The sequence below is a fragment of the Bombina bombina genome, chromosome 2, assembly GCF_027579735.1.
Source record: "Bombina bombina isolate aBomBom1 chromosome 2, aBomBom1.pri, whole genome shotgun sequence".
Classification (NCBI taxonomy): Eukaryota; Metazoa; Chordata; class Amphibia; order Anura; family Bombinatoridae; genus Bombina; species Bombina bombina.
In genome coordinates, this window is record NC_069500.1 from 507,513,826 (window position 1) to 507,802,183 (window position 288,358).

Below are 288,358 nucleotides of genomic sequence, written 5' to 3' on the forward strand. Positions count from 1 at the left end.
ACTCTTTTTAAATCATAATGACAACAGAAACTACCCAAATGACCCTGATCAAAAGTTTACATACCCCAGTTCTTAATACCGTATATTGCTCCAATTAACATCAATGACAGCTTGAAGTATTTTGTGGTATTTGTGGATGAGGCTCTTTATCTTCTCAGATGGTAAAGCTGCCCATTCTTCCTGGCAAAAGGCCTCCAGTTTCTGTAAATTCTTGGGCTGTCTTGCATGAACTGCACATTTGAGATCTCCCCAGAATGGCTCAATGATATTGAGGTCAGGAGACTGAGATGGTCACTCCAGAACTTTCACTTTATTCTGATGTAGTCAATGACAGGTCAACTTGGGCTTGTGCTTAGGATCATTGTCATGTCCAAGTACGTCCCATGTGCAGCTTCCGGGTTGATGAATGCAAATTTTCCTCCAGTATTTTTTGATAACATACTGCATTCATCTTGCCATCAATTCTGACCAAATTTCCTGTGCCTTTGTAGTTCACACATCCCCAAAACATCAGCGATCCACCTCCGTGTTTCACAGTAGGAATGGTGTACCTTTCATCATAGGTCTTGCTGACTCCTCTCCAAATGTAGAATTTATGGTTGTGGCCAAAAAGCTCAATTTTGGTCTCATCACCCCAAATGACTGTGCCAGAAGGTTTGAGGCTTGTCTCTGTGCTGCTTGGCGTATTGTAAGCGGGATACTTTGTGGCATTTGCGTATTAATGGCTTTCTTCTGGCGACTTGACCATGCAGCCCATCTTTCTTCAAGTGCCTCCTTATTGTGCATTTTGAAACAGCCACACCACATGTTTACAGAGAGTCCTGTATTTCACCTGAAGTTATTTGTGGGGTTTTCTTTGCATCCCGAACAATTTTCCTGGCAGTTGTGGCTGAAATTTTAGTTGGTCTACCTGACCATGGTTTAGTTTTAACCGAACCCCTCATTTTCCACTTCTTGATTAGAGTTTGAATACTGCTGATTGGCATTCTCAATTCCTTGGATATCTTTTTATATCCCTTTCCTGTTTTATACAGTTCAACTACCTTTTTCCGCAGATCCTTTGACAATTCTTTTGCTTTCCCCATGAAATCCAGAAACGTCAGTGCAGCACTGGATGAAAGATGCAAGCGTCTGTCAGGAGTCCAGAAACTCATTAACCTTTTGTACACACACACACACTAATTACAAGCAAACAGATTACAGGTGAGGATGGTTACCTTTAAAGGCCATTCAAACCCCTTTGTGTCAACTTGTGTGCATGTTATCAGGCCAAAATCACCAGGGTATGTAAACTTTTGATCAGGGGTAGTCATAGATCATTTGGGTAGTTTCTGTTGTCATTATGATTTAAAAAGTGTAAACACAGTTGATTGATAATAAATGGCTTCAGCCAAACACTTACAACGTTTTTGTGCTATCATTCATATTCTCTGAAAAATGGCCACAAAATCCTAAATTCTGGCAGGGTATGTAAACTTATGAGCACAACTGTATATAACCTCATTTGTAACTGCTACTGTTATATATAACCTCCCCTGTAACTCCTACCGTTTTATATATAACCTCATCTGTAACTCCTACTATTACATATAACCTCACTTGTAACTTTTACTGTTATATATAACCTCATCTGTAACTCCTACTGTTATATATAACCTCATCTGTAACTTCTACTGTTATATATAACCTCCCCTGTAACTCCTACTATTATATATTACCTCCCCTGTAACTCCCATTGTTATATATAACCTCCCCTGCAACTCCTACTGTTATATATAACCTCATATGTAACTCATTTTATATATAATCTCATCTGTAACTCCTACTATTACATAGAACCTCCCCTGTATCTCCTACTGTTATATATAACTTCCCCTGTATCTCCTACTGTTATATATCACCTCATCTGTAACTCCTACTGTTATATATAAGCTTATCAGTAACTCCTACTGTTATATATACGCTTATATGTAACTCCTACTGTTATATATAACAGTAGGAGTTACTGATAAGCTTATATATAACAGTAGGAGTTACAGGGGAGTGTCAGGATAGGTAAAGTCCAGAGGGGTCAGGAGAAGAAACTTTGTGTAGAAAGGGTTAACCAATAGAGTAATCAGGCAGGCAATGTCCAGCAACGTGTAATCAGGCAGGTAAGGGTTAACCAATAGAATAGTCAGGCAAGCAATATCCAGTAACGTGTAATCAGGCAGATAGGAGTTAACCAATAGAGTAGTCAGGTAAGCAATGTCCAGCAACGTGTAATCAGACAGGTAAAGGTTAACCAATAGAGTAGTTAGGTAAGCAGTGTCCAGCAACGTGTTATCAGGCAGGTAGGGGTTAACCAATAGAGTAGTCAGGTAAGCAGTGTCCAGCAACGTGTTATCAGGCAGGTAGGGATTAACCAATAGAGTAGTCAGGTAAGCAGTGTCCAGCAACGTGTTATCAGGCAGGTAGGGGTTAACCAATAGAGTAGTCAGGTAAGCAGTGTCCAGCAACGTATTATCAGGCAGGCAGGGGTTAACCAATAGAGTAGTTAGGTAAGCAGTGTCCAGCAACGTGATAACAGGCAGGTAGGGGTTAACCAATAGAGTAGTCAGGTAAGCAGTGTCCAGCAACGGTATCAGGCAGGTAGGGGTTTAGGTTCAGAATAAGCAGGCACAAATTCAGGAATCACAAGAATAAATTTGTACTCACATATCCCACGAGTAACAACAAACAGGCACCGATGAGAGGAGACGCCGGAATAAGAAGGCCTCCTGACGTCATCGGAAGAGCCGACAGGAACAGGGTTGCTAAGCAACCAATGAAAGCGCTACCGCGCTGAGACAGAGGAAGCGATCAGCAGCTGAGCGATCGCGACAGTGCCCCCACCTCAAGGACCCCTCCGGGGAACACGAACAGGCTTCGAAGGATTCTGGGCGTGGAATTGTTTGATCAAAGCAGAGTCACGGACATGAGAAGCAGGTTCCCAAGAACGTTCAGTGATGGGATATCCCTTCCAATGGACCAAATAGTACAGACGGTTACCCCTTAATTTGGAATCAAGAATTTGACTGATCTCAAATTCCGAAGTGCCATCCACAAGGAACGGAGAGGGAACTCTACATTTGGTGGAAAACCGGTTAGAGACTGCTGGTTTAAGAAGAGACACTTGAAAGACAGGGTGAATCTTCAAGTTGTCTGGTAAAGCCACCCTGTAGGCAGTAGAACATACCCTGGAAACAATCCTGAATGGTCCGATGTATTTGGGACCCAATTTAGCACAGGGTTGTTTGAGTCGGATGAATCTGGTGGAAATCCAAACCTTGTCTCCAGTCCGAAAAGAGGGCGCCTTCCGGCGTCTGCGATCAGCAAATCGTTTATACTTTTGAGTAGAGAGAAGAAGGATTTCCCGAATCTTATTCCAGTGTTTACAGAGACTTCTCACTGTACGATCTGCTCCAGGAACTCCAGAACCTCCCGAAGACATAGGAAAAGTTCTAGGTTTGAATCCATAGGCTGCCTTGAAAGGAGAAGTCTGTAAAGAAGAGTTGAAGCGGGAATTGTAAGCAAGTTCTGCTAAAGGAAGAAGCTGCGACCAATTGGAGTGCTGATGATTAACATAGTGCCTGAGATAGGACTCAAGAGATTGATGTACCCGCTCAGTTTGACCATTGGACTGAGGATGATGCGCAGTAGAAAGAGATATGGTAACTCCAAACTGTTTGCACAGAGATTTCCAAAATCTTGAGACAAATTGAACTCCTCGATCAGAAACGATGTCCAAAGGAAAACCATGTAATCTGGTGATATGGAGTATAAACAATTCAGCGAGTTTCTGGGCCGATCGTAATCCAGTTAAAGGAACAAAATGAGCTGCTTTGGAAAACCTGTCTACCACAACCCATATGGTCTTGTTTCCGGCTGAATTAGGAAGATCTGTAATAAAGTCCATGGAAACATGAGACCAGGGATAGTACGGAACAGGCAGAGGTTGTAAGAGCCCAAGAGGTAATGATGAAGATTGTTTATTTGAGGTACAGGAAGTACAAGCTCCAACATAATCCTTGACATTTTTGCCCATGGAAGGCCACCAGACATGTTGTTTGAGTCTCCACAAAGTATTACGTACTCCTGGATGTCCAGACAGAACATTATCATGAGCCCAACGAAGAAGTTTTAGGCGGAATTCAGTAGGTACAAATAAGATCCCAGGAGATATGTTATAAAATGAAGGAACAGAAGCTTGAGCGGACTGTAATGCTTGTAAAGGAAACGTAGATAACTGAGCCAGAACTTTAGCATGGCGAAGAATGGGTTCAGAATCCAGAAATGTAGAATCAGAAGCCAGAAATTGTCTAGATAAAGCGTCTGCTTTCGTGTTCTTAGAGCCAGGAATATAAGAGAGGACAAAATTAAATCTGGAGAAGAACAGAGCCCATCAGGCTTGACATGAGTTGAGGCGTTTGGCAGTATGAAGATACAGAAGATTTTTATGGTCTGTGAGTATAAGAAACGGTTGAACAGTGCCTTCAAGCAGATGTCTCCATTCTTCCAAAGCCATTTTAATAGCTAACAGTTCTTTGTTTCCAACGTCATAATTCAGTTCGGAAGTATTGAACTTCTTGGAGAAAAATCCCACAGGAAGAATCTTGCTAGAAACAGGATTTCGCTGAGATAGTACTGCCCCAGCAGCAATCAGAGAAGCATCCACTTCAAGAATGAATTGAAGAGTCGGCACAGGATGACAAAGAATGGGAGCCGAAGTAAATGCAGACTTTAGAGATTCAAATGCCTGTACAGCTTGATCAGACCAATGCTTGCAATCCTGCCCCTTTTTAGTAAGAGCAGTAAGGGGTGCCGAGATGTTAGCAAAGTCCTTTATGAACTTACGATAGTAATTGGCAAACCCCAGGAACCTTTGAAGAGATTTTAAGGAAGTAGGTCTAGGCCAGTCTAGGATAGCCGACAGTTTGTCAGAATCCATCTTGAATCCAGACGGAGAAATAATGTAACCCAAGAAAGGAATAGATTCTTGATGAAAAGAACACTTTTCAAGCTTGGCAAAGAGAAAATTCTCACGTAATCTCTGGAGTACTAATGTAACATGATGAATGTGATCCTGTACAGTCTGGGAATAAATCAGAATATCATCAAGATAGATAATAACGAATTGATTAAGATAGTCTCTGAATATTTCATTAACGAAATGTTGGAAAACTGCAGGGGCATTGCATAACCCAAAAGGCATAACTAAATATTCGTAGTGTCCAAACCTAGTGTTGAAGGCAGTTTTCCACTCGTCCCCTTTACGAATTCTGACCAAATTATATGCCCCACGAAGATCCAATTTGGTAAAGATGGAAGCACCCTGGAGACGATCAAATAATTCGGGAATGAGAGGGAGTGGATAACAATTCTTGATTGTAATTTGATTTAGAGCTCGATAATCAATGCAAGGACGAAGACCTCCATCTTTCTTTTCCACAAAGAAGAAACCTGCCCCTACTGGAGAAGAAGAAGGGCGGATAAAACCTCGGGCCAAATTATCCTTGATATATTCCTCAAGTGAAACATTTTCTTGACGAGAAAGTGGGTAAGTTTTACCCTTAGGTAGAGGTGCTCCTGGTAATAAGTCAATGGGACAATCAAAGGTCCGGTGAGGAGGTAATACTTCAGCATCTTTTTTGGAAAAGACATCACAAAAAGAATGATATTGTTCAGGCAAAGAATCAGGAACGTCCAAGACTGCCACAACAGTACTGGATGTTTTGGGAGCATTCCGTAGACACTGTGTGAAACAAGAAGATCCCCAAGCAACAAGCTCTCCTTTAGACCAGGAAAAAACTGGATCATGTAGTTGAAGCCAAGGAAGTCCCAAAATGAGGGGAAACTGTGGGGAAGAGATGATGTCAAAACAAATGGTTTCGGAATGAAGTACTCCTACAGACATGAGAAGAGGAATGGTAGAATATCGAATGAAACCAGAACCTAAAGGTTGACCACTGACAGTAGTGACTTTAATTATTTGGCTCTTGGAAATCAAAGGAATACGAAGAGCATTGACAAACTCTGAATCCATAAACATTCCTGCAGCTCCAGAGTCGATGAGTGCTTGAGCCTGAAATTTGATGTTGCCAAAGCGGACAGTAACCGGAACAAACAGCTTGGGATTGAGGGAAGAAAAAGAACTTTGGCTTAACTCAGCCCCTCTTCCTGGAGTTAAGCCCTGGCTTTTACTGGACGAGTTGGACAATCTTTTAACATATGCCCCTTAATACCGCAGTAAAGACATAGTCCCAGATTACGCCTTCTGAGACATTCAGCTTCGGATAATTTAATAGCACCAACCTCCATGGGTTCACTTGACTCAGAGATAGAAGTATTTGGAGTAGGAAGTTTTGGAGAATGAGGCATAGGACGAAAGGAAGATCTGATAAAGGATCTTCTATTACGGTCACGTTCATGGAGACGCTCAGAGTAACGAGCATCAAGCTTGATACATAGGTTGATAAGATCTTCTAGAGAATCGGGAAGATCCCTATAAACCAATTCGTCTTTCAAACGATCACAAAGACCTTTACGAAATGCTGCACGCAGTGCCCCATGATTCCACATAGTTTCAGCAGCTAAAGTCCAGAATTCTATAGCGTATTGTGCTACAGAAAGAGATCCTTGTCTTAAGTCTAAAAGTCCTGCTTCAGCCGCCGCTGATCTACCAGGTTTATCAAACACAGAAGAAAATATAGATACAAAAGTGTCAATATCCTGGAGCAAAGGATCATCCTTTTCCAACAGTGGAGAAACCCAAGCCAGGGCTTTACCCTTCATAAGAGAAATTAAAAAGGTGATCTTGGAGGAAGAGGAAACAAACATCTGAGGATTATTTCTGAAGTGAAGGCGGCACTGATTAAGAAATCCTCGACAGTCTTCAGGATTGCCGTCATATTTATCCGGTAGTGGAATTCTAGGAATAAAGTGTTCTGCAGATTGTGGCGGATTAAACGCAGGGTTAGAGCTGGCCGCAGGAACAACAGGTGTTGCCAAGGCTTGAGAAGGAGGAGAAAGGTTATGCAAAAGAGCAGTTATTTGATCCAATTTAGAATCCAGGGTTTGCAGGTGTGCAGAGTGGGTTCCAAGAAGCTGTCCCTGTAAAGCCACTGCTCTGGATAACTCACCAGGGTCCATTATATGGCCTGTTTGTAATGTCAGGATAGGTAAAGTCCAGAGTAAGACCCAAATGCTAGAATGAGGTTAATAACACCCTAGCACAGTGAGTATATACCAGGACCTGACCCTGCGACAGCTGTAGTATAATATACTCACAGTAATAGACTGGAAGATGACACAGCAGGGTCAGGAGAAGAAACTTTGTGTAGAAAGGGTTAACCAATAGAGTAATCAGGCAGGCAATGTCCAGCAATGTGTAATCAGGCAAGTAAGGGTTAACCAATAGAATAGTCAGGCAAGCAATATCCAGTAACGTGTAATCAGGCAGATAGGAGTTAACCAATAGAGTAGTCAGGTAAGCAATGTCCAGCAATGTGTAATCAGACAGGTAGGGGTTAACCAATAGAGTAGTTAGGTAAGCAGTGTCCAGCAACGTGTTATCAGGCAGGTAGGGGTTAACCAATAGAGTAGTCAGGTAAGCAGTGTCCAGCAACGTGTTATCAGGCAGGTAGGGATTAACCAATAGAGTAGTCAGGTAAGCAGTGTCCAGCAACGTGTTATCAGGCAGGTAGGGATTAACCAATAGAGTAGTCAGGTAAGCAGTGTCCAGCAACGTGTTATCAGGCAGGTAGGGGTTAACCAATAGAGTAGTCAGGTAAGCAGTGTCCAGCAACGTATTATCAGGCAGGCAGGGGTTAACCAATAGAGTAGTTAGGTAAGCAGTGTCCAGCAACGTGATAACAGGCAGGTAGGGGTTAACCAATAGAGTAGTCAGGTAAGCAGTGTCCAGCAACGGTATCAGGCAGGTAGGGGTTTAGGTTCAGAATAAGCAGGCACAAATTCAGGAATCACAAGAATAAATTTGTACTCACATAGCCCACGAGTAACAACAAACAGGCACTGATGAGAGGAGACGCCGGAATAAGAAGGCCTCCTGACGTCATCGGAAGAGCCGACAGGAACAGGGTTGCTAAGCAACCAATGAAAGCGCTACCGCGCTGAGACAGAGGAAGCGATCAGCAGCTGAGCGATCGCGACAGGGAGGTTATATATAATAGTAGGAGTTACAGGGGAGGTTATATATAACAGTAAAAGTTACAATTGAGGTTATATGTAACAGTAGGAGTTACATATAAGCTTATATATAGCAGTAGGAGTTACAGATAAGCTTATATATAACAGTAGGAGTTACAGATAAGGTTATATATAACAGTAGGAGATACAGGGGAAGTTATATATAACAGTAGGAGTTACATATAAGCGTATATATAACTTCCCCTGTATCTCCTACTGTTATATATGACCTCATCTGTAACTCCTACTGCTATATATAATCTTATATGTAACTCCTACTGTTATATATAACCTCATCTGTAACTCCTACTTTTATATATAACCTCATCTGTAACTCCTACTGTTATATATAAGCTTATCTGTAACTCCTACTGCTATATATAAGCTTATATGTAACTCCTACTGTTATATTTAACCTCATCTGTAACTCCTACTGCTATATATAACCTCATCTGTATCTCCTACTGTTATATATAACCTCCCCTGTATCTCCTACTGTTACATATAACCTCATCTGTAACTCCTACTGTTACATATAACCTAATCTGTAACTCCTACTGTTACATATAACCTAATGTGTAACTCCTACTGTTACATATAACCTCATCTGTAACTCCTACTGTTACATATAGCCTCATCTGTAACTCCTACTGTTATATATAAGCTTATCTGTAACTCCTACTGCTATATATAAGCTTATCTGTAACTCCTACTGTTACATATAAGCTCATCTGTAACTCCTACTGTTATATATAACCTCATTTGTAACTCCTACTGTTACATATAACCTAATCTGTAACTCCTACTGTTACATATAACCTAATCTGTAACTCCTACTGTTACATATAACCTAATCTGTAACTCCTACTGTTACATATAACCTAATCTGTAACTCCTACTGTTACATATAACCTAATCTGTAACTCCTACTGTTACATATAACCTCATCTGTAACTCCTACTGTTACATATAAGCTCATCTGTAACTCCTACTGTTACATATAAGCTCATCTGTAACTCCTACTGTTACATATAAGCTCATCTGTAACTCCTACTGTTGCATATAAGCTCATCTGTAACTCCTACTGTTGCATATAAGCTTATCTGTAACTCCTACTGTTACATATAACCTCATCTGTAACTCCTACTGTTACATATAACCTAATCTGTAACTCCTACTGTTACATATAACCTAATCTGTAACTCCTACTGTTACATATAACCTAATCTGTAACTCCTACTGTTACATATAACCTCATCTGTAACTCCTACTGTTACATATAACCTCAACTGTAACTCCTACTGTTACATATAAGCTCATCTGTAACTCCTACTGCTATATATAACCTCATCTGTATCTCCTACTGTTATATATAACCTCCCCTGTATCTCCTACTGTTACATATAACCTCATCTGTAACTCCTACTGTTACATATAACCTAATCTGTAACTCCTACTGTTACATATAACCTAATGTGTAACTCCTACTGTTACATATAACCTCATCTGTAACTCCTACTGTTACATATAGCCTCATCTGTAACTCCTACTGTTATATATAAGCTTATCTGTAACTCCTACTGCTATATATAAGCTTATCTGTAACTCCTACTGTTACATATAAGCTCATCTGTAACTCCTACTGTTATATATAACCTCATTTGTAACTCCTACTGTTACATATAACCTAATCTGTAACTCCTACTGTTACATATAACCTAATCTGTAACTCCTACTGTTACATATAACCTAATCTGTAACTCCTACTGTTACATATAACCTAATCTGTAACTCCTACTGTTACATATAACCTAATCTGTAACTCCTACTGTTACATATAACCTCATCTGTAACTCCTACTGTTACATATAAGCTCATCTGTAACTCCTACTGTTACATATAGCCTCATCTGTAACTCCTACTGTTACATATAACCTCATCTGTAACTCCTACTGTTACATATAGCCTCATCTGTAACTCCTACTGCTATATATAAGCTTATCTGTAACTCCTACTGTTACATATAACCTAATCTGTAACTCCTACTGTTATATATAACCTCATCTGTAACTCCTACTGTTACATATAAGCTCATCTGTAACTCCTACTGTTACATATAACCTAATCTGTAACTCCTACTGTTACATATAACCTAATCTGTAACTCCTACTGTTACATATAACCTAATCTGTAACTCCTACTGTTACATATAACCTCATCTGTAACTCCTACTGTTACATATAGCCTCATCTGTAACTCCTACTGTTACATATAGCCTCATCTGTAACTCCTACTGTTACATATAACCTCCCCTGTAACTCCTACTGTTACATATAACCTAATCTGTAACTCCTACTGTTACATATAACCTAATCTGTAACTCCTACTGTTACATATAACCTCCCCTGTATCTCCTACTGTTACATATAACCTCCCCTGTAACTCCTACTGTTACATATAGCCTCATCTGTAACTCCTGTTACATATAACCTCATCTGTAACTTCTACTGTTATATATAACCTCATCTGTAACTCCTGTTATATATAACCCCCCCTGTAACTCCAACTGTTACATATATAACATCATCAGGAAGGGAAAGGGGAAAGATAAACAGGATAATAGCAAAGGTGGATTAATAAAATCATGTATAAACTGACTAGAAGGTGCTAATTAGTAAATGTTTATTTTCTTTTTAGGTCATAAGATACTACTAGGGAATGGACTGAACTTCCCTTTTAAGGTTTATGGAAGGGGCTTCTCTGTTTTTCTTTATGTTTTTGTTTATTGTTAAAATTGTTAATTGTTGGTGAAACATTTGTAAATTTGAGGCCCAGAATCATTATGATCTTGTCTATGAGCCTGAATGTTCTGTATATCTTGTTTCTGTATATCAAATATTCTCATCAATAAAAAGGATTGAAAAGACAAAACCATCATCTGTAAATCCGACTGTTACATATAACCTCCACTGTAACTCCTCCTGTTATATATAACCTCATCTGTAACTCCTCCTGTTATATATAACCTCATCTGTAACTCCTGTTATATATAACCTCATCTGTAACTCCTGCTATATATAACCTCCACTGTAACTCCTCCTGTTATATATAACCTCCACTGTGACTCCTACTGTTATATATAACTTCCCCTGTAACCCCTACTGTTACATATAACCTCATCTGTAACTCCTATTGTTATATATAACCTCATCTGTAACTCCTACTGTTACATATAACCTCCCCTGTAACTCCTACTGTTATATATAACCTCCCCTATATCTCCTACTGTTATATATAACCTCCCCTGTATCTCCTACTGTTATATATAACCTCCCCTGTAACTCCTCCTGTTATATATAACCTCATCTGTAACTCCTGTTATATATAACCTCATCTGTAACTCCTGCTATATATAACCTCCACTGTAACTCCTCCTGTTATATATAACCTCCACTGTAACTCCTCCTGTTATATATAACCTCCACTGTAACTCCTCCTGTTATATATAACCTCCACTGTAACTCCTCCTGTTATATATAACCTCCACTGTAACTCCTACTGTTATATATAACCTCCACTGTAACTCCTCCTGTTATATATAACCTCATCTGTATCTCCTACTGTTATATATAACCTCCACTGTAACTCCTCCTGTTATATATAACCTCATCTGTATCTCCTACTGTTATATATAACCTCCACTGTAACTCCTCCTGTTATATATAACCTCCACTGTAACTCCTCCTGTTATATATAACCTCATCTGTAACTCCTGCTATATATAACCTCATCTGTAGCTCCTACTTTTATATATAACCTCATTTGTAACTCCTACTGTTTTATATAACATCCCCTGACACTCCTACAATTATATATAACCTCATTTGTAACTCCTACTGTTTTATATAACATCCCCTGACACTCCTACAATTATATATAACCTCATCTGTAACTCCTACCGTTGCATATAACCTCACCTGTAACTCTTACTGTTATATATAACCTCATCCGAAACTCCTACTATTACATATAATCTCCCCTGCAACTCCCACTGTTATATATAACCTCCCCTGTAACTCCCACTGTTATATATAACCTCCCCTGTAACTCCCAGTTATATATAACCTCCCCTGTAATTCTTACTGTTATATATAACCTCCACTGTAACTCCTACTGTTATATATAACATCCCCTGTAACTCCTACTGTTATATATAACCTCCCCTGTATCTCCTACTGTTACATATAACCTCCCCTGTATCTCCTACTGTTATATATAACCTCCCCTGTAACCCCTACTGTTATATATAACCTCCCCTGTAACTCCTTCTGTTATATATAACCTCCCCTGTAACTCCTACTGTTATATATAACATCCCCTGTAACTCCTACTGTTATATATAACATCCCCTGTAACTCCTACTATTATATATAACATCCCCTGTAACTCCTACTGTTATATATAACATCCCCTGTAACTCCTACTGTTATATATAACCTCATCTGTAACTCTTTCTGTTATATATAACCTCATCTATAATTCCTACTCTTATATATAACCTCATCTGTAACTCCTACTGTTATATATAACCTCCCCTGTATCTCCTACTGTTATATATAACCTCCCCTGTATCTCCTACTGTTATATATAACCTCCCCTGTATCTCCTACTGTTATATATAACCTCATCTATAATTCCTACTCTTATATATAACCTCATCTGTAACTCCTACTGTTATATATAACCTCCCCTGTATCTCCTACTGTTATATATAACCTCCCCTGTAACTCCTACTGTTATATATAACATCCCCTGTAACTCCTACTGTTATATATAACATCCCCTGTAACTCCTACTATTATATATAACATCCCCTGTAACTCCTACTGTTATATATAACATCCCCTGTAACTCCTACTGTTATATATAACCTCATCTGTAACTCTTTCTGTTATATATAACCTCATCTATAATTCCTACTCTTATATATAACCTCATCTGTAACTCCTACTGTTACATATAAGCTCATCTGTAACTCATTTTATATATAACCTCATCTGTAACTCCTACTGTTATATATAAGCTCATCTGTAACTCATTTTATATATAACCTCATCTGTAACACCTAATGTTATATATAACCTCATCTGTAACAAAGTCATGAGATTTCAATTATGAAAAAAATTATAGTCTTGTATCCCTCCACCTGTCAGATCATACAGTTGTGATTCAATTGGGTCTGAATCCCCTATGCCCCAAAATTACAGAAATATAAGACCCTTCTTATTTGAAAGAGTTTGAGTAGGTCCTATAACTGGAGTTATGAATTAAATATCATCTGTAACTCCTACTATTATACAGTTGTGCTCATAAATTTACATACCCTGACAGAATTTATGAGTTCTTTGCCATTTTTCAGAGAATATGAATGATAACACAAAAACTTTTCTTTCACTCATGGTTAGTGTTTGGCTGAAGCCATTTATTAGCAATCAACTGTGTTTACTCTTTTTAAATCATAATGACAACAGAAACTACCCAAATGACCCTGATCAAAAGTTTACATACCCCAGTTCTTAATACCGTGTATTGCCCCAATTAACATCAATGACAGCTTGAAGTATTTTGTGGTATTTGTGGATGAGGCTCTTTATCTTCTCAGATGGTAAAGCTGCCCATTCTTCCTGGCAAAAAGCCTCCAGTTTCTGTAAATTATTGGGCTGTCTTGCATGAACTGCACATTTGAGATCTCCCCAGAATGGCTCAATGATATTGAGGTCAGGAGACTGAGATGGTCACTCCAGAACTTTCACTTTATTCTGATGTAGCCAATGACAGGTCGACTTGGGCTTGTGCTTAGGATCATTGTCATGTCCAAGTACGTCCCCCATGTGCAGCTTCCGGGTTGATGAATGCAAATTTTCCTCCAGTATTTTTTGATAACATACTGCATTCATCTTGCCATCAATTCTGACCAAATTTCCTGTGCCTTTGTAGTTCACACATCCCCAAAACATCAGCGACCCACCTCTGTGTTTCACAGTAGGAATGGTGTACCTTTCATCATAGGTCTTGCTGACTCCTCTCCAAATGTAGAATTTATGGTTGTGGCCAAAAAGCTCAATTTTGGTCTCATCACCCCAAATGACTGTGCCAGAAGGTTTGAGGCTTGTCTCTGTGCTGCTTGGCGTATTGTAAGCAGGATACTTTGTGGTATTTGCGTAGTAATGGCTTTCTTCTGGCGACTTGACCATGCAGCCCATCTTTCTTCAAGTGCCTCCTTATTGTGCATCTTGAAACAGCCACACCACATGTTTTCAGAGAGTCCTGTATTTCACCTGAAGTTATTTGTGGGGGTTTCTTTGCATCCCGAACAATTTTCCTGGCAGTTGTGGCTGAAATTTTAGTTGGTCTACCTGACCATGGTTTAGTTTTAACCGAACCCCTCATTTTCCACTTCTTGATTAGAGTTTGAATACTGCTGATTGGCATTCTCAATTCCTTGGATATCTTTTTATATCCCTTTCCTGTTTTATACAGTTCAACTACCTTTTTCCTCAGATCCTTTGACAATTCTTTTGCTTTCCCCATGAAATCCAGAAACGTCAGTGCAGCACTGGATGAAAGATGCAAGCGTCTGTCAGGAGTCCAGAAACTCATTAACCTTTTGTACACACACACACTAATTACAAGCAAACAGATTACAGGTGAGGATGGTTACCTTTAAAGGCCATTCAAACCCCTTTGTGTCAACTTTTGTGCATGTTATCAGGCCAAAATCACCAGGGTATGTAAACTTTTGATCAGGGGTAGTCATAGATCATTTGGGTAGTTTCTGTTGTCATTATGATTTAAAAAGTGTAAACACAGTTGATTGATAATAAATGGCTTCAGCCAAACACTTACAACGTTTTTGTGCTATCATTCATATTCTCTGAAAAATGGCCACAAAATCCTAAATTCTGGCAGGGTATGTAAACTTATGAGCACAACTGTATACAACCTCATTTGTAACTGCTACTGTTATATATAACCTCCCCTGTAACTCCTACCGTTTTATATATAACCTCATCTGTAACTCCTACTGTTATATATAACCTCATCTGTAACTTCTACTGTTATATATAACCTCCCCTGTAACTCCTACTATTATATATTACCTCCCCTGTAACTCCCATTGTTATATATAACCTCCCCTGCAACTCCTATTGTTATATATAACCTCATATGTAACTCATTTTATATATAATCTCATCTGTAACTCCTACTATTACATAGAACCTCCCCTGTATCTCCTACTGTTATATATAACTTCCCCTGTATCTCCTACTGTTATATATCACCTCATCTGTAACTCCTACTGTTATATATCACCTCATCTGTAACTCCTACTGTTATATATAAGCTTATCAGTAACTCCTACTGTTATATATAACAGTAGGAGTTACATATAAGCGTATATATAACAGTAGGAGTTACTGATAAGCTTATATATATAACAGTAGGAGTTACAGGGGAAGTTATATATAACAGTAGGAGATACAGGGGAGGTTCTATGTAACAGTAGGAGTTACAGATGAGATTATATATAAAATGAGTTACATATGAGGTTATATATAACAGTAGGAGTTACAGGGGAGGTTATATATAATAGTAGGAGTTACAGGGGAGGTTATATATAACAGTAAAAGTTACAATTGAGGTTATATGTAACAGTAGGAGTTACATATAAGCTTATATATAGCAGTAGGAGTTACAGATAAGCTTATAAATAACAGTAGGAGTTACAGATAAGCTTATATATAACAGTAGGAGTTACAGATAAGGTTATATATAACAGTAGGAGATACAGGGGAAGTTATATATAACAGTAGGAGTTACATATAAGCGTATATATAACTTCCCCTGTATCTCCTACTGTTATATTTAACCTCATCTGTAACTCCTACTGCTATATATAATCTTATATGTAACTCCTACTGTTATATATAACTTCCCCTGTATCTCCTACTGTTATATATAACCTCATCTGTAACTCCTACTGTTATATATAACCTCATCTGTAACTCCTACTGTTATATATAAGCTTATCTGTAACTCCTACTGCTATATATAAGCTTATATGTAACTCCTACTGTTATATATAACCTCATCTGTATCTCCTACTGTTATATATAACCTCCCCTATATCTCCTACTGTTACATATAACCTCATCTGTAACTCCTACTGTTACATATAACCTAATCTGTAACTCCTACTGTTACATATAACCTCATATGTAACTCCTACTGTTACATATAGCCTCATCTGTAACTCCTACTGCTATATATAAGCTTATCTGTAACTCCTACTGTTACATATAAGCTCATCTGTAACTCCTACTGTTATATATAACCTCATTTGTAACTCCTACTGTTACATATAACCTAATCTGTAACTCCTACTGTTACATATAACCTCATCTGTAACTCCTACTGTTACATATAGCCTCATCTGTAACTCCTACTGCTATATATAAGCTTATCTGTAACTCCTACTGTTACATATAAGCTCATCTGTAACTCCTACTGTTATATATAACCTCATTTGTAACTCCTACTGTTATATATAACCTAATCTGTAACTCCTACTGTTACATATAACCTAATCTGTAACTCCTACTGTTACATATAGCCTCATATGTAACTCCTACTGTTATATATCGCCTCATCTGTAACTCCTACTGTTATATATAACCTCATCTGTAACTCCTACTGTTATATATAACCTCATCTGTAACTCCTACTGTTATATATAAGCGTATCTGTAACTCCTACTGCTATATATAAGCTTATATGTAACTCCTACTGTTATATATAACCTCATCTGTAACTCCTACTGTTATATATAACCTCATCTGTATCTCCTACTGTTATATATAACCTCATCTGTATCTCCTACTGTTATATATAACCTCCCCTGTATCTCCTACTGTTACATATAACCTCATCTGTAACTCCTACTGTTACATATAAGCTCCTCTGTAACTCCTACTGTTATATATAACCTCATCTGTAACTCCTACTGCTATATATAAGCTTATATGTAACTCCTACTGTTACATATAAGCTCATCTGTAACTCCTACTGTTGCATATAAGCTCAATTGTAAATCCTACTGTTATATATAACCTCATCTGTAGCTCCTACTGTTACATATAACCTCCCCTGTATCTCCTACTGTTATATATAACTTCCCCTGTATCTCCTACTGTTATATATAACCTCATCTGTAACTCCTACTGTTATATATCACCTCATCTGTAACTCCTACTGTTATATATCACCTCATCTGTAACTCCTACTGTTATATATAAGCTTATCTGTAACTCCTACTGCTATATATAACCTCATCTGTAACTCCTACTGTTATATATAACCTCATATGTAACTCTTACTGTTATATATAACCTCATCTGTAACTCTTACTGTTATATATAACCTCATCTGTAACTCCTACTGTTATATATAACCTCATCTGTAACTCCTACTGTTATATATAACCTTACCTGTATATCCTACTGTTATATATAACCTCATCTGTAACTCATACTGTTACATATAACCTCATCTGTAACTCCTACTGTTATATATAACCTCCCCTGTGACTCCTACTGTTATATATAACTTCCCCTGTAACCCCTACTGTTACATATAACCTCATCTGTAACTCCTATTGTTATATATAACCTCATCTGTAACTCCTACTGTTACATATAACCTCCCCTGTAACTCCTACTGTTATATATAACCTCCCCTATATCTCCTACTGTTATATATAACCTCCCCTGTATCTCCTACTGTTATATATAACCTCCCCTGTATCTCCTACTGTTATATATAACATCCCCTGTAACTCCTACTGTTATATATAACATCCCCTGTAACTCCTACTGTTATGTATAACATCCCCTGTAACTCCTACTGTTATATATAACATCCCCTGTAACTCCTACTGTTATATATAACCTCATCTGTAACTCTTTCTGTTATATATAACCTCATCTATAATTCCTACTCTTATATATAACCTCATCTGTAACTCCTACTGTTACATATAAGCTTATCTGTAACTCATTTTATATATAACCTCATCTGTAACGCCTAATGTTATATATAACATCATCTGTAACAAAGTCATGAGATTTCAATTATGAAAAAAATTGTAGTCTTTTATCCCTCCACCTGTCAGATGATATAGTTGTGATTCAATTGGGTCTGAATCCCCTATGCCCCAAAATTACAGAAATATAAGACCCTTCTTATTTGAAAGAGTTTGAGTAGGTCCTATCACTGGAGTTATACATTAAATGTGTTTGGCAGTCATGTGATTGACATAGGTAGCAACCTGTGTTAGGGCTGGCTTCTCTGAGTGAACACAATATTAGGATGTCCTACAAATAGGGAAGTGGTGTTGTGTAAAACTAAATTATATATAAAAAGAAGTATAAAGAATGTAGATATTGCAAAAATAAAATGTGTATTTGTAAAACTATATCTAATTTTATATGTTTAGATATTTTCATATCGTTTAAAGGAATATTAAAGTGATAACAATATTTGGCAATTTAATCCACAGTATATAAAATTATTCATAAAAACAGTGGCACTTTCATGAATTCAAATATTTAAAGGGCCATTATAGTCATTTTTGATCAAAGGTGTAATATAAAGTTAAAGGGACACTAAATCCAAATTTTTTCTTTCATGATTCAGATAGAGAATGCAATTTTAAAAGTTTCTAATTTACTCCTATTATCAATTGTTCTTCGTTCTCTTGCTATCTTTATTTAAAAAACAGGAATGTAAAGCTTAGGAGTCGACCAGTTTTTGGTTCAGAACCTGGCTTACGGTCAGGGCCGGATTGGGCAGCCGGGATACCGGGAAAAATCCCGGTGGGCTGCCGGCCGGCAGCTCAGCTGGGCTGGCTGCTGTGTCTAAATTTATTGCAGCTTGCTTTATATTTATTGCTATTGCGGCCGCGCCGGCCGGTAAGGTATCCACCAGTCCCTACCTCCCCTCCCCACTGCTACAGCAGCATCCGTGTTATTAGTAAATAATTAATTGTTTAAAACTTTTATTTATTAAACTTAATATGGTATACTGGTATATGTGTTGTTGTCACATAACGAAACCTAACCGTCCCCCTCTCCGACCGCTGCTGCGGCTGCCGTGCTGTGCCTCACTCTGACTCCACAAGTACCAGTACCACCAACTGAGTTGCAGTCTACAGCCTGGCAGCAGTGTATAGAGTTACTATCACACTGTGACAGACTGTCAGACTCAGTTGTTCCTATGGGCCGGCGGCCGGGTCAGCAGGTGGGTGAGTGAGCCAGGGCTGAGGGGCGGCAGGCGGCCGCGGCTGTCACTGCTGTCTGTGATGATGTCACGACGAGTCGACTCTCACCAAGCACCGGCGCCACCACGTGACATAGTGGAGGGAGGCAGGGAGCGGGAGCCTCAGCCTGGCTGGAAGCGCTGCGTCTGCGACTGCGTGCTGCCTTTGCGCAAAGATCAGGACTGTCTGTCACTGAGCCGTCGTGGGATCACCTGCGTGTGGTGCGGACGGTGGTGGACACAGTGACACTGACTGGACAGAGAGAGCGAGAGCAGAGTCTGAAGCGGCAGCCGAAGGAAGGTGAAGATAGAGAATAAGGTAGTACACTCTAACTATTACTCACTCTATACTAGTAATTTATTTGGGGCAGCAGGCAGTGTGCAGCAGCAAGCCAGGCCATGTAGTACTGAGGTGGCCATCAGCAAAAAAGCAGAACAGCCAGGAGCCAGCACTCACTGTCATTTAAATTTTGTGAAGACCTGTTTTCAGGACCACTGCAGTCTGCATTTGGCTCAGAGCTGTATCAGCTTTATTTGTACTCAGTACCTATAAGTAGGAATGCAGTTTTAGTTAGACTTACTATGCCTGGGCCTAGGGCAGCAGCAGATTTTGAGGGATAGTTCTAGGGCATGATGCCTTCCCATCCTTATGCTCTTCAAATATTTTACAAAATAAGTGTATGGCATTAAATGATCCTTCATTGTTTAGTGGAGGTGATTGGTGAATGGCTATTCCATGCATTCTCAGGTTCTGAGAAATATAGTCAAATGTGAACTAAAATATTTGGGGTTGGGGGTTAAAGGGGGACATATTTCCCAGTGCTTAGGACAGCACAAAAACAAACTACATCACTGCCTGATACTCTATTTTTTTTGTTTTTAAGAGTATATCTCCCTTGCTTTTTTGATATTGGAACATGAAATTGCGATCATTGGTAGATTTTAATAGTGCCCCTCTAAAATCCTGTGATACACCTTTCCTTGGCTTATGATGTATATTTCTCACTATCCTATGTGTGTGTGTGAGAGAAAGACTGTGTGAGCCTATGTGTGTGTGTGAGAGAGAGACTGTGTGAACCTATGTGTGTGTGTGAGATAGAGAGACTATGTGAACCTATGTGTGTGTGAGAGAGACTGTGTGAGCATATATGTGTGTGTGTGAGAGAGAGACTGTGTGAGCATATATGTGTGTGTGTATGTGTGTGTGAGAGAGAGAGAGACTGTGTGAGTGGGCCTATGTGTGTGAGAGAGACTGTGTGAGTGGGCCTATGTGTGTGTGTAAGAGAGAGAGAGAGAGAGACTGTGTGAGTGTGAGAGAGACTGTAGCATGAGACTGTGTGAGCGTGTGAGTTTGTGTATATGTGTTAATATGTATATACTCTACAACCATTTTTTGTTGTGCTGTGTGTAATGCAAGGCTGAGGTGGCGAGGCGGAGCCGGAGGGGGACGGGGCTGACCCAAATGGGGCGGGACTGAGTCAGAGGGGGCGGGGCTGGGCTGGGCCATATACATTTCCAGGGCTGGTCTGGTTTCCCAGTCCGGCCCTGCTTACGCTTGCTTATTAGTTGGCTGAATGTAGTCATCAATAAGCAAGCCCTATCCAGGGTGCTGAACCTTAAATGGGCCGACTCCTAAGCTTTACATTCCTGCTTTTGAAATAAAGATATCAAAAGAACAAAGAAAAATAGATACTAGGAGTAAATTAGAAAGTTGCTTAAAATTGCATGTTCTATCTGAATCATGAAAAATGGGGGTTTAGTTTCCCTTCAAGCTCGTGCACAAAATATTGTCAATATATACCTATTAAATGTTTACAAACGTTTTCAACATATTTAACTTGCAATTTTATATCCCTTCACTGCCTTTAAAAATCTACGTTTAATATCCCAATGGAGCTCCGAGTCGAACGACTGTCATAGGAGATATATACAAATAGTCACCAGCACCTATTTTCTTAGTAGAAAGTTCTTTATTTAAGACATAAAAACAAGCAACGTATTGGGGTTTAACCCCTTGGTCACCCCAATACGTTGCTTGTTTTTATGTCTTAAATAAAGAACTTTTTACTAAGAAAATAGGTGCTGGTGACTATTTGTATATATTGCTATTAGGAGGGGTTTGCCAGTATACCCCAGTCACTTGAGCACTGTACAGTAGTGCTGACCCAACACTTGGATTTCATCATACAAGATGGAGCATGTGTATAACTACTATTATCATGTTGCTCCTCTTGGCGTCTGGAAAGTAGTTCAGGCTTCCACCTGTCAATCAAAATCCAATACGGCCCCTCTCAGCACATTCACGAGAGAGCCGATCGGCAATGGTTGCTATAGCAACCATTGAAGCATCCTGAATAGCTTATTACGCTCAGAAGAAAACTAAATTCACAGATTCTTACCAGTTTCATTTGTATTGGAAACTGCTTTAGCTGTATTAATTTACTATTTACTGACATTGTATTGGACTCAACACATATATTTTAAAGGTATACTGTTACATTTATTTTGGCAAATTCTGTTATATCATTTTTACTATTATATAATTTATTTCTTATGTGGTCTTACTTATATTCAAATATATATATATATATATATATATATATACACACACACACAGTATATATTTCTTTTCTATTGACTCTCTCACTTAAAACATGAAGGGTTCTTATTTACAAATATGGCTGCAGCAGCTTGCCTAAACTGACACGCTAGGAGAGCTGGTGTAAACGTTGATAGGGCCGACCAGTTTCTCTGCTAGCGTGTCAGTCAAGCATTGATCATTAACATCTGTCAGCGCACTGCTTGTGTGCGCTCCTGTGTCTGATCAGAAAGGCAATGCTGATCGACACAGCAAAATAAGTTAAAAAACAACGCCCATTTTTAGGGGCGTTTGGAAAAAGATCGTCGTGGGACTATTTTGCAGACTTTGAGATGGTTATATAAAATAATCCTTTAAAAAAAATAAAATAAACATGCACATTCATTCAAAATTGGTTATATTATTTTAATATATAAAGATTAACATAATTTATTATGGTCTTTTAAAGACTCTTGCTTCGTAAAATAATTACCATTTATATTGATTGTAAACATTGCGCCATTCCTCCGCCCGCATCTCATACTTGATTTTTGTCTTCGATGACGAATCTGGCTTCATCTTATCGTTGTGTGCACCACAAGCTGGACACCAAAGGGGGCTCGCAATTATTGAATAAAGCCAAATGAGATGCGGGCAGAGGAATGGTGCGATGGTGTCTTAAATGGTGTCTTAAAATATTTGAATGAATGAAAGTGCCCCTGTTTTTTATGAATAATTTGATATACTGTGGATTAAATTGCCAAAGTTTACATTCACTTTAAATAATTCTCCTTTGGTTAAAACAAATATGTTAAATCAAAGTAAATATAAAAAGAAAAAGATTGTGTAAAAAACAGCAAATAACTCACTTGTTTCCTTGCAAAAGTACTTAGAAATTCTCAGTGTAGCCACTGCCCCCAATGTATTAAAGGGACATTATACACTCTTTATTTGCATAATTAGTGCTGCGGAATCTGTTGGCGCTTTACAAATAACCGATAATAATAAATGTTTTGTAGATGATCTATTTATATAGCCCATTAAGTTTTTTTTTAATGGATAGTTCTGCTTATTTTTAAATAACATTGCTCTGATTTTCAGACTCCTAACCAAGCCCCAAAGCTTTAGAATACTGACGTATACCTACTCCAGTTTGCTTCTGTTTGTGTAAAGGGTATTTTCATATGCAAAGGGAGGTGGGAATGTCTGATATTTCCCACTTGCAGTGGGCTTTCCAGCTACCTTTTAAACAGAGCTAAACTGAGAGCTTCTAAGTAAGTTTTTAAACAGTTTGATATTGGATTTTTATATCAGTATCTGTGCATATTATTCTTTATAATAGTGTCTATTACATGCAGTTATATGAAAATTAGTGTATACTGTCCCTTTAAGAGCAGAGGATTTTCAAAACCTATGTTTTTATCAGTTTTGGGCATGAGCAAATCTGACTCCCTGTTATCTAGTCTATTCGCTAACCTAGAAGTTTTATGACATCAGGCTAAGATAAAACTTCCTGCAAAAAATCATATTGCAATGATTTCTAATAAATATAAGCAACTGCTTAGTGCTTTTTTATTACAACAATAAAACATACTGTTTAAAAAAGGGACACTCAAGTCAAAATTAAACTTTCATGATTCAAATAGAGCATGCAATTTTAAACAACTTTCCAATTTACTTCCATTTAAAAAAAAAATGTGCAGTCTTTTTATATTTACACTTTTTAAGTCATCAGCTCCTACTGAGCATGTGCAAGAATTCATAGAGCATACGTATATGCATTTGTGATTGGCTGATGCAGGAAGAGAGGAAATAGACATAACTTTGAAATTTGTCAGTAAAATATCTGCTACTCATTTGAAGTTCAGACTAAGTGCTATTGCGTTGTCATATCATACGTACATTTGTTGATTATGCAATTCTACTGTATTTACTGGTCCTTTAACATCCCTTTAATTTTCTGCATAAGTGAAAGATGATGTAGATAACATCTACACAGTAATTTTCAGTTACAGTCTATTGGAAAAATAAAATTTATGCTTACCTGATAAATGTATTTCTTTTTTGACACAATGAGTTCACGGATCATCTTAATTACTATTGGGAATACCACTCATGCCCTGTAGGAGGCGGCAAAGAGCACCACAGCAAAGCTGTTAAATATCACCTCCCTTCCCTCCCAACCCAGTCATTCGACCGAAGTAAAGGAGAGAAAGGAAGTAACAAGGTGCAGAGGTGTCTGAAGTTTATAACCAACAACCTGTCTTTCAAAACAGGGCGGGCCGTGGACTCATTGTGTAAAAAAAAAAATACATTTATCAGGTAAGCATAAATTCTCTTTTCTTTTTAATGACACGATGAGACCACGGATAATCTTAATTACTATTGGGAATCAATACCAAAGCTAGAGTACACAGATGATACGGGAGGGGCAAGACAGGGAACCTAAACGGAAGGCACTACTGCTTGAAGAACTTTTCTCACAAAAGCAGCCTCAGCCAAGGCAAAAGTGTCAAATTTATAAAATTTTGAAAAAGTGAGAAGACCAAATTGCAACCTTGCAAATCTGTTCCACAGAAGCTTCATTTTTGAATGCCCATGAGGAAGCAACAGCCCTCGTGGAATGAGCCGTAACTCTCTCTGTCCAGCAGTCTTATATGCAAAACGTATGATACTCTTCAGCCAAAAAGAAAGAGAAGGTGCTGTAGCTTTCTGTCCTTTACATTTTCCTGAGAAAACCACAAACAAAGCAGAAGACTGACGAAAAACCTTAGTCGCCTGCAGGGAAAACTTTAAGGCATGAACCACGTCCAAAATTTGTAGAAGCCGTTCCTTCTGAGAAGGATTAGGACACAAGGAAGGAACAACAATCTCCTGATTAATGTTCCAGTCAGAAACAACTTTAGGAAGAAATCCTAATTTAGTACGTAAAACTTCCTTATCTGAATGAAAAATAAGGTAAGGAGACTTGTACTGCAAAGCCGAGAGCTCTGACACTCTGCAAGCAGAAGAAATAGCAACAAGAAATAAAACTTTCCAAGATAACAACTTAATATCTAAGGAATGCATAGGCTCAAACGGAGCCCCTTGAAGAACCTTGAGAACTAAATTAAGACTCCATGGAGGAGTAACTAGCTTGAACACAGGCCTGATCCTGACCAAGGCCTGACAAAAAGATTGTACGTCTGGAACATCTGCCAGATGTTTGTGTAACAAATTAGATAAGACAGAAATTTGACCCTTTAGGGAACTTGTCGATAATCCTTTCACCAAACCCTCTTGGAAAAAAGACAAAATTCTAGGAATCCTAACTCTACTCTAGGAGTAGCCCTTGGATTCACACCAATAGAGATATTTACGCCATATCTTATGGTAAATCCTTCTAGTTACAGGTTTACAAGCCTGAATCATGGTCTCTATGACCGATTCTGAAAAACCTTGCTTGGATAAAATTAAGCGTTCAATCTACAAACAGTCAGCTTCAGAGAAACTAGATTTGGGTGAAGGAAGGGCCATTGAATTAGAAGGTCCTTCCTCAACGGAAGTCTCCAAGGTGGCAGAGATGACATGTCCACCAGATCTGCATACCAAATCCTGCGAGGCCAAGCCGAGGCCCTCTCCTGCTTGATTCGAGCAATGACCCAAGGAAGAAGAGCAAATGGAGGAAATAGGTATGCTAGTCTGAAGGTTCAAGGTACCGCCAGAGCGTCTAGCAGTACCGCCCAAGGGCCCCTGGACCCGTACCTCGGAAGCTTGGCATTCTGTCGAGATGCCATGAAATCCAATTCTGGCTGACCCCATCTGAGAATCAGGCTGGAAAACACTTCCGGATGGAGTTCCCACTCCCCCGGATAAAAAGTCTGTCTGCTCAGGAAGTCCACCTCCCAGTTGTCCACCCCTGGGATGTGGATCGCCGACAGACAGCAAGAGTGGGCTTCCGCCCCCTGAATTATTTTGGTTACCTCTGTCATCACTAAGGAACTCCTCGTTCCTCCCTGATGATTGATGTAAGCCACTGAAATTATGTTGTCCAACTGGAACCTGATAAACTGGACCAAGGCTAACTGGGGCCAGACCAGAATAGCATTAAAGATCGCTCTCAGCCCCAGAATGTTTATGGGTAGAACAGACTCTGACTGAGTCCAAACTCCCTGAGCCTTTAGGGAGCCCCAGACTGCTCCCCATTCTAGAAGGCTGGCATCTGTTGTCACAATCACCCAAGATGGTCTGTGAAAGCAGTTTCCCTGGGAGAGATGATCCAGAGACAACCACCATAGAAGATAATCCCTTGTCTCCTGCTCCAGTAGTATTCGGGGAGACAAGTCTGCATAATCTCCGTTCCATTGCCTGGGCATGTTTAACTGCAAAGGTCTGAGGTGGAACCGAGCAAACGGGATGATGTCCATTGCTTCTACCATCAGCCTGATTACCTCCATGCACTCAGCCACTGATGTCCGAGGAGAGGACTGAAGAGCTAGACAAGTATTGAAGATCTCGAATTTCCTGACTTCTGTCAGAAACATCTTCATTGATAGGGAATCTATTATGGTTCCCAAGAAAGTTACCCTTGTCCTTGGGACTAAGGAACTCTTTTTCAAATTTACCTTCCATCCATGAGATCGCAGGAAGGATAACAACATTTCCGTGTGAGATCTTGCTTGTTGAAAGGATGGCGCCTGGACTAGGATGTCGTCCAGATAGGGCGCCCCTGCAATGCCCCGTAACCGAAGCACCGCCAACAATGAACTCAGAATCTTGGAGAAAATTCTGGGAACTGTGGCAAGACCGAAGGGCAGAGCCACGAATTGGAAGTGTTTGTCTAGAAAGGCAAACCTTAGAAACCTGTGATGGTCCCTGTGAATGGGAACACGCAAGTACACGTCCTTTAAATCCACAGCTGTCATAAATTAATCCTCTAGGACCAAAGAGAGAATGGAACAAATAGTTTCCATCTTGAAGGAAAGTACTCTTAGGAATTTGTTTAGACTCTTGAGATCTAAAATAGGCCTGAAGGTTCCCTCTTTTTCTGGGAACAGATTGGAATACAATCCCCAACCCCGTTCCTGAATCGGAACAGGAACTATCAATCCCAGGTCGGAGAAGTCTCCTACACAGTGTAAGAGCACCTTACCTCTTATCTGGCTCCAGATAATCTTGAAAGCCAAAACCTCCCTCCTGCTCGGAGGAAGAAGTAGAAGGACTCCCTTGAAATTTCGAAAGGAACGAAAAATTAATCTTAACCATAAAGTTCTGTGAGCCAATATGGTAAGCCTGAAATCTTAGCTCCCCGCTTAATACTTGAAGGGAAGCATCTGTAAGAAAGGAGATGACCAACTTAAGGGCCTTTATCCTATCCTGGATTTCTTCGAGGAAAGTGTCTGTCCGAATAGAACCAGACAGACAATGTATGAACCAGTATGCTGCCGCATAATTGACAGTAGCAATACAAAACCATAGGTTGCCATCTTGAGCAACCCCTCTAACCTCTTATCCATAGGATCCTTAAAGGAGCAACTATCCTCTATGGGAATAGTAGGTCTCCTGGCTAGCGTGGGAATTGTCCCTTCCACCTTGGGTACCATCTGCCGAGACTCCTTGAAAGAGTCCGCTATGGGTAAACATCTCTTCCAAATATAGGAGATGGAGAAAAAAGGGATACCCGTTCTCTCCCATTCCTTCGTAATAATCTTGGAAGCTCGATCTGGTACATCATAAGATTAACAACGACCATGGTGGTGTTGTTGTCCTGAGTAGCTAAAACCTCCTTAAGTAACAGACGGAGGTGTTCTAGCTTAAACCTGAAAGATATTACTTCAGTATCAGCAGGAGGAATTATACCATCAGAATCTGAGATTTCACCCTCAGATGCTACCGAAGTATCCTTTTCCTCAGGCTTCTGGGAGGGGACCTCTGAAATAGCAACAACTGTGACAGAAACCTTGCTCACTGAATGTTTAGTTTTCCTCTTGTGCTTTCCCAGCAGCATGGGAATAGCCAACAACTCACCAGAGACTGCATAGTACATGAGGGAAGCGATGTCTTGCAAGGTAACCCCAGGAGGAGTCATAGAGGAAGCGCAGGGAACTGGTTGAATGGACGCTAAGTTTTGGGACACTTGAGGAGAAGGCTGCGGCATATATTGAACATATGTTGGCTCTGAAAAGGATTTATCAATGAACAGTAAAATCCTCTCAATACAAGAGGAACAGAAAGGTTTTGGTTGATTCACATTAGTATCAAAACATAAGGCATATGTAACCTCTTTATTCACATTTTTGAATATCATAACTATAGATACCTCACACAAAAAAAATTCACTGTGTTTTTAAATGTTAATTCAGCTTATCATTTATTTATTTTTTTAAATATATAGTTTTGCTTATTTTTAAATAACATTGCTCTGATTTTCAGACTCCTAACCAAGCCCCAAAGTTTTATGTGAATACCGACAGCTGCCTTCTCTAGCTTGCTCCTGTTTGCATATGCAAAAGAAGGGGGAGGGGGGAGTGTCTTATTTCCCACTTGCAGTGGGCTTTCCAGCTACCTTTTCAACATAGCTAAACTGAGAGCTTCTAAGTTTTTAAACAGTTTTATACTGGATTCTGTGCATCTTATTCTTTATAGTAGTGTCTATTACATGCAGTTATACGAAAATGAGTGTATACTGTCCCTTTAACAAGAATTACCTCACAAAATAACTGTTACTATGTCTTTAAATGTTAAAAGAAACTGCTTTATTTTGCCTTACAATTTTTTTTTCTTTAACAATATAAATCAGACAATCTCCACACCTCAGCTAAGCCTTGCTGAGGTGCCTGCCTGCCACCGGATGGAAAGACTAACAAATAGTAGGTGTCTGGACTCATTTAAGTCACTCTATCGTACAGTATGTGAAGCCTCTCTGCTGTGTGGCATAACGTAGCAGAGAATACCCGAATTTGTTTAGACTCTTGAGATCTAAAATAGGCCTGAAGGTTCCCTCTTTTTCTGGGAACAGATTGGAATACAATCCCCAACCCCGTTCCTGAATCGGAACAGGAACTATCAATCCCAGGTCGGAGAAGTCTCCTACACAGTGTAAGAGCACCTTACCTCTTATCTGGCTCCAGATAATCTTGAAAGCCAAAACCTCCCTCCTGCTCGGAGGAAGAAGTAGAAGGACTCCCTTGAAATTTCGAAAGGAACGAAAAATTAATCTTAACCATAAAGTTCTGTGAGCCAATATGGTAAGCCTGAAATCTTAGCTCCCCGCTTAATACTTGAAGGGAAGCATCTGTAAGAAAGGAGATGACCAACTTAAGGGCCTTTATCCTATCCTGGATTTCTTCGAGGAAAGTGTCTGTCCGAATAGAACCAGACAGACAATGTATGAACCAGTATGCTGCCGCATAATTGACAGTAGCAATACAAAACCATAGGTTGCCATCTTGAGCAACCCCTCTAACCTCTTATCCATAGGATCCTTAAAGGAGCAACTATCCTCTATGGGAATAGTAGGTCTCCTGGCTAGCGTGGGAATTGTCCCTTCCACCTTGGGTACCATCTGCCGAGACTCCTTGAAAGAGTCCGCTATGGGTAAACATCTCTTCCAAATATAGGAGATGGAGAAAAAAGGGATACCCGTTCTCTCCCATTCCTTCGTAATAATCTTGGAAGCTCGATCTGGTACATCATAAGATTAACAACGACCATGGTGGTGTTGTTGTCCTGAGTAGCTAAAACCTCCTTAAGTAACAGACGGAGGTGTTCTAGCTTAAACCTGAAAGATATTACTTCAGTATCAGCAGGAGGAATTATACCATCAGAATCTGAGATTTCACCCTCAGATGCTACCGAAGTATCCTTTTCCTCAGGCTTCTGGGAGGGGACCTCTGAAATAGCAACAACTGTGACAGAAACCTTGCTCACTGAATGTTTAGTTTTCCTCTTGTGCTTTCCCAGCAGCATGGGAATAGCCAACAACTCACCAGAGACTGCATAGTACATGAGGGAAGCGATGTCTTGCAAGGTAACCCCAGGAGGAGTCATAGAGGAAGCGCAGGGAACTGGTTGAATGGACGCTAAGTTTTGGGACACTTGAGGAGAAGGCTGCGGCATATATTGAACATATGTTGGCTCTGAAAAGGATTTATCAATGAACAGTAAAATCCTCTCAATACAAGAGGAACAGAAAGGTTTTGGTTGATTCACATTAGTATCAAAACATAAGGCATATGTAACCTCTTTATTCACATTTTTGAATATCATAACTATAGATACCTCACACAAAAAAAATTCACTGTGTTTTTAAATGTTAATTCAGCTTATCATTTATTTATTTTTTTAAATATATAGTTTTGCTTATTTTTAAATAACATTGCTCTGATTTTCAGACTCCTAACCAAGCCCCAAAGTTTTATGTGAATACCGACAGCTGCCTTCTCTAGCTTGCTCCTGTTTGCATATGCAAAAGAAGGGGGAGGGGGGAGTGTCTTATTTCCCACTTGCAGTGGGCTTTCCAGCTACCTTTTCAACATAGCTAAACTGAGAGCTTCTAAGTTTTTAAACAGTTTTATACTGGATTCTGTGCATCTTATTCTTTATAGTAGTGTCTATTACATGCAGTTATACGAAAATGAGTGTATACTGTCCCTTTAACAAGAATTACCTCACAAAATAACTGTTACTATGTCTTTAAATGTTAAAAGAAACTGCTTTATTTTGCCTTACAATTTTTTTTTCTTTAACAATATAAATCAGACAATCTCCACACCTCAGCTAAGCCTTGCTGAGGTGCCTGCCTGCCACCGGATGGAAAGACTAACAAATAGTAGGTGTCCGGACTCATTTAAGTCACTCTATCGTACAGTATGTGAAGCCTCTCTGCTGTGTGGCATAACGTAGCAGAGAATACCCGCCATCGCTCTCCGTTTCACCGGAATTGGGATATGATACTAAAAAGGCGTACAAACATTGTCGCGTAGCTTAGCTCCGCCCATCGTGGGCGTATCAAGATAAACCTCCGGGGCGGCTAAGACTTAAAATAAAGCCGTCGGGAGCTGAGAATTTACCCCTATCATGGCATATTCAAAGTTAAACCTCCCGGTCAGCTAATGATGTAAAATAAAGCCGTTGGGAGTAGAGAATTGCACCTATCATGGTGTAACAAAGCTAAACCTCCCGGTCGGCTAATGAAGTGAAAATAAAGCTGTTGGGAGTTGCTATCATGGCGAAAACACCAAACATAAACATGAGCCGCTTCATGTCCTCAGTCCCTGCTGTAACTGCCCTTATAACGTTTCCCCACTCTTAGGGATAATGTCATCTTTTGTCCATGTATATAATAAAGTGCAAATTTTTCTGTGTACATACCCCAGACAATAAATTTAGCACTTACCTTAGAAATCTGCCTGGCAGTAAGGCAGCTCACCGGCTTGAGAGGTCCTCTCCTTCACATAGGCTTGTGGAAACAAAAAGGACTGAGTATTTCCCCTCAGACTTTTATAATCAGGGCAGCATAAAATCTATGAGAGGCGCAGTGAGAATTATGTCCCAGCAGTTCCCATTGCTCTAAAGCCACTGCTGCTCTACTGAAGAGACTGATATGGACTACGGCTACACCCTAGGACAAAGCAGCACAATCTTGCACCACTTTAAAAATAATAAACTGATTGAAGAATCTTAAAAGGGACAGTAAACACCAGAATTTTTGTTGTTTAAAAACGTAGACAATCCCTTTATTACCCATTCCTCAGTTTTGCATAACCAACACAGTTATAATATACTTTTTACCTCTGTGATTACCTTGTATCTAAGCCTCTGCAAACTGCCCCCTTATTTCAGTTCTTTTGACAGACTTGCATTTTTAGCCAATCAGTGCTGACTCCTAGGAGCTTCACGTGCCTGAGCTCAATGTTATCTATGTGAAACACAAGAACTAACGCCCTCTAGTGGTAAAAAACTGTCTAAATGCTTTCAGATTAGAGGCGGCCTTCAAGGTCTAAGAAATTAGCATATGAACCTCCTAGGTTTAGCTTTCAACTAAGAATAACAAGAGAACAAAGCAAAATTGGTAATACAAGTAAATTGTAAAGTTGTTTAAAATTACATGCCCTATTTAAATCATGAAAGTTTTTTTTTTTACTTGAGTGTCCCTTTAACTAACACCTAACTTTACCACTTCCTAGCACTAACGTAGGCAAAGAGAATGACTGGGCTGGGAGGTGATATTTAACAGCTTTGCTGTGGTGCTCTTTGCTGCCTCCTGCAGGGCATGAGTGGTATTCCCAATAGTAATTAAGATAACCTGTGGACTCATCGTGTCATTAAAAAGAAATATAGGTATATGATCTTAAAGGGACATTAAACTGCTGTGCTAAACTACAAAACAATAGTAACTACTCACTATGTTATTGCATTTCATACTGTTCCTGCAGATTTTTCAAATTAGTTTTCCTGTTTTAATAGCTTAAAAAGGTGCCAGATAATGAAGCGCCGCATCTTCATACTGGGCGCCGCCATCTTGGAGCTTAGGTGTTCTGACATACCGTGACAGAACCAGTTTGTATTTACATATTAACGGGGTTGGCAACTGTATAACGTGTTTTAGGTTATGGTGCATGATACAAAGCATGCGCTGTACATTTTGTAGCTGCTGCATTGTTCTATATTATTGTTTAAATATATATTGTGTAACTGTAAAACTGTGTTAAAAGTACAAAACTGTAAAGCTCACATGATGTATCATGCACACTAACTCCAAGCAAATGATACAGTTGTAAAAAAGTGCCCAATATTACTGATCTGTGGAGTGCACAGCTTCTGTCACAGGCTGTGAGAACACCTGAGCTCAAAGATGGCTGCGCCCTGTATCAAGGGGCAGAGCTTCAGCATCTGGCACCTTTAAGCTATTAAAACAGTAAAACAAATTTGAAAGAGGCTGAAGGAACAGGATGAAATCCAATAACATACACCTAGATTACAAGTTTTGCGTTATGGCTTTTAATGCTGAAAAATGGCAATTTCAGCGTAAAAACATAATTTATGCTTACCTGATAAATTTATTTCTCTTGTGATGTATCGAGTCCACGGATTCATCCTTGTGGGATATTCTCCTTCCCTACAGGAAGTGGCAGAGAGAGCACCCACAGCAGAGCTGTCTATATAGCTCCTCCCTTAGCTCCACCCCCCAGTCATTCGACCGAAGGCTAGGAAGAAAAAGGAGAAACTATAGGGTGCAGTGGTGACTGAAAGTTTAAAAATAAAAATATATATATGTCTGTCTCAATAAACAGGGCGGGCCGTGGACTCGATACATCACAAGAGAAATAAATTTATCAGGTAAGCATAAATTATGTTTTCTCTTGTAAGATGTATGGAGTCCACAGATTCATCCTTACTTGTGGGATACCAATACCAAAGCTTTAGGACACGGATGAAGGGACAAGACAGGGACCTTAAATGGAAGGCACCACTGCTTGTAGAACCTTTCTCCCAAAAATAGCCTCAGAAGAAGCAAAAGTATCAAATTTGTAAAATTTGGAAAAAGTATGAGGCGAAGACCAAGTCGCCGCTTTACAAATCTGTTCAACAGAAGCCTCATTTTTAAAGGCCCATGTGGAAGTCACAGCTCTAGTAGAATGAGCAGAAATTCTTTCAGGAGGCTGCTGTCCAGCAGTCTCATAGGCCAAACGGATGATGCTTTACAGCCAAAAGGAAAGAGAGGTAGCCGTAGCCTTTTGACCTCTCCGCTTACCAGAATAAGCAACAAACAATGAAGATGTTTGACGGAAATATTTGGTTGCTTGTAAGTAGAACTTTAAAGCACGAACCACATCAAGATTGTGCAACAGACGTTCCTTCTTTGATGAAGGATTAGGACACTGTGAAGGAACAACAATCTCTTGATTGATATTCTTATTAGAAACAACCTTAGGAAGAACCCAGGTTTGGTACGCAAAACCACCTTATCTGCATGGAAAATAAGATAAGGGAAATCAGGCGTTCAATCTCCAAGCAGCCAGACGCAGAGAAACTAGATTTGGATGCGTGAACAGACCTTGGATTAGCAGGTCCTTCCTCATTGGCAGGGTCCACGGTGGAACCGAGGACATGCCCACTAGGTCTGCATACCAAGTCCTGCGTGGCCACACAGGTGCTATCAGAATCACTGAGGCTCTCTCCTGCTAGATTCTGGCAACCAGACGTGGGAGGAGAGGAAACGGTGGAAATACGTAGGCCAGATTGAAGGACCAAGGCACTGCTAGAGCATCTATCAGTACCGCCTTGGGATCCTGGGACCTGGACCCGTAACGAGGAAGTTTGGCATTCTGACGAGACGCCATCAGAACCAATTCTGGTGTGCCCCATAGCTGAATCAGCTGAGCAAATACCTCCGGATGGAGTTCCCACTACCCCGGATGAAAAGTCTGACGACTTAGAAAATCCGCCTCCCAGTTCTCTACTCCTGGGATGTGGATTGCTAAGAGATGGCAAGAGTGATCCTCTGCCCATCTCATTATTTTGGTTACGTCATCGCTAGAGAACTCCTTGTTCCTCCTTGATGATTGATATAAGCTACAGTCGTGATGTTGTCCGACTGAAACCTGATGAATTTGGCTGCAGCAAGCTGAGGCCATGCCTGAAGCGCATTGAATATCGCTCTCAGTTCTAAAATGTTTATCGGAAGAAGAGATTCCTCCCGAGACCATAAGCCCTGTACTTTCAGGGAGTTCCAGACTGCACCCCAGCCTAGCAGGCTGGCATCTGTTGTTACAATGAGCCACTCTGGCCTATGGAAGTACATTCCCTGAGACAGGTGGTCCTGAGACAACCACCAGAGAAGAGAATCTCTGGTTTCCTGGTCCAGATGCAGTTGAGGAGATAAATCCGCATAATCCCCATTCCACTGTTTGAGCATGCATAGTTGCAGTGGTCTGAGGTATAGGCGGGCAAAAGGAACTATGTCCATTGCCGCTACCATGAGTCCGATTACCTCTATACACTGAGCCACTGATGGCCGAGGAATGGAATGAAGAGTTCGGCAAGTGGTTAAGAGTTTTGATTTTCTTACCTCCGTCAGAAATATTTTCATTTCTACCGAATCTATCAGAGTCCCTAGAAAGGAAACTCTTGTAAGAGGGAAGAGAGAACTCTTTTTTATGTTCACCTTCCACCCGTGAGATCTCAGAAAAGCCAACACAATGTCCGTGTGAGACTTGGCTAGCTGAAAAGTCGACGCCTGAATTAAGATGTCGTCTAGATAAGGCGCCACTGCTATGCCCCGAGGACGCAGAACCGCAAGAGGGGACCCTAGCACCTTGGTGAAAATTTTTGGAGCCGTGGCCAACCCTAAGGGAAGAGCCACAAACTGGTAATGCCTGTTTAGAAAGTCAAATCTGAGAAATTGATGATGATTTCTGTGAATAGGGATGTGTAGATACACATCCTTTAAGTCCACGGTAGTCATATATTGACCCTCCTGGATCAGAGGCAGAATAGTCCGAATGGTCTCCATCTTGAATGATGGAACTTTGAGGAACTTGTTTAGAATTTTTAGATCCAAGATTGGTCTGAAAGTTCCCTCTTTTTTGGGAACCACAAACAGGTTTGAGTAGAACCCTAGCCCCTGTTCCTCTTTTGGGACTGGGCGGATCACCCCCATGGTATGTAGATCTGTAGATCTTCTACACAGCGTAAGAATGCCTCTCTCTTTGTCTGGTTTACAGACAATCGAGAAATATGAAATCTCCCCCTTGGAAGGGAGTCTTTGAATTCCAGAAGATATCCCTGGGACACAATTTTGTAAAGCCCAGGGATCGTGAACATCTCTTGCCCAAGCCTGAGCGAAGAGAGAGAGTCTGCCCCCTACTAGATCCGGTCCCGGATCGGGGGCTACCCTTTCATGCTGTCTTAGAGGCAGCTGCAGGCTTCTTGGCCTGTTTACCCTTGTTCCAAGCCTGGATCTTGGATTGGACAAAATTCCCCTCTTGCTTTGCAGCAGAGGAAGCTGAAATGGAACCACTCTTAAAGTTACGAAAGGAACGAAAATTATTTTGTTCAGTCCTCATCTTATTTGATCTATCCTGAGGAAGGGCATGACCTTTCCCTCCAGTGATGTCTGAAATAATCTCTTTCAGTTCAGGCCCGAATAGGGTCTTTCCTTTGAAAGGGATGTTCAAAAGTTTAGATTTAGATGACACATCAGCAGACCAGGACTTAAGCCATAACGCCCTGCATGCTAAAATGGCAAAACCTGAATTCTTTGCCGCTAATTTAGCCAGTTGATGTGCGGCATCTGTAATAAAAGAATTAGCCAACTTAAGAGCCTTGATTCTGTCCATAATCTCCTCTAATGGAGTCTCCATCTGAAGAGCCTCTTCTAGAGCCTCAAACCAGAAAGCAGCTGCAGTAGTTACATGAACAATGCACGCAATAGGTTGGAGAGAAAAACCCTGATGAACAAAAATTTTCTTCAGGAGACCCTCTAATTTTTTATCCATAGAATCTTTGAAAGCACAACTATCTTCGATAGTTATAGTTGTACGCTTAGACAGAGTAGAAATAGCTCCCTCCACCTTAGGAACTGTCTGCCACGAGTCCCGCATGGTGTCAGATATGGGAAACATTTTCTTAAAAACAGGAGTGGGAGAGAACAGAATACCTGGTCTATCCCAATCCTTAGTAATAATATTCACAATCCTCTTAGGGACTGGAAAAACATTAGTGTAAACAGGAACCTCTAAGTATTTAGCCATTTGGAACTATAGGGTCACAATCATCTAGTCGCTAATACCTCCCTGAGCAATTAGCGGAGGTGTTCAAGCTTAAATTTAAAGGCCGTCATATCAGAATCTGTCTGAGGAAGCGTCTTTACTGAATCAGAAATTTCTCCCTCAGATAACAAATCCCTCACCCCTACTTCAGAGCATTGTGAGGGCATATCAGATACGGCTACTAAAGCGTCAGACAGCTCAGCATTTTTCCTAAACCCAGAGCTGTCCCGCTTTCCTTGTAAACCAGGCAGTTTAGATAAAACCTCTGTGAGGGTTGTATTCATAACTGTGGCCATGTAAAATAATTTGACGCACTAGAGGTACTTGGCGTCACTTGTGCGGGCGTTACTGGTTGTGACACTTGGGGAGAGCTAGATGGCGAAGCCTCATTTACTTCTGATTGAGAATCATCTATTGCTCTATTTTTAAGTGCTAATATATGTTCTTTATAGTTTATAAACATATCAATACAATTGGGACACATTCTAAGAGGGGTTTCCACAACGGCTTCCAAACATATTGAACAAGGATTTTCCTTGGTGTCAGATATGTTAAACAGGCTAGTAATGTAACAAGCAAGCTTGGAGAACACTAATCAAAGTAAATAACACTGAGAAATAAAACGGTACTGTGCCTTTAAGAGAAAAAAGAATTAAGGTAGGAATATTCTGATTGGCTGATGGAATCAGCCAATCAGATTCAAGTTCGATCCGATTGGCTGATCCAATCAGCCAATCAGATTGAGCTCGCATTCTATTGGCTGATCGGAACAGCCAATAGAAAGCGAGCTCAATCTGATTGGCTGATTGGATCAGCCAATCGGATTGAACTTGAATCTGATTGGCTGATTCCATCAGCCAATCAGAATATTCCTACCTTAATTCCGATTGGCTGATAGAATCCTATCAGCCAATCGGAATTCGAGGGACGCCATCTTGGATGACGTCATTTAAAGGAACCGTCATTCGGCGAGTAGGCGTCGCTTGAAGAGGTTGGATCCGCGTCGGCTGGGAAGAAGATGGCTCCGCTCCGCTCCGGAAGAAAGAAGATTGAAGATTCGGCTTGATAGAAGACTTCATCCCGATGATGGACTTCCGACTTCAGCCCGATGATGGAGTTCTTCAGCCGCCGCTTGGATCAAGACTTCGGACCCTCTTCTGGACCAATCGCTGAACCCGGTGAGGTGAAGACAAGGTAGGGAGATCTTCAGGGGCTTAGTGTTAGGTTTATTTAAGGGGGGTTTGGGTTAGATTAGGGGTATGCGGGTGGTGGGTTGTAATGTTGGGGGGGTATTGTATGTTTTTTTTTACAGGCAAAAGAGCTGAATTCTTTGGGGCATGCCCCGCAAAGGGCCCTTTCAGGGCTGGTAAGGTAAAAGAGCTTTGAACTTTTTTAATTTAGAATAGGGTAGGGCATTTTTTATTTTTGTTATTTTATTAGGGGGCTTAGAGTAGGTGTAATTAGTTTAAAATTGTTGTAATATTTTTCTAATGTTTGTAAATATTTTTTTATTTTTTGTAACTTAGTTCTTTTTTATTTTTTGTACTTTAGTTAGTTTATTTCATTGTAGTTATTTGTAGGTAATTTATTTAATTAATTTATTGATAGTGTAGTGTTAGGTTTAATTGTAGGTAATTGTAGGTAGTTCAGGAAGGAAAGCCAAACAGAACAAGAAGGACTAACTGTTCTTAATCTTTCGGACATTGAATTAACAACTGAACAAATTTCTGTGTTGTCTAGGGGATTGGGTTTTGCACCGACTAACACCTTCTCAGCATTTAAAACATTGTTGGATGTCAACAAATTTATAAGAAAGTTGACTCTGAGAAGGTTTTTTTTCGGTTAGAGATGCCAATACTCAATCTGTGGTTGTTCAAGGTTTAAGTTCAGAGTCCAGTGAGGTTACCCCACTTGCACCATGTTTGCACATAGAGGCTAATTAGGCATTGAATTTTGTAGATAACATCATGTTGGAGGGACTTAGGGATTTGCAAGGTGAATATGGCCCTGAAAATTGTGATATTCCTACCCCTGTAAAACAATCCTCAAGCTTTTATCCAGTCCAGTTTAGGGGTCCAGCTTTGAATCTTTACCAGAAGAGGGTAGAGAGGGAAATTTTGGCCTTAGAGGATACTGTAAAACAACAAAAAAAGATGGTAAGAACTAATTTAACAAGGAAAGAAAAAGCTGCCTTGGATTTACTTGAAAATAACACAAATTTGGTCATCCGGAATTCGGATAAGGGTGGCAATGTAGTCATTCTTAACAAGAAAGACTATTTGCAAGAAAGTAATAGGCAATTGAATGACCCTTCCACTTATAGAAAGTTGGATTCCAATCCCACATTTGTATTTAAGGCCAAGTTGGTTAGACTGTTGGAACAGACTGTTTCTGCTGGACTCCTCACCAGGGAACAGTTGGAATTTCTGATTCCTGAGAATCCACGGATTCCGATATTCCATTATTTACCTAAAACACACAAAAGTCTGACCCAACCCCCGGGGCGACCTATTGTCTCGGGGATTGGGTCATTGCTCGAACCCACCTCGGAGTGGATTGATTCTATTTTGCAGCCCCTGGTGAGGGGTCTCAAGAGTTACTTGAGAGATTCAACACATCTCCTACAGATGCTTGGGAATCTCAAGTGGGAAAAGGAGTATAAGTGGATAGTGGTGGACGCCACTGCACTTTACTCAAGTATACCCCATCACATGGGGATACGAGCAATTAGGTACTTTTTTGACAAACACACTAGATTCACTGAGGAAGTAAAACTTGTACTATGTGAAGTAATAGAGTTTCTATTGAAACATAATTTTTTTATGTTCAATGGAGAATTCCACATACAGGTTTGCGGAACTGCCATGGGGGCTAAATTTGCCCCCTCATTCGCAAACCTGTATGTGGGATTATGGGAGGATCTTTATTTATACACAGAAAGTAATCCATTCAAAGATAACAGTTTTTTATATGCGTTTCATTGACGATTTAATTTTTATAGTCAAGGAACCTTTTGTGTATGAGGATTTTCTAGGTTACCTGTGTCAAAATGAGTTTAATCTAAAATTTGTGGGAGATTTGTATGAAGAAGTGGTGAATTTCTTGGATCTTACTTTAAATGGTGACTTTGAAACAGGTAAAGTGATCAGTGATACTTATCGTAAGTTGACAGCTGGGAATACTATTCTACATGCTGAGTCATGCCATCCACCACATTTGGTACGGTCTATTCCCAGGGGTCAACTCATGAGACTTCGAAGAAATACAAATTCAGACAGTCTCTTTGAAGCACAAGCCAAGACCCTCATTGAGCGCCTCAAAGCAAGGGGTTATGCTGAAAACCTCTTGATTGAGGTTCTCGATGAGGTGAGACTAAAATCACAGCAAGAATTAATGCGAGGGACCAGGAAACAAAACATCATAAAACATGATACTGTAGTGTTCTCAACTGAATATTCTAAAGAGTACAATCAGGTATGTTCCATATTAAGGAAGAATCTTCATTTGCTAGAGAACGATGAGGTTTTAAGACCTATAATTGGTTCATGTAAATTTGTACCGAGAAGGGCACCTACATTGGCATCCAAGCTGTCCCCTAGTCTAATCCGTTCCATTAACCCAGATAGGAGCAATTGGATTAGGAGGAGAGGAACTTATAAATGTGGTCATGGCTCATGCATAACCTGTGGTACAGGTGGGTGATGGTTTCAGGAGTAGCCAGACAGGAGAAGAGTTTAAACATAAATTCTACGCTAATTGTAGAACAACTTTTGTGGTCTATCTCCTAGAATGCAAATATTGCAACCTTCAATACACAGGTCAAACAAGCAGGGAACTCAGGTCAAGGGTCAGAGAACATGTTAGGGACACCAGAGAATATGTAAAGGAATCAGCGATAGCTAGACATTTTAATCTGGTACATATGACTAACATTTTTGATATCTGGGTTCAGGTAATAGACCGTGTCATGTTTTCACTTAGGGGGGGCGATAGGGGTAGTTTGTTGCTGAAGCAAGAACTGTATTGGATATACAAATTGAGAACTATAACCCCCCTAGGTTTAAACAGAGAATGGGATATGAGCTACTATGTTGAAAAATGAAATATGAATTTGGTTGATTTAATGATACTGAATATATAATCTACCACCTATATGGGCCATTATGTCTACCCCCTATATGGGCAACTATATTTGCTTATCTGACAGGTTATTCTATCTACCCCCTATATGGGTTTTTTGTATCTATCCCCTTTATGGGCATTTTTATTTTTATTTCTATTTTTATTTACATTTATTTTATTTATTTTTTATTTTATTTAGTTTACATTTTCTGTTATTGAGCTTTTTGTGCACATATAGGCATTTAAAATCAGATTCAGTTTGAGGTTTATTGCTAATACAGCTTAAAGTAATCTTAAATAATATTTTGTATCTATAATAGATATGAGAATAATGTCTGCACTGTAAATATGATTAGGACTATGTGAATTAATTTTGTCCTTGTATACAGTGGTTTGCTTAACTGTTAGTTCTTTCTTTCTTCTTTTTTCCATTCCCCATACATAGTGTTTGTCATTAGGTATATTCTGCCATTGTTTTATTACTGTTGATGTTTTTAATGTATAATTTCTTTCAGGTGTTCTGTGCTTTTAAATAGGCTATGAACTCTGAAGCAAACTCACCCTATGATTAAGTGCTCAACAGAGCATGAAACTAGTCAGGGAGTTTGTGTGCCCTGTACTGCCTCTGAATTTTTAAATGTTTCAATAAAGGTTTCAAGTTTTTAACCTTGCTTTTGTCAGCCCGTGTATTCACTCTTTTTTGGAGCAGCTGCCTAATCCCTTTTTTACTGTTGTCAATTGCGGCTACACCGGCCGCTCATCAGGCAGCTTGCACCCCTGCAGCCTTAACATTTGGTTTGCTCTATCCTCCCCCGGACTTGGCGGTCACTTCCGCGTCTGCAGCGGCTTGAATCCTGGGAAAATTGTAGGTAGTTTATTTAATTAATTTATTGATAGTGTAGTGTTAGGTTTAATTGTAACTTAGGTTAGGATTTATTTTACAGGTAATTTTGTAATTATTTTAACTATTTTAGCTATTAAATAGTTATTAACTATTTAATAGCTATTGTACCTGTTTAAAATAATTACAAAGTTGCCTGTAAAATAAATATTAATCCTAAAATAGCTACAATATAATTATAATTTATATTGTAGCTATATTAGGGTTTATTTTACAGGTAAGTATTTAGCTTTAAATAGGAATAATTTATTTAATTTAATTTATTTATTTTATTTCGTTAGATTTAAATTATATTTAACTTAGGGGGGTGTTAGTGTTAGGGTTAGACTTAGCTTTAGGGGTTAATCCATTTATTAGACTAGCGGCGAGATCCGATCGGCAGATTAGGGGTTAATTATTGTAGGTAGCTGGCGGCGACGTTGTGGGGGGCAGATTAGGGGTTAATAAATATAATATAGGGGTCGGCGGTGTTAGGGGCAGAAGATTAGGGGTACATAGGTATAATGTAGGTTGCGGCAGTATACGGAGCGGCAGATTAGGGGTAAAAAAAAATATGCAGGTGTCAGCGATAGCGGGGGCGGCAGATTAGGGGTTAATAAGTGTAAGGTTAGGGGTGTTTAGACTCGGGGTACATGTTAGGGTGTTAGGTGCAGACTTAGGAAGTGTTTCCCCATAGTAAACAATGGGGCTGCGTTAGGAGCTGAACGCTGATTTTTTGCAGGTGTTAGGTTTTTTTTCAGCTCAAACTGCCCCATTGTTTTCTATGGGGGAATCGTGCACGAGCACGTTTTTGAAGCTGGCCGTGTCCGTAAGCAACGCTGGTATTTAGAGTTGCAGTGGCGGTAAATATGCTCTACGCTCCCTTTTTTGGAGCCTAACGCAACCATTTTGTGAACTCTAAATACCAGCGGTATTTAAAAGGTGCGGGGGAAAAAAAGCACGCATAGCTAACGCACCCCTTTGGCCGCAGAACTCTAAATCTAGCCGCATGTGATTTAGAAAACTCAAAAAACAAGCCACAATGACCCCTTTAGTCCCTTCAAAAAACGTTATAATTTTCACTGAATAAAAAACGTTTTTTCCTAACAGTGTCACCAGTAACTAATGAGCCCCTCAAGCAAGCTGAAATTCCTATCAAAGTGTCTGAATACAGCTTACCCTTCCCTCATGGGGATATTGCCAGCCTTTTCTAGAATTAACACAGTCTGTCTAGAAAAATATAGACTGAACATACCTCATATGCAGCTTAGCCTGCAAACCGTTCTCCCAACTGAAGTTTTCCAGTGCTCTTCAGCCCTTGTGAGAACAGCAGTGGATCTTAGTTACAAAGTGCTAAGATCATCATCCTCCTTGCAGAAATCTTCATCCCTTTTCTGCCAGAGAGTAAATAGTACACACCGGTACCATTTAAAATAATAAACTTTTGCTTGAGAAATAAAAAACTAACGTTTTTGTCACCACATTGCCCTTCCTAGCAGTTAAGCAGGCAGAGAGAATGACTGGGGGGGTGGAGCTAAGGGAGGAGCTATATAGACAGCTCTGCTGTGGGTGCTCTCTCTGCCACTTCCTGTAGGGAAGGAGATTATCCCACAAGGATGAATCCGTGGACTCGACACATCTTACAAGAGAAAGCAGTAACGCAGCTATTGCGAGTCATGTCAGTATAGCTATACCACAAGCATTTTAGCCTGTAACGCAACGTCCATCCCTCACTCAAAAAAATGGTATTAAATGCCCTTTTAAGGGCAATGCCCATACAAATGCCCCTTTAGGGGCAATGGGTAGCTTAGGTTTTTATTAGAGTTAGTTTTTTTTATTTCTTTTTAAAGACACGATGAGTCCATGGATCATCATCCTTACTTGTGGGATTTCACCTCCTGGTCAGCAGGAGGAGGCAAAGAGCACCACAGCAGAGCGGCTATATATAGCTCCTCCCCTGCCTCCCACTCCAGTCATTCTCTTTGCCTACGTTAGTGATAGGAAGAGGTAAAGTGAGGTGTTAGTATAGATTCTTCAATCAAGAGTTTTTAAAGTAGTGCCAGAGATTGCTGCTTTGTTCTAGGGTGTAGCCGTAGTCCATATCAGTCTCTTCAGTAGAGCTTTTGGTGACTTTAGAGCAATAGGAACTGGTGGGACATAATTCTCACTGCGCCTCCTATACCTTTATGCTGCCCTAATCCAGATAGCCTAACACATTTAAACTCAGGCTTATCTTATTCCACAGGGCTATGGGAGGAAGAGGACCTCTTACACCTGCTGGACTGTCTTGCTGTCGGACAGCATTTAAGGTAAGTGCTAACTTTATTCATTCTGGGGAATAGAACTCAGAGTAAAGTGGGCACTTAGACTTTATTTGAAGGCCATTAGTGGCTTACATAAGACTCATTCAAGATTCTTATGTTGGGACATTAATCCCTCTTGTATAGAGGGTTTTGTTTGGGCAGCCATAAGTACAGGCACTGGGGCTGGGAGAAGGTAGTCGCTTGCAAAAATTTTCAATTATAAGCAGACTGTAAGGGATATTTTGGCTCAATTTATTATAACGGTCCCTTAGTTTCTTTTACTCCGTTGTAGAGTATGTGTTGGGGAAGTTACGCCCACGATGGGCGGGGCTATAGTTTTGCGCACTGCCTCTTGATTATTGCGCAGTCCTAAGCCGATAGAAGTGGATGTATGCACATGTGGCTCTACTACCGCATGTCTTTCTGAAGAATCAGACAAGCGGTTGTAGCGCTTTTGTGTCCCTGAATTGGCCGGATCATTTTCCCCGCAGTGTCCGGATCGTTAGAAAACTTCAAGAGTCAGGGAGTGAGTCTGTTGGCAGGTATGCACCTCAGCAGAGTTGCTGAGGTGTATAGGTGTCTAAATTTACTTTTATTTAACTGCTGGGGTACGTTTTTTTTCTGCAGTGCAGTAAAAAAGTTGCAGTTTTAAAATTTAAAAGACACAGTATCGTTTTGTTTTTCTCCTCTGTTTTTCTGTCATCAAATTTTTTTGTGAACAATTTGATTAGCCTTGGATATATGTTTTCTTATATAATATAAAAGGTTACTTTAAGTTATAAGGAAAAAAAAATTCAAAGGTGGATGCTTCTCAGGTGTCTAATGATGAGATTCAGAGTATGCCGCAGCTTTCTCCCCAAGCGTCCCAAGATTTAACGCACATTCAAGCAGTGCCCTGTACTTCTGCTCCAGCGACTGCTGGAGTTACCGTAAAAGACATAGCTGCAATTATGTCTTCTACAATTTCTGATGCGTTGTCTGCTTTTCCTATGCTACAAGGCAAGCGTAAGAGGAAGGACAACCATATTGTCAGTGAAGTTTCTGATGCAATGGTGGCAACCTCGGATGTACCCTCCCAGGGAACTGAGTTGGAGGGTATGGAGGTTCTATCAGAAGGCGAAATTTCAGATTCAGAAAGTGCATTACCTTTGACTGATTCAGAGGTTGTATCTTTCAGGTTTAAACTAGAACACCTCCGCCTGTTACTCAGTGAGGTGTTGGTGACTTTAGACAACTGATTCTACAGTAGTAATCGCTCCTGCGAAGTCGAGTAAATTGGACAGATATTTTGAAGTTCCTTCTTACTCAGACGTTTTTCCAGTACCAAAACGAACTTCGGTGATTATTTCCAAGTAATTGGAGAGACCAGGTATTCCCTTTTCCCCAACTCCTATTTTCAAGAAGATGTTTCCCATAGCGGAAGCTATCAGGGAAACTTGGCAGACGGTTCCTAAGGTGGAAGGAGCTATTTCCACCCTAGCCAAGCGAACCACTATTCCCATTGAGGATAGTTGTGCTTTTAAAGATCCCATGGACAAGAAGTTGGAGGGTCTACTTAAAAAGATTTATGTTCACCAGGGTCTGCTTTTCCAGCCGGCTGCGTGCATTGCTACGGTCACTAGTGCAGCAGCTTATTGGTTTGATGCTCTGTCTGAGTCTCTCAGAACTGAAACCACTTTAGAGGAGATCCAAGATAGGATTAAAGCTCTAAAGTTGGCTAATGCCTTTATTACAGATGCTTCTCTGCAAATTACTAAATTGGCGGCTAAGAGTTCGGGGTTTTCTATCTTAGCCCGCAGAGCTTTATGGTTAAAGCCCTGGTCTCCGAACGTATCTTCCAAGTCTAAGCTTCTGGCAATTCCTTACAAGGGGAAGACCTTGTTTGGACCAGGCCTGAAGGAAACTATTTCTGATATCACAGGAGGCAAGGGTCATCTCCTACCTCAGGATAAGAGAAGTAAACAAAAAGGACGACAAATTAATTTTCGTTCCTTTTGGAATTTCAAGGGGAATTCTTTCTCTTCCTCCTCTAAACAGGAAAGGAACTATTCGCAATCTAAGTCTACCTGGAGACCAAACCAGTCTTGGCACAAGGGTAAACAAGCCAAGAATCCTGCTGTTGATTCCAAAACAGCATGAAGGGACCGGATTTGGTAGGGGGCAGGCTCTCATTTTTCGTTCACGCTTGGGTTCAGGATAGATAGTAGTAGTAGATGGCGCTGGTCTATTGAGTGATTTTCTCTAGTAAGTGAAGAGAGAAAAGGCTTGATGCATATATTGAAGCCAATTAATATGGGTGCAATATACTCACTCCATAAGATGAATCTTTACAGCTGAAAGGGAACGTAGCGTCAGATGGCAAGAGTCCACAGGTTCCTGGAGTCAAATACTGAATTTTCAGGTTTATCCAAAAGTGGACTATAAATGAATAGAGACCCAAATGACAAAAGTATCCAGTGTATAATTGAAAAAATGTAGTAACTTACTCCATAAATAAGGAGATTCCAGCTCAGCACAGCAAAACAAGATCTTGACAATCTTTCAACAAAGGATAAAAATTTTTATTTGCTCAACGTGTTTCAACGTATTACACGTCTTTATCAAGAGCATACATTAAAACAAGTAAAACAGGTAAGTAAAACCAAGTATTGGGTTCAGGACTTTCAGGATCCCTGGGCGGTAGAAATAGTGTCTCAGGGAAACAAACTGGAATTCAAGAATTTTCCTCCCAGAGGAAGATTTCTTCTTTCAAGATTATCTGCAAACCAGATAAAGAGAGGCATTCTTACATTGTGTAAGAGACCTCTCCTCCCTGGGAGTAATTGTTCCCGTTCCAGTACAGGAACAGGGGCAGGCTTTTTATTCAAATCTGTTTGTGGTTCCCAAAAAAGAGGGAACCTTCAGACCTATATTAGATCTCAAGAGTCTAAACAAGTTTCTCAGAGTTCCATCATTCAAGATGGAAACTATTTGTACCATTCTTCCATTGATCCAGGAGGGTCAATTTATGACGACAGTGGACTTAAAGGATGCATACCTACATTTTCCTATCCACAGAGATCACCACAAGTTCCTAAGGTTTGCTTTTCTGGACAAACACTTTCGTTCAGTTCGTGGCTCTTCCTTTCGGCTGGCCACGGGACCCAGAATTTTCACAAAGGTTCTGGGGTCTTTGCTGGCGGTTCTAATACCACGGGGCATTGCGGTGGCACCTTATCTGGACGATATTCTAATCCAGGCGCCATCTTGTCAACAAGCAGGGGCTCATACCGACATTGTACTGTACTTCCTGAGAACTCACGGGTGGAAGGTAAATCTGGAAAAGAGTTCCTTAATTCCAAAGACAAGGGTGACTTTCTTGGTAACTTTAATTGATTCTATACTATGAGGATTTTTCTGACAGAAGTCAGGAAATCAAAGATTCTAGATACCTGTCAAGCCCTTCAATCCAATCCTCGGCCGTCAGTGGCCCAGTGTATGGAAGTAATCGGATTGATTGTGGCGGCAATGGACATCATTCTGTTTGCCCGGTTTCACCTCAGACCTCTGCAGTTAAACATGCTCAGGCAGTGGAATGGAGATTATGCAGACATGTCTCCTCGAATAACCCTGGATCGGGACACAAGGGACTCACTTCAATGGTGGTTGTCTCTGGATCATCTATCCCAGGGAACATGCTTTCGCAGACCATCCTGGGTGATTGTGACAACAGATGCCAGCCTTCTAGGGTGGGGAGCTGTTTGGAGCTCCCTAAAGGCTCAGGGAGTGTGGATTCAGGCAGAGTATGTCCTTCCTATAAACATCCTGGAACTGAGAGCGATTTTCAATGCTCTTCTGGCCTGGCCACAGTTGGTTTCGGCCCAGTTCATCAGATTCCAGACCGACAACATAACTACAGGGAGTGCAGAATTATTAGGCAAGTTGTATTTTTGAGGATTAATTTTATTATTGAACAACAACCATGTTCTCAATGAACCCAAAAAACTCATTAATATCAAAGCTGAATAGTTTTGGAAGTAGTTTTTAGTTTTTTTTTTAATTATAGCTATTTTAGGGAGATATCTGTGTGTGCAGGTGACTATTACTGTGCATAATTATTAGGCAACTTAACAAAAAACAAATATATACCCATTTCAATTATTTATTTTTACCAGTGAAACCAATATAACATCTCAACATTCACAAATATACATTTCTGACATTCAAAAACAAAACAAAAACAAATCAGTGACCAATATAGCCACCTTTCTTTGCAAGGACACTCAAAAGCCTGCCATCCATGGATTCTGTCAGTGTTTTGATCTGTTCACCATCAACATTGCGTGCAGCAGCAACCACAGCCTCCCAGACACTGTTCAGAGAGGTGTACTGTTTTCCCTCCTTGTAAATCTCACATTTGATGATGGACCACAGGTTCTCAATGGGGTTCAGATCAGGTGAACAAGGAGGCCATGTCATTAGATTTTCTTCTTTTATACCCTTTCTTGCCAGCCACGCTGTGGAGTACTTGGACGCGTGTGATGGAGCATTGTCCTGCATGAAAATCATGTTTTTCTTGAAGGATGCAGACTTCTTCCTTACCACTGCTTGAAGAAGGTGTCTTCCAGAAACTGGCAGTAGGACTGGGAGTTGAGCTTGACTCCATCCTCAACCCGAAAAGGCCCCACAAGCTCATCTTTGATGATACCAGCCCAAACCAGTACTCCACCTCCACCTTGCTGGCGTCTGAGTCGGACTGGAGCTCTCTGCCCTTTACCAATCCAGCCACGGGCCTATCCATCTGGCCCATCAAGACTCACTCTCATTTCATCAGTCCATAAAACCTTAGAAAAATCAGTCTTGAGATATTTCTTGGCCCAGTCTTGACGTTTCAGCTTGTGCGTCTTGTTCAGTGGTGGTCGTCTTTCAGCCTTTCTTACCTTGGCCATGTCTCTGAGTATTGCACACCTTGTGCTTTTGGGCACTCCAGTGATGTTGCAGCTCTGAAATATGGCCAAACTGGTGGCAAGTGGCATCTTGGCAGCTGCACGCTTGACTTTTCTCAGTTCATGGGCAGTTATTTTGCGCCTTGGTTTTTCCACACGCTTCTTGCGACCCTGTTGACTATTTTGAATGAAACGCTTGATTGTTCGATGATCACGCTTAAGAAGCTTTGCAATTTTAAGAGTGCTGCATCCCTCTGCAAGATATCTCACTATTTTTGACTTTTCTGAGCCTGTCAAGTCCTTCTTTTGACCCATTTTGCCAAAGGAAAGGAAGTTGCCTAATAATTATGCACACCTGATATAGGGTGTTGATGTCATTAGACCACACCCCTTCTCATTACAGATGCACATCACCTAATATGCTTAATTGGTAGTAGGCTTTCGAGCCTATACAGCTTGGAGTAAGACAACATGCATAAAGAGGATGATGTGGTCAAAATACTAATTTGCCTAATAATTCTGCACTCCCTGTACAGTGGCTTACATCAATCATCAAGGAGGAACGAGGAGTTCCTTAGCGATGACCGAGGTAGCCAAGATAAACCGGTGGGAGGAGGCCCATTCTTGCCATCTGTCAGCGATCCACATCCCAGGGGTGAACAACTGGGAGGCGGACTTTCTGAGCAGGCAGACTTTTTATCCGGGAAAGTGGGAACTCTATCCGGAAGTGTTCTCCAACCTGATTCTTAAATGGGGTCGGCCGGAGTTGGATCTTATGGCATCTCGTCAGAATGCCAAGCTCCCGAGATAAGGGTCGAGGTCCAGGGATCCCCAGGCGGAACTGATAGATGCTCTGGCGGTTCCTTGGTCCTTCAATCTTGCATATCTATTTCCTCCGCTTGCGCTTCTTCCTCGAGTCATTGCTCGATTCAAACAGGAGAGGGCATCAGTGATCCTCATTGCTTCTGCGTGGCCTCGCAGGATTTGGTATGCCGATCTGTTCGACATGTCATCCCTGCTACCTTGGAGACTGCCATTGAGGAAGGATCTTCTCATTCAAGGACCCTTCCTTCATCCAAATCTAATTTCTCTGAAGCTGACTGCTTGGAGATTAAACACTTAATACTATCCAAGCGGCGTTTTTCTGATTCGGTCATAGAGACCTTGATTCAGGCTCGTAAGCCTATAACTAGAAAGTTTTACCATAAGATATGGCGTAAATATCTTTATTGGCGTGAATCCAAGGGCTATTCATGAAGTAGAGTTAGGATTCCCAGAATTTTGTCCTTTCTCCAAGAAGGATTGAAAAAGGGTTTATCGGCAAGTTCCCTAAAGGGTCAGATCTCTGCCTTATCTATTTTGTTACACAAACGTCTGGCAGATGTCCCAGATGTTCAATCTTTTTGTCAGGCCTTGGTTAGAATCAGGCCTGTGTTCAAGCCAATTACTCCTCCATGGAGTCTGAATTTAGTTCTTAAAGTTCTTCAAGGGGCTCCGTTTGAGCCTATGCATTCCTTAGATATTAAGTTGTTATCTTGGAAAGTTTTATTTCTTGTTGCCATTTCTTCAGCTCGAAGAGTGTCTGAGCTTTCGGCTTTGCAATACAATTCAACTTACCTTATTCTCCATTCTGATAAGGTAGTTTTACGTACTATACTAGGGTTCCTTCCTAAGGTTGTTTCAGACAGGAATATTAATCAGGAGATTGTTGTTCCTTCCTTGTGTCCTAATCCTTCTCAGAAAGAACGTCTTCTGCACAATTTGGACGTAGTCCGTGCTTTAAAGTTTTACTTACAAGCAACTAAGGACTTTCATCAGTCTTCTTCTTTGTTTCTAATTTTCTCAGGAAAACGTAAGGGTCAGAAAGCTACGGCTACCTCTCTTTTTTTTTGGTTGAAGAGTATCATCCGCTTTGCATATGAGACTGCTGGACAGCAGCCTCCTGAAAGAGTTACGGCTCATTCCACTAGGTCTGTTGCTTCCTCATGGGCATTCAAAAATGAAGCTTCTGTAGATCAGATTTGCAAGGCTGCAACTTGGTCCTCTCTTCACACTTTTTCTAAATTTTTCAAATTTGATACTTTTGCCTCAGCTGAGGCTGCTTTTGGGAGAAAGCTTCTTCAAGCAGTGGTGCCTTCCGTTTAGGTTCCCTGTCTTGTCCCTCCCTTATCATCCGTGTACTCTAGCTTTGGTATTGTATCCCACAAGGATGATGATCCGTGGACTTGTGTCTTTAAAAAGAAAAGAAAATGTATGCTTACCTGATAATTTTTTTTCTTTTTAGATACGATGAGTCCACGGCCCGCCCTGTTCTCTTAAGACAGGTTGTTCTTTTTTGTAAACTTCAGACACCTCTGCACCTTGGCTTTTCCTTTCTCTTCCTAACTTCGGTCGTATGACTGGAGTAGGAGGGAGGGGAGGAGCTATATATAGCAGCTCTGCTGTGGTGCTCTTTGCCTCCTCCTGCTGACCAGGAGGTGAAATCCCACAAGGATGATGATCCGTGGACTCATCGTGTCTAAAAAGAAACAAATTTATCAGGTAAGCATAAATTTTCTTTTTGGGGGGTTGGTTGGGTGGTGGGTTTTACTGTTGGGGGGACTTTGTATTTTTTTACAGGTAAAAGAGCTGTTTAACTTAGGGCAATGCCCTACAAAAGGCCCTTTTAAGGGCTATTGGTAGTTTATTGTAGGCTAGGGGGTGTTTTTATTTTGGGTGGGGCTTTTTTATTTTTATAGGGCTATTAGGTGTACATTTTTTTATTTTTGATAATTTCGTTTATTATTTTTTGTAAACATAGTGTTTATTTTTTTAATTTAGTGTTTATTATTTTGTTTAATTTTAGATTTTTAATTTTTTTTCGTAGTGTTAGGTTTTTTAACCCCTTAATGACCACAATGTACCCTGTATGTCACTGGTCATTAAGGGTTTTTTCAGGACATAATAGCACAAGTCTAGCAATAAGATGCTATTAATACCCTCCCTCCAGCAGGCTTTGTGGAATAGAGCAGTCTCAACGCTGGTGGCAAGACCGCGCTATAAAACAATCAAGTCCCCAAAAAAGGCCAGTGACATACAGGGTACGTCGTTGGTCCTTAAGGGGTTAAATTTGTAATTTAGTATTTTTAATTGGTAGTTTTATTTTATTAGAATAGTAAGGTTAGTTTAATTTATAGTTTAATGTTAGGTTTAGTTTTATTTCACAGGTAAGTTTTTATTTATTTAAATATAGTTACAGGTGGCCCTCGTTTTACAACGGTTCAATTTACACTGTTTCAGAATAACAACCTTTTTTTCCAGTCATGTGACTGCTATTGAAAAGCACTGCGAAGCAGAGCATTTATTAAAATAGCCAATAGGTGGAGCTGTCTGCTTGTGTTGCAGCAAAGCCAAGCAAGCTGAAATTAATCAGTTTAACCAGACCTGAGCTATCAAGCAGATTTCAAAGGAACAAGATCTTCCTGTCTATAAATCAGTCCAGATTGGAATGCATAGAAAGAAATGTTTGCAGAAAAATGCAAGTGAAGTCTGTGTTGTGTGATTATTTTATTAGTTTTATAATGCTGTTTAGCAAATGTTTTTGTTCATTTAACTTAGTTTAATTATATATTCTGTGTTGTGTGATTATTTTATTAGTTTTATAATGCTGTTTAGCATTTAAAGTCTTCATTTCAAAGCTTTAAAAATAATGTATTAGGTGTTACTTATGACAATTTTGAGAGGGACCTGGAACCTATCTCCCTCACTTCCCATTGACTTACATTATAAACTGGGTTTCAATTTACAACGGTTTCGATTTACAACCATTCCTTCTGGAACCTAACCCCGGCGTAAACTGAGGGTTACCTGTATATTGTAATTTTAATTTAGTTAGGGGGTTGTTAGGTTTTGGGTTTAATAGTTTAAATTTGTCTTTTGCGTTGTGGGGGGCGGACGGTTTAGGGGTCAATAGGTTTATTTAGTTGCGGAGATGTGGGGGGCCGGAGGTTTAGGGGTTAATAACTTTATTATAGTGGCGGTGATGTCATGGAGCGGCAGAATAGGGGTTAATAACTTTATTATAGTGGCGGCGATGTCGGGGAGCGGTGGATTAGGGGTTAATAACATTAATTAATGTCGGGAGCGGCAGATTAGGAGTTAATAACTTTATTTAGATGTCGGCGATGTCGGGGCAGCAGATTAGGGGTGTTTAAACCTAACATAAACCCCTAGTCTAAACGTAACTCCCCCCCCCCCCATAGACATCAATGGGGTTGCGTTACAGAGATTTTTCATTCCGCACTTCAGGTGTTAGTTTTTTTTATAACACTCTCTCCCCATTGATGTCTATGGGGGAAAGCGTGCACGTCAAAGCAGCCCTTGGATTTTGTGCGGTATGGAGCTTATCGCCACCATATCGCACGCACAAGGAGGCTTTTCAGTAACTCGTAATGGCAGCGCTATGGGGGGTGAAATAACGCACCCTGTTTAGCGCAAAACTCGTAATCTAGGTGATAGTGAGTAGTTACTATTCTTTTGTAGTTGTGCACAACAGTTTAATGTCCCTTTAAATTTAAGGAAGTAGAATTTAAGATAAAGTGTATGCCATAAAGCACATTTTTTATCCATTTTTGTAGATTCTGCAATTTAAAAAGGTACCTTTTTAACAAATCTAAATGCCGAATTTATTCTTTTAATGAACGATCTGATTTAAAAAAACAACATTTTAAACTTTGTATGTATGTCTCTTCCATACAGTTTTCATATTTGTCTTATATGGACAATTGCATGTTTGGAGGGGCGCAGTGGTGGAAACCCTTTAAATATATTCAGAATTTGTGTCACTATCTCTGTCCTTTTTGACACGAGCAAACAGTAGAAGCTGTAAAATTGTCAAAAAAATAAGTCTCTCACACCTTTAAAAAAATATAATTTATTACAGCAGGATTTAGCATTGACCTTATTGACTTCTTGGCTCCAGAGCCAACAAGATCATTTGTGCTATATAAAATAGAAAAGAAGCTAAAAAAGTGAACAAATCCCACTTTGTCATCTGGATTAATGTGTGACTTGGAATATAAAACAGACACAGCCTGAATAAAAATAACACAACTGCTCGTGAGCATACTCAGTATAGACTATTTCTAACCGTATATCACCTTATACACGCACTTTTGCATATGTGCTTAAGAGAGGCTGCACTACTGAAAGTATATGTCTTCTATTTGTAAAGGCTGAGATCAGGACTGTAGTACAGGCACATGTATGCATCGCACAGCAGCCGACGAGCATACATAGGTATACTCTTTGGGTCTTCACGTTTTAGCTCTTCAGGGCTCATTTGCAAATACTCCATCACTTCTGGACAGGGAGCAACCTGGGGAATGTTAAATCCATTTTCTCCCCCTAAAATGTGAGGTGAGATACTGGTAAGGAAATACATATACAATTAAAGGGACATTGTAGTGGAAAAATGACATAAACTAATTTGTTAGAGAATATATTTTTTGCTCTACAGACCCCGGCTCCCACAAAGGGGTTAATCACATATTTGAAGTCCTGCTCAGCTGCTGCAAGCACTGCAGCTCCCTAACTGAATAGAGCCAGTGATTTACAAGGTCTTTTGGCTTTCTCTTTCAGTTGGCTCAGTAGCTGTATCCTGCTTGAGATCAGCAGTTTTATGTGGCTCCTATATGGTTTCAACCTTTTTTGTAGGCATTAAACACATGTAATTGTTCCACTAAAATGTCCCTTTAAGGAAAGAGCTTTGTAAAATTCTAGCAAAAGACATAATGTGAAGGTAAAATATCTAAGATAGAGAGAAAAGCAAAAGTGCATGGCTGTGTAAAGAGTTTAAAGACCTCACCTTCTCGGTCAGCCATGCTGTCGAAAAAGACCCAGTGATAGGAATTCTGGGAATGGATTCTAATAAAAGCCACATAATGACTGGTTTCTATGCACAGCACAGCATACAGCTGCATGACCTGCCTTGGGAACACAGTTTGCTCATTTAGATCTGACACACCCAGATCCCGTGGATGGTGCCCACGCCTCTGCCTGTGGAGGTGGACCTGCAGGCAGAATACATAAAATTAGAACAGCACATCTCCAGTAGAATCATAGTATAAACTCAAACACAACTGCTTAGCATAATAATGTACCTGCTTGTTACAGATGTCACAGTACTGCTTTATGTGCCCCGGTGCGATGCAGGTATCTTCATAGCAGTCATGACATTCCACTAGAGCTAAGGACTGACAAATGCAGCACTGGCGTGGGGCTGGGAACAGAAAAAGTGAGATGAATCTTTTTTTCATGCATGAAGAAATAATGATAAGCCTGACAAATCCTGTAATTAGAATGACATCCAGGAAATGATGGGTTTTCTCACTATCATTTGCATGCACATACTGATAAACCTGACAGCTTTGTGCATGGTTATACAAATATTGAGCATCACATAGTTTACTATTTCAATTCCATTATAGAAATTGTTGCAGGGGTTAAACATAATTCTTCTGCAGCTTTACTGTGAAATCTGAATGTGCATTCAGTAAATGTGAGATCGCTCTTACATGTTTGAAAATGTTGGACCTACTAAAACAAGTATGTATCTAATAATAGTAGAAGCTGGTGCTTAGTTAAAATCTGAAAGGATCATAGTACCTCTAGTCCAACTGCTGCATAGGGGTCAATGATCAAAAACTCACTACCTTGGAGAGAAATGCTACAAAATATTTTGGGGCTTTTTATGATCATTGTATTGTATGCGTCAATTCTTCACATTCAAACCTTGCATAGCTACATAAACCGCTACCAAGCTAAAAACAGAATTTATGCTTACCTGATAAATTACTTGCTCTTACAGTGTATCCAGTCCACGGATTCATCCTTACTTGTGGGATATTCTCAATCCCTACAGGAAGTGGCAAAGAGAGCACACAGCAGAGCTGTCCATATAGCTCCCCTCAGGCTCCGCCCCCCCAGTCATTCGACCGACGGTTAGGAGAAAAAGGAGAAACCATAGGGTGCAGTGGTGACTGTAGTTTTACAAAATTAAATTTGAACCTGACGTAATTGCCAGGGCGGGCCGTGGACTGGATACACCGTAAGAGAAAGTAATTTATCAGGTAAGCATAAATTCTGTTTTCTCTTACATGGTGTATCCAGTCCACGGATTCATCCTTACTTGTGGGATACCAATACCAAAGCTTTAGGACACGGATGAAGGGAGGGAACAAGTCAAGTAACCTAAATGGAAGGCACCACTGCTTGCAAAACCTTTCTCCCAAAAATAGCCTCCGAAGAAGCAAAAGTATCGAATTTGTAAAATTTGGCAAATGTATGCAGTGAAGACCAAGTCGCTGCCTTACAAATCTGTTCAACAGAAGCCTCATTCTTGAAAGCCCATGTGGAAGCCACAGCTCTAGTGGAATGAGCTGTAATTCGTTTAGGAGGCTGCTGTCCAGCAGTCTCATAAGCCAATCGGATGATGCTTTTCAGCCAGAAGGAAAGAGAGGTAGCAGACGCTTTCTGACCTCTCCTCTTACCAGAATAGACAACAAACAAAGATGATGTTTGTCTGAAATCTTTAGTTACCTTTAAATAGAATTTTAAAGCACAAACCACATCAAGATTGTGTAACAGTCGTTCCTTCTTAGAAACTGGATTAGGGCACAGAGAAGGAACAATAATTTCCTGGTTAATATTATTATTAGAAACCACTTTTGGAAGGAAACCAGGTTTGGTACGCAAAACAACCTTATCTGCATGGAACACCAGATAGGGTGAATTACACTGCAAAGCAAACAATTCTGAAACTCCTCGAGCAGAAGAAATAGCTACCAAAAACAAAACTTTCCAAGATAATAACTTAATATCTATGGAATGCAAAGGTTCAAACGGAACCCCTTGAAGAACTGAAAGAACTAAATTTAGACTCCATGGAGGAGCCACAGGTTTGTAGACAGGCTTGATTCTAACTAGGGCCTGTGCAAACACCTGAACGTCTGGTACAGCTGCCAGACGCTTGTGTAACAGGATAGACAGAGCAGATATCTGTCCCTTTAAGGAACTAGCTGACAAACCTTTCTCCAATCCTTCTTGGAGAAAAGACAATATCCTTGGAATCCTAACCTTACTCCACGAGTAACCCTTGGATTCGCACCAACAAAGATATTTCCGCCATATCTTATGGTAAATTTTCCTGGTGACAGGCTTTCTAACCTGGATCAGAGTATCTATAACTGATTCAGAGAACCCACGCTTAGCTAGAATTAAGCGTTCAATCTCCAAGCAGTCAGTTGCAGAGAAACTAGATTTGGATGCTTGAAAGGACCTTGAATTAGAAGATCCTGCCTCGATGGCAGTTTCCATGGTGGAGCCGATGACATGTCCACTAGGTCTGCATACCAAGTCCTGCATGGCCACGCAGGCGCTATCAGAATTACCGAAGCCTTCTCCTGTTTGATTCTGGCTACTAGCCGAGAGAGAAGAGGAAACGGTGGAAAGACATAAGCTAGACTGAATGACCAAGGCGCTACTAAAGCATCTATCAATGCCGCCTTGGGATCCCTGGATCTGGATCCGTAAAGGGGAAGTTTGGTGTTGTGACGGACGCCATCAGATTCAATTCTGGAATGCCCCATAACTGGGTCAGCTGAGCAAAAACCTCCGGGTAGAGTTCCCACTCCCCCGGATGGAAAGTCTGATGACTCAGAAAATCCGCCTCCCAGTTGTCTACTCCTGGGATGTGAATTGCAGATAGATGGCAGGAGTGATCCTCCGCCCATTTGATGATCTTGGTTACTTCCTTCATCGCTAGGGAACTCTTTGTTCCTCTCTGATGATTGATGTACGCTACAGTCGTGATGTTGTCCGACTGAAATCTGATGAATTTGGCCTCCGCTAGTTGAGGCCATGCCTGGAGCGTATTGAATATCGCTCTCAGTTCCAAAATGTTTATCGGGAGAAGAGATTCTTCCCGAGACCATAGACCCTGAGCCTTCAGGGAGTCCCAGACCGCACCCCAGCCTAACAGACTGGCATCGATCGTGACAATGATCCACTCCGGTCTGCGGAAACTCATTCCCTGAGACAGGTGATCCTGAGACAACCACCAGAGAAGAGAGTCTCTGGTTTTCTGGTCCATTTGTATTTGAGGAGACAAATCTGCATAATCCCCATTCCACTGTTTGAGCATGCACAGTTGCAGTGGTCTTAGACGAATTCGGGCAAAAGGGACTACGTCCATTGCCGCAACCATTAAACCGATTACCTCCATGCACTGAGCCACAGAAGGCCGAGGAATGGAATGAAGAACTCGGCAAGTATTCAAAAGTTTTGACTTCCTGACCTCTGTCAGAAAGATTTTCATTTCTACCGAGTCTATTAGTGTTCCCAGGAAGGGAACCCTTGTGAGCGGGGACAGGGAACTTTTTTCGACGTTCACCTTCCACCCGTGAGACCTTAGAAAGGCCAGAACAATGTCCGTATGAGCCTTGGCTCTGTGGAAAGACGACACCTGAATTAAGATGTCGTCTAGGTAAGGAGCTACTGTGATGCCCCGCGGTCTTAGAACAGCTAGAAGGGACCCTAGCACCTTTGTGAAAATTCTGGGAGCGGTGGCCAACCCGAAAGGAAGGGCCACGAACTGGTAATGCGTGTCCAGAAAGGCGAACCTTAGGAACTGATGATGATCTTTGTGGATAGGAATATGTAGGTACACATCCTTTAGATCCACTGTAGTCATATATTGACCTTCCTGGATCATCGGTAAGATTGTCCGAATGGTTTCCATTTTGAAAGATGGAACTCTGAGGAATTTGTTTAGAATTTTTAGATCCAGGATTGGCCTGAAAGTTCCTTCCTTTTTGGGAACTACAAACAGGTTTGAGTAAAATCCCAGTCCTTGTTCTGCAATTGGAACTGGGTGTATCACTCCCATCTTTAGAAGATCTTCTACACAGCGTAAGAACGCCTGTTTCTTTGTCTAGTCTGAAGACAAACGAGAAATGTGGAACCTTCCCCTTGGGGGAGAGTCCTTGAATTCTAGAAGATACCCCTGAGCAACAATTTCTAATGCCCAGGGATCTGGAACATCTCTTACCCAAGCCTGAGCAAAGAGAGAAAGTCTGCCCCCTACTAGATCCGGTCCCGGATCGGGGGCTACCCCTTCATGCTGTCTTGGCAGCAGGCGCAGGCTTCTTGGCCTGTTTACCCTTATTCCAGCCCTGCAAGGGTTTCCAGGTTGCTTTGGGCTGTGAAGCGTTACCCTCCTGCTTTGCGTTTGCAGAGGTTGAAGCAGGTCCGCTCCTGAAGTTGCGAAAGGAGCGAAAATTAGCCTTGTTTTTGGCCTTAAACGGTCTATCCTGCTGGAGGGCATGGCCCTTCCCCCCAGTGATATCCGCGATAATTTCTTTCAACTCGGGACCAAAAAGGGTCTTTCCCTTGAAAGGAATGTTTAGTAACTTTGTCTTGGACGACACGTCAGCCGACCATGATTTGAGCCAAAGCACTCTTCGTGCCATAATGGCAAAACCTGAATTTTTCGTCGCTAACTTAGCTAATTGGAAAGCGGCATCGGTGATAAAAGAATTAGCCAGCTTTAGAGCATGAATTCTATCCATGACTTCGTCATATGAAGTCTCCCTCTGGAGCGACTCCTCCAGCGCCTCAAACCAAAAAGCCGCTGCAGTAGTTACAGGAATAATGCAGGCAATTGGCTGAAGAAGAAAACCTTGCTGAACAAACATTTTCTTCAGCAAACCTTCCAATTTTTTATCCATAGGGTCTTTAAAAGCACAACTGTCTTCTATTGGTATAGTTGTACGCTTAGCAAGTGTTGAAACTGCTCCCTCTACCTTAGGGACCGTCTGCTACGCGTCCCGCCTGGGGTCATTTATGGGGAACATTTTCTTAAAGATAGGGGGGGGGGGGGACAAAAGGTACACCTGGTCTCTCCCACTCCCTAGTCACAATATCCGCCACCCTCTTCGGGATCGGAAACGCATCAGTGTATACAGGGACCTCTAAAAACCTGTCCATTTTACACAATTTTTCTGGGACCACCATGGGGTCACAATCATCCAGCGTAGCTAAAACCTCCTTAAGCAGGACGCAGAGGTGTTCCAGCTTAAATTTAAACGCTAAGGAATCTGACTCTGCCCGCTGAGAAACTTTTCCTGTGTCAGAAATCTCTCCCTCAGACACACCATCCCTCACTGCCACTTCAGAGTGTTGTGAGGGTACAACAGATAAATCATCCAAAGCTTCTGATTGCTCATCCTCTGTTCTTAAAACTGAGCTATCACGCTTTTTTGGAAAAACTGGCAGTTTGGATAGAAATGCCGCAAGGGAATTATCCATGACTGCTGCTAATTGTTGTAATGTAATAGGGCACAATGCGCTAGAGGTACTAGGCAACGCTTGCGCGGGCGTAACTGGTGTCGACACATGGGGAGAGGAAGGAGGACTATCCTCATTACCTTCCGTCAAAGAATCATCTTGGGCTACATTTTTAAGTGTCACTGCATGGTCATTAAAATGTTTAGATACCTTAGCACACTTTAAACACAAATGCAATGGGGGTACCGCCATGGCTTTTAAACACATAGAACAAGGTCTATCTGTAGGCTCAGACATGTTAGACAGACTTAGATAGCACTCATATACAGAAAAATACACTTTTTGAAAAAACGTTACTGTGCCTTTAAATAATAAAAAGCACACACTTTTTTACCAAATCTCAAAAAAACATCCGATCTTTATGAAATTTACACCATATGATCCTAATGCTTTGAAATGATTGCACACCAAGTTTCAAGCCAATTAACCCCTTATTGCCCAAACCGGAGCAAATTGAAGCAGGCCACCGGTTTAACACACTACAGCACTATGTCACAGTCTCTGCTGTGGCCCTAGCTTCCTTGGGGATTAGTTTTGGAACGAAAATAAACCTCCCTGTAGTCCTCCTGCAATCTCTGGACTCTACATGTGAAGCTGCATGAAGCTGTCTTGCAAAAGAACTGCGCAACTGAGGCGCGAAAATTAGGCAGCCTCCCTCTTCACTCCGGAGTTGTGGGGCCTTCCTAAGCCAAATTAGGTGTCTAAAATTATGCCAGGCGTATAAAACCCCTAAAAAGTGTTCCAAACATAATAAACACTTGTGCAAATGTCAAATTATAGTAAAAAATAATTGATTTTCCCCATAACAGTGTCCACCAGTGATTTAAGCCCTTTTAACTAAGCCATCCTTCTATACTGAGTCTCAGAATATGGCTTACCTTCCCACATGGGGATTTCTGTCAGTCTTCTAGCATTACCAAGTCTTGTCAGAAAAAAAGTGACTGAGCATACCTTAAGCAGTTAAAAAAGGAAAACAATATACAGAGGTGCAAGATGGAAAAAAACACAATATTCTGTACAAATGAACTAAGAACTGATACTCTCCTTTAGGTCAGACCGCAGCCTTCTTGCAGTCTCTCCCTTGTGACTGTGTATAGATAGATAGTAGTAGTAGATGGCGCTGGTCTATTGAGTGATTTTCTCTAGTAAGTGAAGAGAAAAAAGGCTTGATGCATATATTGAAGCCAATTAATATGGGTGCAGTATACTCACTCCATAAGATGAATCTTTACAGCTGAAAGGGAACGTAGCGTCAGATGGCAAGAGTCCACAGGTTCCTGGAGTCAAATACTGAATTTTCAGGTTTATCCAAAAGTGGACTATAAATGAATAGAGACCCAAATGACAAAAGTATCCAGTGTATAATTGAAAAAATGTAGTAACTTACTCCATAAATAAGGAGATTCCAGCTCAGCACAGCAAAACAAGATCTTGACAATCTTTCAACAAAGGATAAAAGGTTTTATTTGCTCAACGCGTTTCAACGTATTACACGTCTTTATCAAGAGCATACATTAAAACAAGTAAAACAGGTAAGTAAAACCAATCAATACTTGGTTTTACTTACCTGTTTTACTTGTTTTAATGTATGCTCTTGATAAAGACGTGTAATACGTTGATGAAACGCGTTGAGCAAATAAAACCTTTTATCCTTTGTTGAAAGATTGTCAAGATCTTGTTTTGCTGTGCTGAGCTGGAATCTCCTTATTTATGGAGTAAGTTACTACATTTTTTCAATTATACACTGGATACTTTTGTCATTTGGGTCTCTATTCATTTATAGTCCACTTTTGGATAAACCTGAAAATTCAGTATTTGACTCCAGGAACCTGTGGACTCTTCCCATCTGACGCTACGTTCCCTTTCAGCTGTAAAGATTCATCTTATGGAGTGAGTATACTGCACCCATATTAATTGGCTTCAATATATGCATCAAGCCTTTTTTCTCTTCACTTACTAGAGAAAATCACTCAATAGACCAGCGCCATCTACTACTACTATCTTAAGCAGTTAAGCCTGCAAACTGTTCCCCCCAACTGAAGTTCTCCGGTACTCAACAGTCCTGTGTGGGAACAGCAATGGATTTTAGTTACAACATGCTAAAATCTTTTTCCTCTCAGCAGAAATCTTCATCACTTTCTGCCTCAGAGTAAATAGTACAAACCGGCACTATTTTAAAATAACAAACTCTTGATTGAAGAAATAAAAACTACAAATCTAACACCACATACTCTTTACCCTCCCGTGGAGATGCTACTTGTTAGAGCGGCAAAGAGAATGACTGGGGGGGCGGAGCCTGAGGGGAGCTATATGGACAGCTCTGCTGTGTGCTCTCTTTGCCACTTCCTGTAGGGATTGAGAATATCCCACAAGTAAGGATGAATCCGTGGACTGGATACACCATGTAAGAGAAATCTCTCTTTCTCCAACATAGGTGTGTCCGGTCCACGGCGTCATCCTTACTTGTGGGATATTCTCTTCCCCAACAGGAAATGGCAAAGAGCCCAGCAAAGCTGGTCACATGATCCCTCCTAGGCTCCGCCTACCCCAGTCATTCTCTTTGCCGTTGTACAGGCAACATCTCCACGGAGATGGCTTAGAGTTTTTTAGTGTTAACTGTAGTTTTTATTATTCAATCAAGAGTTTGTTATTTTAAAATAGTGCTGGTATGTACTATTTACTCTGAAACAGAAAAGAGATGAAGATTTCTGTTTGTATGAGGAAAATGATTTTAGCAACCGTTACTAAAATCCATGGCTGTTCCACACAGGACTGTTGAGAGGAATTAACTTCAGTTGGGGGAACAGTGAGCAGTCTTTTGCTGCTTGAGGTATGACACATTCTAACAAGACGATGTAATGCTGGAAGCTGTCATTTTCCCTATGGGATCCGGTAAGCCATTTTTATTCAGACAGTAAATAAGGGCTTCACAAGGGCTTATTAAGACTGTAGACATTTTCTGGGCTAAATCGATCATATTTACACATATTTAGCCTTGAGGAATCATTTAATCTGGGTATTTTTTGTAAAATAATATCGGCAGGCACTGTTTTAGACACCTTATTCTATAGGGGCTTTCCCTAATCATAGTCAGAGCCTCATTTTCGCGCCGGTATGGCGCACTTGTTTTTGAGAACAGCATGACATGCAGCTGCATGTGTGTGGAGCTCTGATACATAGAAAAGTCTTTCTGAAGGCATCATTTGGTATCGTATTCCCCTTTGGGCTTGGTTGGGTCTCAGCAAAGCAGATTCCAGGGACTGTAAAGGGGTTAAATATAAAAACGGCTCCGGTTCCGTTATTTTAAGGGTTAAAGCTTCCAAATTTGGTGTGCAATACTTTTAAGGCTTTAAGACACTGTGGTGAAATTTTGGTGAATTTTGAACAATTCCTTCATACTTTTTCGCAATTGCAGTAATAAAGTGTGTTCAGTTTAAAATTTAAAGTGACAGTAACGGTTTTATTTTAAAACGTTTTTTGTGCTTTGTTATCAAGTTTTTGCCTGTTTAACATGTCTGAACTACCAGATAGATTGTGTTCTGAATGTGGGGAAGCCAAGGTTCCTTCTCATTTAAATAGATGTGATTTATGTCATAAAAAATTTAGTAAAAATGATGCCCAAGATGATTCCTCAAGTGAGGGGAGTAAGCATGGTACTGCATCATCCCCTCCTTCGTCTACACCTGTACTTGCCCATACAGGAGGCCCCTAGTACATCTAGCGCGCCAATACTCCTTACTATGCAACAATTAACGGCTGTAATGGATAATTCTATCAAAAACATTTTAGCCAATATGCCCACTTATCAGCGAAAGCGCGACTGCTCTGTTTTAGAAAATACTGAAGAGCATGAGGACGCTGATGATATTGTTTCTGAAGGGCCCCTACACCAGTCTGAGGGGGCCAGGGAGGTTTTGTCTGAGGGAGAAATTTCAGATTCAGGAAAAATTTCTCAACAAGCTGAACCTGATGTGATTACTTTTAAATTTAAGTTGGAACATCTCCGCGCTCTGCTTAAGGAGGTGTTATCCAATTTGGATGATTGTGATTATCTGGTCATTCCAGAAACACTATGTAAAATGGACAAGTTCCTAGAGGCCCCGGGGCCCCCCGAAGCTTTTCCTATACTCAAGCGGGTGGCGTACATTGTTAATAAAGAATGGGACAGGCCCGGTATACCTTTCGTACCTCCCCCCATATTTAAAAAATTGTTTCCTATAGTCGACCCCAGAAAGGACTTATGGCAGACAGTCCCCAAGGTCGAGGGGGCGGTTTCTACTCTAAACAAGCGCACCACTATACCCATAGAAGATAGTTGTGCTTTCCAAGATCCTATGGATAAAAAATTAGAAGGTTTGCTAAAAAAGATGTTTGTTCAGCAAGGTTACCTTCTGCAACCAATTGCATGCATTGTCCCTGTCACTACAGCCGCGTGTTTCTGGTTCGATGAGCTAGAAAAGGCGATTATTAGTAATTCTTCTTCTTATGAGGAGATTATGGACAGAATTCGTGCTCTTAAATTGGCTAATTCTTTCACCCTAGACGCCACCTTGCAATTGGCTAGGTTAGCGGCGAAAAATTCTGGGTTTGCTATTGTGGCGCGCAGAGCGCTTTGGTTAAAATCTTGGTCAGCGGATGCGTCTCCCAAGAACAAATTGTTTGACATTTCTTTCAAGGGGAAAACACTGTTTGGCCCTGACTTGAAAGAGATTATCTCTGATATCACTCGGGGCAAGGGCCACGCCCTTCCTCAGAATAGGTCTTTCAAGGCCAAAAATAAACCTAATTTTCGTCCCTTTCGCAGAAACGGACCAGCCCCAAGTGCTACGTCCTCTAAGCAGGAGGGTAATACTTCTCAAGCCAATCCAGCCTGGAGACCAATGCAAGGCTGGAACAAAGGAAAGCAGGCCAAGAAACCTGCCACTGCTCCCAAGACAGCATGAGATGCGGGCCCCCGATCCGGGACCGGATTTGGTGGGGGGCAGACTCTCTCTCTTCACTCAGGCTTGGGCAAGAGATGTTCTGGATCCTTGGGCGCTAGAAATAGTCTCCCAAGGTTATCTTCTGGAAGTGATTCATCCTGTTCCATTAAAAGAACGAGGGATGGGGTTCTACTCCAATCTGTTCGTAGTTCCCAAAAAAGAGGGAACGTTCAGACCAATCTTAGATCTCAAGATCCTAAACAAGTTTCTTAAGGTTCCATCGTCCAAAATGGAAACCATTCGAACAATCCTTCCATCCAGGAAGGTCAATTCTTGACCACGGTGGATTTAAAGGATGCGTATCTACATATTCCTGTCCACAAGGAACATCATCGGTTCCTAAGGTTCGCATTCCTGGACGAGCATTACCAGTTCGTGGCGCTTCCTTTCGGATTAGCCACTGCTCCAAGGATTTTCACAAAGGTACTAGGGTCCCTTCTGGCGGTGCTAAGACCAAGGGGCATTGCTGTAGTACCTTACTTGGACGACATTCTGATTCAAGCGTCGTCCCTTCCTCAAGCAAAGGCTCACACGGACATAGTCCTGGCCTTTCTCAGATCTCACGGATGGAAAGTGAACGTGGAAAAGAGTTCTCTATCTCCGTCGACAAGAGTTCCCTTCTTGGGAACAATAATAGACTCCTTAGAAATGAGGATTTTTCTGACAGAGACCAGAAAAACAAAACTTCTAAACTCTTGTCGGATACTTCATTCCGTTCCTCTTCCTTCCATAGCGCAGTGCATGGAAGTGATAGGTTTGATGGTAGCGGCAATGGACATAGTTCCTTTTGCGCGCATTCATCTAAGACCATTACAACTGTGTATGCTCAGTCAGTGGAATGGGGACTATTCAGACTTGTCTCCGAAGATACAAGTAAATCAGAGGACCAGAGACTCACTCCGTTGGTGGCTGTCCCTGGACAACCTGTCACAAGGGGTGACCTCCCGCAGACCAGAGTGGGTCATTGTCACGACCGACGCCAGTCTGATGGGCTGGGGCGCGGTCTGGGGATCCCTGAAAGCTCAGGGTCTTTGGTCTCGGGAAGAATCTCTTCTACCGATAAATATTCTGGAACTGAGAGCGATATTCAATGCTCTCAAGGCTTGGCCTCAGCTAGCGAGGGCCAAGTTCATACGGTTTCAATCAGACAACATGACGACTGTTGCGTACATCAACCATCAGGGGGGAACAAGGAGTTCCCTGGCGATGGAAGAAGTGACCAAAATCATTCAATGGGCGGAGACTCGCTCCTGCCACCTGTCTGCAATCCACATCCCAGGAGTGGAAAATTGGGAAGCGGATTTTCTGAGTCGTCAGACATTGCATCCGGGGGAGTGGGAACTCCATCCGGAAATCTTTGCCCAAATCACTCAACTGTGGGGCATTCCAGACATGGATCTGATGGCCTCTCGTCAGAACTTCAAGGTTCCTTGCTACGGGTCCAGATCCAGGGATCCCAAGGCGACTCTAGTAGATGCACTAGTAGCACCTTGGACCTTCAAACTAGCTTATGTATTCCCGCCGTTTCCTCTCATCCCCAGGCTGGTAGCCAGGATCAATCAGGAGAGGGCGTCGGTGATCTTGATAGCTCCTGCGTGGCCACGCAGGACTTGGTATGCAGATCTGGTGAATATGTCATCGGCTCCACCATGGAAGCTACCTTTGAGACGAGACCTTCTTGTTCAAGGTCCGTTCGAACATCCGAATCTGGTCCCACTCCAGCTGACTGCTTGGAGATTGAACGCTTGATCTTATCAAAGCGAGGGTTCTCAGATTCTGTTATTGATACTCTTGTTCAGGCCAGAAAGCCTGTAACTAGAAAAATTTACCACAAAATATGGAAAAAATATATCTGTTGGTGTGAATCTAAAGGATTCCCTTGGGACAAGGTAAAGATTCCTAGGATTCTATCCTTTCTTCAAGAAGGATTGGAGAAAGGATTATCTGCAAGTTCCTTGAAGGGACAGATTTCTGCCTTGTCTGTGTTACTTCACAAAAAGCTGGCAGCTGTGCCAGATGTTCAAGCCTTTGTTCAGGCTCTGGTTAGAATCAAGCCTGTTTACAAACCTTTGACTCCTCCTTGGAGTCTCAACTTAGTTCTTTCAGTTCTTCAGGGGGTTCCGTTTGAACCCTTACATTCCGTTGATATTAAGTTATTATCTTGGAAAGTTTTGTTTTTGGTTGCAATTTCTTCTGCTAGAAGAGTTTCAGAATTATCTGCTCTGCAGTGTTCTCCTCCTTATCTGGTGTTCCATGCAGATAAGGTGGTTTTACGTACTAAACCTGGTTTTCTTCCAAAAGTTGTTTCTAACAAAAACATTAACCAGGAGATAGTCGTGCCTTCTTTGTGTCCGAAACCAGTTTCGAAGAAGGAACGTTTGTTGCACAATTTGGATGTTGTTCGCGCTCTAAAATTCTATTTTGATGCTATAAAGGATTTTAGACAAACATCTTCCTTGTTTGTTGTTTATTCTGGTAAAAGGAGAGGTCAAAAAGCAACTTCTACCTCTCTCTCTTTTTGGATTAAAAGCATCATCAGATTGGCTTACGAGACTGCCGGACGGCAGCCTCCTGAAAGAATCACAGCTCATTCCACTAGGGCTGTGGCTTCCACATGGGCCTTCAAGAACGAGGCTTCTGTTGATCAGATATGTAGGGCAGCGACTTGGTCTTCACTGCACACTTTTACCAAATTTTACAAGTTTGATACTTTTGCTTCTTCTGAGGCTATTTTTTGGGAGAAAGGTTTTGCAAGCCGTGGTGCCTTCCATTTAGGTGACCTGATTTGCTCCCTCCCTTCATCCGTGTCCTAAAGCTTTGGTATTGGTTCCCACAAGTAAGGATGACGCCGTGGACCGGACACACCTATGTTGGAGAAAACAGAATTTATGTTTACCTGATAAATTACTTTCTCCAACGGTGTGTCCGGTCCACGGCCCGCCCTGGTTTTTTAATCAGGTCTGATAATTTATTTTTTTTAACTACAGTCACCACGGTATCATATGGTTTCTCCTATGCAAATATTCCTCCTTAACGTCGGTCGAATGACTGGGGTAGGCGGAGCCTAGGAGGGATCATGTGACCAGCTTTGCTGGGCTCTTTGCCATTTCCTGTTGGGGAAGAGAATATCCCACAAGTAATGATGACGCCGTGGACCGGACACACCGTTGGAGAAAGTAATTTATCAGGTAAACATAAATTCTGTTTTCTATAATTCTTGGAGGGACCTCACAGTAATGACAAGATCTCCTAGAAACTCTCCCCAGTGTGGAAAGCTTTAACTCACTGGACCCTAGAAGAGAACTTGGGTGTATTTTACTTTTTTTTGTTTTGTTTTGTTACTGAAGATCAACACGTAGCTTAGTTTATGGGATCTTTCCCTATAATTTTTTAAGATTTCAGTGTTTAGGAAAAGTGGGAGATAAGTCATTGTGCACATGATCTACCTATCCTGGAAAACGGACGTTTCCCAGTATTCATTCCTTTATGCGTTGCTGGGATTTACCTAAAGGTCCCCTGGGAAGAACTTTCCGAGAGAGTCTGCAAACAGATAGTGTTCCCAGAATTTGCTTCTATAATGTTTTAAAAAAGGACCACAAGGTGAATTCCAGAATTATTTCGTGCTCGGAGCCAGAAAACCAGTCTATTTTTTTGTGCATTAATGTTAATATCTGAGTATTTTTGTTTAAGGAACATTCACCCTTTAGCATCGGCTGTCACTAAGACCATAAGGCAGTTTGCAGAGCTTGAATAGCACATACCTCACAGGCAGCATTGAGACTGTGCTGTTTCTCCACTCCTCACCAATCAGGTGTCCCAGAAATCGTAATATGCCCCAAGCAACTGATCACTGGGTGTTCCAGTAATTGCATGCTTGTGAGTGGGATGCCTCCATGACAAGGGTTACATACTGATGTTGGCATGTATCTCATGCTGTTGATAGAGGCCTGTATGCGAGGCTATCTAAAAACAGTAAAATATGACTGCCACTGTGTGTGCTTGTATACTATGATTTAGCCTAGATACTGGAATGCATGCTGGTATCAGGCTCATTAAACTATCGCTGGATGCCTCAAGAGTGAGTCTAGTGATGTCCAATAAAGTTTCCCCATGGTGATGTGATCACCGTCATGTCATAAATGATAATCCAATGGTGGTAAAATGGTTAAACAGCTTTGAAGAGAATGGCAGGCACAGGATGAAATACAATAACACAGTGAGTAGTAACCATTCTACTATAGTAGAACCCTGCAGTCCATTTAAGGATATCTGGCTTGCATAAAACAATTTGGGCTAGATTACGAGGGGTGTGCTATCATTTTGTGCGCATTCAATATAGTTTTTTTCCGGCCGTTTGCGATCAAGTTAAACTCCACTCATATTACAAGTTGAAAGTAAATGCGAACGGGTGAGTGCATTTGGGATTTAGGCTAGAATGATTACCGTGACCTCAGAGCTCTGGTTAACTGTTAACTCGAATAAAAAGTGTCACAAAACACATTTAAAAGTACAGTTACACTTATAAAATTCTGTAATAAAAATATTCCAATGAAAAGTTATAGTGGCTCAAAGATAACAGAATTTATGTTTACCTGATAAATTACTTTCTCCAACGGTGTGTCCGGTCCACGGCGTCATCCTTACTTGTGGGATATTCTCCTCCCCAACAGGAAATGGCAAAGAGCCCAGCAAAGCTGGTCACATGATCCCTCCTAGGCTCCGCCTACCCCAGTCATTCGACCGACGTTAAGGAGGAATATTTGCATAGGAGAAACCATATGGTACCGTGGTGACTGTAGTTAAAGAAAATAAATTATCAGACCTGATTAAAAAAACCAGGGCGGGCCGTGGACCGGACACACCGTTGGAGAAAGTAATTTATCAGGTAAACATAAATTCTGTTTTCTCCAACATAGGTGTGTCCGGTCCACGGCGTCATCCTTACTTGTGGGAACCAATACCAAAGCTTTAGGACACGGATGAAGGGAGGGAGCAAATCAGGTCACCTAAATGGAAGGCACCACGGCTTGCAAAACCTTTCTCCCAAAAATAGCCTCAGAAGAAGCAAAAGTATCAAACTTGTAAAATTTGGTAAAAGTGTGCAGTGAAGACCAAGTCGCTGCCCTACATATCTGATCAACAGAAGCCTCGTTCTTGAAGGCCCATGTGGAAGCCACAGCCCTAGTGGAATGAGCTGTGATTCTTTCGGGAGGCTGCCGTCCGGCAGTCTCGTAAGCCAATCTGATGATGCTTTTAATCCAAAAAGAGAGAGAGGTAGAAGTTGCTTTTTGACCTCTCCTTTTACCAGAATAAACAACAAACAAGGAAGATGTTTGTCTAAAATCCTTTGTAGCATCTAAATAGAATTTTAGAGCGCGAACAACATCCAAATTGTGCAACAAACGTTCCTTCTTTGAAACTGGTTTCGGACACAGAGAAGGTACGATAATCTCCTGGTTAATGTTTTTGTTAGAAACAACTTTTGGAAGAAAACCAGGTTTAGTACGTAAAACCACCTTATCTGCATGGAACACCAGATAAGGAGGAGAACACTGCAGAGCAGATAATTCTGAAACTCTTCTAGCAGAAGAAATTGCAACTAAAAACAAAACTTTCCAAGATAATAACTTAATATCAACGGAATGCAAGGGTTCAAACGGAACCCCCTGAAGAACTGAAAGAACTAAATTGAGACTCCAAGGAGGAGTCAAAGGTTTGTAAACAGGCTTAATTCTAACCAGAGCCTGAACAAAGGCTTGAACATCTGGCACAGCGGCCAGCTTTTTGTGAAGTAACACAGACAAGGCAGAAATCTGTCCCTTCAGGGAACTTGCAGATAATCCTTTTTCCAATCCTTCTTGAAGGAAGGATAGAATCCTAGGAATCTTAACCTTGTCCCAAGGGAATCCTTTAGATTCACACCAACAGATATATTTTTTCCAAATTTTGTGGTAAATCTTTCTAGTTACAGGCTTTCTGGCCTGAACAAGAGTATCGATAACAGAATCTGAGAATCCTCGCTTCGATAAGATCAAGCGTTCAATCTCCAAGCAGTCAGCTGGAGTGAAACCAGATTCGGATGTTCGAACGGACCCTGAACAAGAAGGTCTCGTCTCAAAGGTAGCTTCCAAGGAGGAGCCGATGACATATTCACCAGATCTGCGTACCAAGTCCTGCGTGGCCACGCAGGAGCTATCAAGATCACCGACGCCCTCTCCTGATTGATCCTGGCTACCAGCCTGGGGATGAGAGGAAACGGCGGGAACACATAAGCTAGTTTGAAGGTCCAAGGTGCTACTAGTGCATCCACTAGAGCCGCCTTGGGATCCCTGGATCTGGACCCGTAGCAAGGAACTTTGAAGTTCTGACGAGAGGCCATCAGATCCATGTCTGGAATGCCCCACAGCTGAGTGACTTGGGCAAAGATTTCCGGATGGAGTTCCCACTCCCCCGGATGCAATGTCTGACGACTCAGAAAATCCGCTTCCCAATTTTCCACTCCTGGGATGTGGATAGCAGACAGGTGGCAGGAGTGAGACTCCACCCATAGAATGATTTTGGTCACTTCTTCCATCGCCAGGGAACTCCTTGTTCCCCCCTGATGGTTGATGTACGCAACAGTTGTCATGTTGTCTGATTGAAACCGTATGAACTTGGCCCTCGCTAGCTGAGGCCAAGCCTTGAGAGCATTGAATATCGCTCTCAGTTCCAGAATATTTATCGGTAGAAGAGATTCTTCCCGAGACCAAAGACCCTGAGCTTTCAGGGATCCCCAGACCGCGCCCCAGCCCATCAGACTGGCGTCGGTCGTGACAATGACCCACTCTGGTCTGCGGAATGTCATCCCTCGTGACAGGTTGTCCAGGGACAGCCACCAACGGAGTGAGTCTCTGGTCCTCTGATTTACTTGTATCTTCGGAGACAAGTCTGTATAGTCCCCATTCCACTGACTGAGCATGCACAGTTGTAATGGTCTTAGATGAATGCGTGCAAAAGGAACTATGTCCATTGCCGCTACCATCAACCCGATCACTTCCATGCACTGAGCTATGGAAGGAAGAGGAACGGAATGGAGTATCCGACAAGAGTCTAGAAGTTTTGTTTTTCTGGCCTCTGTCAGAAAAAACCTCATTTCTAAGGAGTCTATTATTGTTCCCAAGAAGGGAACCCTTGTTGACGGAGATAGAGAACTCTTTTCCACGTTCACTTTCCATCCGTGAGATCTGAGAAAGGCCAGGACAATGTCCGTGTGAGCCTTTGCTTGAGGAAGGGACGACGCTTGAATCAGAATGTCGTCCAAGTAAGGTACTACAGCAATGCCCCTTGGTCTTAGCACAGCTAGAAGGGACCCTAGTACCTTTGTGAAAATCCTTGGAGCAGTGGCTAATCCGAAAGGAAGCGCCACGAACTGGTAATGTTTGTCCAGGAATGCGAACCTCAGGAACCGATGATGTTCCTTGTGGATAGGAATATGTAGATACGCATCCTTTAAATCCACCGTGGTCATGAATTGACCTTCCTGGATGGAAGGAAGAATAGTTCGAATGGTTTCCATCTTGAACGATGGAACCTTGAGAAACTTGTTTAAGATCTTGAGATCTAAGATTGGTCTGAACGTTCCCTCTTTTTTGGGAACTATAAACAGATTGGAGTAGAACCCCATCCCTTGTTCTCTTAATGGAACGGGATGAATCACTCCCATTTTTAACAGGTCTTCTACACAATGTAAGAATGCCTGTCTTTTTATGTGGTCTGAAGACAACTGAGACCTGTGGAACCTCCCCCTTGGGGGAAGTCCCTTGAATTCCAGAAGATAACCTTGGGAGACTATTTCTAGCGCCCAAGGATCCAGAACATCTCTTGCCCAAGCCTGAGCGAAGAGAGAGAGTCTGCCCCCCACCAGATCCGGTCCCGGATCGGGGGCCAACATTTCATGCTGTCTTGGTAGCAGTGGCAGGTTTCTTGGCCTGCTTTCCCTTGTTCCAGCCTTGCATTGGTCTCCAAGCTGGCTTGGCTTGAGAAGTATTACCCTCTTGCTTAGAGGACGTAGCACTTTGGGCTGGTCCGTTTCTACGAAAGGGACGAAAATTAGGTTTATTTTTTGCCTTGAAAGGCCGATCCTGAGGAAGGGCGTGGCCCTTACCCCCAGTGATATCCGAGATAATCTCTTTCAAGTCAGGGCCAAACAGCGTTTTCCCCTTGAAAGGAATGTTAAGTAGCTTGTTCTTGGAAGACGCATCAGCCGACCAAGATTTCAACCAAAGCGCTCTGCGCGCCACAATAGCAAACCCAGAATTCTTAGCCGCTAACCTAGCCAATTGCAAAGTGGCGTCTAGGGTGAAAGAATTAGCCAATTTGAGAGCATTGATTCTGTCCATAATCTCCTCATAAGGAGGAGAATCACTGTCGACCGCCTTTATCAGCTCATCGAACCAGAAACATGCGGCTGTAGCGACAGGGACAATGCATGAAATTGGTTGTAGAAGGTAACCCTGCTGAACAAACATCTTTTTAAGCAAACCTTCTAATTTTTTATCCATAGGATCTTTGAAAGCACAACTATCCTCTATGGGTATAGTGGTGCGTTTGTTTAAAGTGGAAACCGCTCCCTCGACCTTGGGGACTGTCTGCCATAAGTCCTTTCTGGGGTCGACCATAGGAAACAATTTTTTAAATATGGGGGGAGGGACGAAAGGAATACCGGGCCTTTCCCATTCTTTATTAACAATGTCCGCCACCCGCTTGGGTATAGGAAAAGCTTCTGGGAGCCCCGGCACCTCTAGGAACTTGTCCATTTTACATAGTTTCTCTGGGATGACCAACTTGTCACAATCATCCAGAGTGGATAATACCTCCTTAAGCAGAATGCGGAGATGTTCCAACTTAAATTTAAATGCAATCACATCAGGTTCAGCTTGTTGAGAAATGTTCCCTGAATCAGTAATTTCTCCCTCAGACAAAACCTCCCTGGCCCCATCAGACTGAGTTAGGGGCCCTTCAGAAATATTAATATCAGCGTCGTCATGCTCTTCAGTATCTAAAACAGAGCAGTCGCGCTTACGCTGATAAGTGTTCATTTTGGCTAAAATGTTTTTGACAGAATTATCCATTACAGCCGTTAATTGTTGCATAGTAAGGAGTATTGGCGCGCTAGATGTACTAGGGGCCTCCTGAGTGGGCAAGACTCGTGTAGACGAAGGAGGGAATGATGCAGTACCATGCTTACTCCCCTCACTTGAGGAATCATCTTGGGCATCATTGTCATTGTCACATAAATCACATTTATTTAAATGAATAGGAATTCTGGCTTCCCCACATTCAGAACACAGTCTATCTGGTAGTTCAGACATGTTAAACAGGCATAAACTTGATAACAAGTACAAAAAACGTTTTAAAATAAAACCGTTACTGTCACTTTAAATTTTAAACTGAACACACTTTATTACTGCAAATGCGAAAAAACATGAAGGAATTGTTCAAAATTTACCAAATTTTCACCACAGTGTCTTAAAGCCTTAAAAGTATTGCACACCAAATTTGGAAGCTTTAACCCTTAAAATAACGGAACCGGAGCCGTTTTGAACTTTAACCCCTTTACAGTCCCTGGTATCTGCTTTGCTGAGACCCAACCAAGCCCCAAGGGGAATACGATACCAAATGACGCCTTCAGAAAGTCTTTTCTAAGTATCAGAGCTCCTCTCACATGCGACTGCATGCCATGCCTCTCAAAAACAAGTGCGCAACACCGGCGCGAAAATGAGGCTCTGCCTATGCTTTGGGAAAGCCCCTAAAGAATAAGGTGTCTAAAACAGTGCCTGCCGATATTATTATATCAAAATACCCAGATAAAATGATTCCTCAAGGCTAAATATGTTAATAATCAATCGATTTAGCCCAAAAAAAGTCTACAGTCTTAATAAGCCCTTTTTGAAGCCCTTATTTACAATCGTAATAAACATGGCTTACCGGATCCCAGAGGGAAAATGACAGCTTCCAGCATTACATCGTCTTGTTAGAATGTGTCATACCTCAAGCAGCAAGAGACTGCTCACTGTTCCCCCAACTGAAGTTAATTGCTCTCAACAGTCCTGTGTGGAACAGCCATGGATTTTAGTGACGGTTGCTAAAATCATTTTCCTCATACAAACAGAAATCTTCATCTCTTTTCTGTTTCTGAGTAAATAGTACATACCAGCACTATTTCAAAATAACAAACTCTTGATTGAATAATAAAAACTACAGTTAAACACTAAAAAACTCTAAGCCATCTCCGTGGAGATGTTGCCTGTACAACGGCAAAGAGAATGACTGGGGTAGGCGGAGCCTAGGAGGGATCATGTGACCAGCTTTGCTGGGCTCTTTGCCATTTCCTGTTGGGGAGGAGAATATCCCACAAGTAAGGATGACGCCGTGGACCGGACACACCTATGTTGGAGAAATGAGGTCTCAGGTGTTAAAAAAAGGCAGGCAAAAGGCTTTAACAGAGATACATACATATGCGTGTGTAAATATATATATATATATATATATATATATATATATATATATATATATATATATGTGTGTGTGTACATATGTATTTATATGTGTATTTATTTATTTACAGATATACACACATAAATACATACGTATGCATCTCCCATTGGTTAAAGCACCCCACCCAAGCTCAGGTGTACTGAGCTTGGGTGGGGTACCTTGTAAGTTGGTGATTGGCTAAGCAGAATATGGCCATATTGTGTGACTAAGATCCCAATTTTATTTAAAAGAATAGATATTTTTGCAGGCAATTTTTTGCAGCATTTAAAATATGTTGTTTATGTGCAAATGGATGTGTGCCAATACCCCGTTTTGTGTAACTACTTAGAGTAGAAGTGTATCCCAGCGCCACCTATACCTTTTATGCCTGTAGCAGTGATACCTAGCTATCACCTAGTGAAAAACAAATGTAAGGAGTGTGCCCAGGCGCCAGCAATACGGAGGCTAAGGTAAATCGTAAAGGAAAATGTATTGTATAAGAGGTATTTTATTAATACATAGTAAATCACAAGTCTCAAATTTAAAATATTAAAATATTGAGTTACTAAAATAATAAATGTACAAATTCACAATTGCATGGATCCACGCTGATTACATAAAAACATAGTAGATAATAATAAAAGAAAGAACTGTCTGTGTATGCTTGTACAGTGGTGATGTATCTAAACACTTAAAATAAATTGCAATGCAGTGTCACAAAAAAGGTGAGTCAAACGTGACTCCAAAATTAGTGTCTTGAAAATATACCAAATCCAAAAGGACTCCAAATGTCCAACCAAAGTAAAATAGAAACAGTGTCTAGGAAAAATAACACAGCTGCAGCAGTGTTTCAAACTGCAAATATCCAAAAAGAAGAAAGAAAAAGTGTCAATCCTGAGAAGTGGTTTGGTGCAAAGTTTTAATCCAAAATAAAGTGGTTCTAGTGCTTGTCTCTTGGTTCCCAGATGCCCATGAGGCCCTGGCCTCGATGTAAATTAGATGATGTGAAGAAAATAAGTGAAAAAAGGCAAAAACAAGTGAAAAAAGGAAAAAACATACAACAAACGAACTTGCTGCAGAAAAATCGAACTTGCTGCAAAAAAACCTGTGGGAAAAATAAAAATACAATATGTAGACAAATCACAATTATAATCTCCTACTGAAATAAGGCTTACCAGGTCAACGCGTTTCGGCCCTCTCTGGGCCTTTATCAAGACTTGATTTGTCTACATATTGTATTTTTATTTTTCCCACAGGTTTTTTTGCAGCAAGTTCGATTTTTCTGCAGCAAGTTCGTTTGTTGTATGTTTTTTCCTTTTTTCACTTGTTTTTGCCTTTTTTCACTTATTTTCTTCACATCATCTAATTTACATCGAGGCCAGGGCCTCATGGGCATCTGGGAACCAAGAGACAAGCACTAGAACCACTTTATTTTGGATTAAAACTTTGCACCAAACCACTTCTCCGGATTGACACTTTTTCTTTCTTCTTTTTGGATATTTGCAGTTTGAAACACTGCTGCAGCTGTGTTATTTTTCCTAGACACTGTTTCTATTTTACTTTGGTTGGACATTTGGAGTCCTTTTGGATTTGGTATATTTTCAAGACACTAATTTTGGAGTCACGTTTGACTCACCTTTTTTGTGACACTGCATTGCAATTTATTTTAAGTGTTTAGATACATCACCACTGTACAAGCATACACAGACAGTTCTTTCTTTTATTATTATCTACTATGTTTTTATGTAATCAGCGTGGATCCATGCAATTGTGAATTTGTACATTTATTATTTTAGTAACTCAATATTTTAATATTTTAAATTTGAGACTTGTGATTTACTATGTATTAATAAAATACCTCTTATACAATACATTTTCCTTTACGATTTACCTTAGCCTCCGTATTGCTGGCGCCTGGGCACACTCCTTACATTTGTGTAACTACTTGGTCATATTAGCAGCACTGTGTATATAAACGTTTTGTAAGGAGTGCTAAACCAAATTTTGTCAGAAGAGGCTTAGATACAAGGTAATCACAGATGTAAAAAGTGTATTAATATAACGATGTTGGCTGTATAAAACTGGGGAATTGGTAATAAAGAGATTATCTATCTTTTTAAAACAATAACATTTTGGAGTTTACTGACCCTTTAGCATAGAATGGATTTAACTAATTTGCTTTGTTCTTTTGGTATCCCTTGTTGAAAAGCTTACCTAGGTAGGAGCAGCAATGCACTATTGGAAGCTAGCTGGTGATTGGTGGTTGCACATATATGCCTCTTTTAATTGGCTCACCTGTGTTCAGCTAGCCCCCAATAGTAAAATGTTGCTCCTTCAACAAATGAAACCAAGAAAACAAAGCAAATTTGATAATAGAAGTAGATTGGAAAGTTGTTTACAACTGAATACCCTTTCTGATTCACAAAAAAAAATGGGGTTCATGACCCTTTACAATAACAAATCCTATGTAATCAGGAGTGTTTAGACTCCCGGTAATTATGTCCTTGCATTTGTTATCATATACACCAACCAACAGACTGACAGATGCCATATTATACTTATCTGCCAGTGCACGTGAGCCAACCAGCCCTTCTCCACTGCGTAATACACTTACCGTCTTCCACAAGATCTGTAATATCCAATTCCAGAGTTGGAATAATGATGGGAAACAACTTGAAGTTCTTCCCATTTCTGGGCATTTGGATAATGAGACAGGAGAGAGCCTTAAAAAAAAAGTCAAATAAAAATATTATTTTAAGTAATTGTGCTTTTTTTCCCTTAGATACGAAATGTCAATTTTTATTGCTTCCCTGGAAGAAAACCCCATGAAACCCAACATAACCCACCTCTGTGAATTTCAAGTCACCTGTCACCAGTGACCGCTCCAAAAGCTGTTGCACACTGGGTACATCCTCGGACTGTTTTCTATCCATGAAGATCTGATAAAATATGCACCCTTCTGGCTTCTTCTTGGGTGTCCTATATTGACAGGAGATGTGTATAATCTGTATGGGGCATGACATTATATGGAGCCAGAGTGAAGATATCATTAAAAGAAGAGGTTCAAATGGAAATCTAAGCTACAGATGAGGACAATGAGACAATTCATGGAAGATGAACAGAGGTGATGAGTCTTTTGCTTTTACCTGATATAAAACAAAGGTTCTACCCTAAGGACCTGGAACAACTGGTTTAGAAATTCCTCAGGATCTATATAAAAAGACAACAAAAGACAACAAATGCACATATTATTATATATTATGCAATTAGTGAATGACCAAAATGATTGGAAACGCAATCTTTTTCTTTCATGAATCAGACTGAGCATGAAATTTTAAACAACTTTCCAATCTACGTCTATTATCAAATTTGCTTCAGTCTCTCAGTATTCTTTGTTGAAGGAGCAGCATTGAACTACTGGTAGCTATCTGAACACATCAGATCAGCCAATGACAAGGCATACATGCACAGCCACCAATCAGCAGCTAGCTCCCAGTAGTGCATATCTGTTTCTGAGCCTACCTAGATAAGCTTTTCAACAAAGGATACAAAGTACAAAGCAAATTCGAGTATAAAAGTAAATGAGAAAGTTGTTTAAAATTGCATGCCGTATCTGAATTATGAAAAAACTGTATACTGTATGAGATACATATGTTAGATTGCATATTAAAGAAATATAAAACAATGCATAGTATATATCTGTAACTAAATACTATGTTGCAAAAGGTCTGCTTACAAAACAAATGTTTTATAGCTCATTGTGCTAGAAAAAGTTGCATTGTTTTGCCGCCAGACAAACTAGTTAAAAAGACTACTATCCCCTCTGCTAAGGGTTATAAATCAGCCGTTCAAACAATCACTGTTTAGAATGCAGCAGAGTTAAAGGGACAGTCAACTTAAAATGGCTTCTAAATCATACCTATAGAGTTTAAAACGATTAATATTTTTAAATGGTAGCCCAATTTTCAACAATATTGCGTTAGCATGTAAAAAGACTTTGTTTCTGTTTTTCAAAAATGTCCGCCTGCCCCCTCCCCTATTGCGTCACAAGTCTTTGCTCACCTTCACTTTTCTATTCTACACGCTCCAGGCGTTTGCGCATGCTTAATGCGCCGATTTTCGCCAAGAAGGTACTTTTAAAACAGAAAGTAACCGCGGTTTTTATATGCGAGACGTACGTTTGTTCTTAGCTTGATCAGGACTCGGTCATACTCTGTACTGAACGGTTACTTTCTGTTCCGGTTTTAAAAGTACCCCCTTGACGAAAATCGGCACATTGCGCATGCGCAAACGCCTGGAGCGTGTAGAATAGAAAAGTGAAGGTGAGCAAAGACTTGTGATGCAATAGGGGAGGGGGCAGGAAGACATTTTTGTACAACAGAAACAAACATAGTAAGTCTTTTTACATGCTAACGCAATCTTGTTGAAAATTGGGCTACATTTAAGATGCATTTCCAATTCTCATTTGAAATGAACCCCCCCCCCACCACACACAATTTATCATTACAGTTAAAAGGGACAGTCTACACACTTGTTTGGGATAGTAGTGCTGTGGGCACCCCACTCCGTCCTGTGCCACCTCATGCAGGGCAAAAGTGATTACAGTATTCTTGGGAAAATTTCTTTATTCGGCAGCCCTAATATGGCCGCCAAACTCCTCCTCCCTGCTTCTTGTGTGTTTGTTTGAAATCGCACCCAGCAGTGTGCGTGAATGGACTGAATAACATTAAAGGGACACTGAACCCAAATTGTTTCTTTCATGATTCAGATAGAGCATGCAATTTTAAGCAACTTTCTAATTTACTCCTATTATCAATTTTTCTTCGTTCTCTTGCTATCTTTAGTTGAAAAAGCTTTTTTCTTGGTTCAGAACTCTGGAACCACTTCTTTTATTGGTGGATGAATTTATCCACCAATGAGCAAGGACAACCCAGGTTGTTCACCAAAAATGGGCCGGCATATAAACTTACATTCTTGCATTTCAAATAAAGACACCAAGAGAATAAAGAAAATTAAAATAAATTAATTAGAAAGTTGCTTAAAATTTCATGCTCTATCTGAATCTCGAAAGAAAAAAATGTGGGTTCAGTGTCCCTTTAAGACACTAGGGCAGACATTGCGCATGCGCAAAACTACAGCGCGCGTCATTAATTTTACAAGTGAGAGCCTGATTATTGGATGCTGCTTCACAATAGACATGCCCACAGATTCTCTTGGAGGAGTTTGCTGCCATCCTATAACGGACAAATTTGGAAAGTATTTTTTAAAATCCTTTTTTTCTTTTGCCCTGCATGAGGTGGCACAGGACGGAGTGGGGTGCCCGCAACACAACAATCCCAAACAAGGTACTTGCAAACGCATGTAGACTGTCCCTTTAAGGGGGCACAATATGTAAAGTATATTGCAAACTTTACTACACATAATTAAACATTTTACAAAGAAATCCATTCTGTGTCTCATGGTTACTTTAAAAATGGAAAAAGGTCAAAATTGAAATGTACATTGGTGCTTTTTAGTTTTAAATAGAAGCATTTTTGCGATATCCTTCCACTAGGAGAAATGCTTCTAGTAAAAGTCATTACTGTTTTATAATGGCATTTGCAGTGAGGGCCAGTGCACCAGTATCAAACAACATGAATGCTCGGATAGATGGCAGTGGTGTATATTGCATCTTTGTATCATACGGTCTGAGAAGGTGTAGTGTTTGAATACTGGCCCTCGGGCAATCACAGCATATGTGCGTATGCTGCAGAAAAAAAAGTAATAATTTTTACTAGAAGCAATTTTGCTAATGGAAATATATTGCAAAAAATGCTTCTATTTAAAGTTAAAATGCCTCCTTACATGGGTGCACCCTGGGGGGGGGGGGGGGGATTTTAGCCAATAATTTTTTTATGTTTTTACCAAGGTTCAACAACCGTAGAGAGCACTCTCCAAGTCAGGGACGTGCTTAGGCGGGTGTGCTAAACCCAGGCGCAGTTAGTGACCGGGGGTGCAGCAGGATTAGCAGTGGAGTAAATATTTATTATTTTACATTTTCAGCGCTGGCTATCACTCCTTGTACATCTGCACAGTAAAACGTTCGCTAAAAGCCTGTGCACAGTACAGCTTGCACGCTTTTACAGAAAACACAGGGCAGGTGTTTAAAGAGCAGCACTGAAGATTTTGAAGTGATGCGTGAAGGAGAAACGGGAGGTTAGGACTCATCCCAGGTACTACGGTAGGTTGCTTATATTCATGGACATATGCAGCAGAGGCTCTGCATCCCTAATTTGTCAAGTACGTCTGCAACATTTTTTTTTTTACTTTTTAATAAAATAGTCATTGCAATGGGCTTAGGAACTGAGCAGCTTGATGCAGGGCAATAAAGACTGCCTCGATCACAGTGTTAGCGATAGGTACTGGGGAGTGTCTATTTAGGATCGATACACAGGGTTTTTATGACTTGGTGTAAAAGGATCGCTGGGGGTAGCAGATTGTAGAAAGAGGATGTTGCTTGGTGAGAGTTGAAACACTGAGTGAGGAGAGTATGCAAGGACAGCGTGCAGCTGGCTTAGATGAAGAGAAGAGCTACACAACTGTGTACCTGTGTGTGTTGGGTTTGAACATAAAAATAAATGTGTAAAAAAAAAAAAAAAGCTTGGCATTTAAGAGATTGATCTACTGTTAAGTAATAAAACTGTGGTCTAACGTAAATTACTCTCTCTGGAATGTTGCCTTCTCGGTTCCTGCTACTTTACAAAAACAAGGCTCTCCCCTATCCTCCTGCATGGTGCTGCTGTCACTTAACAGCATACTGCTGTGATGAAAGTGGCATGAAACCCCAAGTTTTTCTTTCAAGATTTAGAAAAAACAGAATTTATGTTTACCTGATAAATTTCTTTCTCCAACGGTGTGTCCGGTCCACGGTGTCATCCTTACTTGTGGGATATTCTCTTCCCCAACAGGAAATGGCAAAGAGCCCAGCAAAGCTGGTCACATGATCCCTCCTAGGCTCCGCCTACCCCAGTCATTCGACCGACGTTAAGGAGGAATATTTGCATAGGAGAAACCATATGGTACCGTGGTGACTGTAGTTAAAGAAAATAAATTATCAGACCTGATTAAAAAACCAGGGCGGGCCGTGGACCGGACACACCGTTGGAGAAAGAAATTTATCAGGTAAACATAAATTCTGTTTTCTCCAACATAGGTGTGTCCGGTCCACGGCGTCATCCTTACTTGTGGGAACCAATACCAAAGCTTTAGGACACGGATGAAGGGAGGGAGCAAATCAGGTCACCTAAATGGAAGGCACCACGGCTTGCAAAACCTTTCTCCCAAAAATAGCCTCAGAAGAAGCAAAAGTATCAAACTTGTAAAATTTGGTAAAAGTGTGCAGTGAAGACCAAGTCGCTGCCCTACATATCTGATCAACAGAAGCCTCGTTCTTGAAGGCCCATGTGGAAGCCACAGCCCTAGTGGAATGAGCTGTGATTCTTTCGGGAGGCTGCCGTCCGGCAGTCTCGTAAGCCAATCTGATGATGCTTTTAATCCAAAAAGAGAGAGAGGTAGAAGTTGCTTTTTGACCTCCCCTTTTACCTGAATAAACAACAAACAAGGAAGATGTTTGTCTAAAATCCTTTGTAGCATCTAAATAGAATTTTAGAGCGCAAACAACATCCAAATTGTGCAACAAACGTTCCTTCTTTGAAACTGGTTTTGGACACAGAGAAGGTACGATAATCTCCTGGTTAATGTTTTTGTTAGAAACAACTTTTGGAAGAAAACCAGGTTTAGTACGTAAAACCACCTTATCTGCATGGAACACCAGATAAGGAGGAGAACACTGCAGAGCAGATAATTCTGAGACTCTTCTAGCAGAAGAAATCGCAACTAAAAACAAAACTTTCCAAGATAATAACTTAATATCAACGGAATGTAAGGGTTCAAACGGAACCCCCTGAAGAACTGAAAGAACTAAATTGAGACTCCAAGGAGGAGTCAAAGGTTTGTAAACAGGCTTGATTCTAACCAGAGCCTGAACAAAGGCTTGAACATCTGGCACAGCTGCCAGCTTTTTGTGAAGTAATACCGACAAGGCAGAAATCTGTCCCTTCAGGGAACTAGCAGATAATCCTTTTTCCAATCCTTCTTGAAGGAAGGATAGAATCCTAGGAATCTTAACCTTGTCCCAAGGGAATCCTTTAGATTCACACCAACAGATATATTTTTTCCAAATTTTGTGGTAAATCTTTCTAGTTACAGGCTTTCTGGCCTGAACAAGAGTATCGATAACAGAATCTGAGAATCCTCGCTTCGATAAAATCAAGCGTTCAATCTCCAAGCAGTCAGCTGGAGTGAAACCAGATTCGGATGTTCGAACGGACCCTGAACAAGAAGGTCTCGTCTCAAAGGTAGCTTCCAAGGTGGAGCCGATGACATATTCACCAGATCTGCATACCAAGTCCTGCGTGGCCACGCAGGAGCTATCAAGATCACCGACGCCCTCTCCTGATTGATCCTGGCTACCAGCCTGGGGATGAGAGGAAATGGCGGGAACACATAAGCTAGTTTGAAGGTCCAAGGTGCTACTAGTGCATCCACTAGAGCCGCCTTGGGATCCCTGGATCTGGACCCGTAGCAAGGAACTTTGAAGTTCTGACGAGAGGCCATCAGATCCGTGTCTGGAATGCCCCACAGGTGAGTGACTTGGGCAAAGATTTCCGGATGGAGTTCCCACTCCCCCGGATGCAATGTCTGACGACTCAGAAAATCCGCTTCCCAATTTTCCACTCCTGGGATGTGGATAGCAGACAGGTGGCAGGAGTGAGACTCCGCCCATAGAATGATTTTGGTCACTTCTTCCATCGCTAGGGAACTCCTTGTTCCCCCCTGATGGTTGATGTACGCAACAGTTGTCATGTTGTCTGATTGAAACCGTATGAACTTGGTCCTCGCTAGCCGAGGCCAGGCCTTGAGAGCATTGAATATCGCTCTCAGTTCCAGAATATTTATCGGTAGAAGAGATTCTTCCCGAGACCAAAGACCCTGAGCTTTCAGGGATCCCCAGACCGCGCCCCAGCCCATCAGACTGGCGTCGGTCGTGACAATGACCCACTCTGGTCTGCGGAACGTCATCCCTTGAGACAGATTGTCCAGGGACAGCCACCAACGGAGTGAGTCTCTGGTCCTCTGATTTACTTGTATCTTCGGAGACAAGTCTGTATAGTCCCCATTCCACTGACTGAGCATGCACAGTTGTAATGGTCTTAGATGAATGCGCGCAAAAGGAACTATGTCCATCGCCGCTACCATCAACCCGATCACTTCCATGCACTGAGCTATGGAAGGAAGAGGAACGGAATGAAGTATCCGACAAGAGTCTAGAAGTTTTGTTTTTCTGGCCTCTGTTAGAAAGATCCTCATTTCTAAAGAGTCTATAATTGTTCCCAAGAAGGGAACCCTTGTTGACGGGGATAGAGAACTCTTTTCCACGTTCACTTTCCAGCCGTGAGATCTGAGAAAGGCCAGGACAATGTCCGTGTGAGCCTTTGCTTGAGGAAGGGACGACGCTTGAATCAGAATGTCGTCCAGGTAAGGTACTACTGCAATGCCCCTTGGTCTTAGCACCGCTAGAAGGGAGCCTAGTACCTTTGTGAAAATCCTTGGAGCAGTGGCTAATCCGAAAGGAAGCGCCACGAACTGGTAATGTTTGTCCAGGAATGCAAACCTTAGGAACCGATGATGTTCCTTGTGGATAGGAATATGTAGATACGCATCCTTTAAATCCACCGTGGTCATGAATTGACCCTCCTGGATGGAAGGAAGAATAGTTCGAATGGTTTCCATCTTGAAAGATGGAACCTTGAGAAACTTGTTTAAGATCTTGAGATCTAAGATTGGTCTGAACGTTCCCTCTTTTTTGGGAACTATGAACAGATTGGAGTAGAACCCCATCCCTTGTTCTCTTAGTGGAACAGGATGAATCACTCCCATTTTTAACAGGTTTTCTACACAATGTAAGAACGCCTGTCTTTTTATGTGGTCTGAAGACAACTGAGACCTGTGGAACCTCCCCCTTGGGGGAAGTCCCTTGAATTCCAGAAGATAACCCTGGGAGACTATTTCTAGCGCCCAAGGATCCAGAACATCTCTTGCCCAAGCCTGAGCGAAGAGAGAGAGTCTGCCCCCCACCAGATCCGGTCCCGGATCGGGGGCCAATATTTCATGCTGTCTTGGTAGCAGTGGCAGGCTTCTTGGCCTGCTTTCCCTTGTTCCAGCCTTGCATTGGTCTCCAAGCTGGCTTGGCTTGAGAAGTATTACCCTCTTGCTTAGAGGACGTAGCACTTTGGGCTGGTCCGTTTTTACGAAAGGGACGAAAATTAGGTCTATTTTTCGCCTTGAAAGGCCGATCCTGAGGAAGGGCGTGGCCCTTACCCCCAGTGATATCCGAGATAATCTCTTTCAAGTCAGGGCCAAACAGCGTTTTCCCCTTGAAAGGAATGTTTAGTAGCTTGTTCTTGGAAGACGCGTCAGCCGACCAAGATTTCAACCAAAGCGCTCTGCGCGCCACAATAGCAAACCCAGAATTCTTAGCCGCTAACCTAGCCAATTGCAAAGTGGCGTCTAGGGTGAAAGAATTAGCCAATATGAGAGCATTGATTCTGTCCATAATCTCCTCATAAGGAGGAGAATCACTATCGAGCGCCTTTATCAGTTCATCAAACCAGAAACATGCGGCTGTAGTGACAGGGACAATGCATGAAATTGGTTGTAGAAGGTAACCCTGCTGAACAAACATCTTTTTAAGCAAACCTTCTAATTTTTTATCCATAGGATCTTTGAAAGCGCAACTATCCTCTATGGGTATAGTGGTGCGTTTGTTTAAAGTAGAAACCGCTCCCTCGACCTTGGGGACTGTCTGCCATAAGTCCTTTCTGGGGTCGACCATAGGAAACAATTTTTTAAATATGGGGGGAGGGACGAAAGGAATACCGGGCCTTTCCCATTCTTTATTAACAATGTCCGCCACCCGCTTGGGTATAGGAAAAGCTTCTGGGAGCTCCGGCACCTCTAGGAACTTGTCCATTTTACATAGTTTCTCTGGGATGACCAACTTTTCACAATCATCCAGAGTGGATAATACCTCCTTAAGCAGAATGCGGAGATGTTCCAACTTAAATTTAAATGCAATTACATCAGGTTCAGCCTGTTGAGAAATGTTCCCTGAATCAGTAATTTCTCCCTCAGACAAAACCTCCCTGGCCCCCTCAGATTGGGTTAGGGGCCCTTCAGAGATATTAATATCAGCGTCGTCATGCTCTTCAGTAACTAAAACAGAGCAGCCACGCTTACGCTGACAAGGGTTCATTTTGGCTAAAATGTTTTTGACAGAATTATCCATTACAGCCGTTAATTGTTGCATAGTAAGCAGTATTGGCGCGCTAGATGTACTAGGGGCCTCCTGAGTGGGCAAGACTCGTGTAGACGAAGGAGGGAATGATGCAGTACCATGCTTACTCCCCTCACTTGAGGAATCATCTTGGGCATCATTGTCATTATCACATAAATCACATTTATTTAAATGAACAGGAATTCTGGCTTCCCCACATTCAGAACACAGTCTATCTGGTAGTTCAGACATGTTAAACAGGCATAAACTTGATAATAAAGTACAAAAAACGTTTTAAAATAAAACCGTTACTGTCACTTTAAATTTTAAACTGAACACACTTTATTACTGCAATTGCGAAAAAACATGAAGGAATTGTATAAAATTCACCAAATTTTCACCACAGTGTCTTAAAGCCTTAAAAGTATTGCACCCCAAATTTGGAAGCTTTAACCCTTAAAATAACGGAACCGGAGCCGTTTTAACACTTTAACCCCTTTACAGTCCCTGGTATCTGCTTTGCTGAGACCCAAACAAGCCCAAAGGGGAATACGATACCAAATGACGCCTTCAGAAAGTCTTTTCTAAGTATCAGAGCTCCTCTCACATGCGACTGCATGCCATGCCTCTCAAAAACAAGTGCGCCACACCGGCGCGAAAATGAGGCTCTGCTTATGCTTTGGGAAAGCCCCAGAGAAATAAGGTGTCTAATACAGTGCCTGCCGATATTATAATATCAATAAAACCCAGATAAAATGATTCCTCAAAGCTAAATATGTTTTAAAACTGAATCGATTTAGCCCAGAAAAGTCTACAATCTTAATAAGCCCTTGTGAAGCCCTTATTTACCATCGTAATAAACATGGCTTACCGGATCCCATAGGGAAAAATGACAGCTTCCAGCATTACATCGTCTTGTTAAAATGTGTCATACCTCAAGCAGCAAGAGACTGCACACTGTTCCCCCAACTGAAGTTAATTGCTCTCAACAGTCCTGTGTGGAACAGCCATGGATTTTAGTTACGGTGCTAAAATCATTTTCCTCATACAAACAGAAATCTTCATCTCTTTTCTGTTTCTGAGTAAATAGTACATACCAGCACTATTTTAAAATAACAAACTCTTGATTGAATAATAAAAACTACAGTTAAACACTAAAAAACTCTAAGCCATCTCCGTGGAGATGTTGCCTGTACAACGGCAAAGAGAATGACTGGGGTAGGCGGAGCCTAGGAGGGATCATGTGACCAGCTTTGCTGGGCTCTTTGCCATTTCCTGTTGGGGAAGAGAATATCCCACAAGTAAGGATGACACCGTGGACCGGACACACCTATGTTGGAGAAAGCATGCAATTTGAAACAACTTTCCAATTTACACCTTTTATCTAATTTTCTTCATTCTCTTGATATCCTTAGCTGAAAACATATCTAAATAGGCTCAGTAGCTGCAGATAGATGCCTCGTGTGATTGGCTCACCCATGTGCATTGCTATTTCTTCAATAAAGGATATCAAAAGAATGAAGCAAATTAGATAATAGAAGTAAACTGGAATGTTGTTTAAAATTGTATTCTCTATCTGAATCATGAAAGAAAAATGTGTGGTTTAATGTCCCTTTAAGCTTCAGTCTGCAGATCAGGATACAGTTAGAAGTAAGGACAGGTGAGTCTGTATATGGCAAACAATATGTGACTCTGATCTGCAATATCTGATTTTGTGACACTAGCTACTGAGATCCTGCTGCTAAAGTATAAAAAATAATATTCCCATACTTATAAATATCTTATGGCAATTAAATAATCTTTACCCTCACCCTTCATTTAAAATTATCCTAATTAGAGATTTAGGTAAATCAAAATGCTAAATTTGTTATCAGGTTTGCAGCTTTTAGAAAATAACAGCCATTTATAAATATTATGCCACTTTGTAGATCAGCTGGTCACTTACTTTGTCAATGTTTGATCATTGCACTGATTAGGACATGCTAGGAATACACACATTTCAGTTTTAACCTGCAATGAGATTTTAGGGTAATTACCTTCCAAAAATACAGAACTACACTCAGCTATATACCCAGGGGGAGAAATCAAGGCGTCCCTATTATTGATCCGGTGTCTCATCATAGGAATTTGTGTACTTAAGGGATGTTAAATGTTTCATTGTAATAAAAAAACACTAAGCTATGTCTTATATTTAATAGAAATAATTGCAATATGTATTATTCATCAATTTAAATGGAGTTTACCTTTTATTTCCCTTTTTCCTACATTTGTACAGTGTCCTTTACTGCCTGCCACAGCCTTACAATGAGGAGGAGGCCTCTGCAGGAAGGTTTATCTTAGCCTGATGTCATAAAAGGCTGGTTACTATTAAGTGAATAGACTAGATAACAGGGAGTCAAACTTGCTTATGCCTAGACCAGTCAGAATGTAACCTAAGCTTCAAAGATGTCAGCTCCCACATCACACTGCTCATTATACAAGAAAACAGTTGTTTGCTGTTTTTTCACAATCTTTTTCTTTTTAGGTTTACTTTGATTTAACATATTTGTTTTTTAACAAAGGAGCACTGTTTAATTTCCCTATATACAACTAAAAGACTGATAAAAACAGATATTAAGCAGGCAATAAAAAATACAGTGCAAACAAGGCCATTGGAAACAGAAAATTACTTTAATAACCCTGGGCAAGATTACATATGCGTTTTTTACGTGGTTTAGGTATCACATATACGGCGCCGCGCGTATATTTCACCCGTTGCCGCAATTTTTACTCCCATAAGCTAACATAGAGCCGAGTCGCAAATCGGTATCACATATTCAGCGCAAGGACTTACGCAGCGAAAATGGAGACATTTTACTCCATTTTCACTTTGTTACACATAGGCTGGCGCAGCAAGCCTTAGGCTGAAAATGTGAGCACCGTAACTGCCTGAAAATATTAACTATCACCTAACGCATGCGCAATATCTATATATCTGTCAACCGTCAACCCCCACCGCAATAACTAATAAAACTATTAACCCCTAATCCGCCATAACCCACATCGCAATAAACCTAATACATTTATTAACCCCTAATCCGCCATTAACCCACATCCAATAAACCTAATAAAACCATTAACCCCTAATTCGCCATTAACCCACAACGCAATAAACCTAATAAAAATATTAACCCCTAATCCACCAAACGCAATAATCCTAATAAATCTATTAACCCCTAATCCGCCAAACCCCCACAACGCAAATACCTAATTAAATTACTATGCCCCCTAACCTAACACCCCTTAAATTAACCCCAATTACAATTAAAATAAAAAAGCTAACATTACTTAATAAATAAAAAAACAAGATTAAATTAATCTAAGGTTACAAAAAATAAAAAAGTCTAACATTACATAAAATAATAAACCAAATTATCAAAAATGTAAAAATTAAACCTAATCCCTATAAAAAATAAAAAAGCCCCCCAAAATAAAAACACCCCCTAATCTAATACTAAACTACCTATAGCCCTTAAAGGGCCTTTTGTAGGGCATTGCCCTAAATTAAACAGCTTTTACCTTAAAAAATAATAAGTCCCCCCTCTAACAGTAAAATCCCCCACCCCCCAAACCCCCCCAAAATAAAAAAACCTAACACTAAAAAATCCTAAACTACCCATTGCCCCTAAAGGGGCATTTGTATGGACATTGCCCTTAAAAAGGCATTCAGCTCTTTTACTGCCCTTAAAAGGGCATTCAGCTCTTTTAAGAGTGCCCAATAAATCCCTAACCTAAGTCTAACCCCCAAATAGGTACTCACCGTTCCTGAAGTCCGGCGGCGAAGGTCCTGTTTCAGGCGGTGAAGTCTTCTTCCAAGTGGGGACCTCTTCCTTCTTAATCCAGGACCAAGCCAGCGCAGAGCTGAGATGAGCGCGGAGCAGGACCGGCGACCGCGGAGCCATGGAGCGTGGAGGATCCTCTTCATACGATCACCGCCGTACACTCAATAGTGAATTCAAGGTACCCGTTTAAAGTGAAGGTCAACTTGGATGAACCTATTAAAAACAAAAGCACTTTAATTCATCAAAATTGACATTTCCCTCCTTTTCTTCAAAAACTTACCTTTTAATCCTGAATGCCGCTCCAGCGATTCCCCCGGCCATCGGAAGCCTCTTCTTACGTCAGAAATTACAAATCCGTCTTTCTCCAATCATGGCTTTACCCCCCGGGGGGATCATGGCTTGATGCAATGCCGTGATTGGAGGAAGCCGAATTCGTCATTTTGGACCCGCGAAGAGGACTTGCGACGGGCGGAGGAAGCGTTGCAGCGGCTGACAGGATTAAAAGGTTAGTTATTGAAGAAAAGTAGTGAAATGTCAATTTTGATGAATTAAAGTGCCCTTGTTTTTAAAAGGTTTATTAAAAACCAGGCACTAATTCATCCAAATTGACCTTCACTTTAAATATGGTGTCCCTTGCATTACTATTGGCTGATTTGATGCTTCAAATTCAAATCAGCCAATAGGATGAGAGCTACTGAAATCCTACTGGCTGATTAGAACAGGGGATATAAAACCCAAAACACTTATTTTGAGATTCAGACAGAGCATACCATTTAAAAAAGTATGCAATTTACTTTTATTATCAAATTTGCCTCGTTCCCATGATATTCTGTGTTGAAGAAATACCTAGGTATGCATCTGGAGAACTACATGGCAGGAAATAGTGCTGTCATCTAGTGTTCTTGCAAATGGATAACATTCTTGCAAAACAGCTGCCATATAGGGCCGGCTCTTAAGCATTCGTCCCTTTTTTTCAAACAAAAGATAATAAGAGAACGAAGAAAAATTGTTAATAGAAGCAAATTAGAAAGTTGTTTAACATTGCATGCTTTATCTAAATTATGAAGAAAGATTTTGGGTTTCATATCCCTTTAAGAAAAAAACAAAAGAAAAAAAACAAAACAAGCATATAGGGGCCGATTTACTAAGCAGCGTATGCTGCTCGCCGGAATCAGGGGTTAAGAAGCAGTGGTCGTAAGACCACTGCTCCTTAACCCGTGTGGCGGACTGAAATCATCCCAATCAAATATGATTGGGATGATTGACACCACCTGCTAGCGGCGGATTGGCTGTGAATGCGCAGGGGGTGGCATTGCACAAGCATTTCACAAGAAAAGCTTGTGCAACGATAAATGTCAACAGCGTATACTGTCGGCATTTATCGATGTCAGGCAGACATGATTTGCTACAGCGAATTATGGCCACCCGCCATATAATAAATCGGCACCATAGACTCACAAGATTATCTTTCCTAGCTACATGCAGGTCAAGGGGGTAAAATCCATTTGCATACAAAACATAAGAATCTTTCAATAAAATGAGCTGGTGCCTGGTATGAAATGTATTCTCCTGGAAAAGCCTGATAGAAAAGGTATGTGCAGTCTGTAGCAGCAATCAACAACTCTTAAAGGGACATAATACTCATATGCTAAATCACTTGAAACTGATGCAGTATAACTGTAAAAAGCTGACAGGAAAATATCACCTGAGCTTCTCTATGTAAAAAAGGAAGATATTTTACCTCACAATCTCCTCAGCTCAGCAGAGTAAGTTCTGTGTAAAAAGTTATACTCAGCTGCTCCCAGCTGCAGGTAAAAAAATTTAAAAAAATGAAGAAATGAACAGCAGCCAATCAGCATCAGCAGTGCTGAGGTCATGAACTCTTACTGTGATCTCATGAGATTTGACTTAACTCTCATGAGATTTCATAGTAAGCTTCCTTTACCTGACTGGTGAAATAATATGAGAGTGCACAATGCTAGTCCCTTCAGATGTCCCAGGACAAACACACTAAAATGCTGCTTAGAAATCCTTTACAATGGGAGGTGGCTACTGAGGAACTTTTGAGGTAAAATATCTTTCTTTTTTACATAGAGATGTTCAGGTGATATTTTCTAGTCAGCTTTTTACAGCTATGCTGCAGCACTTTAAAGTGTTTAAACATTTGGTATTATGGCCCTTTAATTCCCATATCCTAGAGCAAGGGCAATGGGTATAACATAGAAGCATATTGTAACAGGTATTCCAGTGAGTGACAATGTGATTGTGCTGTCTGAGCTAAAAACAGAATTTATGTTTACCTGATAAATTACTTTCTCCAACGGTGTGTCCGGTCCACGGCGTCATCCTTACTTGTGGGATATTCTCTTCCCCAACAGGAAATGGCAAAGAGCCCAGCAAAGCTGGTCACATGATCCCTCCTAGGCTCCGCCTACCCCAGTCATTCGACCGACGTTAAGGAGGAATATTTGCATAGGAGAAACCATATGGTACCGTGGTGACTGTAGTTAAAGAAAATAAATTATCAGACCTGATTAAAAAAACCAGGGCGGGCCGTGGACCGGACACAACGTTGGAGAAAGTAATTTATCAGGTAAACATAAATTCTGTTTTCTCCAACATAGGTGTGTCCGGTCCACGGCGTCATCCTTACTTGTGGGAACCAATACCAAAGCTTTAGGACACGGATGAAGGGAGGGAGCAAATCAGGTCACCTAAATGGAAGGCACCACGGTTTGCAAAACCTTTCTCCCAAAAATAGCCTCAGAAGAAGCAAAAGTATCAAACTTGTAAAATTTGGTAAAAGTGTGCAGTGAAGACCAAGTCGCTGCCCTACATATCTGATCAACAGAAGCCTCGTTCTTGAAGGCCCATGTGGAAGCCACAGCCCTAGTGGAATGAGCTGTGATTCTTTCGGGAGGCTGCCGTCCGGCAGTCTCGTAAACCAATCTGATGATGCTTTTAATCCAAAAAGAGAGAGAGGTAGAAGTTGCTTTTTGACCTCTCCTTTTACCGGAATAAACAACAAACAAGGAAGATGTTTGTCTAAAATCCTTTGTAGCTTCTAAATAGAATTTTAGAGCGCGAACAACATCCAAATTGTGCAACAAACGTTCCTTCTTTGAAACTGGTTTCGGACACAGAGAAGGTACGATAATCTCCTGGTTAATGTTTTTGTTAGAAACAACTTTTGGAAGAAAACCAGGTTTAGTACGTAAAACCACCTTATCTGCATGGAACACCAGATAAGGAGGAGAACACTGCAGAGCAGATAATTCTGAAACTCTTCTAGCAGAAGAAATTGCAACTAAAAACAAAACTTTCCAAGATAATAACTTAATATCAACGGAATGTAAGGGTTCAAACGGAACCCCCTGAAGAACTGAAAGAACTAAATTGAGACTCCAAGGAGGAGTCAAAGGTTTGTAAACAGGCTTAATTCTAACCAGAGCCTGAACAAAGGCTTGAACATCTGGCACAGCTGCCAGCTTTTTGTGAAGTAACACAGACAAGGCAGAAATCTGTCCCTTCAGGGAACTTGCAGATAATCCTTTTTCCAATCCTTCTTGAAGGAAGGATAGAATCTTAGGAATCTTAACCTTGTCCCAAGGGAATCCTTTAGATTCACACCAACAGACATATTTTTTCCAAATTTTGTGGTAAATCTTTCTAGTTACAGGCTTTCTGGCCTGAACAAGAGTATCGATAACAGAATCTGAGAACCCTCGCTTCGATAAGATCAAGCGTTCAATCTCCAAGCAGTCAGCTGGAGTGAAACCAGGTTCGGATGTTCGAACGGACCCTGAACAAGAAGGTCTTGTCTCAAAGGTAGCTTCCAAGGTGGAGCCGATGACATATTCACCAGATCTGCATACCAAGTCCTGCGTGGCCACGCAGGAGCTATCAAGATCACCGACGCCCTCTCCTGATTGATCCTGGCTACCAGCCTGGGGATGAGAGGAAACGGCGGGAACACATAAGCTAGTTTGAAGGTCCAAGGTGCTACTAGTGCATCCACTAGAGCCGCCTTGGGATCCCTGGATCTGGACCCGTAGCAAGGAACTTTGAAGTTCTGACGAGAGGCCATCAGATCCATGTCTGGAATGCCCCACAGCTGAGTGACTTGGGCAAAGATTTCCGGATGGAGTTCCCACTCCCCCGGATGCAATGTCTGACGACTCAGAAAATCCGCTTCCCAATTTTCCACTCCTGGGATGTGGATAGCGGACAGGTGGCAGGAGTGAGACTCCGCCCATAGAATGATTTTGGTCACTTCTTCCATCGCTAGGGAACTCCTTGTTCCCCCCTGATGGTTGATGTACGCAACAGTTGTCATGTTGTCTGATTGAAACCGTATGAACTTGGCCCTCGCTAGCTGAGGCCAAGCCTTGAGAGCATTGAATATCGCTCTCAGTTCCAGAATATTTATCGGTAGAAGAGATTCTTCCCGAGACCAAAGACCCTGAGCTTTCAGGGATCCCCAGACCGCGCCCCAGCCCATCAGACTGGCGTCGGTCGTGACAATGACCCACTCTGGTCTGCGGAATGTCATCCCTTGTGACAGGTTGTCCAGGGACAGCCACCAACGGAGTGAGTCTCTGGTCCTCTGATTTACTTGTATCTTCGGAGACAAGTCTGTATAATCCCCATTCCACTGACTGAGCATGCACAGTTGTAATGGTCTTAGATGAATGCGCGCAAAAGGAACTATGTCCATTGCCGCTACCATCAACCCGATCACTTCCATGCACTGAGCTATGGAAGGAAGAGGAACGGAATGAAGTATCCGACAAGAGTCTAGAAGCTTTGTTTTTCTGGCCTCTGTCAGAAATATCCTCATTTCTAAGGAGTCTATTATTGTTCCCAAGAAGGGAACCCTTGTTGACGGAGATAGAGAACTCTTTTCCACGTTCACTTTCCATCCGTGAGATCTGAGAAAGGCCAGGACTATGTCCGTGTGAGCCTTTGCTTGAGGAAGGGACGACGCTTGAATCAGAATGTCGTCCAAATAAGGTACTACAGCAATGCCCCTTGGTCTTAGCACAGCTAGAAGGGACCCTAGTACCTTTGTGAAAATCCTTGGAGCAGTGGCTAATCCGAAAGGAAGCGCCACGAACTGGTAATGCTTGTCCAGGAATGCGAACCTTAGGAACCGATGATGTTCCTTGTGGATAGGAATATGTAGATACGCATCCTTTAAATCCACCGTGGTCATGAATTGACCTTCCTGGATGGAAGGAAGAATAGTTCGAATGGTTTCCATCTTGAACGATGGAACCTTGAGAAACTTGTTTAAGATCTTGAGATCTAAGATTGGTCTGAACATTCCCTCTTTTTTGGGAACTATGAACAGATTGGAGTAGAACCCCATCCCTTGTTCTCTTAATGGAACAGGATGAATCACTCCCATTTTTAACAGGTCTTCTACACAATGTAAGAATGCCTGTCTTTTTATGTGGTCTGAAGACAACTGAGACCTGTGGAACCTCCCCCTTGGGGGAAGCCCCTTGAAATCCAGAAGATAACCTTGGGAGACTATTTCTAGCGCCCAAGGATCCAGAACATCTCTTGCCCAAGCCTGAGCGAAGAGAGAGAGTCTGCCCCCCACCAGATCCGGTCCCGGATCGGGGGCCAACATTTCATGCTGTCTTGGTAGCAGTGGCAGGTTTCTTGGCCTGCTTTCCCTTGTTCCAGCCTTGCATTGGTCTCCAAGCTGGCTTGGCTTGAGAAGTATTACCCTCTTGCTTAGAGGACGTAGCACTTTGGGCTGGTCCGTTTCTACGAAAGGGACGAAAATTAGGTTTATTTTTTGCCTTGAAAGGCCGATCCTGAGGAAGGGCGTGGCCCTTACCCCCAGTGATATCAGAGATAATCTCTTTCAAGTCAGGGCCAAACAGCGTTTTCCCCTTGAAAGGAATGTTAAGTAGCTTGTTCTTGGAAGACGCATCAGCCGACCAAGATTTCAACCAAAGCGCTCTGCGCGCCACAATAGCAAACCCAGAATTCTTAGCCGCTAACCTAGCCAATTGCAAAGTGGCGTCTAGGGTAAAAGAATTAGCCAATTTGAGAGCATTGATTCTGTCCATAATCTCCTCATAAGGAGGAGAATCACTATCGACCGCCTTTATCAGCTCATCGAACCAGAAACATGCGGCTGTAGCGACAGGGACAACGCATGAAATTGGTTGTAGAAGGTAACCCTGCTGAACAAACATCTTTTTAAGCAAACCTTCTAATTTTTTATCCATAGGATCTTTGAAAGCACAACTATCCTCTATGGGAATAGTGGTGCGTTTGTTTAAAGTGGAAACCGCTCCCTCGACCTTGGGGACTGTCTGCCATAAGTCCTTTCTGGGGTCGACCATAGGAAACAATTTTTTAAATATGGGGGGAGGGACGAAAGGAATACCGGGCCTTTCCCATTCTTTATTAACAATGTCCGCCACCCGCTTGGGTATAGGAAAAGCTTCTGGGAGCCCCGGCACCTCTAGGAACTTGTCCATTTTACATAGTTTCTCTGGGATGACCAACTTGTCACAATCATCCAGAGTGGATAATACCTCCTTAAGCAGAATGCGGAGATGTTCCAACTTAAATTTAAATGTAATCACATCAGGTTCAGCATGTTGAGAAATATTCCCTGAATCAGTAATTTCTCCCTCAGACAAAACCTCCCTGGCCCCATCAGACTGGGTTAGGGGCCCTTCAGAAACATTATTATCAGCGTCGTCATGCTCTTCAGTATCTAAAACAGAGCAGTCGCGCTTACGCTGATAAGTGTTCATTTTGGCTAAAATGTTTTTGACAGAATTATCCATTACAGCCGTTAATTGTTGCATAGTAAGGAGTATTGGCGCGCTAGATGTACTAGGGGCCTCCTGAGTGGGCAAGACTCGTGTAGACGAAGGAGGGAATGATGCAGTACCATGCTTACTCCCCTCACTTGAGGAATCATCTTGGGCATCATTGTCATTGTCACATAAATCACATTTATTTAAATGAATAGGAATTCTGGCTTCCCCACATTCAGAACACAGTCTATCTGGTAGTTCAGACATGTTAAACAGGCATAAACTTGATAACAAAGTACAAAAAACGTTTTAAAATAAAACCGTTACTGTCACTTTAAATTTTAAACTGAACACACTTTATTACTGCAATTGCGAAAAAACATGAAGGAATTGTTCAAAATTCACCAAATTTTCACCACAGTGTCTTAAAGCCTTAAAAGTATTGCACACCAAATTTGGAAGCTTTAACCCTTAAAATAACGGAACCGGAGCCGTTTTGAACTTTAACCCCTTTACAGTCCCTGGTATCTGCTTTGCTGAGACCCAACCAAGCCCAAAGGGGAATACGATACCAAATGACGCCTTCAGAAAGTCTTTTCTAAGTATCAGAGCTCCTCTCACATGCGACTGCATGCCATGCCTCTCAAAAACAAGTGCGCAACACCGGCGCGAAAATGAGGCTCTGCCTATGCTTTGGGAAAGCCCCTAAAGAATAAGGTGTCTAAAACAGTGCCTGCCGATATTATTATATCAAAATACCCAAATAAAATGATTCCTCAAGGCTAAATATGTGTTAATAATGAATCGATTTAGCCCAGAAAAAGTCTACAGTCTTAATAAGCCCTTGTGAAGCCCTTATTTATGATCGTAATAAACATGGCTTACCGGATCCCATAGGGAAAATGACAGCTTCCAGCATTACATCGTCTTGTTAGAATGTGTCATACCTCAAGCAGCAAGAGACTGCTCACTGTTCCCCCAACTGAAGTTAATTGCTCTCAACAGTCCTGTGTGGAACAGCCATGGATTTTAGTGACGGTTGCTAAAATCATTTTCCTCATACAAACAGAAATCTTCATCTCTTTTCTGTTTCTGAGTAAATAGTACATACCAGCACTATTTCAAAATAACAAACTCTTGATTGAATAATAAAAACTACAGTTAAACACTAAAAAACTCTAAGCCATCTCCGTGGAGATGTTGCCTGTACAACGGCAAAGAGAATGACTGGGGTAGGCGGAGCCTAGGAGGGATCATGTGACCAGCTTTGCTGGGCTCTTTGCCATTTCCTGTTGGGGAAGAGAATATCCCACAAGTAAGGATGACGCCGTGGACCGGACACACCTATGTTGGAGAAATGTTGTTTGTCCTCTGGTTGTTAATCTCTGAAGGTTATCTAATTCCTAGACCTGTTTACAGTTCAGTTCAATGCTATTATACTTAGATTAGCAGTGTAATAAACAGACATTGCTATACACACACACACATATTACATATGCTAATCATTGCTGGTAGTTTAAGAATTATTGACGAAAATAATTAATTCTTGTGAACTTCCAAGAAAGAAAGAAATTCCCTATTTAAAAACTACAGGTATATAAAATCTGACCAATCAGGGTTGAAATATTTCAGATTACAAATAAAGAAAGCTAAGATATGCAAACTGGATTGAATCTCTAAAAAGGGATGGCACAGATTACAGGAGTACAAGAACAGTGGGCATATTTTAAAAACGCTATTCTAGATGCAACTAAACACTGTGGCCTAGATTTGGAGTTTGGCGGTAGCCGTGAAAACCAGCGTTAGAGGCTCCTAACGCTGGTTTTAGGCTACCGCCGGTATTTGGAGTCACTCAAAATAGGGTCTAACGCTCACTTTCCAGCCGCAGATCCCCTTACATAAATTGCGTATCCTATCTTTTCAATGGGATTTTTATAACTCCGGTATTTAGAGTTGTTTCTGAAGTGAGCGTTAGACATCTAACGACAAAACTCCAGCCGCAGGAAAAAAGTCAGTAGTTAAGAGCTTTCTGGGCTAACGCCGGTTTATAAAGCTCTTAACTACTGTGCTCTAAAGTACACTAACACCCATAAACTACCTATGTACCCCTAAACCGAGGTCCCCCCACATCGCCGCCACTCGAAAAAAAAATGTTAACCCCTAATCTGCCGACCGCCACCTACGTTATACTTATGTACCCCTAATCTGCTGCCCCTAACACCGCCGACCCCTGTATTATATTTATTAACCCCTAATATACCCCCCACAACGTCGCCTTCACCTGCCTACACTTATTAACCCCTAATCTGCCGACCGCAAAGCGCCGCCACCTACGTTATCCTTATGTACCCCTAATCTGCTGCCCCTAACACTGCCGACCCCTATATTATATTTATTAACCCCTAATATGCCCCCCTCAACGTCGCCTCCACCTGCCTACACTTATTAACCCCTAATCTGCCTACCGGACCTGAGCGCTACTATAATAAAGTTATTAACCCCTAATCCGCCTCACTAACCCTATAATAAATAGTATTAACCCCTAATCTGCCCTCCCTAACATCGCCGACACCTAACTTCAATTATTAACCCCTAATCTGCCGACCGAATCTCGCCGCTATTCTAATAAATGGATTAACCCCTAAAGCTAAGTCTAACCCTAATACTAACACCCCCCTAAATTAAATATAATTTAAATCTAACGAAATTAATTAACTCTTACTAAATAAATGATTCCTATTTAAAGCTAAATACTTACCTGTAAAATAAATCCTAATATAGCTACAATATAAATTATAATTATATTATAGCTATTTTAGGATTAATATTTATTTTACAGGTAACTTTGTATTTATTTTAACCATGTACAATAGCTATTAAATAGTTAAGAACTATTTAATAGCTAAAATAGTTAAAATAATTACAAATGTACCTGTAAAAGAAATCCTAACCTAAGTTACAATTAAACCTAACACTAGACTATCAATAAATTAATTAAATAAACTACCTACAATTATCTACAATTAACCTAACACTACACTATCAATAAATTAATTAAATACAATTGCTACAAATAAATACAATTAAATAAACTAGCTAAAGTACAAAAAATAAAAAAGAACTAAGTTACAAAAAATAAAAAAATATTTACAAACATAAGAAAAATATTACAACAATTTTAAACTAATTACACCTACTCTAAGCCCCCTAATAAAATAACAAAGCCCCCAAAATAAAAAAATGCCCTACCCTATTCTAAATTACTAAAGTTCAAAGCTCTTTTACCTTACCAGCCCTGAACAGGGCCCTTTGCGGGGCATGCCCCAAGAAATACAGCTCTTTTGCCTGTAAAAAAAAACCATACAATACCCAAGCCCCCCAACATTACAACCCACCACCCACATACCCCTAATCTAACCCAAACCCCCCTTAAATAAACCTAACACTAAGCCCCTGAAGATCATCCTACCTTGTCTTCACCTCACCGGGTATCACACCGATCCGTCCAGAAGAGCTCCTCCGATGTCCTGATCCAAGCCCAAGCGGGGGGCTGAAGAGGTCCATGATCCGGCTGAAGTCTTCATCCAAGCGGGGCAGAAGAGGTCTTCCATCCGATTGAAGTCTTCATCCAAGCGGCATCCATCCGGAGCGAAGCGGCAGCATCCTGAAGACCTCCACCGCGGAACATCCATCCTGGCCGACGACTGAACGACGAATGACGGTTCCTTTAAATGACGTCATCCAAGATGGCGTCCCTCGAATTCCGATTGGCTGATAGAATCCTCTTCAGCCCCCCGCTTGGGCTTGGATCAGGACATCGGAGGAGCTCTTCTGGACGGATCGGTGTGATACCCGGTGAGGTGAAGACAAGGTAGGATGATCTTCAGGGGCTTAGTGTTAGGTTTATTTAAGGGGGGTTTGGGTTAGATTAGGGGTATGTGGGTGGTGGGTTGTAATGTTGGGGGGCTTGGGTATTGTATGTTTTTTTTTACAGGCAAAAGAGCTGTATTTCTTGGGGCATGCCCCGCAAAGGGCCCTGTTCAGGGTTGGTAAGGTAAAAGAGCTTTGAACTGTAGTAATTTAGAATAGGGTAGGGCATTTTTTTATTTTGGGGGGCTTTGTTATTTTATTAGGGGGCTTAGAGTAGATGTAATTAGTTTAAAATTGTTGTAATATTTTTCTTATGTTTGTAAATATTTTTTTATTTTTTGTAACTTAGTTCTTTTTTATTTTTTGTACTTTAGCTAGTTTATTTAATTGTATTTATTTGTAGCAATTGTATTTAATTAATTTATTGATAGTGTAGTGTTAGGTTAATTGTAGATAATTGTAGGTAGTTTATTTAATTAATTTATTGATAGTCTAGTGTTAGGTTTATTTGTAACTTAGGTTAGGATTTCTTTTACAGGTAAATTTGTAATTATTTTAACTATTTTAGCTATTAAATAGTTCTTAACTATTTAATAGCTATTGTACATGGTTAAAATAAATACAAAGTTACCTGTAAAATAAATATTAATCCTAAAATAGCTATAATATAATTATAATTTATATTGTAGCTATATTAGGATTTATTTTACAGGTAAGTATTTAGCTTTAAATAGGAATAATTTATTTAATAAGAGTTAATTAATTTCGTTAGATTTAAATTATATTTAACTTCGGGTGGTGTTAGTGTTAGGGTTAGACTTAGCTTTAGGGGTTAATACATTTATTAGAATAGCGGTGAGCTCCAGTCGGCAGATTAGGGGTTAATGTTTGAAGTTAGGAGTCGGCGATGTTAGGGAGGGCAGATTAGGGGTTAATACTATTTATGATAGGGTTAGTGAGGCGGATTAGGGGTTAATAACTTTATTATAGTAGCGCTCAGGTCCGGTCGGCAGATTAGGGGTTAATAAGTGTAGGCAGGTGGAGGCGACGTTGTGGGGGGCAGATTAGGGGTTAATAAATATAATATAGGGGTCGGCGATGTTAGGGCAGCAGATTAGGGGTACATAGGGATAATGTAAGTAGCGGCGGTGTACGGAGCGGCAGATTAGGGGTTAATAATAATATGCAGGGGTCAGCGATAGCGGGGGCGGCAGATTAGGGGTTAATAAGTGTAAGGTTAGGGGTGTTTAGACTCGGGGTACATGTTAGAGTGTTAAGTGCAGACGTAGGAAGGGTTACCGCATAGCAAACAATGGGGCTGCGTTAGGAGCTGAACGCGGCTTTTTTGCAGGTGTTTGGTTTTTTTCAGCTCAAACAGCCCCATTGTTTCTTATGGGGGAATCGTGCACAAGCATGTTTTTGAGGCTGGCCGCTTGCGTAAGCAACTCTGGTATCGAGAGTTGAAGCTGCGTTAAAAATGCTCTACGCTCCTTTTTTGGAGCCTAACGCAGCCTTTATGTGGACTCTCAATACCAGAGTTATTTTTATGGTGCGGCCAGAAAAAAGCCGGCGTTAGTTTTTCGGGTCGTTACCGACAAAACTCCAAATCTAGGCCTGTATTAGGCTTGTTTGTAAAAGTAAAAGAAAACCAATATGGTTTTCAAGAGAAGTAGCACATGCAGTTAAGACAAAAAAAAAAAAGAGTCTATTAAAAAATCAAACTCACTGGCTCAGAAGAGGATAAGGAAAAATGGAGAACCCATCAAAAGATGACAAAGCAGTTAATCAAAAAGGCTAAAGCTGATGCAGAAGAGGAAATAGAACAATCTGTAAAAAAAACAGTGACAAAACCTTCTTTAGATATATCAGTGAAAAGAGAAAAACTAACAGAGGGATAGTTTGATTAAAGGGACAGTCAAGTATAAATTAAACTTTCATTATTCAGATAGGACTTTTAATTTTAATTGACTTTCCAATTTACTTTTATCATCAAATTTGCTTTTTTCTCTTGGTATTCTTAGTTTAAACTAAACATAGGTAGGCTCATATGCTAATTTCTAAGCCTTTGAGGATGATAGAGTAGTGGAAGAAAATAAACAAATAGCAAACTGTTTAAATGATTACTTTTGTTCAGTCTTTACAACAGATGGTAACAGATTCTATTAAGGGATATTACTGTAAATAATAATGTGAGTTGTACTTTTCTTTTTACTGAAGAAGAGGTTTCAAGGGCTTTATCAAAAATAAAAGTAAATAAGTCTGTGGGTCCAGATAATATTTATTCAAGGGTTCTAAGAGAACTTTGATCCGTAATAGCTACTCCATTAGCTGATTTATTTAATCAGTCACTTCTAACAGGAGTTGTTTCAAAAGACTGGAAAATTGCCAATGTAGTCCCTCTTCATAAAAAGGGTAGTAGGGAAGATTCTGCTAACTATAGGCTAGTCAGTTTGACCTAAATTGCAGGGAAATGAATGGAAACTCTTTTAAAGGAAAGACTTGTATGATTCCTTCAGACAAACAACTTAGAAGACAAAGAACAGCATGGTTTCACTGCTGGAAGATCATGTCAGACTAATCTAATTGATTTATTTAAACCATGTAACTAAAATAATAGACCAGGGAGGAGCCGTAGATGTTGCATATCTAGACTTAAAGGGATACTAAACCCAATTTTTTTCTTTCATGATTCAGATAGAGCATGATATTTTAAGCACCTTTCTAATTTACTCCTACTATCAATTTTTCTTTGTTCTCATGCTATCTTGATTTGAAAAAGCAGTACTGTAAAGCTTTAGAGCCGGACCATTTTTTGTTCAGCACCTGGGTAGCACTTGCTGATTTGTGGCTAAATGTAGCAAACCAATCAGCAAGCTCTACCAAGGTGCTGAACTAAAAATGGGCCGGCTACTAACCTTTTATTACTGCTTTTTCAAATCAAGATAACATGAGAACAAAGAAAAATTGATAATAGGAGTAAATTAGAAAGTTGCTTAAAATTGCATGTTCTATCAGAATCATGAAAGAAAAGATGTGGGGTTAGTATCCCTTTAAGCAAAGCATTTAACACCGTCCTACACAACAAACTTAGTCACAAAATGTATTAACTTGGAATAGATGCTAAGGCATGTATTTATCAAGTCGTCAACCGCAAATACGCTGGAATTCCGCAGCGTATTTGTGGCGAGCCTGATTCGCCTTAGTTATCAAACCCTACAAACCGGCCAAAGTAGAATTTAGTGACGTAACATACGATCCGCCGGACTCAGTCCAACACAGATCGATGCTTAGGTCACTACAGATGTTCCCCTACACCGCCGCCACTATATTAAATTTATTAACCCCTAAACCCCCCTAACTTAAATATAATTTAAATAAATCTAAATAAATATTACTATCAATTCCTACCTTAATTCCGATTGGCTGATAGAATTCTATCAGCCAATCGGAATTCAAGGGACGTCATCTTGGATGACGTCATTTAAAGGAACCTTCATTCTTCAGTTGGACGTCGTTTGAAGAGGATGCTCCGCGTCGGATGTCTTGAAGATGGAGCCACTCCGCGCCAGATGGATGAAGATAGAAGATGCCGCCTGGATGAAGACTTCTGCCCGTCTGGAGGGTCACTTCTGCCTGTCTGGAGGATCACTTCTGCCGGCTTCGTTGAGGACTTCGGCCCGGTTGGGTGAAGACTTCTCAAGGTAGGGTGATCTTCAAGGGGTTAGTGTTAGGTTTTTTTAAGGGGGGGATTGGGTGGGTTTTAGAGTAGGGTTGGTTGTGTGGGTGGTGGGTTTTAATGTTTGGGGGGGTTGTAATTTTTTTTTTTTACAGGTAAAAGAGCTGATTACTTTGGGGCAATGCCCCGCAAAAGGACCTTTTAAGGGCTATTTGTAATTTAGTGTAGGGTAGGGCTTTTTTTTTTATTTTGGGGGGCTTTTTTATTTTGTTAGGGGGATTAGATTAGGTGTAATTAGTTTTTGAAAATCTTGTAATTATTTTATTATTTTCTGTAATTTAGTGGGGGGGTTTTGTACTTTAGATAATTTTTTTAATTGTATTTAATTATATTTAGTTTAGGGAATTAATTTAATTATAGTGTAGTGTTAGGTGTAATTGTAACTTAGGTTAGGTTTTATTTTACAGGTATATTTGTATTTATCTTAACTAGAAAGTTATTAAATAGTTAATAACTATTTAATAACTATTGTATCTAGTTAAAATAAATACAAAGTTGCCTGTAAAATAAAAATAAACCCTAAGATAGCTACTATGTAACTATTAGTTATATTGTAGCTATCTTAGGGTTTATTTTATAGGTATTTCGTTTAAAATAGGATTTATTTAGCGAATGATAGTAATATTTATTTAGATATATTTAAATTATATTTAAGTTAGGGTTAGACAGGTTTATTGGTTAATAAATTTAATATAGTGTCGGCGATGTTGGGGGTGGCAGATTAGGGGTTAATAAATGTAGGTAAATGGCGGCAGTGTAAGGGAGGCAGATTAGGGGTTAATAAATGTAGGTAGGTGGAGGCGGTGTAGGGAGGGGGCAGATTAGGGGTTAATAAGTATAATGTAGGTGGCGGCGGGGTCCGGGAGCAGCGGTTTAGGGGTTAATAATTGTATTTTTTTGTTGCGGTGGGCTCCGGGAGCGGCTGTTTAGGGGTTAATACATTTATTAGAGTTGCGGCGGGGTCCGGGAGCGGTGGTATAGGGGGTAAACAGTATAGTATAGTGTGGGTGTTTAGTGACAGGGTACCAAGAAAGCTGAAAAAAATGCCGAAGAGCAGCGAGATCGATGACTGTTAGTTAACAACAGTCCGCTGCTCATTGCACCGTACTTGGTGCGCAGCTTTTTGACAGCTTTTTTGGTAACTTTGGAGAACGTATTCAGGTCCGCGGCCATGATGTTAGGCGATCTTAGGCGAGCGTATTGGTGCCGTCGAATGCAAGAAAGTTGACGCTTTTATAAATAGATGCCTAAGATTGTTAAGTGGGTAGAATGCTGGCTTAAAGATAGACGACAGAGGGTTTCAATTAATGGAGTACATTCAAATGAGGCGTCAGTTACTAGTGGTGTTCCCCAAGAGTCAGTGCTTGGGCCTGTTTTGTTTAACATGTTCATAAGTGATATTGGAAGTGGGCTTAAAAGGGATCCAAAGGCCAATTATAGTCTTAATGGTTCATTACTGACTGTAACTAAAGAAGAAAGGAACTTGGGAATTATTGTTTCAGATTACTTAAAATTTGTTACACAATGCAGCAGTGCAGCCAGTAAGGCCAGTCAAATACTTGGTTGCATTGGAAGAGGTATTAGTAGCAGAAATAGCAAGGTTCTTATGCCCCTTTACAGATCATTAGTTAGGCCAAATCTGGAATACTGTGTACAGTTCTGGAGACCATATCTTCAGAAAGATATAAATAAATTAGAAGCTGTCCAAAGGAGGGCTACTAAAATGGTACATGGTCTAAAACATACAAAGAAAAACTCCATGATCTAAATATGTATAGTTTAGAGGATAGAAGGGAAAGAGGTGACATGATAGAAACCTTCAAACATATGAAGGTTCTTAATAAAATAGAAGATGAAAGCATTTTTCACAAAAATAAATGCCGGGGGCGGAGCAAGCGGGCATCTGAGATGGCCGCACCACATTAAAGCTCCAGCATCGGCAGTGACGGAACCCTCTCTCAAGCTAATATCGCACCAGTCTAATGACATCAAAGCAGCTTTCATCACCTGGGTAACAGACGCTGTGTAACCCGCAGTAATTAATCAGTCTCTCTGGCCCTCAGCCGACACTTTTGCTGCCTTGCGGTAAGGGCCGCATCTGAAGCCTGCATTGAGTTGCTGCGCCACGAAGAGTGAAAGCGTAGTGCTCCCAGACCAGATCATAGCACTGGAAGTGCACGGAATAGCGGTCAACCCTGCTGCGGCTTAGCCTCAATCACAGGATACAGCTCAAACGGACATTTGAACCTTGCAGCCCTTTTTTGAGTCACAATTTACTGACGGACGCCATCTTGGGGGTGAGTGTGTAAACACACAAAATGTTATAAAAACAGGCAAAGTGTCTGACATATTGCCTCAGAATTAGCTTGCATGCAAGCATAACAGTATATAATAATCTGTACACCCGCTATATAATCTCCTTTGGGCTATAACGTGATGCTAGGGGCTGATCTATATAACTAGCCCTGGATTGCTGGAAGTGATAAGCTCAATGTGCACTGATCAAAGAAGCATCAATACTTTTGCAATCAGCACAACAACACAGCAAATAGCTGCAACTCATTTATAAAACTGTTTATTCTCACCTCAGAAGGAAAAGCTGTATCTGGATCTGATAGTTTAAAATATGGGGCAGTGACTTTCTAATAATACCGGCTGACAGGCAGGAGCCGCATGGTCAGTCACCCATACTATACTGGCATAAATTTAGACATCATGATATAATGCCTTAGTCTCAGTCTCGCCACTATTCGCATACATAATTGACCATAGCCTTTGCAAAAGAGAGCACTGCTCAGTCTACATTGCAAGTGACATCTTGTTAGGTGTTTTGAAGCATCTTCTCTACTGAATTAAAGCAAAAAGATCTACTTTATAATAACGGTCTGATTATCGTACTGAGTTACTGAGGACCTATAACTGACAAGAACACATGGACAGTCTGACCCGAAAATGGCACAGAGAAAGAATGCCAAAATGGATCAAAATTTAAAGCCTAACAACACTCCCAATGTAGTGAGCTCCTTCTTTAAAAGCGCAGATAAGAAGAAAAAAACAGAGACTTCACAGGCACACAGGAGGAATCTTTGTCCGACAACCCAGATACCCCTTTGGATCCTCCTACGTCCCCTGGTCGATCACAGCAAGCCGAAGATGGCCCGGTGACACTCAAGGCAATGGAAGCCCTTATTAACCAAGTCAAAACCTGCATCAAATCTGAGTGCGCTGAACTGAAAAGAGAAATAAATGAACTAGGCTCTCGCGTAGAGGTCTTGGAGAATGACAGAGAGTCAAAGAAATAACTGATATGTCTCACTATATTGAAACGCAGCAAGCACAGATTACAGAATTAGAGAACAAAATAAATGATATCGAGAATCGGACAATGAGAAACAACCTCAGAATTCGTGGGGTGTGCCAACCAACGAGTAATTGAAGAGATTCCCCTTGAAAGGGCCCATTGTGCCCTGCGACCCAAACCTACTGACACTCAACCTCCCAGAGATATCATTATATGCTTCCAAAGTTACAGGGAGAAAATATTCCAACTCCCAAGGACGCATCCTACCTTCACATTCTTGGGAGTTAAAATACAAATCTACCAGGACCTTTCAATGAGAACACTTCAAATGAGAAACAAGTTTTCTTTTTTCACAGCCCACTTACGATATTTAAAGATACCTTACAGATGGGGTTTCCCCGTCTCTTTGCAAATTGTTAATAATGGAAAACGTCACGAATGTACTAGCCCTGCCACGGTGCCAGATTTCTGCAATCAGCTTGATATCCCTCCTTCCTGAGCCTACACACAATCTCTCAGTGAAAGAAGCATCAAAGTCTAAACCACAGAGAAGAGTGTGGTCTGAAGCTGTCAACAAACAGAACAAGAAAAATCAGTGTGTCGAGCCATCATACTTTCTAGACGCTACTTGATCCATGGTAATCCTGTCTCATGGAACTTGTAAGTTATAATCTTCTGATCTCATATACCGAGAAGATGTCACAACTTTACATGCACTGACTTTGCATCGTTAGAGACTAACAACCTATTTTGGTCTTGGACTCAAGGAAAAAGTAAAAAAAATAATATGTAACTCTGGTACTGTACTCTGTTTTTATACGGAAGAATAGCCATTCCTGTGTATTATTTAAATGTTCAAATCTCACCTGCCATTCTGGGAGGAGACATGTTGACTCAGGGGCGTATTAAGGCCTAGGCCAACAAGGCCTGTGCTTAGTGCGGCAGATTGGGAGGGCCGGCACTTTTGGCTTCTAATTAGTGGCAGTCGCAGTGCTAAAGTGGACTGCAGTCACTGGATAGTGCATGCGGCGGGCTCTGGAATTCTCTCAGTCTCCACTTTGAGAGCTTAGGAGGGTCACTGTGTTAAACTAAGTCTTAGTCTCAGAGGATGATACATTCTTTTTTTTTTTTATGACCCTGTCTGTGCAGTGCTGATTTGGTCCTCCTTCACTGACTGAGCAGTCAGTGTGACTATACACCAGCTAGCTAGCTCTCTAAGTATGGGAAATGTAATTAATATAGCACTGATTGTTGAGCAGTTAGTCAGGACTGGCGTGTATGGAAGTCAGATGGTCTGATTTGAAGCCGTGGGGAAAAAGCTGCGTGAGGTAAGTAAAGGCTTGAGATTTGATGAAAAAAGGGGGAATTGGTGGGCGGGGCACTCATGACGGTGTTCTGTCAGAGTAAGCTGAACTGTGCTACGGCTGCCTTATGTATGTCAAAACTACTGTTTGTGTGCATTGCTGACCTGACCTTCTGCTCCCCCCTCAACTCATCAAAGTGCTTATTCACGGCAAGTGTCAGTTCAAAAGTCTTCCTGGTTAGATAGCTTCCATATATGCTGACAATCAATCTCACTGCTTCTAACAGAGGTGAGTGAGTAAAGCCCTTTCTTAAAAAAGTATTTTTAACTCCTTGGCTGCTAAAGAGGAAAGTTTATACAGTGATTATTTTATTTTTTACATAGGTTGTGGCTTGATTGGTTTTAGGATATCTGTAACAGGTAATATTATATGTGCATCATAGTTTGAAACAGCTCAGCCTGTCTAATGATTGTATACCTGATTTCTGGACATATCTGTACATATCCCTATTTATTCTTAAAAAGGTGAAGTCTCTACATGAAGCATTACTGGCTTTCTACATGGTATCATTAGCTATATAACCTGCATCCTGTATATAAAATATATGTCCACCACCCCTTTCTTGTATGTACAGATAAAGCTTTTGCTGGTTATAATTTAACACAGATGTAAATTCCTACATAGGTGTTTAAATACCCAAATTACACAGATAGATACTACACACACACTGCACTACACTTACTACTAAGACATACATGCACACACTCACCATACATGCACACTGCACTACACATACATACACCAGACACACTACAGACATACATACATACCACACTACACTTACATACACCACACACACTACACAGACATACATGCCCACACACACTCACCATACATGCACACTGCACTACATATACATACACCACACACACACTACACAGACATAGACGCACGCACTCACCATACATGCACACTGCAGTACACATACATACACCAGACACACTACAGACATACATGCACACCGCACTACACTTACATACATCACACACTACACAGACATACATGCACACACACCATACATGCACACTGCACTACATATACATACACCACACACACACACACTACACAGACATACACGCACACACTCACCTTACATGCACACTGCAGTACACATACATACACCACACAGACATACACACACACACACACACACACACACACAGAGCTTTGCCATGGCATGAAAAAAATATATATTATGGCCAAAAAAAAAAGTCTAAAATCACAGTGGCACCTGTGGTATATGCCTGTTTAGTCTAATTCTGATAACTAGCGACGAAAACTGTTGCATTATTGTATGTTTTTATACTAGACCTGTTTAAATAAACTACTACTGTTTATGGTGCATATTTGGGTGGGCTCCGTTAATGCCGATTTTTCCCCTATTGTTCCTTATTTTTCCTTAATTTCTTGCCGGGCAGGAATTTTGTCAGACACTTTTCCTTCTCTACAGCTCCCAGCACTTATCCTTCTTAATCCCTTCTTCCCCTACACCCCCTTTTGTCTACCTTCTTCCTCACCCTCTTTTCTTTTTCCTGCGTGCTTTCCCTGTTTTTCTTATTGCCTACCTTGTTTTAAGAGTTCTAAAGTTAAGTACAGAATAAATTTTCTTTTTAATTTACTACAACAGTTGAAGCCTACATCAACTGAACCAGTCACATCTGTCATAGCCATACCTCACCTAGACATTAATGGACCCTTTCTCCCCAGTTAGCCGTTTCATAGTTACTACACAAAATGTTAAGGGCTTCCAAGCTCCACATAAACGCTCCATAGCATTTCATGATTTCTATAAGAAGCAATTAGATGTAGTAATGATTCAGGAAATGCATTTTAAGAAAAATAATTAACCCATTTTGTCACAATTTTACTTTGACCAACATTTGTTAAGCTCTGGCCCGACCAAGCATAAAAGAGTTTGTATCTCCTTTAGGAAGGGAACATCCTTTGAACTCCTACAAAAGACCCAGGACCAGGAAGGCAGAATACTGATTTTGGTGGGACTTTATTATGGAAGACCTATAACTCTTCCTAACATTCATGCTCCTAACCGCCCCTCTCCCTTCTTTTTTATATATCTCCAAAAGGCCCAATATTCTTAGGCGGGGATTTCAATTTCCCCATCTGCCCAGCACTTTATACATCCTTGGGTAGATCCTATTTGCGAAACAGCCAAATAAGATCCAATTGGTAGGCAATCAATGCAATACCCCTCCTTGACACCTGGAGAATAACCCATCCCACGACAAAAGACTTCACATTTTTCTCTAACCCTCAACGCTCCTACACTACATTTTCTGCGACCAAAACACATTGACTACACTAATAGACTCCAGACTACATCACACTACTTGGTCTGACCATAGCATGGTGAGTTCCACGTTCAAGTGGTCTTCCAAACCTCAACATTACCAATATTGCAAGTTAAATGACAATGTTTTCCGACCCAGTAATCACTACAAACATATGTGAAAAACAGTTTTTTTCTTTCCATGACCCTTCCTCCACCTCTGCTACTAATAATTAGGAGACGTATAAATGCTACATAAGAGGGTTGATAATGAGCCACACACACAAATTGCGGAAGCAAAGAGCGACCCAATTCCTGTCACTAACAAATGATTTTCAAAATAGCGAGAAAGCCCTAAAGCAGAATCCCAAATCCCCGCAACTCTTAACACAATCACAAAAGTCCAGAGAGGCCCTTAACCAATATTTGATTAAAAACGATCATTTGCGGGCACTCACAATAAAATCCAAATTTTTCATTGAAAGCAACAAAGCTGGCCGTCTTCTTGCCCGATCCCTTAAAAAGAAGAGATAAAAGTCCTTCATTGCTAAAATACACTCCCCGACTATTCCCCTACCCGCCCTCCTCGTAAAGGACTACAAAAGAGTCTCAAACTTCTCTATTAATATGGGGAAGTCCATGCTGATGCCGCTACACCTATCAGATGAGAAAGCCCGCTGCATTTCGACCCAAACTGCTTTCCAGATTACCAATAAAATAAGATACTAGGTATAGATATTTCCCCTAAACACTCGGACCTATTTGATCTAAATTATACCCCTCTCCAGGAGCACACTAGGTCCACCCTTGAGTCATGACAAAACAGGGTCACCTCTCTTGGATGGGGCATATTAACGCAATAAAAATGTCTCTCCTTCCGAAATATTTATACTTATTCCAAGTACTTCCCTTAGAGCTCCCCTCAATGTTTATAACAAAGCAGCAAAAACTGTTTGAGTCTTTTATCTGGGCGCAGAAAAGAACTAGAGCATCTAAACACACCTTATATCTCAGCAGGGAGGATGGTGGTTTGGGTGTCCCAAATATGCTTGCCTACTATCATGCAGCACATATCGTACGTATCACTGCATTGAAACATGCACAACCTAATAAACCTTGGGTACAATTAGAAACCCACTTGACAGGTATCCATACTCTTGGAGACTTGTATTGGATCCCACCCAAACTTAGACCTCCCAACTCTTATGCTAACTTATGTCAGAGCTACTCTACGGGTATGGGATACAATTCTGGCCTCTGATAAAACAATATTGAGTCAGCCATCTCCCCTCACACCTCTTATAAACAATCCCTCACTTTTGCAAACATGCAGCATAGCTACACCGACCATAGCAGGCTCTCCCTCTAATGTGCTAGTACACTAGGTTTTAAATAAAGGACTAGTCCGCCCCCAAGCAGAGCTCTCCCAGTTATTGGGGCCCCCGTTCCACCTCTGGTTTCCATACATGCAAGTTAGGCACGCAATAGTAACTAGCCCCCACAAAGCGGCCCTCACTAGACCTCTCCCCCCCTTTGAGACCCTATGCATCACCCCTACTATGACTAGGTCTCACATCTCTATAATCTATAAACTATTGAGAGGCTCTTTCCCCCTAAAAAAACAAACAAAAACGTCCTTCATAGTCAAATGGGAAAAAGAATTAGACATCAATATTTCAGACACTCAATGGAGCCATATTTTTTCTGAGACCAAAAAATCATCATTATCACTAGCAATCGTAGAGATGAATTATAAACTGCTATCCAGGTGGTACCTGACCCCGCATCACCTTCACAGCATATTCCTAAACTCCTCTCCCATGTGTGGGAGGCATTGTGAAGGAAGGGGCACTTTATCCCACATCTGGTGGTCTTGTCCTCTCCTACACAAATACTGGGAAAATACTGGGAAGATATAGCTGAATGTATTAACACAACTTTAGAAATTTCGGTCACACTTTCCCCTGCCATAGTATTACTGAATGACAAACCAAATATCCCGTGTATATACCGAAAAAAAATATTGCATTGTATGTTTTGCTGTGCCAAACGCTTGATACCAAGATTCTGGAAAAAACACCTAATTCCTGATTTTTTTTTATGTATATACTACACATTTATGGGTAAACAAGAATTTATTGAAGACATGATATACATATGGGAACAGAGGTAAAACTAGCACAACAGTTCATTATTTTGTCTAGAATTAGGTACAATGTTTTGAGGTTTGATGGTGGGGCCATTATTGTTTTGATTCCTGTGGTAAATTTACAGATATCGTGTTTCATGATGTAACCGTTTATATTCTAGTTAAAATATCTTTGTGGTATATGAAACTTCTATGTGATTGCCATTTCTGTATACCTATTTTTTTATTTTATTTTTAAATCTAAATAAAAATAATTTAATTAAAAAAAAATAAACAAATGCCAAAACAAGGGGTCACAATCTAAAGTTAGAGGATAGCAGATTCAGGAGAAATTTGAGGAAGCATTTTTTTACAGAAAGGTTGGTGGATTCATGGAATAATCTTCCATTTGAGGTGGTAAACACAAAGACTGTAAATGAATTAAAAAATGACTGGGACATGCATAAGGCTATCCTAAGGAAAAAGTAACATGAAATATGGGTAGACTTGATGGGCCTTTTTGGTTCTTATCTACCGTCAAATTCTATTGCCTAGATTTAGAGTTCTGCGTTAGCCGTCAAAACCAGCGTTAGGGGGTCCTAACGCTGGTTTTGGCCGACCGCTGGTATTTAGAGTCTTGTAGGTAAGGGTCTAACGCTCACTTTCCAGCCGCGACTTTTCCATACCGCAGATCCCCTTACGTCAATTGCGTATCCTATCTTTTCAATGGGATTTTTCTAACGCCGGTATTTGGAGTCTTGGCTGAAGTGAGCGTTAGAACTCTAACAACAAGACTCCAGCCGCAGGAAAAAGTCAGGAGTTAAGAGCTTTCTGGGCTAATGCCGGTTCATAAAGCTCTTAACTACTGTGCTCTAAAGTACACTAACACCCATAAACTACCTATGTACCCCTAAACCGAGGTCCCCCCACATCGCCGCCACTCTAATAAAATTTTTTAACCCCTAATCTGCCGACCGCCGCAACCTACATTATCCCTATGTACCCCTAATCTGCTGCCCCTAACATCGCCGACCCCTATATTATATTTATTACCCCCTAATCTGCCCCCCCCCAACGTCGCCGCTACCTACTTACAATTATTAACTCCTAATCTGCCGACCGGACCTCGCCGCCACTATAATAAATGTATTAACCCCTAATCCGCCTCACTCTCGACTCAAAAACCCTATAATAAATAGTATTAACCCCTAATCTGCCCTCTCTAACATCGCCGACACCTAACTTCAAGTATTAACCCCTAATCTGCCAACTGGGCCTCGCCGCTACTCTAATAAATGTATTAACCCCTAAAGCTAAGTCTTACCCTAACACCCCCCTAAGTTAAATATAATTTAAATCTAACGAAATAAAATAAATCTTATTAAATAAATTAATCATATTTAAAGCTAAATACTTACCTGTAAAATAAACCCTAATATAGCTACAATATAAATAATAATTATATTGTAGCTATTTTAGGATTAATATTTATTTTACAGGCAACTTTGTATTTATTTTAACTAGGTACAATAGCTATTAAATAGTTAATAACTATTTAATAGCTACCTAGTTAAAATAATTACAAAATTACCTGTAAAATAAATCCTAACCTAAGTTACAATTAAACCTAACACTACACTATCAATAAATTAATTAAATAAACTACCTACAATTATCTACAATTAAATCAACTAAACTAAATTACAAAAAAAACAAAACACTAAATTACAAAAAAACAAACACTAAATTACCAAAAATAAAAAAAGATTACAAGAATTTTAAACTAATTACACCTACTCTAAGCCCCCTAAAAAAATAACAAAACCCCCCAAAATAAAAAAATGCCCTACCCTATTCTAAAATAAAAATTAAACAGCTCTTTTACCTTACCAGCCCTTAAAAGGGCCTTTTGCTGGGCATACCCCAAAGAAAACAGCTCTTTTGCCTGTAAAAAAACATACAATACCCCCCCACACATTACAACCCACCACCCACATACCCCTAATCTAACCCAAACCCCCCTTAAAAAACCTAACACTAAGCCCCTGAAGATCTTCCTACCTTATCTTCACCACGCCGGGTATCACCGATCCGTCCAGAAGAGGCTCCGAAGTCTTCATCCTATCCGGCAAGAAGAGGAGATCCGGACCGGCAAACATCTTCATCCAAGTGGCATCTTCTATCTTCATCCATCCGACGAGGAGCGGCTCCATCTTCAAGACCTGCGGCGCGGAACATCCTCTTCTCCCGACGACTAAACGACGAATCCTTTAAGGGACGTCATCCAAGATGGCGTTCCTCGAATTCCGATTGGCTGATAGATTGAGCTTGCATTCTATTGGCTGTTCCGATCAGCCAATAGAATGCAAGCTCAATCTGATTGGTTGATTGGATCAGCCAATCCGATTTTTCCTACCTTAATTCTATCAGGATTCTATCAGCCAATCGGAATTCGAGGGACGCCATCTCTTAAAGGAACCTTCATTCGTCGTCTAGTCGTCGGATGGATGAAGATAGAAGATGCCGCTTGGATGAAGATGTTTGCTGGTCCGGATCTCCTCTTCTTGCCGGATAGGATGAAGACTTCGGAGCCTCTTCTGGGTTAGATTAGGGGAATGTGGGTGGTGGGTTGTAATGTGGGGGTGGGGGGTATTGTATGTTTTTTTTACAGGCAAAAGAGCTGTTTTCTTTGGGGCATGCCCCGCAAAAGGCCCTTTTAAGGGCTGGTAAGGTAAAAGAGCTGTTTAATTTTTATTTTAGAATAGGGTAGGGCATTTTTTTTATTTTGGGGGGCTTTGTTATTTTTTTAGGGGGCTTAGAGTAGGTGTAATTAGTTTAAAATTCTTGTAATCTTTTTTTTATTTTTTGTAATTTAATGTTTGTTTTTTTGTAATTTAGTTTAGTTGATTTAATTGTAGATAATTGTAGGTAGTTTATTTAATTAATTTATTGATAGTGTAGTGCTAGGTTTAATTGTAACTTAGGTTAGGATTTATTTTACATGTAATTTTGTAATTATTTTAACTAGGTAGCTATTAAATAGTTATTAACTATTTAATAGCTATTGTACCTAGTTAAAATAAATACAAAGTTGTCTGTAAAATAAATATTAATCCTAAAATAGCTACAATATAATTATTCGTTATATTGTAGCTATATTAGGGTTTATTTTACAGGTAAGTATTTAGCTTTAAATAGGATTCATTTATTTAATAAGATTTATTTTATTTCGTTAGATTTAAATTATATTTAACTTAGGGGGGTGTTAGTGTTAGACTTAGCTTTAGGGGTTAATACATTTATTAGAGTAGCGGCGAGGTCCGGTCGGCAGATTAGGGGTTAATACTTGAAGTTAGGTGTCGGCGATGTTAGGGAGGGCAGATTAGGGGTTAATACTATTTATTATAGGGTTTTTGAGTCGGGAGTGAGGCGGATTAGGTGTTAATACATTTATTATAGTAGCAGTGAGGTCCGGTCGGCAGATTAGGGGTTAATAAGTGTAGGTAGGTAGCGGCGACGTGGGGGGGGGCAGATTAGGGGGTAATAAATATAATATAGGGGTCGGCGGTGTTAGGGGCAGCAGATTAGGGGTACATAGGGATAACGTAGGTTGCGGCGGTGTACAGAGCGGCAGATTAGGGGTTAAAAATAATATGCAGGGGTCAGCGATAGCGGGGGCGGCAGATTAGGGGTTAATAAGTGTAAGATTAGGGGTGTTTAGACTCGGGGTACATGTTAGGGTGTTAGGTGCAGACTTAGGAAGTGTTTCCCCATAGGAAACAATGGGGCTGCGTTAGGAGCTGAATGCTGCTTTTTTGCAGGTGTTAGTTTTTTTTCAGCTCAAACTGCCCCATTGTTTCCTATGGGGGAATCGTGCACGAGCACGTTTTGAAGCTGGCCGCGTCCGTAAGCAACGCTGGTATTGAGAGTTGCAGTGGCGGTAAATTATGCTCTACGCTCCCTTTTTGGAGCCTAACGCAGCCCTTCTGAGAACTCTAAATACCAGTGTTGTTTAAAAGGTGCGGGGGAAAAAAAAACACGCGTAGCTAACGCACCCCTTCTAACGCAAAACTCTAAATCTAGGCGTATGTTTCTATAAACAGGTGAAATACCAGGTTTGGCATTTAAACTGTAAATTATAAGAGTTTGTAAATAATATATCAACTATACTTCTGTAGTTAAAGGGATATAAAAGTCCCAAAAGAAAATTCTCTAAATTGCTGGCGCCTGGAATTTTGTATTATTGCTTACATATAACTAAAGTAGTTAAACCCTGCAAAGGGATCAAAATAAGTCAAATCCAGAATAGCAATGCATTACTGGGAACAAATCTGGTGAGCCAATCACAAGAGGCATATGTGTATAAACACCAAATCGCCAGCTAGGCTCCTGAGCCTACCTAGATATGGTATTTAACAAAGGATACAAAGAACAAAATAAATTAAAAAGTCTCTTAAAATGGCATGCTCTCTCTGAACAATGAAAGTGTTTTCTGACCTTAATTTCCCTTTAACAGTATTTTATTTTTAATAAACAAAATCTCCCCTCCAATTTTTTTTTTAAAATTATAAAAATTGTCTTAATAACAGCACAATATTTAAATCTTAAAATTGTACTTTTCCACTATCCACATAGAAACTGGAGTGCATTTCCTGGAATTCTAAACCCTCACCTCTTCTATTATTATTTTATTATTATTATTAACGGTTATTTGTAAAGCGCCAACAGATTCCGCAGCCCTATAAACATAGGCGGAGTACAACAAAACATTTATAGGGATCAAACGGGTAGAGGGCCCTGCCAAGAGTTGCACTGTTGTAGTCAGCTCTTAAGAAGGTGATCTACAAACAGCTGGGCTCTTAGGCTTACATGCTAAGGGGGTTAAAGGGGATAGCAATGGAGGAGAGGATTTGATATAAAGAAAGGTTAGTGTAGGTTGTATGCATCCCTGAACAGTAGAGTCTTTAGGGAGTGCTTGAAGCTTTCAAAGCTAGGGGAGAGTCTTGTGGAGCGAGGCAGAGAGTTCCACAAGATGGGAGCCAGTCTGGAGAAGTCCTGTAAACGGGAGTGTGAGGAGGTGACAAGAAAGGGAGGAGAGTAGGAGGTCATGAGCAGAGCAAAGGGGACAGGAGGGAGAGTATCTGGAGACAAGGTCTGAGATATAGGGGGGGAGCAGTGCAGTTGAGGGCTTTGTATGTCAGAGTGAGAATTTTGTGTTTGATCCTAGAGGCAAGAGGAAGCCAGTGAAGGGATTGGCAGAGAGGAATACAGTAAAAGATGAGAGAAGCGCTGGAAGCTTAAATGGCACAAATCTAATCGACTTAGAAATACTTTAAAAATTATTTTAAAAAAAATTATAAAATGGTTATAAAATATTTATTACATATGATATAAATAACAATGCTACAACAATGTAAAAGAGATTAAGCACATGGATCCATGACTATAGCTTAAAAACATACATACAATATAAGATGTGTGTGTAAAAAATACATAAAAGATACAAAAGCCTGGTCTGTCTTTTAACATATTGTTATTTACCTAAGCCCATCTTTTGTATCTTTTATGTATTTTTTACACACACATCTTATATTGTATGTATATTTTTAAGCTATAGTCATGGATCCATGCGCTTAATCTCTTTTACATTGTTGTAGCATTGTTATTTATATCATATGTAATAAATATTTTATAACCATTTTATAATTTTTTTAAAAACATAATTTATGCTTACCTGATAAATTCCTTTCTCCTGTAGTGTGGTCAGTCCACGGGTCATCATTACTTCTGGGATATTAACTCCTCCCCAACAGGAAGTGCAAGAGGATCACCCAGCAGAGCTGCTATATAGCTCCTCCCCTCTACGTCACACCCAGTCATTCGACCGAGAACCAACGAGAAAGGAGAAGCCAAAGGGTGCAGTGGTGACTGGAGTATTATTTAAAAATTTAGACCTGCCATAAAAACAGGGCGGGCCGTGGACTGACCACACTACAGGAGAAAGGAATTTATCAGGTAAGCATAAATTATGTTTTCTCCTGTTAAGTGTGGTCAGTCCACGGGTCATCATTACTTCTGGGATACCAATACCAAAGCTAAAGTACACGGATGACGGGAGGGACAGGCAGGCTCTTTATACGGAAGGAACCACTGCCTGAAGAACCTTTCTCCCAAAAACAGCCTCCGAAGAAGCAAAAGTGTCAAATTTGGAAAATTTGGAAAAAGTATGAAGAGAAGACCAAGTTGCAGCCTTGCAAATCTGTTCAACAGAAGCCTCATTCTTAAAGGCCCAAGTGGAAGCCACAGCTCTAGAAGAATGGGCTGTAATTCTTTCAGGAGGCTGCTGTCCAGCAGTCTCATAAGCTAAACGTATTATGAATTATCCCAGATGGGGATAAAGAAAGCGCGCTGAAAAAAAGTATGAAACATAAAACATATCTTAACTAACAAAGTCAGTATGCAACTCTACCGTAAAACCGGTTAGTAATTATGTCCTTGATACAAAAGGGATTCCTGTTGGTTCGTTTCAATATATTTGTCCCTTTTCGGAAAAGAAGATGATAAATGTATTTCTTCTGAGATGAAGTGGTGAAGTAGGCGTAGGCAGCTCCTCTTGGTCCCAGAGAGTAGGGAATAGACTAATGCAGGAAGGAAAAGAGAGAGGGCGCCACAATAGCGTAATATTGTCTGGTATTGTGAGCAAACATATGTAGACAAATGGTGTGCTTACCAGAACTAGAGGCACTGTGCTGTGACCAGTGCGTGATAGCTTGCTAGCACTTAACAGTGGCTAGTACACTGGATGGATAACGTTCCTTGGAGTCTTTGCTGGTGCCCCCTAGGCAACCTTTTTCTTAGTATGGATAATTTCAACTGGAAAGTAGAACTTGGTGTGTTGTTGTATGGTATTGGAATACCACAAAGCATAGACAACTTCTTGTAATAAAAAGCTTTAATATATGACGCGTTTCTCAACCCCAACTGGGTCGTTTCCTCAGATAAAAGCGAATAAAAATGGTTACATTTACCGGCATTATATACACATTGTATCATTAAAAACAGGAAGTTGTCATTGCGTGTTTGTCCAATAGGACTGCATTTTCAATTGTAAGAGGCTCTTACAATTGAAAATGCAGTCCTATTGGACAAACACCCAATGACAACTTCCTGTTTTTAATGATACAATGTGTATATAATGCCGGTAAATGTAACCATTTTTATTCGCTTTTATCTGAGGAAACGACCCAGTTGGGGTTGAGAAACGCGTCATATATTAAAGCTTTTTATTACAAGAAGTTGTCTATGCTTTGTGGTATTCCAATACCATACAACAACACACCAAGTTCTACTTTCCAGTTGAAATTATCCATACTAAGAAAAAGGTTGCCTAGGGGGCACCAGCAAAGACTCCAAGGAACGTTATCCATCCAGTGTACTAGCCACTGTTAAGTGCTAGCAAGCTATCACGCACTGGTCACAGCACAGTGCCTCTAGTTCTGGTAAGCACACCATTTGTCTACATATGTTTGCTCACAATACCAGACAATATTACGCTATTGTGGCGCCCTCTCTCTTTTCCTTCCTAAACGTATTATGCTACGAAGCCAAAAAGAGAGAGAGGTAGCAGAAGCTTTTTGACCTCTCCTCTGACCAGAATAAACGACAAACAGGGAAGACGTTCGTCGAAAATCCTTAGTTGCCTGTAGATAAAATTTCAGGGCACGGACTACATCTAGATTGTGTAGAAGACGTTCCTTCTTCGAAGAAGGATTAGGACACAAAGATGGAACAACAATCTCTTGATTGATATTCCTGTTAGTGACCACCTTAGGTAAGAACCCAGGTTTAGTACGCAGAACTACCTTGTCTGAATGAAAAATCAGATAAGGAGAATCACAATGTAAGGCAGATAACTCAGAGACTCTTCGAGCCGAGGAAATAGCCATTAAAAACAGAACTTTCCAAGATAACAATTTGATATCAATGGAATGAAGGGGTTCAAACGGAACACCCTGTAAAACATTAAGAACTAAGTTCAAACTCCATGGTGGAGCAACAGTTTTAAACACAGGCTTAATCCTGGCCAAAGCCTGACAAAAAGCCTGAACGTCTGGAACCTCTGACAGACGTTTGTGTAAAAGAATGGACAGAGCTGAAATCTGTCCCTTTAAGGAACTAGCGGATAAACCCTTTTCTAAACCTTCTTGTAGAAAAGACAATATCCTAGGAATCCTAACCTTACTCCATGAGTAACTTTTGGACTCACACCAATATAAGTATTTACGCCATATTTTATGGTAAATCTTTCTGGTAACAGGCTTCCTAGCCTGTATTAAGGTATCAATTACTGACTCAGAAAAACCACGTTTTGATAAAATCAAGCGTTCAATTTCCAAGCAGTCAGCTTCAGAGAAATTAGATTTTGATGTTTGAAGGGACCCTGGATCAGAAGGTCCTGTCTCAGAGGCAGAGACCAAGGTGGACAGGATGACATGTCCACTAGATCTGCATACCAGGTCCTGCGTGGCTACGCAGGCGCTATCAGAATCACCGATGCTCTCTCCTGTTTGATCCTGGCAATCAATCGAGGAAGCATCGGGAAGGGTGGAAACACATAGGCCATCCCGAAGGTCCAAGGTGCTGTTAAAGCATCTACCAGGACTGCTCCCGGGTCCCTGGACCTGGACCCGTAATAAGGAAGCTTGGCGTTCTGGCGAGACGCCATGAGATCTATCTCTGGTTTGCCCCAAAGTCGAAGTATTTGGGCAAAGATCTCCGGATGAAGTTCCCACTCCCCCGGATGAAAAGTCTGACGACTTAGGAAATCCGCCTCCCAGTTCTCCACTCCAGGAATGTGGATCGCTGACAGGTGGCAAGAGTGAGACTCTGCCCAGCGAATTATCTTTGATACTTCCATCATCGCTAGGGAGCTTCTTGTTCCTCCTTGATGGTTGATGTAAGCTACAGTCGTGATGTTGTCCGACTGAAAACTGATGAACCCCCGAGTTGTTAACTGAGGCCAAGCCAGAAGGGCATTGAGAACTGCTCTCAATTCCAGAATGTTTATTGGAAGGAGACTCTCCTCCTGAGTCCATGAACCCTGAGCCTTCAGGGAATTCCAGACAGCGCCCCAACCTAGTAGGCTGGCGTCTGTTGTTACAATTGTCCAATCTGGTCTGCTGAATGGCATCCCCCTGGACAGATGTGGCCGAGAAAGCCACCATAGAAGAGATTTTCTGGTCCCTTGATCCAGATTCAGAGTAGGGGACAAATCTGAGTAATCCCCATTCCACTGACTTAGCATGCACAATTGCAGCGGTCTGAGATGTAGGCGTGCAAAGGGTACTATGTCCATTGCCGCTACCATTAAGCCGATTACCTCCATGCATTGAGCCACTGACGGGTGTTGAATGGAATGAAGGACACGGCAAGCATTTTGAAGCTTTGTTAACCTGTCTTCTGTCAGGTAGATCTTCATTTCTACAGAATCTATAAGAGTCCCCAAGAAGGGAACCCTTGTGAGTGGTAAGAGAGAACTCTTCTCTTCGTTCACCTTCCACCCATGCGACCTTAGAAAAGCCAGTACTAACTCTGTATGAGACCTGGCAGTTTGAAAGCTTGACGCTTGTATCAGAATGTCGCCACAGTCCTCTCACACATCCTATCTATTAGTTGGGTGCAAGAGAATGACTGGGTGTGACGTAGAGGGGAGGAGCTATATAGCAGCTCTGCTGGGTGATCCTCTTGCACTTCCTGTTGGGGAGGAGTTAATATCCCAGAAGTAATGATGACCCGTGGACTGACCACACTTAACAGGAGAAATAATTTTTAAAGTATTTCTAAGTCGATTAGATTTGTGCCTTTTAAGCTTCCAGCGCTTACTCTCACCTTTTACTGTATTCCTTCCTCTGTTAGCCCGCTAGGAGACTAACCTGTGAGTAAGCTTAAGGCCTAATTATCTACTAGCGCTCAGTCCACCTACTCTTCTATTGGATTGGCAGAGAGGTGCAGCAAATGAAGAGCGACGTGTAAGGAAGATGAGCCTGGCAGAGGCATTCATTACGGTTTATGAAGGAGCTAGGCGGCAGCTGGCGAAACCAGAGAGGACAGAGTTGCAGTAATCAAGGCGGGAAAGGATGAGAGAGTGGATTCAAATCTTAGTTGTGTCTTGTGTAAAGAAAATGTCTAATTTTAGAGGTGTTTTAAGGTGGAAGCGGCAGGATTTAGCCAAGGGCTGAATGTGAGGAGTGAAAGAAAGATCTGAGTGAAATGTGACCCCAAGACATCGGGCATGCAGGGTAGAGGTAATGATGGAGTTCTGGGCAGTTAGAGAGATTGGGGGGTGGAGATTTTGTAAGAAAGGGGGAAAAATAAGGAACAGTCCACCTCAGTTTTGGAGAGATTAAGCTTGAGGTAGTGAGAGGGCATCCAGGAAGAGATGTGAGAAAGACAGTTAGTGATACGGGTTAGCAAAGAAGGAGATAGGTCTGGTGCAGAGAAGTAGATTTGTGTGTCGTCAGCATACACATGATATTGGAACCCGTGGGACTTTATTAGGAAACCTAATGATGACGTGTAAATTGAGAAGAGAAGGGACAGAGCCTTGGTGGTACCCTGACAGAAAGTGGTGACGGGGCAGAGGAGGCCCCAAAGAAGGCAATACTAAAAGGTACGGTTTGACAGGTAGGAAGAGAACCACGAGTGGGCTGTGTCACAAATGCCGAAGGACTGGAGGGTTTGGAGCAAAAGAGGGTGGTCAACAGTATCAAAGGCTGCGGACAGATCAAGGAGGATAAGCAGAGAGAAGTGGCCTTTGGATTTTGCTGTAAGTAGGTCGTTGGTAACCTTAACGATTGCTGTGTCTGTGGAGTGATGGGGACGAAATCCAGATTGCAGAGGGTCAAGGAGGGAGTTTAATGTAAGGAAATGGGATAGGTGTGCATATACTAGCTTTTCAAAAAGCTTTTAGGCAAGAGGGAGTAGGGAAATAGGGCGGTAGTTGGATCAACAGAAGGTTTTTTGAGGATAGGTGTGAACAGATGCTCCTACATGCAGCACAGTGATTGCTTGATCAATATTGAAGCTTATTTATATCTGTCCCTATTTAACCACAGAAAAAAAGATCAGACAAACACGCAAATGGTGTTTTTGTATGTAGATCTTTGTGCTGTAATTCATTTATGATGCATACATAAAAATTAATTTCTCTTTAATATTGTTTTCAATGATGAACAAGTAGATATATTTATTTTAGTGAAAATTCAAACATGCGATATGATACTGAATAAAGGAGTAATCCGGAAACTTGCAGGATAAGATAAAACGTCCTTTATTATATAACAAAATTTAAAATATATTCAGCTCCAGTTTTTGTAATCCATCTTTGGGTAGGCTTGTCACTTTAACATGTCAGCATTAGTGACAAGCCTACCCAAAGATGGATTACAATAACTGGAGCTGCTAATACATTTTAAAATTTGCTATATAATAAAGGACGTTTTATCTTATCCTGCAAGTTTCCGGATTACTCCTTTATTCAATATCGCATGTTTGAATTTTCATAATTGGAGCCAGCAGAGGAGTTCCGGTTGGATGCATGTGAAGCCACAGACCACTAGGGGGCGAGTACGTAGCCACTGACGTAATCGGCTACACAGAAACAGTGTGAACGATGCTGATACCCGCAGGGAGACACAAAGAACCAGGAAGCTTGAGGAGGGGAGGAACAGTCCACCGGACACGGTCTGGAGTTTGAGGGCATCCCCTAGGACCGAGCACCGGTGGATACGTGTCACAGGAGGTTACGTGAGTAACAATGCAAGCATGCAAAAGTACTTACAGTGGTGTACTGTCACAGAGTGGGTTTGAGCAAGTTCTGTGAGCGGCAATATTGTGGCACTCCCCCCCTATTTAAAAAGTGAGATCTGTTAGGCACTACAGGGTTAAACGGTGTGTGTTTATATATTTATTTTAGTAAAGAACCCTACCAAGCCATGTGACTCATTATCTATAGGGTTTAAATAATACCTCGTGCAATATACGCCACTGTCTGTCCCCCCTGCTTTTACGTGAGAAGGGAGCTAAATAAATAATTAAAGTATACTGCAAAGTTGTTTTACTATGCATCGTACAAATAAACATTTTATATTAAAATCTGAAGGCGTTTACCGTCCTTTTAAGGTATTTATAGTGAACATTATTTTTCTTTAAAACAAATCTTTTACGAGGATACAAGGTTTAGGCTGAGAAATAGAAATAAAAGTGGCATCACCTTTTTCTTCACTGGTAAATCCTGTACTCTTCCCAGCTGCTTCCAAAATCTTCCTCAGGGCCATCACTTTTGTGGCACATACATAACCATTCCTGATAGGACAGCAAAGAGAAAGGCACACAAACTTAGGTCATTTGTATAATGAGGGGCTATGGGTAACAAAAGACAGAAATTAGGGAGAAACTGAAAATTAAAAACAAAGAAGTCAAAAATGCACTTTCATGGTTTAGATAAGATTGTGCAATTTTAATTATTTTGGTATTGTTTGATAAACAGCAGACGCATGTAGGTTCAGGATCAGCAATAGCTGATAATTTGTGACTACACATATGTTCAGCTAGCTCCCAGTAGTGCATTAATAAAGTTATAACACATAGGTACATTTTCTTTTTGCATTTCTATGTCCTTTGAATCATATCATTACAACTTAAAAGGGATAGGATATTCAAAATTAAACTTACACAATTCTGATAGACCATGTTATTTTAAGACATTTAATTTCACTTCTATTCGGTTCTCATATCCTCATACTGGGAGCTAGCTGGTGATTAGTGGCTTGTCATTGGCTAACCCAGTATGTTATAACGCAAGTATAATAAAATGTTGTAACATATTAGAGTATTTCCTTTTTGCACTTGTATATCCCTTTAAAAGGGACATAGAAAAGCAAACATTTTCTAGCTAGAGTCTGCTGTCAGTATACTTACCTCCGAAGAGGATTTACAATCTCAATACGCAGCAAGTCCCTTGTAGCACTGTAGGGATCAATGTCATTTTTGTCAGCAGGACGCAAGAGCATCGTGTCCAGCACAGAAGAACAGGCAAACATGCTGAGAGATAGAGAATGCAAAATAAATGGGAGAAAAGTGAGAGAGAGAAGCAAGATTGCTTGTTTTGTTAGGGAAGAAATTAAGAAGAAGAAAAAAAGTAATGGCATTTTGTACCATCTAAAATAGGGCTTTTTAAATTTATTTCAGTTTTGTAAAGTAAATATTTTTGTACTTGCTTGTAGGAAGTATCCCTTTCAGCCAATAAGGAAGAGGAAGTTCTGCTTCGAGCCCACATACCAGTATTACACAAACATGTACTTCCTCTTAGATTAAAAATCTAAACCAACATCAATCAAATACATAACACAAAGCTTTAGAAGCTGATGTACCTTTGTAAAGCGAGTAAGCCAATTCAAAGAGGCGACAGTGGTGAGTGTTACTCACCAAAAGAGAGTTGCATCCAGATAACAGGAATTGCAGTGACCTTGGATTCCTTTTTTCCATCCTGTCAAGCATTCTATGGCTTCTCTGCCCGATAATGGAGGTGTATTCTCCTCCACACACTCACTAGTATAGTCCCTGAAAGCTAAGAAGAGGTGACGTAAGTAAGAGTGGTGTGCTGGCTTTTATATCTAACACTAGTTCGTTTTTTTTTGTCCAGATTCTAGGCTCACCGATTGAATTACATCGCTGGATCGGATTTGACTTGCCAGAAAGAGAATAAAAACGCAAGTCCGGACGGCAGTTTCGCAGTTTGACAAACAGAGCCTTATATGGGCCACAGTGAAAATACCGATTCCCTCTGTACGTCCCATCTGTGCATGCCGACATCTCCTCCTCCTGCAGACAGAAAAGGGTTATGGAGCTGAGGACAATGTTCTACAGAGAACAGTCAAGGTGCTAAAGAAGCAGCAAACATACAATAACACATTAGCGCATCATTATTAAACAACAGAGAGGGTTACAAACCAAAGTTCTAGTGAGAGATCATAAGGATACAGGACTGTGTTTGCTTAGAACAGTGGTTCTTGAATTGTATTTCATGATTCAGATAGAACATACAATTTTAAACAACTTTCCAATTTACTTCCATTATCAAATTTGCTTCATTATTTTGTTATCCATTGCTGAAGGAGGAACATTGCACTACTGGCAGCTAGCTGAACACAACTACTCCAATCACAAGAGACAAATGTGTGCAGGCACCAATCAGCAACTAGCTCCCACTAGTGTATTAGATGTGCATATTTTTTCAACATGGGATACCAAGAGAATAAAGCACATTTGAAAATAGAAGTGAAATTAAAAAAGTGTCTTAACATTACATACTCTATCTGAAACATGCAAGTTTAATTTTGACTTTCCTATCCCTTTAACACTCCTGACCCTTTACCCACATCATTTATATGAATATCCCTTAGTGACCCATTTTTAAAATGATCAATTCTTAAGTCTCCAACATTTACTCCTAAATTTACACCCAGCAACACACTCAAATCAATCTGTCTTATTTTGTATACCCATATCTTGTATCTAATGAATCTCTTGCATAGCAATGCGGAATATGTTGGGAATCAAATAAATTAGAAGAATAAATCTATATTAAAAATATGAGCTAAACTAAAATATACTACTCTACACTACATGCATAATCCCAGCAAATAAAAACATCCTATGAGGAGCTTGACCATTGTGATTACCCATTTGAGTCTAACGATTATGAAGTGCCCATCTCTTTCTTTAGTGTACTTTTTATAATAAACAGAAATTAGTTCAACACCTCTGATTGTAACAAAAATAGAACCCAATAATCGAAAAAACAGAAAGGCTGATGAAATAAGTGTTAAAACTTCACCTTTAATTGAAAATCCGTGAGTAAAAAACAAAGGCACAGCACACAGACCTGACTACCGCTGACGCGTTTCCTGCCCTATTGGGCACTTCATCAGAGCTACCTAACAGGTGTGTAAGGACTCCTTAAAAACAGGATGTAAGCCCTGCACACCTGCTGCATAATTAATTATAACAAAAAATGGAAATTTTGTGTGTATTGTGAAATAAATATCCAATCCAACGTGTAAAACAATAATAAACATTATGCATAATAAATAAACTTGAAAATATCGATCATAAACAAAAAATATATACATTATTATACACTAAGACTATGCTTTCATATAAAATTGTATCATTCAATAGGCACATTAGAAACGATAGTACAATTCAATGTGTGGGGGATAACAATTCTTACTGTAACTAAATACATGAATATTCGTCAATTAATAACATCCCAGTGTACTGAAGTTAATTTAAACATGTTGAAAACATATAATATGGAAATACAAGGAGGGAACTGATATTCTAATAAACCTTAGTAAATAAACGATGTGAAATGTACATTGTATATACATGTATTAGGTAACACACAGAGATCATAAGCAGTTAAGTTTACCAATGTGTATTACATCATATAAAAATCAAATGCTATAAAGTATAAACACATTCAAAAAACATATACTGCCTGCTCTCCGGGTGACCAAACTTGAATAGTTTATCACTAAGATTTTATAAATAATCTGGGCGATATCAGAATTTATATCTATTATAAGTTCCAGATCCTAGGTCTATGTATTGTCAATGAACAATTTGATGTCACTTATTTTATTAATACCAAAAGGAGCACCGGTTTTTAAAGTGTGAATCCAGTAAACTTCTCGTTTACTCAGTGCTGCATATCTATTGCCTCCTCTGGGTCCTAGTTTAACTACCTCAATCCCTTGGAATGTAAAACCAGCTGAACTATTTCCATGTAAAGCAAAGTGCTTGGCCACAGGGGTTTTGGGAATTTCTGCTTCCAGGGAAAGTAAATGCTCTCTTATGCGATCTTTGAGCATTCTAGATGTTAACCCTGTATATTGATAATTACAAGACTTGCAGGTCAAAAGATATATAACAAAAGTAGAAGTGCAAGTAATATGCTCTTTAATCTTAAATGTTTGACCTGTACAAGTCGAGGTAAAAGTATCGCCACATGTGACATAGCTACAACTCTTACAAGGTCTGACATTGCATTTATAAAAGCCTGGTTTAGATGTTAACCAATTAGTTGACTGTGTGGTGTGTAAGCTCTTCTTGCTAAAATCCTTTCTAGCCATATCACCAATGGTTTTAGCTTTACGAGAGATAAAATTACATTTACTAGAGATGTGTTTTAGATCTGAATCCCTATCTAGGATTGGTAATCTATTCCTAATAATTCTACTGATGTCATCAAATTGTCTGCTGTAAGATGTAATAAAATTCACACCACCTTTTAATCCAATATCTTTAACCTTATCTTTCAGTAGACTATTTCTATCAAAATTACTCACTTGTTCCGATATCTTCAACAAACTTTGTTCATCATAGCCTCTCTCTTTCAGTCTAATAGTTAGATCTTCTGCATGTTTCTTATAACTCTCTATGTTGCTACAATTCCTCCGTAATCTGATATATTGACCTTTTGGTATCCCCTTTTTTAAGTGAAATGGGTGGCAAGAATCTGCTCTAAGAATAGTATTACCAGAGATCTCTTTCCTAAAGACCTCAGTAACAATGCCCTCTGCACTGTGACTAAGTTTAACATCTAAATATGGTATGGCATCCTTAGAGTGACTAAATGTAAAACTTAAGTTAGCATCATTCTGATTTAGATATTGCACAAATTCATCTAAGATTCTATCGTCTCCACTCCATAATAAAAGCATATCATCTATAAAACGTGTATAATAGGTGATATGCTTCTTAAATGGATTTGCAACATTGAACAATTTCTTGTCCTCAAATTCAGCTAGATAGAGATTAGCATACGAGGGGGCAAATTTAGCCCCCATCGCAGTGCCTCTCTGCTGTAGAAAATACATGCCATCAAAAATAAAATAATTATGATGTAGCAAAAAGCTGGTTACTTGCAACATAAATTCTATTAGGCCTGAATCATAGTTCGAGTATTTAGACAGCATAGCTTTCATAGCCAATAAACCTTTATCGTGTGGTATACAAGAATATAAGGACACAGCATCTATTGTTACAAAGTTACAATCTGTATCACATTTACATTCTTGCAAAGATCTGATCAGGTGTTTAGTGTCACGTAAGAAACCTGGTAAAGATTGGACAACTGGCTGTAATTGTGCATCCAACCATTCCCCCAACCTCTCCCCCAGAGAGCCAATGGCAGATATAATAGGTCTCCCTGGGGGATTGGTTAAGCTTTTATGTACTTTAGGCAGGAACTTGAAAATTGGGATTCTAGGGTGTTCTACATATAATGTATCACATATACTGTTAGTGAAAATGTTTTTTTCTATACCATCATCTAACAAAGAAGAAAGTTCCCTTTGAAATTTGACTGTGGGATTAAAGGTTAATTTTTTATAAGTATCGATGTCACTCAGCTGTCTCATAGCTTCTTTAAGATATTGTTCTTTATTTAAAACAACAATTGAACCTCCCTTATCAGAATCCACTATCACCAGATCTTTATTGTTAGTTATTTTTTTTAGAGCATTCCATTCCCTCTTATTTAAGTTTCTATGTTTATTTGAACTACTTTTTAAATTCTTCTCAGCTAGTTCTGTTAAATCTTGTTCCACTATGGCATGAAAAACCTCTATGAGGTCTGTACGAGAATTTACTGGATAAAAGGTACTTTTTTTTAAATTTTTAACTACCTGTTGTTTAGTTTTATTTGTCTCATTCTCATTATCCATATTAAGATCACATAATGAAGCAATGTCACATAACTCTGAGAAATTACATTTTTCATTCAAAGACATAGTTACAGGAGGATCTAGTGGACTCTCATCATTACCCAATGTTGGGTCCTTGCTGAAGTGTTTCTTTAGTGTTATCTTACGGACAAATTTGTTCAAATCCATAATGGTGTCAAAAAGATTAAAGTCTTGTGTAGGTGAAAAGCCCAGACCTTTAGATAACACTACTTTCTCAAACTCATTTAATGGATGGTCCGAAAGGTTAATGATCTTTAGTTCTTGTAATTTTTGTTCTTCTTGAATTTCTGACGGCTTGGATACCTTGGTGCCTGCGAAGGGATAGGCACTTTGCTCTTGTCTTCTGTTGATAGTGATATCACCTCCCCGTTTTTTTGGCCGTGCTCCCATCTCTTCTTCAGATCTCGATTTTGTTTTAATAGGTGTAGATGTCAACTTAGGTGTACTAGAAGCCACACTATTTGTGCTTTCACTATGTGAGTCCATGGTATCCAGACTTGTAAAAGTGACCTTTTTGTTCTTTCCTTTATCCTTTTTGCCATTCTTCTTTTTGCCATTGTTACTGGATTTATTGTTAGAATTTCTGTTTGTGGTGTTCCAATTATAAACAACTTCCAAATCATAATCTTTGCAATCTCTGCCATATTTCTTATATTTATTAGTAGATAATTCTTCTGCAGTCTTGTCCACAGTTTCCTTCAATTGTTCTTCAAATGGAGTATATTTCGAATCCTCTTTAAATACATCTAGCTGTAATTGCAGCTGATCCAGTTCTCCCAGTATTGTGTCCCTTTGTTCTCTTTTAAAGGTAACTAGTTTTTCCATTAAGATGATAGAACAATCTGAAAGAGCTTGGTTCCATTCCATCATGAATAGAGGAAACTCTTTATGAAATGCCGGAAATTTTTTTAACCTCAGTCCTCTGGGAATTTTATTCTCTTTGATATACAAACTTAAAAATTCAATGTCCCACCACAATTTTAGTTCTTTAATGTGCAATTTTTCTTTTTTTGAAAACAATGATCCCAAGTCTACTTTAAAATCAATGTCTGGCGCTGTGCCTTTAAATAAGTTATCAAACAGTCTTTTTCTGTTATTTTCATCCTGGGCAGCCATATCTTATTGGAAAATATGTCAATCTCCAAAAATAAGAATATACAGATAACAAATTGTTTCAATTTAAAGCCTTAAATCAGTTGAATCACAGTCCCTGCAGGTGTATATCGAAATCAGAAATGCAAACAGACAGCTCGGGCTGTGCAATTCAATACAAGGATCAAAAGCAAAAAATAATGTTAAATGAGCAGCACATTATATTCGTGTGTGCTAGCTGAGACAATGTATCGCTTTGTCCAATTATGAAACAATTGTAGTAAACCTGTGTTGATTGTTGCAATTGATTACCAAGACCGTTAACCCCTTACATTCGCAAGACTCATCGTTATGAATAAAACATAAGCTAGACAGTTCTAGCAATAACAAACTCACTTGATTCTGAGAATGAAATCCAATGTCAGATGAGATCCAGGAAAACGGAACTGTTATATTCACTGTTAGTAGCGCAATTTGTAGCAACAGTCACAGATACTGCCTGTATTCATAGCAGCATCACGGCTTGTTACACAGGTGTTGAGAAGGGCTCCCCTGCTAAGCCCTCGTTTGTAATGATAAGTAAACAGAAATTAGTTCAACACCTCTGATTGTAACAAAAATAGAACCCAATAATCGAAAAAACAGAAAGGCTGATGAAATAAGTGTTAAAACTTCACCTTTAATTGAAAATCCGTGAGTAAAAAACAAAGGCACAGCACACAGACCTGACTACCGCTGACGCGTTTCCTGCCCTATTGGGCACTTCATCAGAGCTACCTAACAGGTGTGTAAGGACTCCTTAAAAACAGGATGTAAGCCCTGCACACCTGCTGCATAATTAATTATAACAAAAAATGGAAATTTTGTGTGTATTGTGAAATAAATATCCAATCCAACGTGTAAAACAATAATAAACATTATGCATAATAAATAAACTTGAAAATATCGATCATAAACAAAAAATATATACATTATTATACACTAAGACTATGCTTTCATATAAAATTGTATCATTCAATAGGCACATTAGAAACGATAGTACAATTCAATGTGTGGGGGATAACAATTCTTACTGTAACTAAATACATGAATATTCGTCAATTAATAACATCCCAGTGTACTGAAGTTAATTTAAACATGTTGAAAACATATAATATGGAAATACAAGGAGGGAACTGATATTCATGTATTTAGTTACAGTAAGAATTGTTATCCCCCACACATTGAATTGTACTATCGTTTCTAATGTGCCTATTGAATGATACAATTTTATATGAAAGCATAGTCTTAGTGTATAATAATGTATATATTTTTTGTTTATGATCGATATTTTCAAGTTTATTTATTATGCATAATGTTTATTATTGTTTTACACGTTGGATTGGATATTTATTTCACAATACACACAAAATTTCCATTTTTTGTTATAATTAATTATGCAGCAGGTGTGCAGGGCTTACATCCTGTTTTTAAGGAGTCCTTACACACCTGTTAGGTAGCTCTGATGAAGTGCCCAATAGGGCAGGAAACGCGTCAGCGGTAGTCAGGTCTGTGTGCTGTGCCTTTGTTTTTTACTCACGGATTTTCAATTAAAGGTGAAGTTTTAACACTTATTTCATCAGCCTTTCTGTTTTTTCGATTATTGGGTTCTATTTTTGTTACAATCAGAGGTGTTGAACTAATTTCTGTTTACTTATCATTACAAACGAGGGCTTAGCAGGGGAGCCCTTCTCAACACCTGTGTAACAAGCCGTGATGCTGCTATGAATACAGGCAGTATCTGTGACTGTTGCTACAAATTGCGCTACTAACAGTGAATATAACAGTTCCGTTTTCCTGGATCTCATCTGACATTGGATTTCATTCTCAGAATCAAGTGAGTTTGTTATTGCTAGAACTGTCTAGCTTATGTTTTATTCATAACGATGAGTCTTGCGAATGTAAGGGGTTAACGGTCTTGGTAATCAATTGCAACAATCAACACAGGTTTACTACAATTGTTTCATAATTGGACAAAGCGATACATTGTCTCAGCTAGCACACACGAATATAATGTGCTGCTCATTTAACATTATTTTTTGCTTTTGATCCTTGTATTGAATTGCACAGCCCGAGCTGTCTGTTTGCATTTCTGATTTCGATATACACCTGCAGGGACTGTGATTCAACTGATTTAAGGCTTTAAATTGAAACAATTTGTTATCTGTATATTCTTATTTTTGGAGATTGACATATTTTCCAATAAGATATGGCTGCCCAGGATGAAAATAACAGAAAAAGACTGTTTGATAACTTATTTAAAGGCACAGCGCCAGACATTGATTTTAAAGTAGACTTGGGATCATTGTTTTCAAAAAAAGAAAAATTGCACATTAAAGAACTAAAATTGTGGTGGGACATTGAATTTTTAAGTTTGTATATCAAAGAGAATAAAATTCCCAGAGGACTGAGGTTAAAAAAATTTCCGGCATTTCATAAAGAGTTTCCTCTATTCATGATGGAATGGAACCAAGCTCTTTCAGATTGTTCTATCATCTTAATGGAAAAACTAGTTACCTTTAAAAGAGAACAAAGGGACACAATACTGGGAGAACTGGATCAGCTGCAATTACAGCTAGATGTATTTAAAGAGGATTCGAAATATACTCCATTTGAAGAACAATTGAAGGAAACTGTGGACAAGACTGCAGAAGAATTATCTACTAATAAATATAAGAAATATGGCAGAGATTGCAAAGATTATGATTTGGAAGTTGTTTATAATTGGAACACCACAAACAGAAATTCTAACAATAAATCCAGTAACAATGGCAAAAAGAAGAATGGCAAAAAGGATAAAGGAAAGAACAAAAAGGTCACTTTTACAAGTCTGGATACCATGGACTCACATAGTGAAAGCACAAATAGTGTGGCTTCTAGTACACCTAAGTTGACATCTACACCTATTAAAACAAAATCGAGATCTGAAGAAGAGATGGGAGCACGGCCAAAAAAACGGGGAGGTGATATCACTATCAACAGAAGACAAGAGCAAAGTGCCTATCCCTTCGCAGGCACCAAGGTATCCAAGCCGTCAGAAATTCAAGAAGAACAAAAATTACAAGAACTAAAGATCATTAACCTTTCGGACCATCCATTAAATGAGTTTGAGAAAGTAGTGTTATCTAAAGGTCTGGGCTTTTCACCTACACAAGACTTTAATCTTTTTGACACCATTATGGATTTGAACAAATTTGTCCGTAAGATAACACTAAAGAAACACTTCAGCAAGGACCCAACATTGGGTAATGATGAGAGTCCACTAGATCCTCCTGTAACTATGTCTTTGAATGAAAAATGTAATTTCTCAGAGTTATGTGACATTGCTTCATTATGTGATCTTAATATGGATAATGAGAATGAGACAAATAAAACTAAACAACAGGTAGTTAAAAATTTAAAAAAAAGTACCTTTTATCCAGTAAATTCTCGTACAGACCTCATAGAGGTTTTTCATGCCATAGTGGAACAAGATTTAACAGAACTAGCTGAGAAGAATTTAAAAAGTAGTTCAAATAAACATAGAAACTTAAATAAGAGGGAATGGAATGCTCTAAAAAAAATAACTAACAATAAAGATCTGGTGATAGTGGATTCTGATAAGGGAGGTTCAATTGTTGTTTTAAATAAAGAACAATATCTTAAAGAAGCTATGAGACAGCTGAGTGACATCGATACTTATAAAAAATTAACCTTTAATCCCACAGTCAAATTTCAAAGGGAACTTTCTTCTTTGTTAGATGATGGTATAGAAAAAAACATTTTCACTAACAGTATATGTGATACATTATATGTAGAACACCCTAGAATCCCAATTTTCAAGTTCCTGCCTAAAGTACATAAAAGCTTAACCAATCCCCCAGGGAGACCTATTATATCTGCCATTGGCTCTCTGGGGGAGAGGTTGGGGGAATGGTTGGATGCACAATTACAGCCAGTTGTCCAATCTTTACCAGGTTTCTTACGTGACACTAAACACCTGATCAGATCTTTGCAAGAATGTAAATGTGATACAGATTGTAACTTTGTAACAATAGATGCTGTGTCCTTATATTCTTGTATACCACACGATAAAGGTTTATTGGCTATGAAAGCTATGCTGTCTAAATACTCGAACTATGATTCAGGCCTAATAGAATTTATGTTGCAAGTAACCAGCTTTTTGCTACATCATAATTATTTTATTTTTGATGGCATGTATTTTCTACAGCAGAGAGGCACTGCGATGGGGGCTAAATTTGCCCCCTCGTATGCTAATCTCTATCTAGCTGAATTTGAGGACAAGAAATTGTTCAATGTTGCAAATCCATTTAAGAAGCATATCACCTATTATACACGTTTTATAGATGATATGCTTTTATTATGGAGTGGAGACGATAGAATCTTAGATGAATTTGTGCAATATCTAAATCAGAATGATGCTAACTTAAGTTTTACATTTAGTCACTCTAAGGATGCCATACCATATTTAGATGTTAAACTTAGTCACAGTGCAGAGGGCATTGTTACTGAGGTCTTTAGGAAAGAGATCTCTGGTAATACTATTCTTAGAGCAGATTCTTGCCACCCATTTCACTTAAAAAAGGGGATACCAAAAGGTCAATATATCAGATTACGGAGGAATTGTAGCAACATAGAGAGTTATAAGAAACATGCAGAAGATCTAACTATTAGACTGAAAGAGAGAGGCTATGATGAACAAAGTTTGTTGAAGATATCGGAACAAGTGAGTAATTTTGATAGAAATAGTCTACTGAAAGATAAGGTTAAAGATATTGGATTAAAAGGTGGTGTGAATTTTATTACATCTTACAGCAGACAATTTGATGACATCAGTAGAATTATTAGGAATAGATTACCAATCCTAGATAGGGATTCAGATCTAAAACACATCTCTAGTAAATGTAATTTTATCTCTCGTAAAGCTAAAACCATTGGTGATATGGCTAGAAAGGATTTTAGCAAGAAGAGCTTACACACCACACAGTCAACTAATTGGTTAACATCTAAACCAGGCTTTTATAAATGCAATGTCAGACCTTGTAAGAGTTGTAGCTATGTCACATGTGGCGATACTTTTACCTCGACTTGTACAGGTCAAACATTTAAGATTAAAGAGCATATTACTTGCACTTCTACTTTTGTTATATATCTTTTGACCTGCAAGTCTTGTAATTATCAATATACAGGGTTAACATCTAGAATGCTCAAAGATCGCATAAGAGAGCATTTACTTTCCCTGGAAGCAGAAATTCCCAAAACCCCTGTGGCCAAGCACTTTGCTTTACATGGAAATAGTTCAGCTGGTTTTACATTCCAAGGGATTGAGGTAGTTAAACTAGGACCCAGAGGAGGCAATAGATATGCAGCACTGAGTAAACGAGAAGTTTACTGGATTCACACTTTAAAAACCGGTGCTCCTTTTGGTATTAATAAAATAAGTGACATCAAATTGTTCATTGACAATACATAGACCTAGGATCTGGAACTTATAATAGATATAAATTCTGATATCGCCCAGATTATTTATAAAATCTTAGTGATAAACTATTCAAGTTTGGTCACCCGGAGAGCAGGCAGTATATGTTTTTTGAATGTGTTTATACTTTATAGCATTTGATTTTTATATGATGTAATACACATTGGTAAACTTAACTGCTTATGATCTCTGTGTGTTACCTAATACATGTATATACAATGTACATTTCACATCGTTTATTTACTAAGGTTTATTAGAATATCAGTTCCCTCCTTGTATTTCCATATTATATGTTTTCAACATGTTTAAATTAACTTCAGTACACTGGGATGTTATTAATTGACGAATATTCATGTATTTAGTTACAGTAAGAATTGTTATCCCCCACACATTGAATTGTACTATCGTTTCTAATGTGCCTATTGAATGATACAATTTTATATGAAAGCATAGTCTTAGTGTATAATAATGTATATATTTTTTGTTTATGATCGATATTTTCAAGTTTATTTATTATGCATAATGTTTATTATTGTTTTACACGTTGGATTGGATATTTATTTCACAATACACACAAAATTTCCATTTTTTGTTATAATTAATTATGCAGCAGGTGTGCAGGGCTTACATCCTGTTTTTAAGGAGTCCTTACACACCTGTTAGGTAGCTCTGATGAAGTGCCCAATAGGGCAGGAAACGCGTCAGCGGTAGTCAGGTCTGTGTGCTGTGCCTTTGTTTTTTACTCACGGATTTTCAATTAAAGGTGAAGTTTTAACACTTATTTCATCAGCCTTTCTGTTTTTTTCGATTATTGGGTTCTATTTTTGTTACAATCAGAGGTGTTGAACTAATTTCTGTTTACTTATCATTACAAACGAGGGCTTAGCAGGGGAGCCCTTCTCAACACCTGTGTAACAAGCCGTGATGCTGCTATGAATACAGGCAGTATCTGTGACTGTTGCTACAAATTGCGCTACTAACAGTGAATATAACAGTTCCGTTTTCCTGGATCTCATCTGACATTGGATTTCATTCTCAGAATCAAGTGAGTTTGTTATTGCTAGAACTGTCTAGCTTATGTTTTATTCATAACGATGAGTCTTGCGAATGTAAGGGGTTAACGGTCTTGGTAATCAATTGCAACAATCAACACAGGTTTACTACAATTGTTTCATAATTGGACAAAGCGATACATTGTCTCAGCTAGCACACACGAATATAATGTGCTGCTCATTTAACATTATTTTTTGCTTTTGATCCTTGTATTGAATTGCACAGCCCGAGCTGTCTGTTTGCATTACTTTTTATAATAGTATGATGAACCAACTATAGATCACTAACAAGAAGTGCACAACCATTTACTTAAGAGTATTGCATTGAATGTGAACAGATATTGTGCAGAAGCAGAATAAAAGAGCAATTCAGTTACCATTTCAAGTCCAGCAATAAGGTCAGAAGAATCTGGTATCTGCCCAATCCAGCGAATCACCCCATAGATTGGGGGGTTGTGAACCTCTACCATGGAGTTCAGTTCCAACCCTAATGCTTGTTGTTCTGTTTCTGGCAAAAGGCTGCTGGTGCCTCCATTTGAAGGGGGGCAATATAAACTTGCAGGTGGGTGGTGGTCATCAGCGGAAAGATTCAGTTCAGATTGAGGCTCCTGTGTTGGAGGCTGGGTGGTCAGATGTTGAGGTTCATCTTCTGCTGCTAAGTAAGATGACAATTTACCATATGTGTGCAGTCCAACCCAAGATTGTTCCATGTAACCTCCATTAAAAAGTATATTTCTTATGGGAGCAGTAATCCAGTAGTATAACCACCACACTACAACTCATGAACTCTATTTTTATTATGTTGTTAATAAGAACACTTGAAAATCAACTTGCTCTTGATATCACTGTATATTAAGGGCCAGAATCCTTTGCATTTTAAAACTATACCTGTATACTCATATTCTCCTGGCTTCTCGGAAAACATATTTTAATTTTTGTCCATTCCCCTTAACCGAAAATAAACCGCTACTCTAGAATTCATAGTTGTTTTAACCCAAACTTGCCTCATAATCTTACCATGTTCCTCTGGAATACGCCACTTGACAAGTTTCTCTTCTATTGGAGGAAAGAATAACATAATCAGTAATAAATAAGAGAAATCAATTAATCTCATTATAAATCTCACTTTCTCTCTACAAATACACCTGCTCTAATCTTAGAGGACTTCAATATCCCCATTGATAACCCATCTACCCCTGCTGCCTCTAAACTTCTCTCACTCACAAACTCCTTTAGTCTTTCACAATCCACCCTATTCCCTACTCACCGTGACGGACACTCTCTTGATCTGGTATTCTCCTACCTCTGCTCCCCTTCTGATGTCAACTGTCGCCCATTTCCCATCTCAGACCACCATCTGCTCACCTATAATCTCAATGTACAGACTAAACCTATTTCTACCCCCCGCCTCCGCACCTGTAGAAATCTGCACACTGTAGATCCTCTCCAACTTTCTAACCTTATTCAAAAAAGCCTTCCCCACACTTCCACGGTATCCTGCCCTGACCTTGCTACAAACCACTATAACAATACTCTTTCCTCTGCACTCGACACCCTTGCTCCTCCACAAATACGCAAAACCCCACGTCATCAGCTCCAGCCCTGGCACTCTCAGCAAACACGCTATCTACAAAAATGCTCCCGTGCTGCTGAACGTGCCTGGAGGAAATCCCGCTCTGAACACGATTTCCTACACTATAAGTTCATTCTTTATTCTTACTCCTTTGCCCTTCACTTAGCCAAGCAAAACTACTTCTCTTCTCTCATATCTTCTCACTCATCAAACCCTAAACGTCTCTTCTCCACTTTCAACACTCTCCTCTATCCACCTGCACCACCCCCCTCATCTGACTTTAGTGCTCAAGACTTGGCAGATTACTTTTTCAACAAAACACTTACCATCAGAAGCAACATCCCACCACAAGACTGCAACCTTTCATCTGCGCCCCCGGTCACCCCCTCCAACACTCTCAGTACCTTCCCTCCAACCACTGAGAATGAAGTGAGTTCCCTAATATCTTCCTCACACCTCACTACATGCCCCCTTGACCCTATCCCTTCACATCTAATACCCTCTCTGTCCTCTACCCTCACCCCAGCTCTTACTCACATATTCAACCGATCCCTTACTACTGGTTCATTTCCATCATCCTTCAAACATGCAAAGGTCACCCCCATCCTCAAAAAATCCTCCCTCAACCCCAATTCTCCTACAAACTACCGCCCCATATCACTACTTCCGCTAGCTTCTAAAGTCCTGGAAAAACTAGTTTTCGATCGCCTAACACACTTCCTATCCTCCAACTCATTGCTTGACCCCCTGCAATCTGGCTTCCGTCCCCAACACTCAACTGAGACTGCCCTCACCAAGGTTACTAACGATCTTCTTTCTGCTAAAAACAATGGCCACTATTCTATACTTATCTTACTTGACCTGTCTGCTGCCTTTGACACTGTTGACCATCCCCTCCTCTTACGGACTCTCAGCTCCCTTGGGCTCTGTGACATTGCCCTCTCCTGGATCCACTCTTATCTCTCTAATAGGTCCTTTTCTGTCTCATTTGCTGGTGACTCATCCTCTCCACTGCCTCTGTCTGTTGGAGTACCTCAAGGCTCTGTTCTAGGCCCTCTACTCTTCTCTATTTATACTTCCTCCCTGGGTAAACTTATTAGTAGCTATGGCTTCAACTATCACCTCTATGCTGATGATACTCAGATCTACCTATCCACCCCTGCACTCTCTCCGTCTGTCCTTTTCCACATCAGAGGCTGCTTATCTGGCATTTCTTCCTGGATGGCCTCTCACCACCTAAAAATCAACATGTCCAAGACTGAGCTTCTTCTAATCCCCCAACTAATTCTACTCCAGTTTCTAACTTTACTATCACTGTTGGTGACACCACTATCTCCCCATCACCCCAAGTCCGCTGCCTTGGAGTTACACTCGACTCCAATCTGTCCTTCATACCCCACATCCAATCGCTCTCTTCATCCTGTCGCAACCACCTACGCAATATCTCCAAAATTCGTCCTTTTCTGAGTGCTGAAACTACTAAACAGCTAATCTATTCCCTAGTAATTTCCCGGCTTGACTACTGTAACAACCTACTAACTGGCCTTCCTCTCTCCCGCCTCTCCCCCCTTCAATCCATCCTAAATGCCTCTGCTAGGCTAATCCACCTCTCCCGACGCTCTGTATCTGCCGCACCCCTCTGTGAGTCCCTTCACTGGCTCCCCATTCACAGCAGAATTAAATTCAAAATTCTCACTTTGACCTACAAAGCCCTTACCAATGCAGCCCCCCCCATACCTGTCCTCACTCATCAACAAATATACTCCAACCCGTCCCCTAAGATCCAACAACGATCTACTCCTTGCCTCTTCTACCATCACCTCCTCTCATGCTAGACTACAGGACTTCTCTCGTGCTGCACCAACCCTCTTTCACTTCCTCGTGCTGTCAGACTTTCCCCCAACCTCTCCTCCTTTAAACGCTCCCTAAAGACCTTCTTGTTCAGGGAAGCCTATAACCAAATCAGTAACTAATGAATTCCACTTGCCTAATAGTTGCCCTCATCTAACTTCACACTAACATCATTCCCACCTTTGCAGTCCCCACCTCCTGTTTCTCACCCTCCTACCCATTTAGATTGTAAGTTCCCAAGGGAACAGGGCTCCCAATTCCTCCTGTATTTGTTTGTTAAATTTTGTCTGGTGTCTCATATTGTACTGTCCTTTTATCTTTGTTACCTATGAACAGGGCTGCGGAATCTGTGGGTGCTTTATAAATAAAGAATAATAATAATAATAATAATAATAATAATAATAATAATAATAATAAAGTGTTAGGAAGTCCAACTACTCAGATTATGCAGAGGAAGCTCTGCATGACTTTAGCTTGCAATCTATGAACACATTAAAAAGAGATTGTAATAACATTTTAGTGTGCACAATTTTCATGGTACATTTATCAGTGCTGAATACAAAAAATAAAAAAATAAAAAACTTCTTGTAAGTAAACAAAGCACGTCTTTTTAGTTTTATTGTATATGATATTTCTTGATCTACACTTTCAGAGGCCTTCAAAAAGCAAAAAGATGGTAACAATGGCACTACAGAGGTTGTTGCCCTAAATAATTTCAAAGGATTGGACCCCACTTATAGGGTTGAGTATTAAAAAACTATTGGGCGGGTGCTGTACATTAAACAAGAGAAGTGGATGCAAAAAAAATCAGTACGAAACTGAACAAGAATGTACATATATAGCACTCAACATACCTATATTTCAATGGTAACACACATAGGAGCAGAAAAGACAAGGTGCCAATGTGGGTATCTGGTTCAAGACTTTATAAAACTTAACTTTTATTAATATAAATAAAAAATAATAATGAAAAAAAGAAAGAAAACGTGGCCTAAATGTTAAAAACACAGTAACGTAGAATCTACTGGGCCTCAGAGGTAAGGTCAGTAGAGAAGCTCAGTACAGTTGATATGACAGAGTCTCGGGAAATAACAGACAGTGCCGGGCCGAAGTATGAGTGACCTTCAGGGTGGCCTGGGAGGTAGGATTGTGTCCAGAATTTAATATATAGGGACTCAAATGTAGGAGAATACCAACCAACACTATATTATCAAGGTGAATAATCTATGTTCATATTGTGTGGATATAAACAGGATATTCTCTAATACATAAGTCATATAGTAAGTAGATGCCCGATCCACAGATATCAATACAGATGATGTATATACAGAAATTATGCTGGGCAGCGGTTATTAGTGAGTATCCAACTGCCAGACTGAGACAAGGGTGGTTACTAGAATAACAATGTGCTACAGGACACCCTTACACAACAGCTAAGAATTTGGCAATGGGGGATACCTGAGAAGTCTCATGTACATGGTATGAGGCTTCCCTGAATTAGATAAAAATATAAATATTGTACACAGAGTATGAGGTATAAGAGGATTCCCTACTCCCCCTAACATGTTTCGCAATTAAGCTTTTTCAAAGGTCCTTTGAAAAAGCTTAATTGCGAAACATGTTAGTGGGAGTAGGGACCTAACCGTCTCTCTCCGTTTGTTTGTTTTAACCAGCAGTAACGAAATCCCAGGCTATTTAATTATTTATATCTCAGCTGTATGATATTAATTATATTTAATATTTACTATGTTGACGGCTGACTTGCCTTTCAGTCGTAGCGAGTTCTATATTTATTGATTTAATCTCGGTTGTCTCTTTTTGGGGTGCCGTTAGTGTACTGTTGTACCTCCCTGTTAGTACAACAGCCGAGCAGTTTAATTGCAATAATAACCATAGCAGATTACCTGTAATAATAACTATAGCATCGGGAACCTTTTGGGTTCTCCTTTACAATATTAAACTATATCATACTTGTATGTTGAGGCGTCATAGAATTACGGTACAATAATATGATATACTAGACAGTGGTCAATTTTAAATAGACTTTGAATGCCTAATAACTAGCAACTTTAACTTGGTAATATATACCTGGCATCCTCTAGTCCCTGGTTTCTCAACAGCCGGGCCGTGGCCCAGTACCGGGCCGTGATAGCCCTGCTGGTGGGCCCCAACCTGTCATGCCCCCACTGCACACTCTTACCCCACTGCACACCAGGGGCAGACAGACCAATCAAGGCCCCAGGAAGACTGTCTCACACTGACCAAAATGTATTACATTTTATGCAAATGAACATGGTAGCCTCCCTGACCTGCCCCCAACAGGCCCCTCAACCTCCAGAGCCAGGCCCCCCAACATTAAGGTCCAGAGAAAGGGCACCCAACCTCCATGGCCAGACCCCACACTTTATGGCCCTCACAGCGACAGACCCCCGCCAGGGCCCCCACTAAACCCACACTTACTTACTTAGTTACTGATAGGGCAATTGAAAACTCTAGCTTAAGAAATGCACCAGGATCTGTGGAGATGCCATTTGTGGGCCCCCTTACTTGCTGGTAGTTCGGGCCAGGTCCTATTTTCTTGGCTGATCAACCTGCCCCTGCTGCTCACTTTATATATATATATATACATATATACATATATACAACTACCGGGCCCTGGACATGTCTAGCTAAAATTTACCGGGCCTTGAGCTCACTTTGATTGAGAACCACTGCTCTAGTCCATATGGATTAATTGATACTGTTATTTATTTATCTACCGGCTTTTAGTCCTTAAATTCAGCGTATCTAAACACACAAGTTAATCACACTGACTACCCCTGTTACTTCTGGTGATTTATTTAACCCTTACATCCTGATAATTCCTTTCTTTGAACTCAGTGAGATATTTGATCTCAGCTTCCTGGCATATTTGTCAGGTATTCTTCAATATATAACGTAATAAGTGCAGAACAGCTAAATAATGTGGTCAACGCTTACTGCATAGGACATCTGCTCTCTAGTAATATACTGTGTGCTAAATATCCGATGAAGAAAGCCTAATAATTGGCAGATCTGATTGTATGATAATATATATTTAGCACTTCACAGGCCCTCTGAGAATGCTATATTAAGTACAGATTGTTGGGCTAGCGGAAAGCTGCTGTTTATAAATATTACAAGTGAATCACACTGATTACTTTTTATATACCTGTCAATTTGGTTCACTTCCACATTTGAACTTTTTTTCTGCTGCACTGTAGAGAAATCAGTGTTACCCAGCCCTCTGACATACTAGTTGGGAATCCTCTTATACCTCATACTCTGTGTACAATATTTATATTTTTATCTTATTCAGGGAAGCCTCATACCATGTACATGAGACTTCTCAGGTATCCCCCATTGCCAAATTCTTAGCTGTTGTGGAAGGGTGTCCTGTAGCACATTGTTATTCTAGTAACCGCCCTGGTCTCCGTCTGGCAGTTGGATGCTCACTAATAACCGCTGCCCAGCATAATTTCTGTATATACATCATCTGTATTGATATCTGTGGATCGGGCATCTACTTACTATATGACTTATGTATTAGAGAATATCCTGTTTACATCCACGCAATATGAACCTAGATTATTCAACTTGATAATATAGTGTTGGTTGGTATTCTCCTACATTTGAGTCCCTATATATTAAATTCTGGACACAATCCTACCTCCCAGGCCACCCTGAAGGTCACTCATACTTCGGCCCGGCACTGTCTGTTATTTCCCGAGACTTCGTCATATCTACTGTACTGAGCTTCTCTACTGACCTTACCCCTGAGGCCCAGTGGATTCTATGTTACTGTGTTTTTAACATTTAGGCCACGTTTTCTTTCTTTTTTTCCATTATTATTTTTTATTTATATTAATAAAAGTTAAGTTTTATAAAGTCTTGAACCAGATACCCACATTGGCACCTTGTCTTTTCTGCTCCTACGTGTGTTACCATTGAAATATAGGTATGTTGAGTGCTATATATGTACATTCTTGTTCAGTTTCGTACTGAATTTTTTGCATCCACTTTCAGAGGCCTATCTATCAAGCCATCAACTTTCTTGCATTCGACGGCACCAATACGCTCACCTAACATCGCGGCTGCGGACCTGAATACGATCTCCATATTTATTCAAAAAAGCCGGCAAAAAGCCACACACCAAGTACGGGGCGATGAGCAGCGGACTGTTGTTAACTAACAGTCATCGATCTCGCTGCTATTCGGCTTTTTTACCAACTTTATTTATACCCTGTCACTAAACACTGCTACTATACTAAAATGTTTAACCCCTATCCCACTGCTCCTGGACCCCACCGCAACTAAATAAAAGCATTAACCCCTAAACTCCTGGCCTCTCACATCACTTCCACTAACTAAACCTATTAACCCCTAAACCACCAGCCCCCCACATTGCCATAAACTAAATTAAGCTATTAACCCCTTAACCTAACAACCCGCTAACTTTACATTAAAATTACAACATCCCTATCTTATAATAAATTTAAACTTACCTGTAGAATTAAAATAAACTATATTAAACTATTAAGTAACCTACCCTATTATACTAAAATTACATTAAACTATATTAAACTATTAATTAACCTACCCTAACTATTATACTAAAATACATTAAACTACCAATTAAATTAACTATATTACATATTTAAAAACCTAACCCTAATCAAATTATTTAAATCTACAATTAAAAAGTTCTAAAATTAAAAAAAAATACAAACACCACCAACAGTAAAACCCACCACCCACACAACCAACCCCCCCCCAAATAAAAACCCTATCTAAAAAACCTAAGCTCCCCATTGCCCTGAAAAGGGCATTTGTATGGGCATTGCCCTTAAAAGGGCATTTAGCTCTTTTACTGCCCAGACCCTACTCTAAAAATAAAACCCACCTAAAAAAAACCTTAAAAATAAACCTAACACTAACCCCCGACGATCCACTTACAGTTTTTGAAGTTCCGCTTGAAGGATCCATCCAGTCGGCAAGAAGTCTTCATCCGGGTGGCCTCTTCCATCTTCATCCAGCCAGCGAAGTCTTCATCCATGCGGCCTCTTCTATCTTTATCCATCCGGCGAGGAGCGGGTCCATCCTGAAGACATCCGGCGCGGAGCTTCAATACGGCCTCTGCCGTAAACTGGATCTTGAAAGCAAGTGACGTCATCCAAGATGGCGTCCCTTGCATTCCTATTGGCTGAAAGGTTCCAATCAGCCAATAGGATTAGAGCCGCTAAAATCCTATTGGCTGTTCCAATCAGCCAATATGATCAGAGCTCAATCCTATTCGCTGATTGGAACAGCCAATAGGATTTTAGCGGCTCTAATCCTATTGGCTGATTGGAACCTTTCAGCCAATAGGAATGCAAGAGACGCCATCTTGGATGACGTCACTTGCATTCAAGATCTAGTTTACGGCGGAGACTGTATTGAAGAGGAGCTCCTCATCGGATGTCTTCAGGATGGACCCGCTCCGCGCCGGATGTCTTCAGGATGGACCTGCTTCGCACCGGATGGATAAAGATAGAAGAGGCCGCATGGATGAAGACTTCGCCGGCTGGATGAAGATGGAAGAGGCTGTCCGGATGAAGACTTCTTGCCGGCATGATGGATCCTTCAAGCGGAACTTCAAAAACTGTAAGTAGATTTTCAGGGGTAAGAGTTAGGTTTTTTAAAGGTTTTTTTTGGGTGGGTTTTATTTTTAGAGTAGGGTCTGGGCAGTAAAAGAGCTAAATGCCCTTTGAAGGGCAATGTCCATACAAATGCCCTTTTCAGGGCAATGGGGAGCTTAGGTTTTTTAGATAGGGTTTTTATTTGGGGAGGTTGGTTGTGTGGGTGGTGGGTTTTACTGTTGGGGGGTGTTTGTATTTTTTTTTTTTTTTTTACAGGTAAAAGAGCTCATTTCTTTGGGGCAATGCCACGCAAAAGGCCCATTTAAGGGCCATTGGTAGTTTATTGTAGGCTAGGGGCTTTTTATTTTGATAGGGCTATTAGATTAGGTGTAATTTTCTTTTTGATACTGTGGTTTTTTATAATTTAGTGTTTATTTTTTTGCAATTTAGAAATTTTTAATTGTAGATTTAAATAATTTGAGTAGGGTTAGGTTTTTAAATATGTAATATAGTTAATTTAATTGGTAGTTTAATGTATTTTTAGTATAATAGTTAGGGTAGGTTAATTAATAGTTTAAAATAGTTTAATTTAATTTTAGTATAATAGTTAGGGTAGGTTACTTAATAGTTTAATATAGTTTATTTTAATTCTACAGGTAAGTTTAAATTTATTATAAGATAGGGATGTTGTAATTTTAATGTAAAGTTAGCAAGTTGTTAGGTTAAGGGGTTAATAGCTTAATATAGTTAATGGCGATGTGGGGGCTGGCGGTTTAGGGGTTAATAGGTTTAGTTAGTGGTAGTGATGTGGGAGACCAGGGGTTTAGGGGTTAATACTTTTATTTAGTTGCGGTGGGGTCCGGGAGCGGCGGGATAGGGGTTAATAACTTTTATTTAGTGGCGGCGATGTTGGGGCGGCAGATTAGAGGTGTTTAGACTCGGGGCTTATGTTAGGGTGTTAGGTGTAAACCTTACTGGTTTTCTACCATAGAAATCAATGGGATATCTGGCAGCATCGAACATGAGCTTTCGGTGCTTTCAGACTCCCATTGATTCCTATGGCATCTGCAGCCAGATACGCTGGGTCAGAATAGGCGCGAGCGTACCGGTTAACTATTTGATAACTTTTAAAAAGTGTCAAATAGTGCCGAATGTGTATTCGGAACATCTGTAATGACGTAAGCATCGATGTGTGTCGGATTGAGACCGGCGGATCGTATGTTATGTCACAGATTTCAACTTTTGCCAGTCTGTAGGCTATGATAACTAGGTCGAATCAAGCTCGCCACAATTACGCTGCGGAATTCCAACGTATTTCAGGTTGACGGCTTGATAAATATCCCCCTCAGCCTTAAAGGGACAATATAAAACAATTTTCATATAACTGCATGTAATATACACTACTATAAAGAATAATAGGCACAGATACGGATATAAAAATCCAGTAAAAAAACGTTTAAAAATGTACTTAGAAGCTTCCAGTTTAGTTCTGTTTAAAAGGTTACTGGAACACCCACTGAGTGGGAAATATCAGACACTCCACCCCCTCCCCCTTCCTTTGCATATGAAAAAACCCTTTACACAAACAGAAGCAAGCTGGAGTAGGTATACATCGGTATTCTCCTAAAACTTTGGGGCTTGGTTAGGAGTCTAAAAATCAGAGCAATGTTATTTAAAAATAAGAAAAACTATCCATTAAAAAAAAAAAAAAAAAACTGTATGGGCTATATAAATGGATCATCTACAAAACATTTATGCAAAGAAAAATCGAGTGTATAATGTCCCTTTAAGCAGGGTTTTTCAATTTCATTCCTCGGGCCTCCCTAGCAGGCCACATATTAAAGGTATTTGGACTTGAGCATAGGTGAAATAGTAAGTTGATCAGTAACTGTGGTTCTTAACCTTCTCTCGCCAAGGTAAGCCTGAAAATCTGTCTGGTTAGGGAGGACTGGCATTGAAAAACTCTAGTCTAAACCAAAGTACTCTTGAACATTGCTTTTATCTATGGATGTAACGTGCCACTTACAAGGGGTGAAGATATGACATACTGTATGTGTGGCGGTTATAAGTATTATTACAACGAGGGATGAGTATTCATTACCATTGATCTGTCCCTTCTCATTGGATTTTGTAGGGCTATGCTCTTTGACGCCCCTTGGAAGAAAATGTAGCTTTCTGGTTTGCTGCTCACGAGGGTTCTGAAAGCCCCGAGTAGAGTCTTCTTCAAAGCCTGAGGTGGTCTCATCTGCTCTTACCAATTTTGGTATGGGTACTTCAGCATGTGCTCGGTCTATTCTGCTTCCTGGAACAAAGACACCATAGTTCTCTTTGCAGTGGAAGAATTTTTTCCCTCGAAGCGACCCGTCTGTGAATCCCTTACCCATTGCTGAACCCTAAGGGAAAGAATTTGAATGACAAAGTTATCTTCATACTAAAGTCCCCAGCTGTCTTTAAAACAGTGCAGCTCCCCAATAGCTGCGGTTATAATAAATAACTTCACCCTGAAATAATTTATCATTAAATTCTTTATGAGTGTTTCTTAAAATAACAATATTGTTTGATAACTGTGTGTCTATCATGCAATGCTTTAAAGGTTTAAGCAGCATTGTACAGGCCTAAGAAAGTCCATAAACAAAACCAAAACAATTGTATGAAAACACAGTGCACTATTGAAACAAAGAAACTATTAACTGTATTATTAATTAAGCATATAGTCCTTTTGGCTTCTGTTTGTGCAGTAATAAACCCCTCTTCAAAAGCGTTAAAATTTCATGTCAACTTAATAAGAAAGGAAAATAAAATAGTGAAGTTCTGTGATTACACTGGAGATATGGCAAACAATCACTGGGATATGTAAGCGACTGGGATATGTAAGCACCTCTATTCAAAAATAATTTGAATCTTATTTTGCCGCATGTTCAAAAGGAAATGCAGGCAAAATACGCTGCCAGTATTCATGCAAATTGCATCAAGTTTTCAAGCACTGCTTGAAAAAAAATAAAATACAAAGCAGTGTTTTCAAGTAGCGCTTAAAAAAACAAAAAAAACAACAAGAAGCATAGAAATTGAAAGTTTTAATTTTCTGTGGATTTTCTTTCACAGATTTTTTTATTTTAAGAATTTGTTTCTAGTTTTCAGTATTATGTTCTCTAAAAATAAAATGATATATTATAAATATACAAGTTCCTTGTTTCTGCACTGCTGGCTGACTCACTCTCCTCCATTGCTTACAAAGGTGCTCACCAACAAGTAGGAAGAGAAGATTTGCGGTGAGAATTTAAGCATGTTTGTATTTTCCCTTGCATTTTGAACACAATTCCAAGCCAATATGGCTGCCTGAAGTGTGAAATATATTGCTATATAAACTAAACATTTTATATAAAAAAATAATATGGTGTTTACGGCCACTTTAACCCTTTAGAACACAGCTTTCAGTTTGCTCAATTGTTTTATGACGGAAAAATTCCGTCATATGTCCTTAAGAGGTTAATACACCATACCACTAATGAAATGTGCTTTAGAAAAACCGACTGTCACTCAGCACTCAAAGCAACTCCTATGCAGTGTTGAAATGAATAGGTAAGTCCCACCCTATGTGATATCAATGTCCTCAATTAAAATCCTTCAAACAATCCTATAATCCCCTTCAAACGCGGCTTATTCAAGGATACCCCAGTGATTATTTGTCCTGTGTTTTAAATTTTTATAAATTGCTAACTGAAGTCTTTACATGATTCCTGTTCTGAATCTAAATCAAGGAAATTATTATGCTTGTGTACTAGGAGTTAGTTATAGCTTCCAAAAGTGTGAGAAACACTTCCCTATTTGATCTTCCTTTCTTTTGAGGCTTGCATGGAATTTTAACCCTTTTGAAAATTAGTTAATTACTGCATAAACAGAAGCCATATATTCTTTATTAATGTTACAGTTAATTGTTTCAATAGTGCACTGTGTTTTTGTATAATTGTTTTTGGTTTATTGTTTCTTTTTAAATACACAGTTTTTAGTGATCACAATTAGTTTATTATTATTATTATTATTATTATTATTATGAGATAATCCATGGTTAAATACTTAAAATACAAGCAAAACTGTGAAGAACAGTGAACCTTATTGCAAAAATTTACCCAGAACACTCTGCCCTCCATTGGAAACACTAATTACTGAGGTTTTCTATGGCAAGAGTCACCTAACGTGTTAGGCTGTACAGATGTGCTACACAAGGTTTTACACAGGGTTTTTCTTTTTTTACTCATAACTTATATGGAGATTGTTTTAATTCTTAAAGGGACACTATACCCAAACATTTTCTTTCATGATTAAGGTAGAGAATATAATTTGAAACAACATTCCAATTTACTTCTATTACCTAATTTGCTTCATTCTTTAGATATACTTTAATGAAGAAATAGCGATGCACACAGTGAACCAATCAGAGGAGGCATCTATGTGCAGCTACCAATCAGCAGCTACTAGCATATCTAGATATGCTTTTCAACAAAGAATATCAAGAGAATGGAGCAAAATAGATAATAGAAGTAAATTAGAAAGTTGTTTATAATTGTATACTCTGTCTACATCATGAAAGAAAAAATTTGGCTTTCATGTCCCTTTAAATATGTATTTTCGGGGGGGGGGCGGAGCTAGCCTAAGAGCAGGGCAGACGTGGTGTGAGAGAGCTCCTGCAAGAAAATAATATAATTGCTGCTCAGAGACACCAAAACACTTTGCCCAGGGGTATTTCAGCTTTATGTGGTGACCGGAAGATCTGCAGCAGCGATAACAGGAGAGATCGGTGTTTTCTCCCTAACACTGATTACACACTTTGAGCTGAGACCGCAAGTGACCATCGGGCGGACCGGAACCCAGAGGTCCCGCAAGCTGCTTCTCCCCTGTGGCATCTAAACAGTGATCGGAGTGCCGGTGAGTCAAAGGGACATTGGGGGACACATTTGCAGTTGAACAAACTTTAAGTTTAAGACAGCGGTAAAAAGGCGCGAAAAACCGCCATTGCCAATTGACGTCACAGACAGCTGCAGAGTGAACCCGGAAGAAAGAGTACAGTTAGCTAAGGGGCAAGACGCAGCAAGGAGAGAGGTGACAGCACAACGCACTTAGAGTTGGTGAGCCCTCCGGAGCCTGCTGGTTAAACAGAAAGACATATGACCCTTGGATATTAAATCTGAGCTTGCTCTGGGGGTTTATGGAGGGACTTTTACACTTTACAAGTGCCTCATAAATCGGCTGAAAGCCCTAGCAAGTACAAAGCTGTTTGTAAACATAAAAAACAAGCGGTGCAAGTCACTCTCAACATAAAATACTCGTCATTAACACCAAACACTTGGACACAGAAATGCAAAATAAAAGGCCATAGGAGTGAAGTCATAGCATAGAGCTCCCAATCTTTTGCAAATAAGACCTTATAGACATTCTAAGAACCAATTAACCCCTTTGGGCCCACGGCTTAACTCCTGCACACTATAACAAGCAATCAGGTGTTTTTGTAGTAGCAAGTTACTTTATTGTAGCGGACCTGCAGAAGTTACTTTCTCTGACTTTTACCCAGTGTTTTTCTCTCATCACCCTCTCCCCCCCCTTTCCTGTCAACCCTGTGTGGTGGCAGGTCATACCCCTTTTACCTTTCTCCGTGATCATCCTGTGAGGATAAATTCCCTGGGGAGAGGGAAACCACTAAATACCTGCACTCCCTGAAAATCACTTGATAAGCAATATTGGGTAATTGATAGGTCAATAATTTCCTCGGTCAGAATGTGAAAAACACCCTGATCTGTACAGGGGGAATAAATCTCTAGCTGTCATAATGAAAACAACATCGATGTAAATTCCTATATGCTGTGATAACAAAATATACCTCAAGTTTCACTATATATAGATTGTCTGCCGGTCTACAACTTTTAAAGAAAAACAAGGACCAGACCAGATCCATTATTAGATTAAATACCCCGCAGCTCATTGCTCAGCAAGAATAAACCTCTGTAACCAATAAAGGAGGCGTGAACTCTTCATAACTTCATAACCTTCTTACTTGCCTTATCTAATCCTGACCACCACTAAGATGGCTTCCAAAAGACCCACTAAAGGGGATAAAACAATAAAATCTGCAGCCGTGTCTCAATTCTTTAAGCCTGCTCCAACAACCAAATCCACACTGGAAACAGAAATGGACGAAGAATCTGACACTGATTCGCAACAACAACACCAAGACAAAAGTCCATTAACAAAAGCCGACCTCAGAAACCTGGTGTCCAAAAAAGACATTGCAGATAATTTTGAAAAATTGTGGGAAAAAATTGACTCCATACACACTTCAGTAACCAGTAGTCTATCTGAAATTAAATCAGACCTGATGGAGATGGGTAATAGGATAGAGTCACTGGAAGATCAAAAAGATTCCATGGTGGACCAAATGGATGAAATGTCTCAAACTATCTCTACACAACAACAGACACTGGAAGAACTCCTAGACAAAATGGAGGATTTGGAGAATAGAAGTAGGAGGAATAATATCCGTCTAAAAGGAGTTCCAGAAGAAGTGACTCAGTCAGAGATACTAGCCTACCTCACTCAGCTATTCACCCAGATTACAAACTCTCCAGCTGATTACATTTTTCACATAGAAAGAGCACATAGAGCGCTAAAACCAAAACCCAAACCAGGTCTACCTCCAAGAGACATTATTACCAAATTAACATTCTTTCCGGATAAAGAAAAAATCCTGCAAGCAGCAAGAAAGAACCCAACATATAAATATCAAGGCAATGTAATCCAATTTTATCAGGACCTTAGCGTCAAAAGTCTACAGAGGAGAGGAGCCCTACGTCCTCTTACAAGCCTACTTAGAAAACACCAGATCTCATATAGATGGGGTTTCCCATTTGCCCTGCATATCATGAAAGACTCTAAGACTATCACACTCAAAGAACCAGAAGACATACCAGAGATATGCAGTATATTGGATCTAGAAACTCCTACCATCTCAAACACGATATCAACCCCGGCGAAGAACAAAGACACAGACAGACGCCCAGATCCTTCAAAGTGGCAGGCAATCAATCATAAGAAACAAAAGATAAAAGAAACAAAGGGGAAAGTCTCCTAAACTAAACTACAAACAAACAAAGTAGGACTGCAACTATTTATTTTTTATCTTTCATAGTTCTCACTGCATGAATGATAACTGGGAGTAGATGAAAAGCAGAGGATTGGGGTAATCCAGATTGCCCTCAGACTATCTGGAGGCGAAGACTTTCTAACTCCCAATTTAATGTAAACGCCTTTTCAATGTTACCTGCTCCTAGTGACTTCATGTTACGAGATAAAAACAATGGTTATAAGATGTTGTGGGGATATACCCCCCCCCCAATGTACAGTGTTTTCTTGTTTTCATGTTTATGCTAATAATATGTTACAAGTTATCCTTGAGAAAACCTCATACCGAGGATTTTAGATTATTGTTATTTATGTTATTGACATTATGTTCTCTTTTCAGTTCCCTCCCCATTCCCAATGACGACATGACACAGACCACCAAATTTAACTCTGATTGCTCACAAACTCCAAGAATAATGTACCAGGGAAGAGATCACCAGGTAATAAACATAACCCTGCAACACACACACCTAAATATAACAAGACTAGTACTAAAGCCTGTGTACACGGGCCATTTTTTGCAGTACAGCGGTCCCACCCCTTGCACTCTCCCCCCTCTCTTTTGCTCTCTCTTCCCCCCTCTCTTTTGCTTTCTCTCCCCCCTCTCCTTTGCTCTCTCTCTCCCCTCTTTGGCTCTCTCCCTCCTTTATTTTGCTCTCTCTCCCCCCTCTTTTGTTCTCTCCCCCCTCTTTGGCTCTCTCCCTCCTTTCTTTTGCTCTCTCTCCCCCCTCTTTTGTTCTCTCCCCCCTCTTTGGCTCTCTCCCCCCCTCTTTGGCTCTCCCCCCCCCCTCTTTGGCTCTCCCCCCCCCCTCTTTGGCTCTCTCCCCCCCCCCCTCTTTGGCTCTCTCCCCTCTTTTGCTCTCTCCCCTCTTTTGCTCTCTCTCCTCTTTTGCTCTCTCTCCTCTTTGGCTTTCTCTCTCCTCTTTGGCTTTCTCTCTCCCCTCTTTGGCTCTCTCTCCCCCCTCTTTGGCTCTCTCTCTCCCCCCTCTTTGGCTCTCTCTCCCCCCTCTTTGGCTCTCTCTCCCCCCTCTTTGGCTCTTTTTCCTCTTTGGCTCTCTCTCTCCCCCCTCTTTGGCTCTCCCCCTCCATCTCTTTGGCTCTCCCCCCCCCCATCTCTTTGGCTCTCCCCCCTCTTTGGCTCTCCCCCCCCCCCCCTTCTCTTTGTCTCTCTCTCCTTTTTGGCTCTTTTTCCTCTTTGGCTCTCTCTCTCCCCCCTCTTTGGCTCCCCCCCCCCCATCTCTTTGGCTCTCCCCCCCCCCCCCATCTCTTTGGCTCTCTCTCCTTTTTGGCTCTTTTTCCTTTTTGGCTCTCTCTCTCCCCCCTCTTTGGCTCTCCCCCCCCATCTCTTTGGCTCTCCCCCCCCCCATCTCTTTGGCTCTCCCCCCCCCTTCTCTTTGGCTCTCCCCCCCCTTCTCTTTGGCTCTCCCCCCCCCCTTCTCTTTGGCTCTCCCCCCCCCCTTCTCTTTGGCTCTCCCCCCCCTTCTCTTTGGCTCTCTCCCCCCCCCTTCTCTTTGGCTCTCTCCCCCCCCTTCTCTTTGGCTCTCCCCCCCTTCTCTTTGGCTCTCTCCCCCCCCCTTCTCTTTGGCTCTCCCCCCCCCTTTGGCTCTCTCCCCTCTTTTGCTCTCTCTCCTCTTTGGCTTTCTCTCTCCTCTTTGGCTTTCTCTCTCCCCCCTCTTTGGCTCTCCCCCCTCTTTGGCTCTCTCTCCCCCCTCTTTGGCTCTCTCTCCCCCCTCTTTGGCTCTCTCTCTCCCCCCTCTTTGGCTCTCTCTCTCCCCCCTCTTTGGCTCTCTCTCCCCCCTCTTTGGCTCTCTCTCCCCCCTCTTTGGCTCTCTCTCCTTTTTGGCTCTTTTTCCTCTTTGGCTCTCTCTCTCCCCCCTCTTTGGCTCTCCCCCTCCATCTCTTTGGCTCTCCCCCCCCCCCATCTCTTTGGCTCTCCCCCCCCCATCTCTTTGGCTCTCCCCCCCCCCCTTCTCTTTGTCTCTCTCTCCTTTTTGGCTCTTTTTCCTCTTTGGCTCTCTCTCTCCCCCCTCTTTGGCTCCCCCCCCCCATCTCTTTGGCTCTCCCCCCCCCCCATCTCTTTGGCTCTCTCTCCTTTTTGGCTCTTTTTCCTTTTTGGCTCTCTCTCTCCCCCCTCTTTGGCTCCCCCCCCCCATCTCTTTGGCTCTCCCCCCCCCATCTCTTTGGCTCTCCCCCCCCCCTTCTCTTTGGCTCTCCCCCCCCTTCTCTTTGGCTCTCCCCCCCCCTTCTCTTTGGCTCTCCCCCCCCCCCTTCTCTTTGGCTCTCCCCCCCCCCCTTCTCTTTGGCTCTCCCCCCCCCCTTCTCTTTGGCTCTCTCCCCCCCCTTCTCTTTGGCTCTCCCCCCCCCTTCTCTTTGGCTCTCCCCCCCCCTTCTCTTTGGCTCTCCCCCCCCTTCTCTTTGGCTCTCTCCCCCCCCTTCTCTTTGGCTCTCTCCCCCCCCTTCTCTTTGGCTCTCCCCCCCTTCTCTTTGGCTCTCTCCCCCCCCTTCTCTTTGGCTCTCCCCCCCTTCTCTTTGGCTCTCTCCCCCCCCTTCTCTTTGGCTCTCCCCCCCTTCTCTTTGGCTCTCCCCCCCCCCTTCTCTTTGGCTCTCCCCCCCCTTCTCTTTGGCTCTCTCCCCCCCCTTCTCTTTGGCTCTCCCCCCCCTTCTCTTTGGCTCTCCCCCCCCCTTCTCTTTGGCTCTCCCCCCCCTTCTCTTTGGCTCTCTCCCCCCCCTTCTCTTTGGCTCTCTCCCCCCCCTTCTCTTTGGCTCTCTCCCCCCCTTCTCTTTGGCTCTCCCCCCCTTCTCTTTGGCTCTCTCCCCCCCCCTTCTCTTTGGCTCTCCCCCCCTTCTCTTTGGCTCTCTCCCCCCCCCTTCTCTTTGGCTCTCCCCCCCTTCTCTTTGGCTCTCTCCCCCCCCTTCTCTTTGGCTCTCCCCCCCTTCTCTTTGGCTCTCTCCCCCCCCTTCTCTTTGGCTCTCTCCCCCTTCTCTTTGGCTCTCTCCCCCCCCTTCTCTTTGGCTCTCTCCCCCCCCCTTCTCTTTGGCTCTCCCCCCCTTCTCTTTGTCTCTCCCCCCCTTCTCTTTGTCTCTCTCCCCCCCCCCTTCTCTTTGGCTCTCCCCCCCTTCTCTTTGGCTCCCCCCACCTTCTCTTTGGCTCCCCCCACTTCTCTTTGGCTCCCCCCCCCCCCTTCTCTTTGGCTCTCCCCCCCTTCTCTTTGGCTCTCCCCCCCCTTCTCTTTGGCCCCCCCCCCCTTCTCTTTGGCTCCCCCCCCTTCTCTTTGGCTCCCCCCCCCTTCTCTTTGGCTCCCCCCCGCTTCTCTTTGGCTCCCCCCCCCCTTCTCTTTGGCTCCCCCCTTCTCTTTGGCTCCCCCCCCTTCTCTTTGGCTCCCCCCCTTCTCTTTGGCTCCCCCCCTTCTCTTTGGCTCCCCCCCTTCTCTTTGGCTCCTCCCCCCTTCTCTTTGGCTCCCCCCCCTTCTCTTTGGCTCCCCCCCCCTTCTCTTTGGCTCCCCCCCCTTCTCTTTGGCTCCCCCCCCTTCTCTTTGGCTCCCCCCTTCTCTTTGGCTCCCACCCTTGGCTCTCTCCACCCCCACTTTGGCTCTTCTCCCCCCCCCCTCTCCTGCTCCCTCTCTGGCTCTGTCTTCATATCGCGGGACCCTGCCCGGCCACGCCCCATCGCGGCGACACCCGCCCGGTCACGCCCCTCACGACGCCGGGCCACGCCCCTCGCAACGCCCGACCACGCCCCCATCGCAACGCTCCCGTCGGCCACAAACAGCTGTGAGGTCTGGGGAGCGCGTGGCCGCTTCTCACGCAGCAGACCTCACAGCTGTTGAGTAGCTTACCTCGCGCTCCCCAGACCTCACAGCTGTTTGTGTACCTCGCGCTCCCTATCTCAAGGCCAAGTGTTTGTCTGTACTGCGCATGACGGCTTCAGACAAACACTTGTCTTTTATAATATAGGATGACCCCTAACATAAAGATACTGTCCCACAATGTAAGGGGCTTAAACACAGATGTAAAAAGAAAAATGGCGATGTCACAATACACCTCTTTACACGCTAACATCCTATTCCTACAGGAGACCCATTTCCTTAAAGAGAAAATCCCGAAATACTGGGCAAAATATTTCAACACCCACTATCACTCTACTACTACTTCTAAAAAAAGGGGTACATCCATACTTATACACTCTTCACTGAACTTTATACAAGATGATATAATTGCAGATAATGAAGGGAGATATCTCATAGTTAAAGGGCGAATTTCAGACCTAGAAATCACACTCTGCAATATCTATGCACCGAATGAAAATCAACACAGCTTCTTTCAACACATCTCACACACTCTACTACTACTTCTAAAAAAAGGGGTACATCCATACTTATACACTCTTTACTGAACTTTATACAAGATGATATAATTGCAGATAATGAAGGGAGATATCTCATAGTTAAAGGGCGAATTTCAGACCTAGAAATCACACTCTGCAATATCTATGCACCGAATGAAAATCAACACAGCTTCTTTCAACACATCTCACATTTACTCACACAATGGTCCCATACCAAAATATTTTTAGCAGGGGATTTCAATATCACTATGAGACCTATTAGCCCAACAGATATTAAACCCCTATCTAATAAACAGGCTAGACATAACCGCATTGTTAAATCAATTAAGGACAGTCTTTTACCTCACTCCCTGATAGAGACTTGGACCACTCTTTATGGCTTAACCAACGATCCTACCTTCTACTCAGCAGCACACAAATCTTATATTAGGTTGGACTACATTTGGGTCAGCCAGGTTTTGCAGCCTTTATTAAGCAACTCTCAGATTCATGCATGCGTATGGTCTGATCACTCGATCATTACCTTACAGGTGGAGGGATTGAGCGATCCGAATAGAAGTAAAACATGGACATTTGACAAAACTTATGTTAGTGACCCCCAGACATACGACAGCACACTTAAATTATTAACAGAGTACTGGAACATAAACACAGACACGGTTTCTAACCCTGGAATCGTCTGGGCAGCTCATAAAGCAGTTTTAAGAGGGATACTAATCAAAGAAAAAACACTGAAGATCAGGAAGTACAGACAAAACCTGAAACAGCTGCACACAGAGATTGAGGAATTAGAAAGACAACACAGGCTCACTAAAACAAAGGCAATTCAACAGATTCTCCAATCTAAAAAAACAGCGTTAGCCACACTCCTTCAAACCCAAGCCACTAGATCCATCCAGAAACTTCAGGCACAATATTTTATATTTTCAAACAAACCTGATAGGTATATGGCATACAAAATTAGAGAACGAAATAGAGCTTCAACGATCGCCCACATTGAGACACCAAATAACAAATTAACCTCCCACCCGCAGGAAATAGTAGATACTTTTGCGACATTTTATGGTGAATTATATGATGGGAGAAAGATCCTACATAACAAGGAGACAGAGACACTCATCTCAGAGTTTTTCACCCACAATTTATTACAAACCATATCTAACGAACAAAGAGATACATTGAATGCACCCATATCCACTATAGAAGTAATAGGGGCAATTAAAGATCTTAAACCAGGAAAAGCTGCAGGCCCGGATGGTTTTCCGGGAGAGTATTATAAGCTCTTTAAATCAGCATTGATCCCGCACCTCATTAAATTCTGTAATTATATCATGGAGGGAGGGGATATTCCTCCTGAACTGTTAGCTGCCAAAATCGTAGTAATTCCCAAGCCCGGAAAGGACCACAAAAAATGTCAAAGCTATCGCTCCCATATATCCCTCATCAATCAAGACCTTAAAATTTTTACAAAGATAATAGTTAACCGACTTAAACATATCCTACCCCACTTGGTCCATCCAGACCAAGTGGATTTTATTAAAGAAAGCCCCAGACAACATACGTAGAGTCACCAATTTAATTCAAACCATGAGAGAGACACAGACGCCTTCTCTGCTCCTATCGTTGGATGCGGAGAAGGCGTTTGACCGAATTGATTGGGACTATATGTTCCTAGTATTGCACAAGATGGGGTTTCAGGGAACACTCATTAAAGCATTGAAAGCCATTTATTCCTCCCCAGGAGCGCAAGTATCATCGGCGGGTTATAAATCTAAATCCTTCCCAATTCGTAATGGGACTAGACAAGGGTGTCCCCTGTCCCCGTTGCTCTTTGCCCTGTGCATAGAGCCACTAGCAGCCAAAATACGCTCACAGGTGGATATAACAGGAGTTACGATCAATAAAATGGAATATAAGCTGACCCTTTTTTGCGGACGATATACTCTTGACTTTAACAAATCCACTGATATCGCTGCCTAACTTATACCAAACCCTAGCGACCTTCGCCACTATTTCAGGTTTCAAAATCAATGCAGAAAAATGTGAAGCCCTCCCCATAGCGATCCCCAGACAGACTCAGACTCTGATAGAGTCCAATTTCAACTTTAGATGGATGAACCATTCTCTCAAATACCTAGGAATCCACCTCCCTAACTGTCCCACACAGCTTTACAAAGTAAATTACATCCCATTATTTAAACAAATTAAAAAAGACCTATTGAAATGGAAGGGTTTTAATTTCTCGTGGTTGGGAAGAGTAGCGGCGGTTAAAATGAATGCTCTACCGAGGATATTGTATATATTTAGAACCCTACCCATTAAAATAGTGAAAACAGATCTAGAGCTATTACAAAAGGAGATTCAAATATTCATTAGAGGTAACAAAACGAATAGAATAGCAAAGTCAATTTTAAATAGACATAAAAAACTGGGAGGTATTGGGGCCCCTAATTTAATAGATTACTATAACGCTGCTAGATTAGCGCAAGACGTCTTATTACTGAAGAGATCTAAAGAGATTGTATGGCCTAATTTGGAAGCGAATCTAGGTGGGTGGAGCGAGAGTGATACAATTATCTGGGACCCAGAGAAAACACAAACCACTAAAGAGACACTAAGACCTTATACTGAAAATCTCATAGTGACTACTTGGAAACGTGCGAGAATTAAATACAAATTACTCCCACAACACTCCTTATACATGCCAATAAGATTCATACTGCCTAATGAACTCAGAACTCAAATTAAAAAATGGGAAAATAAGGGCTTATACAGAGTAGCGGATTATTTAGAGGGTGGAAATGTGATGCCATTTAATCAGCTTCAGACAGTAATACACCCACTGAAATTACACTGGTATATTTATTTACAAATACAATCAGCTATACAAACATATATGAGAAACCCGAGAGAAAGCAACACCACCACAATAGAACTTTTCTGTAAATCAGCAGACCGCGATAAACATGCCATCTCCATCCTATACATAGCTATACAAGCTACACAGACCAATACAAAAACATCAACTATGGTGGCATGGGAAAAGGAACTACATATTTATAAAGACACTAAGGAATGGGAAACAATATTTCAAAACGCAGAGAAGGGACTTATAAGTGTAAACCTTAAAGAAAATGTTACTAAAACCATTTACCGCTGGTACTTAACACCCACGAGAACTGCTCACATGCACACACAAGGAAATATCTATTGCTACAGAGGATGTGGGGAAGTAGGAACATATAGACATATGTGGTGGGATTGCAGAGAAATCAGAGGAATTTGGAGACATCTATCTACCTTCCTTAGTCAAATCCTGGACGAAAATATTGATCTCACAATACAACAGGCCCTCCTACATGAACATATAAACATATACAATAAACACATCAACACATTTATCAGAATCCTATGCACAATCACAAGGACGTGTATAGCTAGGTACTGGAAAACAGGTAGCCCCACCTGGACGGAAATATATAATAAAATTAATCATACATATATTATGTATGAGATGGCATCGAATACCCTAGACAACAAAGAAACGGTCCAAGCGGTATGGTACTACTGGATAAATAAGTGAGCCCTAATGATGTAAGCATTCAGGGAAATATTACTCAAGGTGGTTTATATGATCACAACCGACTTTACTCCTTAAAATACATACAACACAGACTGATAGACGAATCATACAGACAAGAAAGAGGAGATATGTCGTCACACCATATCCCTCCCCCCCCCTCCCTACCTCCCTTTAATCTAGTTCTCTTTAGCTTACCTTCTCTCAGTGATATCCTATTTAGCTCTGACCACTTAGAGTGGAGTAGATATTATTTACTTTATGATGTTTTCCTGTTAAATGTTTAGATAAGATAAATACAAGACCAGATATTCTAAAAGAACAATTATCTTCATATTCAAAAGGAAGAATTCTGGAAATAATAATGTAAGATCATGGAATTTATATCATGCATGAACGGGAACTGCAAGACTCCATTCTTGTAAATTGTGATACCATAGTTCATTATTAAGACTGTAAGTTGAATTGCAGGTTGGATAATCATATGCTATTGTAAACTTTATCTCTGAGCCTTCCAGCAACTGAGGTAAATGGAGAGAAAGGTATGTTTCTTTTTGTTATGATTTATTTCTAAAAATTAATCAAAAGTATTCAAACATAAATTTTCCACTCTCACCTTATACTCTCATGATTACTTACCACAAGCTCTACTCCATAGAGCTGCCCTTGCTTATGACAAACAGGTCCTACGTAGCGTAGCACCCCCCTCTCCCTACGTCCACTGGACGAGGTGACTTGCACCTTGACATTATCCCCAACGATCAAACTTGTCACTTCTCGCAGTCTGCGCTGGTCCTTGAATAATGCCAGACGCTCTTCTGTGTCTGTTACTGCTTGCAACACTTTGCCTACCAGAGACCCCAGTTCCATTACAGACTTTTTATCCACCCCTACAACTTTCTGAGACTCCAGGACCTTTAGCCATAGTGAAGGTGAAGATGGAAGAGAGTACTCCATCTTCTGAATGTTAATTGATAACGTGGGAACTGGGGTAAGCAAGCTTCCTCTATCCACCTTCACGTAGACATCTTCTGGAAATTCAGGTAGGGCAGAGAAATCATTGGTGGCAATAAAGAGAGGCGGAGAAGACATTTTAAGTTCATTCACCGATAACAATCAGCAAGACCTGAGTGACCTAAAAAGAGAGAGACTTCAGTTATTGCAGCAATGGACGTACTTCTCCCAAGACAGAGGATAATGTAAGTGGGCATCGTCATGACTACAATTTAACCTTTCTGAATGCACAGGTATTAAGCATTAACTTTTATAAAGAACACAAACTAAACATATCCATTTTCTGCCACTTTAGAAAGCAAGTATCTAATGCAAAAGGACAACCAACCATCTCAGTTTAAAACAAACAATCTCTCTATTTGGCTGTTAGGAAGACAGTCCATTTAACCCTTTAAGGTAGCCCATTTCAAATATACCCTAGCACAGTCAATGCCTGCATACTACTTGAATTGTAACAATAAAGGGCAGTTTGCCAATTATAAATGAAGGGCCACCTCTGCAAGACACAGGTGATCACCATAAAAACAGCAATAGCCTGCAGCAGAATTTGTTGTTTACCTGGAGAAGGGGGGCTCTAATGGAGACCCTATCTATCTCCTCCCCTGTTTGTGGTAGAGAGACAACGTGACACCTCATTGTAAAGAATGGGTAATCAGTAATACAGTAAAATCAGTAATACTTCCAGTCACATTATACACAAACCTGTTTTACAGTTGCATTGCATTAATACATAAATATTTCGTAATAAACATAAATTCAGACTATATTTTGTTATACTCCTATGTGTAGGCTTACCAGAAGTCCCACTTTTACTGGGATTGTCCCGGTTTGGAGGCTCTGTCCCAGTGTCCCACCCGGTTGTTCATTCTGTCCCAGTAGGGTTGCCACCTCTGGGTTTCAAATCATGTGTCTGGGTTTCAGACCGCCTGAAACCCGGACACATTATTCAAAATGACTGGACTGTGACTCTCCAGCATAGCTGGATGCTGATACTTTGTTACATACAGCCCTGCTTAGCTTAGAGTCTGTGTCCTTCAAAGTTTACATTTAGTAATACAGGCTGAGTGAGCAGCGTAGGTTTTTCTTTATTTTGTAGTACTACTTGGTTTATTTTTCTAAGAATTTAACCCCCCGACCCCTGGTGACATCACCGGTGATACACCTTTGGCCTGGATCTTGCTTTACTTCATGCAGAATAGCATTTTGGCTGTAATCTTCCTGCATTATGGTATAGAGTAGCCTCTTAAACAGCTTTAGCAGGTACGTGTTTCTTTTTTACTTATTTCATTCAATGTTGCATTTATGCCTTATAAGTATTTGGCTCTGTTCCTTAATTAGACACATAAAACACATATTACACTGCAGATATTAAATTGTGCGATGTATACACTTTTCACTATTTTATGAAATTGATAATTATGCTTGATGTTTGGCATTATTTATAATCTGAGATATAGATGAATGATTTATTTGCTCATGTTGTGTATGAGTTGCCATGACAACGTAATGGTGCCTTTTTCACTAGGGGGTGGTGTTATGGTCTATTTAAACTGTGTGATTCACTTGTTTGACTGAGGAAGGGTAGAGTATCCACAAAACATTACGCATATAAAAGCTACTATTTTAAAAGGACCGGTAATAGCCACGCCCCCTTGACCACACCCCTGGCCACACCCCCACGGGCACCATACCAGGTGGTCCCAGTTTCACCTCTAAAAATTATGGTAAGCCTACCTATGTGTATCAAAAAAGTCTCTCCTCAAAACAATGCATATTCTAGAGCTTTAGTAACTTATGTCTTCATTTTAAAAACTTATAATGCAAAGCATATAAATAAACACACAAGTCACTTACCTTATTGCTGTAACTTTTTTATAATCTGAAAGAAGTGTAAAGGCCTGTACTGATAGTGTACAAATATCTGCCTAAATAAAAGTATAAAATGACTCACCTAAACAAAAGAAGCGTTTGTGATTGAATTAAAGTAAGACTGAAAATAGTAAAATAAAGGAACCGAGCTGTTGGTCGCCCCCTGCATAATGTGTATATTGTAAGGGAAGTGACAGTCAACAACGGCGAGAAGAGACACAGCAAAGAATAAGAGACGGTGTTACAGGAAATAAACAGAGTACCTGCACATAAAGGGACAGTTCTACTACAGGACAGGACAACAGTAGAACAGATCTAATGAACAGGACAAGGATAACGATCAGTGGCAACAGTAAAGTTAGGAAACTACAAAGTCTGACTAATGAATGTGCTTATTGGCTATTAGCTAATAGTATATACGTTTATAATACTCCAAAATCCACACAGTGCAGACACGTCAGATATTTATGTTGTGAGACATGAGGCAGATGTGCAGTCAATTGTGAGCACTGTGCACCCCATGTGAGACAACTTATCAGTAACCAGCTTCAAGTCTACGGTAGGTCGTTTTATAAGCACGGATCTGTAGGCTCACCTGTTGCTTCCTGTGATATCTCCCACTCTCCAATAGACAGAAGACTTGAAAAAGGATTCTTTTTTCAGATCGTTACTTTAACTCTCTAGTGCGACCTGGTTTTGGAGAGGTCGTGAGTCTGCTTTGTTGTTATTATTACACTTTCATTTATCTTTTGCTGGGTATACAGCCAGGAAGTATGCAGAGGAAATGATGGACATTTTGCTTAGCCAATCAGATACAGACCGTGGGCTCAGAAAACCAAAACTCTATTTATTAGCTGTACTTGGGAAAGTCCCAATTTTATCAACAGAGATACTACTCCTCTTACGTATAATTAACTTATATGGGCCATTATAAAAGTTAAAATAGATTATTTATTTGCAGAAGTTTAAATTTAGACAGAAACACATTTCTCACACTGGTGAGCAGAGTCAAGCGTCTACAAGTTTGAAAGCAAAAAAGTATATTCAGCTTAGATTAGAAACATCTATTTTTCAATAAACATTAAGCAGATTTAAACTACTGTCTTTCGGAATGTGCATATGATTTGCAATCAGAACTGATAGTGTGCAACAGTAGTGATTGCTAACTTTTTAACAAAAGGGCCGCATATCTATTAGAATTTATAACTATTAAACGCAGAAACATATTTCCTAAACATTTCTAAGGATATAGCACCAGTTTTCAGCTTTTCTCCCCTCTTTGCCAACACTCCAGAGCTGTCTTGAGAGTTGGACTTGGGCCCCACCTTGTTTGCCTATGCACCAGATGTCCCCAAAGCACACATTTTTAGTTACATTTTTCCTGGGGCCTCGTAAACTAGTGCACACATTTAAGTTCTGCTTTTTGCCAGGGGTCACAAATCCTAGTGCACTATTTTTAGTTCTGCTTTTTGCCAGGGGTCACAAAACCTATTGTACACATTATTAGTTCTAATTTTCCAGATGGCCACAAAAACTAGTACCAAGGCCAAAGACCACATCAGGTGGCCAACCATGTATTACAGCAAAATTATGATAGTGATAAATTTGTGTTATCACTAGTACCCTGTCTGTAATGTTCCTTTCTCTAATACAGGGACTGTTTCCACCATCCATCAGGGGTGGAACTACCATTGGTGCAAACAGGTGAAGGGGCCGGGCTCAAGTGCTCGTAGCCATATTATACGTAGGTGTGTGCAGAGAATGTGTACAATCCAAATGCAGGAAAGCCTTTTATTAGTGCAACTTACCAGTCTATCTATCATATATCTATCTATCTATCTATCTATCTATCTATAGGCTTCCCATAATGTTTAGAGGGCAAACTGGGACCACCTGACGTGGTGCCAGTGGGAGTGTGGTCAGGGGCATGTTCAAGGGGATTACCAGTCCTTTTAAAGTAGTAGCCTTTATGTGCGTAATGTTTTGTGGATGCTCTACCCTTCCTCAGTCAAACAATAAGCGAATCACACAGTTTAAATAGACCATAACACCACCCCCTAGTGAAAAAGGTACCATTTCGTTGTCATGGCAACCCATACACAACATGAGAAAATAAATCATTCATCTAAATCTCAGATTCTAAATAATGCCAAAGATCAAGCATAATTACCAATTTCATAAAATGGTGAAAAGCGTATACATCACACAATTTAATATCTGCAGTGTTATATGTGTTTTATTTGTTTAATTAAGGAACAGAACTGGATACTAATAAGGCATAATTACAACATTGAATGAAATAAGTAAAAAGAAACACATATCTGCTAAAGCTGTTTAAGAGGCTACACTATACCATAATGCAGGAAGATTACTGCCAAAATGCTATCCTGCATGAAGTAAAGCAAGATTCACACCATAAATCCTGTCTGTCTGCACTTCCTGGTCATACCCACATGATTCCCCTAAACGTGTATCACCGGTGATGTCACCAGGGGTCGTGGGGTGTTAAATTACTAGAAAAATAAACAAAGTAGTAATGCAAAATTTAAAAACTCTGTGCTGCACAAGCAAGGCTGTATGTAACAAAGTATCAGCAACCAACTATGCTGGAGAGCTACAGACTCACAGTCAGGTCATTTTGAATAATGTGTCTGGGTTTCAGGCGGCCTGAAACCCGGACGCATGATTTGAAACCCGGAGTTGGCAACCCTACTGGGACAGAATGAACAACCGGGTGGGACACTGGGACAGCACCCCCAAACAGGGACAATCCCAGTCAAACTGGGACTTCTGGTAAGTCTATCTATATATCTACCTAAACTTCAAAATTATTATTATACAAAGCAGCATGTATATTAATACTATTGCTTATTACTGAGTTAGCTTGTGTGGAGATGGCAATTTGTTTTTGCAGCAGGGCCCTCTATTCAGTAGGCTCGCTACTGCCATCCATATTGCAACATACTGATTGTCATTACTAAGGGCCCCATGTAATAAGCCCTCAACTTGCTGTTTGTGTGTTATATCACAAAAGGTCAACATTTAAACCTGCATGGGTGCATTTAAATTTGAAATAGAAACCTTTTTGCAATATACTTCCATTAGTAAAAATGCTTCTAGTAAAAATTTTAGTTTTTTTGCTGCATGAGCACATATGCTGTCAGGGCCTATGCACCAGTATTTAAGGGGACATGAAACCCCAAAAATTTCTTTGAATATTCAGATATAGAATACAATTTTTCAAATATTTCCATTTTACTTCTATTGTCAAATTTGCTTAGTTCTCATATTATTCTTTGTTGAAGAGATATCCAGATAGGCAGCGTGCACATGCCTGAAGCACCACATGACAGGAAACAGTGATGCCATTTAGTGCTCTTGCTAATGTGTAACATTGCTGTAAAACTGCACGTCTATCCCATTTCCTTACACTAAACTCTCTTCTTGATCCACTGCAATCTGGATTTGTCCCCACCACTCCACTGAGATAGCAATTGTCAAGGTTACCAATGACCTACTTACAGCAAAATCCAAAGGCCACTTCTCTCTGCTTATCCTCCTTGATCTGTCTGCAGCCTTTGATACTGTTGACCACCCTCTTTTGTTCCAAACCCTCCAATCCTTCGGCATCTTCGGCACAGCTCGTTCATGGTTTTCTTCCTATCTATCTAACTGTTCTGTTGGGGTACCTCAAGGCTCTGTCTTCGGCCCCCTTCTCTTTTCAATCTACACGTCATCATTAGGTTCCTTAATAAAGTCCCATGGGTTTCAATACCATTTGTATGCCGATGACACCCAAATCTATCTCTCTGCACCAGACCTACCTCCTTCCTTACTAATCGTGTCACTTACTGTCTTTCTCATATCTCATCTTGGATGTCCTCTCACTACCTTAAGCTAAATCTCTCCAAAACTGAACTCCTTATTTTCCCCCTTCCTTCAAAATCTCCACCCTCAATTTGATAATTCCATCATTACCCCTACCCAGCATGCCGATGTCTTGGGGTCACACTTGACTCAGACCTTCCTTTCACTCCTCACATTCAGTTCTTGGCTAAAGCCTGCCACTTCCACCTTAAAACATCTCTAAAATTAGACATTTCCTTACACAAGACACAACTAAGATTTTAATCCACTCTCTCATCCTTTCCCGCCTTGACTATTGCAACTCCATCCTCTCTGGTCTCCCTAGTTGCCGCCTAGCTTGTTTACAATCTATAATGAATGCCTCTGCCAGGCTCATCTTCCTTACATGTCACTCTTCATCTGCTGCACCTTTCTGCCATTCCCTTCACTGGCTTCCTCTTGCCTCCAGGATTAAACACAAAATTCTGACTCACATACAAAGCCCTTAATAGCACTGCTCCCTCCTATATCTCAGACCTTGTCTCCAGATACTCTCCCTCCCGTCCCCTTCACTCTGCTCATGATCTCCTACTCTCCTCCTCTCCTACATCCTCACATTCCCGTTTACAGGACTTCTCCAGACTGGCTCCCAACTTGTGGAACTCTCTGCCTCGCTCCACAAAACTCTCCCCTAGTTTTAACAGCTTAGAATGTAAACCTATGAGCCCAGCTGTTTGTAGATCGCCTTCATAAGAGCCGACTACAACAGTGCAACTCTTGACAGGACCTTCTACCCATTTGATCCCTGTAAATGTTTTCTTGTATACCAACTATGCTTATAGGGCTGTGGAATCTGTTGGCGCTCTACAAATACCTGATAATAATAATAACTGCTGCTTTATATTTCTGCAGACATGTGCACACTCCTGAGATTACATCCTGGCTTTTCAAGAACGAATAACAAGAAAACGAAGCCAGTTTGATAATATAAGTAAATTGGAAAGTTGTTTAAAATTGTATGTTCTATCTGAATCATGAAAGAAAAAATTGGGGTTTTATGTCCCTTTAAACATCAATTTCCTCTGGACAGAGAGCTCATCAGAGATATACTGTGAAAACAATGTGCCTACTATTCTGTGTCTGGGCCAGCTAGCAAGGAATGCAAGGTATGTGAGAGTAAACTGTGGTGTTACTGCCCCCTGATTTACAGTGTATATATACCAGGCACAACAAAACTGCTAATGTATAATGATATATATGCACTCACATTGACACTGCTTCCAAACTCCAAAGATGTGATCTGCAACTTCAAAGGAGCCATACAGTTATAGGTGTAAGGGCAGCCAGCAGCTAATAGAAGGAGCATAGGAGGGACAATAGAGGGGCACTTCTGTGTTACAGTCAGAGCGTAAGCAAACACTATAGAACCAGTGCAGCTGTACCAGCCCCTGTAATCTCCTTACTGAAAGCTCTGATAGGACATTGATAAATAAATATAAAAAGAGAGAACACACTTTTCCATGCACAGATTTGTGCTCTGCTTATTGGAAGTGCTGTTCTTTTGAATATCAGACTGACTGCTATGGGCCCCCTCCAACTCTGTGGCCCCGGTGCCACTGTACCGTTTGCACTTGCAGTAGTTCCATCCCCACCTCTTTGTTTTGACCTAACTGAGAGCCTGGAATTCTATATGTCTTTTTAAATGGATATGAAACCCAAATTTTTTTTCTTTCATGATTCAGATATAGAGCAAGCAGTTTTAAGCAACTTTCTAAGTTACTCCTATTATCATTTTTTCTCCATTCTCTTGGTATCTTTATTTGAAAAGCAGCAATGTAAGCTTAGGAGCCAGCCCATTTTTGGTTCAGCACCTGGGTAGCACTTGCTGATTGGTGGTTAAATGTTGAGCATCTTATAAGTGAGGCATTAAAAATAAGACAAAAGAATTATACAATAATTGAACAAGGAGTGAACAAAGGACAATACACAAGGCAAGTTCTGTTGTAATAGTGTGTTTTATGTGCTTCACTGGTTCGTTTGTTTTTTGTAAAATTCTCCATATCTTCATGTTCCTTTTTTCTACGTCTTGTCTCTTTAACAAACTATTTTATTAATTTACTCATCCCCTTACCACTTGCTGCATTCATTGGCCCATCTCTTTTACCCTCACCTCACTTTTGCTCTCATGAACATCACACATTCCTAAAATCTCTCCCTCCTCCCTGCACCTCATCCCAAAGAAACTTTCAATACTGCAAATCTTTATATCATCTTATGTCACTTTCCCTCTTGCTCATACTAGCTGCTGGTGATATCTCCCCCAATTCTGGTCCCTCACAACTTCCTAACGTCGCCCACCCATGTGTACCTTTCCATAGACCTAGATATCAGAACTCTGGAAACCTTACTCAAATTCCTTTTGTTTCTAAAGCCAACAACCACTTTTGTTGTGCACTCTGGAACTCTCGCTCTGTTTGCAACAAGCTCACTTATTGAAACAACCTCTTTATCAACAATTCCCCCAACCATCTTGCTCTCACAGAAACCTGGCTCTCCACTTCAGACACCATTTCCACTGCTGCATTGTCACATAAGGTTCTCCACTTCAGCCACACCCCTAGATCTTAAAACAAACAGGAGGTGGTGCAGATATTTTACTTTCCTCTCATTGCACTTTTCGATAAATACAAACCATCTCTTCCATCAAATTTTCTTCCTTCGAAACCCACATGATTCTCATATTCCCTCCCCTTTCTATATGTGTTGCGGTTGTAAAGCGCACCCATGGCTCCTCAACTTGATTTCTCGATCATTTTGCTGCCTTGCTACCTTATTTCCTCTCCTCAGACATCACTGTCCTCATTTTTGGGGATTTAAACCTTCCTGTTTACAATCCCACTGCCCCTGCTGCAAATAAAACTTCTCTAGATCATTTCCTCTTATGGTCTGTCACAATGGACTTACTCTCCCACTCTTGATTTGATCTGATTTTCAGCTATCAATGCACTGTCTCAGACTTCACAAATTCCCCCTTTCCTCTTTCTGACCATCATCTCCTCATTTGCAACATCACAGCACTTTCTATAACTCTCTCTCCATCTAACCCTTACACCAAACTCCAATGAAGCATTAGTCACTAGATCAGCAACATCTCTCAAACCCTCTCAAACACTCTCTCATCCATCTCCTTTTCCTGCTCTGACCAATCTGTCACTACAACTCCACTCTTATATCGGTCCTTGACAATTTGGCCCCTCCTACCATAGTTTGGCAGTCATGCACTCATCCCGAACCCTGGCATACTCTTCTGATGCTATCTTTACAGATGTTCCTGCACTGCTGAGTGACATTGGGGATAATTTCAGTGTTCACTACAAGTTCATCTTGAACTTGTATTATTCTGCCCTTAACCTCTCTAAACACGATTACTTCTCTGCTCTTATCTCTACTCTTTCTTCAAACCTTAAACTTATTTTATCCAATTTCAATACCCTTCTCTGCCCTCTCATCTTACTACTAGTCTTCAACCACCTCAATAGCTTGCAATAATCCAAAACACACACAGCCACAAATTGAGTTATTTTGCCCCTGTTACTGAGTAAGTTTCTGCCCTTATATTGTCCTCTCACCTCACTACCTATCCCCTTGATTCTATTTCCTCACAGCTACTCCCCTCCCTCTCTCCTACCCTCTCTCCTATCCTCAAACATATTTTCAACCTTTTCCTCAAAACTGGTATATTTCCCTCATCTCTTAAACATGCACAAGTCACACCTATCCTCAAAAAAAAATTCTCGATCCAACCTCTCCATCCAACTACCGCCCTTTTTCCCTACTCCCCCTTGCCTCAAAACTTGTCGAAGGCTAGTATATATACATTTTTCAAATTTCCTCACATCAAACTACCCCCTTGACCCATTGCAATATATTTTTCTCTCCCAACACTCCACAGACACAGCAATCATTAGGGTTACTAATGACCTACTTACAGCAGAATTGAAAGGCCATTTCTCTCTTTTAATCCTTCTCAATCTGTCTGCAGCCTTTGATACTGTTGACAACCATCTCTTGCTCCAAACCCTACAATGCGTCTGAGCTTGTGACACAGCCCTCTCTTGGTTCTCTTCCTACCTGTTTAACTGTACATTTAGTGTAGCCTTCTCTGGTGCATCCTGCCCTTTACCACTTTCTGTTGGGGAACCACAAGGCTCTGTCCTTGGTCTCCTTCTATTCTCAATCTATGCGTCATCATTCATTGCCTTAATAAAGTCCCACGGGTTTCAATATAGGTCAGATAGGTCTGGTGCAATCTACCTGTCTGCACCAGACCTATCCCCTTCCTTGCTAACTCGTGTCACTAACTGACTTTCTAATATCTCATCTTGGATGTCCTTTCACTACCTTAAAGGGACATTTCGATCAAAATATAAATGCACATAGATGAATTACATCTTTGAATAGAAACATAATTGCAATATACATGTATTGGTAAAACGCTTCTTGTAACAGTTATCACTGTTTTAGTTAGCATTTTTCTCTGTACGTGCATGTGAAGCATAGCTAGATATTCTCAGTGCACCCATTTTTTAAATACTATAGCTGCTCAGAGTGCCAGTGGAGCTTGTATCATGTCAGCAATTAACAAATTGAGTCATTACCAGATGTACAAGCACCTTAGACCCTCTAAGCCGTGATGTGTTAAAATGCTGGTGTATTGTGCCAACTTAAATACACTTTTATTAGAAGCATTTTTGCTAATACATGTATAATACAAAATGCTTCTATTCAAAACTGAAATGTATCCATGTGGATTTTAATTTTGGCTGGAATGCCCCTTTAAGCTAAATCTCTCCTAAACTGAGCTTCTTACTACCCCCCTTCTTCCAAAATCTCTGTCTTGGATACCAGGCTGCCAAGACTACCCCCACCCCCCAACTACCTGGCTCACTACTTATTACACCAGTTTTGGCCCTTTCATGGCTTACAGACTCTCCCAAACTCTCCATATTTCATGTTTTACTGTTTGTACCTCCTCATAGAAGAGCTGATCGCTTACCGCCTGACCCCTCTCCGGCTGGTCTGGCTCCTGGGACTACTAGCTGGCCGGAATACCCCAGACACTTGCCTAAGACCCTTATCATGATGAGCTGTGGTTATATAAGTTTGTGTGTTTTACAATAAACTCTGTTCGTGTTTCCCCTGTATACTGGTTTTGTCTTGTTATTTGGGTGGGCTCTGGCTATAATCACTTCTCTCCGCTCTAAGGCTACATGTTCCAGGTACAGAAAAGACCCTCTTTGCAGAGCTACCCAGTCAGGGCAGCTGGTGTTCATCACAATCTCTACTCCCCATCTTTCTATAACTGTTAATAATAACATTGTTACCCCAAACCTGCACGCCCGATGTCTTGGGGTCACACTTATTTCATATCTTTCTTTCACTCCTCACATCCAGCCTTTAACCAATTCCTGACATTTCTACCTTAAAAACATCCATAAAGAATGCCTCTGCTACACTGATCTTCTTTGCATGTTGCTCTTCATCTGCTGCACCTCTCTGCCAATTCCTTCACTGGCTTCCTCTAGCCTCCAGAATTAAACACAAAATTTTGTCTCTGACATACAAGGCCTTCAACTGCACTGATCCCCCTATATCTCAGGTCTTGTCTCCAGATAGTCTCCCTCCTGTCCCCTTTGATCTGATCATGACCTCCTCCTCTCTTGTTACCTCCTCACATTCCTGTCTACAGGACTTCTCCAGATTGACCCCTATTTTGTGGAACTCTCTCTCTCTTGCTCCACAAGACTCTCCCCTAGTTTTGAAAGTTTCAAGCACCCGTTAAAGACTCTACTGTTCGGGGATGCATACAATAAATGCTAAACATTTCTTACCTCAGTTCCTCTCCTCTTTTTATCATCCAGTTGAACCCCCTTAGAACGTAAGACTACGTGCCCAGCTGTTTTGCAGTTCACCTTAATGAGAGCTGATTTACAAAAGTGCAACTCTTGGTAGGGCCCTTTACCATGTTTTCCCTATGAATAATACTTTGCATCTCAAATGTTTATAGTGCTGCAGAATCTGTTGGCACTGATAATAATAATAATGACCTACTGTTGCATAATCTACTCCTCCTTCACCAAAGCTAAGTATTTATTAATTATCATTTAATTTTCCAGTTATCTTAATCTTTTTATTGATTGTATCATCCAATTTTCTAATTAACTTTTAATATAATCGTATTATTTCTAAGTAAGTAATTCAGAATGCCTATTCTGTACCTCTTGCAATCCATTAGAGCACTTATGTTTTATCTCATTCTAAACAGATATGTTAATTAATTTGAAATAAATCTTCTTGTAGTCTTCTGAATTCAAATAATGCTCCTGGGCAGAGCATTTGTGAAGGTCTGGGAGGCACATAGTATACAGATTGCATGGAAAGAAAATAATTATAGTCATAATTAATGTGTGTTTTTAAAAAAAAAAAAAATATATGGGCCATATATGACGAGTGGTGCACTATAGTTTGCGCACAAGCGTTATTGTTTCTTCCTGTTAGTTTGCACGCAAGTTAAATTGCGCTCATATTACAAGTTGAAAGTAAACACGTGATTACCGTGACTGTTTTGCAAAACTAAAAAGTGTCAAAAATAAAAAATACTTTACACAGTACAGTTACACTAATAATAACACCATCTAATACAAATTATTAAAAAAATATTGCACAAAAAAGTTATAAGGGCTCAAAGATATGAGATCTCAGGTGTTAGAAAAAAAGGGCTTTAACATACAGATACATACATATACACGTCTAAAAATGTGTGTGTATATATATATATATATATATATATATATATACAGTATATATATTAATATATGTATATATATATATATATACACACATACATATGTATTTATAGACATATATACACATATAAACACATAAATACATACAGTATATTCACATATATATATATATATATATATATATATATATGTATATATATATATATATATATATATATATATATATATATATATATATATATATATATATATATAAAAGTGCATTAGAGCCCTTTGCAGTTAAGTAGATGAAAACATGTAAAAACATATGTATGCAATATTAATGTTTAATAAAGTGTTATATTGTGTATTTACTGTAAATATTTGACATTTGAATGTTCTGTATATAACAGAATATGTTCTAAGTATTTTGAAATAGATTTTACTATATATATCTGTATATATCTATTCTATACCATCAGATACTGTATATATAGATAAATCAGACAAAGGAGAACTCAAAGTACTGTCAAGTCCATTCGCTATTCATGCAAACCAAGCAATCATGAAACGGTAAAGCTTTATCAAATAAGTTGATTTGCGTGAGTGCACAGTCACAGTCTTTTACATGTACATATAGAAATGGATTGATACTGGGCAAAGCTGTTCACAGAGAAAACTCACCGTTCTAGAGGGTAGACCTTTCCGATTGGTGACAGAGCCATATCTGATTCACACCTGTTAGGGTCACCATATGACATACCCAGCTTGGAACGATCCTGAATCCAGAGTCCACGAATAGGGTCTGTGTCTGTCTACCTCAGCGTTTACCTGTTCTTCACTCCACACCTCTCGGAATCATGCCCCAGCAAAAAAGTTCTGATCAAGTGACTTCCATGTGCACTCACAAATCACTCGCCACTCCGTCCCTGTGATTGTGACGTCACTGGATGCACTGCTGGATAAGGGTCAAGTGTTTCTTTATTTGTGGTCTATAATGTATTTGTTTGGAATGTTACTAGTTTACTAAATGGCTCACGTGAGAGCCTAGAATTTTAGAACAATCTATTAGATTTTTCATTATATATCTTATAACTACATATCTGAAACGCATATACCTTTTTACATATTGATATCTACATGTATAACTTGTGTACCCCTATGTATCTAACTATCCATGGGGCATATCTATCAAGCTCCGTACGGAGCTTGAAGCCCGTGTTTCTGGCGAGCCTTCAGGTTTGCCAGAAACACCGGTTATGAAGCAGCGGTCTAATGACCGCCGCTCCATAACCTGTCCGCCTGCTCTGAGCAGGCGGACAGACATCGCCGCAATTCAATGATTGACACCGCCCTGCTGGTGGCCGATTGGCCGCGAATCTATAGGGGGCGGCGTTGCACCAGCAGCTCCTGGTGCAATGCTGAATACAGAGAGCGTTTTGCTCTCCGCATTCAGTGAGGTTTGTCAGATCTGATCCGCACTGTCGGATCAGGTCCGACAGACCTTTGTTAAATAGGGGCCCATATCTGCTGTTGGATGAGATCTGTGTCTATTTGTGCAGTATACACTAAATCTGCTGGCAGTGTAACGGTTAATTGTTTTTAACTTTTTAAGAGGGTGGAGATGTGCCCTATATAACATGCCTTCACTCATGTCTATGATTATGGCCGAAACACGTAAGACAGTGTTTCTTACCAGATATCTCTGCTGTGTATCTTTTTAACAGAGCACCAATAAAGCTTTGATTTTATATATATTTAAACTGGGATGCCTGGATCTTCTGATTTTTTTTAAATATATAGATATATGTATTTATGAATAAATAGAAAAGATTCTTCTATGTGAAGAACACTGGAATGTGAAATTTTCATATTTTTATGTCGGGTTAGCGCACTTGAGAATATGCGTTCGGGTTAGCGCATGAGTAGGGTGTTAGTTTTTTCCCCACCTTTTTTGCTCCATTGACTTCTATGGTGGAATAGGTTATCGCGCAATATTCTAACTTCGGCTTTTTGCACGCATCAGGTTAGCACGCAAGCAATAACTTTTTACTTTCAATTTGTAATGCAAGCGCTCCCCGACACACACAAAAACTTTACTTCTAGAGCATTTATCGCATGAGCGAAAGGACTAAATAGCACTTCATTTGTAATCTGGCCCTGTATACTGTAGATAATAAGAGTGCTGTTATTATTATTTCTATTAATATTTTTACTGTTGCACACATGTATAAATACCTTGATACATTTTTTCAAATTTTTAAAGAAAAAAAATAACAATATAGCCATTCAGATGTAGATTTAAAATATCTATAAGGTATTGGTTAAAGGTACATTAAATAGCTGGACACAATCGGCTAGATTAAGAGTTTTACATTAGGGTTAAAAGCAGCGTTGAGAGGTCCCAACGCTGCTTTTTTCCTAACGCTGGTATTACGAGTCTTGCAGGTACAGGTGTACCGCTCACTTTTTTCCGCGACTCGAGCATACCGCAAATCCACTTACATAAATTGCGTATCCTATCTTTTCAATGGGATGTTCCTAACGCCGGTATTACGAGTCTTGGAAAAAGTTAGCGGTACACCCTTTCCTGTCAAGACTCCTACTGCATTTAAAAGTCAGTAGTTAAGAGTTTTATGGGCTAACGCCGTAACATAAAACTCTTAACTAAAGTGCTAAAAAGTACACTAACACCCATAAACTACCCATTAACCCCTAAACTGAGGCCCCCCCTCACGTCGCAAACACTTAAATACATTTTTTAAACCCTAATCTGCCGACCGGACATCGCCGCCACTTCAATAAATATATTAACCCCTAAACTGCCGCACTCCCGCCTCGCAAACATTAGGTAAATTTTATTTACCCCTAATCTGCCGTCCCTAACATCGCCAACACCTACCTACATTTATTAACCCCTAATCTGCCACCCCCAATGTCGCCTCAACTATATTAACCTCTTAAGGACATATGACGGAATTTTTCCGTCATAAAAAATTGAGCAAACTGAAAGCTGTGTCCTTAAAGGGTTAAATGTATTAACCCCTAAACCTAAGTCTAACCCTAACACCCCCCTAACTTAAATATAATTTTAAATAATCTAAATAACATTACTACAATTAACTAAATAATTCCTATTTAAAACTAAATACTTACCTATAAAATAAACCCTAAGCTAGCTACAATATAACTAATAGTTACATTTGTATCTAGCTTAGGGTTTATATTTATTTTACAGGCAACTTTGTATTTATTTTAACTAGGTACAATAGTTATTAAATAGTTATTAACTATTTAATAACTACTAAGCTAAAATAAGTACAAATATACCTGTAAAATAAAACCTAACCTAAGTTACAATTACACCTAACACTACACTATCATTAAATAAATTAACTAAATTAACTACAATTAATTACAACTAAATTAAATAAACTAAAGTACGAAAAAAACAAACACTAAATTACAGAAAATAATAAAATAATTACAATTTTTTAAAACTAATTACACCTACTCTAATCCCCCTAATAAAATAAAAAAGCCCTACCCTAAATTACAAATAGCCCTTAAAAGGGCTTTTTGCGGGGCATTGCCCCAAAGTAATCAGCTCTTTTACCTGTAAAAAAAAAATACAATACCCCCCCAACATTAAAACTCACCACCCACACAACCAACCCTACTCTAAAACCCACCCAATCCCCCCTTAATAAAACCTAACACTAACCCCCTGAAGATCACCCTACCTTGAGAGGTCTTCACCCAACCGGGCAGAAGTGGTCCGAAGTCTTCATCCTATCCGGGCAGAAGAGGTCCTCCAGATGGCCAGAAGTCTTCATCCAGGCGGCATCTTCTATCTTCATCCATCCGGAGCGGAGCAGGTCCATCTTCAAGACATCCGACACGGAGCATCCTCTTCTTTCCGACGACTAACACTAAATGACGGTACCTTTAAGTGACGTCATCCAAGATGACGTCCCTTCAATTCCGATTGGCTGATAAAATTCTATCAGCCAATCGGAAGTAAGGTAGAAAAAATCCTATTGGCTGATCCTATCAGCCAATAGGATTGAAGTTCAATCCTATTGGCTGATCCAATAGGATTGAGCTCGCATTCTATTGGCTGATTGGAACAGCCAATAGAATGCGAGCTCAATCCTATTGGCTGATTGGCTAGGTAGTTAATAACTATTTAATAACTATTCTACCTAGTTAAAATAAATACAAAGTTGCCTGTAAAATAAAAATAAACCCTGAGATAGCTACAATGTAACTATTAGTTATATTGTAGCTAGCTTAGGGTTTATTTTATAGGTAAGTATTTAGTTTTAAATAGGAATAATTTAGTTAACAATAGTAATTTTATTTATATTAGTGGCGATGACGTTATGGGCGGCAGATTAGGGGTTAATAAATGTAGTTAGGTTGCGGCGACATTGGGGGCGGCAGATTAGGGGTCAATAAATATAATGTAGGGTTCGGCGATGTTGGGGGCATCAGATTAGGGGTTCATAAGTATAATGTAGGTGGCGGCGGTGTCCAGAGCGGCAGATTAGGGGTTAATGATATAAAGCAGGTGTCGGGATGTCGGGACGGCAGATTAGGGGTTAATAAGTGTAAGATTAGGGGTGTTTAGACTCGGGGTTCATGTTAGGGTGTTAGGTGCAGACATAACTTTTATTTCCCCATAAGAATCAATGGGGCTGCGTTAGGAGCTGAACGCTGCTTTTTTGCAGGTGTTAGGTTTTTTTGCAGCCGAATCTGCCCCATTGATTGCTATGGGGAAATCGTGTACAAGCACGTTCAGCCAGCTCACCGCTACCGTAAGCAGCGCTGGTATTGAGGTGAGATGTAGAGCTAAATTTTGCTCTTCGCTCACTTTTTTGCAGCTAACGCCGGGTTTAAAAAACCCCGTAATACCAGCGTTGTCTGTAGGTGAGTGGTGAGCTGAAACTGCTCGTTAGCCCCGCAAGCCTTACCGACAAAAACTCGTAATCTAGCCAACTGGTTGCTATTTACCAGGCTACTGTTTTCCCTCTGGTGCCTGTAGGTCTGCATTTGCATAGTCGGTGCTGCCATCTTGGAACCTGTGGCAGGAATGGTGGAAATTCACAGATCAGTGATGTTGCTGGCTTTTTCAGGGCTGTATTGTGTGCTTCAGGTTAGTACATATAATATAGAGCAGGAGGTTTACATTTTTGAACTTATAAACAGCTTAAAATTTGCAAAACATATATAAAAAGGTCACCTGAATAATATGTAATGGATACAAAGTCACTGATCTCTCAATGCACAAAGCTTCTTCAAGAATGCCTAAGCTTCAAGATGGCGACGCTCACTATACAAATGTGGATCTCAACCAACCGGCACCAGTAAGCAGTTGAAAAGAAGCTTTGAAGAGAGGCCTGGATAGACGTTAGAAAACAATAGCATGGTAAGTAGTAAACAATATTGTAGTTGTGCCCAGTACTTTAATGTCCTTCTAACTCTCTTTTCTGTAACCATCTTATACAATGTCATTGTCAGCTTTTGATATGACACCTATTTTGTTCCTTCTTAAGCTTTCACTCACAAAACATGTTTAAAGGGACAGTCTAGTCAAAATAAAACTTTCATGATTCAGATAGGGAATGCAATTTAAAAATCTCTTTCCAATTTACTTTATCATCAAATTTGCTTTGTTCTCTTGGTATTTTTAGTTGAAAGCTAAACCTAGGTAGGCTCATATGGGTGGGAGGAGCCAATGTTGTCATACGTGCTGCAAATAGGTCTATTGCGGCAGTAGACTGGGAATTCAGTGACTAGATCGGCAGTAGTAGATTTTGGCACGATGCAGAGCTGCATGGTAAGGGCGCAGGAGGGAGGCAGATAGGCACTAGGGCAGGGGAGCGTGAATGGCGCAATAGAGAAGAGAAGGGGATAATGGGGGGGGGGACACTTTTAGGGCAATAGACGCTTTGGTCCCGGTGGGCCAGGTCTCTTTTATGATGATGACTAGGAGAGTAGCAGGCCAATGAGGTGGGGGCACGAGGGACAGGGGGTGGGAATGGAGCCGGCGTGAGGACTATATGGAACCCAATTATATAAACGTCTACAAAAAGGGACAGGGAGAGGTAGATAGGCCCATAAAGAGAGTAAGGCAGTTGGAAGGGGGCAGGCCTAAAGTAATAGGGGGCAGTTGGAAGGGGGCATGCCTAAAGACGTTGATGGCAACTCCTATAGAATGATAGGGGAGGATGAGCCGTCAGGGGACAGGTCAATTCAGGAGGAAGGTAGAGAACCAGAAAGGGAGGGTACTGCAAGGGTGGCAAGAGGGCACCGTAGGGTGAGGGAGACCCTAAAAAAATTGCCCAGGGAAAGGACTATTAACGACAATGCTATTACATTGCAGGCAAACAGAGCACAAACGGAGAAGGAGAGAATTCTACCACAGGAGGCAGTAGACAGATCTGGGACAAATGCAGAAAAGGGAGGAGCAGAGAAAGGGGAACCAGTGCTGCAAAGAGATGGAAAGGAATCATCAGCAGATCTACAGGCAGAGGAGGCAACAGTGAGGAGCGGTGAAGTACAAAAAAACCAACAGGGTAAGAAGATTTTATGCAAAAATTCTCTAATGTCTGATAGTTCCTCTAAAGTAGATTCTGAGGATGAGAAAGGTTTGAACGGGGGCAAAAAAAGGATTTTACAGATAGTATGTAAGATGTATGCTAACCAAGGTAAAAGGGGAGGATAGATTGGTAGTGGGTGAAGCAGTGACGAGTGATTTGGGGAGGTAAACGCTGACGACGAAGTAATGGGTACAATGCTATTACCATTGACAACGCACCTAAAACCTAAGATAATATGATTGCACAGAAAGGAAAGTATGTAGACATATTTGACATAACCAGAGAAGCAGTTGCGATAAAATCTAGGGGCGATGAATTAAAGGGTAAGAAAGGAAAACAGACATTTGTAGAGTGGGTAAAATGCATTTTAATATATGCGGAGTGTTTTATTACAGCAAACCCAAGTAAGGTTAAAGGGATGTTGAGGTACATACACTTAATAACAGAATGCTATACAACATATGGGAGTTACGCGTGGAAAGATTATGACGCAGAATTTAGAAGGGGTAATTTACAATTGTGGGATAAAGGGAGAAAGGAATTTGGGGTGAAAATACACAAGGTTAAAGAAAAGTAACAGAATGCAACAGGATTTTTTTTTAAATGAATTCAATAGGTCAGAAGGAGGGAGTGCTGTGCATATAATGAGAAAAGGTGTGACAGGGGCCCTGTATGCAAATATAAGCACGCATGTAGATATTGTAGTGGGGGCATGCAGGAATAGATTGCAGAAAAAATAACGGTAATAATGGAGCAGGGAGGCATTCCTTTCGGAACCAAGGAGGCGCAGGAGGGAGTAATGCAATAAGACCTGGCCACAACCCCCCCTGAAAATAACAAAATGGACAGGGAATTGTTGATTGAGGGACTAAATAGGGTTTTTTTCATTACCAGTTAAGCACAACGTGGAGGGTGCAGTTAAGACTAGGAATCTAAAATCAGATGGGGAATTCTAATGATCTTAAAGGAAAAATTAGAAAAGGAGGTGGCCATGGGTAGGATGGCGGGGCCATTTAAAGACACACCTCTTGCAAATATGGTGGTTTCCCCACTGGGGGTGGTCCCAAAAAAAGGGAAATACAGGATGATTCATCATTTATCTTACCCCAGGGGTAAGTCTGTAAATGATGCAATCGATAAGCTGGATGCTGCAGTACAATACCAGTCATTTGACAATGCAGTGGAGCTAGTGAGAGAAACAGACAGAGGGGCACTAATGGCCAAAATAGACAGAGTCTGCTTTCAGACTATTGACTTTAAATCCTGACAGTTTCAAACTTATGGGGTGTAAATTTGACGGTTATTTTTATGTTGACATATGTTTGCCAATGGGGTGTTCATTTTTACATTCGTTGTTGGTAGGGAGTATAGGGAAGGACTCAGTGGTGCACTATTTAGACGATTACATGGTGGTGGGGCCTACTGGCTCTTTGCAATGTAGACAAATGAAAGACGGATTGGTAGCAATGTTGGAGGAGCTAGGGGTGCCTGTAGCAAAAGATAAAACGGAAGGGCCAGGGATACGACTTGCTTTTTTTTTTGAATAATCATAGATTCAGTAAAGGAAAAATGCGAATTACCAGCGGACAAAATTGAAAATGCTAGGCAGGCAATAGCGGGCTTAAGCGTAAGAAAGAAGGTGACATTGAGGGAAATGCAAAAATTGCTAGGAATACTAAATTTTGCATGTAAGGTAATACCAGTAGGTAGAATTTTTAAAAGGAGACTAAAGGGGTGAAGAAACCTGAACATTTGATCAGAGTAAAAATAGTGTATCCAGGCGCCAGCAATGGAGGCTAAGGTTAAAATTATCAATATTTATTCAGGACAATTCCTCTATTGTAAACAGTTATAGTAGTAAAATAATTTAAAACAATTTAAAACAATAATATGAGTTTTAAAATCTAGAAGAAAAGCATGGATCCACGCTAGAAATTAATAAAAACAATATTCTTAAACTGTATGCGGGGTATTTATAAAAATAAGCAAGTTTCAACAATAATGTTTTTTCAATAATGTTTTTAGACAATTTGATGTGATGGTGTGTGTGAGAGCTTCCGCTCCACACTGTGAGTGCAGGATAAGTCCAAGTGATGATGGGTGTGCTAAAAAATAAAGCAATCAATCCTGTGAAGAAATAAAACAATCAATCCTGTGAAAAATTAAGTCCTGTGAAAAAATAATAATATAAAAGTCAATCCTGTTGGAAACAAAGTTTCACTCCTGTGTGAGAAAAATCACTTCTGTGTGAGAGATGTCCAAAACAAACGTGATATATGTTGCAAGTCAAAAGATTTAAAAAGAAAAAATAGGAAAAAATATGTGAAGAAAAAAATAGGAAAAAAGTGCTCTTTGGAGACTGAGCTCCAGGCAAAAATTGAGACAGTACACAAGGAATAACAAACAAATGCTGCCAAACGAAAAAAACCTGTGGGGAAAAAATAAATACAATGTGTAGAAAATTTTTCAAATATACCCTCCTAATGAAATAGAGCTTACCAGGTCTACGCGTTTCGGCCTTTCCTAGGCCTTTATCAAGACTAATGGTAAGCTGTTAGTTTGGGCCTTATATAGGGGATTCCAATCTGTGACCGGAAATGCCATTTGTCAATGACTTCCGGTTTTTCGTTACAATAGTTTTCCATATATATATATATAATTATTATATGAAAGTAATGTTTTATATCTTGTGATGTGTAATAATTTATAATGCCATAAAGAGTCATTTGGGATTATCTTTTGGGGTATTGAAATATTTCCTTAGCCTCCGTGTATTGATTACGTCACTTCCGGTGGGGGATACTTAGCCAAATTGTACCTAGATTTGACTACTAAAGGCCAATAATCTGGCCGATCTTATTAGTCTAATGGACAATTTCGGTAAACTTGTTATGTTATAGTGACTGATCAATTATTATTTATGTCGATCTCTTTTGTTGTTAATTAATTTTAGTTCCGATTTTCGGAAGTCCCCATTGGTTGTGACGTCACCGCTAGTTGGCACTGGTGATTGGCTCAGCTGATAGGCCCTATTGGAGAGGAATAGTTTGTGTAAATAGAGGAGGTGTGTCTGTTATGTCTAATTCGGTTGGGTATCAGATTTTCACTAACGTTATTCCTAACAGATAGTGGCAGATGGCGGAAATTGGAATTAGAGAGTTATATAAATGGCAAAAATTGATTTGATACTTATAAATAACTTCTTACGTTTTCGTATGCATGAAAGTGAGGTTAGATCTTTTTAGTCCAACTTTATGTTCACCAAATAAAAACTTTTTATTATTTGTATTTGTCTGTGTGATTTTTTCTTTTTGTTAACATAAGATTATAATCTATATTGGATTGTTCCTTTTGTGTTGTATATGTGGAAATTCTCCTATAGTAGATTACTGATATACATTATATATAGGAGATAACTCCTATAGTAAATTGCTAATATGCGCTTATATAATGGTTTACCGATTCTGCTCTACTTATTTTATAAGTATGCATTTTAGGCTTGAAGAGACTATGAAAGAATTTCTTTATCTGCTTTTTATCTTTTCATGTTGCTATCGTTACTATTCATAGTTAATCCAATTTTCATTGGATCCACGCTAGGGTGAAGGAAAAGAATTGGTTTCGTAGCTTGTATATTTTGACTTTGAATGGATGGGCAGAATGGGGGTAAATGAGCATAACAAGAGGGTAGTGTTAATATAATATCTGAACGAATGTTGGCGGCGATTATTTAATTATTAACGTATTTAATTATTAACATCATATCTTAGAATTTAAAAAATGTGTGAGAGTGTACTGCATATCCTTTAATGAAAATTTATCCTGATAATTGAGATATTCACTATAAATGGGAGATTGGTCTGTTCCTTAATTCTTTTTTAACGTGTTGGACTATATTGTGAGGGTAACTGCGGAGTAAAGATAAAAAGGGTTATATATTGCTGATTAAGGCTAAAACGGACGTCTCACTGTCTATCCTCATGGATTGTCTGTGCTTACTTCGCTTTTGGAACACAGACTACAAAGGGACTGCTGAATTGCCCTTCCTTACAGACTATAAAGGGACTATTAAATTTTAAAGGGACCGCTAGAGTACCCTTGGCTGCAATATATCTTTAGATACACGAATTGTGTGGCTGCCGTAAATTGTAGGGACTACATTAAATGTGAGGAAGAGAAGGAAGGGGATTATATCCATATTGGTAGAGTATGTTAAAGAAATTATTCATCTATGTTTGTTCTAAATAATTTAGCTGGCCTCTGGTTATTTCAGGTAGAGGCATCTTACTAGTATAGATGTAATTTGCTTTTGTTCCAATACAGACTTATACCTAGAGGGGAGAGAATCATAATTTCATTTGGGCCTAAAATTAGAGGGGAGAGAGATATACGATCCGGTCTGGTCTTGGTTAGATTAAATGGGATAAATCTTCCTTATTATTCAATCCTTTTGGATGGAGACAGTCTAGATTGAAGATCCACTTAGATTCTGCGGATAGTAGTTTTTTTGTGTAGTTTCCACCTCTCCAATCTTTTCCGATCTTCTGGATGCCCATATAGGTCAATTCTTTGATGTTCCCCTTATGTTTGGTTGAAAAATGTCTGTACAGGGCTGTGTCCATGTTCAGCTTTTCTATCAGTAGTAGGTGTTTGCGTATCCGGTCTTTTAGGATTCTTGACGTCTGGCCCACGTATTGAAGACCGCATGAACACTGTAGCATGTATATTACTCCACTGTCCTGACATCTAATCAACTCTTTCACTTTGTATTCTTCTTTAGTTGTAAAGCTGCAAAATGTGGTGGATTTCTTGCCACATTTGCACGCTTTACATAGTGGACACGGGAAGAATCCTTTCACTTCTTTTCCAAATGTGTCCGTTATACCTTGCTTCTTTTTCTTCTCTATACTCGGGGCCAGTCGACTTTTTAGGTTCTTGGTTTTTCGGTATACGAACTTTGGTTTCAATGGTAGTTTGTCAGCTATTAGGTCATCATCTTTTTAGGAGCGACCAATGCTTCTGGAATATTTTTTCGATGATATCCTTATTCTCGCTGTATTCCGTGATCATGGCCACATTGAAACTGTCTTTCTCCACCGGAGATGTTTTTCTTTTGTATTTCAAAAGCTCCTTCCTTTCTGTGTTATCAATTTCCTGGATTTTTTGATCCAGCATGCTCTCATCATATCCCCTCTCCAGAAATTTACTTTTAATGACTTTAGCCTGCTCTTCCCGGCTATATCCTAGCGACATGTGATGTGATATCATTATATACATGCATCCCTCACGAGGACGGGCTGGAAGCGGTCAAATCCTTTCTGGATAAAGATCCCGAAATTCCGGATGACCAGAAAACATTTATCCTAGATGGAATTCAATATATACTGACTCATAACTATTTCCATGACGAAGGAAAATACTACCAACAAATTTGTGGCACGGCTATGGGGACCAGGTTCGCGCCTAGCTATGCGAACTTGTACATGGGCAAGTGGGAAAACATCTTCTGGGAGTCTTGCCCAGCAGGCACGGACCTGGTCCTATACCGCCGCTACATAGATGATATCATCATCATCTGGAGAGGTACTCAGGAAGATTTGGACTATACTATTAAAGTTATGAATAGCAGCACAGACAACCTAAGGTTCACTTACACCTGGAGTACTACTGAACTCATCTTTTTGGACCTTAAAATTGAAATTAAAGAGGGTAAAATTGAAACATCTACACATTTTAAAAATGTCGACAGCAACAACTACATACATAGTATGAGTTGCCACCACAAGAGCTGGAAAAACAACATCCCTAAGGGCCAATTGTTAAGGATTAAGAAAAACTGTTCCACAGAAGAAAAATGGGAAGAGCAGGCTAAAGTCATTAAAAGTAAATTTCTGGAGAGGGGATATGATGAGAGTATGCTGGATCAAAAAATCCAGGAAATTGATAACACAGAAAGGAAGGAGCTTTTGAAATACAAAAGAAAAACATCTCCGGTGGAGAACAACAGTTTCAATGTGGCCATGATCACGGAATACAGTGAGAATAAGGATATCATCGAAAAAATATTCCAGAAGCATTGGTCGCTCCTAAAAAGATGATGACCTAATAGGTGACAAACTACCATTGAAACCAAAGTTCGTATACCGAAAAACCAAGAACCTAAAAAGTCGACTGGCCCCGAGTATAGAGAAGAAAAAGAAGCAAGGTATAACGGACACATTTGGAAAAGAAGTGAAAGGATTCTTCCCGTGTCCACTATGTAAAGCGTGCAAATGTGGCAAGAAATCCACCACATTTTGCAGCTTTACAACTAAAGAAGAATACAAAGTGAAAGAGTTGATTAGATGTCAGGACAGTGGAGTAATATACATGCTACAGTGTTCATGCGGTCTTCAATACGTGGGCCAGACGTCAAGAATCCTAAAAGACCGGATACGCAAACACCTACTACTGATAGAAAAGCTGAACATGGACACAGCCCTGTACAGACATTTTTCAACCAAACATAAGGGGAACATCAAAGAATTGACCTATATGGGCATCCAGAAGATCGGAAAAGATTGGAGAGGTGGAAACTACACAAAAAAACTACTATCCGCAGAATCTAAGTGGATCTTCAATCTAGACTGTCTCCATCCAAAAGGATTGAATAATAAGGAAGATTTATCCCATTTAATCTAACCAAGACCAGACCGGATCGTATATCTCTCTCCCCTCTAATTTTAGGCCCAAATGAAATTATGATTCTCTCCCCTCTAGGTATAAGTCTGTATTGGAACAAAAGCAAATTACATCTATACTAGTAAGATGCCTCTACCTGAAATAACCAGAGGCCAGCTAAATTATTTAGAACAAACATAGATGAATAATTTCTTTAACATACTCTACCAATATGGATATAATCCCCTTCCTTCTCTTCCTCACATTTAATGTAGTCCCTACAATTTACGGCAGCCACACAATTCGTGTATCTAAAGATATATTGCAGCCAAGGGTACTCTAGCGGTCCCTTTAAAATTTAATAGTCCCTTTATAGTCTGTAAGGAAGGGCAATTCAGCAGTCCCTTTGTAGTCTGTGTTCCAAAAGCGAAGTAAGCACAGACAATCCATGAGGATAGACAGTGAGACGTCCGTTTTAGCCTTAATCAGCGATATATAACCCTTTTTATCTTTACTCCGCAGTTACCCTCACGATATAGTCCAACACGTTAAAAAAGAATTAAGGAACAGACCAATCTCCCATTTATAGTGAATATCTCAATTATCAGGATAAATTTTCATTAAAGGATATGCAGTACACTCTCACACATTTTTTAAATTCTAAGATATGATGTTAATAATTAAATACGTTAATAATTAAATAATCGCCGCCAACATTCGTTCAGATATTATATTAACACTACCCTCTTGTTATGCTCATTTACCCCCATTCTGCCCATCCATTCAAAGTCAAAATATACAAGCTACGAAACCAATTCTTTTCCTTCACCCTAGCGTGGATCCAATGAAAATTGGATTAACTATGAATAGTAACGATAGCAACATGAAAAGATAAAAAGCAGATAAAGAAATTCTTTCATAGTCTCTTCAAGCCTAAAATGCATACTTATAAAATAAGTAGAGCAGAATCGGTAAACCATTATATAAGCGCATATTAGCAATTTACTATAGGAGTTATCTCCTATATATAATGTATATCAGTAATCTACTATAGGAGAATTTCCACATATACAACACAAAGGAACAATCCAATATAGATTATAATCTTATGTTAACAAAAAGACAAATACAAATAATAAAAAGTTTTTATTTGGTGAACATAAAGTTGGACTAAAAAGATCTAACCTCACTTTCATGCATACAAAAACGTAAGAAGTTATTTATAAGTATCAAATCAATTTTTGCCATTTATATAACTCTCTAATTCCAATTTCCGCCATCTGCCACTATCTGTTAGGAATAACGTTAGTGAAAATCTGATACCCAACCGAATTAGACATAACAGACACACCTCCTCTATTTACACAAACTATTCCTCTCCAATAGGGCCTATCAGCTGAGCCAATCACCAGTGCCAACTAGCGGTGACGTCACAACCAATGGGGACTTCCGAAAATCGGAACTAAAATTAATTAACAACAAAAGAGATCAACATAAATAATAATTGATCAGTCACTATAACATAACAAGTTTACCGAAATTGTCCATTAGACTAATAAGATCGGACAGATTATTGGCCTTTAGTAGTCAAATCTAGGTACAATTCGGCTAAGTATCCCCCACCGGAAGTGACGTAATCAATACACGGAGGCTAAGGAAATATTTCAATACCCCAAAAGATAATCCCAAATGACTCTTTATGGCATTATAAATTATTACACATCACAAGATATAAAACATTACTTTCATATAATAATTATATATATATATATATATATATATATATATGGAAAACTATTGTAACGAAAAACCGGAAGTCATTGACAAATGGCATTTCCGGTCACAGATTGGAATCCCCTATATAAGGCCCAAACTAACAGTTTACCATTAGTCTTGATAAAGGCCTAGGAAAGGCCGAAACGCGTAGACCTGGTAAGCTCTATTTCATTAGGAGGGTATATTTTAAAAATTTTCTACACATTGTATTTATTTTTTCCCCACAGGTTTTTTTCATTTGGCAGCATTTGTTTGTTATTCCTTGTGTACTGTCTCAATTTTTGCCTGGAGCTCAGTCTCCAAAGAGCACTTTTTTCCTATTTTTTTCTTCACATATTTTTTCCTATTTTTTCTTTTTAAATCTTTTGACTTGCAACATACATCACGTTTGTTTTGGACATCTCTCACACAGAAGTGATTTTTCTCACACAGGAGTGAAACTTTGTTTCCAACAGGATTGACTTTTATATTATTATTGTTTCACAGGACTTAATTTTTCACAGGATTGATTGTTTTATTTCTTCACAGAATTGATTGCTTTATTTTTTAGCACACCCATCATCACTTGGACTTATCCTGCACTCACAGTGTGGAGCGGAAGCTCTCACACACACCATCACATCAAATTGTCTAAAAACATTATTGAAAAAACATTATTGTTGAAACTTGCTTATTTTTATAAATACCCCGCATACAGTTTAAGAATATTGTTTTTATTAATTTCTAGCGTGGATCCATGCTTTTCTTCTAGATTTTAAAACTCATATTATTGTTTTAAATTGTTTTAAATTATTTTACTACTATAACTGTTTACAATAGAAGAATTGTCCTGAATAAATATTGATAATTTTAACCTTAGCCTCCATTGCTGGCGCCTGGATACACTATTTTCACTTAATCCATTTAGGTGGCAGCTAGGTACCACCACTCCGGGCATACAAGGTCTAGTTGGCGCTAAGATACACGTACACTTAACCATTTGATCAGAGTAACCAACGATATGAGGGAAGACCTCAGAGTATGGGAAATATTCCTGAAATAATTTAATGGAATAAGAATATGGGAGGAGGTGGTAAGAGCTGAGGAAATAGAACTGTTTACGGACGCAGTCAGTAGTCTAGGATTTGGCGCATTTTGGCAGGGTAGGTGGTGCACTGGGGAATGGCCAGCAGAATGGAAAGTAAAGGAATGGGTGTAGAATTTGGTATTATTGGAGTTATTCCCAATAGTAGTAGCAGTTGAGCTATGGGGTAAGAAACTTGCAAATAGAAGGATAATATGCTGGTCGGTAGGCAGAGGCATGGTACATGTAATTAACAACCTGTCAGCATCATCACTACCAGTAGTAAAGTAGCTGCAATATTTTGTGCTAAAGTGTTTAACGCATAACATCTGTTTTAAGGCCAAGCACATACCTGGGTATAGGACGCTTTATCACATTTTAAATGAGATACATTTTGGACAGTGGCTCACAATGCTAGAAAGAAAGGTGAATGTTGCCCTCTATTTATTTGGCAGATTGGCAATGAATAGACGGGATAAGAGAACTATTGGAGAAATCATTGGCACGGAGAACTTGGGTAGCTTATAAAAAGAATTGAACACAATGGAGTGAGTTTAAGAAAGGTAGCAAAAGGAGCAAAGAGGGTAGGTTTATGGAATGGCTGATGCAGAAGAGGAAGTAAGGTGTGAAGAAAGGACAGTTAGGAACAATATTAGCAGGGATATCTTATTTTGCACAGCTATATGGTGAGGCGGACTGGACAAAGAAGTTTATAGTCAAGAAGTTAGTGAGAGCATGGGGAGAAGGCAAAGAGAAATCTCTAGACAAAAGGGAACCCCATAACAGAGGATAAGTTGTTAAGGATGATAGGAGTATTGCATGACATTTGTTTTAACCAGGATGAGGCTTTGGTATTTAAAACTGCCTTTGTGTTTGCATTTCATGGGGCGCTGCGATTAGGGAAAATGTTACCTAGAAATAAGAAAGATGGCAAGGGGGGCTTGAAAATAAATGATGTGCGAGTAAGGGATGATGCAGTAATGATGTTCATTAGAAAATCAAAGACGGATACAGAAGGAAAGGGGGCATGGGTCAACATGCAGGCATCAAGGGACGCCGCTTGCCCAGTAGCATGTGGCAGGAAATACCTAGTGGTCAAAAGGGTCAGTGGTCATGCATTTTTTAGACATAGGGACGGTTCAGAGGTTACAATCTTCCAGTTCAGAATGGTGTTGAATATGGTGGTATCAATATTGGGTTGGGAGAAAGCGTATTTTGCTCCCCAATAGGAGCAGCAAATTCTGCAGCAGGCAAGGGGTGTTCTGTCGAAATTGGGGAGATGGAAATCTGCTGCATATAAGTCATACATAAGATTTAAAGGGGCAATAGAAGGGAACTAACAGAGAGGCGGTGTGCGTAATATGACGAGTAATAACAAAGCCTCATTTTTTCGTTTCAGGGAGAGTAATAAGGGTTTGGATCGTAGGACATTCCTACGTGTTTTGGGCTCAGGCAAGAGCAGCAACGACTTCACAAGGCATGAATATGGGTTTCTCACCAAAGGAGGCGAGCATAAGATGGATAGGCAAGAGGGGCATAATGTGGGGAGAATTAGTATACACAATACAGCAGACTAGACAGAGATGGGGATGTTTTGACGTGCTAATTATCCACCTTGCGGGAAACGACATTGGGACCTATCCTCTAAGGGAGCTAGAAGAAAAAATCAGGGAAATATTGAAGTGGCTCAGCGTAGCATGGCCAAACGTGCATATGGTCTGGTCTAACCTAATATCTAGGATGTACTGGAGGAATTCAGACACAAAAGGGGCAGGTTACAGATTCAGAAGAAAAGTAAACTAGCTGCGAAGGCGATAAGGGAAACTGGGTAGCTAAAGTAGCTGCAAAGGCGATAAGGGAAACTGAGGGAAGAGTGTTAGAACATCCACTAATAGCAGCAAAAAGGGAGGAATTATTTAGGCGTGACGGGGTGCATCTCACAGATGAAGGGAACAACCAGCTCTTTTCAGACATCAGGATGATGTTGCAAGATCTGGTGAAGGTAAGGAAAGGTCACAGAAGTTAAGTAAGGTTAGATGAAAGAGGGAGCTTTTTTGTGGCGGGGAAATTCAGGTCTGGTGCGTGGCTGTGAGGGGGTGGGAGGATCCCGTGTCATAGACTAGCCTGGAGGGGTGATCTGGTGGTGAGAGGGCTATGCCATGGATTCTCCTTCCCCCCTGCTGCCCCCCCACAGGGTATTTGTGGCCCACCCCTGATTCGTGGGACCTAAAGTTCATGTTGTGGTTTAATGCTTTGCATTTTGTTGATGAATTTTGAAATGGTTTAATGACATTGGCGAACTTTGCCCTCCTAGTTTAATTGCAGTTAATGGCAAAATTCAATTAAAGTGACCTTTCCATATTTCGCCACAAACCGTTGTCTGCGTGTTTATTTCAGCTATATATAGGTTTTCAGAGTAAAACAACTTTAGGTGATTTATATACAGGTTTACAAAATGAGGTAATTTCTTTCATGTAATTAGCAAGAGTCCATGAGCTAGTGACGTATGGGATATACATTCCTACCAGGAGGGGCAAAGTTTCCCAAACCTCAAAATGCCTATAAATACACCCCTCACCACACCCACAAATCAGTTTTACAAACTTTGCCTCCTATGGAGGTGGTGAAGTAAGTTTGTGCTAGATTCTACGTTGATATGCGCTCCGCAGCAGGTTGGAGCCCGGTTTTCCTCTCAGCGTGCAGTGAATGTCAGAGGGATGTGAGGAGAGTATTGCCTGTTTGAATTCAATGATCTCCTTCTACGGGGTCTATTTCATGGGTTCTCTGTTATCGGTCGTAGAGATTCATCTCTTACCTCCCTTTTCAGATCGATGATATACTCTTATATATACCATTACCTCTGCTGATTCTCGTTTCAGTACTGGTTTGGCTTTCTACAACATGTAGATGAGTGTCCTGGGGTAAGTAAGTCTTATTTTCTGTGACACTCTAAAGCTATGGTTGGGCACTTTTTTATAAAGTTCTAAATATATGTATTCAAACATTTATTTGCCTTGACTCAGGATGTTCAACATTTCCTTATTTCAGACAGTCAGTTTCATATTTGGGATAATGCATTTGAATATATCATTTTTATCTTACCTTTAAATTTGACTTTTCCCTGTGGGCTGTTAGGCTCGCGGGGGCTGAAAATGCTTCATTTTATTGCGTCATTCTTGGCGTGAATTTTTTTTTTCTATTTCCGGCGTCATACGTGTCGCCGGAAGTTGCGTCATTTTTGACGTTTTTCGTGCCAAAAATGTCGGCGTTCCGGATGTGGCGTCATTTTTTGGCGCTAATAGCATTTAGGCGCCAAATATTGTGGGCGTCAAATTTGTCTCCACTTTATTTAAGTCTCATTATTTGTTGCTTCTGTTTGCTAGAAGCTTGTTCACTGGCATTTTTTCCCATTCCTGAAACTGTCATTTAAGGAATTTGATCAATTTTGCTTTATATGTTGTTTTTTCTATTACATATTGCAAGATGTCCCACGTTGCAACTGAGTCAGAAGATACTACTGGAAAATCGTTGCCTGGTGCTGGAACTACCAAAGCTAAGTGTATCTGCTGTAAACTTTTGGTAGTTGTTCCTCCAGCTGTTGTTTGTATTACATGTCATGACAAACTTGTTAATGCAGAAAATATTTCCTTTAGTAAAGTACCATTACCTGTTGCAGTTCCATCAACATCTAATGTTCAGAGTGTTCCTGATAACATAAGAGATTTTGTTTCTGAATCCATTAAGAAGGCTATGTCTGTTATTCCTCCTTCTGGTAAACATAAAAAGTCTTTTAAAACTTCTCTTTATACAGATGAATTTTTAAATGAACATCATCATTCTGATTCTAATGATTCTTCTGATACAGAGGATTCTGTCTCAGAGGTTGATGCTGATAAATCGTCATATTTATTTAAAATGGAATTTATCCGTTCTTTACTTAAAGAAGTCCTAATTGCATTAGAAATTGAGGATTCTGGTCCTCTTGATACTAAATCTAAACGTTTAGACAAGGTCTTTAGATCTCCTGTGGTTATTCCAGAAGTTTTTCCTGTTCCTGGTGCTATTTCTGAAGTAATTTCCAGAGAATGGAAATATTTGGGTAATTCATTTACTCCTTCTAAACGTTTTAAGCAATTTATATCCTGTACCGTCCAACAGATTAGAGTTTTGGGACAAAATCCCTAAAGTTGATGGGGCTATTTCTACCCTTGCTAAACGTACTACTATTCCTACGACAGATGGTACTTCCTTTAAGGATCCTTTAGATAGGAAAATTGAATCCTTTCTAAGAAAAGCTTATCTGTGTTCAGGTAATCTTCTTAGACCTGCTATATCATTGGCTGATGTTGCTGCAGCTTCAACTTTCTGGTTGGAAACTTTAGCGCAACAAGTAACAGATCATGATTCTCATAATATTATTATTCTTCTTCAACATGCTAATAATTTTATCTGTGGTGCCATTTTTTATATTATCAGAGTTGATGTCAGGTTTATGTCTCTAGCTATTTTAGCTAGAAGAGCTTTATGGCTTAAAACTTGGAATGCTGATATGTCTTCTAAATCAACTCTACTTTCCCTTTCTTTCCAGGGTAATAAATTATTTGGTTCTCAGTTGGATTCTATTATCTCAACTGTTACTGGTGGGAAAGGAACTTTTTTACCACAGGATAAAAAATCTAAAGGTAAAAACAGGGCTAATAATCGTTTTCGTTCCTTTCGTTTCAACAAAGAACAAAAGCCTGATCCTTCATCCTCAGGAGCAGTTTCAGTTTGGAAACCATCTCCAGTCTGGAATAAATCCAAGCCTTCTAGAAAAGCAAAGCCAGCTTCTAAGTCCACATGAAGGTGCGGCCCTCATTCCAGCTCAGCTGGTAGGGGGCAGATTACGTTTTTTCAAAGAAATTTGGATCAATTCTGTTCACAATCTTTGGATTCAGAACATTGTTTCAGAAGGGTTCAGAATTGGTTTCAAGATAAGACCTCCTGCAAAGAGATTTTTTTCTTTCCCGTGTCCCAGTAAACCCAGTGAAAGCTCAAGCATTTCTGAAATGTGTTTCAGATCTAGAGTTGGCTGGAGTAATTATGCCAGTTCCAGTTTTGGAACAGGGGCTGGGGTTTTATTCGAATCTCTTCATTGTACCCAAGAAGGAGAATTCCTTCAGACCAGTTCTGGATCTAAAAATATTGAATCGTTATGTAAGGATATCAACATTCAAAATGGTAACTGTAAGGACTATATTGCCTTTTGTTCAGCAAGGGCATTATATGTCTACAATAGATTTACAGGATGCATATCTGCATATTCCGATTCATCCAGCTCACTATCAGTTCCTGAGATTCTCTTTTCTGGACAAGCATTACCAGTTTGTGGCTCTGCCGTTTGGCCTAGCTACAGCTCCAAGAATTTTTACAAAGGTTCTAGGTGCCCTTCTGTCTGTAATCAGAGAACAGGGTATTGTGGTATTTCCTTATTTGGACGATATCTTGGTACTTGCTCAGTCTTCACATTTAGCAGAATCTCATACGAATCGACTTGTGTTGTTTCTTCAAGATCATGGTTGGAGGATCAATTCACTAAAAAGTTCATTGATTCCTCAGACAAAGGTAACCTTTTTAGGGTTCCAGATAGATTCAGTGTCCATGACTCTATCTTTGACAGACAAGAGACGTCTAAAATTGATTTCAGCTTGTCGAAACCTTCAGTCACAATCATTCCCTTCGGTAGTCTTATGCATGGAAATTCTAGGTCTTATGACTGCTGCATCGGACGCGATCCCCTTTGCTCGTTTTCACATGCGACCTCTTCAGCTCTGTATGCTGAACCAATGGTGCAGGGATTACACAAAGATATCTCAATTAATATCTTTAAAACCGATTGTCCGACATTCTCTAACGTGGTGGACAGATCACCATCGTTTAATTCAGGGGGCTTCTTTTGTTCTTCCGACCTGGACTATAATCTTAACAGATGCAAGTCTTACAGGTTGGGGAGCTGTGTGGGGTCTCTGACAGCACAAGGGGTTTGGGAATCTCAGGAGGTGAGATTACCGATCAATATTTTGGAACTCCGTGCAATTTTCAGAGCTCTTCAGTCTTGGCCTCTTCTGAAGAGAGAGTCGTTCATTTGTTTTCAGACAGACAATGTCACAACTGTGGCATACATCAATCATCAAGGAGGTACTCACAGTCCTCTGGCTATGAAAGAAGTATCTCGAATTCTGGTTTGGGCGGAATCCAGCTCCTGTCTAATCTCTGCGGTTCATATCCCAGGTATAGACAATTGGGAAGCGGATTATCTCAGTCGCCAAACGTTGTATCCGGGCGAATGGTCTCTTCACCCAGAGGTATTTATTCAGATTGTTCAAATGTGGGAACTCCCAGAAATAGATCTGATGGCTTCTCATCTAAACAAGAAACTTCCCAGGTATCTGTCCGGATCCCGGGATCCTCAGGCGGAGGCAGTGGATGCATTATCACTTCCTTGGAAGTATCATCCTGCCTATATCTTTCCGCCTCTAGTTCTTTTTCCAAGAGTAATCTCCAAGATTCTGAAGGAATGCTCGTTTGTTCTTCTGGTAGCTCCAGCATGGCCTCACAGGTTTTGGTATGCGGATCTTGTCCGGATGGCCTCTTGCCAGCCGTGGACTCTTCCGTTAAGACCAGACCTTCTGTCACAAGGTCCTTTCTTCCATCAGGATCTCAAATCCTTAAATTTAAAGGTATGGAGATTGAACGCTTGATTCTATACTATGTTACAGGCTCATAAATCTGTATCTAGAGAGATATATTATAGAGTCTGGAAGACTTATATTTCTTGGTGTCTTTCTCATCATTTTTCCTGGCATTCTTTTAGAATTCCGAGAATTTTACAGTTTCTTCAGGATGGTTTGGATAAAGGTTTGTCTGCAAGTTCCTTGAAAGGACAAATCTCTGCTCTTTCTGTTCTTTTTCACAGAAAGATTGCTAATCTTCCTGATATTCATTGTTTTGTACAAGCTTTGATTCGTATAAAACCTGTCATTAAGTCAATTTCTCCTCCTTGGAGTTTGAATTTGGTTCTGAGGGCTCTTCAAGCTCCTCCTTTTGAACCCATGCATTCATTGGACATTAAATTACTTTCTTGGAAAGTTTTGTTCCTTTTGGCCATCTCTTCTGCCAGAAGAGTCTCTGAATTATCTGCTCTTTCTTGTGAGTCTCCTTTTCTGATTTTTCATCAGGATAAGGCGGTGTTGCGAACTTCTTTTGAATTTTTACCTAAGGTTGTGAATTCCAACAATATTAGTAGAGAAATTGTGGTTCCTTCATTATGTCCTAATCCTAAGAATTCTAAGGAGAAATCGTTGCATTCTTTGGATGTTGTTAGAGCTTTGAAATATTATGTTGAGGCTACTAAGTCTTTCCGTAAGACTTCTAGTCTATTTGTCATCTTTTCCGGTTCTAGGAAAGGTCAGAAAGCTTCTGCCATTTCTTTGGCATCTTGGTTGAAATCCTTAATTCACCATGCTTATGTCGAGTCGGGTAAACCTCCGCCTCAAAGGATTACAGCTCATTCTACTAGGTCAGTTTCTACTTCCTGGGCGTTTAGGAATGGGGCTTCGGTTGATCAGATTTGCAAAGCTGCAACTTGGTCCTCTTTGCATACTTTTACTAAATTCTACCATTTTGATGTGTTTTCTTCTTCTGAAGCAGTTTTTGGTAGAAAAGTACTTCAGGCAGCGGTTTAAGTTTGAATCTTCTGCTTATGTTTTCATTAAACCTTTATTTTGGGTGTGGATTATTTTCAGCAGGAATTGGCTGTCTTTATTTTATCCCTCCCTCTCTAGTGACTCTTGCGTGGAAAGATCCACATCTTGGGTAGTCATTATCCCATACGTCACTAGCTCATGGACTCTTGCTAATTACATGAAAACATAATTTATGTAAGAACTTACCTGATAAATTCATTTCTTTCATATTAGCAAGAGTCCATGAGGCCCACCCTTTTTGGTGGTTATGATTTTTTTTTTGTATAAAGCACAACTATTCCAATTCCTTATTTTATATGCTTTCGCACTTTTTTATCACCCCACTTCTTGGCTATTCGTTAAACTGATTTGTGGGTGTGGTGAGGGGTGTATTTATAGGCATTTTGAGGTTTGGGAAACTTTGCCCCTCCTGGTAGGAATGTATATCCCATACGTCACTAGCTCATGGACTCTTGCTAATATGAAAGAAATGAATTTATCAGGTAAGTTCTTACATAAATTATGTTTATAGGTTTTTTTTATGGGTATGGAAGCATTTGAAGTCTCCAAGACCTTAAGTAACTGGTTTCAACGCAATACCCCTGCAGCTGCTTTTCCCTCCTCCCCAGCCCCTTCTCTCCCCGTGTTCACTATGCTGCAAGTAGTTCTGAACCAAGAACTCTGATGGTCAGGTGGTCTGGAGAGGGGTCCGTAACTGTCACAACAGCAAGGTGCTTAACAGTGCCCTAACTACACCCCACTGTAAAAGGGCTATGTATGTTCCTCCCCCCTCCAGTCCAAAACATTACTCTGCAGACTCCTCACTGCGGTGCCCCTACGGCTTTGAATGTACCTCCCCGATTATGAAAATTTGGGGAGACTCCTGTGGCACATGGAGAAGGAAGGTAGGGGCTGGCTGCCCAGCTCCAATAAATTAAATTATTTATAGTTGCTTGAAAAAAATTGGCACTTTTTTGAATAAAAGAATATATTTGAATCAGGAAAATAATATGTGGCTCATACAATCAATCTATCTACCTTTCTATCTTTCAGCTAGATTTCGAGTTTTGATCGATATAGGGATTTTAACGACCGCCACAAAAGCAGCGTTATTTCACCTCCCTATAGTGCTGGTATTACAGGTTTTAAAAAGCAGGCTTGTGCAGGCGAAATGGTTGCGTTGAGCTCCATACCGCACCGAAAACAAGCGCTGCTTTGACGTGCTCGTGCATGATTTCCCCATAGACATCAATGGGGAGAGCCGGCAAAAAAAAGCCTAACACCTGCGATCGCGGAAACAAAAGCTCTGTAATGCAGCCCCATTGATGTCTATGGGGAAAAAAAAATAATGTTTAAACCTAACACCCTAACATAAACCCTGAGTCTAAACACCCCTAATCTGCTGCCCCCAACATCGCCGCCACCTACATACAGTTATTAACCCCTAATCTGCCGCCCCCAACATCGCCGCCACCTACATAATGTTATAAACCCTAATCTGCCACCCCTAAGATCACTGCCACCTACATAAAACTATTAACCCCTAATATGCCGCTCCCGATGTCGCCGCCACTATACTAAAGTTATTAACCCCTAAACCTCTGGCCTCCCACATCAATACCACTAAATAAAACCATTAACCCCTAAACCTAACCCTAACGTAACCCCAAGCCTAACCTTAACATCCACTAACTTTAACATAATAAAAATATAGCTAAATTAAATTTACAATTATTAACTAAATAAAGCTATTAACCCCTAAACCGCCAGCCCCCCCCCCACATCACAACAAGCTAAATTAAACTATATTAACCCCTAAACCTAACCCTAACCCCCCCTAACTTGAACATAATTAAAATAGAGCTAAACTAAAGTTACAATTATTAACTAAATAATACCTATTTAAAACTAAATACATACTTACCTGTGAAATAAAACCTAACCTGCCTTACACTAAAACCTAACATTACATAAAAAACCAATGGATGGATGATGACTTCGCCGGCTGGATCCTTCAAGCAGGACTTCAAGAACTGTAAGTGGATCGTCAGGGTTAGTGTTAGGTTTTTTTAAGGGATTTTTGGGTGGGTTTTATTTTTAGTTTAGGGTCTGGGCATGTAAAAGAGCTAAATGCCCTTTTAAGGGCAATGCCCATACAAATGCCCTTTTCAGGGCAATGGGAAGCTTAGTTTTTTTTTTTAGATAGTTATTTTATTTGGGGGGGGGGGGTTGGTTGTGGGGGTGGTGGGTTTTACTGTTGGGGGGGTGTTGGTATTTTTTTTACAGGTAAAAGAGCTGATTTCTTTGGGGCAATGCCCCACAAAAGGGCCATTGACAGTTTATTGTAGGCTAGGGGTTTTTTTATTGTGAGGGGGGGGGGGGGTATTTTGATAGGGCTATTAGATTAGGTGTAATTCTTTTTTATTTTTGATAATTTGTTTCTTATTTTTCATAATTTAGTGTTTTGTTTTGTTTTGTTTTTTAATAGTTTTTTTTGTAATTAGATACTTTTTGTAATTTTTAGAGTATATTTTTTTTATGTGTTATTTAGTTTAATTTAATTGGTAGTTAGTTTAATTGTAGTTTAATAATTATCTTAGTTTAATTGTTAGTTTAAAATTAATTTACTTAATTTGACAGGTAAATTTTAATTTAATTTAAGATAGGGAAATTGTAATTTTAATATAAAGTTAGGGGGTCGTTAGGTTTAGGGGTTAATAGGTTTATTATAGCGGTGGTGTGGGCGCACGGCAGATTAGGGGTTAATAATATTTAAATAGTGTTTGCGATGCGGGAGGGCGGCGGTTTAGGGTTAATAGGTTTATTATAGTGGCAACTTGAAAAAAATTGGCACTTTTTTGAATAAAAGAATATATTTGAATCAGGAAAATAATATGTGGCTCATACAATCAATCTATCTACCTTTCTATCTTTCAGCTAGATTTCGAGTTTTGATCGATATAGGGATTTTAACGACCGCCACAAAAGCAGCGTTATTTCACCTCCCTATAGTGCTGGTATTACAGGTTTTAAAAAGCAGGCTTGTGCAGGCGAAATGGTTGCGTTGAGCTCCATACCGCACCGAAAACAAGCGCTGCTTTGACGTGCTCGTGCATGATTTCCCCATAGACATCAATGGGGAGAGCCGGCAAAAAAAAGCCTAACACCTGCGATCGCGGAAACAAAAGCTCTGTAATGCAGCCCCATTGATGTCTATGGGGAAAAAAAAATAATGTTTAAACCTAACACCCTAACATAAACCCTGAGTCTAAACACCCCTAATCTGCTGCCCCCAACATCGCCGCCACCTACATACAGTTATTAACCCCTAATCTGCCGCCCCCAACATCGCCGCCACCTACATAATGTTATAAACCCTAATCTGCCACCCCTAAGATCACTGCCACCTACATAAAACTATTAACCCCTAATATGCCGCTCCCGATGTCGCCGCCACTATACTAAAGTTATTAACCCCTAAACCTCTGGCCTCCCACATCAATACCACTAAATAAAACCATTAACCCCTAAACCTAACCCTAACGTAACCCCAAGCCTAACCTTAACATCCACTAACTTTAACATAATAAAAATATAGCTAAATTAAATTTACAATTATTAACTAAATAAAGCTATTAACCCCTAAACCGCCAGCCCCCCCCCACATCACAACAAGCTAAATTAAACTATATTAACCCCTAAACCTAACCCTAACCCCCCCTAACTTGAACATAATTAAAATAGAGCTAAACTAAAGTTACAATTATTAACTAAATAATACCTATTTAAAACTAAATACATACTTACCTGTGAAATAAAACCTAACCTGCCTTACACTAAAACCTAACATTACATAAAAAACCAATGGATGGATGATGACTTCGCCGGCTGGATCCTTCAAGCAGGACTTCAAGAACTGTAAGTGGATCGTCAGGGTTAGTGTTAGGTTTTTTTAAGGGATTTTTGGGTGGGTTTTATTTTTAGTTTAGGGTCTGGGCATGTAAAAGAGCTAAATGCCCTTTTAAGGGCAATGCCCATACAAATGCCCTTTTCAGGGCAATGGGAAGCTTAGTTTTTTTTTTTAGATAGTTATTTTATTTGGGGGGGGGGGTTGGTTGTGGGGGTGGTGGGTTTTACTGTTGGGGGGGTGTTGGTATTTTTTTTACAGGTAAAAGAGCTGATTTCTTTGGGGCAATGCCCCACAAAAGGGCCATTGACAGTTTATTGTAGGCTAGGGGTTTTTTTATTGTGAGGGGGGGGGGTATTTTGATAGGGCTATTAGATTAGGTGTAATTCTTTTTTATTTTTGATAATTTGTTTCTTATTTTTCATAATTTAGTGTTTTGTTTTGTTTTGTTTTTTAATAGTTTTTTTTGTAATTAGATACTTTTTGTAATTTTTAGAGTATATTTTTTTTATGTGTTATTTAGTTTAATTTAATTGGTAGTTAGTTTAATTGTAGTTTAATAATTATCTTAGTTTAATTGTTAGTTTAAAATTAATTTACTTAATTTGACAGGTAAATTTTAATTTAATTTAAGATAGGGAAATTGTAATTTTAATATAAAGTTAGGGGGTCGTTAGGTTTAGGGGTTAATAGGTTTATTATAGCGGTGGTGTGGGCGCACGGCAGATTAGGGGTTAATAATATTTAAATAGTGTTTGCGATGCGGGAGGGCGGCGGTTTAGGGTTAATAGGTTTATTATAGTGGCAACGATGTCGGGGAGCGGCGGAATAGGGGTTAATACATTTTAATAGTGGTGGCGATGTCCAGAGCGGCAGATTAGGGGTTAATAAATGTATTATAGTGTTTGCGATGCGGGAGGGCCTCGGTTTAGGGGTTAATAGGTAGTTTATGGCTGTTAGTGTACTTTTTAACACTTTAGTTATGAGTTTTATGCTACAGCTTTGTAACGTAAAACTCATAACTACTGACTTTAGATGGTACGGATCTTGTCAGTATAGGGTGTACCACTCACTTTTTGGCCTCCCAGGCAAACTCGTAATACCGGCGCTATGGGAGTCCCATTGAAAAAGGACTTTTATAAAATTGCGGTACTGACGTTGCATGACAGGCTAAAAGGGGTGCGGTACACCTATAACTACAAGACTTGTAATAGCAGCGTTAGGGAAAAAGCAGCTTTATGGGCCATAGCGCTGCTTTTTCACTCATAACGACAAACTCGTTATCTAGCTGTATGCTAGTCTGTATCTTAAAAATGTGTAATTTCTGGATAGCGCTTGCTTATTGGTGTCGACATTTAGCCACAGTAAGCTAGCATAAACGAGGTTCTGAACCACAAACTCCTAAGCTTTACATTCCTGCTTTTTAAATGAAGATAGCAAGAGAACGAAGAAAAAATGATAATAGGAGTAAATTAGAAAGTTGCTTAAAATTAAATGCTTTATCTAAATCATTAAAGAAAATGGGTTTAGTATCCCTTTAAGAAATCAGATTGGCAAAATACTGGTATTTACTGTGCTTGTTTTGGGGTTGATTGCAGTGGGTGGAGAGATGCAAATTATACATGGGTGTGGCTCTGCTGCAAAGTGTTGCTGGATTTTTTTTCTCAAAATATTTGCAACTATGTGACTGCCATATTGGAAAACCTACCACCATATTGCAATGGCAAATCAATAGACTTTCCTTAAACCGTAAGCTTTTTTCACAGGGGGGCATACAGAGGGGCCATGCATGATACAGGTGGGTGGAACACCACCGGGTTCCCCTACAGCAATGTCACTACTGACTGCAGGGCCAGATTTTGCCTAGCGTTGTGGGCCCAGTTTCACTCCCGCATGGAATGTTGAATCTGAAAAAGACACAAGTTTTTAGGCATATAGGTGAAACATTAGTTAAAGGAATAGTCTAGTCAAAATTAAACTTTCATGATTCAGATAGAGCAAAGCAACTTCATAATTTACTCCTATTATCATTTTTTCTTTGTTCTCATGGTATCTTTATTTTAAAAAGTTGGAATGTTAGTTTAGTAGCTGGCCCATTTTTGGTCCAGACCTGGGTAGCGCTTGCTGATTGGTGTCTAAATGTAGCCTTCCAATCAGCAAGCGCTACCCAGGTGCTGAACCAATAATGGGCCGGCTCCTAAGCTTATATTCCCGCTTTTTTAAACAAAGATACCAAGAGAACAAATAATAATTGATAATAGGAGTAAAATGAAAAAGTTGCTTAATATTGCATGCTCTATCTGAATTATGAAAGTGTAATTTTGACTAGACTATTCCTTTAACATATGCTGTGAACAAAAATAGTTAAATGCTTCATTTCCATCACAAACGGATATGAAACTCAAATGTACTTTATTTATCAAATTGACTTCATTTCCATGATATTCGGTGTTGAAGAGATACCTAGGAAGGTATCTGGAGCTCTACATGGAATAAAATAGTGCTGGCATCTAGTGCTCTTGCAGATAGATAACGTTCTTGCAAAACTGCATATAGTGCTCCAGAAAGGGTCTGGCTCTTAGCTTACGTCCCTGCTTTTCAACTAACAATACCAAGAGAACTAGAAAATTAGAAAGTTGTTTAAAATTGCATGCTGTATTTGAATCATGAAATAAAAATGTTGGCTTTTATATCCCTTTAAATTTGAAAGGCTGTTCTGGCATTAATGTTAAAGCAAAATTGAGCCAACAAGAATTCACAGTGCAATAATAAATGAACCTGTTTATTTATTTTTACTGTAACCACAAGGGGGACCTATAGTCATTTACAAATTTCTTGAGATGAAAAAAATCACTGGAGAACATTTGAAGAGTAATCAGAGGATCTGTGGATTAGTTACAGAAAAAAAAACTTCTGCCTAACAATCAACAGTACTCAAAAGAAATAATGTAGTGTGTATTGTGTTTAGTGCTTCCAATTAACCACTCCTTTATATGGGGAAAAGACAATAAAAATAAATAAATATATAGAATCAAAGATTTGAACAGATGGAAGGGAGAAAGGTTAGAGAAGGCATTGAAACAAATAAAAGCTTGTAGTGGGCAGATTTCTCCTACCTAACTATAGAAGTCTACAATAGGGTCCCCTAGTGGTGTATGTGGCCCCCAAACTATTCCTCTTCACAGCTGAGTTGACGTTGAGTCTGAGTTATTTGAAGTATCTTTCTCTATTGAATTTCATTTGAACTTAAAGTGAAGGTAAAGTTACCTTGACGCTGATCCACAATCCAATTCTTTGTTGAAAATCAATAGGAGTTTCATTCATTATTTTTTTACATTTTTATTCTAAATCCAGTAATCTTAGTTTTCATTCCCTATTTTCCGCTATGCAAAAATAACCCGTTTTTTTTTTTTTTAATCTCTTGGTCACGTGTTTGATCAGCCAGTTGAAAATCTGGCCGTTAGGCAGCCGTGACCCCACGTCACCCGCCTACTTGCTGAAATGCGCATGCGCTTAAGGCAAATTCTTCATCTGAGTAAATGCGTGTTCCCGTTTTGCGCATGCATACTATTTCTATTTTATGGCCGCATCTAGTGAATAGTTTTAACTTGCAGAGGTATTGGACCATCTTACTGCCTAAACCCAGCTTGGCTAACGCGATTTTCCTTTTTGCACTATTGCCAGTAATAAATAAACAGAGAGGGAGGAAATCGGCGATTCCGACATGCGCAGTTGAGCGGAGGATCTTGAACGTGCATTGGAAACACGTATAGAGCAGGTGGGACTGCTCTATACGTCACTCATTAGAAAATCCGGAAATAGCGGTTGGGAGGAGTAAAGATAGCAATGGTATGGGTTTATATATAGGTTTTATATCCCTAATATAGAATAATTTTGTGAAAAAAAGTTAGCGATTAGCTTATTATAGTGTAGAATTATTGCTTTGTGTCTTCAACATGTTCCAAATTTACCTTCACTTTAACTGTTATACTTCAGGAAAGTTCTCTGTGAAAAGTACTATTGGGCTAAAAGAGGCTGCTTCCAGGTGGTAAATTGCCATAGAACAAGCTATTGAGCTGCTGTTCGTTCCTGAGAGAGAGCTTCTATTTCTGTATGTATTTGTAATAGGACCCCATGAAAGTCTCCCTATGGCTGGGGTTAGACTGTAACTGTAATAGAGCTGGAGGGGCATCATTTCATTCTAGGCCCAGGCAGCACAGACTGCGTAATAGCACATAACACAGTCAAGTAAACCACCTTTTATAAGTATAACATTAAAACTTAAACAATGTATGAGCAGGGCATTTGTTTGCTTTGTATTGTGTATGTTTATGTTTTCATTAAAGGGACAGTCTAGTCAAAATAAAGCTTCATGATTCCGATAGAGCATGTAATTTTAAACAATTTTCCAATTTACTTTTAAAATCAAATTTGCTTTGTTCTCCTGGTATTCTTTGTAGGCTCATATGCTAATTATTAAGCCCTTGAAGGCCACCTCCTATCTCAGTGCATTTTGACAGTTTTTCACAGTCACTAGATAGTGCTAGTTCATGTGTGTCATATAGATAAGATTGTGCTTACTTCCATTGAGTTATTTATAAATCAGCACTGATTGGCTAAAATACAAGTCTGTCAAAAGAACTTAAATAAGGGAGCAGTCTGCAGAGGCTTAGATACAAGGTAATCACAGGTAAAATGTATATTAATATAACAGTCGGCTAGATTAGGAGTTTTGTGTTATGAGTAAAAAAGCAGCGTTAAGGCTCATAACGCTGCTTTTTTACTACTGCTGCTATTACAAGTCTTGTAGGTACAGCTGTCCCGCACACTTTTTTGGCCGTACCACAAATTAACTTACGCAATTTGCGTAAAGTCTTTTTTCAATGGGACTTCCATGGTGCCGCTATTACAAGTTTTTTTTTTGAGGCCAAAAAGTGAGTGATACAGCCTATTCCGCAAGATTCGTAACGCATTCTAAAGTCAGTAGTTATGAGTTTTACACTACAACGCCGTAACATAAAACTCATAACTAAAGTGCTAAAAAGTACACTAACACCCATAAACTACCTATTAACTCCTAAACCGAGGCCCTTCCGCATCGCAAACACTAAAATAAAATTATTAACCCCTAATCTGCCGCTCCCAACATCGCTTCCACTATAATAAACATATTAACCCCTAAACCGCCATACTCCCACATCGCAAACACTAGTTAAATATTATTAATCCCTAATCTGCCACCCCTAGCATCGCCGCCACCTATCTACATTTATTAACCCCTAATCTGCTGCCCCCAACGTCGCCGCCACTATACTAAAGTTATTAACCGCTAAACCTCTAACCCTTACCCTAACACCCACTAACTTAAATATAATTAAAATAAATCTAAAGAAAACCTACTATTAATAACTAAATAATTCCTATTTAAAACTAGATACTTACCTGTAAAATAAACCCTAAGCTAGCTACAATATAACTAATAGTTACATTGTATCTAGCTTAGGGTTTATTTTTATTTTACAGGCAAGTGTGTATTTATTTTAACTAGGTAGAATAGTTACTAAATAGTTATTAACTATTTAATAACTACCTAGCTAAAATAAATACAAATTTACCTGTAAAATAAAACCTAACCTGTCTTAACACCTAACCTTACACTACAATTAAATAAATTACCTAAATTAAATACAATTACCTAAATTAAATACAAATACCTAAATTACAAAAAAACCCACTAAATTATACAAAATAAAAAACAAATTACAAGATATTTAAACTAATTACACCTAATCTAATAGCCCTATCAAAATATAAAAAGCCCCCCCAAAATAAAAAAAAACCCTAGCCTAAACTAAACTGCCAATAGCCCTTAAAAGGGCCTTTTGCGGGGCATTGCCCCAAATAAATCAGCTCTTTTACCTGTAAACACAAATACAAACCACCCCACAACAGTAAAACCCACCACCCACACAATAACCCCCCAAATAAAACCCTAACTAAAAAAACCTAAGCTCCCCATTGCCCTGAAAAGGGCATTTGGATGGGCATTGCCCTGAAAAGGGCATTTGGATGGGCATTGCCCTTAAAGGGCATTTAGCTCTATTGCTGCCCAAACCCTAATCTAAAACTAAAACCCACCCAATAAACCCTTAAAAAAACCTAACACTAACCCCTGAAGATTCACTTACAGTTTTGAAGATCCGACATCCATCCTCCAAGAAGCCGCCAGAAGTCTTCATCCAAGCGGCCGAAGTCTTCATCCAAGCCCGCAGAAGTCTTCACCCAGACGGCATCTTCTATCTTCATCCATCCGGCGCGGAGCGGCTCCATCTTCAAGACATCCGACGCGGAGCATCCTCTTCGTTGAACGTCTTCTTCCCGAATGAAGGTTCCTTTAAATTACGTCATCCAAGATGGCATCCCTTAGATTCGGATTGGCTGATAGAATTCTATCAGCCAATCGAAATTAAGGTTGAAAAAATCCTATTGGCTGTTGCAATCAATAATTAGATTATAGAAGTAAATTAGAAAGTTGTTTACAATTGTATACCCTTTCTAAAGCATGAAAGAGAAAAATTTGGGGTTTATAGTCTCTTTAAATCTGCGTCACACATATACGCATAACAGTCCCATAAATTACAAATAAGTCTACATGACAAATGTAGTAACAGCATCCCCAGGAGGTATGTGTATGGAAGTTATAAAGATATGAATCCATGAAACATTAAGGAGCGGCCAATCAGAGTTCATAACACAAACATAACTTGAGTAAGTATGACCTCACAGACATGATAACAAAATTTCAATATTTTATCCAATCAAATGTACAGATACCATGTCCCATGGTGCATATCATGTTTACTTCACCATATAAAAGTCCATTACACGTTGCCATTTTTGTCAGTTATCTAATGCTTGCTGGCGTATATATATTTATATATTATTTATATAATAAAAAATAATAGCAGGCATGACGTCTCCCGGGTTCACACGGGCGGAAAGTGCTGCATTGGTCAACGCCGTTGAGGAGTTTTATCCGCAGCTGTTTGGGAACAAGAAGACGTCAACGAAGCCAAAAATTAGGAGGACCCTCTTGTTGTCTACCACCCAAGATATTAATGCGGTGTGTGACATCCAGAGGACCCTGGATCAACTCATGCGGAGATTCAGGGATATGAGGTTGCGGCTTTGCAATAAAGTCTGCCTCATGAAGGAGTGGGTAAAAGCACGTCGGAGGAATGGAAAGCAGGATCCACCCCCACAGAAACTATATCTGCAAAATTATGAGAAGACTTTATGCACCCTCCTCAATCTCCGTTTCCCCCGCAGATTTGCCTCTGCATGCTCCTCGACTTCTTCTCAATCCCCAGTTGCTGGCTCTGACACTCAAGACCCGGAGCCCAGTGCAGCTGCTTCTCCAATTGGTGACCTGGGAGAAGGAAGTAGACAGGCTGAACCAGGTGAATATCAGACTTCATATAATATATTAATATTTGAGTATATATTTAAGAAATGTGTATATAGTCATATATTCAACCTATAAAGATCTCACAACACACACTTCATATGATGTTTAGATATCTGAATTTAGATTTGTCACACATGAAATAGGAATGATGTTTCTTGCGCTCTCCAGAATATGCGTCACAGAGCTAAAATGGAATTGCGCATCTGTGAAATCCCTATCATCCGCCATTTCATACATTGAATATCGAATCATACCAAAGTTATAAATATTAATTGTTATCATTCAATCTTTACAAATATCTGATTGGAATATCGTAATACACCCAATTGCAAATATATTTGAAGTCTTTAGAAATTATACTCATCACACTACTATATCCAAATCAATTCTGAATAACGGATGCACAATTACGCTTTGAATCATTGCGCAATAATCACGAAAGATATAATTGCGCAGAGACGTGAACATGTGTTTGCTGTAACAGTGGCATTACTTTAGACATGTTGGTCAAAAGTATACGTTAATTAGTATATATGTGAAGAATACAGTATCCTTATTTACAATCTTCTACATTAGAAAAGCTATACTAGCAAGATCAAAATAAAAATTGAACAATGTCTAACAATTGATGACAATACAAGAAGACAAAAAATGACTTAAAGCGACAGTCAACAACATAAAAGGTCAGGGTGCCAGGAATCAGACTGAGACGAGAAGTGCAAAAATAATCACACCTTTATTAATAGCAAAAAATAATAAAAAGTCCACATCAAATAACAAGCCAGGAGTCAAAAACCAGAGCTGGTAGTCAGACGAGCCGAGTCAGGAGCCAAAGCGAATAGTTAGACAAGCCGAGTCAGGAACAAGGAAAACAGCAGAGTCAGGAACAAGCCAGGGATCAGGAACCAGGAAGGACGTCAGGCAGCCAGGTAATACACAGGAACTCTCACAAACAGGTCTGAAGCAATGCAAAGGCAAAGCATACTGAACAGAGGCCCTTTAACCCTTTGAGTGCTAAGTACTTTCCCACCTGGGTGCTAAGGTTTTCTTAAAGGTTTTTTTATTAATATTTTAAAAAAATATATTTTTTTTACTTTTTTTTTATTTATTTATTTCAGGGTAGGGTAGGCGATTACCTTTCCAACGGTGGGTCTTGGGGGTCTGTAGCTGCTTAGATGCCTGAGATACAGGCTGCTAAGCAGCATGCCACCTGCTCCTATATTTAACATTGTTAATGTTGAATAAAGTTGCGCCGTGACGTCATTACGTTTATTGCGCGTGACGTCACCACGCAAAACGGAAGCCCCGGCGATACCTTTCATTATGCAGCACCGATCGCCGGGATAGGAGCGGGTGGAAGCCCCCAGATCTCCCTCAAGTTGGGAGAGTGCTAGTGATGGCTCTGAGCCGTCATTAGCACCAGAGTGGGAAACTCTGTGACGGCTCAGAGCCGTCATTAGCACTCAAGGGGTTAAATAATAAGTGATGACATCACAATTCTGAGACTGCATCCTGTCTCACATGGATGATGCACACCAGTCTGGCCATAAAAGGAAGTGCAGGAAATGAGCAGCATCCCCCACAATGCACCATAGTCAGGAAGAGAGGTGAGTAAAATGGCTGCCAGCAGGACATGGCAAACAAACAGGGAAAAAACCCTGATAGTACCCTCCCCTCAACGACCCCTCCCCCATGGGAGGACAAAAGGCTTATTGGGGAAACGGGCATAGAAGGCACAGAGGAGGGCGGGAGCATGAATATCAGAGGAGGGAAACTAAGAACGCTTCTCTGGACCGTAGCCCCTCCAGTGAACCAAATACTGTACACGGCCCCTGGACATACGAGAGTCAATAATGCTGCTGACCTCATACTCCTCATGGTTGTCAACAAAGATAGGACGGGGACGAGGCAACACAGTGGTAAACCAATTACAAACCAATGGTTTCAAGAGGGAGACATGAAAAACATTGGAGATCCGCATAGCAGGAGGAAGGTCAAGAGCGTAGGCCACAGGATTAACCCGTTTGAGTATTCGAAAAGGACCAACGTAACGGGGAGCCAATTTATTGGAAGGCACACGAAAGTTCAAGTTGCGGGAGGACAGCCAAACTCTGTCACCAACCTGGTAGGAAGGTGCGGGCAGACGCCTACGATCAGCCTGGAACTTTTGGCGCTGTATAGAACGATGAAGGCTATCCTGAATCTGCACCCACGTGGAACGGAGTTGCCGGAGATGCTCCTCCAAAGCCGGAATACCCTGAGACATGAATGAATCGGGCAACAAGGATGGTTGAAACCCATAATTCGCCATGAACGGGGATAACTTGGAGGAAGCATTAATAGCACTATTACGAGCAAACTCTGCCCAAGCTAACAGTTCAGACCAATTATTGTGGTGATCTGAGACATAGCAACGGAGGAACTGTTCCAGAGCTTGATTAGACTGTTCCGCAGCCCCATTGGATTGAGGGTGATATGCCGAGAAGGAAAGCTGGATCCCCATTTGAGCACAAAAGGAACGCCAAAATCTGGAGACAAACTGGCTACCCCGGTCTGACACTATCTCCTTGGGTAACCCATGTAAACGGAAGACCTCCCTGGCAAAAATTGAAGCAAGCTCCTGAGCGGTAGGCAGCTTCATCAAGGGAATGCAATGTGACATTTTAGAAAAACGGTCAACCCTCATAAGGATAACAGTATTGCCATTGGAAACAGGGAGCTCGACAATGAAGTCCATGGAAAGATGTGTCTAAGGATGCTCACCATTAGCAATAGGTTGAAGAAGACCCACAGGAAGTCGTCAAGGAGTCTTATTCTGTGCACAAACTGAGCAGGAGGCAACATGCACAGCAACATCAGAATGAAGACCTGGCCACCAGAATTGTCGAGTGACAGACCAAATCATTTGGTTCTTGCCTGGGTGAGCTGCGGCTTTAGGATAGTGGTAAGTGTGCAAAAGTTTAGTTCGAAGATTCTCAGGAACAAAACAGTTACCACTAGGTTTCTCAGGAGGTGCATTGGTTTGTGCAGCCAGGATCTCCTATCCCCAAGGGAGAAGTCAAATTAGTACGTATGATAGCCAAAATATGGTCAGGAGGTATAACAGTAGTAGGTTCAGACTCCTCCTTGGACAAAGGCGAAAATTGTCGAGAGAGGGCATCAGCAGGTAGGAGACCACATAATTAAAGCGAGACAAAAATAGCGCCCATCTGGCCTGTCGGGGCGACACACGTTTTGCTTCAGATAGATAAGTTAAATTCTTGTGGTCAGTAAGTCAGCACTGGCACGCTAGTACCCTCAAGAAGATGCCTCCATTCCTTGAGTGCCAAAATTATGGCCAGTAATTCCCTGTTGCCAATTTCTTAGAGAAGAAACCACACGGATGCAAGGAACCTTCAGGCGTAGAACGTTGAGACAAGAGGGCACCTACTCCAGTCTCAGACGCATCGACCTCAAGAACGAAAGGCAGGACAGGGTTAGGATGAGCCAGAACTGGAGTGGCAGCAAAGGCAGTCTTAAGACTATCAAAGGCCTTAATGGCAGTAGGTGACCAATGGAGTGGATCATTCTCTTTACGGGTCATGTCTGTGATAGGTTTGACCAAGGAAGAAAAGTTTTTAATAAACTTTCTATAGTAATTGGCGAACCCCAAAAAACGTTGAATAGACCGAAGACTACCTGGGCGATGCCACTGCAGAACTGCAGATAAATTGCCAGGATCCATGGAGAACCCTGCAATGGAGATAACATAGCCTAGGAAGGTTACTTGAGTCTAATGGAACTCACATTTCTCGAGTTTACAAAACAGGCCATTCTCACGTAGTCTCTGAAGAACCCGTGTAACATCAGAACAATGAGCCTCAAGTGTGGGTGAGTGTATGAGGATGTTGTCTAAGTACACCACAACACACTGTTGCAACATATCTCATAGGACATCATTAATAAATTCCTGAAAAACAGCAGGAGCATTACATAGGCCAAAGGGCATTACAAGATACTCATAATGCCCGCTCCTGATGTTAAATGCTGTTTTCCATTCGTGGCCCTCCTTAATCCTAACGCTCCTCTCAAATCAAGTTTAGTAAAGACCGTAGCTCCCTTGAGGCGTTCAAAGAGTTCCGTAATGAGCGGAATAGGGTAAGCATTCTTGATGGTAAGACGATTAAGACCCCTATAATCATGGTCTTAACTTGCCACCCTTTTTCTTCACAAAGAAGAAGCCAGCCCCTGCAGGAGAGCAGGATTTGTGGATGATCCCACATGACAGAGCATCGGCAACATACTCCTCCATAGCACAATTCTCTGCAACAGACAGATGGTACACCCGGCCCCGAGGAGGAATGGCTCCGCGTTGCAGGTCTATGGCACAATCGTAAGACCGGTGAAGAGGCAACGTACCGGCACGCACCTTGTCAAAAATGTCTAGGAACTCTCAGGACTCCTTTGGCAATTGAGATACAGAAGAATTGCACAATACTTTAACTGGTTTCCGAAGGCAAGTGGAAATACATTGCGGGGACCACAACAAAATTTCGGACCTGCGCCAATCGAGACTGGGATTGTGCTTTTGGAGCCAGGGATAACCCAGAACAACCGGAAAATGCGGAGAATTTATCACCTGGAACTGGAGGGTTTCAAAATGGAGAGCCCCAACAGCCATGGACAACGGAGCAGTTTCGTGAGCAACGAGTGCGGGCTGAAGGGGCCTGCCATCAATGGCCTCAATAGCAAGCAGAACGGACCGAGGCAAAACAGGAATGGAGTGCTTTGATACAAAAGCACTGTCAATGAAATAGCCCGCAGCACCGGAGTCAACAAGAGCCTGAGTGACTATGGAGGAGTCCACCCAGGAAAGGACAAGCATGATCAAAGGTTTCTCCTTAAGTGGTTCCGGGGATGAGGATAAACCACCCAAGGTCTGCCCCCGACAGGACCTTAGGTGTGAGCGTTTCCCGGCTGTGTAGGACAAGACTTCAAAAGGTGGCCCTGTAACCAACAATAGAGGCAGAGCCTCTCCCTCCTCCTAAAGGCCCTCTTTGCCGCGGAGAGACGCGTGAATCCCAACTGCATCGGCTCAGCGGTACCTGGTGACTCGGGACCAGGAGGCATGGGAGGAGAGAGAGGCATGGGTGGGAACAAACATGTAGGAGACAACGGAACTGGAGGCTTCCGCAAGCGCCCCTTGAAAGAGGGCCTCTCTCTGTGTCTGATGTCAATTAGGATAAAAAAAGACACCAATGCCTCGAGATCCTCTGGTAAATCTCTGGCAGCAACTATGTCTTTAATCGCATCAGAGAGCCCATGAAAGAAGGCGGCAACAAGGGCTTCATTGTTCCAACCTACCTCTGCGGCAAACGTACGGAACTCAATAGCATACTGAGCAACAGATCTTGTACCTTGCTGTATGGACATGAGTCATTTAGCAGCAGAGGAGGAGCGAGCCAGAACATCAAATACCCTTCAAATGGAGGCCACAAATTCAGGGTAATTTGAAATCACAGGTTTATTAGTCTCCCACAAGGGATTAGCCCAGGCAAGAGCTGTGTCAGAGAGTAACGAGATGAGAAATCCCACCTTAGCTCTGTCAGAGGGAAACACCTGAGGTAACATATCAAAGTAAATGCCCACCTGGTTCAAAAACCCTCTGCACTGATTAGGATTGCCTCCATATTGCTGAGGTAGAGGTGCAGAACCGGACATGCTCCTGGTAGGCATAGGTGCAGCAGCGGAAACAGGAGCAGCCATAACTTGTGGGACGCTTTGGTCCAAATGTGCAGTGCGAGTCAGCAGGGTTTGCAGGGATAGTGCAAATTGATCCAAACTGTTCATCCATCCTGGAAATGATGGCAGGTAAAGGTTGATAATTAGCACCATCAGGATTCATTGCCTTTGCGTAATGTCAGGGTGCCAGGAATCAGACTGAGACGAGAAGTGCAAAAATAATCACACCTTTATTAATAGCAAAAAATAATAAAACGTTCACAAGTCAAATAACAAGCCACGAGTCAAAAACCAGAGCTGGTAGTCAGACGAGCCGAGTCAGGAACAAGGAAAACAGCAGAGTCAGGAACAAGCCAGGGATCAGGAACCAGGAAGGACGTCAGGCAGCCAGGTAATACACAGGAACTCTCACAAACAGGTCTGAGACAACGCAAAGGCAAAGCATACTGAACAGAGGCCCTTAAAATATTAAGTGATGACATCACAATTCTGAGACTGCATCCTGTCTCACATGGATGATGCACACCAGTCTGGCCATAAAAGGAAGTGCAGGAAATGAGCAGCATCCCCCACAATGCACCATAGTCAGGAAGAGAGGTGAGTAAAATGGCTGCCAGCAGCACATGGCAAACAAACAGGGAAAAAAACCTGACAGAAAATAAGAATACATGATCTCTTTATTTATAAATTCATTTTGAAATCAATGAACTCACGTGAATACAAATATAATTTTACTTTTTCTATTAGAAAAAAAAGATCTGATTGTTCGTGTCCATGGCCTGATTTGTATTAATTATATCCAATCCTGATTGAATATTTTACAGATATGGATGTTGGTGCTGGAACCCGCGAGCCCGTTTTCGTCAGAGTATAGTATGTCTTATTTTAATTTAGCTTTGTCTTACAAACTTGGACATAACATTACTTAATCCATTCACATTGATCTATATTAATATGGATACTCTAATTCTATTTTCTTGTTATTTTAAAATAAGAATCACAAATCAGAGTTGGGATTCCATTGTAATACAAATCTCAATATATGAGTATTTGAAGATATTCCTTTGATTCTTGATATCTTCATTTTAATGTAATCTTAGGGCCATTTTGTATTCTGTCCCTGGGTAGTGCTTGACAGTTTTTGGCTACATTTAGACAACACTAACACATTTTTACATATGTGCGGATTATATGAATATACATCTCATATGCTTTGATATTTTCTTCTTATCATTAAAGGGACATGAAACACAACATTTTTCTTTTATGATTTAGACACAACATGTGATTTTAAACAACTTTCCAATTTGCTTCTATTATATAAATTGCTTCAGTCTATTGGTATCCTTAGTTGAAAAGCATATCTAGGTAGGCTCAGGAACAGCAATGCGTTACTGGGAGTAACCTGCTGATTGGTTGATGCACAAAATTGCCTATTTTCATTGGTTCAACAGATGTCTTCAGATAACTCCCAGTAGTGCATAGTTGCTCCTTTAAAAAAAGATTCTAATACAATGAAGCGAATTAGCTAAAATAAGTATATTTGAAAGCTTTTTAAAATCACAGGCTGGATTAGAATCATGACAATTAATACAATTACAAATTTGGAGTTTCATGTCCCTTTAAGAGAGAAGGATAATTAAAGATTCTTGATGATAGCATGAAATTATATATTTGATTGTAATTGCATGCTCTATCCCATTCATTACATCAACATATGGACTAGACAATTTATTAACAGTGACATTGTCAAATAAAGATATTTTAATATTAATATTAATACAAAATATCTTAATTAATCTTTACACTGTTTTGATGAAACAATATTGATATCTAAATCACATATTTTATTTTTTTACTACCTTTATATATATAAAAATATTCTAACAGCACCATGATGACATAGTTTTAAAAATATCTGATGTTTTGCATTGTGATCAATATGTGTTGTGTCCTAAAACAGATTACTGTACATTGCACAAATGGATCTATGTGCGACATGGATTAGGTTCTAGTTGTCACCAGTTGTTATTCAAAGTGTTGTGTGTGTGTCTGTATTATTTTTAAAAATAGGATCAATAGTTATATTTAGATATGCCATTGATTCATATGAGCAGAATTGGCTGTCTAATATAGTAAGAAATCCAACATATGCGAAAGACATCATTTTCTTTACAATCACCTTGATGAACTCATAAATTTATTGTTCATATTAGTGCTCTAGTCTTCACATTTCTAAGTATATTATTTAGAATATTTTATACTAATGTGATTTAGTGATGTCCAAACTGTGTTCACTAATATATTTTAATATCATTAATAGAACTAGTTATTTTGACGAGCACAGAGGGATCCAGCCCTGATGGTGACCTGCCTTTGCAGACTTTTGGTAAGTCCATTGACTCATTCATATGTCATTGAAGGTGTATTTTTCATAAATATTCTGATCATGATTCTGATGAAGCATTCCATTTGAATTAGCATATAATGTACTGCTCTGATGATATATATATATATATATATATATATATATATATATATATATATATATTTTTAAAATTATTTTAAGATTAAGATCTCAAAGTTTCTTAGTCTACACCTTTGTGCTTCAGAACATGGCAAGCACATGTTTATATTTATTATAAATTTAGACAACAATCATCTAGTGATACACACATGAGAACTGTTAAATGTTCCATGTACTCAACTTTTGTGAATATTTTCAAAATACAGACACTAAAATGTAATTATTACTCATCGATAATTAAAAATCTTATTTCATTTGCATGCTCCAACAAAATGATATAATTCCTAACTTTGGTTCAGTATCTCTTTAATGCAACATTGATGTGTGTCTTTGAGCACCAGTAACATATGTTATAATATTTGATTTTAACGTGTACACAACATATTATGTTTTACAGAGATTGATGTAACAACATGTGTGATGGAGGAGGAAGTGGCTCCCTCGGAGTCTGATGGTACGTCAAATATATATAACATGTATCTAACATGTATTATTGTTTACAAATCATACTCTTGAAGAAAAATAAAGTCTACAGCTTTGTCCCTTTAAAATATATTATTCCATTTTTAAATACACTACTGCCCCCTTTCTATATCATGCAGCATGAACATATGTTTTTAATTTTTATTAAATTTATGTATGATTTGTCATTAATGACATCATGATGTCAGATGCATATTCCATGCAAAACCCCAATAATCATCTTCTGATTGTACAGACAGTCATTGCTATTCATCTGAGTGCCTAGATGCAGACCATATCATTATGTCATCATTGTTTAGAAATTCTAAATCACTTCTAAGTATACATAAAACATAATTCCTTGATTTAATTTCATGATGTATAATATGTAAACAGATTTTAAAAAGATTTATGTGAAGACTGTCCATTTCAATCAAACAAACATTAATATTCCTCAAAAATAAAGCATGCTTTTCGGAATGTGTCTATTAATATTGGGATTACATATATTTAATCCTAATGTAAAAGAGAGATACACAAAAAGACTCAGAAAATGTAATATTAGATAGAGAAGATTATATTCTTAATATTTAAAGGGACACTGAACCCAAATTTTTTCTTTTGTAATTCAGAAAGAGCATGCAATTTTAAGCAACTTTCTAATTTACTCCTATTATCAATTTTTCTTCGTTCTCTTGCTATCATTATTTGAAAAAGAAGGCATCTAAGCTTTTTTTTGGTTTTAGTACTCTGGACAGCACTTTTTTATTGGTGGATGAATTTATCCACCAATCAGCAAGGACAACCCAGGTTGTTCACCAAAAATGGGCCGGCATCTAAACTTACATTCTTGCATTTCAAATAATGATACCAAGAGAATGAAGAAAATTTGATAATAGGAGTAAATTAGAAAGTTGCTTAAAATTTCATGCTCAATCTGAATCATGAAAGAAAAAATTTGGGTACAGTGTCCCTTTAATATGAATGGTAGTATCTACTGTGTATATATTCTGAATAGTAATTGATTGAAGCATCAAGCTTCAAATTAGTCCATTTAAGATTACAAAGGCAATCAACAAAATATATATGTAAATCAGTGTTTACCTGGTTTCAAAGGCTAGGTGGAGTATTATATTATTCAATTGTTGGATTTTCAAAAATCAATCCATGGGCATGTGTCTAAAATAACGTGTGTCCAAAAGATAAATAGATTATAAAATCATAAATATTAGTACATAATGTTGACTTTGAAAAATATGATTTGTAATGTATTTATGAAATGTTACATGAAAAATAACAGTGAACATTCAGAGTTTAAAGGATCAATTAAATCTTTTTATTTATTATATTTGATTCAAATCAATCAATAACTTAAAACATAGTCATTTTTGTGACTTTGTCTAAATATTTTATGAGAACAAGAATCCAGACTTTAAATAATGTTGAATATTGATTTCTTTCAAGATAATAATATATTTTCATATCATATATGTATATATATTTTTTTAATATATTTCAGATGGACCTTCCACTTCTGGGCATCAGCCTCCCGCCCCCCCCCAGCCAAGAAGCCCCTCCCCAGCCAGAAGCCCCTTCCACCCCTTCCCAGCCAGAATCCACTCCCAGCCCTTCCCATTCTTACTCCTGTCCTGTCCCTCCCAAAAAACGTTTTATTACCCCCATTTGCCGCTCTCCCTGTTTGGCCGCCCTTAGATCTCCCCCACCTGCACAGCCACCAACTCCCCAGGCCCCTGACTCCCCAGCTGTGCAGGCCCCACCTCGCCCCATCCCTCCCCATCAAGACTTTTACCCCAGTCCCCACATTCATTGTCCTGGGTGTTGGATTGTCCTTCCCAGCCACAGATGTAAGTATCATTACAAATCAACATTATAGCATACTTTATTAAAGGGACATTATACTGATCTAATTATACATAAATTGAATTTTATTTGAAAATGTTTTTGATAAACCTTTTCTTTATTTGATAAATGTCAATGTTTTCATTTTTTAAAATCAACATCTACATTTTCTAATATCTAAATGATATTGCCTAGATGTTGGATATCTATTATTTATATATACCAATATTTTGGATTTGGTATCACTGCCCTTTTCACAGTGTGTCATAAACCAAATAAATATATTTTTCAAGATTGATAGGGTTTTGATTTGTCTAAATATCTTAATAGTTTATCTCTGAAGAACATATTTAAAGTGAATGTCAATTTTACTAAAGTGCCAGGTTTTTAAAAATTCGATTAAAAACAGGGGCACTTAAATTCATAAAAATTTACAATTCACTCCTGTTGAGAAAAAAAAACTTACCTTTTAATCTTCACAGCAGCTCCAGCAACGCCTCTTCCTAGGTCTAAAATGAGGAATCCGGCACTATGTCACCTTGTCAGATGTCTCCAATGGGGTCTCCAATGGGGCTGTGTTGGCCTTTGTTTGCCCTTGTCAACTCCCTCCAAGGGCTGTGATGCACTATGTCACCTTGTCTGATGGCTCCAATGGGGCTGTGTTGGCCTTTGTTTGCCCTTGTCAACTCCCTCCAAGGACTGTGATGCACTATGTCACCTTGTCAGATGGCTCCAATGGGGCTGTGTTGGCCATTGTTTGCCCTTGTCAAATCCCTCCAAGGACTGTGATGCACTATGTCACCTTGTCAGATTACTCCAATGGGGCTGTGTTGGCTATTGTTTGCCCTTGTCAACTCCCTCCAAGGACTGTGATGCACTATGTCACCTTAAACAATAAAGGTTACCTTGTAGTGGGACAAATTGCAGCCGCAGGGTTTGTGCAATGTCACCTTGTCAGATGGCTCCAATGGGACTGATTTATCAATATGAATTTTTGAAAGTTATCTTATTTCTTTATGTTTTATGACATCATAATAAAAAAGTAATTAATATATTATTTTTCATCTTTATTTATTCATGTCATTTAGTTAAAACTATATTTTATGAAGTCAATCATTAAAGGGACATGAAACCAAAAAAATGGTCTGTCATGATTCAGATATATAATACAATTTTAAATAAATTTAATATTTACATCCATTATTTAATTTGCTTCATTTTCTTGATATACTTTGCTGAAAGGTTTATCTTTACAAGATCATGAGTAGCAGAGAACCTAGGTTCTAGATGTTGATTGTTGGTTGCATATATATATTGGTTATTGTTGGCTCATCCATGTGTTCATTTAGAAACCATTAGTGAATTGATGCACCTTTAACAAATGATCCCAAGATTATTAAACTAATGAGATAATCAATGTAAATTATGAAGTTGATGGAAATAGTATCCTCTCTGTGAACCCTGAACTTAATTGTTTGTATTTCATGTCCCTTTAAGTGATGCTGACCACAATTCTTAATTTATGGATATGCTTTTCTAATGTATTTATTTACTTTTTACATCAACATAGACATATAATATGTTTAAAACCGACTATTAGTTGAATGTTGACAGCACATGTATTCCAATTTCACTTATATCTTATTTTAGTAGTCTAACAAAAGAAATCACTGTGTGTAATGCACATATTTTAGATGATTCTCTTTAATTATCCAACGATATATTGCTATAGGTAGGCTGACCATATTTCCACTTGAATAAGTGACACATATGATAAATACATCTGTCATTATTCTTATTCCAAATAATTCTTTAAACAGATCTGAAAACATCCCTGACATATGTATTTCTCATGTGTCCCTTTTTAAAGCGGAAAGATGGACACCAGAGCTATAGGTAACATATAATGTATAACCAATCCACATTTTCATAATGTATCTTGTAGCATTATTTCTTAGTTAAAGGGACATGAAACACAATAATGTATTTTATAATTTAGGTATAACTTACTATTTTAAACAAAATTTAAATTTTCTAAAATTTGATTCAGTCTCTTTGTATAATTTTTTTAAGGAGCAGCAGTGCACTAATGGTTTCTAAATGAACACATAGGTGAACCAATGACAATCGGTATATACTCAGCAGTCAGAACATAGTTTTTTTGCTGCTCTTGAGATTACATTGAAACACATTTCATCAAAAGATAACAAGAGAAATAATCAAATTTAAATAATATCAGGAAATTTGAAAGGTTGTTAAAATTGCAATCTTGTACATAATCGTCTAACATAAAATGTGGGTTTCATTTCCATTTAAACCCTGCTGCTTCCTAAATAGTTCTGAATCCTCCTATTCAAATGAAATATATACTTATTACCAACAATGGATTATATTTCATATATCACAGTATTACGTTATCTAGCGTGACATTATGTGAAGCTGTGCATTACATGAAACAAACATGCTTCATAGATAACAATATAGCACATTTCTTTCAAATACATTTCTTATTGAAATGCAAAGCTGTAAAATTTGTCCTTTGATTGGATGACGTTTTTACGTGATCCCGATGCGCCAAGTTGCTTAAGACGTCACATGCCAAGGTGTTAAATGAGTCCTTTTATTAGATAAAGTTTTTACGCGATCTCGGATGCGCCATGTTGCTTAAGACATCACATGCCAAGGTGTTAAATGAGTCCTTTGATTGGATGACATTTTTACGCGATCTCGGATGCGCCATGTTGCTCAAGACGTCACATGCCAAGGTGTTAAATGAGTCCTTTGATTGGATGATGTTTTTATGCAATCTCGGATGTGCCATGTTGCTTAAGACATCACATGCCAAGGTGTTAAATCCGTCTGATTGGATTACGTTGTCCCACAATATTTGATTTTTCCACGTAGCCCACGTTTGCAAATGAGAACACAAGTTTAAAATTATGACTTTCTTGGATTATGGATTGTGTCAATCATGTACGTTGTTGAACCATAGCTGATAAAGAACAGAAAAATCTCTTTTGATGGCTGTCTCGTTGAAGAAACGAATGAAGGCAATATGTTTTTCATGCAGAATATATTTTGAGGCAAGTGCAAATCCATGAATATACCCCATCTTGTTTAATATGTTTGTCAACAATATTTTGACTTTACTAAATAATTACTGTGTTGTATTGAATTTTATAATTCCTAAAGATGCACTTTTGTATTTGAATGAAATAATCAATATGCATTGACCTTTATCATATGATAAATATATGAGATGTCTACTTATTCTAGATGTTATGTCCTGATATTTTTTTCTTAATGTAAATGCTCAGTATCATGTTATGTATAACAAACAAAACACAAACAACAGCGCTTCCCTTCTGTGTAACCAATGGTGTTTGGTACTTGTGGAGTTAAATCACCCAAGGTGGTTAGTGCTCACGCCCCACAGGCATTATTTTATTGACATTTCAACGGACCTATTGTGTTTTCACACATTTACTGGCAAGGTGTGAACCAGCTGTACTTATATCAGTACTTCTTGTTAGGATGTAACATTACCTCTTGAAAAAGTCTGGTGGAGACCAGAGGAAACGTGTTGAGGCATCAGAGGCATCTCCTTTTTACCCTTACACAAGTTGTGGACATTTGGACCGGTTGCGGCATCAATTACTGACAAGCCAAAGTCTAATTAACTTTCTGACAGGCTAGAGGAAACATATGTTCAAGGTTGTCTGCCAATCCGGTGGCCATGCTGTTACACTGAAATGTGGGGAAGCCTAATACGGTGAAAATTCACTATTTGCATTACTTGTTTTTTTATCTTGTACGTTTTATCCTACCTACTTTGCGCTAAATAAAGTGTGTAAAAACTTTTACTCTTAGAGTGTGGGTGCGCTCTTGTTTTCTTCTTTCCCATCGTGTTATGTATGGGTTCCACATTGTTGATCTCCAAATATAGTATTGTGAGCATGTATTTCTAATGTAACTCTTAAAAGGACATGAAACCAGATAACTTCTAAATGAAATGTCTTTCTTAAATAATTCAAATACTATAATGTAGCTTTAATAAAATAGACTTTATTTCGAGAGAAATATGGCATTTATGCTTAGTATTCTATTCAAATATTTTAAAGTTTTAACAAGTACGTGTAGATATACCAGCCCTAAGGATTAATATATGTTAGCATATGTTATTGTTTAAAGGGACAGTCAAGTCAAGCAAAACATTAATGATTTAAATATTAATAAATGCAATTTCTATCATATGTCTCTTAAACTTTTATCCCCAATTTATCTTTGTTCTCTTGGTGTTCTTAGTTGACAGCTAAACCTAGGAGGTTCATCTGCTCATTTCTTAGACCTTAAAGAGTGCATCGAATCTGAATGCATTTTGACCACTAGAGGGCATTAGTTAATGTGTTTCATATAGAAAAAATTGAGCTCATGCAGTATAGTTACCCTGGATTGATCACTGATTGGCTGAAATGCAAGTCTGTCAAAAGAACTGAAATTAGGGGTCATTTTGCAGAGGCATAGATACAAGGTTAATCACAGAAGTAAAAGGTGTATTTCTATAAGTCTTGTTATTCCAAACTTGATAATGCATAATAAAGTGATTTCTTTGTAACCAACAATAATTCATGTTATGACTGTCCCTTTAAGCCGTGGTGTTGGCATCAAAACAGTGGTATGTCATCATGTATAATTGTAATGGTCATTTTGTTTGAGATTAGGAGAACAGTTTGGACATCACATCGCAAAAACCAGCCAATGTAATCAACAAGGACAGTATGTGATGATGTGGTCTCCACACACTTGTAAAACACACTCTGCAAACAATCTGCCTCTATGGACCTGGTCCCATAGAAGCCTATTAAATACAGAGTGTGCTCCACAAGTGTAAGGAGACCACATCATCACATACCTATCCTTTACACATTGAATAAATAAAAAATATATAAAAGAATTACTTCCTCTTCCTTCCCCTCTTCCCACGAGACTGAGGCTCTGGGGGGGCAACTGCCCCCTCTGACAAGTTGCGGTGGTTAAGGGATCACCAGGCTGAGGAGGAGATTGAGGCAGATGAGAAGTAGGAGGAGGTCCAGGATCAGATGGTGCAGGATCAGATGGCCCAGGATCAGATGGTGCAGGATCAGATGGCCCAGGATCAAATGGCCCAGGAGCAGATGGTGCATTTTGCGCCTCCCGGAGGACCCGCAACATATACTTAAGAGTATTCAAAATCTCTCTTTGGCCTTTGTGAAGATCATTCAGTACTCCCATCAGATACACTCTGCTTTCCACCTGTTCTCTCCAGGAGGCATGCATCTGCTCAAGGAAATCAGTCAAGATCTGCACCGCTGCTATCTCTGGGGGTATGTTCTTCTGAGGAGCTGCTGCATGGCAGGCTGCTGGTGTACGGCAGGCTGCTGGTGCACAAGGGGCTGCAGGTGGACGAGGGGCTGCTGCAGGTATCTCTTCTGCAGTGGGGGGTTCTTCGGCAGCGGGGGCTTCTTCAGGGGATGATGGTACAGGGATGTCTTATATGTCTCCCCGAGTTGGTGAGTCATCTGCACCACTGTCATGCCTGGGTGAAGGAGAAGACTGTGGGTGCTGTGCTGCCTCCTCCCCGGGCTCAGACTCTGTATATTGTAAAAATAAAGAAATCGAGATATTAGCACAGTTCCAAATCAAGATGTAAATGTTCTATTTGAAAGTGTATTAATGAGTCTGCCTTCGTAATTCTATTGTAAGCAAAAGCAATCAGGATTTCAGCATTTGCAAAACCCGTCTTTCTAATATCTATATGGTCAATCTGAATGTCTTTTTGTGTTTGTCTTAAATCAGTTTTAATGCACACCCAATCTGTAGACTAGATACTAATGTAATAGCTTTCTTGAAATGCAACTTTTGCAAGGTAATTGTGAATGTAATGTATAAAAAAAGCGTAATTGTGTTAGTCATATCCTTAAATATTTTTTGTGTGTGAATGGGTTATGAGGTGGATGTAAAGAGATTAGTAAATGAGCTTACTGGCAGATGAGAGGGGCAGGTTCCCGGTATCAACTCCTCCGATACCGATTATGGCCACCTCAGAGATGTTGGGACGCAGCATTTCCTCCCTGGGGGAATACTCAAAAATGATTTCAGGACTGCCACCGGTCCCGGCTAGGTATTCCCTCTTCCTTGTGAGCATTCTTTTCAGTTCAGCTCTGCAGTCCTGGTAACGATGCTGAATAGACTTCACATCCCTGTTATAAACCCCCACTGCATTAACGGCATCCCTGATCTCCATTCACAGCTTCCTCTTATCCTTAGGGGTGGCCTTTGGTGCCTGCAGCCTCCTAGCCCTCTCCATATAAGCCTCTATAAGGGCCTCCTTCTCATCCATGGTATATCTCTCCTCCCTCTGCCTGGGCTTCCCAGACGATGTGAGCCTCTGTTGCCCGGACTGTGAAGCTCCCTGTCTACGCAGCACACCACTCGGCCCAGCCACTTGTTCATCTTCAACAATGTGGCTGGGTCCACCCACCCCTTCCTCTCCCCCTTCCTGTCCTGTTCCTCTCCCCCTTCCTCTTCCCCTTCCTATCCCCCTCCCTCTTCCCTGCCTAACCTCCTGCCTAGCCTCTTCTATAAGCTCATCCCTGAACTCAGCCCTAGCCTCCTGCCTTATGTGCTCTAATAGCTCCGGGCTAATCTGCTTCCTATCCCCCTCTCCCGACATAATCAAACAGAATGTGAAGGTGCCCAAATGAAAGGGGGTCAAAATAATGAACAAAAAGTATAAAAAAGTGCTGCAAGTGTGAATGGGATATAAATAAAAGAGGGTAAGTAAGCAGACAAATGTATATGTGTAAAAATACGAAATTGAGGATATGTAAACAATAAGTTTAATAAAACAAAAAGCTATGGGCTTAAAGGGAATGGGGTATGGGCTTAAAGGGAATGAGGTATGGGCTTAAAGGGAATGGGGTATGGAGTGTAGTATTAGAGGGAATGGGGTATGGAGTGTATGTAGTGTTAGTGATAAGTGTATGTATGTATTGAATATGTTTGCGTGTAAATGTGTTTATATAATAAATGTATGAACAAAACAATCGCACACTCACCCAAACAAACTCTCGATCACTAACTCTCACTAACACACACTAACTAACTCTCACTAACTAACTCACACTAAATCTCTCTACTCTCCAATCTCTCTACTCTCAAACCCTCCAATGCCTAGACCTGCACCTAACTCGAAAAAGCAATACAGTAAATGTTTAATGATGTACCGGTTTGCAAAATAAAGGAGGTTCAGGTGTGCTTTCTTTGTAATTAGTATGTTTGGAATGTGTATTAGTTGTTTGAATTTGCGCATGCTCATATTGATTTGATATTGGTGTAATGCGTATAATGCGATGATGTCATAGTGATCGTTTTGCATAACATTGTCCAAAAGTAGTATCTGTAAATGTAAATACTGATTTGTGATGGTCTCGTATTAATGTCAAGTGGTGTAAATGTTTATTTATACTAATGTTATGTAATCAGCAATGCAAATGTTTTGTCTGTATATCAGTGTGCAATTGTTTTTTTATGTTGTTTTGTTCCGTGTTGCAAAATCTGAACCTATTTATGGATTCCTCGTTTAGTGTAAATGTTGTGCATTATTTTTTGTTTCCGATTGTGAATGTTGAATGCGTATGTGCTATGTTGCATGAGCGATTGTTGTTTCTACATTTGATCTATGTTTTTGTTGTGCATTATTCTGTATACGTAATATGGCAGAGCAGTGTGTATTTCTCGTGAGATCGAGTGTTAGCAAAATAATCCGTGCTTAGTTCATTTATCATTGATCTCTATGGGAGAACCTTTAATGCACCCGTAATTACGCTTATTAAATAAACACGGTAGTCGTGTTACCGCAACGCGTTACAAGGTTGTTTTCAGACTTGTAATACCTAAGTTATAAAGAGATACGCAATGGAAATAACGTAAAAGTCATTAGCGAGCAGCCGTAATGCAAAACTCGTAATCTGCCCAATAATTAAGTTAAGTAGATGAAAATATGTAAAATCATATTTATGGAATATTAATTTTTAATAAAGTGTTATACTGTTTATTTACTGTAAATATTTCACATTCCAATGTTCTTCAAATAGTGGGATATGTTGTAAGTATTTATAGATACATTCCTATATATATCTGTATATAATTATCTATACCTATATATAATCATCTATATATATATATAGGAATAGATATATATTTTACAAAAATACCATCAGATATATGTAGAAATATGAATTTATGAATAAATAGAACATATTCTTCTATGTGAAGAACATTGGAATGTGTAATATTTATATTTTCATGTCGGGTTAGCACACTTGAGCATATGCGATCTTGTTTGCTCTCGAGTAGGGTTTTTTCCACTTTTTGCTTCATTGACTTCTATGGGGGAATAGGTTCTCGCTTGCGCAATATTCTAAGTTCAGCTTTTTACACTCGTCGGTTAGCATGCAAGCAAAAACAGTTTACTTTCAACTTGTAATACAAGCACTACTCGACACACATAAAAAGCTTATTTCTAGCGCAGTTAATGCTCTAGCGGGAGCGTTAAAAACATTCCACTTGTAATGTCGTAAAATCGTTTCTGCACAATTTCAGTATGTGTTTAATTTTTTAAAAAATGCTATTTTTGCAGAAAAATTTTGTAACAATTTTGAATGGGATTTAGCAATACAATTTTTTATACAAATTCTGTTTCTAAGTCCCTAAAGACAGCCCCATGATCACATGCTTTTGTATTTGCTTTTCATATCAGGGGAAACTAGTTCATGTGAGCCATATAGATAACATTGTGCTGACGCCCGTGGATCCTTACAACACAGCACTAATTGGCTTAAATGCAAGTCAATAGATAAAGTCATGTGATCAGGGGGCCGTCAGAAGATGCTTAGAAACAAGGTAATCACAGAGGTAAAAGTGAATTAATATAACCATGTTTTCTGTGCAAAACTGGGGGATGGGTAATAAAGGTATTATCTATCTTTTAAAACAATAAAAAAAATTCAGTTTAGCTGACTTCACACTATATTTGAAGAGTTAAGAACATACAATCAGCTTCTAAGTGACTTATATTGAAGAGTGGTAAGAACGCTGGTACAGAACATCTATATTGGAGGAGAGTTTACTGTCTCTTTAAGCATTTTGGCACTGAAGACACCAGTTAGTTAAGTTTAGCAAGCAGAATTTCCCCCATTCATCCATTATGCATGTCTTTAGCTACGCGACTGTACGTGGCCTTTGTTGCCTTATTTTGCGCTTCTTAATGCGCCACACGTTTATAATTGGATACAGGTCAGGACTGTAGTCAGGCCGTGCTAGCACCCACACTTTCTGCTTACGCAACCATGCGCTTGTAATCCGAGCAGAATGTGGTTTGGCGTTGTCCTGCTGGAAAATGCTGGGATGTCCCAGGAAAAGACAACGTCTGGATGGCAGCAAATGTTGCTCCAAAATGTATACATATCTTTCTGCATTAATGGTGCCCTCACAGATGTGCAAGTTACCCATGCCATGGGCACTAACACAGCCCCATACCGTGAGAGACACTGGCTTTTGGACCTGATGTTGATAACAGCTTTGATAGTTATTTTCCTCTTTGGCCCGGAGAACACAATGGCTGTTTTTCCAAAAACTATTTGAAATGTTGACTCGTCGGACCACAAAACATGATTCCATTGTGCTATTGTCCATCTTAGATGAGACTGAGCCCAGAGAAGTTGGCTGTGCTTCTGGACAGTGTTGATGTATGGCTTCTGCATAAGCTATGATTACGACCTAACAGCCAAAACGCGTCAGCAGATTTCACAGCCACAACCTACCTCTGTGCCATGATGTGTGACTTTTAACCCCAATAAAGGATTACCGTTTTTAAGATTACCACCTGAGGCTTCATCATTTGCTTTTTGTCTACTTTTTTCTGATTTGCATAGTAAAGCCTTAACTTGCATCTGTGGATGCAGCGGCAAATGGTGTTGACTGACAAAGGTTTACCAAAGTATTCCCAAGCCCATGTCAGGATATCCATTACAGACTCATGATGGTTTGTGAGACAGTGACGTCTGGACTAACCGACATGAGAAAGCCGAATAGCGCAAGCTACTCAGTAAAGCAGGCTCTGGGTCCCAACCAATCTACTAAGAGAGAAAAGAAGCCATAGCTGGACAATCTCTTCCTGGTCACTTCGTCCTACACCAGAGTTATTGAACAATGCGCTGAAGGTCTGCTAGCTGTGTGTGCTTTGGCAGATGTTTCCGGATCACTGTTTGCCTCTGTCATTCCAGGTCTTGTACCTTTTTGTAAACTTTGGCTTATCTGAAAATATTTAATTCAGTTTTTCAGCTGTAGAAAAAGATGAAGTCAGTAAAAATACAAAGTTATGCTAAATACATCATAATGACTGCTCACCAAATTGCGGGAAATAAAAAAAAAAAACTCTTCTCACTCAGTGTTAGGAACGCATGCAGGAGACACAGGAACGCGCAGGATCGACATGATCCTGTAGTGCAAGCTTTGGAAAACGTCACAGAAGGAGGGGTCAGGCGGTCATTTCAAAATGGCCAGATGCAACTAGTAAGTGTATTTACTGACAACGTTTATTATCTGAAAATTGGGCTACAGTTGCGTGTAAAACTCGTTAATTAACTTATCAAAATAAGTAATAATAATTTTGGGTTGACTTTAATAATGTGTTTTCAATACAGGGTGAATTGAATTTTCAAACTACTCTTTTTTTGTTTTTTTTTGCATTTTTCAGTGTCCCAACTTTTTTGGAATTGGGGTTTTACATACATATACATGTGCATGTATGTATCTTATGTATGTGCTTATAAATTTTAAATGCAATTTTTTAAAATAATTGTTTTAGACAGTGTTTTATATGAGTGTAACTGTATTTGTTAATGTATTTGTGATTTTTTTTGTGACACTTTTTATTCGCGCGTAACAGTTAACCAGAGCTCTGAGGTCGTGATAAACTGACTCGTGTTAAATTCAATTGCGCTTGAATCAACAAGTTTACTTTCAACTTGAACAACGCGTGTTACTTCCAACGCATACAAACACCCATAATAAACCCATAATCGCTCGCACCTTCAGTTAGTGCGTCACTCATAATTTTCCCTAAATATGCATACCAATCAGTATGTCAATTCAAAATTAAACTTTCATGATTCAGATAGGGCAAGCAATTTTAAAAAACTTTCCAATTTACTTTTATCACCAAATTTGCTTTGTTCTCTTGGCTGGCTCATATGCTAATTTTTAAACCCTTGAAGGCCGCCTCTTATCTCAATGCATTCTGACAGTTTTTTTACAATTAGACAGTGCTAGTTCATGTGTGTCACATTGAAAACATTGTGCTCAGTCCAGTGGAGTTATTTATAAGTCAGGACTGATTGGCTAAAATGCATGTCTGTCAAAAGAACTGAAATCAGGGGGCAGTCTGCAGAGGCAAGGTAATCAGAGAGGTAAAAAGTATATTAATATAACAGTGTTGGTTATGCAAAACTGGGGAATGGGTAATAAAGGGATTATCTATTTTTATAAAAAATAATAATTTTGATGTAGACTGTCCATTAATTCGTAACTCCCAAGATAACAAATTAAGGTCCCCCACAGCCACCCCTGTGCCAAGCACATTTATTTTTAGTATTTCTTCTGGTTCAATCAATAAGAATTGTATTGCTAGTGCCAATACATTGTGTAATGTATCATTTGCTTCTTTAGCTAGTGGGTCCTGAAATGATTACAAGAAAGCTTTAGAGTAAGATATTGAGGCCTATTTATCAAGCCTTGCTGCATAATAAGGAGACAGGAGCACCGGCAGATGAAAAAGTACAGTGTTTATTCCAAAAATAGCGCTGTACAAATAAAGATTCCACAGTTCATGTGTAGGTTAGGATAACCTCCCAATATAGCTGCAGAAGACACTGGCAGCAGTTGGATGACAAATGGCAGGAGGAAAGAAACAGCTGACGCGTTTCGGCTTTTCAGCCGTAATCTTAGCTGATAAAAATGTTTAAAACAAGCGCCCTTTTTCAAGGGCCATTCCTCATCTCATTGGTCAGCCAAAAGAACCAATCCTCTCAATTAAGTTAATTAACAAGCATGCATAAGAGTGAAAACACAAAGACGATCACAACAAGAATATGGCAGCGCTCTAGTATGTGTCACAATAATGTTCACTGTTAGGATTTGGTTATTCATAATGCAGTTGATCATTCAATTATATACATATGTTACATATACATTTTTACATTTTAGTATTTCCAGTGTATATTAATTGGTCATTTGTTTTTTCATGCTCGCACCCCAAAGGTGGAGTAAATTATATGAAAAGAGAAGGGGTTATTCCCTATGTATATACATGAAGGGGTATATATAGGCATTGACAAAAAATTATTTTATCCCATTCATTTGTAAATTTCGCTCTCAGCCTCCAAAAAAACAGAGGGGGTGGCTAAATGCTTATGTGCACCAATCGTTTGTCTCAACTCTATTCATAGGTAGACTGATTGTATATGCCTGTATTTAGAATATACCTGTTCATATTCCTGCATACAATTAACATTGGGTGCTGCCTATAAACTCAGATCTAGTGTTGTATTCATGTGTGTTGAATCGGTAGTGAGCCAGATAATTACATAAAATGAATATTAAGTCTGTTATACTTGCCATATGAAATTGATTTTACGTATTAGAGACTAGAATAGAAACATAGGATAAGCACGATTTATTTATATGTAAATAACGGTAGGGTTTATTTTATCGGTAAGTATTTAGTTTTAAATAGGATTAATTTATTTAATAGTAGTAATTTAATTTTGTTTTATTTAAATTATATTTAAGTTAGGGGGGTTAGACTTAGGGTTAGACTTAGGTTTAGGGGTTAATAAATTTAATATAGTAGCGGCAACATTGGGAACGGCCGATTAGGGGTTAATAAATGTAGGTAGGTGTCGGCGATGTTAGGGACGGCAGATTAGGGGTTAATAAAATTTAACTAGTGTTTGCGAGGCGGGAGTGCGGCGGTTTAGGGGTTAATATATGTATTACAGTGGCGGCGATATCCGGGCGGCAGATTAGGGGTTAAACATTTTAGTTAAGTGTTTGCAATGTGGGGGGGGGGCTAGGTTTAGGGGTTAATAGGTAGTTTATGGGTGTTAGTGTACTTTGTAGCTCTTTAGTTAAGAGTTTTATGTTACGGCGTTAGCCCATAAAACTCTTAACTACTGACTTTTAAATGCGGTAGGAGTCTGGACAGGAGAGGGTCTACCACTCACTTTTTCCAGCCATCGTAATACCAGCATTAGGAAAATACCATTAAAAAGATAGGATACGCAATTGATGTAAGGGGATTTGCGGTATGCGAAAATTGCGGAAAAAAAGTGAGCGGTACACCTGTAGCTGCCTGACTCGTAATACCAGCGGGCGTTAAAAAGCAGCGTTGGGACCCCTCAACACTGCTTTTTAAGGCTAACGCAAGACTCGTAATCTAGCCGAGTATTCATTGTTCTCCTTTTTTCCCTTTGGACATTTTATATTTTATATTTTACATTTTAATAGTGGAGCTCCCCGCCATCTATTGAGATACTCTTATTTTTATTGAATATCTGTTTTTAGGTTTGATACTAAGGTGTACACTCAATTTTTTGCTAATATGTGTCCATAAGTCTTGAAATATCTGTTATATGTTTATACTCTGTGCTAGGCTGATAGTAACTTTGATTTTATAGGCCTTAATAGTCTACTGCATTTTTATTTGTTATATTTGGGGAGACTTCCCCTAATTTAGAACATTTTATATAACCATTTGTTATTTGTTTGTTTGAAGATATTGGGATTTTAATAAATATAGCTCTTAATTTTCACCCAATATATTTTTATTTGTCACTTTATATATACTAACACTTTTTAAATATTCACTGTTGTGATCATTTGATTACACACTATATATATTTTCACTCACAACACTTACATTATACTAATAAACTCACTATATTACTAGTGTGATCACATAAAATAGATTTGTCATTTAAGGATACTTTGAGTTTATTTGACTTCCACAATTTAGATTTCTAGTGAAATTATCACACTATTTATTTTTCAATGATACCTTTAGCTTCTTTTAGCGCCCTTACCCCTATCATCCCACCAGTTCTATAATCTTGAAAAGAACGAAAGATCTTTTCTATCTGTAAGGTGTTTGGTATTCACTGTATCCAGCGCTCTACTCTACCTCCCTATATACCAGCTTTAGGTAACCTTTTGGATGCAATTTTGGAGTATTACTTTTTCAAAAGGCAATTGCCCAACCCGGATCAGGCCTCCAGTTCCAGCAGTTTTAGCCCCAATTTTGAATGGCCTCACAGCATCAAAGGGTGTTAAATAGATTACACGCAGTGCATGTCCGATATTGCAAGTATGCAATATAATAAAGCCTGGGTCCTCTTATTATATCATAAAGTCTGTGTGCACGGGCCCTTATTGAGAGCCAATCCCCATACTCTATTAACTGCTTATGTGGCTTAGTATAGTGTCATATACTTGAGGCCTCCAGCCTCTTATTGTTACTAGGCTTTCTCATCACAGCCGCATCCCAGCCTTTATCATAACCTGCAGCTTTCAGTAGGATTATTTTAAAATGCCGCTTATTGAAGGGATACTGTATCAGCCCGCCTTCTACATCTGTTTTTGTCAGCCTATTTTATTTATTTATTTATTGATGAGCATATTCGTGTAAACAAGATTATGAGTTCTAATCAGCATGGTTTTAGGAGAAATAGATCATGTCAAACTAATCTAATTAGATTCTACGAGGAAGTAAGTAAAAATATAGATAAAGGGGAATCAGTTGATGTGATATACTTAGATTTTGCAAAGGCATTTGATACAGTGCCACATGAGAGATTAATGCACAAAATTAAGGGACTGGGAATAGCTGAAAATGTTAGCTCATGGATAAATAACTGGATAAAAGATAGGGAGCAACGAGTAGTAGTAAATGGATCATACTCAGATTGGACAAAAGTAATCAGTGGCGTCCCCCAGGGATCAGTACTGGGCCCTGTTCTTTTTAATATTTTTATAAATGACTTGGAGCAAGGATTAAATAGCGACATCTCTATTTTTGCAGATGATACTAAGTTAAGTAAGGTCATTAGGTCAGAGCAGGACGAACTCTCTTTACAAAGGGATTTGCTAAAATTAGAACTATGGGCAAGTGAATGGAAAATGAGATTTAATACGGAAAAATGCAAGGTTCTACATTTTGGAAGTAAAAATAAGCAGGCTACGTATTTTTTAAATGGGACAAGACTTAGCCAAACACAGGAGGAAAGGGATTTGGGAGTAGTAATAGATAACAAGCTAAAGATGGGCGCACAATGCAGGGCAGCGGCTTAAAAAGGCTAATAAGATATTAGCATGTATTAAAAGAGGCATTGATTCAAGGGAGGAAAGCATAATTCTGTCATTATATAAAGCCCTGGTAAGACCTCACCTTGAGTTTGGAGTGCAGTTCTGGGGACCGATTGCAGAACTAGAAAAAGATATTGCAGAACTAGAAAAAGTTCAGAGAAGGGCCACAAAGCTAATAAGGGGATTGGAGAAATTAACCTATGAGGAGAGGCTAGCCAAACTGGGTCTGTTTTCTTTAGAAAAAAGGCGCTTGAGAGGTGACATGATTACTTTATATAAATATATTCAAGGCCCATATACAGAGATGGCAGAAGCTCTGTTTATTCCAAGAAAATTGTTTCTGACAAGAGGTCATAATTTAAGGTTGGAGGAAAGGAGATTTAATCTCCTGCAATGGAAACGTTTTTTCACTGTAAGAGCAATAAAATTGTGGAACTCATTACCAAAGGAGGTAGTGAATGCCAATACCATAGATACATTTAAAAATAGTCTGGATAAATTTCTGTATATAAACAAAATTCATGGATATGATTGCTAGTATTAAATGGGTCACATTTTAATGGGGTTATTTAAGCTTAACTGGAGCTTTTTGAAAGTATTTTAGATTTGTATAGGTTGCACTCGATGGACTTCAGTCTTTTTTCAACCTTATCTACTATGTTACTATGTATTTGAGCAGCGGCTATCTGCGGGGCGAGTCAGAGCATGTCCGTGAGTGTTTAGATCTCTCACCGTGTGTCAGCAGGAACGGGCGGATTGATGTTGGTAAGGTATGTGCACAGAATCGGAGACGACCAGATGTCTGTCCACCCGTGATTGCACCGCTGGAAACAGGCAATGTCGGTAGTGCGCAGGCCTCAAGTGGTTTAGTGCAGCTCTATAAACCCTCACATTAGTACTTGAGCTGTTAGCCCGATAATGTTAAGGGATATGTCCCAGCCTTACTTAGGATTCTATTAGGTACAGGCAATCTGTTAAGTCTGTCCGATTTCACTGCTTGATCTAATTTTCTCCCAGAGCTCAGAGATTAAGCAGCCATCCTGAGCGTGGTTAGGCTACGCCCCCAAAAGGCCCTTTTAAGGGCCATTGGCAGTTTATTGTAGGCTAGGGTTTTTTATTTGGGGGGGGTCTTTTTTTTTATTTTGATAGGGCTATTAGATTAGGTTTAATTAGTTTAAATATTTGATCATTTATTTTTTATTTGTGTAACTTAGTGTTTTTTATTTTGTGTAACTTAGTGTTTTTTATTTTTGGTAACTTAGTTGTTATTTTTTTGCAACTTAGTAATTCTTTATAGTAGTTTTAAATAATTTGAGTAGGGTTAGGTTTTTAAATATGTAATATAGTCAATTTAATTTGTAGTTTAATGTAATTTTAGTATAATAGTTAGGGTAGGTTAATTAGTAGTTTAATATAGTTTAATGTAATTTTAGTATAATAGGGTAGGTTAATTAATAGTTTAATATAGTTTATTTTAATTAATTCTAAAGGTAAGCTTACATTTATTATAAGATAGGGATGAGTTAATATTTAATGTAAAGTTTGTGAGTTGTTAGGTTTAGGGGTTAATAGCTTAATTTAGTTTATGGCGATGTGGGGGGCTGGCGGTTTAGGGGTTAATAGGTTTAGTAAGTGGTAGTGATGTGGGAGGCCAGGGGTTTAGGGGTTAATACATTTATTTAGTTGCGGTGGGCTCCGGGAGCGGAGGGATAAGGATTAATACATTTATTTAGTTGCAGCGGTGTCGGGGAGCGGCGGGATAGGGGTTAATACATTTAGTTAGTTGCGGCAGGGTCCAGGAGCAGCGGGTTAGGGGTTAATATATTTATTTAGTTGCGGCTGTGTCGGGGAGCGGCGGAATAGGGGTTAATAACATTATGTAGGTGGCGGTGATATCGAGGCAGCAGATTAGGGGTGTTTAGACTCTGGGCTTATGTTTGGGTGTTAGGTGTAAACTTTACTGGTTTTCTACCATAGAAATCAATGGGATATCAGGCAGCATCAAACATGAGCTTCCGCTGCTTTCAGACTCCCATTGATTTCATATGGCATCCGCGGCCTCAAGGGTGGCAGATGGAAAACCAGGTACGCTGGGCCAGAAGAGTGGTGAGCGTACCTGTTAGAAGTTTGATAACTTGCAAAAATGGTCAGATAGTGCCAAATTTGTATTTGGAACATCTGTAATGACGTAAGCATCGATCTGTGTTGAACTGAGACCGGCGGATCGTATGTTACATCACAAATTTCAACTTTTGTCTGTAGGCTTTGATAAATAGGTTGAATCAAGCACGTCACAATTATGCTGTGGATTTCCAGCGTATTTGCGGTTTACGGCTTGGTAAATAGGCATCTATGTCTTTTAAAATGTGGTATGTATATTAAAAGGGACATAAAACCTAAAATATTTATTTTATTTTTCAGATAGAGCATACAATTTTAAACAAATTTCTATTTTACTTATTTAATCAAATTTGCTTCATTCTCTTTGTATCTTTTGCTAAGGAATAGCAATGCACTATTAGGAGCTAGCGAGTAAGCCAATGACACTATGCATATATGTGCAGCTACCAATTACCACCTGCTGAACACATCAGGTGAACCAATCACAAGAGGCTTTTATGTGCAGTCACCAATCAGCAACAAGCTCCCAGTAGTGCGTTTCTGCTCCTGATCCTACCTAGGTATGCTTTTTAACAAAGGACACAGAAAACAAAGCAAATTGGGTAATAAAAGCAAACTGGATGTTGTTCATGCTCTATCTGAATCATGAGAGTTTAATTTTGACTTTACTGTGCCTGTAATGTACCATTACTGAGTACTTTATCTATACTATTCACCTATACTACAACGTATTATCATGTACTGTACCTTTACAATATTTGTTATCAAAACTAAACTGTAGTTTTGAAACAAATCTTTGTAGTGGACATAACATATTTGTGTTCACGTTGAATCCCTTTCAGCTCCTCACCTCCCAGTTTTGTTCTAAATGTATTTTGCTCTGGAGTGTGGTTAAAAGCTCTGAATGCAATTGCAGCAAGTCTGTAATGTTTATATGTACATGTTCTCTCTGATAAACAAATTAATTTTCTTCTGCTGCTACGCCAGAGCTCTTTTGCTGTTTGCAAGGGCGCACTTTACATTTCAGGAGAATGACAGACATTAAACAACAATTAAAAGGGTAAATGGAAGACAGTAGGAAAATGCTAAAAAATTAAATATGATGCAATTTTGTGGAATGAAAAACATTTTTCAGCCATTAAAATGTTCTGTACCTTGTATTCCAAATGTATTTAGGTTTAAAGTCCCCAAGCTGAGCAAAGTTAAGAGAGGGTTTAAAATAATTAATTTATTCCTCTTACATGTCCGATAACAATTCCGTGCAGCAGTAAGTAGCAACAGTTTATATTAGACCATTTTTTGCTATTACTTATTTCTCGCTCTTTAACATTTTTACCTTAAGCGACAGTCTAGTCAAAATTAAACTTACATAATTCAGATGGGGCATGCAATTTTAAACAACTTTACAATTTACTTTTTCCATCAAATTTGCTTTGTTCTCTTATTAATTTTTGTTGAAAGCTAAACCTAGGTAGGCTCATATGCTAATTTCTAAGCCCTTGAAGGGCGCCTTATCTCAATAAACACATTTATTAAAATATAATAAAATCAATTGGGAACATCCAACCAAGAACATTAAGGGGGTACAATCATTCACCCCCTGTTATATCTGCAACGCATTTCTCGGCACTAAAGTTTGCTGTTTCATCATCCGTTGACATCTGACTTCCTTACTTGAGAATAACAGCTACAGTTTAAAGCTGATCGGCGGCAGCTTGGGATTCATCAGTTCCAGAATACCGGAGCCCAGCAATCTGGTATGATGCAAACAACCAGCATGTACACTGTCAGAAAAAGTGTGCAAAAAATTTAAAATGGGTACATATTGGTACCCTTGCAGAATGTACCTTTCAAAGGCAAATATGTACATTTGGAGACTAGATTGAACCTCAATGCTATGGTACCATAATGTACCCTTAAAATGGTGCAAATTTGGCCTTTTAAGGGTACTACCCCAGTGACAAGCCCTATGTACCTTATTATGGCAAATTTGTACTCAACACAGCATTAGAAATGCTGTTCATCAAATGTATTATATAACATTCAAATATGCATTCACCTAATATGTACTTTTTCAGACAGTATTACAATAACCACACTGCAGTTTGATAGTGTAGTCAAATAGCAGGTCCTAAAACTGCTACAGGAATTCCTGAAAGAACTAGGCTAAACAACTAGTTCCAAAATAAGCTACTCAAAATGTAGTATTTCACTCTAACTAACTAAACTGTACTAAACTCTAACAACCTTATTTAACTTAGGGTGACACGCCACATAAGACATAAATATATAGAAAACATATAGAAAACAACATAATAATAATAAAATATAACTCTAACAAAAAGAAGGGGGATTCAGGGGAGGGATAAGTGATAAAACTTACAACCATATATTGAATTGTCACTCTATGCAAAATATATGCAAATGAGTCTATTTCCCCAGTACACATTTTGGTGATGAACCTTCTACCAATAGATGGTGCTGTGTTACACATGTCAAAGAACATTTAACCAATAGATGGCGCTATGGCGTGTTACACACTGTCCATGTATGTGACTGGGGAACGGTTACAATTTTATTTTTTTAAACAGGTTCTTAAACAGCTCTTGTTTATTTTATAGAATGTAAAACAATTTTTTGCTTTGTAATTTAAGTTAATATATTTGCCTTATGTTTAAGAGTTACCATCCTGATGCTCTAAATATAAACATTAAAATGTTAAGTGCTTGTGTGCTATTTAGAACCAGTAACACAGTATCATTGAAGAAATGGGTTGTTAATATTTTTTGTTGCCTTTCCCACTTGCATATTACCAACAACCACTGAACATGAATTATTTTGCTGTACAACATGTATGTTGAATTCATTTTGGTGACTGCCAGTTATGTGTTCATTGAATAATTGAGGTGCACATATTATATGGACTTGCAGGGTTTGGCAGCCTTGAACCACCCATCCCCTCAACCCTTTAGTCACACAAGTGATTGTACCTTTTTCTGGGGATTAAATGGTACAGACATGGACCCTTTGACAGTTGTAAACATATTTGTACATTATTTACCCCTAAATGGTACATAGTTCCTTAAAGGGAAAGTATACTGTTTTTCCCTTAATGTGTTTCCAATTACTTTTTTTGCCAGCTGCAGAGTATAACATGTATGAGATTTGCTTTTTTTATTTATAAACAAGCTTTATTGAATCAATGTCACAGATATACAAAAATAGTAAACATGACAATATAATCTTTACAGACAGTCTGGTGTCATTATCATTTACATATTGTTACAGAGGATAATATCGCAGATGTTCTGGCTAGGCGGAGAGATTTGCTTTTTTAAGGCTTATTTGTGTATATAAATGAGCTGATTTGGGGTTTTGAAGCCACAACCTAATAAAATGGGTTGAGCTTGTAGGTATAATCAGATCTCATTATTTATCACATTGTGTACATATACTTGCTTCTTTATACCATTCACCAATACTTGGAGAGAACAATGGAAAATTTAAATTTTATTACCTTATCTCTTCTATAACCCACTGGGAGTAATATTTCTTCTACTGACTGTGTTAACACAGCTTGGCCTTGAGGCCAAAAACTTTCAGGATGGGTGGGAATACCACAGGCTAAATAAACTATTTTAAATGCCAATATAAGGTTAATGAAAATACTTGTAAACAATTGCATACACTCCAGCAGGTAAGGTGGATAACTGGGCACAAATTAAAGGGGATACATGTTTTTGTGTTAACTGTCCCTTTAAGGTGTTATTATGATCCATTGAGGGTACAACTACAGCAGTTGTACCCTAAGTATTCACAAATGGACCCCAACCGTACCATTTTTGTCTGACTGTGTATCTAATAGCACATCAGGGTGCTATAGTCAAATGTGAGTACCCTGTATTTTGTTTTACACATTTGGTGAGGATCATTTAATCATTACACATGCGGCGCCTCTTTGTTTCTTGATATTTTTCAGAAGTTTTCACTGGGAGTGGAAAGAAGAGTGCAGCTCCAATTGGCAAGGCTTGTATGAGGATCATCTGCTCATTATTACAGCTTTAACTACAATTAGAAGGGGTGCACACTATAATACAATATACTATGAACCCTGTAAAATAGTACAAACACACAAAGCATTTGTGATTACAGGATGGTAAAAGAATCAATGCATAAAGATTATAAGTACTGAGTCTTAGTGAAGAGTCCAATATTGTGCAATGTTCATAATATAAAATGGAAAACGACCACAGCTGTTCTCCTCACAGTCCGGATGGAACTACAAAAAACAGAAGACAGAAGGGTGCTTCATGTGTACATCAGTATATCCACAAATGAGCATACAGGTATTCAAGCCAAATGGATACTCACATTCAATATAAGTACTGCTAGGAGCAGGCTGGTAACTTGGAGTGTACCAGCTAACCCTGTTTTGAATCCCACAAGGAGAATCAAAACCATCCGACCCACTATCAATGTGGATTACTCTGGGTATTCAGGTGCAGTCCAATGATGACCAAGATAAACAGGTGCTACCACTCAGCTTGTTGTAATAAAAACAGGTTTATTAAGGTTTATTAAGGGGCGGAGCCAAGCCTTGCTGGGACATGGCTGCTTTTCTGTGAAGCTCCGGAGCTGTTGCTGCTCACATAACAGGAGCCGATGTGATGGGGACCTACCCTAGCACTTGCTTTTACCTACAACGACCCCTACCAGTCAAGGGGATACCCCGATCCCTTAATCTACCTCCCTCCCTCTTCCCTTTCCACCTGAACTTAATGAGCCTCAGAGCTCCACGAAAGTCCGGTCGCCATCTTGGACCGGATCATTCTCTGCTTACAGCCTTCAGTGCTCACCTCAATCAAGCCTAGCCCAGCATCATCAGCGGAGCGCCCGGAGCAGACCCCGGATCCCGATCTTGAAGATTGAAAATTGAGGACTGGCCTCACTCATCTCCCGGTGGTCACGGGCGCCCGCTGTTAAATTGTACACGCTGCTCCCACGTGGTGCGCCTCTCAGAAGATGAAGGGGACTGACGGCGACAGTCAAGGCTCCAACATCCAGACTACGGGTAAAGTAGTAACATACTGACACAGGCTATACACCATAAAGGGGGTCAGGAGGGAGGGAGCTCCTTGCCTGCTGGGCTATACACAAAGGAGGAACCCATAAAGGCCTGTCACCCCTTATATGGCCTTGCAGACAGACGACTTTCTCAGAGGCTTAAAAATTTTTTTTATTAACGAAGCAACATTAGGATATCAAACTAAAGCTGCAAACCTACTCCATTCACACAGCTAGATGAACTACATCCTATGAACAACCATATAATCAGTTGCCAGACTGAGGCCTAACAGTTCCGTATATCAAGGGAGAAGGAGACACATCTCTTTTTGCAGAGTCATTATATATCCAATAGGTTGGGGTCTGATACAGACCAAATTAGAACCTTCTCACATATTATTTCTTCTGTTAAGTGTGATCAGTCCACGGGTCATCATTACTTCTGGGATATTAACTGCTCCCCTACAGGAAGTGCAAGAGGATTCACCCAGCAGAGCTGCATATAGCTCCTCCCCTCTACGTCACTCCCAGTCATTCTCTTGCACCCAGCAACTAGATAGGTCGTGTGAGAGGACTATGGTGATTATACTTAGTTTTATATCTTCAATCAAAAGTTTGTTATTTTAAAATAGCACCGGAGTGTGTTATTACCTCTCTGGCAGAGTTTGAGGAAGAATCTACCAGAGTTTTGCTATGATTTTAGCCGGAGTAGTTAAGATCATATTGCTGTTCTCGGCCATCTGAGGAGTGAGGTAAACTTCAGATCAGGGGACAGCGGGCAGATGAATCTGCATAGAGGTATGTAGCAGTTTTTATTTTCTGACAATGGAATTGATGAGAAAATCCTGCCATACCGATATAATGTCATGTATGTATACTTTACACTTCAGTATTCTGGGAGAATGGTACTTCACTAGAATTACATTGTAAGAAGTACATAAAGCTGTTTAATAACTAGAAATTATGTTTAACGTTTTTGCTGGAATGTAAAATCGTTTTCATTTGCTGAGGTACTGAGTGAATAAATGTTTGGGCACCATTTTTCCACTTGGCAGTTGCTTAAATCTGTTTTTTCTGTCAGTTTCTGTTCTCCCTCACTGCTGTGTGTGTGGGGGAGGGGCGCTTTTACTATGCATCTAATATTTCAGTCAGCAACTCATTGTATTCCCTGCATGATCTGGTTCATCTCTACAGAGCTCAGGGGTCTTCAAAACTTATTTTGAGGGAGGTAATTTCTCTCAGCAGAGCTGTGAGAATTATAGTTTGACTGAAATAAAAACTTTTATTCTGTAATTTGTTTCCTGCTTTCAGAAATTGTTATCTTTGCTAATGGGATTAAACCTTTGCTAAAGTTGTGTTGTTTACAAGGATTGAGGCTATAACTGTTTCAATTTATTAATTTTTAACTGTCATAGATCTTCTGTGCTTCTTAAAGGCACAGTACGTTTTAATATTATTCTATTTGAATTGTATTTCCAAGTTGCAAGTTTATTTGCTAGTGTGTTAAACATGTCTGATTCAGAAGATGATACCTGTGTCATTTGTTGCAATGCCAAAGTGGAGCCCAATAGAAATTTATGTACTAACTGTATTGATGCTACTTTAAATAAAAATCAATCTGTACAAATTGAACACATTTCACCAAACAACGAGGGGAGAGTTATGCCGACTAACTCGCCTCACGTGTCAGTACCTACATCTCCCGCTCAGAGGGAGGTGCGTGATATTGTAGCGCCGAGTACAGCTGGGCGGCCATTACAAATCACATTACAGGATATGGCTACTGTTATGACTGAAGTTTTGGCTAAATTACCAGAACTAAAAGGTAAGCGTGATCACTCTGGGGTGAGAACAGAGTGCGCTGATAATATTAGGGCCATGTCAGACACTGCGTCACAGGTGGCAGAACATGAGGACGGAGAACTTCATTCTGTGGGTGACGGTTCTGATCCAAACAGACTGGATTCAGATATTTCAAATTTTAAATTTAAACTGGAAAACCTCCGTGTATTACTAGGGGAGGTGTTAGCGGCTCTGAATGATTGTAACACAGTTGCAATACCAGAGAAAATGTGTAGGTTGGATAAATATTTTGCGGTACCGACGAGTACTGAGGTTTTTCCTATACCTAAGAGACTTACTGAAATTGTTACTAAGGAGTGGGATAGACCCGGTGTGCCGTTCTCACCCCCTCCGATATTTAGAAAAATGTTTCCAATAGACGCCACCACAAGGGACTTATGGCAAACGGTCCCTAAGGTGGAGGGAGCAGTTTCTACTTTAGCTAAGCGTACCACTATCCCGGTGGAGGATAGCTGTGCTTTTTCAGATCCAATGGATAAAAAGTTAGAGGGTTACCTTAAGAAAATGTTTGTTCAACAAGGTTTTATATTGCAACCCCTTGCATGCATTGCGCCGATCACGGCTGCAGCGGCATTCTGGATTGAGTCTCTGGAAGAGAACATTGGTTCAGCTACTCTGGACGACATTACGGACAGGCTTAGAGTCCTTAAACTAGCTAATTCATTCATTTCGGAGGCCGTAGTACATCTTACTAAACTTACGGCGAAGAATTCAGGATTCGCCATTCAGGCACGCAGGGCGCTGTGGCTAAAATCCTGGTCAGCTGATGTTACTTCTAAGTCTAAATTGCTTAATATACCTTTCAAAGGGCAGACCTTATTCGGGCCCGGGTTGAAAGAGATTATCGCTGACATTACAGGAGGTAAAGGCCATGCCCTGCCTCAGGACAAAGCCAAAGCCAAGACTAGACAGTCTAGTTTTCGTTCCTTTCGTAATTTCAAAGCAGGAGCAGCATCAACTTCCTCTGCACCAAAACAGGAAGGAGCTGTTGCTCGCTACAGACAAGGCTGGAAACCTAACCAGTCCTGGAACAAGGGCAAGCAGACTAGGAAACCTGCTGCTGTCCCCAAAACAGCATGAATTGAGGGCCCCCGATCCGGGATCGGATCTAGTGGGGGGCAGACTTTCTCTCTTCGCCCAGGCTTGGGCAAGAGATGTTCAGGATCCCTGGGCGCTAGAGATAATATCTCAGGGATACCTTCTGGACTTCAAATACTCTCCTCCAAGAGAGAGATTTCATCTGTCAAGATTGTCAACAATCCAGACAAAGAAAGAGGCGTTTCTACGCTGCGTACAAGAGCTCTTGTTAATGGGAGTAATCCATCCAGTTCCACGATCGGAACAGGGACAGGGGTTTTACTCAAATCTGTTTGTGGTTCCCAAAAAAGAGGGAACTTTCAGACCAATCCTGGACTTAAAGATCCTAAACAAATTCCTAAGAGTTCCAGCGTTCAAGATGGAGACTATTCGGACAATTTTACCTATGATCCAAGAGGGTCAGTACATGACCACTGTAGATTTAAAAGATGCTTACCTGCACATACCGATTCACAAAGATCATTACCGGTACCTAAGGTTTGCCTTCCTAGACAGGCATTACCAGTTTGTGGCTCTTCCATTCGGATTGGCTACAGCGCCAAGAATCTTCACAAAGGTTCTGGGTGCTCTTCTGGCGGTACTAAGACCGCGGGGAATCTCGGTAGCTCCATACCTAGATGACATTCTGATACAAGCTTCAAGCTTTCAAACTGCCAAATCTCATACAGAGTTAGTACTGGCATTTCTAAGGTCACATGGATGGAAGGTGAACGAAAAGAAAAGTTCACTCGTTCCACTCACAAGAGTTCCCTTCCTGGGGACTCTTATAGATTCTGTAGAAATGAAGATTTACCTGACAGAGGACAGGCTATCAAGACTTCAAAGTGCTTGCCGCACTCTTCATTCCATTCAACACCCGTCAGTGGCTCAATGTATGGAGGTAATCGGCTTAATGGTAGCGGCAATGGACATAGTACCCTTTGCACGCTTACACCTCAGACCACTGCAACTGTGCATGCTAGGTCAGTGGAATGGGGATTACTCAGACTTATCCCCTTCTCTGAATCTGGATCAAGAGACCAGAAATTCTCTTCTATGGTGGCTTTCTCGGCCACACCTGTCCAGGGGGATGCCATTCAGCAGACCAGACTGGACAATTGTAACAACAGACGCCAGCCTTCTAGGTTGGGGTGCCGTCTGGAATTCCCTGAAGGCTCAGGGACTATGGAGTCAGGAGGAGAGTCTCCTGCCAATAAACATTCTGGAATTGAGAGCAGTTCTCAATGCCCTCCTGGCTTGGCCCCAGTTGACAACTCGGGGGTTCATCAGGTTTCAGTCGGACAACATCACGACTGTAGCTTACATCAACCATCAGGGAGGGACAAGAAGCTCCCTAGCTATGATGGAAGTATCAAAGATAATTCGCTGGGCAGAGTCTCACTCTTGCCACCTGTCAGCAATCCACATCCCGGGAGTGGAGAACTGGGAGGCGGATTTCTTAAGTCGTCAGACTTTTCATCCGGGGGAGTGGGAACTTCATCCGGAGGTCTTTGCCCAAATACTTCGACGTTGGGGCAAACCAGAGATAGATCTCATGGCGTCTCGACAGAACGCCAAGCTTCCTCGTTACGGGTCCAGATCCAGGGATCCAGGAGCAGTCCTGATAGATGCTCTGACAGCACCTTGGGACTTCAGGATGGCTTACGTGTTTCCACCCTTCCCGTTGCTTCCTCGATTGATAGCCAGAATCAAACAAGAGAGAGCATCAGTGATTCTAATAGCACCTGCATGGCCACGCAGGACTTGGTATGCAGACCTGGTGGACATGTCATCCTGTCCGCCTTGGTCTCTACCTCTGAAACAGGACCTTCTGATACAGGGTCCCTTCAAACATCAAAATCTAACTTCTCTGAAGCTGACTGCTTGGAAATTGAACGCTTAATTTTATCAAGACGTGGGTTTTCTGAGTCAGTTATTAGTACCTTAATACAGACTAGGAAACCTGTTACCAGAAAGATTTACCATAAGATATGGCGTAAATACCTACATTGGTGTGAATCCAAAGGTTACTCTTGGAGTAAGGTTAGGATTCCTAGGATATTGTCTTTTCTACAAGAAGGTTTAGAAAAGGGTTTATCTGCTAGTTCTTTAAAGGGACAGATCTCAGCTCTGTCCATTCTGTTACACAAACGTCTGTCAGAAGTTCCTGACGTCCAGGCTTTTTGTCAGGCTTTGGCCAGGATTAAGCCTGTGTTTAAAACTGTTGCTCCACCATGGAGTTTAAACCTTGTTCTTAATGTTTTGCAGGGCGTTCCGTTTGAACCCCTTCATTCCATTGATATAAAGTTGTTATCTTGGAAAGTTCTATTTTTAATGGCTATTTCCTCGGCTCGAAGAGTCTCTGAATTATCAGCCTTACATTGTGATTCTCCTTATTTGATTTTTCATTCGGATAAGGTAGTCCTGCGTACTAAACCTGGGTTCTTACCTAAGGTAGTTACTAACAGGAATATCAATCAAGAGATTGTTGTTCCTTCTTTATGCCCAAATCCTTCTTCAAAGAAGGAACGTCTACTGCACAACCTGGATGTAGTCCGGGCTCTAAAATTTTACTTGCAGGCAACTAAGGAATTCCGACAAACGTCTTCTCTGTTTGTCATTTACTCTGGGCAGAGGAGAGGTCAAAAAGCTTCCGCTACCTCTCTTTCTTTTTGGCTTCGTAGCATAATTCGTTTAGCTTATGAGACTGCTGGACAGCAGCCCCCTGAAAGAATTACAGCTCATTCTACTAGAGCTGTGGCTTCCACTTGGGCCTTCAAGAATGAGGCCTCTGTTGAACAGATTTGCAAGGCTGCAACTTGGTCTTCGCTTCATACTTTTTCCAAATTTTACAAATTTGACACCTTTGCTTCATCGGAGGCTATTTTTGGGAGAAAGGTTCTTCAGGCAGTGGTTCCTTCTGTATAAAGAGTCTGCCTATCCCTCCCGTCATCCGTGTACTTTTGCTTTGGTATTGGTATCCCAGAAGTAATGATGACCCGTGGACTGATCACACTTAACAGAAGAAAACATAATTTATGCTTACCTGATAAATTCCTTTCTTCTGTAGTGTGATCAGTCCACGGCCCGCCCTGTTTTTAAGGCAGGTAAATATTTTTTAATTTATACTCCAGTCACCACTTCACCCTTGGCTTTTCCTTTCTCGTTGGTCCTTGGTCGAATGACTGGGAGTGACGTAGAGGGGAGGAGCTATATGCAGCTCTGCTGGGTGAATCCTCTTGCACTTCCTGTAGGGGAGCAGTTAATATCCCAGAAGTAATGATGACCCGTGGACTGATCACACTACAGAAGAAAGGAATTTATCAGGTAAGCATAAATTATGTTTTCTACTGAGCCGCACGCAGGGGGCAAGCTCACAACAACCTGACAATCCTTCCTCAACCTCCTAAATTAACGGCCCTTACAGAGGCCAAAACCACAAACAATAAAGCCACACTGTGTTACTATACTAAAGCTGCCAACCCACTTTATACCTGCAACGGGTTGAACTATACTCTACAAGCAGCCATAGAATCTGCTGCAAGATTGAGGCTTACTGACTTCAGACACCCAGAGAAAAGAAAAGACACGTTTCTTTACATAAAGTTGCCCCAATTTTAAAAGGGAGCGGGCCTGGTGCAGATCAAATTAGAACTCTCTCAAATAATTTCTATCTAGGGGGTATAGGACATTGGGGACCCTGCACTGTTCACTTCAGGCAGACCAGGATGTCACAGCGCAAAGGGCCTAAACCAGAGAAGGGCAACAAAATGGTAGCAACCACACCCTCAGTATCTTCCTTTTTCCAACCTTCAGATTCCAACCCAGTAGAACTCTCTCACTCACAAGAATTACCTTCTACAGAGATGCAAATAGAATATACCCCCTCACAATATAAATCATTACTGACTCTACCGTCACAAATTAGAGGTCTCCCCTCTAAGTCAGATTTCGAGTCACTGAAGTCCTTTATAAAGGGCGAAATGAGAGACCTGAAAAAGGACCTGAATGATATGAGCTCCAGACTTGATTATATTGAAGAGGGTCAGGAAGCGCTCAACTCTATGGTTAGCACTAACTCCCAACAACTCTCCATACAGGACTCAATGGTGCATACCTTACAGGAAAAGCTTGAGGACCTCGACAACCGTGGGAGGAGAAATAATCTTAGGATTAGAGGAATACCTGAGGAGGTATCACCAGAGCAACTGAAACCTTATGTTACAGACCTGTTCCACTTTCTAAATCCCAGAGCATCTCCACTACTAAACAACGACATTGAACGGATCCACAGAGCGTTGAGACCACCATCTAAGCCTCCTGCCCCACCCAGAGACGTGATCCTCAGGTTTTTGAGGTTCACTACCAAAGAAGAGATCTGGCAAGCTGCGAGATCTAGAAGATCTATAAATTTTAGGGATCACACCTTACAAATTTTTCAAGACCTCTGCCCACAAACTATACAGAGACGAAGAGAGGTCAGGTTTCTCACTAAAGCCTTGCAAGACCACAACATTAGATATCGTTGGGGATTCCCATTCAGTCTGATCATCAACCACAACGGATCACAAATCATCTATAGAACTTTTCAAGACCTGGACAACGTGTCCAAGAAACTGAATATCAACATTGAACCTCCAGATGAAGATGTCCTGGAAACTGCTGCAAGAGCCACGGACAAAATTAAAGACCCACCCAAAGAGCAACGTTCCCAATGGAATAAAGTCCAATCCAAGAGAAGGAAGACGGACAATGCAGTTTCAGGTCCATCATGTCCTCAGGACCCTTAAACATACTACTAACTGGCAATAAATACCAAACCCCAAATTCCATGCTGCCAGAGTCAACTGGATGTGTCAGGGAGCTTCTCCTGACCTATACTCACCCGGACTGTTCCTGGTCGTAGGTAGTGGGTAAGAACTTCCATTTAGTCAAAACAACTGTGAGTTTGTCTCTGAGACTTTTGTTGCTGTGACCCTGTTGAATGTTGTTGCTTGCTTCTTATTCTCTCATTTACAGCCTCTTGCATGGATAATCGGACTAGTTTCATGAATAATGGACAAAACAAAGCTTAATACAAAGCTTAATACATGTCATGTTAGTAATGTTGGGACTAAGTACTGACAATATCATAATGATGATATGATTTTGGCCATTACGATCTCCATGTCTTATTCCTGATGTTTTCACTCCCCTTCCATATCTCCCTTCCCCTCTCTCCTCATACCCCCCCTCTCTCCTCTTCCCATCCCCTTACCCTCTTCACAGGTCCCCGCCTGAAACTCCTACTTACTTTTTGGTAATTGATTCAGAGCAATATGCAACACCAGTTACTCCCCAAACAAGGTGTATAGTTTTACAAATACACTTTATGTTGGATTAGTTAAAATGCTTATTTACATTGTTTATGCGATATCTCTTGCCTTTTACTGAACAAAGTTCAGATCTACCATGATATACAAAATAGAATTGTGCCTGTCATTTGTATTGTTACACGTACAGAAATACTCTAATGTCGATGGATAAATCACATTTTAAAATACTCTCTCATAATGTAAAGGGGCTCAATATCCCGCAAAAGAGAACTATTGCTTTTAAAGATTACAAACGACTTAAATGCGACATTGTGATGTTACAGGAGACCCATTTTAAAAGGGGACGGGAGCCCAGAGCTTCCTTTAAGAAATTTGGGTCAGCTTATTTCTCTTCCAATAACTCTAAACATAATGGGGTATGCACAATGATTAACAAGAATTTTCCCTTCCAGGTGACCTCAATAGATAAAGACAAACAGGGCAGGTACTTAATTATCTCAGGGCTATTAAATCATAAACCCTTAACCTTAGCCAATGTTTATGCCCCCAGTCTGAATGCCCCTATTTTCTTCAACCAGCTTTGCAATAAACTACTAGAATCCACTAGGGGTGGTTTGGTCATTGGGGGGGATCTCAATGCTGCCCTAGACCCAACACTAGATTGCTCAGCTGGAAAATCAGCCATTCCCACTAAGACCCTGAAACTAATTAGGTCCAAGTTAACCACACTAGCCATACACGACGTCTGGAGGCTCCACCACCCGTGTGAAAGGGATTTCACCTTTTACTCACACCCACACCAAAACTATTCAAGAATAGACTATATACTTACTGATGTTAATAGTTTAGCACATGCAAGTCACTCGGAGATATACCCCATAACATGGTCTGACCATGCTATGGTCAGCTGCACATTTAGTCTCCCTATAGACACCAAACAATCACGGTCATGGAAATTAGACAAATCCCTTTTAAAGGACCCATTAATAAAGATTCACCTAACTAAGGCTATTGAAGATTACTTCAAGATAAATAACACCCCAGATGTGTGTCAGCAAAACATATGGAATGCCCATAAGTGCGTTCTTAGGGGCGAGTTGATTGCTCTAAAAGCTGCCAGATCAAAGCAACAGCAATGCTACTTAACTTCACTACTTACTGACTTATACAAACTCCAGGAAATACATAAATTATTTCCAAAAGACCGATCCCTCCTAGATAGTCTAGAACATAAGCGACTGCAGCTTAATTGTTACTTAGGAAAAGAGGCTAAACGCAATGCTCTCTTCCTTAAAAAAACATATTTTGAAGGTGCTAACAAACAAGGTAGGCTCTTAGCCAGGCAGCTCAGAAGAAAAACTCTCAATAGATACATTCTTCACATTAAGGACGAGACAGGGAAAGACTGGCACTCATCAAAAGATATTGCAGATTGCTTTAGACGCTACTATCACTCATTATATAACTTGTCAGTAAACATTCATCCTCCAGCACAGGTGGCCATTCAAGACTATCTGACTCAGTTACACCTGCCCCAAATTAGCGACGAACAGAGGACTAATTTAGACGCCCCCATATCAACTGAAGAAATCAAACTAGCCATAAAATCACTAAAATCAGGTAAATCTCCAGGCCCAGACAGATTTAGTAACACTTACTACACAACCTTCAAAGATATCCTGATCCCACACCTTCTGACATACTTTCAAAGTATAGAACAAGATAAGGCCTTTCCCCCCACGGCCCTACAAGCTAACGTTACACTAATCCCAAAGCCAAATAAATCTTCTCTATCTATCTCTAACTATAGACCGATCTCCCTTCTGAATTCAGATGTGAAGATTTTCGCTAAAATCATTGCTAACAGACTCAATTTAATATTGCCTACTATTATACATCGCGACCAAGTTGGCTTCGTACCATATCGAGAAGCAAGGGACAACACAGTGCGTAACCTCTACTTGCTATGGTATGCTAAGACAAATCATATCCCCTCTCTCTGGATTTCCACTGATGCTGAAAAGGCCTTCGACAGAGTCGGATGGCCTTTTCTAAAAGCAACACTACAGTCATATGGACTTGGCGATAAAATATTAAATAAGATCTTTGCGTTATATAACAAACCCAGTGCTAGAATTGCCCTTAATGGAGTCCTATCACCCCCATTCCAGATTACAAATGGTACTAGGCAAGGTTTTCCCCTATCCCCCTTGCTCTTCACTTGTCTTATTGAAACTTTAGCTACTAAAATTAGATCCAATAACAAAATCCAGGGCCTGAGGGTGGGGGGGGGGGGAAGATTACAAATTGTCACTTTTTGCAGACGATATCTTGTTTTCTTTATCATCACCAATGGAATCAATTCCCCACTTACTTGAGGAATTGGAGACATTCCATAACCTCTCTAATTATAAAATTAATCAAAATAAATCCGACATGCTAGGGGTGGCCATCGACTCTTCAACGAAAGATTTGATTACTCAAATTTGCCCATTTAAATGGAGTAAAGATTCATTAAAATATCTGGGAATTCACTTAACAGACTGCCCTGATCTACTGCACAAGCTGAATTACTCAAACATAAAATCAGATTTAACGAGAGACCTCTCGTCCTGGACCAGGAAACGCCTTTCCTGGTTAGGGAGGATAAACACAATTAAAATGAATATCTTCCCAAGACTGCTTTACATCATGCAGACCCTTCCTATCCAACTCCCTAGCACATACATCCCACAGATGCAGCAGCTGTTCAGCTCGTTCATCTGGAACAGACGTCCCCCTAGGATAAATAAACTTACAATGTTCCGCCCCACGTCCCAAGGAGGCCTAGGAGTCCCGGACATTGATTCGTACCATAGGTCTATATTCCTCCAAAGAATTCTCGACTGGAGAATCCATAGGGAACACAAAAGATGGGTCTCATTAGAAGAAGCACTTAACCCTAGTCTTCATCTTCCTTCTTTATGTTGGAACCCAGATTTCCAGGCATTTTTTAAACGAATCAATAACCCAATTACCCAAGAAACATTGAAGATCTGGGAATCATCCAACAGGATGAACCCATATATCTCTTCTTGCCCAGGCCCATTGACATCACTCCTACACAACACTGAATTCTCCTTACTTACCCTAGCTAAGGGCTTAGAGACACAATATAAAGATTCTGACGTCCAACTCCTGACTTTAGCTACTAATGAACAGATAAAATCCCAAGGACAACTAACTGATACAGGCCACGATTGGGCCATAAATTGGTTCACGTACAGAAAGGTGCACCATTACATCACAACACATCAGCAACACCTTAACATGTTGCGACCACTAACCAACATTGAGAAGATATACACCTCAACACCACCGGTTAAGCATAGTCTTTCATATATTAATAGCATTATTACCCAGTGGCCTCCAGGCAACCTGCCACGCTCCATAGAGATGTGGGAGAGGGAACTGGGGATCGTCATTACACCTCAGACTGCGACAAATATCTTTCATAACACCAAGTCAGTCTCAGTGTCTGCATCTATTAAGGAACTCAACTATAAAATACTACATGGGTGGTACCTGACTCCTAGGAGACTCCACAAGCTCTTTTCGCAGACCAATAATCGCTGCTGGAGGTGCGGACATGTTGGCAGCGGCATGGGTCACATGTGGTGGTGGTGCTCCCAGATAAACTCACTGTGGCGAACAATGATTTTAGAAATAGAACACATTTTTCAAACAAACATTCCATTAGACCCTCTTGTGTGGTTACTAAATAAACCATTTAAACTACCCCAACTTCACTTCAAACCTTTGCTAAAAATTATGATGAATAGCCTGAAAGTCCTAATAGCGCAAAATTGGAGATCATCAGAGATTCCCTCGCTGGCTATGTGGCGTAGCAAGGTCACAGATTTGATCGATCTAGAGGAATATGGCTCCTTTTTACATGATAAAAGGGAACAATTTATAGAACTACAAATAACCTGGGTAAATTACATTAAATCCATTGAACCCCAAACTAGCCCACCCGACAACATGTAGAGGCCTTCTGGCCAGTAAATAACGTTAGATTCTGTCCAAACACAAGCGCAGCCTTTGAATCACATTTCTAGGTAGACTTCTGTACATGAAGAGATAAGCATTGAGATGTCCTTATTTTATCACTGTCAGTTTGATATTGTTTTAGAAAAACGGTTAAAACAAGAATCTAAGATGCACGGTAATTATTTTTTTTTCTTGTGAGATTGATATTGCAACTGTTATTATTGCATTTCTTCTTGTTCATGTTTTTGATTTGATTGTATCATGGATTCTTAATAAAAAGTATTGGGAAAAAAAACAAAAAAAAAAACAGGTTTATTAAAAATATATAAAAACAAACAAGCAGTGGATATAGAGGGAAAATCTGTAGTGCCCCTTATCAATGCAATGCGTTTCTCAGCCACAAAACGGCTGTTTCATCAGGCATATAACACCTGTGTACAAACAGTTTATTTAAACACAGAAGTAGTCAATCAGTGATCGGCAGAAAATTCTGCCCCTAATGGGCATGTGAATACAGCAGAGTCATTGATAGGTTCATGAATCTAAAACAATATATCTAGTGGCCTAAACATAATGACATCATATCCCAAATAGCAACCCTTCAACAAATATGTCATTTCAAATAAACATGTAATGTAGTTGTTAGTTAAACCCTTCATATCCCATTTAAGCGGAAAAAAAGAGTAATCTCTATATTTATAACGAATCATTTCTCCTATTTTTACTATATTTAGATGAATGTATTAGACGTGATGCATAGGTGTGCCATCGCTCTGTTATAAGCCCTTTAATGTAGTATCAAGTGCCTTATTATATCCCCGATGTGCATTCCACATAAATCACAGCTATACTTATCACTGACCAAAAAACACAAGTTAGGCGCCGTCAGCAAACACATCTGATCCATCATCGAATTATATGTAACGTCACAAATAAGAAGTTAGCCGGTATTCATTTCACTATGTGTCAAAACTATAGAAAAGAAAGCTACAAACATACAATTTAAGGGTGTGTGTCTATAGGACCAATCAAACACCGTAACAGCTTCACGTGATGTGTCTCTCAGTGAAGCGAACGCGAGATGTACAATAATATGTGAAGAGCGAATCTTAGCCTTAGAACATATGAAAGCTAAACAGAAAGTTAATAGTAAATTATAATCCAATAGCACAATAAGGAAAGCACATATTTCCTTATTGTGCTATTGTATTATAATTTACTGTTAACTTTCTGTTTAGCATTACAACACCCACCTTTTCACCCAATACCTGCTGGCCCACGGGATTAAGAGAAGCCAATAATAATATAATGTACAACTATTGACAAAAAAAGGTGTGGGGCTTTGAGACCAATCCAATGGTTATAGCTACAACCCGTGATCTGATAAAAATAGCATCATAACAATTATATGATCATAAAATACAATATAACCAGTGCTTGGTCTTAGTTTAAATGTAAGAACAAATTGTTTTGATTCAGTGAGAGGAAATGATAAAGAATAGTCGTGTGTATGCGAACAACATAGATCTCCCCCAGACTACACCACCATCATGCTTCTATAGTGTAATCGAACATACTGAATATATCTGTGAATGAAGAACTGATTGTATAAATATATAAAGAAGTGATGTGAAAACATAAATTGATATAAATTAACTTCCTAAATGTGAAGCTAGCGCTAATCTGTGTAATCCATACAACTAGATCTATGGGTCACTAGATAAGTGTGTGTACTAAACGGTATGTGCAAGATCATAAAATAACTAAGTGTATATAAAAGAACAAAGTCCTACTTCGCAAGTTTAAATATGTGTTCCATGATTTTGTATCGATAGTATACTAGCTTCTAAAATAATGAAGTACTTATCTAACTCAAGTGTGACTTAAAACAATGAATATCATGTTACAAAAAGGAATTTGATCTCATATACTGACATATAAAGTCATCCCTAAAATAATATACTAATGATATGCTATAACTAGAAATATATCAAATTGTATGAAATGATCCAGATAACATATAAATAATAATATTGTGCATAATTTACAAATATACCAATATACCAACATATACACCAACAGATTGCCAAAGCCACCCTAATATCTCGCTATAAATAAGAACACCCCGATGGGATATGAATGGGTGACTCCATCTATGTACATATAAACATTATACATATACCCTGACATATACGTGCTAAATAAATAAGATGTTATTCCACATATACCTTAACAAATAAATACTAAATGAATGTCATAAATACTAAATGAATGTCTTCCTGCTTCCACATACTCCACCTGCTGCAAAAGATCTTCATATGGATCCCACCCGACACCAGGAAGAAGGTAACCCATGCACTCGTCAGCACTACGGCAACTCACTCTGCGCCGGATGCACCATCAAGCTCCAAAATAGACTCCAGCGCATCCAGAACTCCTCGGCCAGACTCATACTCAACATCTCTCGCCAATCCCCCACCACAAAACACCTGCGAGACTTGCACTGGCTCCCCATCAGCAAAATAATCACTTTCAAGCTCCTCACTCATACGTTCAAGGCCCTCCACAACATTGGCCCCGAATACTTGAACCACGTGTCACCTTCTACACCCCCGCCAGACAACTAGGATCGGCCGACCAAGCCCTCTCGGTCACCCCCAGTATAAGAAAATCCACTGCTGGAGGCAGATCCTTCTTGCACCTAGCAGCCAAAACTTGTAACACCCTCCCGATACACCTCAGATGGCTACCGATCTAACAAAATTCAGAAAGGACCTCAAGACCTGGCTCTTCGACTCAACTACATGCGTTAGCATTTTCACAACTTACCATCTTCCCTTAGTGCCTTGAGACCCTTACGGGTGACTAGCCACGCTTTACAAGAACCCAATAGAATAGAATATAATATTGAAATAACCAAACCCAAAAAAGCAACAATTGACATAGGATCTAATACTCTAATAACATACTCAGAAGGCAGCCAGATCTAGAACTTCATTTAAGCCAGAGGGTCTGGAAACGATAGATCCAGAATGTTTCCCTCTGGCGTAAACGAGTATACCTATTATATCTATTAGAACGGGGGATGCTTTCCAAAGGGGTGATGGAGAATACATGATGATTTTTATTATGCTGTAAAGTACTGTGTCTAGAAACACTATGTTTAAGTGAACATCCTTTCAGATTTCTAAAGTGTTCGCTCCATCTTGTTCGCACCTTTCTGGAGGTTCAGCCCAAATACTGTACCCCACATTCACATGTAAGTACATATATTACATATTCTGAGCTACAATCTAAGTGGGTCTTGATTTCAAAAATCTTTCCTGTAGTGTGGCTTCTAATCGATTTATTATTAGAACGGAGGATGCTCTCCAAAGGGGTGATGGAGAATACATGATGATTTTTATTATGCTGTAAAGTACTGTGTCTAGAAACACTATGTTTAAGTGAACATCCTTTCAGATTTCTAAAGTGTTCGCTCCATCTTGTTCGCACCTTTCTGGAGGTTCAGCCCAAATACTGTACCCCACATTCACATGTAAGTACATATATAACATATTCTGAGCTACAATCTAAGTGGGTCTTGATTTCAAATTTTTTTCCTGTAGTGTGGCTTCTAATCGATTTATTATTGTGGGTAATATATTTGCACACATGACACCTAGATTTATTACATCTGTAAGAACCAGACCTTCCTTTGTTATTAACTATTCTATCAGCTGGTAAAGTGTGTATATTCTTTTTTGATACTATCACTTTGCTAGGGACAACTTTTTGTACTTACTCTTGATCTCGTGGGCCAGCAGGTATTGGGTGAAAAGGTGGGTGTTGTAATGTGCATATATATCCTTATTGTGCTATTGGATTATCATTTACTGTTAACTTTCTGTTTAGCTTTTATATCTTCTAAGGCTAAGATTCACTCTCCACATATTATTGTACATCTTGCGTTGGCTTCATTGAGAGACACATCACATGAGGCTGTTATGGTCTTTGATTGGTCCTATAGACACCCTTAAATTGTATGTTTGTAGCTTTCTTTTCTATAGTTTTGACACATAGTGAAATGTCTACCGGCTACTTCTTATTTGTGATATTACATATGATTCGATGATGGATCAGATGCGTTTGCTGACGGCGCCTAACTTGTAGTTTTTGGTCAGTGATAAGTATAGCTGTGATTTATGCGGAATGCACAGCGGGGATATAATAATAATTGCTTTTTGGGATATGATGTCATTATGTTTAGGCCACTAGATATATTGTTTTAGATTCATGAACCTATCAATGACTCTGGTGTATTACATGCCCATTAGGGGTAGAATTGTCTGCCGATCACTGATTGGCTACTTTGGTGTTTAAATAAACTGTTTGTACACAGGTGCTATATGCCTGATGAAACAGCCGTGTTGTGGCTGAGAAACGCATTGCATTGATAGGGTGCACTACAGATTTGCCCTCTATATCCACTGCTTGTTTGTTTTTATATATTTTTAATAAACCTGTTTTTACTACAACAAGCTGAATGGTAGCACCTGTTTATCTTTGGTCATCACTGGACTGCAGCTGAATACCGAGAGTAACCCAAATTGATAGTGGGTCAGATCGTATTGATTCTCCTTGTGGGAACCAAAAGAGGGTTAACTGGTGTGGTGATTCCCTCACTTTTTCTTCTCCTATGTTGCCCCATTTTCTAGTTATACCCACTAGTAAAGAAGAACACAGTGGGAGCAAAAACCTTACAGGGAAAATTCTCCCACCATCCCTTTGGAATATCATTCCCTCGGCGATACGAGCTCTTCTGTACTTTCATAGGACTGTCAATTCCTAGTCTAACTTTATACAATTCATTAACAAAAAATTCACTCAATATTATACATAGACACAAAATCCTATGCTAAACCCCATTAGCAACATTTATACAATGGTCTTAAAATTGGGAAAAATTAAAAGTTAATGTATGAGTGCGTGAGTGTGGGTACACTAGATGGGTATGCGTGTAGTAAAATCTTTATTAATTGTGCCTGTAAAACAAGTTATAATGGTTCACTGACGTTCTTTGTTGTCATCTTTTGGCATTGGGTACTTGCTTTTTCTTAGTTTTTTTCAGGACCCTCGAAGGAATTAAAAGAGATTAAAACCAGGCATATATTTACTTCACACTACAACTCTCCATCTGCAGTAGAACCACATTCACAGTTATTAACTTCAAGTTGGGTTGTACCTCTATCATTGCATCATACCACTTGCACCCTTACTTGAACTTATGTTGCTTTCCCTATATGAGTATTTACCCGTTTATGCTATATATTATTTGGCCTAATGCCCCATTTTACATCTCCATTGTGATACATTTTATACTTATTTCATTTGTCCAACTCCACCATAATAGATTCTTGGTTAGATCAGTCCTGATGACACCTGAAAAACAACAATCTATAATATGTGTTATTAGGGAAAGCTGGAAGAAAAGGTGAGAAGCCTTCTATCTTCATTTTTCTTCTTCCTGCAAGATAAGACTTAAGACAGTTTACATGGAAATGTCCTTGCATGTGGCCTCCCAAAACTAATCACAATGGAGGTATCTGTTTTTTAGAAAGAAATTGCATCAATTAACTATGCATTCTAAATAATAGCATATTTAAAACTTAATAATGAAAACACAAAATTATTAATTGAACTTAAAACTAAAGTACATATTACATGATACAAATGCACTGCAAACAAATATACTTATAAACAAAATGTAATTATTTAATTTGAGCACTCCAGCTCTGTCAGCTGTTTCTTTAGAAACCCAATTTCTTCTCTCATTCTCCTGTTTTGTTGTTTGAGTTCCCAATAACTTAAGTTGGCCTTATTGCTTATCTCATTTGGCCTCAGCCTCCAATTTTTATACTTATTTTCTCCTCTGTTAATATCGCAATTTAAAGTCCTGTCTCTCCAGTTTCCTGTATTTGACCTTCTACTATTCTGATATCCACAAACATGTCTCCTGTTTACCCTCTCTGATTCCTGCCTGTGAATATTCAGATTATTCTCCATTGACTGCTTCACTGCAGAAATTGCCTTAATGGTGTATGGGTGATAATTCCACCACTTCTCAGCTCTAGTGAGCACCATAGGTTTGTTGATTTTGGATCATACAGCTTTACAAACTCCTGACATTTTCTAGGGAGAGCTTCAAGTACCCTCTGTATGTGAGCTGGTGACCCCCAGACCATTTGGGTATGTGGCTAGCGCAACACACACCAGAATAAAACTATTTTTGCTACTTCAAATGGCCCATCTAGAGGTCTCATGGTAATTTCACTAATCTCTTTTTCTAGACTAGTAAAATTGAAAAAGGTTTTAACTATTCTCCCAGCCTGATCAGATATGCTTGAGTTGAATTCCAGTAACCTGTTGGCATAGGGGCCCATGGCATCTTGAAGCAATTCTGTCCATTCCTGCATGCTCATACCTAATTTTATGGCTTTTTCAGACCCCTTGTAAAACCAATGTGAGAAGTTATTAAAGCTGTTTGTGGGGATTGTGCCCCACCATTTCTAAAAAATGTCTTTATCTGCTACAGTCATTGGCCTGGTCTGATTTGAAAAACCTGTATGAACTTTCAGGGTGTTAAAATGCTCAGATATTATGACAGGGGCAATTGGAACAGAACTTCGGTTTTTAGTGGGACCCAGTGGTATATTATCTTGTTTTATCACTTGTTTTGGCTCTCTCCTTTGTGACAGTAACTCAGTAATTTTATTTGAGTATTCGTTTCTGCTGTGTTCTGTTAATTTTAATTGACGTTGTAATTAACCGATCTGTATGGTGTTAGTTAAAGCAGAAAGCTTAATACAATCTCTGTCAGACTGTGTTTTATCTAATTTTAATGTAAGATCTTTATTTTGCTCTGTCAAGTCTCCCACATTGTTTGTTAGTCCCCTTATTGTTGACATCACTGCCAGTGCTAGTATCTCTAAGAAACTTTCACAGTTGGGGTTCTTAGCTTCTGGGATGAGGAATGGACCATTATATTTATGGATATAGTTTTTAAAGTAGTCACAAACCTCTTTTGAAATAAATTTTTTCACAGGCATTTTTAGCAGATCACAGGTAACACCCGAAAAGAGGAAAACAAAATATATATATATGTATAGTTCTCTTTTAAAAGGTGTTTAAACCATCAATAATACTAACCTTAATAATTGAAGGAGATATAAGGGGAAAAATAAATAAGTGAACAAGGTAAAGCAAGGAAGCCTTTTACTGATATTTTCCCAAAACAATTAGCTAAAACAATGGAAGTAAACAGTATTAAATTGAGGAAAAAATATAATAATATTTTAAATTTTGATTGTTTAGAAGAAGAGGGGGGGGGGGGGGTCAGATTAATGTTAATTTACATTATAATTGTCTGTTAAGTTTAAGCAAATTAACTTTTCTTTGGTTTCACATAGTTTCAAGTAGTTTCTATGGAACTTTTTGAAATGCTAATTTCAACTGTAGCTTGGTTCCAGTATCTACTTCAAACACAGGATATAAAAAAAAAAAACCAGTTGCTCCTAGCAAAGATTTTTTTAAATGCAAATTTTAACTTTTTGTTACTCAAACAAAGGTTACACATTGTTTTGTATTCCATATAAACTTAATTTAAAATCTGAACCATCTGCTCACAAACAAAGAAATGGAAGAAGAAAGAGGGAAAAAATGAAATATGCTTTAAACTGCTAATGGATTAGCATATTCCCCAAGTTAAACTGTATTTTCCTAACTTTAAATTCTATACGATTTCCCTTACAATCTGAACCATTTGTTCGCAAAAAGTGAACCTTCAAACAAAACCAAATTTGAATTGTACTAGGCTATATATTTTAAGTTCAAATCCCATGCAAATTTAAACAAACACAAATTCCAGAAAAAATCTCAAAATATAAATAAAAAAACCATAGAAACTGGATAAGTAATATTTAGAGGTAAATCACTATATATAGCAGAAGTCAATCATTTTAAAACCGGACTAGGACAACTCTTAAAGAAAGGCTGGTCCTCTCAGCAAACAACCTTCTTATTTATAAAGTAACAAAGTACTTTAAAGCTTTCTTTTTGTAAAATATATATTGTATAAGCAGGTCAACTTTCCAGCAGAGGTGGTTATATAGCTAAATTTTAGTTTCCTAACCACTGCTCAATATTTTTATTTTAAATCTGGGGAACAGACTCTGAATAGTGTGTCTCTCACAGCATAGTTTGCCAGACTATTTTACCTGCCCCAAATGCAAGGAATTAACATCATATCTATATGGCAATGAAACACCAGACTAAACAGAAGTTAAGCAATTTAGACTTCCTGTAAAGGAGATAATTTTGTATATAAGGAGCAGAAATCAAGCATTTAAAAAAAAAAACCCCAAAAAAAACATTTGAGTCCTAAAATATAGACTAAATTAAAAATGCAGGCTAAATTAAACACCCTTCAGATGTTTTTAGTTTAAACAGTGAAAAAATGTAAAAAAAATGTTTGTGCTTTTAAAATATTGCTCTAAACTATATTACTTGTAAATTCAAATAGTGTGTCACACACACAAAATAACTTGCCAACTTACCTTCCTGCACCTTCCCCCAACAGGAAGGTATTTACATTAACATATGTATAGGGCAAGCTACAGCTCTAGGTGCAACAAATTTACGGAAATTAAACCTTTGTACAAAAAAATGTGCAAGAAAAAAAAAATCTTTATAAAATGGACCTTATATTCCATTTATAAAGGAGTAAAAGTCAATCACTTTAACCTGACTAGGGCAACTATTAAGTAAATGCTGGTCCACTCAGCAAAGGACAATCTTCTTTGTAAGAAAACAAATTACTGTAAAGTTTTTGTTTGTAAAATAAAGCATTTAGATGAGACCAAGACAATATTATGGCTCCTATTTATGAAAGTCTGGCGGTCCTGATCCGACAGTGCGAATCAGGTCCGCCAGACCTTGCTAAATACGGCGAGCAATACGCTCGCCGTATTCAGCATTGCACCAGCAGCTCACAAGAGCTGCTGGTGCAAGCCGCCCCCTGCAGACTCGCGGCCAATCGGCCGCCAGCAGGGGGTGTCAATCAACCCGATCGTACTCGATCGGGTTGATTTCCAGCGATGTCTGTCCGCCTGCTCAGAGCAGACGGACAGGTTATGGAGCAGCGGTCTTTGTGACCGCTGCTTCATAACTGCTGTTTCTGGCGAGCCTGCAGGCTCGCCAGAAACACAGGGCATCAAGCTCCATTCGGAGCTTGATAGATAGGCCCCCATGTCTCTAAAATTCATTAGATTTTTACAGAAAACAAAATTTTAAAATATTTACTCTAAAAAAAAAGGAATATCCATTTTCCAAAAACAAGAAAAATACAAGAGCAACAAAATGCAAGCTACAGACAATGTCTACATCCCAGCAATAAAAATAAGCAGTATTTGTATACAACCATTCTAAAAATTGCTACAAAGTTTATCAAACTCAAATCTTATACAACAGACCTGCTGAAACCAACCATGATGTGCTCTGTTTAAATACTACATACCAAAACTTTGCTATAATACACCAAATCTACCTTAACTGTAGTTACATTTAAACAGTAACACACAATTTGTATTATTTGCACTAAATTGAGAACTTTTCTTTGTGGCCCTCACCCATGTAACGCTAGGGAAATGCAAATGTATACAGGCCAGAAATACAGGTTTTTAAAAACCATGATTTTCATGAGAAACATTTAAAAGATATAACCTGCAATTTTCTAAAATTAAATCAACATATCTGATTTCTGCCAAACTAATTGGCATATGAATTTGTCTAAAACTTCGTAGCCACCAAAATGTGGTTATTAATTAGTTTAAAATATTTTTGCTTTATACTAAATATAATTCTAATTTAGTACTAAATCTCTATGGTAAAACCACTAAACCAATACAAGTAAGTTGTGAAATAAACACTTTAAAAAGATTCTCCATTCTTTCCAAAGAATTTATTAGGAATCATTATATGTTAATACGAAAAAGATTTACAGGTATATATACACATCTATTTTACAGCAAAACAGTCCAAATAATTAATACAGCGCAACTCTACTACAACCCCCAATTTGTGCAACACTGCTAAAATAATCCTAGGAATATACTCAACAAAATTCACCAATGTGTCCAAAATCAGCCATCCTTTCAGGAACAGGATAAGAAAGAGAGGAGAGGTTTTGTTGTTCCAGTTTTTTATACCCCAATTTAATATGGAGTGGTTTATCAAATGCCATTCAAAGGCTACTGGGAGTGTCCTTCTTAGACAGAGGCTAGGCCAAAGAATTAATAATAAGAATTAACTACTTGAAAAAAAAACAGCTTATGTGAATTGCCAGGGATAAAATCTGTGAGCTATATTTTAATAACAGCTACATTAATATTCCAGTGAAAAAATGTCACCACAGCTGGTACACCCCAAGTTACCAGCCTGCTCCTACCAGCACATAAGTGTACTTATATCAAATGTGAGTATCCATTTGGCTTGAATACCTGTATGCTCATTTGTGGATATACTGATGTACACATGAAGCGCCCCTCTGTCTTCCGTTTTTTGTTATTACAGCTTTAGGAATATTCCCTGATGATACTGGACTTCCTAATATTTGGACATTTTTCTCTGTAACATTATCTGTAATATTATATGTTTATTTTTTGTTTATAATTCAATTTAACCCCTTCACTACTGGGACTTTCAGAGAAAAACTTGCCCAAAATACTGTAGAGTTTTTAGCATTTTTGCTATCACTCCATTTAAACAGAAATAGAGCCTTGTTTTTTTTACTTACCTGTCAAAACTATATATATATATTTTTTTAAGTAGACAAACAAAAGGTATTGATCTAGGCCCATTTTGGTATATTTCATGCCACCATTTCCATGCCAAATGCAATCATATATAAAAAAAAAACTTTTGGTTTCTCACTGAAATTATTTACATACCGCTTGTGCAATCATGGCACAAATGGTTGTAAAAGCTTCTCTGGGACCCCCTTTGTTCAGAAACAGCAGCCATAAATGGCTTTGCCATTGCTTTCTGGTAATTAGAAGGCCACTAATAGCAGCTGCGCACCACTGCAGTGAAGGGGTTAATTAGCTAGCTTGTAAGTTTAATTTTAGCTTTAGAGTAGATCCCTCCCAAACTGCTCTCTTCCCTCCCTCACCCCAAACTGGTCACCCCCATCTTAGGTACTGGCAGACAGTTTGCCAATATGAAAATGTAAGGCTTTTTTATTATTATTATTATTATTATTATTATTATTAATAAATATATATTTTTTTTAATATATATTTTCTGCAGTGTAGGATCCCCCCTTACCCTCCAACCTCTCTTATCCCTCACCAAACAGCTCTCTAACCCTCCCCCCCTCTAACTACTTCCCGCCATCTTAGGTACTGGCTGCTGTCTGCCAGTACCTATAAAACACAATTTTAATTTTTTTTCTGTAGTGTAGTGGTCCCCCGCCTCATCCCTTCCGGAGATCATTAGTTAGGGACATTCCACACACCCACCCCACCTTTTTTCTGTAGTGTAGCTTCCCGAGTCCCAATCCCTCCCTCTCCATTTATTTATTTTATTTTTTGCGCAGTCCCACTTCCGCCGCCTCCCTTCTCTGCTGGGCTGCCTATCCGCCTTCCGGATTCCCTTCCATACCTCCCGCCGGCACCAGCAGATGATCATTACACACAGTGACACAGACAGTGTCACTGTGTGTAACAATCTGGCATTTGCCCTCATATGGAACCGGAACACTGAACACGCTCCGGTTCCATATGTGTCAAATGCCTGGAGCTCAGGAACTCCAGTTCTCATCTGTAACAACAGCCAAGACTGCTGGAGCTTCCTACAGGCTTGACGTATATATATGTTGTGCGATACAATAGGCAAAGTCCCACACAACGTATATATATATATATATATATATATATAAACGTCCGATTGGGTGAAGGGGTTAATTATTTATTTGGTATTCAAGGGCCCTCTATCGATTGCTTTGAGTATTTGTTTTATTTATAATCTTAGTTTTAATAAATTAGGTACTACTGTTTTATATAAATGTATATATATTTTATTTACTGTGTACACTTCAGCCTATTAGATAGGCACACCCTATTATTCAATACATTCTGGCTGGTTCTGATAATGGGATTTTTGGGAGCTTGTGTATGTAACTTCATATTCACTAGATTTTTTCCAAACTCACACACATTTCTTTTATTGTGAATATCATAATCCTGATATGTTGTACTGCAATAAAACACCCATATTTGTATTCTTGAATGTCCCACGAGTTCAGCAATAACCCCATGTACAGGATTTATGGGGTTTCAGGAAGTTATAGGGTAAAATATGGGGCCTGCCCATTTCATTCGTCATACATGGAAATTTGACACATTGTTCTAAACAGCAATGAAACGGTGGGTTTTAATATTATATTTTTTTTTTACTCCTACCTAACAATAATTCCCTCAAACCACCCACCAATTCCCACTTCCACCCCCAATTCCCACTTCATACTTACTAGGGTTGCAGCTGTCCATCACAAAAATACTGGCGTTTTTTTGGTGACTGAACACAATGGTAGGTGGGGGTCACACAATGCTTCCACCAAAAGCCCTCACTCTTGATCCAACCCTGTATAATTTTCACGACTGAGCAGTCATTTCACCCCATGGCTGCCAGTAGCATACAAATCAATCCTTTCAGTGTACCATGTTTTTGTTAAGATTTTACTGGACAGCCTGCTAAAATACTGGACACCTGGCAACCCTAGCACTTACTAATTAGAGTGATCACAGCAATGACACTGAGATCAGCACCTAAAGGGTTATTTTTTTTACTAGTGATGTATATAACTGTGTGGGACAATTTGTAGGAGTGATCTCTTTGCCTCTCTCACCTCAGATCACATGATGAGAAAAGAGAGAGGTAGAGGGAGTGCAGACAGGCTGTTAGATTGTATCAGTGACTGCTTGTCACTGCAATCACGTGACGGTGCTGAGCGGCTCCTTGCTAGGCAACTCCCTGCGTAGAATCCGAGCAGTTAAGTATTAAAGAGGGGAGCAGGGGGGCTACAGAAGTTAGAATATCCAATGCTGACTTACGTTGTTAAGGCACAGTGTTTTCAGGATGAAATGGAATGTCCTAATGCCTCCTAGAGGTTAATACATATTTAACTCAGTAGAGACTTCATAAATTCAGTTTTCTTCAATGATCCTATAATGAAGCCATTTGCTAATATACAGTATTACCAGACTGTGAATACTCTTCAGCATGTAAATAAATAACCTGAACAATACTAAATTACACGTATAATATCATGGTTTAATTAAGAGATAAATAGACATTTAGATAAAGAGATAATTAGATAATTAAATGATTATATACTTAGTAAACAATTAAGAGATCCTTAAAAAACAATTAAGAGATTCTCATTTGATGAATTTGCAGTTTGCACAATAGCAGTTCAGCATCACAAGCTCTACCAGAGGACCCCTAACATTTGGTTTTCATTCTCCATAACCCAGCACAGGTACATTTGTGAGGTTTTCCCAGTCTCAAGATTCAAACGTTTGCGTACTGTATCAGAAATTAATAAGCCTGCATGTCATTATTATAATATGCATGAGAAAAAGACATGTTCATGAACATTGATACTGAAGTCAAAGTATTAAAGGGACAAAAATGAGTGCAAATAAAATGCTTTAATGTGTTAGAACATTTTATTATTTGCAAATAACTATCGGCTAGATTTGGAGTTTTGTCGGTAACGACCCGAAAAACTAACGCCGGCTTTTTTCTGGCCGCACCATAAAAATAACTCTGGTATTGAGAGACCACATAAAGGCTGCGTTAGGCTCCAAAAAAGGAGCGTAGAGCATTTTTAACGCAGCTTCAACTCTCGATACCAGAGTTGCTTACGGACGCGGCCAGCCTCAAAAAAGTGCTCGTGCACGATTCCCCCATAGGAAACAATGGGGCTGTTTGAGCTGAAAAAAACCCAAACACCTGCAAAAAAGCCGCGTTCAGCTCCTAACGCAGCCCCATTGTTTGCTATGGGGAAACACTTCCTACGTCTGCACCTAACACTCTAACATGTACCCCGAGTCTAAACACCCCTAACCTTACACTTATTAACCCCTAATCTGCCGCCCCCGCTATCGCTGACCCCTGCATATTATTATTAACCCCTAATCTGCCGCTCCGTAAACCGCCGCTACTTACATTATCCTTATGTACCCCTAATCTGCTGCCCTAACATCGCCGACCCCTATATTATATTTATTAACCCCTAATCTGCCCCCCACAACGTCGCCTCCACCTGCCTACACTTATTAACCCCTAATCTGCCGACCGGACCTGAGCGCTACTATAATAAAGTTATTAACCCCTAATCCGCCTCACTAACCCTATCATAAATAGTATTAACCCCTAATCTGCCCTCCCTAACATCGCCGACACCTAACTTCAAACATTAACCCCTAATCTGCCGACTGGAGCTCACCGCTATTCTAATAAATGTATTAACCCCTAAAGCTAAGTCTAACCCTAACACTAACACCCCCCTAAGTTAAATATAATTTAAATCTAACGAAATTAATTAACTCTTATTAAATAAATTATTCCTATTTAAAGCTAAATACTTACCTGTAAAATAAATCCTAATATAGCTACAATATAAATTATAATTATATTATAGCTATTTTAGGATTTATATTTATTTTACAGGTAACTTTGTATTTATTTTAACCAGGTACAATAGCTATTAAATAGTTAAGAACTATTTAATAGCTAAAATAGTTAAAATAATTACAAATTTACCTGTAAAAGAAATCCTAACCTAAGTTACAATTAAACCTAACACTAGACTATCAATAAATTAATTAAATAAACTACCTACAATTACCTACAATTAACCTAACACTACACTATCAATAAATTAATTAAATACAATTGCTACAAATAAATACAATTAAATAAACTAGCTAAAGTACAAAAAATAAAAAATAAATAAGTTACAAAAAATAAAAAAATATTTACAAACATAAGAAAAATATTACAACAATTTTAAACTAATTACACCTACTCTAAGCCCCCTAATAAAATAACAAAGCCCCCCAAAATAAAAATATGCCCTACCCTATTCTAAATTACTAAAGTTCAAAGCTCTTTTACCTTACCAGCCCTGAACAGGGCCCTTTGCGGGGTATGCCCCAAGAAATACAGCTCTTTTGCCTGTAAAAAAAAAAAATACAATACCCAAGCCCCCCAACATTACAACCCACCACCCACATACCCCTAATCTAACCCAAACCCCCCTTAAATAAACCTAACACTAAGCCCCTGAAGATCATCCTACCTTGTCTTCACCTCACCGGGTATCACACCGATCCGTCCAGAAGAGCTCCTCCGATGTCCTGATCCAAGCCCAAGCGGGGGGCTGAAGAGGTCCATGATCCGGCTGAAGTCTTCATCCAAGCGGGGCAGAAGAGGTCTTCCATCCGATTGAAGTCTTCATCCAAGCGGCATCCATCCGGAGCGAAGCGGCAGCATCCTGAAGACCTCCACCGCGGAACATCCATCCTGGCCGACGACTGAACGACGAATGACGGTTCCTTTAAATGACGTCATCCAAGATGGCGTCCCTCGAATTCCGATTGGCTGATAGGATTCTATCAGCCAATCGGAATTAAGGTAGGAATATTCTGATTGGCTGATGGAATCAGCCAATCAGAATCAAGTTCAATCCGATTGGCTGATCCGATCAGCCAATCAGATGGAGCTTGCATTCTATTGGCTGATCGGAACAGCCAATAGAATGCAAGCTCAATCTGATTGGCTGATCGGATCAGCCAATCGGATTGAACTTGATTCTGATTGGCTGATTCCATCAGCCAATCAGAATATTCCTACCTTAATTCCGATTGGCTGATAGAATCCTATCAGCCAATCGGAATTCGAGGGACGCCATCTTGGATGACGTCATTTAAAGGAACCGTCATTCGTCGTTCAGTCGTCGGCCAGGATGGATGTTCCGCGGTGGAGGTCTTCAGGATGTTGCCGCTTCGCTCCGGATGGATGCCGCTTGGATGAAGACTTCAATCAGATGGAAGACCTCTTCTGCCCCGCTTGGATGAAGACTTCAGCCGGATCATGGACCTCTTCAGCCCCCCGATTGGGCTTGGATCAGGACATCGGAGGAGCTCTTCTGGACGGATCGGTGTGATACCCGGTGAGGTGAAGACAAGGTAGGATGATCTTCAGGGGCTTAGTGTTAGGTTTATTTAAGGGGGGTTTGGGTTAGATTAGGGGTATGTGGGTGGTGGGTTGTAATGTTGGGGGGCTTGGGTATTGTATGTTTTTTTTTACAGGCAAAAGAGCTGTATTTCTTGGGGCATGCCCCGCAAAGGGCCCTGTTCAGGGCTGGTAAGGTAAAAGGGCTTTGAACTTTAGTAATTTAGAATAGGGTAGGGCATTTTTTTTATTTTGGGGGGCTTTGTTATTTTATTAGGGGGCTTAGAGTAGGTGTAATTAGTTTAAAATTGTTGTAATATTTTTCTTATGTTTGTAAATATTTTTTTATTTTTTGTAACTTAGTTCTTTTTTATTTTTTGTACTTTAGTTAGTTTATTTAATTGTATTTATTTGTAGCAATTGTATTTAATTAATTTATTGATAGTGTAGTGTTAGGTTAATTGTAGATAATTGTAGGCAGTTTATTTAATTAATTTATTGATAGTCTAGTGTTAGGTTTAATTGTAACTTAGGTTAGGATTTCTTTTACAGGTAAATTTGTAATTATTTTAACTATTTTAGCTATTAAATAGTTCTTAACTATTTAATAGCTATTGTACCTGGTTAAAATAAATACAAAGTTACCTGTATAAATCCTAAAATAGCTATAATATAATTATAATTTATATTGTAGCTATATTAGGATTTATTTTACAGGTAAGTATTTAGCTTTAAATAGGAATAATTTATTTAATAAGAGTTAATTAATTTCATTAGATTTAAATTATATTTAACTTAGGGGGGTGTTAGTGTTAGGGTTAGACTTAGCTTTAGGGGTTAATACATTTATTAGAATAGCGGTGAGCTCCAGTCGGCAGATTAGGGGTTAATAATTGAAGCTAGGTGTCGGCGATGTTAGGGAGGGCAGATTAGGGGTTAATACTATTTATGATAGGGTTAGTGAGGCGGATTAGGGGTTATTAACTTTATTATAGTAGCGCTCAGGTCCGGTCGGCAGATTAGGGGTTAATAAGTGTAGGCAGGTGGAGGCGACGTTGAGGGGGCAGATTAGGGGTTAATAAATATAATACAGGGGTCGGCGGTGTTAGGGGCAGCAGATTAGGGGTACATAAGGATAACGTAGGTGGCGGTCGGCAGATTAGGGGTTAAAAAAAATTATTCGAGTGTCGGCGATGTGGGGGGACCTCGGTTTAGGGGTACATAGGTAGTTTATGGGTGTTAGTGTACTTTAGAGTACAGTAGTTAAGAGCTTTATTAACCGGCGTTAGCCCAGAAAACTCTTAACTACTGACTTTTTTCCTGCGGCTGGAGTTTTGTCGTTAGATGTCTAACGCTCACTTCAGAAACGACTCTAAATACTGGAGTTAGAAAGATCCCATTGAAAAGATAGGATACGCAATTGACGTAAGGGGATCTGCGGTATGGAAAAGTCGCGGATGAAAAGTGAGCGTTAGACCCTATTTTGAGTGACTCCAAATACCGGCGGTAGCCTAAAACCAGCGTTAGGAGCCTCTAACGCTGGTTTTCACGGCTAACGCCAAACTCCAAATCTAGGTCTTAGTGTTTAATAAAATATACAATAGAAACAATAATACACTAAAAAATTACTATTAAAAATAATAAAAATGTTTTTCCCCTCGCTGAGTGCTGCAGCCCCATCAGGATCTCCACACCTGTTGTAACGATAGTTCTTCTGGTTTGGGAGCGCACACTTATCAGGAGGCTGAAGGCTTTTGTATATAAAAAAAAAAAAAAAACAGTCTAATCTTCCACTTGTACGTAAGTCTCAAAATGGGGAGACAGCCAACATATGGCTAGATTACAAGTGGAGCAGTAATTACCTCTCACGCTAACTCCGCTCGATTTATGCTCTTTGAACACGTCGGGTAGCGCACGTATTACAAGTTGAAAGTAAATATTTTTCACTCACGCATTAACCCGACGCACACACACATTAGAAGTTAGAATATTGCAAATGCATTAATGTACTCTCCCATAGACTTCAATGGAGAAAGAAAAGTCCCCACTACACTAACACCTAATCCACCGCATAGCCCACCGCAAAGTTCCCACTACACTATAAACCCCAAACCTGCCACATAGCCTACCGCAAAGTCCCCCACTACACTATTAACCCTTAACCCTCCACATAGCCCACTGCAAAGTCCCCGCTAATCTGTTATTATGTTCTTTTTATTTTAAATATATATATCCTATATAATAAAAGGCCAAGTGTGTTTGTCCGAAGCTGTCATGCGCAGTAGAGACTGTGCGCAAGGACAAACACACCTGGCCTTCCAACTAACCTGGCGTGACGTCATGTGGTGGAGTGGGTGTGGCGTGGCGGGTGCGGAGTGGGCGTGGTCAGATGGGTGCGCCGTGGGCATGGCCGGTCGTGATGTGGGTGTGGCCGACGTGACGTGGGCGGAGCCGGGCGTGACCAGATACCGGGGCCAGCTGCTAAGAGACAGAGAGCTCTAAAGAGGTGGGTAAGAGAGAGCAGAAGAGGGCGGTAGAGAGAGGGAGAGAGAGACAGCAAAAGAGAGAGGGGGAGAGAGACAGCAAAAGAGAGAGGGAGAGAGACAGCAAAAGAGAGAGGGGGAGAGAGACAGCAAATGAGAGAGTGGGAGAGAGACAGCAAAAGAGAGGGGGAAGAGAGACAGCAAAAGAGAGGGGGAAGAGAGACAGCAAAAGAGAGGGGGGAGAGAGACATCAAAAGAGAGGGGGAGAGAGACAGCAAAAGAGAGGGGGGAGAGAGACAGCAAAAGAGAGGGGGGAGAGAGACAGCAAAAGAGAGGGGGGAGAGAGCACAAAAGAGAGGGGGAGAGAGCACAAAAGAGAGGGGGAGAGTGCACAAAAGAGAGAGGGAGAGTGCACAAAAGAGAGGAGGGAGAGTGCACAAAAGAGAGGGGGAGAGTGCACAAAAGAGAGGGGGAGATTGCACAAAAGAGAGGGGGAGAGAGCACAAAAGAGAGGGGTAGAGAGCGCAAAAGAGAGGGGGAGAGAGCGCAAAAGAGATGGGGAGAAAGAGCGCAAAAAAGGGGGGAGAGAGAGCGCAAAAGAGGGGGGGAGAGAGCGCAAAAGAGAGGGGGAGAGAGCGCAACAGAGATGGGGAGAAAGAGCGCAAAAGAGGGGGGAGAGAGAGCGCAAAAGAGGGGGGAGAGAGAGCGCAAAAGAGAGGGGGGAGAGAGAGCGCAAAAGAGGGGGGAGAGAGAGCTCAAAAGAGAGGGGGGAGAGAGAGCACAAAAGAGAGGGGGGAGAGAAAGCGCAAAAGAGGGGGGAGAGAGAGCGCAAAAGAGAGGGCGAGAGAGCGCAAAAGAGGGGGGAGAGAGAGCGCAAAAGAGAGGGGGGAGAGAGAGCACAAAAGAGAGGGGGAGAGAGAGCACAAAAGAGAGGGAGGAGAGAGAGCGCAAAAGAGAGGGGGGAGAGAGCGCAAAATAGAGGGGGGATAATAAGGATAACGTAGGTGGCGGTCGGCAGATTAGGGGTTAAAAAAAATTATTCAAGTGTCGGCAATGTGGGGGGACCTCGGTTTAGGGGTACATAGGTAGTTTATGGGTGTTAGTGTACTTTAGAGTACAGTAGTTAAGAGCTTTATAAACCGGCGTTAGCCCAGAAAGCTCTTAACTACTGACTTTTTTCCTGCGGCTGGAGTTTTGTCGTTAGATGTCTAACGCTCACTTCAGAAACGACTCTAAATACTGGAGTTAGAAAGATCCCATTGAAAAGATAGGATACGCAATTGACGTAAGGGGATCTGCGGTATGGAAAAGTCGCGGATGAAAAGTGAGCGTTAGACCCTATTTTGAGTGACTCCAAATACCGGCGGTAGCCTAAAACCAGCGTTAGGAGCCTCTAACGCTGGTTTTCACGGTTAACGCCAAACTCCAAATCTAGGTCTTAGTGTTTAATAAAATATACAATAGAATCAATAATACACTAAAAAATTACTATTAAAAATAATAAAAATGTTTTTCCCCTCGCTGAGTGCTGCAGCCCCATCAGGATCTCCACACCTGTTGTAACGATAGTTCTTCTGGTTTGGGAGCGCACACTTATCAGGAGGCTGAAGGCTTTTGTATAAAAAAAAAAAAAAACAGTCTAATCTTCCACTTGTACGTAAGTCTCAAAATGGGGAGAGAGCCAACATATGGCTAGATTACAAGTGGAGCAGTAATTACCTCTCACGCTAACTCCGCTCGATTTATGCTCTTTGAACACGTCGGGTAGCGCACGTATTACAAGTTGAAAGTAAATATTTTTCACTCACGCATTAACCCGACGCACACACACATTAGAAGTTAGAATATTGCGAATGCATTAATGTACTCTCCCATAGACTTCAATGGAGAAAGAAAAGTCCCCACTACACTAACACCTAATCCACCGCATAGCCCACCGCAAAGTTCCCACTACACTATAAACCCCAAACCTGCCACATAGCCTACCGCAAAGTCCCCCACTACACTATTAACCCTTAACCCTCCATATAGCCCACTGCAAAGTCCCCGCTAATCTGTTATTATGTTCTTTTTATTTTAAATATATATATCCTATATAATAAAAGGCCAAGTGTGTTTGTCCGAAGCTGTCATGCGCAGTAGAGACTGCGCGCAAGGACAAACACACCTGGCCTTCCAACTAACCTGGCGTGACGTCATGTGGTGGAGTGGGTGTGGCGTGGCGGGTGCGGAGTGGGCGTGGTCAGATGGGTGCGCCGTGGGCATGGCCGGTCGTGATGTGGGTGTGGCCGACGTGACGTGGGCGGAGCCGGGCGTGGCCAGATACCGGGGCCAGCTGCTAAGAGACAGAGAGCTCTAAAGAGGTGGGTAAGAGAGAGCAGAAGAGGGCGGTAGAGAGAGGGAGAGAGAGACAGCAAAAGAGAGAGGGGGAGAGAGACAGCAAAAGAGAGAGGGAGAGAGACAGCAAAAGAGAGAGGGGGAGAGAGACAGCAAAAGAGAGAGGGGGAGAGAGACAGCAAAAGAGAGGGGGAAGAGAGACAGCAAAAGAGAGGGGGAAGAGAGACAGCAAAAGAGAGGGGGGAGAGAGACATCAAAAGAGAGGGGGAGAGAGACAGCAAAAGAGAGGGGGGAGAGAGACAGCAAAAGAGAGGGGGGAGAGAGACAGCAAAAGAGAGGGGGGAGAGAGCACAAAAGAGAGGGGGAGAGAGCACAAAAGAGAGGGGGAGAGTGCACAAAAGAGAGGGGGAGAGTGCACACAAGATAGGGGGGAGAGTGCACTAAAGAGAGGAGGGAGAGTGCACAAAAGAGAGGAGGGAGAGTGCACAAAAGAGAGGGGGAGAGTGCACAAAAGAGAGGGGGGAGATTGCACAAAAGAGAGGGGGAGAGAGCACAAAAGAGAGGGGTAGAGAGCGCAAAAGAGAGGGGGAGAGAGCGCAAAAGAGATGGGGAGAAAGAGCGCAAAAAAGGGGGGAGAGAGAGCGCAAAAGAGGGGGGGAGAGAGCGCAAAAGAGAGGGGGAGAGAGCGCAAAAGAGATGGGGAGAAAGAGCGCAAAAGAGGGGGGAGAGAGAGCGCAAAAGAGGGGGGAGAAAGAGCGCAACAGAGACGGGGGAGAGAGAGCGCAAAAGAGAGGGCGAGAGAGCGCAAAAGAGGGGGGAGAGAGAGCGCAAAAGAGAGGGGGGAGAGAGAGCACAAAAGAGAGGGGGAGAGAGAGCACAAAAGAGAGGGAGGAGAGAGAGCGCAAAAGAGAGGGGGGAGAGAGCGCAAAATAGAGGGGGGAGAGAGAGAGAGCAAAAGAGAGGGGGGAGAGAGAGAACAAAAGAGAGGGGGGAGAGAGCAAAAGAGAGGGGGAGAGAGCACAAAAGAGAGGGGGGGGAGTGCACAAAAGAGAGGGAGGAGAGTGCACAAAAGAGAGGGGGGGGAGAGTGCACAAAAGAGAGGAGGGAGAGTGCACAAAAGAGAGGAGGGAGAGTGCACAAAAGAGAGGGGGAGAGGGCAAAAGAGAGGGGGAGAGAGCGCAAAAAAGAGGGGGAGAGAGAGCGCAAAATAGAGGGGGGAGAGAGAGAGAGCAAAAGAGAGGGGGGAGAGAGAGAACAAAAGAGAAGGGGGAGAGAGAGCAAAAGAGAGGGGGAGAGAGACAGCAAAAGAGAGGGGGGAGAGAGCACAAAAGAGAGGGGGGAGAGAGCACAAAAGAGAGGGGGAGAGTGCACAAAAGAGAGGGAGGAGAGTGCACAAAAGAGAGGGGGGAGAGTGCACAAAAGAGAGGGGGGGAGAGTGCACAAAAGAGAGGAGGGAGAGTGCACAAAAGAGAGGAGGGAGAGTGCACAAAAGAGAGGGGGAGAGAGCGCAAAAGAGAGGGGGAGAGAGCGCAAAAAAGAGGGGGAGAGAGAGCGCAAAAGAGGGGGATAGAGAGCGCAAAAGAGGGGGGAGAGAGAGCACAAAAGAGGTGGGAGAGAGAGCGCAAAAGAGAGGGGAGAGAGAGAGCACAAAAGAGAGGGGGGAGCGAGAGCGCAAAAGAGGGGGGAGAGAGAGCACAAAAGAGAGGGGGGAGAGAGAGTGCACAAAAGAGAGGGGGAGAGAGCGCAAAAGAGAGGGGCAGAGAGTGCAAAAGAGAGGGGGAGAGAGAGCACAAAAGAGAGGGGGGAGGGAGAGAGCAAAAGAGAGGGGGGGAGGGAGAGAGCAAAAGAGGGGGGAGAGAGAGAGCGCAAAAGAGAGGGGGAGAGAGCGCAAAAGAGAGGGGGAGAGAGAGCGCAAAATAGAGGGGGGAGAGAGAGAGCAAAAGAGAGGAGGGAGAGAGAGAGCAAAAGAGAGGGGGAGAGTGCACAAAAGAGAGGAGGGAGAGTGCACAAAAGAGAGGGGGAGAGAGCACAAAAGAGAGGGGGAGAGAGCGCAAAAGAGAGGTTGAAAGAGTGCAAAAGAGAGGGGGAGAGAGAGCACAAAAGAGAGGGGGGAGAGCGAGAGCAAAAGAGAGGGGGGGGGGAGAGCGAGAGCAAAAGAGAAGGGGGAGGGAGAGAGAGAGAGAGAGAGCAGAAGAGAGGGGGAAGAGAGAGCAAAAGAGACGGGGGAGAGAGCGCAAAAGAGAGGGGGAAGAGAGAGCAAAAGAGAGGAGGGGAGAGAGAGCAAAAGAGAGGGGGGCAGAGAGAGCAAAATAGAGGGGGGAGAGAGAGAGCAAAAGAGAGGGGGGAGAGAGAGAGAGTAAAAGAGAGGGGGGGAGAGTAAAAGAGGGGGGAGAGAGAGCGCAAAACAGAGGGGGGAGAGAGAGCACAAAAGAGGGGGAAGAAAGAGTGCAAAAGAGAGGGGGTAGAGATAGTGCAAAAGAGAGGGGGGAGAGAGAGTGCAAAAGAGGGGGGGAGAGAGCACAAAAGAGGGGGGAGAGAGAGCGCAAAAGAGAGGGGAGAGAGAGAGCGCAAAAGAGAGGGGGGAGAGAGAGCGCAAAAGAGGGGGGAGAGAGAGCGCAAAAGAGAGGGGGGAGAGAGAGCGCAAAAGAGAGGGGGGAGAGAGAGCGCAAAAGAGAGGGGGAGAGAGAGCGCAAAAGAGAGGGGGGAGAGAGAGAGAGCAAAAGAGAGGGGGAGAGAGAGAGCAAAAGAGAGGGGGGAGAGAGAGAGCAAAAGAGAGGGGGGAGAGTGCACAAAAGAGAGGAGGGAGAGTGCACACAAGAGAGGGGGAGAAAGCGCAAAAGAGAGGGAGAGAGAGTGCAAAAGAGAGGGGGAGAGAGTGCAAAAGAGGGGGGGAGAGCACAAAGGAGAGGGGGGAGAGCGAGAGCAAAAGAGAGGGGGAGGGAAAGAGCAAAAGAGGGGGAAGAGAGAGCAAAAGAGAGGGGGGAGAGAGAGAGCTAAAGAGAGGGGGAAGAGAGAGCAAAAGAGAGGGGGAGAAAGAGAGCAAAAGAGAGGGGGAGAGAAAGAGCAAAATAGAGTTGGGAGAGAGAGAGCAAAACGGAGGGGGGAGAGAGAGAGTAAAAGAGAGGGGGAGAGTAAAAGAGAGGGGGAGAGAGAGAGAGAGAGAGAGAGAGAGCAAAAGAGAGGGGAGAAAGATAGAGCAAAAGAGAGGAGAGAAAGATAGAGCAAAAGAGAGGGGGGAAAGAGAGAGAGCAAGGGGTGGGACCGCTGTACTGCAAAAAATGGCCCGTGTACACGGGCTTTAGGACTATTATATATATATATATATATTTTTTTTTTTTTATTTTTTTTTTTATTATACTTTTATTGAGGAGAAAAGAAAAACAGTTTACAGGCACAGAATCGTATTACATTATGTGCGATAACATATTTCACAGTAAGAACATAAAAACCTGAATAGGACATGCAAATCATAATGTGGTACAGCAAGTCAACTCAATGCACAAATACTGCCTGTTTTGTGAAATAGAAAGTAATAAAATAAAATCTCCAGTTTTCTGCCTCCATACCATAACTGAGGCCAAATGGGCCTCCAACATATAGATTATGAAGAGTAACAGGAGGATACCTTTAATATCAAGCCACTCTTGGATCTTTAGTGTGCTAATGACATCAGACATATGAGTACTGCTTCCATAACACCAATGAGGCCTCTCTCGGACCCCCAACATATGTAGTAGAAGAATTAATAGGAAGGTTACATTAGTAGAAGGCTGCTTTTGGACCTTTAATATGTTAGTGAAAATCATCAGTTATGGGACTAGCATATACTTCTAGCATATATGGTATATATAAAATGGGCAAACTTTTACTTATATGATACATTTTGTGACTACTAGCATCAGGCAGTTATACTTGGGTAAAGCTTGGCCCTAGTTGCGATCTCCAAACCAGAGCCAGCAAGATGAGGGTTAAATTCAGTCTTTTGTGAGGAATATCCTCTTCAGTAGATGCAGGGTGAAGAAAAGGAAAGCATTGTGGTCAAATGTCCAAGGATCTATCCACATATTATTATCCTAGAATTACCCCACTCCAGTTCTATCCGTCAGGAATCTGTATCTAGCACTAGTGAGAGAGAACCGGTCGGTAAACCGGAGGAGGCATGTAAAAAATGGAGCAACATAGAAGCTGTCCCCCACACCGGCATATAAAGTCCCCGGGGTGTTATAGGTCTGCGCTTGTAACAGTAGGGACTCCGACTTGATGTTCACTGTAGGGGTTGGGTTGAAAAATCTTCCTGACGCTGATCGAACAGCTCCCTCTAGGTACAATCGCTGCAGCCCTTCTAAGCTCCGTAGGACCCGGGTTCCGATAGACTGTAGCCTTGTCCGCGATGGGGTATTACCCCTCCGCTGATCCAATGCAATTAGGGTTTCATGTATTTCTCGGGCAGGTCTCCCTGCCATATCGGGGCTTAACTCCACAGACCCCTTCCCCGTAGGCAGATTAGCTCCGCTGGCGTCTCTCAGCTCCGGCTCCTCACCCACATCGCAAATCAGGCAGCTTGTGTCTGCGGTGCTGTCCACACACTGGGAAGGAGATGGCCGACGCCAGGGTCCCAAATCACCGCCAACCTCATATCTATTAGCCGCACATGCAAACTCTTCAACTAGCGGCTCAGGGCAAAAGGCTGCGTGTATGGCTTCAGTGAATGCCTTTTCCCAAGTGTCAAGTTTGTCGCCGATCTTTTGCAAAAGCAGCTCTGTCATCCTCTCTATGTAGTTGTCTCTCAGAGTGCTCCAAGATTGTTGAACTGTCTCCAGCACAAATGGCTGGCTATACTGACTAATCAGAATAAATGGGGGGGTAGAGAAAGGTCCAGGCCGTAGCTAGGCCTCTGCTGCGCACTTCCTCTAATAAGGTCTGCCTGTGTACGTTGGCACATTAAGTCTCATGCATCTGTTTCACGAGTGTTTCTTTTCATATATCCCTTAAGTAGAAATAAGATTTGCTGAGCTAAGGAGGGATAAACAGCAGATTTATCAGCTCCAATTTCCCACCGTATCTAAAAGGCTGCCATCATGGTCGCTGGTCGGACACGCCCCCTCAGTATATATATATTTTAATAAAAATATATAGCAATATATTTATATGAATATATACAGACATATATACATAGATGTATACTATATATATATATATATATATATATATATATATATAAAATCATAAAGAAAAATAAGTTTTTCTTCAAAATGAAGAACATTGCAATTTGAAGTACAGTATTTATATTCAAAACACAACTTTACACACACACACACACACATATAATAATATTTCAATTTTCTTTGAAGTGTTTGAAGTACTTCTAATAAAAAAAAAAAATCACAATTTCTACTGCATATTTTATATGACAAGGTGTTTGCTATATATGTGTGTGTGTATATATATATATATATATATATATATATACACACCCATAAAATAGTTTGGACTGGGGTCCTAAGGGCACTTAATACCTTTCATGTAACACAAATGGCCTGGTTTACCAGTATAATTCTTATGAGATATTTGAGTTATAATTTATTTATGGACAGGTCCATGATATGCCTCATAAGTTCTACAGAAGGATTTACATACTTCTATATAAAGTCTTTCTGCCTTTGTTTTATCTGTTTATCCTACTCTACATTTTTGTTTACTCACAATTTTGACAAGATGAGAATTGTTTGATATTTGGAGTTTTGCAATGCATTTTTTTGTAGTTCTCTTTGAAACATCAATAAATTTAAACGTTTCAAAATATTAAACGTGTGCAAGTGTCTTTATATAAAAAAGTTTGTATTGTTTGAAATCACTTTAATAAAATCTGTATCAGTCGCATACACATGTGTTCTGTGCAAACCCTCTGTTATAGTTTCCAAACACAACTACTTAGGGATTTAATACTGTTATTAGTTAACGAGGATTTATTACAGAAGCCACTAGTGGCTGTCTAGAAATGTGTGGTGTTTGGTTATAGTTGCACACGCCATCCATAGCATATCTTTGTATGTTGCAAAACTAATACATTTTCCTGCAAACATAGGCCTAGTTTCTATTGATGTGGTAAAATGTGGAAACTGGTGATAAAATCATATATCGCCACTAAAGTCTATGGAGATATTTTACGTTACCACAAACTTTACCACCTTAATGGAAATTAGGCCATTTTTGGATAATGAAAGGATATTAAACAAATAAAATTATTACAAGATCAGATAGTTTGTTTCTAAAGTTATAGAATTTAGTTATGTTTTAATGTTCACCTTAGTTTACCTTCCTAATAAGATACAAGCATCGAAATAGTTATACCTCACAACAAGAACAGTTGGGTCGATGGATCCTCATCTAGCCACACACAAAGATCTAGCCACACGCAAAGATGTATTAAGCATGGCACCATAGTCTTGGCAAATTTATCAGAGCTTCACATGATTGTAGTTACGTAACCTAGATAGTGGTAAGACCAAGGAGTGAACGTATAGTATTTATGTTGCTGGGTCCTGAACTGTTAACAGTACGCTCTTGTTTGTATGCAGCCTAATAGTAATGTTTCATCATAAAGATGGAGGTGCCGAGGACATTAATGCTGTCTATCAATGACGTTTCACATTTCTACTGTTCTTAAAAAAAAAAGTTCAGATCGCACTGTAAAAATGTATTTTCGAATGTACATTAACTGAATGATGTATTGCAGCACATGGGCTGGATGTGGTGGAGTGTCTTCTTCATATAATCTCCCCCACGTGGCCGGCGGCCGAGGCCTTAGATGGGTGGAACAACTTACACCTCTATCTTATTTGACAATCTTGACTATAAGCTAATCTCCAAGTTGGCACTACTGTACATTTATAGGCATTATGAGTTGCAGAACAGTATATGCAATTTAAAGATACACGATAACACCTTAACCTCATAGTAATGGATAATAAGATAGATCCCCAAAGATACCCAGCAACATACTTGATACCTCTTTCAAGGATCCCCAACTCAATTTATGTCAATTATAGGGTGACTTGTATAAACGACCTAGTTTCAGTTTTAATGTTTCCTACAGCAAGTTCGATTCTGGGTTCTTTCTTTTTCTTTTCTTTCTGTTTCCCCCCTTTTTCTTTTTTTTCTTTTCTCCCCAGTCCCCCTCCCATTAACCTTTTCCCTACCTATGCCCAAAAAGGATTTAACAGCAAATTAAATAATGACTCATGAGAGGTCTATACAATTAAAACTGTGCATTATTAGACATACACTGAAGTGCAGAGAGTAGCATAATGTGCTAAAGATGTTATTTACATTGTATATTGTAGGTTTTTATTAACATAGCATATTGAATCAATGCGTTATGAAACTATAAGGTATCTCTCTCAAAGCAAGTATTGTATATTCAATTTATGATGTGTATGTTCAGTTGATATTAATAAAGCTCTTTTGAAAATAAAAAAAAATAATAATAAAAAAAATAAAAAAAATATTAAAATGTGAAAAGTATATGTGCACGTATCATTTTAACTATTATGTCCCTTAATAAAAATACATTATTTACTAAATCATCAATATTTAATTAATCCTGTAAAAAAATACTTCCTTGTAAATAAGTATTATATAAAATAAACAGTATAGATAATGATATAAAAAAATGACTCTCATGAATGTGAATAAATGTTTTTTGTTCATTAATATGATTGTTTAGTGATGTATCACTTTAAAATAAGGCTTGCATACAAGTAATGAGCCTTTTATGCTCTTAATGAGTGTTCAATTACATATTGTTTGCAAGTAATCGTTTTTAAACCATATATGATGATAAATAATGGGGAATTCAATGATTGAATCATTAAATCTCAACAATTGTTCACTGCCATACATTGTGGATACGAAGTTTCTAACCATAAATAATATTAGACATTTGTTAAGAATACATTATTCAATTAATGTATTAACCATTGATTAAAACCTTCAACAGATTCTTTAACAAATATCTTATTAAACAATTGTTAAGATGTAATCATCCAATTAGAATTACAACCTTTATTTACAACCAAATATGCTTGTGGTTGTGTGTTTTTTTAACCCTTTAAGGACACAGCTTTCAGTTTGCTCAATTGTTTTATGACGGAAAAATTCCGTCATATGTCCTTAAGAGGATAACAATCTATTTAATTGAACCCTCGTTATGAGCAAATTAGTATCATTACTTGTATACAAGCCTTTTTTTAACTCATAACTTACCAGGCAATCACAACGTTTAAAACATTAGTTAAATAAAGAAGGCCTTTAATCAAAGGCGGAAAAGTGTTAGGACTATAATTGTTCAGATTGTATGTGTAACATATATAAAGAAAATTAAATAAAACATAACATATGTAAAAATAAAACACAAGAATTATGTCAAGTATTTTTATTGACATGTAGATGAAGAATATCGCAATATCGGATATACTGGCAACTTGTTTAATTAAAACATTTAAATAAGATGACAACATAAGTTTAATGTCAAATCTTTGTTTAGAACACATTTAAATAAGGAAGATGATGACACCAGATTCATGTCAAATATTTACATTCAGATGATTTTATTTTTTAAAGATTTCCTGAGATATAAATATTATTAAAGAGGCATTATGTTGAATAATTGGCTGTCGTACAATTATTATTA

The 288,358-nt window shown here is 40.1% G+C and overlaps 1 protein-coding gene across 2 annotated transcripts; it reads right to left on the reverse strand.

The window, feature by feature from the left end:
• Nucleotides 1-54,055: 54,055 nt before the first annotated feature.
• Nucleotides 54,056-168,011, reverse strand: LOC128649159 (ubiquitin carboxyl-terminal hydrolase CYLD). 2 transcript variants are annotated; one of them, XM_053702259.1, is made up of 15 exons: nucleotides 167,826-168,011; nucleotides 164,987-165,482; nucleotides 151,354-151,645; nucleotides 141,210-141,248; nucleotides 140,570-140,844; nucleotides 128,433-128,598; nucleotides 128,203-128,344; nucleotides 127,696-127,818; nucleotides 126,989-127,080; nucleotides 79,192-79,255; nucleotides 78,892-79,024; nucleotides 78,660-78,768; nucleotides 55,304-55,422; nucleotides 55,009-55,213; nucleotides 54,056-54,548 (listed from the first exon to the last, which is right to left on the reverse strand). In XM_053702259.1, the coding sequence occupies exons 2-15, from the start codon at nucleotides 165,437-165,439 to the stop codon at nucleotides 54,364-54,366; spliced, it is 2,397 nt and encodes a 798-aa protein (XP_053558234.1). In that variant the 5' UTR covers nucleotides 165,440-165,482; nucleotides 167,826-168,011; the 3' UTR covers nucleotides 54,056-54,363. The 2 variants fall into 2 exon arrangements, with proteins under 2 accessions (XP_053558234.1, XP_053558233.1); XM_053702258.1 differs by having other exon boundaries at nucleotides 140,570-140,847.
• Between the last annotated feature and the right edge of the window lie 120,347 nt (nucleotides 168,012-288,358).

Coding starts and splice junctions, on each gene's coding strand:
- LOC128649159 (XM_053702258.1), bottom strand. CDS start 165,439: ATGTCTTCTCCGCCTCTCTTTATTGCCACCAATGATTTCTCTGCCCTA. Junction 128,345..128,432: donor CCAGCGATGTAATTCAATCG/GTGAGCCTAGAA, acceptor ACCTCTTCTTAG/CTTTCAGGGACTATACTAGT. Junction 55,423..78,659: donor TACAGATCTTGTGGAAGACG/GTAAGTGTATTA, acceptor TTCTGTTCCCAG/CCCCACGCCAGTGCTGCATT.